We start from the raw sequence: 233,052 nt of genomic DNA on the forward strand, positions 1-233,052 counted from the left end.
TACTTCCTCCATTCTATTAATATTGCAACAATGGACTTTTTGCACTATTCATCACTCTTGTTTGACCATATAATATGAGTTATACGTTAAGCAAAATATAGTCAAGTGAGATCTTGTTGGATTCGTCTCATAAAATACTTTCACAATATCAAGTTTTTATAATTTTTACTCTTACACAATTATAGATATTTAGCAGATAAAATGTGTTTTGGGATGCGTAATTTTCTCCTTCTTGCAATATTAACAGAACGGAGGAAGTAAGGTTTTTTTTAAAAAAAATTGGTTCGAATTTCTTTAGAACTAGTATAATTGTATAAATGTAATAATATTATTTCTAACAAATCACTAATGCTTTGGATTTTCTTTAGCTAATCTGATTATTATTGTTGTTGTTGTTGTTGATTGAGTGACCAAATTAACTAGGTTAAGTCGCATTTTTATTTGATCATTGATCTAGGATTAAAAGGGATTGTAAGAAACAAGGATAGTTGATATGTAACTCAATATTCAATGGTCCACATTCTCCACAACATAAATAAACTTGGCCAATAACTATAGTATATTCTTTTCAAACTAATGAAATCATCCTTTTCTTTCCAATAGCATTTCCATATTCTTTTCCCCAAAAATCACATCATTTATGAAAACAACAAAAAAATAAAAAATAAAATAAAAAAGGGTCAAATACATACTCCATATTTTGTTGTTAAATTAACAATTACAAACTAGTCTATGGAAAAGGGTCAACTGATACACTCATTATATACATGCGCTACCTCATTAGATTAGATCGAGCCGTGAATATACACATGGTCAATTTAGAGTGCAGTATGTGCACATGTAATGAATTGTATACAGTACTACATTAATACATTATTAAAATTGAAGATTTTTTATAAAACGGTTGTAGACTTAGCTTACATAGGATATATGCGATTGGAGAAGAATGGAGAAACTAGACCTGGTATAATAATTTGAGAGATTACTCTTCTATAGCCAACAATTCTTAGTGCACAATTTTACTTAGACTAACTCTTACTTTCCTTTTATAGGTATGTCTAAACTAACACGTTTTCATATTCTCCCCCAAAATCATCCAACATCCATTACAATTAGTATCAGTTAACTTTCAACATTGGAGAGGAATTTTTGCTGAATGGACTTTATATATACAAACTGTAAAGTATCTATCATTGACTTGATGAGAAACTATATATTATGCTTAACCAATGAGAAATTGACTTCTTTTCCAATCATGCAAATTTAATTAAAAATATTTTGACATGGAAAGATAAAACACATTAAAAGTAGAAGCATTCTAGGCAAACCATATCTTTGTAATGGGATTTAATTTGGCTTTTAACCAACAAAATAAAGTGAAAAAGGAAACTTTGCCTAGCTTGTTTAATTCATTTTTTTTTTTTAAATTTAGTGTAATTTTTTTTTAATTATTTTAATTTTGGTTTTTTTGTAAGTGATGACATTGCTAAATCTTTGATGCCGTTGACCTCATTCTCAACGGCCATGATGAGGCGTGTGGTGTTATAGGGAGACAGAATTATAAGCTTTTTTGCAAGCTGAAAAAAAAATTAGAATCTTTTCTCCTTTTTTCATCTTTTTTTTCCAAGAATAATGGGCCAACTTTTTTTTTTTTTTTTTTTTTTTGAAGTGAAAAAATGGGCCAACTTTGGAACTACGGTATAAAAATGATGATTAAAAGTCATCTTTTTTTCACCCTATGATCATTTATATTATGGCTTTTTAATTTATTTTTTCTTCCACCTTAGGGGAAAAAAAAAATAAATAAAATTAAAATCCAAATTAACATGGGTTTTCTTAGGTTTTGGATAGGCAGACATTCATAATAATTGTTATACAGCAAAATTTATAACAAGCATAATCTAATAAAATTTAAAATGCCGGTTTTAAAGGTCCTTCAATCATTTATTTGTTTTAAAGTATGCTTCAATTTTCAACATCTTAATCATGGAAAATATAATAACATTCAATTAAATGGGCCTTTTTGTGCATAAAATTATTGGACAGTTTCAAATCTCAATTGGTCAAGTTGATAAGATTGATCATACTTGTATATTGTTTATATGCTGGAAGGCCAAATTCTTTTAAAAGGAGAGGGGGGTGAAAATGTGAAATAAAGGGTGTGTTTATAATGTTAAGATATGATTTGAGAGAGGGAGAGGTGCTTAAGTCAATATTCTCATACATGGAAAAGGAGATTATGTTTTTGGGGACCATTTTTTATACATAAATGATGAATGTAACTTATTTATGAATTTCAATGATCAAAAGCACATACAAGTAATAAAACTTCCTCATACATGACACCTAGATACAATCTATCAAACATTGATTGACCCCCAAGCTGATAAAAAATAAGCCGAGGAATATAATAAACTCAAATTTTCCAACTCCTAATGAGACATGATTCCATGAGGGCAGTGCAAACTCCTGAAACGCGACTATATAAAGTAGCTAGCTAGCTACTAATTGAAGATAATTCACATTTGATTTCAATTAAACTATACGCCAAGTGAAAGAACTTTCATTCGTACATCATACATTGTAAAATATTGCGAATGCAAAATTAGACTATATCGAGAAATGAAAGCATATACACAACATGAACACGAGCATGTTCCTTCAGCCAATGCGTTTTCAATCGTACGTATGAACTATGCATGCTCTATCTCCTTTTAGAGGAAGTGCCTCGGATGCCCTTGACTCTTCTATAGTCCTATGCACACATTATTGATTATTATAGCGAAATATGCTCCTAGTTTTTCTTTAGTGGACTTGTAATTGTTAGTGTTTGTATTTTATATATCATTAACAATTCCCTTTATTTTTACCTTTTACTATTATTGGACTAGCATGGACCAATAACCTGTTTGCTACATATTAAACTGGTAAGAACCCTGTACAAATTGGAATATTTCATACTGTACAAAACAAAATATATACAGCAGTATTGCTAATAAAGGGGAGTCAAATAAAAATATAATAATTAATAACATATACGAAAATAAAGTACAATAATTCAATTTTGTCTATATGAAAACACTTTGACTGATTTAGGTGCATTATAATAATTAAAGTTTAAGATGAAAATGAAGATTAAATTATAAAATTTCTGGAAGTTTTTTTTTTTTTAGGAGTGACGGTCTACATCTCCTAGCTAGCTTGAAAATTAAGAATTGACTTTGTTTTTGCCAATGTTTTTCGGTTGATTCAACTGTCTTCTTGTTCTAGCTAGCACATTTCTAAATTAATGTATGATTTATATTAGTTGCTTTCATTAAATTGAATTAGTAGCTTTCTTCTTATCTTCTAGAAGAAAGTAGATTCATCACAATCTAGCCTCCAATTAAAGTGATTACAAGACAATACCACTTTGCTTCTAATATTATTTATTTGTACTACATACATAATACGGAGTAGCTAGTTAAACTCGTTTTAGTAATACTACTCGCGCGTATTATATTAATTTGCTTAATATTTCCTCCATTTTATTATATATGCATCCCGTATAATGTATGCTTAATTTATTTAGTAATACAAAATAAAAATTAAAGATTGATTTATTCAAAATAAATAATTACCAAGTACCATGGAGTTTTTACCGTCACGAGTAACATTCTGTTCGTTAATGCTCCAAAATGACATGATTTAGAAAACCTAATTAAGAAATTATGGAAAAGCTAATCAAGCAAGGCTGTAAAATAAAGGGAGCAATATCTACATATTGTGAGTTGTTGAAGTTACAAATTTTAATATATCTAATAATGATGTTTACTCTCAAATTTGTCTTGAAGAAACAACTTTAGTGTACAAAATCAATGGACATCTAATCCATATGGGGCCAAACAAGCAAACAAAATTAATCAATTTAGTAAAAACAAAAAGAATCCTAGATCTCTTCTTATCCAAATTATATAAATCCTAAACCTTTATATTATCACATTTAATTAATCATATCTCAAATTACGTCCATAACAATTATATTTGCTTTTATATGGTGCAGATTACGATCCATAATTATTCCATGCCCATTCTTTCTTTATTATTTGATACGGAGCCGTATAATATACGGAGTATCTGATTATCTCAGTATACATTCAAGCAAATCAGATTTGTATTTTTAATGGTGAACTGGGTACTGGAGAATTGGAGATTAATGATCCCTGCCAATATCTTTCTACGCGTACTAGTTTTTGATACGCGAAGAAAAAAAATAAAAAAAAATCTTATTTACGAAAGAGTAGAAATTGACTGTGAGCTTGACCGGTGAACAACCATAACTATGACAGAATGAACATGTACTCTAATCTCTCCGTCCCACAAAGTTTCTATATATCATGTAATGTAAACCTTATTTTCTAATATTCTTTAATAAATTAGGTGCTATAACAAGTTGTACAAGTTTTTTTAAAAGTAGTGGAAAAAGTACAGGAAACAAAAAATGTGAGTAGGCAAATTCAAATATATATTACTACCTCCGATTCGTTAAATGTTATGTGTAAATTTGAAATATTTCATATCTCACAAATAATATCAAATTTAACAGAGGAAGTATTAGGTTTGATTAATATGTAGTTGTGACATGTCAAATACATTGATAATAGATTAAAATTAGGTAATACTAAGGAGTAAAAAAAACATTACTACGTATTTGAAATGAAGGTGGCAATAGTAAATTCGGACAAAATGCATAGTAGTCACCTAATTAGGACAATGAGCCCTCGATCTTGTTCACGGTACGTAGCAAACATGAGAAAAAGGACGAAGAAAAGAACAAAAGTGTGATATATAATAAAGGACCATATTAGCTAGACAAGTCCAAAACTGCGGTCAATAGTGGCCAATAAATGGCAGAGGCTTGGTCATATTAGGAATTATAGAATATTTATCCTATAATTGAAGTGTACCTACATTACATAATATTTAATACGTGTCCAAATATCAAAAACATCGTACAATATAATTTTGCAAAAATAAAATAAAATTAAGAGAGGCCAAAAAGAGGATCAACAAGAATATAAAGAAGTGGTTATGAACCGTTGTAAACAAACAAGAAGAAGTGATTAAAATTAGGTTTGGTCCCTCAATTGAAAGCATAGAATTAGCATAGGGTATACCTCTATCACTATATTCTCCCTTTGCTTGCCCTTTAAACTTAAGAGGTCCCTTATTTTCAAGGTCATTTTCACTATTAATTTGCTTGTCCTTAAATCTTAATAGGTCCCTTATATATTTAGGTCATTTTCACTATTATGAAAGGTATGTAGGAAAGGAACAAAACAAAATAGATACGACCTACCCATATAATTATATATGTATTTTTATGGATTTTATGTTTGATTTCTAGTACTAATCCATTATTGAGATAATGGAATGGATCATGTAACATTGAAGAGTATTTTTCAATAAAGATCAAAGATATAGCTAGGCATTGATGAGAAATTAAATACATACATATGCATTGTAATCAAAGGACCCATTGCCTCTATATTATTCATTTTCATACCTATATCATGTTACATTGAAGAGTTTGTTTTGTATTTTTCCTCCTACATAAGGCTAAAATAATCTTACAAAATCGGTTGCCATCAAATATATATATTAGAAATTCAATAATTATTGACTTCATTGTAACAGCCTCCATCAGACTCATATATGTACAGATTTTGAATGTGACGGGGATGACCTTTTGTTAAAATATATTAATTCATAAGAATGACTTTCGCGTTAATTACAAATCCATTTTAACTCAATCTTATGTTGAAGTTTAATTAAGACATTGATATCGATTATTCGGATATGAAGCATATAACAACACCATAAAATTACCAACTAGTTTTTAGGTCCGGGTGATGCCCCGAGTTATTACTGCATTGATTACATGATTGAAATCCTTATTTATATTATATTTTGGTAAAATGACATGTAATATGGTGATAAATTAGTGGCTAACACTTTAGTTTTAAACTTAAGGTTGTGAGTTCAAATCTTGTACAATTCATATTTGTAAGGACGTGACATTAAAAACTTGATTAATTGAGGAGGGAGCTACGTAGCATGTAGGCTTGTTAATATAATAACACCTTTTAATACATAGTATAGATTCAATGCCTTGACATGTTGTGTAATCGTGCATGCTCCTGATCCTTTTGACAATGTTAGGCGGCCCTGTTTTTTTGAGCTTTCGAGTCGAGCAAGTATAAACAGATTATTAATACTAAGCAGAACATAGTAGATGACAACAACTCAAATGAATAGGCCGGGCCTTAGTGTATGTGCTTGTAAAAAAGGGTTTTTAAGGAGGGCTAATGCATAAACTCACTTTGAACAAGCCTTGCTTGTTTGGCCACCATATTTTTGAGTTTGCTTCACAAGAAATCGAGAATAGGTGGTGTAGGTATTTTGTGGCCATATTTCGGGAGTACAAATATTCTTAAAGTTAAATATACTTGATTTAAACATATACACTTTTCTTAGTTTTCTATGAATATAAAATTGTTAACAATTTACGCAACAACCAAGAAGATTATTTAAATATCATGTGATCATTTTCATAACTACACAGATTAAACATAGTAACAACAACATTATTATAATTCCTAAGATTACAATAACCTATGAGATGGCCTTATTTAATCTGTTGATTCTTTTCTTGTAGATGCTCTCTTGTATCTTTGACCAAGACACTAATACATGACTTATCTTAATAGTGATCACAAATTCACAATCCTCTTGCTCTAACTAACAAATTTGATTTACTCACTTCTTGTAGAGATTAATTAGTGGTAGGATTCAATTCAATACTTTCAAATTTGGTTTACTCATTATAAAATTATTTTTAAGGGTTATAAATTATGAGTTGAAAATGAAGATATATTAAACCTGATCTTACATTATTCCTGAGATCAATCAATTTCAAATTTTATAAATTAATATCATATCAAGAATATATTGAATATTCATTAATAACAATCTTATAGATTGAATTATACAGATTATTATCTCTAAAAACAACCTATTAGCTTATTAGCGGGTTACCTAATTTAACTGTATATAGATGTAGCAAGCTAAGGTCAGATTCTAATAGGGTCAATAATACAGAGTAAACAAGGTGGTACTAGTTTGAGGAAATTCAAGACTTCCGACAAAAGAATGAGTAATAATTAGGAATAGGATGGGGGAATAATGGCAAGTATATCCTCTAATTAGTAATTACACTATACTTTGTATGTAGGTTAACTGTAAAATAAAATGATGTACTCTACTCTACTCTACTCTATTATTTAACCACCCAAAGTTACCACAAATCGAAAATTCCTTGGGTAAAATTCCCAAGACAATGGCGCCCCTCAGTGGTCACCTTGACTGAAGCAACTTTATTTGTATTCCTAAGAAACATCAAATTAATATGGTGGGTGTGATTTTCATGGTCCTTTATTTTCATGGATCCCAATTTCATTGAGAATCCTACACTGTCGTATTTGTTTTTTTCTTCTTAATTGGGATTATGACGTAAATGTGTGTCATTTATCATATTCACTTCAATACTAAACCATTATAAGGCACTCTATTCTTTTGAGCAATTGTGGTCTGCTTTGCTCTACTTTGCTAAGTCTTGCTCTGATCTGTTCTACCTAGTACTATTAATAAGGTGTTTTATTCCACTCTGCTCGACTTATTAGTAAAAATATGTTGTTCTGATCTATTCTACTAACATCTGCTCTATTCTGCTCAAAAGATTAGAACCTTACTCTTTCCAATTTAAAATACGCTATATATACTAGAATGCATGTGTTTTAGATATATTTGCCCTTTACAAATGACCAACAACTAAGTCGATACTCCCTCCGTTTTAAATACTTGCTCCATTTCTCCATGAGCGGAGTTTTAGAAGAAATTGGATAAAGTAATAAAATATGGAGGTAGTGTGGTAGTTGAGAGAATAAAAAAATTATATAAAAAAAAAAAAAACACAAGTAGTGGAAGAATAGGAGGAGAGGGAGTATTCTATTGGGGTTCACTAAGTGTGATAAATGAATTAAATATTGTAAAAACTTTCCAAAAAAGAAAATGAAGCAAGTATATTTAAAAAACGGAGGGAGTATTTTACAACCTATCTTATTGTGTAATTAGTATTAATACGATTTATAAAATATATTATCATGTGTACATGAGGATAGATATATCTAAGTTACTAACTGATATTTAAACTCGTAAATTTGTGAATGTTACGTTGTTCTTCATTTGTCCTTCTGGTTCCGTCGCAATAATATATACTTGTATAAATTTCTTTGGAATAATTTAGATGAGCAAAATGCAGAGTAGTAGGTCGGTCCAAATGATCGAGGTTGGAAGAATGAGTTAAGGTGGGTGGGGATTGGGGAGGAACCAAGACAAAGAATTCTTGAGACTCGTTGTTTTACTCTAAGAATTTGTCTGAATTTATATATATTTTTTATTTTATTTTGATGTTTAGAGAGCCACAAGGACGGATTATAAAAATCGATCCCATTATCACCTGGAATCGGTAAGAGGGCTCTAACTATTTGAGCTATCCCTCACTCTCTGAATTTATATTATACTCCGTATCATATGAACTTATACTTCATATTATGTTATCTAAACTAGCTTCAACCTCAAATATAACGCGCATGTATAGAAACATACAGTACGGAGTATTGTTTAAGATGTTCTAAACTTCTTAATACGGAGTAATAATTAGGCGGAATATAATCAAGCTCAAGATGTACTAATACTTCCCAATAAACGTTTAATTTAGCTTGAGTATTGGCTAATCACCATTTGAGGTAAAACTTAAAATTAGTTGGGATGTGAGTGGATCGAGAGAAGAGGCAAAAATGACAGAAGATGATATCAGAAAATGATCCCTACAAACCCCACAATTGTTACAGTATACTTTATGTTTATGTTATTGAGGGGGTCCACTTGTAATTCCCATTTTATTCCCTATTTTAATTTATAATTAAATAAATAAATTATACAGTGAGGCATAGCTCTGGACCAAACCGAAAACCCTCTTTCTCTAATCGCTACTCATACTACTCTCCGCCGCTTAATGATAGTCCCTTTTAATTAAATTTTAGTCCTAAAATATTTACCTAATTTAGGGTCTGTTCTGATTTACTAAACTGAACTGATTGGAGCTGAATTGAACTGAATATTTTATAAAAAAAAAAAATTAAGAAATGAACTGAACTTATTGGAACTGAACTTATTGGAACTGAATTGAAAATAATCTAAATAGTTTATATCCTTACTTTTTCCAACAACAACTAATACGAAGTATTAATTTTTCTTTTCTTTTTACTTAAATTCTATCTAATTTGCAATAGTATTTGTGTAAATTTAGTTTTTCAATATAAAATTTGTCTTTTTATATACTTTTACTCCGTATTACCTTATCTCCTTATTTTTCTGTATACCCTATATAAATTTACCTTTTCAATACTCTGTACATTTTTACTACTTTTTATCTATAAATTTATGTGAAAATTGCTCATAAAAAGCAAGCATTACTCCCTCCATCCCTTAATTAAATTTTTAATTCTAGTCTAAAAATCTAATTAAGGGATGAAGGGAGTATCTTAATACCCTACTCCTCCTTTTGTATGAGTATTGTCATCAAATGTTGATTTACGTGTACATTGTTTTTAATTTCACCTTGATTCAATCTAAATTACAGCTGGCTGCTGATTATTTACAAGATAATCGATAAAAACATAAACCTAGATTTTGATGCATGCATTATTATTTAACTTCTTGTTTGTTGTGTTGCTAATTACGATTACTCTATGTATAGCCTATTGATTACATTTTAATTTTGTAGGATTATATTCTTTTTGCGTACATGTATATGTATCGATAAATCATTGTAACCATTAAAATACTCATTTTGCTTCTTTGTAATTGTCAGATCTTAATTTATGCACTATTCATCCTAGAATGTACATGTGCTTATAAACACAATACATTTGCTTATGTTGAAAATTAATTTAGGTATTAGGGCTTTTTTTAAAAAAATTTATTGGTTATTTAGGGCCTGTTCTCATACGTTGAAATTCAGTTCAGTTCAGTTCAGCTCTCAATTTCCTTCTCTTATAAAATATTCATTTTAGTTCAGTTCAGTTCAGCTCAGTTCAATTCAGTTCAGATGAGTTCAGTCAATGAGAACAAACCCTTAGTATTAATGTGGCTTGAACCATACCATTTTGTGCCTCGTGTCGGTCAAATCAATGTGCTTTCGATTAGCTAGGTCTAGAATGTCGCATGAGTTTTTAAAGGACGGTCCAAGTAAAGCTTGAGGAATGTTGATCATAAATACTAGACCATGCATGTCATTGCCAGGCCATCTAAGCAAAATATATATACTTCATATAATTCTTTCTATAGAGGGCCTTTCACGGGGGCCAATCAAATCATGCACCTCTCGATAAATTATTTATTACTCTGTAATTAGTTATGAAACATTGAAACTTAAATAATCCTATTTTACTATAAAATTTTGTGGGATAGTGATTAGTTATGAGCAGATGGTTTAAGACTCGAGTTTTGTCCCCTTCATACCAATATATTTAGCCAAGATCCATCATTGGTTCTTCCGTTTTTTACACTGATAAAATTTAAACTCAGAGATATAAAATAAGGAGCGATATCACTATTTTACATTTTTACCACCTAAACTTCATACAGTAAATGAATAGAAAAAGTATTAAAAAAAAAATTAAATAATTAATCATGTTTTTAACTTTTTATGAGGCTTCATCCATTGGTTAGGCGGTGGTCCCTCACAGGGTGTGGCAGTACAATGAGCTCCATGGTCGAAGCAGTTGGATGCTGAGCAACACCAAGTTAGAGTTTACCTTTTGGCATTTAATGCAATTTTTATACATACGATATTACTGTTCTTTCAATTATACACCTCTGAAAAAAAAGAATTATTCTGGTATAATTATACTAGTATTTTATATACTGTCATTATTCCCTAATCCCTCGAATTTAGTTATTATTCACCCGTATCTTGTCAATTAATTTCTTATACTTTTGCTCATGCACTCAACTAATTTAACCAATATTAAAAAAAAAAAAAAAATAAATAAAAAAATTACATAATGTATTTGCACCAGAAAAGGCTAAGGGTCGGCTAACTTTGAATTGTGGATAGTGACTTAAGATCTCTGTGATCTTTGCTTTACTATTTGGACTATGACTATAATGCCTACAAATATTATACTATTGCAAAGTACTCCATACTTAATTGTTATTACCTTAAACATGCATGTAATACAACCCTTAATTTTTTTTATACAATTATTCACCTAATGCTTAATCCTTAATTAAATTAACTATTGTGTCAAAAAAAAAAAGCACTATCAAGTATCAACTAGATAATCAAGTGCAAAGAATTAAATACAAGAAGTCTTTAAATATTTCTATGACGATAAAAAAAATTAGGAAAAGTTTAATCAAATGACTTAAGAGAAGGATTGGTAGGTAAGCAAAGTGAAACTTTTAAGGGTTGTTGGTTAAACATTGTGTAATTAATTTTTGAAAATTAACGTACTATTTCATAGTTAATTTTTAGGGGTAGTTGGTTAACCATCGATCGCCTAATTATCTTCTACTACGTATCTTTCTTTTCTTTACCGTCCTATTATTTTCATCAACATTTGATTAACTTGAATTAGCTACCGTGATAATTAAAAAAAAAAAATCAAAATACCAAATACTATAAAGTTAAAATCCTTATGTGGTAATTAAACTTAATTAATACACATATTTCACAAAAAATTCAAAAAAAATTACCAACAAAATTACAACTGGTAGCAATGAAATAGACAATACCAAGAGCAAGATATGACACAAGCATTATTAATAAGGGAAGGATCTCCTCGATCCCTTTCATAGCATCTGATTTTTGTATTTAGGAGAGAGACAAAAACAATAGCTAAATTACAAAAAAAGAAAAATCATAATCCACTTTTGGTCCCTTTTTTTCCCTCTCCTCCTTTACTCATTTCTTTCCTTTCTTCTTTTTTATAAAACCCCTTCTTTCTTTCTTTTTTGCATTTCAATCTTCAATTCTTTGCTCTTCTGCTTCACTTAGCTCAAACAACACTCTTTTTTCTAATTAACACTGAGAAATCAGCAATACCCAGTTTCCATTTTCGTCTCTAAATTTGCAGGAAATTTATTTAATTTGTCTTTGAGGAAATTTAGAAATTTTGCTTTTTCTGAGTTCAGAAAAGCTCTGAAATCAGAAATTACTACTTGGGTGTTTCTTCTGTTCCTAAATTTGTTGGGTGAAAAAAAGTTTCCTTTTTTGGGTTTTTACTGGCAAGTTTTGATCTTTAAGTGGGTAAATTTATAGCAGTAAAATGATTGATTTATAGCAGGAGAAAGATTGAGATTTGAGAAAGAAGGTAAAATCTTTGAAAAACAAGATTTCTTTGATATTTTTTTGGAGAAGGTAAAAATAAAAAATGGGTTTGGAAATTGGTGAATCATATGTTAAGAAGACACTCAGGAACTTATGCTTGAACCATGGTTGGTCTTATGGTGTTTTTTGGCGTTTTGATCCGCAGAATCATATGTAAGTTCATTTTTTTTAATTATAATTGCTGCAAAAAATTTAAAAAATGAGGGTTAGTGTTAAATTTCATTTGATTTTCAAGGGTGACAATTAGTTAAACAAATTTGATTTTCTAGAATAAATAACTATAGTACAATTTTGGGTCATTGTTGTGTTACCTAAAAACACATCTAAAAAAAGAGAAGGAAAAAAGAAGTTAATTATACTGCATCAGTACTCCTAAACTGAGGAAATTTCAGTTATTATAAAATTCATTTATGCTAATGAAGTGGGGTTGGTTACTTTGGACCATTTCTTTAAAATGTAGATGTATACAACTTTTCCTTTAATTTCACTAAAATAGTAAGACAAATTTATTAAATAACTGACAACATGTTACTAAAATTTGTGATTTGAGTAATGTGCAAGTAGTCTAAATTAATTTGTAATAAAGATTAATGAGGGTGGTTGATTTGATCTGAATGACTGAAGCCTAATTTGGAAAATTTGTGTTTATCAGGTTGTTAACTGTGGAAGATGCTTACTATGAGAATCATGTTGCAAGTTTAATGGATAATATGCTTGTGCAAGTCCACATGTTTGGTGAAGGGTAAGCTGTTCATAACTTGTGGCTTAATTTTTCGAGTTTTCGGGTTTTACAGTGTATTTGATTTGCATAATGGCTGGTCTAATTGGTAAAATTGTTTCTTCAGTATAATTGGTGAAGCTGCATTCGACGGGAAACATAGATGGATGTTTGTAAATGGATCAACAGATGATTGCAAACTAAATCTCCAGTTTTCTGCTGGAATTAAGGTACTTTCTTTTGGGTTCAATCTGTCCTGCATAATGCAGCTCATATAAGCATTCTGTAATTGAATTAGCTATATTTATACATTGTTTTCATTGGTTTCGCAGACAGTTGCAGTTATTCCTGTGGAGATGCGAGGCGTGGTACAATTCGGGTCTATGAAAGAGGTTAGTACTGGTGCTGCAGAGGAACTTGCTTTGTGCCTTTTTTAAATGGTATATAATTTCTGTTAGTCTGTGGTAGTGTGGTTGCTTAATGTATGTACTGTTTTCTGTCGTAGATTTTCGAAACACCAGAGATCTTGGATCAAGCAAGGAAGTGTCTTAGGGATAGTGATTATTTTGCTGGGGTAGCAGGAAGTAATACTTTGTTGTCTAATTCTGAAGCCAATGGCCAAAATGGGCTATTAGCTTCGGTCATCTCATCCCAAAGTTCCTTTTGTGATGATATGTCTACGCCTTGGGCAAATAGCATTGAAGGTTGTTCGTTGTTCGATTCCTTACCATTTTCTGGAGAGGTGTTTGGAGAGCAATTTGAGCCTGCTCTTCTTCCAGCTTCTGCACTCGATACATGCCAAGCGGATGATCTTTCACAGTGGCTTGCTGATACATCAAAGCTGTGTGTAACTGGATTTGATCTAGAAGCTATGCTTGCTGATGATATGTCATCAGATCTGGGTGGAAGCAACCTATTTTCTAACATTCAAGGAAAACAACTAACTTCCCCTTCGCAAAGTTCTTTGACTAACGCGTTAGATTTTGGCTGTGGAGAGTTGGGTGATGTTGTCAATGCTGTTGAAGATAAGGCCAACTCTTTGCCTATTGATGACGGTATGAGTTTCTCTGAATGCATCTCAGGGGTCGGAGGCAATTCGACTGCTGCACCAAGAAAAGGGTTGTTCACTGAGCTAGGTTTGGAGCATCTTTTAAAAGATGGTTCTAGCAATAGTTCTACCCCTAGATCTTGCATAGAAGATCAATGGCCGTCATCCAAAAAGAGGAAAACCGAAGCCTATCAACAAGTCAATAACCAATTGCAGCAAACTTACCATTCTTGGGGAGTAAAAATGATGCAACCTACAAGTACTAGTGGCCATAAAATGCAGGATTTTGGATCCTTAAAAGACTGCATGGATAAAGCACAGGGAAGGTTGTGGATTGATGAAAGCTATAGCATGGATGCCAAGAGCTGCATCAGTGCTGTTAATGCACAAAGTAAGAGGACTGAAGAACCTCCAAAGGCCACCAAGAAAAGAGCGAGGCCAGGAGAAAGTACGCGTCCAAGGCCCAAAGACCGACAGTTAATTGCTGATCGAATCAAAGACTTGAGAGACCTTATCCCTAATGGTGCAAAGGTATACTAGTTTCTGTTTGTGTCATCTCTTGTTATTCCTAAGATACTCCCCTGAATATTGCTGTATGCTGATGATTATGTTGATATTGCAGCTGAGCATTGATTCTTTGCTGAACCGTACCATTAAACACATGCTTTTCTTGCAAAATTTGAACAAGCATGCAGGCAAACTCAAGCAAGTCGATGAATCAAAGGTTAGTGATATTTTTGCTGAATATATATACTTTTGAGAGACTGATTAAGACATGTTCTGACAAATTACTGCTGGTTTTGGATTTTCAGTTGATTGGCCAGGATAACGGCCTAGTAGGAAGTTCAACCTCAGTTTCTTCGGGTGGTAGTGGTAGGCGTAATGCTACTTGGGCATACGAAGTTGGAGGTTCAAACCTCCTTTGCCCAATTATTGTAGAGGATCTTAATGAACCTGGTCAAATGCTCATTGAGGTACGATCTTGTTGTCAATGCTGATTATTTCCCTTCCATTTCATTGTATTTAAACGAACTTTAGGCTAAACAATTTTAATTGCATCATGTAGATGCTATGTGAAGAACGTGGATACTTCCTAGAGATAGCTGATGCAGTTCGGGGTTTTGGCTTAACCATACTCAAGGGAGTCATGGAAATGAGAAACGACGAAGTATGGGCACACTTCATTGTTGAGGTACATACTTTCATCTAAGTCAATCAGTGTACAACTTCAAGTAATTAGTAACCAGTCAGTAATTTTCATTAATCTTATTAAGGGACTTATGTACATTTAATTGTGCAGGGAAACAAGCATGTAACGAGGATGGATGTGTTCGTGTCTCTTATGCAGCTTTTGCAAGGTACAAACACAAGTGAAGTTCTAAACACAACCTGTGAGGCCGCTAACATTGTCACCAATGCAGCTCCATTTTGGGGTGACTTCCAGCAGCATGTTGTGCCACTTCCAATTTAATCATAACTAGACTTTAACAGAATTTGCTTGGATTTGGTTTATGTATAGAGATCTAGGAATTTAACCAAAGTTCACGCTAGCTCAAAGAAGAGCATCACAAAGTGTATTGCTTCTCCTCCCCCACGAGTTTACTGGTCGCTCTCACTACAAGTATCATGGCGAATCAAGCAAAGTAGAACTGAAAAAATAGCTTCAGCAAAACCGGCATCACATCTGTGAACTCAGCTAGTTATTTTTCCTGTTCAATTTTGTTGGGGTCTTGTGGGTAATTTGTTATTAGTGATTAACCTGTTCATATCTTGGACTTATTGCAGATGTAGCTTACTATATAGTAGTGTGTTAGAAAACTGTTACTTGGTATACTTAGGGCTGACCTTTGAGGCTTTTGCTTGTTTTGCCTCATTATTTTTGTAGTTAATTTGGCACTTGAATGGAAGATCAATCTCTTTCCCTCATCTCTCGATTCCTCGCTTTTCGTTGTTTGTTTACATGCATGTTTTTGTATAAACTTTGTTATTTGTCTGAACATGAAGTTGTACTCAAATTTCATAGAAAACCACAAGTTCAGCATTACACAAGTCTTAGCTTAAACTTTCAGGATATTTGATTACTTTCAATGGTATGAACGACAGAAATAAAGGCTCAGCAGTGGAATCAATAGTTGAATTGTGTTAGCTTTTATGATTTCTACTTATCATTTGGTTGGGAGCGAGGTTGGTAAGGACTAGGGAGTGTTCTCACTTCATTGCATTATTACATGTAGAAACTCAAATGTTAAATTAAGAATTGACGGATTTGACTAAAACTAGTGTGTGACCTGAACAATATAGGTTGAGTCAATATCTCGAGTTGATTCCATTTACAGTACATAACTACATGGTTTCGTTATCTAGAAGGTTAGAATAATCTTAATTAGAGTATAATTTTTCAATTTTTTTTATAACTAGTTTAGGTTGAATTTTCCTTTCTTTCTTTCTTTTTTTTTTTTTTTTAAACGGGTCGGATCGGATCAATATTTGATAGGTAACATCATACATTAAAAATTACCATATTCGTCCAAGATAAAAAATTTGAAGAGGTGAGTATGGTTTAGACGATAGGAGTATATAATTGATGACCTAGAAGCAGTGCAGAAATTGGTTTCCATATCTGATGAAACCAAACTACTATATGGGCTGTAGCATTGTTGATGTGCTTGGACAAAGTATGGACACTATTATTTGTAGGGCATTACTATTTATTAGCCACTATGCACATTATCATTGGACGTTGGTGCTTCTCAATTGTTGTACGTTACCTTAGCCTCAAAATTTGAATCATCAACCACTTAAATTCTCAATTTTTTTTGAAGCAAAGTTAATCTCATTTTTATTTCTCTACAATCTCGAGTTTAATTGTATTAATTAATTTACAAATTTTCACACGATCTTGCATTGCTTAATTTTTTCTTTATTACTAGTAATCAAAAGATAATTGGATCGGGGAGATATGGAGTAAACGGAGTAAGTTTATGGGAATGATCTTGAAAGATATAAGCGTGCATAAACAATTATCAGAGCATTAAATATTTGTTATATTGTGTGTATCTCGTTAATAATTAAGCTACTAGTACCAAATTACAATTAAAATGTAAAAATTCTTAGATACTCGTATTGTTCTTGAAATTAAATTAAGATAAACAATTTAACTTTGGGTAATAGTAACAGTAATAATATTACAATAGTAGTCCTAGTAGTTATCTACATATCTTTATTTCTAGTTACTGCATGCAAGCATAATGAAAATGTTGGGTAATAATTAAAATGGTCGGACCAAAAATTAAAAAGAAAATAAAAAATGGTAATGGCCGACTTAAAAGCAGCTTTTTAATTTGTAGTAATGGCCTGTGTTCTAGCCGACTGTGGGTGACCTGTATAAATTGTGTGGGCATTGTTTTGTTTGTAGGTCAATGCGTTATCATTTTGCCTTCAAACTCAAGTTTCATTTTTATTGCATTTCATTTCTTCACCTTTTTTTCCCATTTTCTCAGTACACCTATCCAATTTAGAAACTAGACTTCATAATCCACCAAACGCTCTAGCTCAATTATTTGACATTTAAGGCATGTTCTCATTGACTGAACTCAGCTGAATTGAACTGAACTGAACTGAACTGAATATTTTATAAGAGAAGGAAATTAGGAGCTTAACTGAACTGAACTGAGCTGAACTGAACTGAACTGAGCTGAACTGAAATGAACTGAATTTCAACGTATGAGAATAAGCCCTTAGGGTACTTAAAGCGTAAACGAACTGAATACCTCTTTGTTTACTTTATTTTCACTTGTTTCATGTCTATTAAGTTTAGATAAGTTCAGTTTAGGAAAAATATAATCTAACAAGAGTTCTCAAGTTTAAATTACAACTAAAATAAGTTTTGATAAGGTCAGATAGCTCAATAAGCTCAGATAAGTTTTGATTAATTAGATAAAATACTTTAGATAAGTGAAAATAAGCCAATCAGGTGAATAGAGGTATAGAACACACCCTAAATCACATAACTCGTTTGGGTTTGATTATTTTTATCATATTTGAACGATCTTTAAAAACCCAATTAGAGTTTGAATTAAAAAGATCATTTTGAGTCTGAGCAAAACCGGAAGCAACTAAGCATGGCTTGATAACTATGATAAGTCATATATATTTTTTTTTTTTTTTTCATGAAGGTAAGAAAAATTATACATTAGGAAGCTCTCCTCACGATAAGAATTCTTAATGTATATTTTTCAAGTTTCTATACTCTATAGTATCACGTACAAAAACAACTGAGTTAGGGATTTAGACTTATAAGCAGAGTTTATGGAGTGGGAAGGTGTTTGCATAATTGGAGCATACTTTACGTGGGTGCTAAATTTTGACATCTCATTGTAAGGTCGGTTCTTTATGTCTAAATCAGCTTCTGAGTAAAGGTTTCGGACTTCGGTTATAATCTGTAAAAATTTGCCAAGTCTAGTAGTCTATTAGTACTAGATCAACTGACTTTTCACCAAGCTAAGTGTGGTTTTTTGATTTATTTACAAATTGTCACATCTCTTTTCATGATATACTAGATTCTTTGGTGTTGATATATGATGGACCCTCAAGTTTTGGTTTTTAAAAAGTGATTACTTTTTTCTTTTCTTCTCCCATGATTCTAGAGGTTTAGATCAAGTTGACTAGATCATCTTGAATTCTTGATTTTTGGGATCTTATGTTGTAAAAAGTAGGTCAAATTTGATTACAATTAAATTGTGTTAAGGTTATTTAGCTACCATCATCAATGTCAATTTCTTTCTTTTTCTTTTTTTTTCCCCCTCATTTGACACAAGGGAAGAAGGGGTGAGTGACAAATTATAATACTTAAAATGTAACTGAAGTCAGAATTAGTGATCTGATGCATAAAATTTCGAGTTTTATTATTTTTAGATATTAAGGGTGTGTTCTATTCATCTGATTTTCATTGATCTGAACTCATTAGACCTTATTAAAACTTATTTTAGTTGTAATTTGTACTTGGGTAACCCTTATTGGAATTTATTCAACCTGAACTGAGCTTATCTAAACTTAATTGAATTTATCTGAACTTATTACATTTGAAATAAGTAATAATAAGGTGAACATAACAGAATACAGAGTAATTTCTTATATTTAACCCTTGATTATAAAAATAATTTAAGCTATAAAAAGGTGTTCATCCTTGATTAACCCTTGATTATGAAGTAAATATGTTTGTGAACATCTATATTTTCTTAAAATACAAATTTGTGTAGTTATAACAAAAAAAAAAAAAAAAAAAAAGGACAAGTTACTCCCTACTTAGAACCAAAACCAATACCCAATGGTTCTGTTTCTCATTTAAAAGGTGTTAATTACTTAATTGCAACAAGTAGGATCATCCAACTTTAGGTTAACCCTTAGCGAATAGCTGCTATTTGTTAGCAAACACTTTTTTCTACTCCGTACTTTCTTGTTCGGTTTTTTGTTTTTAAATGAAAATAAAATACAATTACCAACAAGCCCTCAATGTGAAGAAGAAAGAAAGAAAATACTGAACAGTACTGTGCAAAGGTCCATTGGGCTATTCATTCCAGCCCTGTAAAGCCCAATAATTAACTCTTAGCCCAATATACAAACCCAAAAATAATCAAATGAAGAACAACAGAGACATACACATACTTCGCAGGCTCGCACTTTCCAGTTTTATCTGGGATTCCAAATAAACTTCTTCTCAAAGTGTTCTTCGTCTTCTTCCTCATTTTCAAATTTCCTGATTGAATTAAAAAATAAAATTAAAAAAAATGGAGGAAAGTATTGCTTTATCTGAAACTTTACAGGTTAACTCCGCCTCTTCTCGCGTTATCTGCCGTGTGTAAGCTTCTTCTTTCTCCAATTTAATCAATCAAGCTTTATGAAATTTGTTATATTTTCAGTAAATTATTTGATCATTTACAAATTCTAATTGAAAAATGATAAATTTGAGTTGTTTTATTTGATAATTTGTTGAGTATTTGTTTGATTTTGAATTTGGGAAATGTAGATGTCAAAAGCAATTTTCGCAGTATACTTGTCCTCGTTGTAATACCAGGTACTGCTCCCTCCATTGTTACAAGGTATGCCTTTTCTTTTCAGCTCTTACCAACTATTTTCGCTTTCGTTGTTCGATTTTCGAGGTTTATTGATATGTCAACTGTTGTGGACAAGTTAGGAGTAAGGGTGCTTATATGTTGTTGTTAATGCTAATTAATACTCCATCCGTCTTCAAATAATCGTGTTGTTCGAGTCAAATTGATTTTAAGATATGTACTCCATATTCTGTACTAAAGAGTTACTACTATTTGGTGAATGGTTGATAAACTTCCTACAATTGGGGAAAGTTGTTTATTACAAAATAGTGAGTAATTAGGTTTCTAGAACTTAATAGGGATTGTGGAATTGTAACGAGTAAGGAGCTGTATATACTATGTAAAATGACTAAAAGAAGTTTTGAGGTTGAGGCATCTCTTTTTTGGATGCAAAAGGATAGACTACATAATGTGGTTGAGGCGACTTTGGAGTTATGTAAAGAGAAGAGTGAGGTTTGCTATGAAGAAGAAAATCGTAATTGCACTCGTTGATGTATACTGATATTGTGTGGGATGACTTCTCTGCTCTTGTCTATAGGAATGTTTCAACAAGAGTAATAAGTATTGCTACTCTTCTTAAACTAAATAAATTAATAAAATCATGTTAGGATTTGATATATATTTTTCGTGAATGCTAAAGATGTTGCTGGTCTTTTTACGAATGCTCAAGGTAGAATAATATGTGTTTCCAGTTATAATCTGTAAGCAGTTTGGTATAAAATTAATCATTTGTTATTTAAATTATCATCTCCTGCTTCACTTGCCTGCTTGCACTACTACTAGCCATAGCCAATTTTTAGCTGTAATCATCTAAAGCATAATTTCCTTGGCCCTCCTATAAGTTAAGAGACTCGTGATCTAAGTGATGCTATGATTGTATTTGATTCATTATGTGGTTGTTTTGGCAGTCTCACAGCCTCCGATGCACTGAATCTTTTATGCGGGAGAATGTTGTGGATGAGATGAAACAGCTACGCCCTGATGATGAGAGCAAGAAAAAAATGCTGGAGATTCTCAAAAGATTTCATGCTGAAGATGAGGAGGACGGCATGGATGAAGATGGTATGTTTCCTCAGGGGACATCTATTTAATTTGAAGTATTTAGTAAGATAGCTACCAATACCCCAAGAGGGCCGAGACAGTGTTTGTGCATTATCAGTTTTATCACTAGCTAAGAGTAATAAATTAATCCAAAAACTCTGCATAAACTGATACAACTTATAGTCTGAAATAAGATGGCAGAAATCTAGTTAAAAAAGCACAATGGAATGTCTGAGCTCATGCAAATTAGTTCTTAGATCAGTTTTATCATGAGTTCTGAGCTTTCCTTATAGTTATCAAATATGTTAACTTATGCCATTTCCTTATATTGCAGACTCAACTCTCTCTGAGGAGACTATTCAAAAGGCTCTATCAGGTATGTCCCTTATAATTTCATCCTTCCAAGTGTCATTAGTTGCACGTAACTTGCTGTTTGTCGGTCCCCCCTATAGGCTATAGCTGTGTGATATCTTTTTTTAGTTATAGTGTTGTCTTTTCCTGTTTCCTTGCTGCATTGTCTCTTAGACAATTTTTTTCACTGCTGTTGTATTCTTAATTCCTTGTACAGTATCCAATTTGAAGGCTTACTGTGAAAGGCCTGATTAGGAGCTAGGCATGTATATTGTTTAGGGAGAGTATATACAAGTATGTAATATGCTCTGACGCATAATTTCTGTTTTCAGGAGGTGAAATAAATTATGACGACTTAAGTGCTGAAGAAAAGAAACTTTTCCAACGAGCTATAGCCACTGGAGAATTGAGCAAGATGATCGAGCCATGGGAGCCATGGTGGTTGAAGCCTTCTGCTCGAACAATATCTCTTAGTCATGGAGGAACTCGGCTTATCCAGCCTTTAGCAAGCGAGGAAGCATCAGGATCTCATTCTGTTGAAAACCTTGAGAGTGAAATTCCTCCTGGACCTGAGACACCTTTGCCATCGCTTAAGAATCTTACTTCTGCTGAGCCTTCTCCACTTCTCCCCTTTCATCTGGTTGACATCCTGTACAGCTATTGTTTCACACTTCGCCTTTATAATGGGGATTGGTCGTCAGATTCTATCGGAGCTTCCATGGTGGTCTTAAATGTGTCCGCTGTTTTAAGCCAGGGAGCACAGCCAGAATCCTTATTAGAAGCTGTTTCATATTGCTTAGAGCAGACTTGTTCGCCAGACTTTAGACACATGGGTGGTTTACAGTTCGGGTTTGGTGTTCTTGATGATGTAGTGTCTTTAATATCCTTGGGCCGGGCTGCTGTAGTATGTGCACTATGTGACCTGCAGAGGATGATTGCAGCAGGAGAGATGGAGCTGAAATCCGAGAAACCAAGAAAAACAAAGAGTTCAGAGGTCAAGAGCAAGCTCAAGTCTGCTGGAAGGAAGATCTACTTTATATTGTGCTGGGTGAACGAGCAGCCAGAAGAAGTTTGGTCTTCTCTGTCAGTTCTTGTTCAGGCTGAAAAGGCTTCACAATTGGAATACCAAGGCAATGGAAAGAGGAGATCCTTAAAGACAGAAAAGACTATTGATGATAGCAAACCTCTAATAAAAGAAATTTAGCTATTTGAATGTTCCATGTTCCATGGGACTTCCATCTTATGTTATGAATATGTTATGAAGAGTTACTTTTTTGATAGGTGTGGTAGCAAGAATTGTTTTTTGATAGGTATGTTATCAAGAGTTAACTAGGATAGTAAAAAGTAATGTATAACTCTAGCAAAGCAGAGCATGTACATAAGCTTTTCTTGTGCAAGGAGATTGGATAGCTTTTTTGCAGGATATATACAAGTAAGGTTGGTATGCATGCAGTTGATGCTGATATCTGTTTCGTTACAGTATTCGTATACTCATACTCCCTGAGACCCTGACTAAGTTCTAGACAGGCAGGAATCCCTCGTTGCTGCGTGCTACCTCGTAGATCACTGCTATTGTCAAATTTGTTATACAACTCGGTAGTTGGTACAATGTATGGCTTTGGCAGCCAATCTCGTGTTAGTGATATGATCATGCTGCTGTCATGACTCCTAGGTGCAGAAAACTGTCATCTGTCAGCCGATATATAGGCATTACAGACGACAATTCGATAAAAAAAAAGGCTCATTAAGGCTCATTAATCAATGACGGAGCAACGTACAATCACATTACATAGATTAGCCCTAAAATTCAATAGACGAATGGGACAAACTGCTAAAAACTTTATTGAATTATGATCACCCCATAACATAACATGTAAATCAGAACAAACACAGATATAGAAATGATGATTAATAATGCCATAAAAACATCACAAATTCCTAATAATTAATTACTTCTCCCATCATGCATGAAACTAACCCTAGTAGTGACATCTTAATTTCCGTAGAGACGAACATGGAACATCCACGTGACATGAAGGCGAAACTCGTTAGAAACCATACTAATCAACCTTTCGGCGAAAGGAGCAACCCTCGGTAAGCCTAGCCTTGCCACCAGTAGGCTGACAAATAACAGTCTGACAATTAGGGCACATGATCACAGTTTGAGAGTGGCTGAATACAGTCGTAATAGCGAAGCAACCTTGACACTTAACGTCCATGAAATACGAGTTTGGGGTCTGCACCAACCTCTTCAGCTTATGCTTCTTCTTCTCTAGCTCCGCCGGCGGGTTCAGCAAATCTATGTCGTTCTGCAACACCATGATTGTTGTTTAGGGTAAATTTATGATCAATATATAATGAATATGATTAAGAATTTTGAGTTTCTGATCTTAAAAAAGAAGTGGCAGCAAGGGTTTAGGTTTTATGAAATCATGCGTTTATATAAGTTTTAGGTGTGTGGGTTATGTAGGTTTAAGGATTTAAGAAAGTAGGGTTATGAACTTATGACTTTTGAGGATGAAAATTCGTTGATATTCTAGTGTGTTGTGTTGTTTTGCTTTCTTGGGGTTTTCTAGTAGTGTCTCAGTTTTTTTATGGGCCCGAAGGAAAATGCGTAACTTCTCTACCCAAAAGAAAATTAGGAAAATTTGCAAATTGCAGTCATTTAAAGTTCGTATTTTGCAAATTGCAACCATTTAAAAAAAAATTGCAAATTGCAGCCTAAAAGTTCATATAAATTGTAAATTGCAATCCGATTCAACTTTTTCATCGGTTTACAAGTTGAAAAATCTTCGATTAAGGTTTTAGGGGCGCGGCCATTTTAGGCCTTAGGGATCCGAATTGAGCTCGAATGAGCAAAAAAATAATGCAAGTATCTCGTTTTGCGTAACAAAAATGTATCGATTTGTGGGAAACTGTAAATATGAGACACTTACATTATTTTTTTGCTAATTCCGAGCTCAATTAGGGTCCTTAGGGCTAAAATGACCCCTGAAATCTTAACCGATAATTTTTCAACATTCCGATGAAAAAATTGAATCGGGCTGCAATTTACAATTTATACGAACTTTTGGGCTGCAATTTGCAAAAAAAAAAATTTAAATGACTGCAATTTGCAAATTTTCCAGAAAATTACAATAATTTCATTAATTAACTAGTGTTTAGGCTCGGATGATTGATACCCTATCGCTAATACTATATATTTAAAACTTAAAGTTGTGAGTGTAAATCTTGTACAATCACTCCACACCACAAAGACATTGTTTATTTTTTTACTAAAAAGACATTGTATTAAAAAGAAAAGTATTTCTTGAAAAAAAAAAAAAAAAGTCTTCAAACACTCTACCAACTAGAATTTGGTGTAGAGAGCAACATGGTCTATATCGTGTGCACTCTAGATCGCATATTATGTTGCTAGCTTAGGTCACTAAAAATTTTGAGCTCTAGAATCTCACATTTGACATAAAAATCTTTCACTATATGTTTTTAATAGAATGATACATTTAATTTTCAATAGAATGATACTCCTTTTGTTCCTAACTAGGACGATTCCCATCTGGTACGTGGTTAATACTACGGAGTATTAATTTGTATATTTTGGTAGTTATGTGTCGTGTTATAAAGTAATCTGATGTTTTGGAGATCAATTGTTGTTTCTGATTGTTAGTCGGATTGTTATGGGCAATTTGAGTACAGAGGTCGCAGGAGGAAGAAGATGCAGATCCACGATATATTTTTTATATTTTTTTGGAGGATGGGGAAGGACGTTAGTTTAGAATTAGACGACGTTACTAACGACCGCCGTCAACATAGCCATGTCACCATCAGTACAATTCAATATAAAAATATTACTTTTGCTAAGGAGGGCCCACAAATGCAGCTGATTAACAAGGTTTCGTTAATCAGGCTGATCAATTGGGTCGGCCTAGAATTTTAATGGGCTCGATTCGCGTGGTATGATTAGTCCTTTGGAAAATATTACTATGTATTACTGAGCATCCTGAACTTTGCGTAATAGCCAAAACGTACACTACCAACTATGATGGAAGGTGCAACGCGTGCCTAAAATGAAAAACTCTAGTCGCTTATTTCACTGGAGGAGGTGAATCCACGCGTGCCAAATGGATGCATAGGAACAATTCACCATTTTTTAAAAATTGTTTTAGAGAGTGACAATTCACTTCCTTCGATGAAATAAATGCCTGGAAATTTTCATTTAAGGCACGCATCGCACCTAACACTATAGTTGGTGGTGTTTTGACTATTACGCAAAGTTTAGGGTGCTCAGTATACCTAGGCCATATTTCAGGGTGTTTCGACCAATATAGGGTTTGAGCATTATCAATGCAAAATAGATATTAATTGTTGGTTATTAAATGTTTCGATGCATATTTCAACACGTTAAAATTTCAAATTAGTACTTCGTTTCTTTTTTTTTGAAGCAAATTAGTACTTCGTTTCTATATGTACTTTCTCTATTATTCTTGAATTTAATTACAAGAGTTCATATGACACAATTATTAATGCATAACTTTAACCATATGCTATATAATATTTGTAAATGTCAGATTGTCAGTAAATATTATAATTAACATTAGTACTGAATAATTATAATGAATAATGACTATAATTTGCAAAACAAACATGAACGAATCCATGGACATACCATATTACACAATAATATTTGACTTTTACATATTAGCAAAAAATATACGATCAAGTTTAATGTATGAACAGTGTAGAAGTAAAAACTCTTGCAAGTATTCATAAAATATGAGGGAGTAATGAAAGATATCAATAGTTAAATAATATGTATACATGTTTGCCACCAGTAGATGAGAATATGAGATTACTGACTTGAGAATTTAGAGGTAGGACTATTTCATATTTCATGGTTGACCACCCAACCATCATATCCCTTAAAAAACGCACCAAATTACCAATCCTTCATTTCCCCAGAATTTAAATACCAGGTGTGAACAAATCAACATTATACACATACGGTACCTTGACAAATACTTATTTATTTAAAGGTAAGATGAAAGATCTATTGAACCGATACCTTTTCCATCTCCGTAAATCAACGAGATTACGAGGTAAGAAAATTATTCTTTTCTCAAACAAATATAATTGATGAGGCTCAAACTTATGACTTTAAGGTGAGTATCCCATCAACTCTACCGAGCTTTACTTGACACCTCGACAAATATCTGGTGAGAATTAAATTAACAGAGAGTTAAAATGTTGTGTTTCAATTCACAGTAGTAGACTAGTAGCTCAGCTAAACTCAACTCCCAATGGCATTTTCGTTATTATATCCTTCTTTCTGCCAACATTTCGGTACCCTCAAATCTTCAACCGTCGCTTTCCTCTTCATCATCAAAATAATAATGTCTGATCATCTTTTCTCTCTACCATAAACCTCTCTCATATTCTTCAAAAATATCCCATTTTTTCACAGAGGAGAGAGAAAATCTACCTTCTCCGGCACCGGCGAAATTCGAGGAGAGAGAAAATTAGGGTTTCACAAAAATGGTAGATGCGAGCGATAAATTGGCGTATTTTCAAGCAATTACAGGTTTAGAAGACATTGATTTATGCACTGAGATTCTTGCTGCTCATAATTGGGATCTTGAGCTTGCAATCGCTGCTTTTACTGGTAATCCCAATGTTCCAGAACCTTCTGATGATGTCGGAAGTAGTGGGCAACAACAGCAATCACAATCTCAATCACAATCACAACCTCTGAATAATTCGTTTCCAAACGACGTCGTTTTAAGGTCTGATGTTGATATTAACCCTGGAAATGGAAATGGAAACCCTAGTTTGGCATGGAGGGTAATCACTTTACCGATTTCGGTTGTTTCCGGTAGTTTAGGGTTGATTTCTGGTGCGGTTGGGTTAGGGTTATGGGCTGCTGGTGGAGTGTTATCGTATTCATTTGGGATGCTGGGGTTAGGGGGTCGTCGAGGTGGTGATTCGTCGGCTAGTCCATTGGTTCAGGTACCGTCTTCGGCTTCCGAAGCGATGGAGTTTGTGGCAGCATTGGAGAGGGAGTATGGGTCTGGTGTGAGGGTCAATTTTGTTTCAGAAGGGTTTATGGATGCGCTTCAGAGGTCTAGACATGCTTATAAGCTGTTGTTTGTGTACTTGCATTCGCCGGATCACCCTGATACGCCTTTGTTTGTGGAGAGGACATTGGGGAGTGAGGTGTTTGCTGATTTTGTGAATGAGAATTTCGTGGCGTGGGGCGGTAGCATTCGTGCTTCCGAGGGATTTAAGATGAGTAATAGTTTGAAAGCCTCGCGGTTTCCGTTTTGTGCTGTTGTTATGGCTGCTACTAATCAACGTATTGCTTTGCTTCAGCAGGTGAGACTGCTGTATTTTTTTTTGGCTAATGTTTAGTTCATTTGCTTGGTTAAGTCGTCGATTATAGTTTTAAATGTAATTGCCTAGTAGTTTTGTGATCACTGCTAATTGATAATTTGGAATGTTCAATTTGTGATTGGTGTTAATCTAGGTTGGGATATCATGGGAGGTTTAATTTGGGTTTTTGGGGTGATTATTAGGTGTGTTTTATGATAATTGATTGTCTTATAATGTAGGTGCTTAGTTAGGCTAACTTATTGTCACTAGAATATGTAGTGATGATACCTATAAATCAGCTGGTTATCCATGTGAAAACTGTGTGTGTGTGTAACTAGAGATATCTGCAAGTGTATGTTGCACTTTTTTGAACTTTGATGGCTGTGGATTAGGGGCATTGCCTGTATTAGAAAGGTAGAATGTACTAAGTATTAGGGGCATTGCCTGTGCAATTTTAGCATAAGAATGAGAAATTTGATCGTAAGGGACGGAGGAGGAAGATTTTGTGGATGACTATACGGTTAATCACTTTTGGTTCATGTAGCCGACCCCATTTATGGGATTAAGGCTTTGATTGATTGATTGATATAGATTGTGGTTGGACATGTAGATCTTGCACTTGTCAATGAAAGGCATTTTGGATATTAGATGGAATAGGGATCAACTAGTACAATGCAAGCTCTTCAGTGGAACTAATTTCTGCATATTAACTTTCTGGTTTATCTTATGCTAAGTATATCTTTGAAAGACCTTACAGTTTTGTTATTAGTAGGAGGTTGAGTGCACTTTTTGGACTAAGGCCCGTTTTGGTTGAAGGGATTAGGCTGGAAAAGAAGAGAAAGGAATATGTTTGGTTAGATAAATGAAGAATTCATAGGAATGGAAGGGATGTGGGAGGAAAGCCTCTTTACAAAATTTCACTTCCCTTTCCTCCCAAAATTGGACGATTTTGATTAGAAAGTCGGAATTATAAGTTAAATCATAATTTTTTTTCCCTCTTTCCTTCAATTCCTTTCATTTAATCAATTATTGAAAAATAAAATCACTTTCTTTTCCCCGCCCATCCTTTATTTTTTTTTCCTGTACTAATATTAAACCAAATTAACCTAGGCTAAGGATTTTGAAAATAGGTTCACATAAATGAAAGCTTGTGTCATCGGAAACATGGTTTTAAATTACGGATGTGGTTGCGGTCTTGGTGAAGTTTTGCGGGCAATGTGGGTGGTTTGCAGCATAATATATTTATCACCTTAAGAATAAAATCTTTACACTGCGGTTGCGATGCATTTATACAGCCAAGAATTAATACCATGATTGGAAGTGACGAATGAGCAATTTCACCTAGACTGAATGAGTTAAACCATGTCTTTCTGGTAGAGATAATTCAAGGTAGGTCTTCTACTAAGAATTTGGTTTGTTCTGGATCCTATTTAATCCAAGTGAGAACCTATTTACCGACCAACCTATTTTGATTTAGAAATTACAGTCCTAAGAGCTACTGTTTTCGGATAACCTATGCATATTCCACAAGGTTTTCTGCTGATTGTTGGCTTTTTGTCATCCTTCAATGAAACAACAGATTAATCTATTATTAGTCATTTTGTGGGCATCATATGATAACTTGGTGGATGTTTTTTTTGTAATATATGGAATTTACTTATAAACGAATTTTGAGAAGTTAAGGAAAGGTTGTAAAGGAGGGAGTGAGAGACAACTGTTGCTTTCAGGATGCTATATTTTGACAATTATGTAAATCCATTATATAGAGGCATAAAGTTGTTTGTTTATTAGTATTAAGGTTTATAGTAGCATTGAGAAATAAATGAAGGATCTTTGTTGATGCTGATTTGGCTTGTTGCTAACTCCTAAATTGGGTTGGAGGTTAGGCAGACATCTTTTTGGTGTGAGAAGGATTTTTTGCAAAAAATCAAAATGAGACATGGTTATTTAATGGGAAGTGGATGTTGTTGCTGTTGTCAGTTGAGATACTATGGTATGTTTTATTTGGGTTTTGGGAAAAGTGAATTGATTTTCTTATTTCGACCTTAAGATGTTGGTGCTTATTTGCACTTTATTTTACAAGAACAGTTCATGATCTCACATGTGAATCAACTAATAGCCATTGTGTTGGATTATCTTTGCAGATACTTTGAAGTTCCTCTGCCATTAATTGTTCTTTTGTCTTCTCTAGGATAAACAATTGATGGATCAATCATTAGTTATTCCTTGCGGATCTATAATTCGGTGATAGGTAGCCCGATATTTGTTGAATAAGAATCAAGATACATGTCAGAAAAGAACACTAGAATAAAGTCTAGTCTCTATTCCGCAATTCCATAATTATCTTGTATTTTGAGATTGAAGAGTAATTTTGTTCTTGCAACCTTCCTTCGAAGTGGAACTAATAGTGAGTCAAGGAATATGAATAATCTTCTTATTTCCAGAGTGAGAGAGAGAGGGGGGGGGGGGGGGGGTTGAGGTTGTTTGGGCTAGAGTTGGATACAAATATACGGAGTTCAGATTTTGTATTGTATTTGATCAAATAAAATATGTGCTAGAAAGTGTGGAGTACAATTGTGGGGGGGGGGGGGGGGGGGGGGGATATTTTTATACGGTCAGGAAGTTTGTTGTTTGTTATCTATTGTCACTCCAGGTTTCAAATGGTTGCTTATAAGAACCTATTTGGCTAACTAAGTTTATGGTTTTCAAATGTCTTGACGTGGCTTTTTAATGACTTCTTAAGTTTTTTTGTTTATTTTGGTTTCTTGCTCCCTTTCTTTTCTCTACCTGTCTCCAATTTCCATCTTGCTTGGAGATAGATTTTTGATATGTAAAGCTACATAGCATATTTGTAGATATCATATTTTAGTCTGTTGGTGTGGCACAATAGAAGTGTCTTGATCTTTTTAGGCCATCTCTGTGTCTGTGGGTGCCTTTGGTGTTTATGCCTTTTTGTTGGGCTGAGCAATTTGCAATTGGTTGGTGTGAACTTTATGGTTCTCTGGTTTGGTCTGTTGTTGTGAAATGATGGATGGAAGGCAATAGAATGGGAACTGGAATGTTTTTGGTTTTGATTTTCATAACTTAAACCTTGAAACAAAATCCTTTTTGATCTATCTGGACCTCTTAATTTTTTCACATTGTTGACTGGGGATAGATGAACTTTAGATAATGATGGTGTTGTCTAATTAAGCTCTGAGGTCTGTATGAACTTTTCTTCTGAGCATGAGGCTTTTGATTGTTGTGGAGTTTCTGAGGCTGATCTGTCGCCAGGGTAGGTTTGCCAATGCTTAGGGCTGCTGTGAATGGTGGATATGAAATGGCAGGTAGGGAGTTCCATGGGTGGCAATTGAAATCAGATATTAGAAATCAATCAATCAATCACACACAGCCTTAACCCCATAAGTGGGGTCAGCTACATGAACCAAAAGTGTTTATTCTGTATAGTCATCCACAAAAATCTTCCTCCTCCATCCCTTGATAGGAAAAAAAAAAACAAATAAAAGAATTACCAATATTTTGATAGTGTAAAGATGTGATCTCTGATTTATGAGCAGAGTAAAATGAATTTGAAACTCGAGTAAAAGCTGCATATCTTTAAAGATTTTTAGGTGGGTCTCCAAAAGTATTATCTGTAGTCATCTACACTGGCTGGCATAAGGCTGCAGACATTTGATTCTCAATTATAAGATGCTTATATTGTTATTGCTGCATGGCCTGCATCTTCTTAGGATTTGCGAATTGCAATTGTTGATGTCATGCTGTTGTATATAAAGAGTAATGTTAGATTTTGCCAAACAAGTAATACTTCATACTAAAATTGATTCATATTATTGATAGTAAAGATTACTTTAAAGCGTCAGTTCTATTCGATAGATATAATTATTTTTCTTAAGAAAAAATTAGACTTATTGTGCCTTGGCACGGGGCCTAAGCTAGTTACATACATATACCTGTGTCTCATTATTGTCAGCATTCATTGTAGGTAATTCTAATCTGGCTGTAAGTATATTTTCTGTGTGCACTCTGGTGTTCATCAGTCAAAATTGTGCTGTTTTATTGGTATTCAGTGATCTGATTCAGGGATCTTTTTTCCTTTTCTAAACTGTCCTATTAACTTCTTGTTCTGTTGCAGATTGAGGGACCAAGATCCCCTGAAGATATGCTTTCCATACTACAGAGAGTTTTGGAAGAAAGTGGACCTGTACTTGTCTCAGCCAGGCTTGAAGCAGAGGAGAGGAGGAACAACATGCGCTTGAGGGAAGAACAAGATGCTGCTTACAGAGCTGCCTTAGAAGCTGACCAGGTATAAAAAAAATTCTGCCTCTGTTGTATTTATTTGCCTACTGTTGCTGGTGTTGTTGCCTTTGAGCCGTCAATTTTTTTACGGAGTACTTCGTATTTCTCGAGTTCCTAATCTTTTTATCTGTTACAACTGGGTCTATGTGAGTGCTTGGAGAGTGTTTTAGGGAGTTTTACATAAAATGGGTGCTCAAATCTTGCTTTGGAGGTGTCTTGTAAAGTTTCTGGAGACAGCTTAATAACGGTTTGTGGCAATTTTTCCGAACTTTTGGATGTAAATTAGAAAATAATTGATAGTCCGGTTAGTATGAAGCCGTTGCACTAAAGCAATTTCTTTAATAGTTTTGAGTGCAAGGTTTGTCTATGAGAGGCAATTAGAGCAAATCATGGAACTACATTATTTATGCTATGATGCTTTTGATCAACTGTTGTCATTTGAACACTGTATACAAAGAAGTATATTAATTTGGTTGCCAATATGTAGTTTTAAAAAGGCTTCAATACACATAGGAGGAACATTAACTATTCCAGCTGTCTGAGATGGTTGTAACTTGCTAGTAGAATTTAGTGCTTTAATATTCCATACATTGGCTATGGTGGAGCCAAGAAAAAAAATCTATCAAGTTTCCAAACATATAGAATTTAGTGCTGTTTTATTGATTAGAAAGAATATGCAACTCCGTTAATGTGTCCCTCCCCACCCTCGGGTTCAGAATTGCTGTGAGGTTATAGCAGCTCTTCTAGATATGACAATTCTACAAAAACTCTATAATTGTTGGGTCATTGGTTTCATTCTTCATTACTTAATGCAAGATCGTATTGGAAGACTTAAGCATGAACATGTGTAGTACTTCGTCTGGAAAGGTGACAATTTATTGAAACAATATAATTTAGTATTCGTGACTATAAATTTGGATGGAAGGAATAATAAGATAAGTACTAAAGAAATTAATATTCAACCCCTGCATGCTTCTATATGCATTTGGCATTGCTGTCTAATTCTTCAGCATATATGCTCCTCTCAGGCTAGAGAACAGCAGAGGAGAGAAGAACAAGAGAGGCTAGAGAGGGAAAGGGCTGAAGAGGAGCGAAAACGTCGTGAGGAAGAAGAGGCACGTGAAAGAGAAGCACGTGAAGCAGCTGAAAGAGAAGCTGCCTTGGCTCGTAGAAAGCAGGAAAAAGCTTTGTCTCTTGGTGCTGAACCTGAGAAAGGACCTGATGTTACTCAAGTAATATTCCATTTTTACCTTAAAACTATTTTTTGTCCTTCTAAAATACCAATACAGTTATGATTCATTCAGTTTCAGGATGACTTGCATATGATGGCCTCTGTCTTTTAGTTCTAGTCTCATGCTTTTTGTTCAATTTTAATACGTATTCTATTTCCTGCATTGATTATGTTTGACATTTAAGTATGGAATCTTTTACTTTTAGAGCTTCAATATAATTGCTTCATACTTAATCAGGTATTGGTACGATTTCCAACTGGAGAGCGTAAAGACAGGAGATTCCACAGCAGTGCAACCATCCAGTCTTTATATGACTATGTTGATTCTTTAGATTGCTCAAACTTCGAAAGCTACAATCTAGTCTCCAATTTTCCAAGAACAGTATACAGTCCAGAAAAGCATTCTTTGACCCTGAAAGAAGCAGGCTTGCATCCGCAGGCAAGTCTTTTCGTGGAACCAAACTTGTAGGGAAGATTTTCTCTGTGATCAACATTGTTTAGAACTATGATCGCGAGTAACACTTTAGTCTCTCTTGTTTAGTGCTGGTCTATCAAATATTCTGATGAGTATAATCCCCATGTATTTCTCTTTCCCCTTGTATTTTCTCTTCCAAATTCTCACCAATTTGGCTCAAGTAGGTGGATTCAGAATAAGGAATGTTAGCTGTTGTACTTATTCCATCTGTCTCATGCTTCTGGAGAAGTGTTTAGAGAATGCATAATGATTCTTCGCCTTTTCCAAACAGAAATAGCCATCTCCTCTTTGTGAAGGAAGGTGTCTCTGGTAGCACGTTACAGTCCTTACAGAGGATGTGCAACGCTGCGCTGTTGCCCACTGCAGCTAAATGTTATGTCATCCATATCCATACAGTTTTAATTTCATGTTAAATGATTAGACAAGTATACTCCACATATGACTTTAAAACGATGTTGTATGTGGCAATCAAAATGATGGCTGGATTTGAGTCATTTGACTTTTGAGTTGATACCAAATGATGCATTGGATAACGAACGCACATGTGAGCCACATGCACTGGATTTGTGGCTAAATTCAATTCAGATGTTTGGAATTCTATCCATGTAACCAACACTAAAGCTACTTAGCGTTGACAATTTGAGAGTAATGCTTTTAGTTGAACGTGGAGTGATACGGAAAGTTGCTGAAATGTCAAATAGCACATATACTCTATTTTTCATATATTGAAATTTGAAAATTAGCTGATTACTTCCCTGTTTTTTTTTTTTTTTTTTTTTGGGAACATTCTTTTTCATTCTTATCAATACATTATTTTAATGGTTAATATCTTTAATTACAAATACATGTAAAAATTGTAATAATTTGATATTAAAATAACACTCCGTACAAATCAAGACCAATCTAACAAGTTCTTATTTGATTTTATTTTTTACTTAATTAAAAATCATGAAAGCTAGTTTAAGAAGAGCATATATATATTCGAGTAGTTTAAAAGTCAATCCGTTGTAATTTTTTTAAAAAAAAAAAAAAAAAAAAAATCCTTGTGACAGAATAATGGTCAAATAATTACGGAGAGAATAATTTTGTTCTTTTCGTTATTGAATTATCTTTTTAAGTTTGCTCCATATCTCAAATAGTTGAATGTTTGTAAGTATTTTTTTTAAAAAAAAAACTTGATCACTATTGACATTTATAGAAGTTATGGCTACAAATAAGCATTTAAATTTAAATATTGCTCCATATTCATTGACATAAAACAAGTAGACAAATACTTTATTGACAGAAAAGTAGACAAATACTGAAATACGAAATCTTTTTAAAAGTGCGTGGGTCCAAAGAATGTTATGATTTTATGACTCAATTAAAATAAAAAGCCCTGAGTACAGACTACACACCTGACTCCTGACGCCTTCCTGCTGCTATAAAAAAATATAACGGAATTGCTTTTTTCCCGGAAAAAACATGCTACAATTTCTCATCCTTTTTTTACGCTCCTCATATTTTTCCCAATTTCTAGGGTTTGTTTAATTGGTTTTCCACATTTCCTTCAAAAAAATATTCAGATAATCTCCAATTCAATCGTTCTTCTCCAATTCTAGGGTTAGCAAATTCTTACAATTCATTTGAATTTTGATCGTGATATGGTGATTTTAGGTTTGGTATGACTGAGTTACGAATTACACCATTAATGGAGATCCGAGCTTTGAAATTACGAATCGATTCCTCGAATATGGATTTACTCGCTTGTCGACTCGGCTTCAAATCGTCATTTGACTCGTATTTGATCGCTTGCGAAGCGTTTTCTGAACCTGCTACATTGCTTTCGATTCCAGTTGAAGAAGTTATTTGATCCTTTGTGTTTTTCTGCTTTCTCTCTCCTCTCAATTTTCTTCTTCTCCTCTTTCTCTAATGGAATCACTTAAAATTTCTTTGACATCGTCAATTTCTGATCAAATTGACGACATTGTTGAGAGGGACCCCTCCGGCCGATACATTAAGGTATGATTCCTTCATTTCGATTATTTCCTTAATTGATTAGGATAGTAATTTCTGATGTATTCTTTTTGTAATTGTAATCCAAATTGCTTTCATTGATCCAAATTACGTTTTTTGATTTAGATTTATTTGTTTGATTTAAATTAAATTTGCTAAATCAGTTTAATTTAATGCATTTTATGCCATAATTACTCATATTGTTTAATTATTTCGATTGTAATTGCCTATTAGTAGTGAATTTGCGGTTGATATATGTATATATATTTTTTAAATTGTTTTGTTTTGTTTTGGATTATTACACGTTTAATCCTTTTCTATTTATTTGTGATGATGTTTTTTTTCTTGTTGTCTCTTGCTCTTCAGTATTCTGAAATCCTGGGGAGGGGAGCATTCAAGACTGTGTATGATTCCTTGCTCAGTCTTCTGATTTTATGTTTTATTCCCGTTCGCTTTCGAATTTTTAATTAGTTGAAGTTATACCTAATAGTGATCACTTTCTTTGCTTCGGGTGAAGGGTCGAAAATGTCTTTACTTTTTCCCTAATATTTGTATGTATGTTGGTTGTTATAATAGTTACAAGGCATTTGATGAGGTCAATGGAATGGAGGTTGCTTGGAATCAAGTGGACATTGATGATTTGCTGCAGTTGCCACAACACTTGGAGATGTTGTATTCAGAGGTTCATTTATTGAAGACTTTGAAACATGTAAATATCATAAAGTTCTACCATTCTTGGGTTGATGATGGTAGTAAGACTATCAACATAATTACTGAGCTATTCACCTCTGGAAACCTTAGACAGTGAGTATTTTTCTGTTGATTCTTTGTTGCGTAGAAATTGTCAACATGGGTGTCCTTTTTTATGCCGTTATTTTAACATCTTGTATTGTTTAGGTATCGTAAAAAACATAAGTCTGTCGATCTGAAAGCTATCAAAAACTGGGCAAGGCAGATCCTCCGGGGTTTACAGTATCTTCACAGTCAGAGTCCTTGCATCATACACCGAGATTTGAAATGTGACAATATCTTTATCAATGGGAACACTGGGGAAGTTAAGATTGGCGATTTGGGTTTGGCAACTGTTATGCAGCAACCTACTGCTCGAAGTTGTATTGGTACCGCCAAGTCTTGCTGTATTTTAAGCTTTTTGTTTCTTGAACAATTCATATAGTTAAAAGTATGTAACCTGTGGGGTCTTTTTGGTGCAGGTACACCTGAATTTATGGCCCCTGAGTTATATGAGGAGGAATACAATGAACTTGTCGACATATATTCTTTTGGTTTGTGTATGCTGGAAATGGTGACATGTGAATACCCTTATTCTGAATGCAAAATTACAGCACAAATATTCAAGAAGGTTATCTCGGTAGGTCATCAATTGCTTCATACAGCTTGTAAGTGATGATAATTGCAGATAAATTACCCACGCTGTAACCCCCTCTCTTTTTTTCTGCATGATTTTTTAGGGTGTTAAGCCAGCAAGCCTTAGCAGAGTAACTAATCTGGAGATTAAGCAGTTCATTGAGAAATGTCTGGTTCCAGCTTCCATGAGACCATCAGCCGAGGATTTGTTGAAGGACCCATTTCTTGTATCCAAAATTCCTGAAGGGCCAAGTCCTCATTCTGTGATGACGAACATGGTTGAACCGGCTTGTTTGACCAGACCTCAAACAGCTCATTCTATGGATATAGACGGTGATGGCAAGAAGAGTGATTTTAGCTGGGAAGCTCCTCGCCATTTGACTTTAATTTTAAATTTCAATGATGTGAAAACCCTCAAGTTAATTGGAGAGGTGGTGGATAACAATTCAATCTCAATGACCCTCGTGTTTACTGGTACAAATGGTACGCTAAAATTCTAGCTTGACCTTTTGTGAGAAGTCTAGTATCTCTTGATGGAAACTGAGTTTATGTTATTTGGATCAGGTCGTTTGAAGAATATTCATTTTATATTCAACCTTCAGAAAGATACCATCATCTCCATTGTGCATGAGATGGTTGAAGAGATTGAAGACTTATCTAGGGAAGATTTGGTTCCCGTAGTGCAATTGATGGAGCAGCTGATTGCAGAACTGGTGCCTCACTCTAGGCAGCCTTCTAATTTCTCACTTACTGATCTCACCAGTTCACTAGAGGAATTATCTGGCTCAATCAGTGCCCTGGACTCACTAAAGTATCTATCAAAATCTGGAATGCTCAAGGTCTCTACAGAGGTGACTGGAAATGGAGAAGGCCGTGGTGCTGGAGAATCTCTTGTTTCGGGGATATCGGTTGATGAACAATATTCCATGATATGCTCTCATGATCCTGGCTTAAATAGCTGTAAACACTCGAACAGGTATTGGTGGTTGTATTTGTTAGACTTGTTGAATGGCTATGGTGTTTGTGATTTGTTTCAACTTTATCCTTAAACTTATTCATTGTGATCTGATGCAGTATTGCTTTTGATGGTTTGAGCCTATCAAGTACGGCTTCTTTAACACTGCTAGAGAAAGAGCTATGCAACGAGGAACTGAAGCAGGAGCTTGATGCAATTGAATCCCAATACAGTGAATGCATACGTGAACTCTCGAGGAAAAGGGAGGAGGCAATAGAATATGCCAAGAAGAGGTGGGCTTCTAAGAAGGATGTAGTTGTCTAACTGAAATTATAGTTTAGGGTTCCTCCATATCTATCTATTGATAGAAAGAAAGATCTTTGTCAAATACTGGATTGCCTTTCTTTTTTTTTGGAATTCTTCATATCCAAGGCAGCTTACCACAAGCACTCTGCCCCCCATACGACTAGTTGGAGGTTGTTCAAGAGAGTGCATTATATTATATATATATATATTCATTCTAGTGTATTGGAAATTTTGATTGCAGATTTATATATGTCCATTTAAAAATTCTGCTAAGCAGTGATTACTTAAATTCATTTAAGTGGTAATGAATTATTATTATTATTATTATTTTTTTTCCTGGCAGGCTATATAACTTTCTTGTATGCACTTGAGCCAGTGAGGCATTCAGAACACTAAATTTTCACCTCACAAATATTGAATAATTGTATATAATGCTGTATTTATTTCTTAATAAAGCTGCTCAGCAAGTAAAAAAGATCTCTGTTTCCTGAAACCTGAACTGAGATCGTCTGGGCAGTTCTGCATGTTCAGATACATATTTTCCAACATGGTAAAAACGTTCAGGATGATATAAAGACCACAAATACAAAAAGAGTCATGTTCTGAAAATTATGCACATCATACACTATCAATGTTAATAGAATCACTGAAAGACACATTGAGGAATGAGGATTAACATTGAATTATTTTAAATTAATTGGTGAAGATGAACATGAAAATTGAGAAGAATCTACAAACTCTACAACAATTTACTTGTCCCTTCCCCGCACAAAATTACACTGAAATGCAGAGAAGAGAGCAATGTAACTTCACAACAAATTGCCAATAAATCTTGACAATTTTACACGTTATAATTATGCGGTTGTCTCCACTATTTTTCTGAACTGATAACTTCATAACCATCAGGATAGTAGACATTGATTCCACAGACTTACATCAACACGCTGGCAGGCAAAGGTAATTTCACAACTACCAATTATCCTTGATAATTTTAGACTTTTCAAGTATGTATTTGCCTTCCTTGTACTTCTGCGATTCTTCATAAGCTCGTTCATACTTCCAACCAAGAACTTCACGGCAATCAGAACAAGAGACATCCGCAACTGTGTGGAGACCTGTCATGAGATGTCTGTCTTCTTTTGGCCCCACATCAACGTTCATAGCATGGGAAAAGAGAAAAGCCCTACTGTTTCTTCCCTGAATTATGATTCAGATAGAGCAGTCAGCACAAAAAACATAGCTGCATCTTGTTATATACAGTATCTGATGTAAAGAACTACAGAGGCATTAAAATTCTTGAAATACATAGTGGAACATGAAACCATGCCCTATTTTATCCTATCCTATCCCCTTGCCAAATTGTCCCATAACAGAGGTGTATTCAGCAGAAGTTAGAACATACTGATGAGCTACATAATGAAAATAATATGATGCCAACAGCAACTCTCGAAGGAATTATAAATTTTCATCGCAAATGCACATCTTACTATAGATGGGGAAGTTTGTGAAATTGTAATCAGATGAGGTATTTCCATGCTCAACCATTTGCAATATAAATTCATTTTTTAAAATCAATTTCTGAGCAAGAACTTGAACTGTGTTTGCTAGCAGAGGAACCAGGAAGGGAAATTTTTTTTCCCAATTTCCCTGTTCGGATGAGTGAACAATTTTATTGGGTGAGAAAAGAATTTCAAAGGGGTGTTAAAGGATTTACCTTAACAAGAATGCCACAATTTCCTGTCATACTTACCTACTTCCTATTGCCCTCCCTTCTTTTCGTTTCTCATTATTAGCTACCAAACAAAGGAAAATCCTTCCATGGAAGAAATTATTCACGGCAGAAAACTTACCTCGAAACGAAACACGTCCTTAAAATGATTGAAGGCCATAAAAAAAAGCTCAACAGAGATTCTACTAAATCAAAAAAAATGATGGCAAATACTTATACAACCTTCTAAACAACTTTATGGCCGACAAGGCAGAATAAAATCTCAAACTACACAATGATGTTTAAGGAACATAACAAATACAAATATTATGACATTTTTGGTTCATATCCCTGATTATAGTTGTACTATATAACACACCAAAATTAATCAAACAAAGAAAGCAGCTAAGACCATATAATAATCTATCAATTTCTTCACCTGAAAAGCTTTGGAAATAATATCATCATGAAGTGCAACATTGTTTCGACAATTGCTGCAACTGTAAATCCTTGGACCGATCAATTCCGCCATCAAACCTACAAGATACCCTCAAATTTCCCATAATTTGGATTATGAACATAACCATGACAATGAGAATCATAAAAATATCCCAACTATAGATGATCATTCCTAAATCCTTAAGAAAATGCACATGAATTCACTTACTTTTCGAGTTTTCGAGGGCGGTAAAGGCCTAAAGATTGCTTTTGATTAAACTTTCTTTGATCAATGGATTCAATGGCAACTATTGTAGACAGAGCAAGAAATGATCATACATCAGTATTAGTATAAAAAGGCCTAATTAATTAAAATGGGACAAAATTATACATTTCAGACATCTCCAATCAACAGAAATAGTACTAATTAAACATCGAATTCCCAATTATGATGAACAAATTCCAAGATTAAAAACCCAATTTTCCAGCTGATCAATTTAATGTTGAGTTTTATGATCGAGAATTAAGTTAAGCTTGATAAAATTGGGATAGTGTGCAATGAAATTTGAAGGGAAAAAAAGACAAACCTTGACAAAAGGAATTGATCTAAGCGAGAAATGAGGGAGAAAATTAGGGTTTAAGATTATATCAATTGTGTTGGGGAAAAACACCCAGAAGAAATATAGGGAATGGGAAATTAGTGAATCATCAGAAGATCATAATTTGCCGACAGACGCCTCTTCTACCTCAATGATGCTATGACCCGACCCATATACAATTAAAATAATATTGGAAATTCAAATGATTTTTGACACTAAGATTGGATTTCAGGATTTCAAAAAATAAATAAATAAATAAATAATAGTCAATCTGACTTAACAAAAGCTTGACAAACCTATAAATTTTTTTTTTTTTTTTTTCGGAATTTGGACATGAGATTTGATGTTTAATCCGACCCGACCCAAATTGTTTATCACCTCTAATTTATATGTGGAATTATAAAATAAAATAAAATATTATCACTTGACATGTTAATTGATTTGTCTCAATATTAACTTTCTATTATTAATAATTAAATATTAGCTTTTATGAATGTGCAAGTCAAGGTAAAACAACTAAGAATATATTAGCATTTTGCATTTTTATTATTATATGAAGTAATCTGAAAGAAAAAACAACTAAACAAGGTCATATTTTTGTACACGCCCATATGCTCTATTTGTATTTCTATGGTACGGAGTACTTTACTTGATAAACATGAAGAAGAAAATTAGGTATCATATACTCATATAGTAGTACTTAGTCTAGTGTTACGGATTGAATCTCACAAGTCACAACCACTATGAGATCAATCCTCTGCATAAAGACAATTTCAGTTGGGAATTCCCTTGCCCTCAATCCACTCGACTCCTATATATTGGCTTGTTTTTCTGATTAGGTCAAATTTAAGTATACAAGCTAGGTATGGTCATCTCCTTTTTTATATGTTAATATGAAATATAAAAGAAAAAAAAATATTATCAAATCAAATATGAAGTTTATTTTAATGTGAATGTGTAATATTTATTATTTTTAATATTACACAAGTGAAAATGTGTAGTATTGTGTGATAGTACTAAATTATGTACAGTGTCTTATTTGCGTTAAAATTAATATTTAATTATGGCAGGACTAAATAATGTACTTGTGTTTTCACAAAAATAAAAAAAAAAAAAAAAAAAAAGTACTTGTGTTATTAATATTATTATTGTGGAAGAGAGGACTTACACGTTATTTAGCTTATTCTAGCCTTGAAACATGTTTGTTTGAGTAACATGCAATGTTTCTTACAAATATGAGTGACACATTTCGAGTAGCTAATATATGTTATTGGCTTGTTTATCAAAATCGTAATCCATACATTCTAAATTTTAAATGATTCTATCCTAAACAATTTACCATGAGTCCATGAGATATTATTTTACTAAAATCTAAGACATAAAATTTGTTTTACGATGTTAGCTTACTCCTAGGTCGGTGCATAATAACGGCAAGTTTTCCTTTGCTACTGTTTAAAAAAAATAATAATAATAATAATAAAAAAATCATCATAATGGCCATTCTTAATATTTCATCAAGTTCTCATCAACACTTTCTTGAATTTTTCTTCCATATGATATCCTTGATAATTCTTACACAGTCAACTTATTTCTTTTACTTTCCAAAAATATGTTAGAGTTAATTAGGATCATAATCCATACATTTTAAATGATTATTATACACTAAACAATCTACCATGAGATAATCAATCAATCAATCATCAATAATCAATAACTATATACTAAAAGACACACCAACAATGCCACGTGTCATCTCCTGGTATGCCCCCTTTTTTTTTTAAAAAAAAAAATTTAATTATAATATTTTATCTATTCTTTGTTAAACAATATTTATATATCTAGTGTAGAAAAGACTTTTATCGAATTTTGGGATTTAGTGGCGATTGTAAATGATACGATTTCTAATAATTTTATAAATGTGCAAAAATATTGTGGATATGTATTATTATGTTTTCCGTATTGATATTATATGGGAAAATCATGGTGATTGTAAAATGATACGATTTCCTTAATTATTTCACAAATATATACTTGCATATTGTAGGGAACTACGAAAAGTCAACTTTCTTGTAGTGGTCGTCATGGAAAAGGCAAAGAGATGAAAATTCTCCTAGACAATTTGGGTGTGAAAGGGGTTAATAGGGTTCATGTTAAAGAGTTACCAAAGTCATCACCACAACCTAAACCTAATTCCTTATGTGACACGTCATATTATGAAAATGGAAGAAAGAAAATATGTTTGATTGGTTTGAATGATCTTCCTACACAACCTACAACATTAAGAAGTCAAAGAAATCAAAAGGGGAAAGCTTAATAAAGATTTTAGAGGAGTGAAGAATCAAGTAGTTGGTTGCATAAATTGTTGAAACAGCCATTGGCGAGGACGACCGGTTGCTAATAACAAGTTGAAGTGAAAAGGGCGATGAAGGTGCGGCATGCATAAGAAGGTGTTTGATCATTGATGAGGTTAAATTGAAGGTGCAAATTAATGGATGCAATCGATTTCGTAGTCTTAATTTATGTATGTTGTACTATATTACTATAGTGAAAGATTGAATGATCGTCCCCGTCCGTGGAGTAGGTCACATTGACTGAACCACGTAAAAGCTCGTGTCTTGTATGTGTTATTTTTTCTTATTTTTATTCTCTAATTTCTTACTTATTATTTCACACAAATTACTCTAATTTTATACTCATATGACATGATAATTCAGACAACTAATTTTAAATTCATTTAGATAGCTAATAAATAATTCAGACAATAAATAATGAAAGTCATGAATCTTACTAAAGTACGTTAACAATTGATATATATATATATATATATATATATATATATATATATATATATATGGTAAGTATTATACATGTACTATTGCAATTTTTAACCACAAGTACACAAATTAAAAACTAAACGAGGTCACAATTGCAATGACACAATATAATCACTATTTTCATAAATATTTTTCATTAAGACAGACTATTTTAATTTTTGGTGAATAATTTTTCTTTCGGTTATAAGTACCAAATTAACTTGAGAATTGATAGAAGTGTCAACTCATGTAGTCATGACTCATGAGTCAAAGAGATGGATTGTTTTCGTTTGCAATCTTTATCATCACCAACCTGATAAAGACTTTCAATAATGGAGTACTATAAGGGTGCATTATATTTACGCGACTTTTTACTTGTCAAAACTTACTTATCTCTTACTAATCTAAATTTTTTACTAGATACTCCGTATTATTAGAACCGGTTTTAAATACATTGGTGTACTACCTCACTTACATTTTACCACGTTTTGATGATGATTGACAAACAAAATACATTTCGCTATCCATCCTGCTTTGATGCTTTCTCTTGGGGTGTTGCTTAAATTACCATTTCGAAAAATCGAAACGTTTCTGGTACACAGAAACGGAATGGAGAACGTTTCCATGCTAAAACTTCATAATAGTAGTAAAATAATCTAGGCTGACAATTCAAATTATAGATCCACATTGTCAATTGCTAGCCAAAAAAATTGATCTTTATTTTTTAATTTTTTTTTCTTTAATGTATAATAAGTAGTTAATCCATCTCAATTTTCTGAATTCAGAATTACATACTTCTGAGCTAAAGATGGATGATAAAATTGAAAATTTAAATACACCCTTAAGTATGAATCCTCTATTAATAATTCATTTTATAAATTATTAATTTCCTTTTTTCAGGTTTCTATAATCTCTTATTCTCATATTTACATGTTTCAGACGTTGACTTTATGCAGTTCAGAAAGATCAAGAAAATGCAGAAAGTCAAAGGCTTGATCACCAAGTCAGATCATCAGCACCGGACCTGCAGGAGGATTCGCCGGTGAAACAGGTTGCGATGACGGTCCCTACGACAGACGACCCTGACCTGCCAGTCCTGACATTCAGGACATGGGTGCTTGGGATAATCTCCTGTGTGGTGCTGTCATTTCTGAACCAGTTTTTCTGGTACAGGACAGAACCTCTCAGCATCACTGGCATTGCTGCTCAGATTGCGGTTGTCCCACTCGGGCATTGGATGGCTTCTAAGCTCCCCAACCGCGTCTTCCTGCAGGGGACGCGGTTGGAGTTTACCCTTAACCCGGGACCTTTTAATGTGAAGGAACATGTACTTATTACCATCTTAGCTAATGCAGGGGCAGGAAATGTTTATGCAATTCATGTTGTTACCGCGGTTAAGGTATTTTACAAGAAGCACATTACTTTCTTTGTGTCCTTGCTTGTTGTTCTTACTAGTCAGGTTTTGGGATTTGGATGGGCTGGTGTTTTTCGACGTTACCTTGTGGAGCCGGCTCAAATGTGGTGGCCGGCTAATCTTGTACAAGTTTCCCTCTTCAGGTAAATATTTTCTTGTTATAAACTTGTTCACTTATCTGAAAAAAATCAAACTTGGAAAAAGGCAAAATATGATACAGAGTATAATGTTGCATATAGTCTATAACATTGTACCTAGGCATTGTATGATTTGTATAGATTTCCTAAGTGCTAGGAACTTGATGTTGTCCCTAAACAAATCTTACATGTGTACACTTACACGAGCACGTGCACATACACGCACACACACACAAAAGAAAAACAAAGATTGAAGTTGTTTGATTAACTAATATTCATTAAAATGGACAGGGCGTTGCACGAGAAAGAAGAACGGTCCAAAGGCGGTCTTACTCGTACTCAATTCTTCCTTATCGCCTTCATTTGCAGCTTTGCATACTACATTTTCCCTGGCTACCTATTCCAAATGCTAACTTCCCTTTCTTGGGTATGTTGGCTCTGGCCAAAATCCATACTAGCCCAACAGCTTGGTTCGGGGTTACACGGGCTTGGAATAGGTGCATTGGGTTTGGACTGGTCCACCATATCATCTTATCTCGGAAGCCCCCTAGCAAGCCCATGGTTTGCCACAGCTAATGTGGCTGTTGGATATGTACTTCTAATGTATGTACTTGTTCCAATCACCTACTGGTTGAATGTTTACAAGGCTAAGACCTTTCCCATATTTTCGAACCATCTCTTCACATCATCAGGCTCCATTTACAATGTCTCAGCTATCGTCGACTCCAATTTCCATTTCAATCAGGAGGCTTATGGGAAACAAGGTCCTCTTTACCTTAGCACCTTCTTTGCCATGACTTATGGGGTTGGGTTCGCCGCTCTAAGTGCCACCATTGTGCATGTAGCACTCTTTCATGGCAGGTAATTTTAAATTTGAATTAATAATGTGACAACTATTGTCATATCTCATTATATGAATTTTATTGAACTGAATATTAATATTTTCCTAGACCATCTAATTTAAGTGAAAGAAAACATGATCAAAATAATTGATGTGATCATCCCATTCCCTATTTTCTCTCAAAAAAATACATAGGGAAATATGGGAGCAAAGCAGGGCAAGTTTTAAGGAAAAGAAAATGGACATACATTTAAAGCTTATGAGAAGGTACAAGGAAGTTCCAGATTGGTGGTTTTGGACCATCTTAGTGGTAAACATCGCGGTAGCTATCTTTGCCTGCGAGTATTACAAAGAACAACTTCAGCTACCATGGTGGGGTGTTTTGCTAGCTTGTGCTATTGCCTTCATTTTCACACTTCCAATTGGAGTTATAACCGCAATTGCAAATCAAGTAAGAATGCTTTTTACACAAATATTGTGGTATGCAATATCATGGTTGTATACTTTTATGTATCATTCTATTATATATACATTGATCCTTTGATTTATAATTATATTACTCTGTATTTGTAGTCACCACATTTGAATATCATCACTGAGTACATAATTGGATACATCTATCCTGGATATCCTGTTGCAAATATGTGTTTCAAGGTGTATGGAAACATTAGTATGAAGCAAGCTGTTACCTTCTTGCAAGATTTCAAACTTGGACATTACATGAAAATTCCACCTAGAACAATGTTTATAGCACAGGTATTTATATTTCATCCTATGACTTGTCCTGTCCTACACTTGTAAGACAAAAACGACTTTTTTTTTTCTTTTTACTACCTCCGTTTCATAAAGTTCTTCCAATTTACTACTTGTACATATGCAGGTAGTAGGAACAATGGTCTCGAGTTTAGTGTACCTTTGCACAGCATGGTGGCTAATGGAAACCATTCCAGATATATGTGATAGAAACACCTCATCAAACAGCGTGTGGACTTGTCCCGGGGACACAGTGTTCTATGATGCTTCAGTCATATGGGGCTTAGTCGGACCACGAAAAATATTCGGAGATGAAGGCATATATGGAGCTATAAATTGGTTTTTCCTAGGAGGAGCAATAGCTCCAATCATAGTATGGTTGGCTACAAAGGCATTTCCTAACCAAGAATGGATTAGGCTTATCAACATGCCTATCTTAATCGGCGCCACGGCTTCCATGCCACCAGCAACTGCAGTAAATTACAGTACATGGATACTTGTAGGATTCCTGTCAGGATATGTAGCATTCAGGTATGCTCCTGAATGGTGGAAGCGCCACAATTATTTGCTTTCGGGCGCGCTTGATGCCGGCTTAGCCTTCATGGGTGTAGCATTGTATCTTTGCTTAGGGTCTGAAGATCATAGTCTTAATTGGTGGGGAAATGACCTTGATGGATGTCCTTATGCTTCTTGTCCTACACAGAAAGGAGTTGTTGTTTTAGGTTGTCCTGTTGTAAGCTAAGATATTATATACACATTTTTTTTGCTAAACAATTGTACACCATAATTTCGTTAAGTAAAATGCATTTAATGTCATACGGAGTATATGTTACACACGAGTGGCCAATAACTAATTGGATTCTATGAAACAACAAATCATTAAGAAGCAAATTACAAGAAGGCACACTATATATAATGATAAGAAAGAAGGTGAAAGAGATGTATAGTGAAAATTAAGACTACAAGAGATACTACTGTACTATACTAGATTCTTGATACTGATGAGTCACGATGATATGCAACGTGTGATTTGGAATCCAGATTAATTTAGATTCTTTTGGGCCGTAATTGTGGGGTAAGGTTAATTAAGATTCAAAAGTTAATGTATCATTTAATTTGTGTCAAATCTTATCATAATATCTACTCGAATTATAATCGAATGGTCTTCAACAAATTCATTGATATAGTCGTTCTCATTGATGGGAAACCTTACCTCATGGCCACGTACTGCCAATTTTATTTTGTATTTTTTTAAAAAAATTGTGTTAGGTAGTGTAAATTTTACATGTTTGGACCATTTTCTACGGATCCAATAATAATGTCAACAAGTCAACTATTCCAGTTGGTACTTGAAAAATAGATACTAGATAGTAGGAGTTTTTTAAAATTTCCTTATTTATATTAATCTAATCTATAGTTTTAGAGATGGAGGGGCTGTTGTTGAGTGTACTTATTCTAAGCTTAGTTGGATACACGATTTATTTATTAATAATATTAATTTCTATTGAAATGAAATTATATCTTGTTACTTTAACTACCAAATTAGTTTAATTTAGTTAATATCAAGCATAATAGAAGTATTAGAAGCAAACCCTTAGTTCATTGAAATCTTTATTGACCTTAATATTAGATCTGGGCCAAAGTAGATTAAATCAATGTAAGGTGAAATTTACATTGTAGCCTCAAGATTATCACATGTGGCTGAATTAAAATGAAAAAAAAAAAACACATATATATGAGAATAATACAATTTGAATGATATCATCATATCAAGAGTAACAAAAAAGCCTTGAGACAATGACCCCAATTAACCAACACAAAAATATACCAGTATCATGCACAGGAAATAAAAACTCCCAATAAATTGTAAAACAAAAGGATGCGAAGTTTAAGGGCATGATCTCTTCAGATTATCTTCAGTTCAGTTCAGTTCAGCTCCAATAAGTTTGGTTTAGTTCGGTTTTTAATTTCATTCTCTTATAAAATATTCAGTCCAGTTAATTAAAATAGACCCTAAATATACAATCAGATTAAACTACTATATATTTTACCATAAAATCAAAAATAATTTTCACACTTTATACGAGTAATTTTTACCAAATGAAACAAACCCCTGAAAGATCTACAGTAGTTAAAAATGAAAGTTGTCAATCTTTTAATGTCACGTGGTACAACATGCACCCTGAAGAACAACCCTCATCTAACCTCTTTCCATCATTTATGTCAAATTACTAGCAATAATTATTCTCCTGCTCTTTCAAGTTTCAATAATAACAGTAATGGCATCAATTTTGGCATTTCTCTGATTACAAAAAATAATAAGATATCCAAAACTACTCCAATAATAATATCTCTACCACATCTCTACTCTATCAACATTCAACAACCAAGCAAACAAATAAAGAAAAAAACTGCAAGCTACCAATTAAGTTAGCTTGCCACACATATGGAAGATCCAAATATTCACACCCCCTTAAGTAATAATCACCATCTTTTTCTCGTCTTTATACTTGTTGGTTTATTTATCCGATCCTAATATTTGACTTTGTTTTTTCCATTTGTAGTTTCATCAGAAGAAGATAAGATACAAGAAGATGATAATGGAGAAGAAAGTCAAAGTCGAGTACATGATCCATTACTACCATCAAAGGAAGAGAATTCTCCGGTGGAACAGGTGGCGATGACGGTCCCAACAACAGACGATCCGGACCTTCCGGTGTTAACCTTTAGAATGTGGGCCTTAGGGACGTTGTCTTGTGTTGTACTCTCGTTTTTGAACCAGTTTTTCTGGTACCGTAAGGAGCCTCTAAGTATAACCGCCATCTCGGCTCAAATAGCCGTCGTCCCTCTCGGTCAGTGGATGGCGGCTAGGTTGCCTAGCCGCCCGATGCTGCGAGGGACGCGGTGGGAGTTCTCGTTAAATCCGGGCCCTTTTAATGTCAAGGAACATGTGCTTATAACAATCTTTGCTAATGCTGGTGCTGGAAGTGTTTATGCCATTCATGTTGTTACGGTTGTTAAGATATTTTACAAGAAACAAATTACGTTTTTTGTTTCCTTGATTGTTATTCTTACCACTCAGGTAAATACATTTAGCCTGGAATCTGTACTAGATACATTAAAGTGACACTTAACTATTTCTTATTAATTGCAACATGATTTTGATAATTAATTATTCAACTTGCTTGCTGTATATATAGCATTATACGGAGTAATACGTAACTTATTATTAAATAATGAAGAAATTAATTGATAGTATGAATGATTAATTAGTAAGGTTGTGGTTTTTTTGATATACTTATCATTTTGATGGATTGGTAGGTGTTGGGATTTGGATGGGCTGGAATTTTCCGGCGTTACTTGGTTGAGCCGGCTGAAATGTGGTGGCCTGCCAATCTTGTCCAAGTTTCCCTATTCAGGTAAATTATTTGCCCAACTACTTGCTTTGAATTTAAAATGTTACACGCTATAATTAGTCATGGATTTTGACATATACTGTATATGTATAAATGTTTCAAGTATTTTGCCATTATTGCCGGTGTCACCGTTTATATTCTATTGAAAATATGATACACAAAGTAATAAGGGTCTGTTCTCATACGTTGAAATTCAATTCTGTTTTGTTCAGTTTAGCTCAGTTCTGTTCAGTTTAGCTCAGCTCAGTTCAGTTCAGTTCAGCTCCTAATTTCCTTCTCTTGTAAAATATTCATTTCAGTTCAGCTCAGCTCGGCTTAGTTCAGTTCAGGTCGGCTGAGTTCAGTCAACGAGAACAGATCCTAAAAAAAAAAAGTGGTCAAAGTTAATAAATAATTAACGTTAAAAGTATAATATTACATATATTATTAATCAGGGTTAGTACAAAGTACTGGAGTTAAGGGTAGCTTAATACGGAGTATGTTAATCTTGTAAATTGTACAAGAACTATAAGACTAATACTATTTCACGTGATTACTATCTTTGTTAATTATTATTTGTAATATAGAAATATTTTATATCTCACAAATAATACCTCAAACTTACAAATAACAATTGACGGAGGTAGTATATTTAATAATACTGGTAATTTTTTTTTGAAGTACTCCGTACAAAGTAGTCTAACTTATGTAGTGTAGACGTGTATAGTCCATATTTGGCCCAAACAAGTTTGGCCAGTGCATGTCTTTGAGAATCACGTGTATGGGCCCTTGCGAGTTAAAAAATTCTGACAATCATGCAGGTTAAGCCACTTTAACTACTTCACAACAAAGTGATGTCTAATCTTGTTAGAGTGCTAGTTTTACATTACCACCATTTTTTTTTTTTTTTTTTTTTTTTTTTTTGAGGAAAGATTATATTGTTGCTTTAACATGATCAAAGTTAAATAAGTTAGATAATTTTTCATATGAATGTTAACTAAATTAACTGATTGACACTTTAACAATATGAGCATGTTGAAAACAATACGATCCAAATTCACAGGGGTATAAAATTTCCAAATTTTTATTAGTAAGTACATATATTGAGATTATACCTGAATTTGCAAACCTTTCACATTTTATGTATTTTATCAGCTAATATACACAAAGTTGTGCAACAGGGCATTACATGAGAAAGAAGTACGGTCCAAAGGCGGTCTTACTCGAACCCAATTCTTCCTAATAGCCTTCACTTGCAGCTTTGCATACTATGTCTTCCCAGGCTACCTCTTCCAAATGTTAACCTCCCTTTCTTGGATATGTTGGTTTTGGCCCAAATCCATTCTAGCCCAACAGCTAGGATCCGGTCTATATGGGCTCGGAATCACGGGATTTGGGCTAGACTGGTCTACTATCTCATCCTACCTTGGAAGCCCACTTGCAAGCCCATGGTTTGCTACTGCCAATGTGGCAGCTGGATTTGTGCTTGTAATGTATGTGCTCACTCCAATTAGCTACTGGTTTAACTTTTACAAAGCAAAAACTTTCCCTATATTTTCAGATAGTCTTTTCACAGCATCAGGTTCAATATACAATATTTCGGCTATTGTAGACTCCAATTTTCATATCAACCATGAGGCTTATGCCAAACAAGGTCCTCTTTACCTTAGCACCTTCTTTGCTATGACTTATGGAGTTGGTTTCGCCGCATTAAGTGCTACTATTGTACATGTCGCGCTCTTCCATGGCAGGTATGTACATATTTTGTAAATTTTTGCTACATTATTACAAACATTTAATTTTTCTAAAGTTAATAGTCATGTATGTATGATAGTCATGATGTATGATGATTTTTATTGGTATGCAACTACTACAAATGGTAGAGTTTCATAATTATATTAAGGTGTGTATTATAAGAGGTTGAGATATAGTGAGTTTGTGACATATTTCGACGAAGAGAGTACTAAAGTGAAACAATATATGCTCACTTATACACAAAATATAGGGAAATATGGGATCAAAGCAGAGCAAGTTTTAAAGACAAGAAACGGGACATACATACAAAGTTGATGGCACGATACAGGGAAGCTCCCGAATGGTGGTTTTGGGTTATCTTGGTGGTTAACATTGCAGCTACCATATTTGCTTGTGAGTATTACAAAGACCAGCTCCAACTTCCATGGTGGGGTGTCTTGCTTGCTTGCGGCATTGCCTTCATCTTCACACTTCCTATTGGAATTTTAACTGCCATCACAAATCAGGTATACATTGATATTATAAGATGTATAATAATGCATAACGACCTTATGCTATTCTCCAATATAATGTATCCGAAATAGTACACAAACACAACAATTACTTATTTAGAGTTTAGAAATGCTTGCTTTTAAGAGTCATAACAGCATGATATATTGTACATAGTAACTCCATTAGGAATTAGTTGTCTCATTGTCCTTTATAATAGTTGTATGTGTTACGGTTATCAATCTTCTACCCATTAAGGCATTACTTACATATTTCGGGGTCATTCTAAAGTTGTAAATGTGATGTGCATGTTCTGGATGTAAGAAGTAATAATGTTGTTCTAGTCTTGATTTTTAATGATTAACAATGTACAGAGTCCTGGTTTGAACATCATCACGGAGTATATTATCGGATACATCTACCCTGGATACCCTGTAGCAAATATGTGCTTCAAGGTTTATGGCTACATTAGTATGACACAAGCTATTGCCTTCCTGCAAGACTTCAAACTTGGCCATTATATGAAAATTCCTCCTAGAACAATGTTCATGGCACAGGTAAATTTTCTTCCTATGTCATAACAATATTTAATCTCTACTAGGTAGTGATTATATATTAAGCACTGTATTCTGTACTTGTATTCTTAATTCAGGTAGTCATAACTAGTGATTATTTAAGTACTCTAATCCGTGCTTGCTTTTTTATTACAGGTAGTCGGAACTCTCATCTCTGCCCTTGTCTATCTTGGCACGGCCTGGTGGCTAATGGAAACTATCCCGGATATTTGTGAAAAAACTGCAACAAATACCGTGTGGACATGCCCTAGTGACACAGTGTTCTATGATGCCTCAGTCATATGGGGTTTGGTTGGACCGCGCAGGATCTTTGGAGATGAAGGCATCTATGAGGCAATTAATTGGTTTTTCTTAGGAGGAGCCATTGCTCCAGTCTTTGTTTGGTTGGCTACTAAGGCCTTCCCTAACCAAAACTGGATTAGGCTTATCAACATGCCGGTCCTAATCGCTGCAACAGGAATGATGCCACCTGCAACTGCAGTGAATTACACTACATGGATTCTTGTAGGTTTCCTATCTGGATATGTCGCATTTAGGTATGCTCCTGACTGGTGGCAGCGCCATAACTATTTGCTATCGGGTGCTCTAGATGCCGGTCTAGCTTTCATGGGGGTGGCATTGTACCTTTGCTTGGGGTTGGAGGAGGTGAGTCTTAGCTGGTGGGGAAATGATCTTGATGGGTGCCCTTATGCATCTTGTCCAACTGAGAAAGGTGTTATGGTTCAAGGTTGTCCTGTTGTATACCGCTAGTCTCATGTACAATGTAAATTGTAACAAAATATTGATTCTTTGTAATTTAATTAGTGGAGCAACATTCATGATGTATATTGATAAGTTACTTGGTTTTTTACAACATCTAAAATAAAATGTGGATAAAAGAGTTTGTTTTTACTAAAGAGTTTTGACATCTCATATTCATATTTGGTGTAACTATAGTAGGATGTTATAGAAATAGTATTGTAATTTGTTCCCGAGTATGTAACCAATGCAAGGGTTAAGTGAGAAAATCATATGGTTGTGTGTTTCTATGCAAGTATATTCGATAATCTAGAGCCTATTAGACTCCGACTAATCTGAATTTGAGTTAAACCAGACTCCGGTTACAAGAAAAACTCTTCCAATAAGCATTGTGAGGTTCCATAATTTCAAACCTAAAACTTAGTCTACCTAGAACAATTTCTTACTAGCTGATCTAAACACTTATTAGTTAAACGATATCGTGTTCGGTGGTAGAAAACTAGAAACACAAAGTGTACCCTCCCGCATAAAATTCAAAACACAACTAAAAATAGTGGGTTTATGTTCGATTGTTCATCCTTTAAAGAAAGGAAGCAAAACCTCTCATCCAGTTTACAGTGAAACAACAATGGAAACGCAAGCAGAGAGCACTTCCAGCGACGACATATCCGCCATTAAAGAGATGCGTCAACAGCTCGAAGCTCGCATCGAAACTCGTCACAAAGAGCAACAAGATCTCATTGCTTCACTCCAAACCCTAGTTCCTGACCTCGTTTCTTCCCTCAATCTCTCTCTTCAAGTAATCTCCACCTTCAATCACCGCCCTTTCACCCCTATCTCTCCTCCACCAAACCCTAACCCTACAACTCCTCGCCCCCTTCACCTCAAAAAACACCCACTTGATAATCGGGCCAAACCGCCGCCTAAACGGGTCTTGAAATCGGACCCTCCAGCTCGCCGGGAAGATGATGCTTCTGGAAGTCCGTTGTCCGTGGTTCGGTCGATGGTTGCGCGGTGTTTGTTGGAGAGGAAGCCTTGGGATGCGATTGACTCGTCGACGGTGCTTCGGAAGTTGGAGAATTGTCCGAAAGTGACGGCGGTTGAGAAGGCGGCGTTGCGCGATGTTGGCGGTGAGTCGGGTGCGATTTGCGCGGTTGAAGTGGCGTTGAGGTCATTGGCGGAGGATAATAGAGGTGTTGAATTGGATGAATTTGGGGTGAGTGGGAAATCTGGGGTTATGGTTATGAATATTGATAGTGTTAGGCTTGCTAGAGAGTTGCCTGAGGGTGATGACATTGTTGAAGCCAATAAAGTTGTGGTTAGTGATGGTCCTGGTGATGGCGGCGAGGAGGGTGCGGCGATGTTTAGGGGAATGCCGAGGTCTGGGATGCCGGAAATGTGGCCGGGTGATCCTCATATGCAGGGTATGCCGCCGATGTTTCCGGGGCAGATGATGGGTCATAGAGGTGGTGGTGGTCCTAGGGGGATGGGGATGATGGGGATGCATAGAGGTATGGGTGTGCCGCCCCAGCATAGGCCGCCTTTCGGGCCGAATGCGGCGATGGGTGGTGGTAATTCTGGTGTGCCTGTCAAGCAGGTTTCGGAGGAGGAAGTAATGAAGGATCTTGAAGCATTATTGAATAAGAAGTCTTTTAAGGAAATGCAGAAGTCTAAGACTGGAGAGGAGCTCTTGGACCTCATTCACCGCCCTACTGCTAAAGAAACCGCAGTTGCTGCCAAGGTATATTTGATATTTACTTGTTCTGTGTGTTTATCTTACTTTTGCATTTATGGTTTAGATTGTTCTTATTGCTTACATGCTTGATTATGGATCATTTCATCACATCATTTTGAAGCCTATACTATAGGGATGATGAAAGTGAGTTTATTGTACACTCGAAGTTGCAAATGCACTTGAAAAGTATAGAATGTATCAAGATGTGAAATTCTAAACTATATGATCTGAATTGTTAGAATTGCTAATTGATTACATATGTGAGTGGTGAAATCTCATACCCCTATTGCCTATGCAGCCACCCTGGGCATTCATCCAACAATTTAGCGCTTAAATGTTGGACAATTTGGGTCCTTTGCCCGCAGTATGCACAATATTGCATATCACTTGATTAAGAGCCTGTTCTGATACAATTATTTTCAGTTTAGTTCACCTCTAATAAGATAAGTTCAGTTCAGTCCAGCTCTAATAAGTTCAGTTCAGTTCAGCTCCTAATTTCCTTCTCTTATAAAAAATTCAGTTCAATTCAGCTCTAATATGTTAAGTTCAGTTCAGCTCAGTTCAATCAATCAGAAACAGGCCCTAATAGTGTAGTAGCTTGTAAGCATGGATGGTATTGTCATGCACCACTGGCCTTTATGATGTATTATTCAGGTATTGCAATGTAGACACAGAAACATCTAGTGTAGTGCTATGATGCTCAATACACCATAACAATTGTAAATTTCTGTAACATATTGTTTCACTATGAGATTATAAGTTGGTGGCAATGGAATTCTATGAAGTAAAACACTTTTTTGGGATATGAAGACCATTGCCATGAACATTGGCTTGACAATTTTCTTGTAATTTATTACCTAACTGAACTTTCCTTTATTGTAAGGTTTGGCTAAACATTGCTATCTATTTTACTACTTTCTTTTTTTTTTTCCTATGTCTCTTAGGTGAAAACCCCCTTTTTTAAAAAGCATATTGTAATGCTTGTATGTCATGCCTTACTGTGCTGCACTAGGAATCTGATACCAGACCTATTAGTGTGACTTCTGTGCAATTTTTTTTTTCCGGATTGTTTTTCCTTTGTCAATACTCCTGACTTCTAACTACAAAGTTTTCTTGTTGGTTAACTCATAAATCTGTGGTTATTGATGTCTTGTTTCAGTTTAAGACTAAAGGTGGGCCTCAACTTAAGGAGTACTGTGCATCTTTGACAAAAGAGGACTGTCGACAAAAATCTGGATCATACATTGCATGTGAAAAGGTACATGTAGTTTCATGCTTTGTGTCCAATTTATTTGATTGCTGTGCAGCCTGTGCTGCACTGCTTCTGTATAGTTTGTGTCACAAGCCCCTTGAGATGTATAGCCGACCCAAGCTAGTGTTTATGTTTCTTATGAATCTATTGCTAGCTATCCCAAGGTTGAACAACCCCCTCCCTCCCTTCTCCTCCTATTGTGTAACTCAACACATGTTGCTGCTTGAGGCTTGGCCAACTAAATCAATGCCCAATGAAGTACTGAACCCCTTCTAGTTGCGTAACGCAACACATGTTGCAGTTGTTAATAACATCTCTCCTTGAGGCTAGGCCAACTCCCAAAGAACTATGACACACATGCATATTCACACATAGGCGTAGGTTGGAACATTATAGCTGTGGTCTAAATTAATGCACCTTATCGCTTTGTTTTTCATTTTAAAAATGTTGAGCTTCAGGTCTGGTGATTTCTTAATAGAATTTATTGTTTTGAGTAATTCAGTTCAGGTTAATGAGTTCCTTTTACAGCTGGATACAAGATAGATCAGTTTAAATAAGTTCGGTTGAGGCTAATGAATTCAGTTCTGATGTTCTTAGCTGAGATAATTGAGGAGGTTTAAAACAAAAAGAGTGCACCCTAACTGCTGTGTGGTTGTTTCTAAAAAAACCATACACAAATTTTATTATAAGAGGTGTAAAAGGATTAGTGAAAGTAGAACAATGCTAGTGACACATTATAGTTTTATTTAATGTTCCTCAAGAATATATTGATTTCCTATCTGCACATAAATAATAAAAAATACTATCCTCATGTATTGTGGTTGTATGTTATCTTTGACGGATTTGTGACTTTTGTTTGCCGTGTGATATGTTATTAACCTGTACATCAACAGTTTGTAACCCTCTATCTTATTTGAGTGTTTCTCAGGTTCATTTTAGGCGAATAATTGCTCCACACACAGATATCAATTTGGGAGATTGCTCTTTCCTTGATACATGCCGACACATGAAGGTAAATCTCTTCACTCCTCGAATCTCCCTGACCTTCCAAGTTTTTATAGTTTAGAGCTATGTTACTCGGACTCTTTTATTTACCTCACGTGTCCGTGTCGACACGACTCGTGTCGGACCCCGACACTTGGACACTTCATTTTTAACTAAAACCACAACTTTTTCAAGAAAATGGGCGAGTCCGATGCTTGGACACCCGTGTCTAATTTGACACTTCATCCGAGTCCAAGTAACATAGGTTTAGAGCTCATGTTAACTGTACCTGGTTTTTGTTCCAGACGTGCAAATATGTTCACTATGAGCTCGACCCAACTCCAGATGTGTCACCAATGATGATGGGAACTGCAGCTCTTCCTCCATCCAAGCCATTAAAGGCTCAGCGAGCACATTATTGTTCAGCAGTAGAACTTGGTGAACCACAGTGGATCAATTGTGATATCCGGAATTTTAGAATGGACATTTTGGGACAATTTGGAGTTATCATGGCTGATCCCCCATGGGATATTCATATGGAGTTGCCATACGGGACAATGGCTGATGATGAAATGCGTACTCTTAATGTTCCTGCACTGCAGACTGATGGTTTGATATTCTTATGGGTCACCGGACGTGCAATGGAACTTGGTCGTGAATGGTATGTACCTGTTTTTTTCCCCACTATATTGATGGATTGAGGTTGCTTCATGTGGTCAACTTGCTCGTATTATTTGATTTGGACTTCAGCTTTTCTATTCATATCAGAAGGTTTAGTTTATGCTAGAGGATATTTTGTTACTTATAATGCGATTGGATTAGTTCTGTGGATTTTGTCTTTTGTTGGCTAGGATGGAAACAATGATGGCCAACATCATCCATTTGACCGCTTTTCTTTTCTGAGTTGTAGCTGTGTCATGTATGCACTTGAATTAGTTTAAACAAATAAGATACTGTGAGTGGATAATATATATGTGTAGACTTCTTATTCATTGTGGAGTAATAGACAATTGCACCCCATGGGACTATAGGTCAATCAATAACAACCTCCCTGTTATCAGTGTAGCAGAGTTAAGGCTGGGAGAAAATTTATGCATTTGAAAAAAAAAAAAAAAATGAAAAGAGTAACACTCTTTTCAGCTAGTGCAACAGTTTTCATTTAGCAAAAGTTTGGATACATTTTCAGCTTCCAGCTTTCCATCTAGTTTTGTTAAATAGAGCCTTGGAAGAGCAAGTCTTTCCATATGGGTGGAGTTATAGTTGAAATCTTGATTGTAATGCAGTATAAAAGGATCTATGAGAGCACCAGGGATATTATTTTTTGTTTGTATTAATCCTTAAATCAGTCTAATTATTGGAATCTTTGTCCAAAGACTCTTGATATTTACATGTTATCTTGCACTGCTCACTGCAAACAGCTGATCCTTTAAATCTTCTTGCAGTTTGGACCTGTGGGGCTATAGACGTGTTGAAGAGATAATTTGGGTGAAGACTAATCAACTTCAGAGAATTATTAGAACGGGCCGGACAGGTCATTGGCTTAATCACAGCAAAGAACATTGCCTCGTTGGAATAAAAGGAAATCCCGAGGTCAATAGGAACATTGACACTGATGTACTTGTAGCGGAGGTTCGGGAGACTAGTCGTAAACCAGATGAGGTGATTTTGATGTGAATTGTGACCAACTTGTCAGATTCATATTATTTTTGTGCTTCCATGTTTTAATATGTGATATATATGCAGATGTATCCATTGCTTGAGAGGATAAGTCCAAGGACAAGAAAACTGGAACTCTTTGCTCGGATGCATAATACTCATGCTGGGTAAACTTCTTAGTCTACTGAGCTTTAGTTATATGTGATGAAAAGTGCATCTTGTTTATTGTGAATTTGTGGTGTTTATATGCAATGGTCTGTTGATCAGCAGTCAACAGAGTTTTCTTGAAGCACATCTATGGATCACATATCTATTGGAGTACTGGGGAATAGGCTTAGTTTGGTAGATAATTATGAGGTCTTTTCGATTTCAATAATAGAAGGAAAAACAATTCAATCTGTACATTTGTCATGTTAGTATTCTCAATATTCCAAAAAAAAAAGAAAAAAAAATTATTAGTGATGTTCTAGATCAGCATTTTCATATTTAGTGAATTTGTACAGTCTATGAAGACTAGATTCGGTGACATGATCCAATTCCATGTATCCCCTCTGATCATAGGACCTCAATCCCGAAAACAGTGTAGAACATGATTCCATATGAACATTCAGCTGCCTGATCTCAGTCAATGAATTGCTGGCTTGGTGGTTTTAACACTTTTCAGCTTACAGCATTATTGCCTGCTATCTTTGGTTGACAAATAGTTTCAATTTTGAATATAGGTGGTTGTCACTTGGAAATCAGCTCAGTGGAAATCGCTTGGTAGATGAAGGACTAAGAGCTAGGTTTAAAGCTGCATATCCAGATGTTGAGATCGAACCACTATCACCTCCAAGGATTTCCACTTTGGATGTAGACCCTAGTGGTACCCAACCAAGAACACCCTTTTCAGGGGCTGAAACTACACCCGCACCACAGTCGTTTACTCAGGCTGCAGCTACAGAAATAAATTATGTTTCAGAAGAAAAGCCTCTGGTCAATCAAGATGTTGAGATGGTAAAAGCTGATTAGTCTCTCTCAATTTTCAGTAGTTTGTATTCTGTGAAAGCATCCTATATCCTATTGAGTTTTTAGGTACGGAGTAGAATTTGGTAGAATTTAGACAGGAGATGGTTGTGTGAGTAATACCAGAAAGAGCTCCTTCGGCTCTAAACAGCTACTGACACTAAGATTAGGAGAAACATGATGATGCTTCGAAATACAGAAAATTGATAATTTTATATCTATTTAGGATCCTTGCCCAAGTGGTTACCTATCTCTTGTACTTTACTCGGTTTTGAGTTATTATGTTGAGCAGCTGAGGCGATACACACATTATCCTTGACCAAGGATGGTTTTTCAGTAGATCAGTTATAATGAATTAAGGATGTTCCAAAGTACTGATTATTGAGATATTGGAGTAAAAGCTGATAGTGTATAACCTGTATTTATAAGGTTAAATTTTTTTTGGTACAACCTATAACTAACACTTGCTGCCTTGCTGGCATATTTTCGAGTATAACCATGGTCATGTTAAGCTCATTTAATATAATCAAATGAGATCAAATTCAAATTAATTTGTAAACTCGCTTCAATTATGAATTACTTGTAGTTACTTGGCTAAAAACTCATAAATGAGATTTAGTCTGGTGATTCAAAGTTGAGGAGCATTGAAGAATTTGTATAAGATCCTTACCATCATTAAATATAACCTACAAAGTGGTCAAAATTTTTCTGTACATCATGTTTAGTTACTATTTTATTGTTATGTATGGAATGACTTTCTTTTTTTTTCATCTTTATAATCCATAATCAAGTTTAAAATTATGTCCTTTGTAAGCTTAATGAATCAAATGACTTTCACATACTCATCTAATACACCTGTATTTGGAAATCAGAATGTCTCATACTGTCATACATACACACATCATAAAATAAAATACAGTCTTTATGTTTTCTGCATTCTCAAATTTTTGCCCTAAGTGTCTGTTCTAATTGACTGGACTGAACTGAACTGAAAAAAATCTGAAGAGAACAGACACTAAGTTTTAATTTTTATCGAGTTTGAAAACTAGCCATTAGTATTTACACATACATCTAAACCAGACATTACACCGACAAACTCACATACAAAGCATGATTATGCACTATAACAATTTTATTAAAAGAATCAATACAAATCAAAAGTAGGACCCTAAGTCCAATAATATATAATTAAAAAAAAATCGACCGACAAAAAATTGAAGAATATGCCTCATTGTATTTGATTACATGAATTAAACAAGAACCCAGATTGCAAAAACAATCAAAGAACCAAAAACTGTAGAAAATCTGATAGAAGAAGCAGCTGCAGTTGGAATAGACCCAAAATTTTGTTGGTAAGAAGGTCCATCAGCTGCAGTTTCTGCCTCTGATGGTGCATAAGCGATAGCGCCTTTTCCATCAAGAAAGATGTGAAGTTTCTGGCCTTTTTGGCAATGTCCTGATTCTCCACTTGTGAAGTAGAAATCTCCAGGTTGTGTTATGTTGAACAATGAGTTTCCATCATTCATGAACAAGATTGGATCTTTTATATTGCATGTTTTGTATGATTGTGGTGTTACTTGTATTACTGAATCTTGGCTTGGTGGGTACAAAAACACTGCATTTCACAACATTATATTGTTATTATTAGTCACATTAGCATTGCGAGGATTCTCTTCGATTACTGGACCATCATAGATTGACATAAGTCACAAGATACAATGAGATCATTTTTGGAACAAGTTAATAGTACCACATAAAAATGTTCCATTTAGCATTAATAGTGATCGTCTCACAATAAATAAATCAAAAGTACGAAATAATATTTAGAGGCGGAGGGAGTAGTATAGGGACTTACTAAGAGAATCGCCGACTCTGAAACTGGTTTTATTGGACCATTTGATGTAGACATCTGGATTAGCAGCAGTAGGGATGTTCCAAGCGCTCAAGTCTCCAACTTTGTGCTGAAAACAGAACACTTTGGCTTGCAATAAAATTAGAAGCTGCAAAGTGTAGAAGAATAAGCACTTTGGACTCATAACACTCAACATTTGTTCTTTCTCCTATCAAGTTTCAAACTCTCTAGTTTGTACAAAAATAAAGGACAGTTGCTTAATATTCTTTCACTCGATCCTCTCGTGTTTATAACACTTGCATTTTTATATTAAGGGATTTAGGAGGCAGAAAGGCCAGCGATTGGCCAGATTGGTTTCTCAAAAGAAGACACTACTCGTGAGCTGTTTGACATAAATACCCTTCATCTTCTATTGGATTAATAATGATTACTATTGTTACTATACTTCAATAATGTTGGCATGGATCCATTGAATATGTAACAAGAAGTCTAGTATGATCGTGACCAACTCGAGCTCAACTTGGTTAGAGTTGAGTTTGACTCAATGTTGAGCTGACTCTAAACTTAAAAATATTATCTAATTCGGCAAAAGGTTAGTTTAAGACAGTGTGAAAGGAATCAAAGTCGAGCTAAGTTAAAAGCCATGCCTAAATATTTTAAATTCGTCAAGCTCAAACTCGGCTCCTTATTGACCTAGTATGCATTAGGGAAGTCTGCTAATGGAGTGATAGTAAATTAGTAATCCTTACTCAGCTTTGACTTTTTACAAAAAAACTTCACAAGACTAGATCTAGTGAAAGACATTAGGGAGTGCTAGGATAGAAAAAGACTTTCTTGAATTGAAAAGGCTAAGAATTGAAATTAATCAATAATAAGCTAGATAGTTGCACATGTGCCAGTTGGGTTAGCATCCTTTGAATACAACAAACTAACATGGGAAGTGATTCATCAAACAAGGGATGCTCAAGTAGTCAAGTAGGAAAGTTTTAACAATTGAGTCAAGTTTAACTAGAATATATGGTAGTATGGCACAACACTAGATTTTTATACTGCACCATTTCACCAAGGCAACCTCATTGCAACTGGCATTGGAGCTAAGTGGTCCATTACAGGAATGCCCGTGTATCCTTCTAGCCTAAATACACTAGAGTTTAAGCGCGAGCTGAATGTTAGATGTCATACATAACGTCTAAAAAGAATTTTACCAGGCTCATTATATTAGATGCAAAATCATTTTGACCGGTCTTGGATATACTCGAGTCTCTGGAAATTTTTCAATGTTGAAAGATACATTATGGCAGTTGCCGCTAGTCAGGTAGTTTTCTAAGTTACCAAGAGAAGTAACCCCTTAAGGTTGGCTAGTTCCAATCTTGCATTATGTTTCATTGTATTATCCAAAACAAATGCAAATTGCATATTTCATGTGCCAAATCACATGGCTTCTCACAATTGACTCAAAAAAAAAAAAAAACACTGCTGTTCAATAATACTCTAGCATCATCCAACTTGTCCCTTCGTTATTAAATATATCTTCCATTAACTTTTCAATTAGGAAGGGTATATGACTATTATTTCCAGACTTTAGGGGCAAAGTTTTCCAAAGACCTGCATTTGGAGACAGACAGAAGCAACAATGGCTAGATATGATGATTAGCCACGACAAATGAAAAGGTTCCACAATAGTCACATTGATGTACCAGTTCAGCGATCATGCATTATGTCAATAATCATAATCATAATCATAATCATAAAGTGACGGCGTGATGCAACCTAGAAGACAATAGATATGCTTGTATATATTAATTGTAAGATAGTATAAAATATCGAAAAGGGTTCCATCAACATTTTACTTGTATGAATACATATGGGCATATACTAGTAAACAAATAACTGCCATAAAGCACACTTTGGACTACTAGGTATACAATATGGGATATATAAGAGAAGAATTGGAGACCTATTACTACTCAACATGCTCAATCATTTTAAGCTACTCAAAAATAAGAGCAGATTCTTGCCCAGTTACCAGCTCTACCAACTATATCTCTGACGGGGTCTGCAGCAGCAACACGGGAAAGAATCCAGCCTTGTCCACAGTATACCAGTAAGTTACCATGATGACCATCAAGTTTTTGTCATTGACTCACCTCGTTAGTCATCTTTGAAGAATTACTCCGTATAATTTAATCTTATTTCTTAACAATAAGTAAGTACACTGAACATTGAATCACTTGAAGTGAAATGTGCCCAATCTTCAAACTTTACCCGTAAATCAAGCATTTAATGGCTCGTCTTCTGGATCCCTCTCCTTCATATCTGTCCATTCTTGTGGCTCTGCAGCAATATACATTCTTCATTAATAAAGCTCTAAGCACAAAATTCAATTTGAAAAATACCACTTCAAGATTGCACTAAATTCAGTATGTAAAGTAACCAGTGACTACCACCATCAAGCATAATGAGCAAAGACAGGAATATCTGGGGGAAAAAAATTCAATCTAAATTACAACTCACTTGGTCTTTGACTATCAGCAATGACACAAAGCCGCCTCTGCAATATGGATGCCACAAAGAGGAAAATGGAACACATGCCAAACATGACTGTTATGGGGAATGCCTCAACCTGACAAAACAAAACAAATTTGTTAGCACTCATCCTTCCATTAAAATAAGTGAAAACTAGGGAAACAAGACCCAACTTACATTGTACAGCACAATGCACACGAAGATATTCAGAGGTATGCGGAAGAAGTTCATGATTGTGCTTCGTGCCTCTTCTGGAATATACTGTGACCTCATCTTCATGATTGATGGCCAGAAGATCCCCACACAAGCCTCAAATACACAGAAACCAAGCATCTGGATATAGCCGGCAAATGACATACCTCCACCTTTCACATTGGATGGTGCTACCAGGAACTTTTTTCATGAACAGATTAATCACCAAGGTTAGATACATGCAAAAAAGGCTATCACAGAAATACAAGACGAGAAATCAGAAATCTAGATAGAGTACATAACATTTTAAAAACAACATACACTTGTCACAATTGGGAGCGTGAGTGAGGCAGAAGATATGGTAAAGACAATCTGCATATAGCTCTCAACTTTGGCAGAACGGGCCAGCAATCGTGATGCAAGGGAGCTTCCCAACATCGAGGCCAACATGAATGTTGCAAAAATGAAACCGTGAGGAATTTCTTCATCATTTGGGCTCAAAGCAGGAGTCCATAGAAACACAAATGTATACATGGAACCTTCAAACAAGGACTGTATTGCACCCAGCAACGCAATTTTCTCATCTGTTACCAAATTAGCAGAATTTAGAAGTCACTTCCAAGTTGTACATGGGGGAGTGGGGGCAAAATGAACAAATGATGATCCGGCAACTCAGGTAGCTGAGGGAAAAGCAAAGAGGAGCAGAACAGTAAAAACAAGTATTCCAAATTTTCATACTTCTTTTTATACATGTCAAACTCATATCAGAAACAACTCCTTTGATTTGTGAATGAAAATGCATGGGCGGAAAATATGATTTATTCATACTAATCCCTTCGCAAATCAGAATGAAAAAGATATGAATGCCATGATCATATAAACAACAATACATCATAACAAGGCACGATATGAAGAATGCCCTTTGCTAATCTTATCCAGGAACAGTATTTGGATTTTTGAAGGAATCAACCGATATTAAACTAATACAGAGAGATTCCTGTCAATAATGGAATCTCAGTGACTATGTACACAACAGTATTTTGAATAGCAGAAAGGTCCTTTAAAAATACTTGGTAACTGTGTTGTCCTCCACATAAAAAGTTGGGTAAAACTAGTAGAAGAACTAACAGCACGTTTGGTAATTGCTAATAAACGATGTTAATGGGAATGTATTTGTATTTTATATATATATTTTTTTTTTTTTTTTTAAACATGAAAGCCCTGCCAATGCCCATGGTAATCGTATATCACCCCAACTACCTCTCTTCTTTATCAATTTAATTAAAATTCACTACCACTTGATAGGAGGTGTTGAGTGGTATTGAAAATTTAATAAGGGCAGTAGAAGTTTGGAGAAGGGGTTGCCCGGTTGCATTACCATGCACATTGAGATGATACTTACCATGCAACATTATTACTATCTACCAAACAGGCTAGAGTGAAGATAAACCACAAGCAGAATACATCCCTGGTACAGAAGTCAAAATTCAAAATTAATTTTGACAATGTGATGAAAACAGCGAAAGAAAAAACATTTCTCTAATACTGTCAAGTGTCATGACATTAGTTTAGTTTATTCCATAATGGTGTTGCTGATGTCAGGAGATTCAGAACTAATATGCACAGTTTAAGGCTTCATTACTGGGATATAAATTGCATTCAAATAGATAAAAGAATACTTTCTTCCTCTCCTAACAAATAATAGAAGCCATACATGAATAAAGCATCTTCCATCATTGACTACTATGACACATGAAGACCCAAAATAAGAAACTGCTCACACACCAGTCACGGCAATAAATAGCAACTTGAGGTGCATAGCAATATCAATAATATGTCTCTTATACGCAAGAATCCTTCACATTGACTGATTGAATCGACCATAATTGATCATGATGCATCATAAAGTAGAGGACTAGATTGAGGAAAAGAAAATAGCACTTTACCAGAAGCAATAGCAACAGCAGCACCCTTGAATTGTGTGAGCAAGTCTTTACTTTCTGAAGAATCCCCAAAGTTTTCACCCCATGAAGTTATTATGATTACCATACCAATGATAAGGAAGCAGGATGCAGCATCAAACGGAGCAACAGCACCCAACCCAAAAGTATCAACAAGCAGATTGCCCAATAATCCAGCCAAAATGGCAACTAGGCCATTACCGAAGAAAATGGCCTTGGAGAACGTCAGAGAAAGCCACTGCTGTTCAAATCCTTTCTGCATAAACCCAGAAGAATTAAGATTAACAATCAAAGAAATCAAACACATTATAAGATATAAGCATGTAGCTCATTGGTTCACAACAGTTTGTTCATAGTTTATAGTTCTATACTAACCATGTCAAATACACAATTACAATCACACTCGTCTCTAGAAAACAGCTAAACACACATGATTACCACTTTTCCTCCAAAAACTAATACTTTTTAAGTTTGAAGAAACTGCAAGTTTTGAGTTGACTACAAAGAAAAATGATAGTAAAATTCGCACCTTATTGTGCTCAGCAACAAGCCACGACTCAAAGGCCGAAAACAGAAGTGAAGTGGCAATGCCTCCCAAAATACGCCCGACCATCAGAATTCTGTATTGTGGGGAGTGCTTGGTCATGCAACTCAAGATATAAGTAATACAGTAAGTAACACATGCCCTCTTACGACCCCTGAAAACAAAAACCCGACAATAATCAGTCAAACCATCAAACAAAGCTTTAGGTAACTTAAACACCATCAATGGGGGTAAGAAAATCATACTGTTTATCAGCAAGGGATCCGACAATCGTCCCGAACAACATGGATGATCCGAACCCGGCAATGAAAAGCTGCCCAATGTCACCCTTACTAAAACCATAGGTAGTGTATAGATAATACACATATGGGCCTTGTAGCCAATCCCCAGCTGTTGCCAATAATTTAAAATCAGCTCAATTATTTCACTCCAAATTAAATCAACCCTAAATAATAATATACATTCTACAATATATAATATACCCCTAAATGAAAATCACCAAATCTAATCAGAGAATGTCTTACTATAATTTATTTAAAAATTAGCATACAAACACACAATAATAGATCAATTGCAGATATCAAAAGACACAATCTATAAACCCCATTTCATATAATCATTCAGAATTAAAAAATTGAAAAATTCTCTACCCAAGATCTGAAATTCAGAATATAAAATGATCATTCAAAAATACTAAAGAAAAATTAAATGGGGGTGAAGGGAAAGAGAGGCAGATCTGAGGAGAAAGAAAGATACCCATCATAAGAGAGTAAACGAGCAAGTAATTGTTCTTGAAAGTGTTGAAAGCAGAGGAAGTATTGATGCGATCTTTGCTGTTTTTGCTGAGCTCTAATGCTGCAACAACAGCAGCCATGGCACCGAACACCAGAATGTAGAAAATCTCCATTGTTAATGCTAAGCTTTTCTTGATCTGATTTCTGCAATACACTCACTCTTGAAAGAGGAGAGAGAAAGTAGAAGAGAGAATGAGAATGAGAATGAGATTGGGAATTTATTGTGAGAGTGAGTGTGAGAGTGCCAAAATGAAAGGAGAGATGGAGTGTAAAAGGCAAAAAGATGAACAGAAATTGGTGTGTAATTAGTTTATAAGGGATTTTAATTTATGAAAATAAGAATTAAAGTGATATTGGCTTCATAAATACTTTATCTCATGCAATTTTATTTTTTTTCTTCTTTGGCTTGATTAGAAAACATTAATTAGCATTGTTAATTTTGTTGTTGATCAAGAGAGGGAAGGAGCCATGTAAGATGTAACATTGTAACTAGGTTAGAGCATAGTGTTCATAAAGTATAATAATTTAAAAACAAACTAGTCTATAGGTTATTATATTAGAGAAAATAAACAAAACCGGTGTGGTAAATAAATGATAAGTATTAAGGTAAATACATGGATGCAATTTTAATTATGGACTTATATTTGTATTTTTGACAAAAATAAAGTTAGCTACAAAATCAAACTATTAATTTATTGTAAATATCAATTACACATGCTATTACAAAAATATTACTTTTAGTTTAAAAGCTTATGTACATTTTCTACTCATATATTCAAACTTAAATAACTCCTGCTTAAATAATAAATTCTTGTTTATTTTTTAAAAAAATATTAAATTGTTATATACATTAAATTGATATAAATTTAACTTTGGAAGCAACAATACAATCATTGAGAACTTGTATAAATTTGTTCCAATATAATTAAAGAACTTAAATAATTATTGCTTTTGTTTGAACTAATTATTGTTTGCTTAAATTTTGTTTGCATTCTTTTTTTGGTCAATAACTTATTTATAAAGAAAACTGTAAAAATCCACTAAAAATTACTCGTAATAAATATATGATTAACAATATGGTTATGGTTTCCTCCAAAAAAAAAAAAAAAAAAAAAAAAAAAAAGGTTATGGTTTATAAAGGCCAAAGTGAAACATTCAATTACGGAACTAAGACATACTAAGTTTTGGTATGATACCACGATTTTTTTTTTTTGGTATTTCACCTAGGTTCTCCTTTGGGCAAATCCAAATTCGGAGATCAGTTCTAATTGATTAAATTCCAGTCCCCTCACAATTCAATTATTGGTGTAGGGGATCGAACACGCAGTCCTCCCTAGCAAGTGTAGTCCTAATTACCACTACACCACCAACTAATATTACTAATTAGTATAAACACCCATGATTATCCCTTAGTAATCAATATATCAAACTCACAAAATTGGTACTAAAAGGGGAAGAAATTAATTTAAAATTTCCTAATTTGTTATTAGTTGGTGGTGTCATCAACCGCGTGAATTGATTTTGTAATTAAAAGCGTGTATACCAAAGCACATTGCTTAAAGATCCTTTCTCTTAATTTTAGCAGTCTTCGCACGAGTTATGCTTATGGGAGATATTTGTTCAATAATTTTGTATACTGTACACCGACGCTGTGCTATTGATTGCTCCTGCTTGATGTGCCAGTATTCCTTTTAGGCATTCACATTTAGGACTTTTTTGCACCTATATGTTAATCATAAACAATTTTTTACAAAAGTAAAGTAATTTATGTTACAACCAGTGAACCAGCAGTCCAGCATTGGTCATACTGTACAAAGTATGGACTAGTAATGGGGAAAAAAATATATATAATAATAAAATAAAATAAAATTGTTTGTATCTTGTAAAGTATAACCCATTGTATGGTGAAAATCCTCTTAATAGTATATTGATTTTCGAAATTATTGTACATTTTAGCAAGGTACAAGGAAATTCCAAGGTTTCTTTTTCTCATGGCAAGCTATAAAGCGTAATGAATAATACTTCTTACATTCGAGTCAAATTATTACAAGAGCCTATTAAAAGTCTATTATGACCACTTCTTTGCATACATACGGTTTACTAAATACTTATTGAATTGTCATACCAATCTCAGGCATATAATCACATTACTCTTGAACTCTTGACACTAATCTAAGTGTTGATGAGGGTTTCACAAGAATATCACTTAGCCACTGAGGCAGCTCGCTTAGTCACTTTGTTGATTGTGCATGTTCATTTCAAACTCAACCTCAACTGGATCCATACTTTTTCAATTGTAAATATATTCACGAGAACAATCGGTAAGGGATCTTGATGAATTATCTCCTCTCGCATGTCAATTCAATTCAGATTTGCAGGTGGTGTGTAAAACATTTATATTACACCTTAGTACCTTACTACAATTAACTTTTACATACTTCAAATCCAATGAACAAAAGCAATAACTAAAATTGGTTCGCCAAAGCATACATACAGGTAAACCCACTCCAGTTGAGCAAAGGCTTCCTGGTAGTTCATTGGTTTTATTAGCTATTTACAGTACATACTCGGACTGGTATTCACCTAGACTGCAGTTTTGAACTTGAGTACATCCTTTACAGCAGCATCCCTATAGAGTAAGATATCAACCGCGCCACAAACCATATGATACCCACGCTTCTTGAGCTCAATAGGTTCATCATGTGGCATTGCAAACCCAGCTAGATAAACCCTTTTGTCACCCTTAGGCTTCATGCCTAACACTGCATTCTCCACTGTCTGAACCATTTTCACAGCATTTTCATTACCAGGGTCTCGAATGTAACCCATGTTAGCACTCAGATCAGTTGGCCCAAGCATGATGCAATCCATCCCATCAATGGCCGCGATCTCCTGGATTTTGTTCACGGCCTCCTCTGACTCAACCTGGCACATGATGAGCAGCTCCTCCTCGCACCAGTCCAGGTATGTTGGGTCAAGACCATACTTGGAAGCTCGAGTGATGGGATGTGCCACTCCTCGGATACCAGCCCGAGGATAGCGACAGTAAGAGACTGCCTCTTGGGCCAACTCTGGGGTGTGAATCATAGGGAACATGAGCCCTTGAGGACCTAAATCAAGAGCCTTCTTAGCCCACATGGCGGAGCACTCAGGCAATCTGAGGATAGCTGGAGTTTGAGAAGCAGCAAGGGCGTTGAGGCAAGAAAGCGCCTCCGATATCCCACCATAGCCGTGCTCCATGTCAATGACAACAAAATCATAACCGGCATGGCCAGAAATTTGAGCAATAGTCGGAGAGAAGCTATCAAAGAAGAGACCATACAGGCAATCCCCCTTTCTAAGACGCGATTTGATGGAGGGAATTTGTGGAGAAACTGAAGTAGCCATTCTTACTACTAGTTGTTTTGTGGATAGAATTCTGGAAGTAATCCTACTAATATCACTCTAGGAGCTTGAAAGCGATGTTAACTTCAAAGCATGCATTATGTTATTGTTAAAATTGAGGTTACAAGTAAGCACTGAAAAATGTACATTGTATGTCATATGCAACTACAAAAAAAATTATGGTACTGGCACTTGGCAAAACTTGGTTATATCAATTAGGAAAATGTTGTTTTCAATTGCTATCAAGATGACACATTTCGTGTTGGACAAATTGTAAGACATGACACTACTTGATAACAACCTCACTATAAAACAACTGAATAGGACTATTTTTCAGTTTTTAAACTCCATTAACATCAAATTACAAATGAGCATAAAAAATATCCTTAACAAAGATGAAATTCATGTTTATTATTTGGAATCATGGTAAACTGTCTCAAAGATGGGTTTATAATCTAATCTCAACGGTTTTTCTTCCAAATTACATTGTGTCATCCAAAAAAACCTTCAAATTTTCTAAGCATATTATAAACAATAGATACGATAACAAATAGAGACAGAAAGAGTAACCCAAAAAATCGAACTTTATTTCTCCATGTTCCAATTACTAACAACTTGTCCAATTAAGCTAAAGCTACTAATCCACTAATCCAATACAATGACATTTTAAACAATTGACAATCAAGAAAAATAACAGTGTTATTTATTAAATAAAACTAAAATCACTCACTCCAATACTTATCATCAGCATCAACACCCTCAGCCGTTGGATCATCATCATCAGACGAAGCATGACTAATCTCCAAACTAATCTTAAACTTCCTAACATCTTCCACCGCAGCTTTCCTAAACAACAGTATATCCACCGCACCCGACACCATGTGATACCCACGTGACTTCAACTCCACTGGACTATCATGCGGCATAGCAAACCCTGCCAAGTAGGCCCCACCACCACCATTTTTCTCATTTCCAATTTTACCCTCCAACACTTCCTTCTCAGCCTTCCTCAACTTCTCTCTCACCTTCTTATTCCCTGGGTCCCACAAATACCCCATACTCGCACTCAAATCCAACGGTCCCATCTGAATGCAATCCACCCCTTCAACGGCTGCGATCTTCGAGATTTTCTCAATCGCATCCTCGCATTCCACCTGGCACATGATCAACAACTCATCTTCACAACTACCTAAATACCCCGCGTCGATTCCGTACCCGGAAGCCCGGACTATTGAATGGGCCGCCCCACGGACTCCATTGGGCGGGTACCTGCAGTATGAGACGGCCTTTTGGGCCTCTTTTGGGGATTCAATCATTGGAAACATTATACCTTGTGGGCCCAAATCGAGGGCCTTTTTGGCCCAAGCTGCGGTGGATTCCGGTAACCGGAGAATCGCCGGAGTTCCGGTGGCGGCGAGAGAACGGAGGCAAGTTAGTGCCTCCGGGATGCCGCCGTATCCGTGTTCCATGTCGACGACGACGAAGTCGTACCCGGCGAGACCTGCGATTTCGGCGAGGGTGGGGGAGAAGGAGCAGAGGAAGAGACCGTAGAGGGTATCGCCATTTTTGAGGCGGGTTTTTAGGGTTTCGGTGGGTTTAGCGGCGTCGTTTGTGGTGGCATTGATGGCGGAGAGTCGGGGTTTTGGGGGTTGAGTAAGGGTTAGGGTTTTTGGAAATGGGGTGAATTGGGGATGATTTTGGGATGTGATTGAAGGGGAGAAATTGGAGGGATTGTTGAAAGAGAAGGATTGAAATTGGGGTTGGGATTTGGAAGAAGGGTTGAGAATTAGGAGAGAGGAATTGGGGGAAATGATAGTTGACATTGTTTCAGAGAGGAGCTCACTGACTCACTCACCGTGCAGTGTGAAATCAAGTGTGACCGTGTGAGAATGATTAAATTAGTGAGTCAGATAGGGAAAACTAACTTTTTCTTTTTTTTTCTTTTTTTTTTTTCTCTTAATATGGCCTTGAAAGGATAAAATATAAGGGTATATTCAACTAAGGGCCTGTTCCGATTGACTGAACTCAGCTGAACTGAACTGAACTGAACTGAACTGAACTGAACTGAACTGAACTGAAATGAATATTTTATAAGAGAAGGAAATTAGGAGCTGAGCTGAACTGAGCTGAACTGAACTGAACTGAACTGAACTGAACTGAGCTGAACTGAACTGAACTGAGCTGAACTGAACTGAACTGAACTGAACTGAACTGAACTGAACTAAACTGAACTGAACTGAACTGAATTTCAACGGAACAGAACAAGCCCTAAATTGGAGTTGAATTGAAATGAAGTGAAATTAAGTCGTATAGATTAGACTCTAAGTTTATCTTTAATAATAGAATTTGATTCAATTAATTTTACTAAATTTAGTATTACTTATGGATGATTAATTTAATTGCAATGCTTTTTTTTTCTCATTAATTGCAAATTTGAGACAAGGAGCCTAAATTGTGATTTATAGGCCTAAATTATTGTATTTAGGGTTAATTTTTCACATGAGTATAATAAATCATAATTTGTATTTATAAATTGATGAATAACTAGCATTTTGGTCTATTCAACAAACGAGTTGTAGCTCATTTTATTTTTCTTGAAATGTGTTGCTTATTTGTGTTGTATGTGTTGGTGATTTTTTGTAATAATTTGCTTAAAATTTATTACTCCCTCCGTCCCCGAAAGAACGACCCTTTTTGGGTTGATTTCGCGGGTATTAATAAAGTTAAATAAAAAGAAGTAAAAGTATATTGAAAAAGATAAATTTACATAGGGTTTACAAAAAAGTATAGAGAGATAGTAATAAAAGTATATGGAAAATCAAAATTTTATATGGGGAAGTTAATTTTGCACAAATATTGTTGCAAATTGGTGGGTATTTTAATGCTAATGGATCATTCTTTTTGGGACTAAATTAAAATTAGGTCAAATGGGTTGTTCTTTCGGGGACGGAAGGAGTACTTATAATTTGCAAATTAGGAATACATAAAGATTTTAACATTAAAAGATTTGTTATTTTAACTTTTATATTAAAAGAGGTATAAAGAGGAGTACAACTTTTTTTTTTCTCCATTTTCATACTCAAATTTGCAAGTTAGGAATGCATAAAGACTTTAGCATTCAATAACATTTTATTTTATCTTTTACTTTAAAAAGAGTGTATAAAGAGGAAATATTAATGGATGTGTTATGTGGCATATGGGTGAATTATGATGACATGTGTCATATATTTGATTGTGGTTTGTCTTTTTAAATACTAATAAAGTATAGAGTATAGATGATTGATCTCACTCATATGTTAGGTATTGATCTCACACGATGTGACCAACCATAATAAGAGTTATTTTGGTAGTTTTTAGGGGTTATGTGTAGAGCTGTCAAAAGTTGACTGACCCAAAATACCGACTCAAACCCGATTATTAATCGACCCATCTGAACCCGAAAAAATGGTGACCCAAACCCGATGTGACCCGATCTGAAACCAACCCTTGACCCGAGCTGACCCGAGTATGTGAGACCCGAACCCAAACATGAACCGACCTAGAGATAACCCGACCCGAATGTAACCCGTAAATTATTGACCTGAACCGAACCGAAATTGACCCAAACTTGTTTTAACCCGTCAAAACCCAAATTTAACCCGACTTGTTACTAACCTGACCTGAATTCAACCCGACTTGCTCCTAACCCGACCCGAATTTAACCTAATTTGTTACAAACCCGACCCGAAATCAACCCGACTTGTTATGGACCTGACCTAAATTCAACCCGACTTGTTATTGACCCGACCCGAATTTTACCAGACCTATTACTAACCTGACCCGAAAATTCATTCATCTGCTACTAACCCGACTCTAAATCAACCAACTTGTTATTTACCCGACCTAAATTCAACCCAAATTGTTCCTGACCCGATTTCAAATCACCTTAAATGCAATTTAGACCACCTTATTATTGTTGATCAAAGCATTTTGTTTAGGGAGACCAAGTCGGTCTAGGCCAGCAAAAGAAAGGAGCATCATCCTCAAATTTAAGAGTTAAATATAGTATATATTTGTTGTATGGTCAAAGGAGATAACTATCTTCCCAAATTATAAACTATAGTTCCCTAGTATATTGCCATATATATTATAGACTTATGCTATGTTTGGATAACAAATTAGAAGGGAAATGCAAGGGAGGGAAATAGGAGGAAGGGGAAGAAAGGGAAAGTGGAGGAAATGATGAGCTCCATTTTCCTTCTAAATCTCTCCAATTTTGAAGGGATGGTTTTTATTAAAAAGGAGGAGTAAAAATGGATCCCTCCCTCCCCCTCCCCTTCCCTCCCCCAACATATTATCCAAACAAGGAAGTTTGTCTCCCTCCCTTTCCCTTCCCTTCCTTTCCTTCCATTTTTTGTTATCCAAACATAGCCTTATAGTCAAAGGAAATAATTAGCTTGATAAAAATTATAATTATTAATTTATAGTTAGTTGAACTCGAATATTACCTGACTTGGAAATGACCCGACCTAATTGTAAATTACAAATTATTGACTTGAACATAACCCGACTTGACTCCGAGAATGACCCGACTTGGAAATGACCCAACCTGGTTATAACTCGCAAATTATTGACTTGAACCGAACCCGACTTGAACCCGAGAATGACCCGACTCGAAAATGACCCGACCTGATTATAACCCGTAAATTATTGACTTGAACCGAACCCGATTCAAACCCGAGAATGACCTGACCTGATTCTAACCCGCAAATTATTGATTTGAACCAAACCCGACTCGAACCCGAGAATTACCCTAACCCGTTTTAACCCAAATTAAACCCGACCTATTGTTCACCCGGCCCGAATGTAACTCGACATGTTATTAACCTGACCCAAACCCGATAAGAAGTATGACCCGACGTGACCCGACTCAGGCATGTCCCAACCCAAACCCGACCGGCATAGCCGCATAGGTTATGGAATTAATCCGAATAAAACCGACCCGTATTGACCCGACCAACTCTTACCGACCCAAACCTAACCCGTTTACCTGAATTGACAGCTCCACCCGAAACCTCCAAAATTTCTCAAAAAGCGTGGATATTAGCCTTCGATTTTGGAATTTTTAGACTTTTTTCACCCGAAAATAAAAATTGTCAAAATGTTTACCATGGTCTCTAATATCCTCTGGGAGTCCAATTGGATGGGTGGAACTTTCCAATTTGCCGTTAAACGACCAACTTACCGGTTTACAACTTACACTGATTTTATTAATTCAAGCCTACCACGAAAACTTATGACAACAAATAATGATCATAATGGTTACAAACGACATTATATGACCCCGAGAGGCATTCCCTAGAATTTCAAAACTTTTTGACACCGAGCCCCAAAAACTCCAAAAATTCTCAAAAAGCGTGGATAATAGCCTTCAATTTTTGAATTTTTTGATTTTTTTTCACCCGGAAAGAAGAAATTACCAAAAAGTTTACCATGGTCTCTAATACCAGCCGGGAGTCCAATTTGATGGGTGGAACCATCCAATTTGCCTTTAAACGGCCAATTTACTGGTTTACAACTTGCGCCGATTTCATTGACTCAAGCCTACCACAAACATTTATGACAACATATAATGATCATATATGTTTCCAAACGACATTATATGCCCCCGAGATGTATCCCCTTAAATCTCAAAACTTTTCGACACCGGGCCTCGAAACATCCCAAATTTCACAAAAAGCGTGGATTTCAATTTTGGAATTTTTTGACTTTTTTTCGCCCGAAAATAAAAATTGCCGAAATGTTTACCACGGTCTCTAATATCCTTCGGGAGGCCAATTGGATGGGTGGAACCAAACAATTTGCCTTTAAACGGCCAATTAACCGGTTTACAACTTGCACCGATTTCATTAAGTCAAGCCTACCACGAACATTTATGACAACATATTCCAAACGGTATTATATGACCCCGAGATGTATCCCCTAAAATCTCATTTCTTTTCGACACCAGCTCCGAAACCTTCGAAATTTCTCAAAAATCATGGATATCAGGCTTCAATTTTGGAATTTATTTAACTTTTTTTCGCCCGAAAATAAAAATTGTCAAAATGTTTACCATGATCCCTAATACCCTATGGGAGACCAATTGAGTGGGTGGAACTTAAACGACCAATATACCGGTTTATTACAACTTGCACCAATTTAATTAACTCAAGCCTACTACGAACATTTATGACAACATATAATGATCATATATAGTTCCAAACGGGATTGTATGACCTCGAGATGTAACCCCTAAAATCTCTAAACTTTTCGACACCGGGCTCAGAAACATCTCAACAAATTTCTCAAAAAACGTGGATTTCAATTATGGATTTTTTTTTTACTTTTTTCGCACGGAAATAAAAATTGTCGAAATGTTTACCGTGGTCCCTAATATCCGCCGGGAGTCCAATTGGTTGGGTGGAATCATCCAATTTGCATTTAAATGGCCAATTTACCGGTTTACAACTTACACCAATTTCATTAATTCAAGCCTACCACGAACATTTATGACAACATATAATGATCATATACGGTTCCAAACGACATTATATGACCCCGAGATGTATCCCCTTATTCTGAAGGCTTTTCGACACCGGACCCCAAAACCTCTAAAATTACTCAAAAAGCGTGGATATTAGCCTTTAATTTTGGAATTTTTTTTACTTATTTTTGCCCGGAAATAAAAAAATTTCTGAAATATTTACCATGATCCCTAATACCCTACATTCATCCAATTGGGTGGGTGGAACCATCCAATTTGCCTTTAAACGACCAATTTACCGGTTTACAACTTGCACCGAGTTAATTAACTCAAGCCTACCATTAACATCTATGACAACATATAATGATCACATATGGTTCCAAACGGCATTATATGACCCCCAGATGTATTCCCTAAATTCTCAAGACTTTGCGACATCGGGCCCCGAAACCTTCAAAATTTCTCAAAAAACGTGGACATTAGCCTTCAATTTTGGAAAATTTTGACTTTTTTTCGCCGGAAATAATAATTGTTGAAATGTTTACCATGGTCCCTAATACCCTTTGAGAGTCCAATTGGGTGGGTGGAACCATCCAATTTGCCTTTAAAAGACCTATTTACCGGTTTATAACTTGCACCGATTTCATTAACTCAAGCCTACCACGAACATTTATGACAACAAATAGTGATCATATATGCTTCCAAACGACATGACATGACTCCAAAAAGTATTCTCTAGAATCTCAAGACTTTTCGATACGGGCCCCGAATCCTCCAAAATTTATCAAAAAACGTGGATATTAGCCTTCCATTTTGAAATTTTTGACTTTTTATTCGTTCGGAAATAAAAATTGCCGAAATATTTACCATGGTCCCTAATACCGTTCAGGAGTCCCATTGGGTGGGTGGAACTATACAATTGGCCTTTAAACGATCAATTTACCGGTTTACAACTTGCACCGATTTCATAACTCAAGCTTATCACGAACATTTATGACAACAAATAATGATCATTTATGGTTCCAAACTGCATTACATGACCCCAAGATGTATCCCCTAAAATTTCAAGACTTTTCGACACCGGGCCCGAAACCTCCAAAAATTCTCAAAAAGTGTGGATATTAGTCTTCAATTTTGGAATTTTTTGACTTTTTTTTGCCGGAAAATAAAAATTGCCGAAATATTTACCATGGTCCTTAATACCCTCCGGAAGTCCAATTGGGTTGGTGGAACCATCCAATTTGCCTTTAAACGACTAATTTACCGGTTTACAACTTGCACGGATTTCATTAATTCAAACCTATTATGAACATTTATGACAACATATAATGATCATATATGGTTTCAAACGACATTATATGACCCCGAGATGTATCCCCTAAAATATTAATACTTTTCTACAATGGGCCGCCCTGAAACCTCCAAAAATTCTCAAAAGGCGTGGATATTAGCCTTCCATTTTGAAATTTTTTGAATTTTTTCGTCCGGAAATAAAAATTGCCGAAATTTTTACCATGGTCCCTAATATCTTCCGGAAGTTCAATTGGGTGGGTGGAACCATCCAATTCGCCTTTAAACGACTAATTTACCGGTTTACAACTTGCACCAATTTCATTAATTCAAGCCTACCACGAGCATTTATGACAACAAATAATGATCATATATGGTTCCAAACGGCATTATATGACCCCGAGACGTATCCCATAGAATTTCAAGACTTTTCGACACCGGGCCCCGAAACCTCCAAAAATTTTCAAAAAACATGGATATTAGCCTTCAATTTTGGATTTTTTTGACTTTTTTTCACCCATAAATAAAAATTGCCAAAATATTTACCATGGTCCCTAATACCCTTTGGAAGTCTAACTGGGTGTGTGAAACCATTCAATTTGCTTTTAAACGACCAATTTACCAATTTACAATTTGCACCAATTTACCGGTTTACAACGGCCAATTTAATTAACTTGCACCGAACCCGACTTGAACCGAAATTTACCCAAACCCGTTTAACCCGTTAAAACTCGAATTTAACCCGACTTGAATTCAGATCAACCCGACCCGTTCCTAACCTGACCCGAATTTAACCCAACCTATTACAAACCCGAGCCGAAATCAACCAGACTTGTTATTGACCTGACCCAAATTCAAACCGACTTGTTATTGACCCGACCCGAATTTTACCATACCTATTACTTACCCAACCCAAAAATTCAACCCCATCTGTTACTAACCCGACTCGAAATAAACACGACTTGTTATTGACCCTAACTAAATTCCACCAAAATTGGTCCTGACTCAATTTCAAATCACCTTAAATGTAATTTAGACCACCTTATTATTGTTGATCAAAGCATTTTTTCTTGGGAGACCAAGTCGGTCCACGCCAGCAAAAGAAAGGAGCATCATCCTCAAATTTAAGAGTTAAATATATTATATATTTGTTGTATGGTCAAAGAAGATAATTATCTTCCTAAATTATAGACTATAGTTCCCTAGTATATTGTCATAATATATATTATAGTCAAAGGAAATAATTAGCTTGATAAAAATGATAATTATCTATTTATAGTTAGTTGAACCCGAATATGACTTGACTTGGAAATGACCCGACCTGATTGTAACCTGCAAATCATTGACTTGAACATAACCCGACTTGAATCCGAGAATGACCCGACTTAGAAATGACCCAACCTGATTATAACTCGCAAATTATTGACTTGAACCGACCCGACTTGAACCCGAGAATAACCCGACTTGAAAATGATCCGACTTGATTATAACCAACAAATTATTGACTTGAACCGAACCTGACTCAAACCCGAGAATGACCCGACCTGATTCTAACCTGCAAATTATTGACTTGAACCGAACCCGACTCGAACGCGAGAAGTACCCTTACCCGTTTTACCCCATGAAAACCCGAAATAAACCCGACCTATTGTTCACCCGACCCGAATGTAACCCAACCTGTTATTAACCTGACCTAAACTCGATCCAAACCCGATAAGAAGTATAACCCGACGTGACCCTACTCAAGCATAACCCAACCCAAACCCGACCCGCATAGGTTATTGAATTAATCTGAATTGACTCGACCCGAGTTGACCCGACCCACTCTTACCCGACCCGTTTACCCGAATTGACAGCTCTAGTTACGTGATCAATATTCAAGAGTTATTTTGTTAGTGTTACAAGGGTTATTCCGTTAGGAGGTTATTCGGTCAGCGTTACAGGAATTACTCGATTAACATTTTAAGGGTTACTTTGTTATTTTACAAGAGGTCATACGGTGAGGTCAGTCACTTACTAGAAAAGTTAATAGGAAAATGATGAGAAGTGAAATATTAAAATAGAAATTAGAGAGTTGGAAGATCATTTTGAAAATCACAAAATGAAAAGTGAGAATATTAATTTGAAACTAAGGAAGTAAAATTAAGTAAATTAATGGAGTAAAAATATGAAATTCAAGGAATGAAATATTTAAATTTGACCTCTTTTTTATTTTAAAAACTAGTGTGTAGTCCGGGCGTTGTACCGGTTGCTACTTTAATTAGACCTTGAGATTATCAATTATATACGTTTATTTTCATATTTATAACCTAGTTTATGATTGACTTAGATGATTAAGGGTCTGTTCTCTTCCATTGAAATTCAGTTCAATGCAGCTCTTAATTTACGTCTAATGATATTGCTAATGATATAATAATAATAATAATAATAATAATAATAATAATAATAATAATAATAATAACAATAATAATTGAAATAATAATACTAATAATAATAATCAATAAATAATAATAATAATAATAATAATAATAATAATAATACTAAAAATAATCAATAAATAATAATAATAATAATAATAATAATAATAATAATAATAATAATAATAATAATAATAATAATATGTACATTTGTATATACACATATGTATAGTAATAAATAATTAATAAATAATCAAAGATCACTAATCCGTAGTTAGAAATCACTAATTAATAAGTGCAGTTCAGTTCAGTTCAGTTCAGCTCAGCTCAGTTCAGTTCAGTTCAGTTCAGGTGAGTTCAATCAATCGGAACAGGCCCTAAGTAACTATCTTTCTTATTAAAGGTTGAGTGTTGAATCCCCTTATTTATAACTTTTGTTTGGCATTGTTTTTTGTTTTCAGTTTTCAGTTTTTTTGAAAACAAAAAAACCAAAAACAGGAAACAAAAAAAAGGTGTTTTCACTTTTCAGTTGTCAGTTTTCAAAATTAGCATGATTTTAATAAGTTTGAATAATTTTTAATTCATTATTTGACATATATCATACACTTTTAAAATGCAAAAAACCAAAAAACTGAAAACCGCAACAATGCCAAACGAACCCTTAGTTTATGGTTTCCTTATGGTTATGTAATTTTGTAAAAAAAAAAAAAGTTATGTATTTGTAGCAATTATTTTAGATAAGAAAGTAGACCACAATCACCACATCTTCATTTCAAACCCAAACGCCGGAAACAAATTGGAGAAACAATTAATCAATCATTCAATCCACACAAGATAAGTTTCCGCTCATTTGGCGTCAAAAATCAAAGATCACCGGGATGGCTTTGCCAGGTGCTCTACACCCAAAGCTCAGTCTCTCTCTTTCTAAAGCTTCATTGCATAGTTTCCGGCAAAACAACCCGAGTTTTCTAAGCTTAAGCAGACAATTTACCGGTGGCAGTACGCCATTTAAGTCCAACATTACGGTGGTTAAATGCAGCTCCACCCCAGGAAACGAGGAGGATGGTGGTGGAAACGGTAGCAGCAGCGGCGGCAGCTTGAAGAATGCCTTATCTAATATAGTGGACAAAAGAGTTGAAGAATTGCTTGATAAAGAAGAGAACAAGGAAATGTTGGATAAACTTAATAAGGCTACTGAAAGGGTACAACTTGCTAGGAAAGAACTTGCTGATATTGAAAGACAAGAGCTTGAAGCTCAACAAATGAGGAAATACATTGATCAACTCGAAACTCGAGCAGCTGAGGTCTCACTCTTTTATATTTAGTGCTACACTGGTTTGATTATTTATTAATTGAAAATTTTATCAGGAAAGAATCTGTCAATATGAATGAATATAACTGTTATAAACCTGAGTTACCTGACATTTCTGAGACTGTAATGCTTGGGAAATTTTGCTGTACTCTTTTGTGACAGTGTAACTGATTTAAGATTGCAGAGTGTCAGAAGGAGGTATTAGAAGCAAAAGCAATGGTTGAAGAAGCGGAACGAGCTTTGGGGGAGAAGGGTGAGATCACCCGAAATGAGGAGAGGTTGGAATCAGTGAAAGCAGCTGCAGTATGTGCCTTTGTTGGAACCCTTGCTGCTGTCCCAATTTATCTCTCAAGGGTGACAGACAGTCCTCAGTTGTTGCTTCAATTAGGAGTCACCTTTGCTAGTTGTGCATTGTTTGGTGTCACTTTCCGATATGCAGTGAGAAGAGATATTGATGATTCTCATCTTAAAACCGGAGCAGCTGGAGCTTTTGCTGTAGTCAAAGGTACGTACTTGACATGTTTAGTATTTACTGGTGTGGATGATAAGATTTTCAAGGAATTCTCAGAAAGTTGTTCCTCTTATGCCAGGTCTTGCTACATTGAGTGGAGGATCCCCTTTAGAGTTCAACTCGGCAAGTTTCCTATCACATGCTGTGGATGGCGCGTTCTTTGTGTTCCAGGATCTGTTTATTTTCACTTTTGCTGCTGTTAGTTTGGATTTCTGCTTTAAATCCAGGTTTGTAAGTCCATTTCCTCTTAAGAAAGATTAGGTCTGAGGAACAAATCAAATGACTTGACAATGTTATACTTCATGTCACCCGCAACAGCACATTATTTTCAGAGGCTGTAAATCTTTAGCATTGAGAATATTTGATTATTAATGTCCAAACCATCAAAACTTGTACTATAGGAGCAGAAATCATGAATGGCAAAAGAAATTTTGAATTCACATTCATCTGCATTTCTGTTGTTGCACAGAAGCCAGATAGCAGATGGATGTTGTCAATATTTGACAGCAGCCAATTATTATTTTGCTTTGGAATCTAATCATTTTCCACAAGCACAGCAAGAAGCAATTCAAGGTGCTTGAACCTGCTTAATCCATCTTTAGGTCCTGCAATTAGGCCTATATTTTAGACTGACTTCTATCTGCTATAATAAAATTGCTATTTACAGTTAAAAGAGTTAATAATAAAAGATCATGTCAAAGCCCAGAAAGCAAGGACCAAATTTATCTTTCAGTAAATATGTTATTGATACACTGATATGACAGCAGAAAACTATCACAGGAAGAAACTATGAGCCATAATCATGAAAAATACGTATTTTCCTACAGAAATGTGACTTAAATATACAAGAAAATAGCATCCACATATTTCTCCGATAATGCCTGCACATAAAAAGCACATGCCTGTTACCACTACTCAATATCAGCAACCTACTCTCTTAGTCTCATGTCTTGATGTACATGAGATTCTTCAGGTCACCTGCTCATATTTATTTATGTAGAAGTTTGTGTGTTATCCCTAATCATCCATTTTTCTTATTGTTGCATTCTATCATCTTGATCACCAGCATCATCACCCACATGTTCGATATCTTGGGAAGGCTTTCTAGTGACTCTCCATTTTCTAATCTCATCCCTAGACTGCTGACCCAATGGCAACTTCATGTTTCCTTGTCCTCTTGCCTAAAATAAATGTCAGAACTCAGAAGTAAGAATAACCATTAAGAATTATAAGAAATCGGTTTGGAGACACCCAACATAATTAAAAATAAATAAATAACACCATTAATAGAGCTTCAGGGTTGGAGAGAGTGGGAATATCAGTAGCTACCTCCTCTTGCATTTCTTCGGGATGCTTAATATGATCATGTTTCTTGGCCAAACCACGACTCTTTGCTGCCTTATTAAAGAAGTTGAAACCATCAAGATCACCACCTCTGATACTTGCTTCTAACTGTCAATGGAGACATTGGTCGATTAAGTAAAGAAATTTAAAAATTAGAACCATGCTAGTACTGCAATAACCAAAGAATTCTTACTCAAGGTAAGTGACTACAATATGGGCACACACCTGTTCCCACTCAATATACCAGCAATGAATTCAGAAAATATAAATTACAAAACAGAACTTTGCAAAATGGAAAAAGTGGGAAGGGCTGTGGAAGGGTGATGTTATTGTGGATTCTAACTTTTTAAGCATAAAAACAGATATGCCAGAATTGTTGACATAGGTCAACAGGAGAAAGCAACTGTTACTAACTACACTTAGACAGTCACAAAATACCTGTATATGGATAACACAGAGAACAATGCTTGCAATTGGCAGCCAACTCTCCTCTGGAGATAGTGATAGGTTGGTCCTGTTAAGTTGCAAAGAGAAAATTTAAGTACATAAGAACACATGCCCTTATGATTGTAAGAATGTACGAAGTATCAAATACAACAAAGGCTACAAAGCTAACCTTTTTTCATATATTTACAATCAAGGTCTAGAATATAAGGAAATGCATAAACAATCATGGCCACAATATTTACTATATTGTGATATTTGGTCCTCAAAAGATTAGAATCAGTCACAACTCGACTGACAGAGATACTTATGAGGTCTATAAATATGTTCAGGAATCAGTCTGATACTCTGATTATATGAGAGAAATCACAAATAATCCCAGAATTACCAAAAAATGCTGAATGCAATCAGCACTATATTAGTCAATGATACTAGATAGTCTTATAGCATGAGAGCACATAGGTTCTATAGCACAAATTCTGGACACTTGTGAGACACTATTCCAATTTTATACGAAGTACATATTTACATCGGCTACCAACCCCAAAGTATTAATTAGAACATTCACAATTTTTCATCACTTGTCCTTGATGAAAATAGGCCAATGTAACCTCGACTCATTCATGGAGCAAGAGGCTGGTTTAAGAAAATTGCACCAGATAATTCTTTTCACCTATTGTTTTCGGAGCAAAATTTCAGAGAGGCTAGTGTAACCTTGGAGAACATAGTTATAACTTATAAGTGGGTGTATCACTCTTAATGAGATTCTAAGTTAACTGGCCAACTAACATAGTTTAACACCATTGCTACTACTACTCATTAGTAAACTAGAAAACTATGATGAAAAAACCATTTCTTACAAAGTTAATTTAGCAATAACACAATAAGCTTATAAAAATGTTGGGAAAATGATTTCGAAAAGCCAAGCAAAACATGAAATATCAAATATTTTTATTATTCCCTCCATCCATAATATTGATAAATAGTGTTATCCGAAATATGAACTAGTAATATGACAACTAAATTCGGAACAAGCAACTTAAAAGCGAACGAGCTGCACTAATTCAAAATCAATTGTGGAAACAAACCTGAAGTAAGGGGCTAAATATACAAGTGCATAAACAGCATAGCGCCGCTTTCCCGTATCCATCAACGCAAAAATCCAACTCTATCAACATTCAATTTCACATTATCAGCCATTAAAATGAACATTAAAGCTCCCAAAATTTGCAGAAAATTACACAAAAAATATAGAGAAAAAAAAAAGAGCTTACCAACCAATTAAAGTAAGGGATGAAACCAATGATAGTCATAACAGTAAACCTAGCATCGGTGGAGCTGACGGCGGCGTCTTCATCCTCCGGCGAAGAAACGGCGGTGTCAGAAAACAGCAATGAATTCAACACACACGCGCCGATAGCAACTGCAAAAGGCGCATCTTGCTGAAGTTCAGCCCTACATATTCCGCTTCTTCTCAGCTTCAACAACTGCTTCTTCTTCTTCTGGAAGAAAATTCAGAAAATCGATTTTCAAAAGTTGGTGATATTTCTGCAAAAAGTGTTAATGGAGAATGAAGAGATAAATAATACCTGAGTGAGCAAAAGTCCGCCATTGTTGAGTTTAGGAAGAGAGGAAGGAGGAAGAAAGGAAGAGGAGAGAGAAAGTGAAGGAGGAGGAGAGAGTGTGAGGATGAGAGGGACCATTTGTTTGGAGTTTGGAGCTGCCTAGGATGGTCAAGACTCAAGAGGGTTCTGAATCCATATTTCATTTTCGACGGTTGCCGGAGAAATTGATTACTTTGAGTTTTTTTAATGTTTTTTTGTTTATTTTTTATTTTTGGAAAACATTAGATGATATATTTTGACTTAACATTTCTCATTACCAATGAATTATAAGAAATATAGTCCGGTGAGATATTGATTAACCGACTTGAATATATTAAAATCAAATCAATAATTGTCATGCTATCAAATTGCTATTTTGAAAAAATTTATTATATTTTGTGACATCCAATAAAGGAAATTTGTCAATTAAAATGAGACGAAGAAAATAAAATAGAATTTAAGTGATTCAATAATAACGTAACACCGTATATGGCATGTGACTAGTATTTTGACATAAACTAGTTTTGAACTCGAGCTATGCCTCGAGTTATTGTAGAAATTATAATTATTAAAAATATGTTCTTATACATGCATAAAATTCATACTAAATTCATCTTTACCTTTAGCAAAAAAAAAATCATTACCGGGATTATATATATATATTAATAGGTATGTTACGGTTTCAAACAAACTTTCACCATCACAGTGGGCAATCCTATATTCACTTAAACTTTGAAAAAAAATTCAAAATTGGCTCGAATGTGTGGGTTATACCCTTTAGTTTTGGTAAATTTTCGATTTTTCCAAGCACTAACACTAAAAGAAAAGAGAATAAGGTGCTGTTCAATTCTCATAGACCCCACGAGAACCTATAAAAGTATAATATCATTTGGGTTGTTGAAAACATCACTTTACCTTATTAATTAATCAAGTTAGGAATATATTAGAGTATTTTTTTTTTTTTTGAAACATATTAGAGTATTTTTTTTCCTTTAATTTATTAGATTATTTTTATTTGAACACGCCTCCTTTCATTAAGTTAAAACTACTCCAAGCCGTATGTAACCAATTGTTGCCTACATATGATTTCAAATAACATTAAATGACCCTGGAATGTATGACCTACCATCAATTAAGTCTCTTACCCTTAGTTTGAAATCTTCAAAAATGATCCAATTATTTATCACAACCTTCAAACTTTACATTTAAAGACCATGTTTAGACTAATCAAAATTAGGCATCGAGCTACTTTCTAAGGTTCCTCAAGGACCCCAAGAACCATCTCATTCATGCTTTAACTTCACTCCTCATCATCATGTACTAAGATGTTATGCCTTGGCTTGACCTTTCTTGCAAACCAAGAGGCTACTTTTAATTGCCAAATTTATGTAGTTTTTGGCTTTTTGCAAACGAGGTGCTGAATGTGCAAGATTAATGTCTTACCGATGAGGAACATAGAAGTTGATAACCATGGAAGCGGTCAAAAAGTCACCTCAAAGTATAATAACATTGATCATGTAGAAAGTAAAGACCATTACACAACTCCCAAAAGACCAATCTCAAAAGGTTATACCTATATACCAGGAAGCCAACAAGCATCAACGGAAGAACTGAAGGAACCACCGGCACCCACCATTTACATACAGAACCTGCTTCTTAGGATTGAGTAGAGGGGAAATCTGTTACAATAGGGAGGCTATGCAGTGTTAATTTGGAAAATGGATTTGCAGGGAAAAATCGACTAGTGTTCGGGTAGAGTTGAACAATGGTGGAAGAAAAAGGGTTTTGCAGAGCTTTTTGAGGTGAGGGTAAATCTACAAGGGAGTAGAGAAAAGCGGTATGGTGGCTGCCAGCCTGCCACTGAGGGTGGTGGTGGCGGTTTGTCATTCCAACTTTGCACTTATTTAAAAAGTTACTGGAATGTTAAATCGGAAGGGGGTATCTGGCTCTCTCTCTCTCTCTGGTACCAAATAGAATTGTCAAAAAAGCTACAATGGTGTAGGTAGAATTTCCATATAAAATAAAGATACACATAAAACTTATTCTAATTTCCTAGGCATTCAATATGGTGCTCTACTCAAACCATTGAAGAAAAAATAAATAGAATTTTAATAAAAATACAAATAAATGCCAACCCCCGAGTATTTGAAACAGCCTATACACACTCCTCTCAGACTGAGACTCAACAGAATCAGCTTCTTGTAGATCCCTTGAACAAATAAATCAAGAATACAATTTTAGTTATCATCATTTGTCGTCGTCATCATTCTTTTTCCAAGAAGCCAAGGGATCTGTGAAAAAGCAGCTCGGATACAATACTTAAGCTAAGGATGGAAACCAGACCCAGATAGGAGGACCGGCAGCTATTTTCTCTTTATATTCACCAAAACAAGGCACCAGCTTGAGTTACTCTTGTAGCATGCCAAAGGATAGGTTTGTGAGCTCAAGACCTATTACCTGAATATACACTATACTCGCACTGTACAAGAAACTAACGTTGCTTCCTCAAGTATCCACTTCGATACTGTCTTCGTCTTCTTTACTGGAGACTGCAGATAGCTGTTGTTGCAACTGAAATGTAAACAAGCATACACCATTAATTAATAAGATTAGGATGTTCCATGGAGCAATGAATTACATTCAGTCAAAGAAGTACTCTGCATTATATATACCTTTCACTATAATTACAACTACAATAGAGCAAATGAGCTGAAAGATACAGATAGCGATTCAACAGCTGTTTCCCAAGGTACTTAAATAAATATTAGCAGAAATTGCATGACAATTCCGCCACTCAGTTTAATCATCACAATCTAGGGACTTCTCACTCAGTTACTGCCCAGGCCAGAGCAATGAGCCAAATATGAGATTCGGCTATTTCATCAGGTAACAAATTAAACAATAGGAGAAATTGAGTTGTAACCAATTCAGAATGATTAGACCAGCAAGAATAAAACTCCTTGATTCTGGAGAAGAAGCAATATGGAGAGTAAAGGACTAAAGGGGGCACATTTTCATTATTCAGTAGAGCCTAGGACTTCTCAGTTCTCACGCAGTCACAGCCCAGATACCATGGACCAGAGGAAATAGACAATGCCAAAAATAAGTAATGCAAACACTGAAAAATAGTTGTCACTTTCCAACTTTCTGGTTTCTCCAGCATAATAATTTTTACAACCATAAAAACTCATATTTTCAACGAACAGTGTACAACCCTTTCTGCACACTCTTAACCAAACATAATCTGTTCCAAAGTAACCAAAGAGGCAATCATCATTAATGAGGGCAAATAAGCCAATAATCATTTTAGGGGGTATAAATTATCCCAACACTATTCATAAGAGTTATATCAAACTTTTTAAAAGTATACGGGATACATATCATCATCTTAGATTCTTTGTTAGGGTATTTTTTTGGTAGTAAAGCTTGCTATTGATCATGCCAAAATAAATATAAAAAATAAATAAAAACTCACGCACACATTGCATTTGTAAAGGGCTATATTCAATAATTATAGGCTTTGATGCTCAAAGCCTTGATGAGCTTTTATTCTCTATGTTGGAAGTGGAAGAAACAACAGCGGTGGCAGAGGTAGAGAACACAAAGATGAGTCACTTAAGTCCCAAGTTTTGGAAAAGATTGGGTGCTTTCAGTCTTGATCTAAATTTTCGCCCTAACCACCAGAAAATGCTTCTTCAAAGAAGAGAGAGAATATCAGTGATGAGGGGAAGAGGGAAGTCAGGTGCAGAGAGAATAGACAGAAATTTAGTGGAAATGGAAGGACATAAAAAATGGGTAATTGTGTCTATGAGGGAAGAGAAAGGAAATAAGCCATGATAATGGCTGTAAGAAAAAGGAATTAAGGAGTGAGGGTGATATTGAAATTTTACCATACAAAACTTGCTGAAAATACCATATCAGCTAAAAAGAAACCTCCCAAAAAAGGAAAACATGTCAATTAATTTGGAGCAGAGGAAGTAAAAAACACAGAGTGCGAGCAAATTACATGGCCTCATGCATACTATACGTTCCCTTTTGGGTGTCACTCATGTTCCACAAAGATCTTCTTCCATTCCATGAAGCCTCTGACTGTAATCGCACCAGTATTTGGTAGCTTTACTCCCCTTAACTCTTGCTTGCCTCACTACTTGAAACCTAATTTGGACTATCAATTCTAATCCACTTTCACTATCCTATCCCAAAAACCAAAAGGTACAAGGAGTCCACCATACTCCCTCCGTAGTCCGTACCTTGGTATCTTATCTACAATATCTACTATCTAAGAAGATCTTGAAGGAATAGAGTGAGGGTAATTTTAAAATACTACTCCCTCTGTGTTTAAATAAATGAAACGTTTTGACTTTTACGAGTTTTAGGAGAGTTAGTTGAACTTATTAAAATAATAGGTAGTGGGGTAAAAATTTGAGGAGAGAGAGAGAAGTAAGGGGTTTTGTGGGGACCATTAGTTAGTAGAAAATTATTAGAAAGTAAAGAGAATATTATTTAAAAAAATAGAGAGAAGTTACTAAAAAAGGAAACGTTTCATTTATTTATATACGGCCGCAAAAAGAAAACGTTTAATTTATTTAAACGCGGAGGCAGTAGTTATATACTAATATCCACACCCAGCTAATCCCAAATTTGGCAAACAAAATTGAAGGGTAAAATACAAATAAAATATAACTTACCAGCACATATTTGTGTTTTTCGGCATTTAATTCTTCAGACAAACTAGCCATCCTGCACAACATGTCAAATAAGGCGGATACAAAAAAGCCTTCTGAAAATATATATATAAGAGGAGGACAATGACATTTATAAACAATAAAATTCGTAAGAGGTCACTCAACCTGGCTTGAAGGTCCGATATCTTATTAAGAAGTAATCGTTCCCTTTCTGAAGCGACTGTCTCAGCCTGTAAACAATCTGATATTAGAAACTAACAATGATAACACAAGCCAAAGAAATTTTTTGTTTAGATATCGAAGAGCCTTGTAATTTATGCTGCACATAGATAATTAAATAACATAACAGCTTCATAATTGCTAGATACATACTGTCCCGGGTAGAGGGAGAGAGGCAACATCTCACTCTAGTCAACAAATTTCATATCAGAGTGGCTACTTGATCTTCAGACATACAAATATACGTAAGGAAGCAGCATGAGATTGCTCTTAAGAGATTTGTGCTACATCTTATGGCAAAACATCACTACTTGACATCATGCCAAATACAACAAAATTACTCAAATGAAGGCTGAGTAAAACTATCTCAGTTGCCTTTTAATAGATACAGTTATTTTAGATACACATAAAAAGAAGATTATGACAGAGGATTAGGTGAGGGGGCATGTGTAGTATAAAGTGGGGAAGAGAGTGTTGTAAGTGGGCTTAATGCAAGAAAAGTAGGAAATAAATAGGAAAGAGAATGTTGCAGGAGAGGTAAGGGGGAAAACTTTGCAAAAATAGGGATGTACATGTGTACCAAACAAAAAGGAATGGATGCAAACAGAAAGCGTAACATTAAAAAAGGAACATATGTATTTGTAACAGCATGAAAAGGATATGAAAGCAAACTATAAAGCACAGGTTACATTATTTGTAATTAACATATGTTCAAACATAATTAAATTAAAGCTGCTCCACCAAAAGTCTCGAAGTTTGGGTAACAATAGAATAGCTCTCAAAACTTACACTTCCATTTTCTGGACTTCCTGATAGTGGCACTGTTGGAGGCCTTCCATTTTGAGAACCTACAAGAAAATAGATTAAGAGGGCTTCACATAATAGCCAATATGTAGATATACAAGAAGCATCTGGCATAATTTGCACTCACCTTCAACTTCAGTTGATTGCAAGCTATTTAACAAGCTTGATATCAGATCCTGATCATTATTCAAAAAACAAGTTTCAGTGCCTTTTCAGCTTTCAAGTACAAATAAATAGATCTACCATGGTTGAGCTCTTACTACAGAGTAGATTTTATGATGATTCTACCGCCAAAGCAAGAAAAAAGAAAGAGAGATTTACTTTCTTTTTTTTTTTATATATAAACAAAGAATATTCTATAAGAGTGCTTTGATTAAAAATATACAAGGTAATGAGCTTTACACAAAATTAACTATCCTCCATTCTTTTTTGTTTGTCCCAATTAATATATTCCACTTATACAGAAAGAAGGTTAGACCATGGGTTTTCTTCGAAGAATTACAGAAATGACAGATTCATGTGGGATATTGATAGATTCAGCTAGATTTGTAGTTTCAAAAAATCAACTTTGTATGACTTTATAAGATACGCAAATGCTTGAAATAAAAACTGTAGAACAAGTCACATGAAACAAACAAATAAAAAACGGAGGCAATACCAATGTACAATAAGTCTTGAAAAAAAAAAAAAAAAAAAAAACCATTACAAAGACTTGAGATGTAGTGGTAACTGTGGTAATCATCACATGCATCCAAAATTATAGAATGGAGGTAATACTAAGGAAAGATTAAAAATCAGGGCACTTTCATCCTCTACCTGCTGGATTGCAGTCTGTTGAAAGAGATTTTGAAGGTGAGGCAAGAGAAGCGATGCAGACACATTAGCACTGTTTATGTCTCCAGAAGGTTGACGGGTTATCTGACAATAGTTCAACAAAAACAAATGATTAATAATGGAAAACAGAACAGAAAACAACAGATCTAGGTCATCATGTTTAAAAATCTAGAATTAAGCTTCAGATACAGGTTATACTGAGATTGACTGTTATTTCTAAGGTCCATCAAATTAAGCTTAAGTGTTTACTAAGCCATATAATTGTAAAATAATTCAAAACAAATATCATCTAAAAAAGCAATATTAATAGAACTCTACCTCCGATTATTTTGTTCATATATTTGTGTTTTTTAAACAAAAATAGTCAGCAATGGACAAGAAAATGTATACTACAGTATTCATAAAAGCACGCATAGCTAATACATATTTTCTTGAAAAACTCGAAAGCAATAGAAAAAATATCATAAAAAATCAGGATACAAATATATGAGACTTACGGTCTGCTTTGATTCAGAAATCCAATCGCCAACACTTGCTGACTTTCTCAAAGGCGATCCCTGGAAAGAACGGGTAAAAATTAGGTAGGCATCCCATCAGTGTCAAAAAAATTGTCATACAATGGAGTTAACTTACCTGTGATGATCTCCGAGCAGAAGAAGATGATGTCATATCCTAACAAATAATAAGTGTCAGAAGCAAACACATTTAAAAAGAGACCATGCATCATTGTGGATCCTAACCTTAACAACATCTAAACTTTCTGATGTTACGGAGAAGCGGCCCTTTATTTGAACCAAATTCGCCTTCGATTTTTCTTCTAAAGATTCTCTGTATCCTGGAGCCACAAATATTTCAAACTTGCAGGAAAATAAATGCAGATATTGATTACAGCACAAAAATGCCAGCAAAACATTTCCTTAACAAAAAAATGCAAGCTTATAAGATATGTGTCACCTCCTGAAGGTTTAATCGGTGCTGACAAGCTATTTGCTGAAGCTCGTGTTGGTAACATAAGTGGGCCACTAAAGCTTGGTGCCCTGCGTGAACCACGGTTACTTTTCTCCGCTATATATTGACTTTCATTCTCAGGCCTGTTGATCAAAACCAATATTCCAGAGTTTCAAATCTGCAAAACTAAAAATAAAAAAAATGGAATATGAACTAACATGCAGCACAATTACATTGCTGAAACAATTTTTGAAACGTACAAAGGTTGTATGAACCTACAGCTCATAGGAGGGAAAAGATAGATACAATTTGTGCATTAGCAAAAGGATAAATTAAAGGGGAATTTCCCATTTGTACCCTATAGATTTTACAAAAAAAGTCAAAATGCCCCTGCAAAATTGAATACATTCAGGTACCCTGAAGGTGGTTGTTTAACAGACAAATTACCCACACTAATAGAAAAAACTCAATGCCATTGAGAAACAAACCCCTGAAACTCGTTTCTCTATCTCTTTGATCTCTCAATCATAATCATCTCCATCATCAAATAAAATTCTCTTTTCACTCCTTTACCTCTCTATCTTAAGAAGCCTATAAAGTAGTTAACGGCACTGATGGGATGCAGTACTGGTCTTCCAATGATAATGGGGAAGGTAGGGGAAGTGATAAGAGGTGCCTTAGGCAGGAAGAAGTGAGGGTAGGGAAATTTATTTTTATTTTTTTCCGTCTTTAAATAGATATTGACCCTTTAATACTCAAATGCTGTTTTACTGTTATATACAAGTAAATGAAATGTTAATAGTCAAGTATTTTTGGCAATGAAACATGTATGTTCACAGATGATGTGTTGATGGAGTTTGCCTGGTAAGATATAAGGCCCCAGGCTTTCAGAGAAAAAGATCAAACCCCTTCTAAATGAAAAGTTAAAAACTTCAAAAAAAAGTTGCTTCGGCATTAACGTAATAGTACGACTACACAAAACAAATACATGTAAATCGATGCACATATTTGCCTATCTACATCTCAAAGATTAGTAAAAAAACAAAAAATTATAATAATAAAAAAAATTAATTAAAAAAAGAAGATATTTTTAAAGCACACATTGAGAGAAATCAAACAAGACCCTACATGACTATTTTTTATTCTTATAATACATATCAAGAATAATTTAAAATATTCCCTCAAATTGTAAATAGCTGGAATCAAAGAATTAAAGCAAAACATCAAAACGAAATGGAGGGAATAAAATATTAGATCCACGATTAAACCTAGCATGCATAATATTTCCTCTATTTTTTTTTTTTTTTAAATTGCAACATTGGGAATATCACGCTCGCCAATGCACAGTTTAAACCTTTAATATTGTAAAAGTTATAAAAACTTGACATTTTGAAATCTTATAACGAGACAAATCTAGCAAGATCCTACATGACTATATTTTTCTCAACATATAAATCACAAAAGATGATCAAAATAGTAAGTGTGAATTGTGTAAAATTTTAAATGTTGCACTGAAAAAGAATGGAGGAAATACATCAAGATAAGTATTTACGCTTTATGCTTCATGTTAAAGCAAAGTAGCAAATAAACTATTTACATGTTTCTCCTTTCCCTTTCTTTATGAAAGGCATCATCATCAATATTTTAGAAGAAATTGAAACCAACCTTTCACAAAAACGACCCTTTTCTATGGATGTCTGTCCTACCACATTTCCAGGCACGAGGGGCCCACTCTGACTTTGACGACCTTTCACTACTTGAGAATTAGCCTTTACTTGTACTGAGTCTATCTCACACGCAGGTGCTCCCGACCCATGATCTGCTCCATCTTTCTCTAGAATATTTTTACCATGACTACCAACATCAAACTCGGTTCCAGTTCCGGTTTTACACATGGCATCTTCAGTTAGCATAACAGCGGCCTCATCAGCATAACCTTGATTTCTGCAATATGAGGTGTTAATCACAAAAAAAATATCCACCTCAAAACTAACTTTACCATTCCAAAGTACAAAATTCCATCACCCCATGTCCCCATGGCATATCAAGGTTTGTTTGGCTCCAGCCTCGTTATGATCTGACTTCAAAAAGAAATGCTTTTAAGCCCTCACAGATAATCTGCCCTCTATTTTGAACAATGTTATTGATGCGGGTATGTATGGTGTTAGACTCACCATGACCCATAAACATTGGGACTCGGTAGAGGACTAGGGGTTTGAATAAATTTGGATTTTTGGACACATTGGGACATGGTACTTGTAATATAATTTCTATGTTAGTAAGAGCAGAGTTAATATCTAAAATTTACGTTACAACTTCAACATATAGGCAGCATGCATATTCAAAATGCATCTAAAAATTAATGATTGTGACAGACTGACAGCTCAGGTAGATAGATAAAAAAAAAGTAGATAACATAAAAAACTATAAAGCCCAAACTAGTATCAAAGAGCAGCCTTAATTATTTTCAGGCTACTAGCAAATAAACGCAACTTCTATATTTTACTAGGATTTCAATCCTTTCTTATCCCTTCTACTTTCCCCTTCTTTCTTGCACAATCTACCTTTTCTAATCATCTTTCACTTCCCTCTTTCATGCCCAAGATTTCATATTTGATTACCTCAGCTGATCTCAATATTAGTCACGATAGCAATCATATTAGGGCACATGGTATATTTCTCCTAGTTCCAATTACCCCAGATTCAGAATATGATATTACAATTTAGGATTCCCTCATTAAAATCAACCAATTGCCTAAATCCCTCTATTGGGTTATACAATGTATTATCCTGATACCTCAAGATCAGTTGCCTGCATTCACTCATCACATTAAAATATGATCTTTTAGAAGTTAAAATTTTCTCACAGCAGTTAACAGAATCAATTTTGCAACACACCCTTGGATATCGGAGGGGCAATAACGACAACATTAACAGCACAACAGTTAACATAATCTACAATCATTATCACAGATCTGACAAATTCCCACCTGCAAAAATAAAGAGTACTACATTTCTGTAGTTTTCTACATACCTAAACCATTGAAATTCATATTCTGAATACCCAATCTAAATCCTTGAATAGTAAAAGTGCAATACAGGTTAACTTAACAGGTTAAAAATAGTATGGCAGAAATCTTCAGTTTTGAACAAATCAAAGAAATGGATGCAAATACTTTGTACTTCGTACTTCTAATTCTAGGTTCTTCATTCAAATCCCGAATTATTCACTCACAGACAATATTCAATCCTTCAAACTTAATACCTGCGAACAAAATTGTTTGATGGAATACATTTTCCTGAAACAGATCCCAAGTCTGATGCGTCCTGACAAAAAATACAATCACAAAGATAAGCATCACGATTTCTTTAAAAAATAGTTAAAAATCTCACATGACTAATACCTTACTGTTATGAGCATATTTTACACTTTCATCAGCTTCCTTAATTTCTGACAGATCCTCATCATCTTGCACCTAAAAGACAAGCATGAAGGCTTAGATCAAGGCGAAAGATGTCCAATTTTAGTGACAAACAGGTCCAGAATATCAGTTTCAAGCCAAAGTTTCAGTGCGGGGATATGCTAATACATATAATTTCTAACTAAGGATATGCTACCTGAAATCGAGAAGTTACTCACCTTGTCCTTTAATTAATATAGTTGTTATTACTTATTATGGTGAATCAACAAAACAAAGATATTGCTTCCTCTATCCTTTTAGATTGCCCCAAATGATTTTTTTAAAAAAACTTTTTAAAGATATCAGCATAATAGAAGCAGGTAGGGTATATCGTCTTTTTTCTACTTAAATTTAATGAGAGAGCATAGTGAGACTGGAGAGACAAGCAGTGATAAAAAATGAAAATTGGGGCAATTTTTATGGGGCGGGGGTCATAGGGAATACTCACCAGCGCAGCCTGTGCTTTCAAGTCCTCAATATCAAAGTTCCACGCACTTACACCTCTCTTGTATTCATTCTGGCGTAAAAGAGCACAAAACAGTTAACGCTATTGACAACATGACAAACTTTTGAAAATTAATTTAAGTGAAAGAGTAACATATTATTATAACTCATATAAAGCTAGATGCAACAAAAATTCACAGACTACAGATGATGTACCTGTGATATAGCCTCTTGCTCTGCTGAGGGCATTCTCTTCAAAGCAAGTTGAGCAGCATCTCTAAGCTGCAGAATTAACAAACCAAAATAAACTCCTGCACCATCAAAACAACTACCAAACACAACAAAACAAAAATCTAACAGATTAACCTGCAGGGCTTTCACACGATCCCATAATGGTGGCAAGTCTGCTAACAGTTTCTTCACAGAAAGCTCAGGTGGCTTGGCATGCTTAAAGAAAGAATGCTTGAGTAGCTTCTCAGCAGTTGGTCGCTTTGCTTGATCTTTCACCAGGCACATTGCAACCATTTCTTTAAAAGACTGATCAACAACTAGAAATACTCTAATTAGAAAAATGTCAGCATTGAACAAAAGATTAGTAATACAGGTTAATAAAGGAGCCCAGCAACACCTATGTTGATTGATTAAGAAAACTTAAAAATGACTGTAAACAGTACAAGCCACAACCTAATTTACATTACTGATTTGTTAAGATAAACCAGACGTGTGCAGTTAGTGCCAATAAAATAAAAATATTAAATAAAAAAGAGTGAGGGCACTATTCACATTTCAAATGAAGGAAATCCAATAAGAATTAAGAAGGCTGTTACAATTTACAAGGAAAGAACAAAGAGGGAAAACAGCAAATAGGTGCACAAAAAGACAGGAAATCATGTTGGACAGACATATTTTAACCACAAAGCAACATTACTGAAAGAAACACAATAGATAAAATTACTGACATGAAGAAACAATTAACCTTTGAGAATTTTTTATCACGATCGTAATCAAGTCCTGGTGGAGCGTTCTGTATAGTCATAAGCAAAACCTAAAATTGACACGCAAGGGAAAATTTCAGAATCAAGCATCACTCAAGTGCAGTTATTCCAAATGCCATAAATTGTTGAGAGTAATAGAAATAAAGTAATCACATAAGAAACCTTCATTGGAGGATATTTTGAGAAGGGTGCATGACCATGAGCTAACTCAAGTGCAGTTATTCCAAATGACCATATGTCAGCCCTGAACAAGCAGAATGCACTCAGCAACATGTTCAATCAATCATCAAAGCAGTAACTTTTGCACCCTAAAAAGAAAATTCCTCTTTTAAAAACTTGATTCTGTTTCTAAATTAATCCCTCATGCTGACTTCAAAGCTCAATGAAAATAAAGATAATTCCCTTCTGGTCCAGAGAATGGTACTTAGAGGCTTTACCATTGAGCAGATTGAAGTAACTTCTGTCATACATAAGGAGGGTAAAATATTTCACTTTTACCATCAGTCATATTGCACTCTTAGTTGAGACATCAAGCAATCATTCTTGTGAATTTATTGTAGTAATCTTAGTAGAAATTCAAAACAATTGCTTTATGGTCCAGAGAATGGTACTTAGAGGCTTTACAATTGAGCAGATTGAAGTAACTTCTGTCATACATAAGGAGGGTAAAAGATTTCACTTTTACCATCAGTCATATAGTACTCTTAGTTGAGACATCAAGCAATCATTCTTGTGAATTTAATGTAGTAATCTTAGTAGAAATTCAAATCAATTGCTTTATGGCATCTTTGGTATCTCTGGCAATTTTCAGCTATTGGTTGTGAAACTTTGACGGTTGCAAGTTATTGCATAATGAGCATAGATTGGTCATAAGAACATTTTTGCTTCAAATATAAGTAAACCAGTCCTATATTCTGAGGCTACTTCAACGGATGTCTTACTTACATGTCTGATCTAGTGATCTTCAATTTATATTACTTTGTTTCATAGATATTTGCACCATTCAAATGTCTTACTGCAGCCATATTTTCCTATTAATACTACCGTATAACTCAGTATATATGTAGATTAATAATATTTTAAAAAAGTAGAGTGGGTGAAAAAGATAGTAGGTAAAGTAAGAGAGGTGGAGTGAAAAGGCTGGCGGGTGTAAGAAAAAGGAAGAGAGAGAGGAATATTACATCCTCCATATTTTTATAAGAGCAACATCTCCCCTTCCTAAAAGTTACATAATGAGGTGCAACACCAGTACTTTTGGCAATGATTTCTCTCAACCTCTCACTGTCACATGAGACCACATTTTTATCTCTCTGTCTTTCCTCTCCAAAAATATCATACTTCCCCTACAAGTTGCACTTAAAAATGGAGTGATTGTTGGATTTGTCTCAATGAATGGATAATTAGATTTGATAAATTAATAGTCAAAGTTGTGCATCAACAAATGTGAAAGTCAATAGGGAAATATTAAAACAATTAGAAGGGGTATCCAGAATACTCTTCACATTGGCCAAACTTGGGGAGTGTCATGGGTGTTACAATTTAACTCAGTTAGGAGTTAGTTATAGGAGAAGGCAGAGACACAAAGAGGATCTTGTAAAAGATAGGGGTGGGGAATGGAGAAATAAAAATATAAATCAAAGGAAAAGGAGGCCATGAATTCAATTATAATGCTTTAGCTTGCTTTGGGAGAGTTCATACTTCTTGAAACTTGGGAAAGAGTTCTCTGATCAATCATAATATACTCTATAGACTAAAACCTGAGGTGACTTCGCATTGTTTTTTTTTTTTTTTTTTTTTTTGGTTGTGTGTTCGTGTGTTTGTGTGTGGGTGCGGGGTGGAGTTGCACAATTATTCATACATACTAATTCAAGCACCATAAGTATCTTCGATGGGGTGAGCTGGCGGCTTCAATTTTGAACCCTCCTATCATTTTCCTATATTTATGCATAGAAGTGTAGCTGGACAGCGGAAGAGTACCAAAAAAATCTTTCTCTTCTTATCAATACTTGAATGAAAATTGGGCTCCCAACTCACCAAGTGCATAAACTTGAAAAAATAATAAAGAAGGCCCATGTGATATGAGATGAAAAGAGAGCATTTATCATCTAAAAAGGAAAGTGATGCATCTAAATTGAAACTTCCATTTATATAAAGTGATGCATCTAAAAAACAGAGGAAGTACAAAAAAGACGTACTTGAAATTATATCCACTTCCTGGTTGCAACACCTCAGGGGCCATCCTGAAAACAGAATATACATCAAGTACTTATACTGGCATAGCACACTAGTGCCAATTGAATAATTAATAAAATGAGCAGATGGAAAACTTTCACAAACTAGAACAAATAGTAATTATAAAAAAAGTTGAGCAAACAGTTCCCACCAGCATGGAGTTCCAACAAATGTATTTCTTGACCGCTGCCTATCACCACTATCGAACATGCAAGCAGAAACGCCAAAATCAGCAAGCTTCACAAGTCCATTAGTATCAAGTAGAATGTTTCCAGCCTGGAAAAAGTAGAATTACAGAAATAAAGTCAATATCTTCTTATATTCTACATGCACTGCATACTCATCAACGCAGCATTAGTAAATAACCTTAACATCACGATGAATATGTCCATGTTGATGGAGATACTCCAAAGCCTTCAAAGTTTCTTTCAATATAGAGCAAATCACAGGTTCCTCAAAGCCATCTGGGTAAGCTGTCTTCATCAGGTGTAGGCAAGAACCTTCGGCCATGAATGGCATAACAACCCACAGATTTCGATCCACAACAAATGAACAAAAAGCTCTGACTACATTTGGATGATCAATCAGACTCATCATTTGTGCCTCCCTTCTAATGTCATCCTGCATAAGATCGACTGTATTTAAGATGAAATGGGTAATAACATATGCAAACTGTTTGCTTTAATTTGCCTGAATAAAGATGCTGTTGGCACTACCATTGTTCCTTATAGATGTTCAATCACCAACAGATGTAAAGGACTCTATTCTGTAAAAAAGATGGACTAGGGTTTTTTTTTTTTTTTTGGTAGTTTTCAATAAATAGGCCAGACTATTAATTATTACTAGGATTATATTCATTAAAATAATAAATCGTTCCAACTTTGAAATTTCGATTAAAATGGACTAAATCAAATGTCTTGCCAAATTAATCTTTCACTTCTTTTCCTATGAAGTTGTAGGACAGATGGTTTCCCTTTTGGATCAAGGCTCAAGGGAACCTACGATTTGCATGCAAAAAGTAAAGACAGAAGCTTCTGTGCACTCGAAGGGGTAAACAGGTTTTATGATCATTTCATGGTATGACACAAGGATGATGATACAGTATGCTATAAGTTCGCGTGTCAAATCATAAACATTATGAGTTAACATATCATTGTAGTTAGCCCTTAAACCCTACTGAATCAGTTTTAACTTTGTCTCTGACCCACACAAAACATCTTACAGATAATTGAATAACCTACAGAAAGAGGAGGGGGTTAAATTAATAGAATTTACAAATGGTTTATGAGAAAAGGAAAGTGTCCCTCCCTCACTCTGTCCTCGCCTAAAACGCCATCACACCACTCCCTTCTTCCGGAAATAAGGGTAACATACACTACTTTTCGATGTTTATGAAAACATTGTCACCTTTCCTTAACACTGCTAATGTTAGAAACTTCCAAAACATAGCTTGAATGATATAGAGTGCGTGAGAACGATTCAACTAGTATAAAAAGGTCATTTCATACTAACAATTAAACCTCCTTGATTGCAAGGAATTAACAAATAAGCACAAAAAAAGGTTAAAAAAAAAATGTTGATTTTAACTAACATAGCTTAAACCGTTAATTTACACTGCAAAACAAATTCAATTTCCATGCATGCAACCAAAATTCAAGCATTTACAACCACAATTTCCAAACTTACAATACATCAGACCAAAATTAAATCCAAAACAATGCAGAAAAGGAAAAACAGATCATTGCAAAACAATAAAAACGACAAATTAATCCAATATTGAAGTAATTACACTATAAACTAAGCTAAAAACCACAAAATTAATAAAAAAAAATCCCAAAATAATTATAAAAAAATAACGATCGATCAAAAATCAGTAGTCAACTGAAATTAAAGAGAAAACGAACCAAATTACTATTGCATCGATCAAGATCCAAACACTTGATAGCAACGACCTCATTATACGGAAGATAGATCGCTCGGAAAACCGTCGCACTTGCACCAAATCCAATTTCTTCTAGAAGCTTATAGTCATTAGAGTTAACAGAATAACTCCGTATACCATGGCCGGACCTCCCCATGCCCTAAAACCGCTCGGAAAACCACTCAATTTCCAGCTCCAAAACCACTTACTGGATTTCAATACCACCAAAAACTAAAACCTCTTTTCAGAATTTCACGGGTATTTATATACTCTCTCTCCTCCCCTTTCTCCTCCTTCAAATTGAATATCTCAAACCCAAAAATTAACAAAAATAAAATTAAAATATAAATCAAAGATTCTGGGATTTCTTTTACTAGCAGGAGCACCACCTACTTTTTTAATTTAATTTTGATTTTTTTTTTTTTTTTTTTTTTGGGAGTTCTTCAAACAAAATGCGATATTTGGGGATTTTGCAGCTATTATTATTTATGATTTATTTTTTTTTATTTATTTGGGTGTGTATGTAAATTAGCTAAGGAAAACGGACCCCGTTGACTGATATTTAAACAGATCCAAGGGCTAGGGAAGAAGTACTTTTGACGTGTCAAAAGAAAGGTCGTTGATTTCTTCTTTTACACGTGAATGCCGATTTTTGGCCGACTTGACGTGGCAAATTCTAGGCATTTTTTAAATAAAAAATAGTAATTTTAGGGTGTAATCTTGATAATTATGGAAATTATTTTTTGGGTGATTTTGGGCCATTAAAAGGCTTTTTTATGTTTTTTTTTTTCTTGTTTTATTTAATGTGAATTAGGACTTGTAAATTGAGTTGCTTAAAAGGGGAAAGGTAATGATGCTGTATTGTTGTGTTTTGTGTTAAGGGTGTGTGTCTGTTTCACGCCACTATAATGATTCCAATGTTTTGATAATTGTATGGTTTGATATCTTCTAATAGTGAGATGTATATATTAAATAACATTATAGAAGAAATATTATTGGACTTTTGAGAGGTTGTGATTTTGAATGTCTAGCATGATCTTTGCAAGAATTGTAAGCATTTTTAATGACATAATTTCTTAGTTTGTTATAATCTTAGTTTGTTATGATTATTGCTATTTTTAGAGTCGATAAGGTTCATAATAAATAGTCTTTGTACAATAGTTGGAATTTACCTTTACCAATAATCACGGGATCTGATTAAAAAAACCTCACGTGTGTCATTAATGTCTATTGGCAAGATTCACACATTAATAAAAGATCAAGCACAACTATGATAGTTTGACTATTTATAATTTGCCCGTAATCGCCGTCGTCATTTCGATTACAAGGAGAATACATATATTTTGAATTTCTCATTAAAGGATGTAATCAACTTAACATCATGCATTATTACTCTGCATTTATAACTAAAATTGTCATATATGCTTTTATTTATTTCAATTTAACCTTCCATTTTATATTTTTAATTGTTGTTTGCTTACTCATCAGAGTCATCACTAGTTTATTTTAGGGAAATTTTGCAAAAAAAAAACCACCTTTTATAAGCATTTTTTTGCAAGAAACCACCTTATAATTTTTTTTTTTTTTGCAAATACACACCTTAATCAAATTTTTTTTTGCAAAACCATACCTTTATGCCGGAAAATAGAGTCAAACCCTATTTTCCGGCGTTAACTACGCCATTTGCACCCACGAAACTGACAATGGTGGGGAGAAGGGTGGCTAGGGTTATAGAGGAGGGTTTAGGGTGGTTAACGTCATTAAAGGAGTGTAATTAGGGTGGTCAACACCGTAAGAGGGGGTGTGTTTATGGTTGTCAATGCCATGAAAGGGTGGTTTTGTGGGTGGGGCTTGGGAGGGAGGTGGTTTCGTGGGTGGGGCTGGGGAGAGAGGTGGTTTCGTGGGTAGATTGGGATAGTCAACGCCGGAAAATAAAATGAGGTCAAACCTCATTTTCCGGCATAAAAGTATAGTTTTGCAAAAAAAAAAATTGATTAAGGTGTGTATTTGCAAAAAAAATTATAAGGTGGTTTCTTGCAAAAAAATGCTTATAAAAGGTGGTTTTTTTGTAAAATTTCCTTATTTTAGGATAATGTGTTTAATTAACAAGGTATCACAGGTTCATTTCAAGCTAATGTGTTTACATTAACAAGGTAGCTACTTATTTGAAAGAGTAAGGGAAAAGGGGGTTGAAAACATACTCTCGGAAATCTACATAATTTTTTAAATGTTTGAAAGGGATATTAAAGAAAAGTGTATGATATTGTGGTGTGTATGTGTGTTTGTGACCGTATTAATTGTGTTGCAAAGCCTAACATAAATATACACAAAAATATACTAGTATATTCTAAACTTGACTTAGATTCTTTATTCAACCACCTCAACTGTTGTAAAAGGAAGTTGTACGATGAGACTGTATTTGATCTCCTAAAACAACTGCAAGAATTAGAAGAAATTGAACTTGGCTCGGTGCAAAAATTTCTCGGCGAAAAAGGGTATTATGTATCCATTGACACATGCTCCATAAGCTTCTGTTGACAATTTTGAAACTTAATATCCATCAGGGTTTAGTTGACCGAATAGGGGTTACTCGTTGATCAAGGGTTACTTGATGGGTCTCAGCTGGCCAAACGGTGTGATCAATCGGGCATAAAAATTGCCAAATTTAATTATAATTATAGTGAAAAAGGTTGATCATCTTTGAAGTAGGATGATAGTTATTCCAATTTCTATCTACTAATGGTCTGTACTGTATTTGCTTATAAGCTCAACTGTACTTATTTTTTTTGTGGGTGTGTATGTGTGTGTGTGTGTGTGTGTTTACACAAGGTATATGAGATAATCCATTCTTATATCATGGAAGACGCCTCCCAACTTCTTCAAGCTAAACTTCGACTGTTCAGTTCGTAACAACTCAGCAGCAGCAGATCAGAGATAGCAGCGGAGCACTCATCGAGGCATCTACATTCAACCTCGGCAACGCCAATGTTTTTATAACGGAAGCTACAGGTCTACATAAAGGAGTTTAACTAGCTCTTCAATGTGGCATTCAAGACATTGAAATTGAAGGTGATAATCTATTAGTCATCAACTCAATAAAAGGAATTTGAGCAGTACATTGACAGATTAAACATATTATCTAAAACACTCGTTCTATTCTTTCTCAGTTTCACAATAGGAGTATCCATCACATCTACCGAGAGGCAAATCGCGCAGCGGATTGGATAGCTAATGTTGGCCATTTATTGTGTAGTACTATGGATATTAATGTTTGTAATAACTCTAATTTGTTTTCTATTCTTTCTTCTGATACATTAGGAATTCGCCTCATGGAGAGGGTTCCTAATGTTTATTTCTTCTTACCTTTCGCCCTCGGAGTAGTCGTGAGTCTAGGTCTTCCGTAAAGCGCCGACATCAGGAGGAGAGTATTTCTCGGGCTATATGCTCTTGGAGTTCACCAGGTGGTTATGAGCAGCTTGTGAAGGAAACGTTGGCAGAGGATTCTCCTACTTTGTCAGTGGTTGATGATGAGGATCTTGATTTGGATGAGCGTAATATCAAGCAATGTCGTAGGAAGATTTGTGATGGCCATTACACAGCCGCAGTCCGGGTTCTTTCTTCTTCGGGGGTTGCTCCGTATAATGAGGCCACTCTTGCAGATTTACAATCAAAACACCCTTCTTTTCCAGCTCCATCCTTGCCTACTGATATACCGGTTGATCAACTTCATCTCGTTGCTACTTCTGCTGTTGTTTTAGATCGGATTAAGAGTTTTCCGCTTGGTACTTCTTGTGGTAGGGATGGTTTACGTGCTCAGCACCTTATAGATTGCTTGAGTGGTTCTGCTGTGGCCGTCTCAGATGAGTTGGTTGCCTCTATTTCCGGGGTGGTTAATCTCTTTCTTGCTGGCAGATGTCCTATGGAATTAGGAGAGTATATTGCTAGTGCACCTCTCACACCACTTATCAAGCCCGGTGGTGGTATACGTCCTATAGCTGTGGGTACTGTTTGGCGACGTTTGGTTTCGAAGGTTGGTGCTGTTATGGTTGGCCAGTCTTTGGGCAGTTACTTTGATGGTCTTCAATTTGGCGTTGGGGTTTCTTCAGGGGGTGAGGCTATTCTTCATGCTGTGAATCGGTTGATTGAGGATCGTGGTTCTAATGTTGGTCTTTCTATGTTGTTGGTGGATTTTTAAAATGCCTTCAATCTAGTTGATTGTGTGGTCATGTTACGTGAAGTCCGTCGTCGTTGTCCGGGTATTTCGTGGTGGGTGGATTTCTGCTACTCTAATCCAGCCAGATTGTATTATGGGGACCACACCTTATGGTCATCTCAGGGGGTGCAGCAGGGTGATCCCCTTGGTCCTCTCCTTTTTTCTTTGGTTTTACAGCCTCTTGTGTGTAAAATCAAAGATGCTTTTGATGTATGTCTTCAGGCATGGTATTTGGATGACGGCACTATTATTGGAGACACTTTGGTGGTAGGGAAGGTTCTGCAGTTGATTATGGAGGAAGGACCTCGTTTTGGGTTGCATCTCAATGTGGAAAAAACTGAAGTTTTCTGGCCTACAGAAGACCCTCGTAGCAGGCTTGTGGGTGTTTTCCCCCCTTCTATTGCTCGACCATTGCATGGTGTTAAACTGCTTGGTGGTCCTGTTAGTTCTGATTCCGGGTTTAGTGGCGAGCTTGTGATGCAGAGGGTGACCAAGACCATTGCGCTTATGGACAAGGTTGCTATGCTGGATGATCCTCAGTGTAAGCTGTTGTTACTTAGGGCATGTACTGGAGTTTCTAAACTCTACCTTTCCTTGTGTACTTGTCCTCCAGGTGCATTTGAGGCGGCTCAGCGCGTTTTCGACGAGGCTCTTCGATCTTCCTTGGAGCGTATTGTTACTGCTTCGGGGCCCGGGTTTGGTGATTGGCAGTGGCGGCTTGCCACCTTACCATTTGCGTTTGGAGGGCTTGGTGTTTACTCCGCAGGTGATGTTCGTCACTATGCTTTTCTTGCTTCCCGGTTGCAGTCTGCTGGGTTGCAGACGCAGCTTCTGCGTCGTACTGGTATTGTGGGTCTTGGTCAAGCTTTTGAGGATGTGTTGAGTTTGTTTACTGAAACGGTTGAGTCTGACATTTTAGGTAATCCTTATGAGGTCGCTGTCCCTAAACTCATGAAGAAATTGACAGATATATATTTCACAAAGGTTACCGCTTCGGCAGAATCCACCTTTTCTTTGTCTCCTCGGCAGTCGGCATTGTGGAAGTCGCAGCAGGGTGATCACACCTCTGCTTGGCTTCGGGCAGTCCCTATTTCTGGATTGGGTCAGACGATGAACGCTAAGACATACCGATGTGTGCTGTGTTATCGGATGGGTGTTCCATTGTTCTCTGTCTCGACACCGTGCTCTGCTTGCTCTCGGGTTTTTACTGGGGATGTATTCGGTGACCATGCGGTGTCGTGTGCGGGCATTGTTGGTATTAAACATCGGCACAATGTTGTTCGGGATACATTTGTTGATATTTGCTACAGATCTGGGATTTCAACAAGAAAGGAAGTTGACATAGGATTGTCTGGAGGGAATGACGGGACCCTCAGACCTGCCGATGTGTTACTTTATTCATGGGATCGTGGTCGAGATGTATGTGTCGACTTCACAGGGTCTTCTCCTTTGACACAGACAGGGCTATCTGACTTTGTTCCGGGACGGGTTGTGGCTGATGCGGCTCATCGGAAGCGGGTTAAGTATGAAGCTCATTGTCTGGCGATTGGATATGGTTTCATTCCCTTCTCCTTTTCTTCGTTTGGGGATTTAGAGAAGGAGGTTGTTGCGTTGCTGAAGCGGATTCAAAGGTTCTCAATGACGCAAGACATTGGGGCTCGTGCTGCAGCTCACATATTCACTAGGGTAGGCTTTGCTATAGCTAGAGGAGTGGGGGCCCAGATTGTATCTCGGCTTCCCACTAATTTATTGTAGGTTGCATGACTTTTGTTTTTGAGATAATAATAATAATAATAATAATAATAATAATAATAATAATAATAATAATAATAATCCGTATGACATTAATTGACCTTCACTAAAGAAGTGAAGGGTCACTACTTCACTTGTTTGTGCTCCGTAGATCATACAAGTATTTTTTTTTTAAAAGTCAACTGTTTGTATTGAGTATTAACAAAAGTATTTGATCGAATCCATTTGTTTGCGGTATTAATGTAATTTATGACCATATTAAAATAAAACGAGTAAACAAATAAATTTATAAAATTAAAATTTAAAAAAAAAACAAAAAACAAAAATAGCCATTGAGATAATGCTAGTACATAAATCAGTTAAATTTTACCCATTTTGACATCTGAAAAGCCGTTTTCCAACCATATATTTTTCATTCAAAAAAAAATAAAATCCCATGTTATTAAAAAATATGCCCATACAAATTATTTTTACTGAATTAAAATTAATTTTACTAAATTTTATTTTTTTTAAGGTGAACTGAACATAAAACACATACGAAGTACAAGAATACTACAGTATACAAACAGTCAAGTTTGCAACTTTACATTGTCGAGACACTCAAGCCCCAATACCACTACAGTACATGTCTTCAGCCTTTCTGGACAGAAGTTCATGTCTTCAGCGTTCCATTTATGTTCATCTTTGGGCCGCAAACAACCATTACAAGTTTACAAGACTTAAAAATACTATAACTGAATGATAAACTTTGAAAATACAGAGTAATAACTTAACCAGCCTGCAGGCCTTGCACTGTGAATCTTACAACTTTGAAAAAACTGGAAATTTATAATTAGAGGACCAGCCAAAGATGAATGCCTTATACTCACGTTTGAAATCCCAAATACAATTATACCCAATCAGGACCTAAAAATAGTTTTCAGAGTACAACTATGATCCACAATTTAGAGTAATATGTAGTTCGTACCACAGATAGAATGTCTGACACACAAGTTTTCTTCAGTTTAAGCACAACTAGGATCATTAAATAGAACACTACGGAGTAATATTAAGTCATCGAAGATAACATCTATTTACTCTACCACCTGTAGAGTATATAAATGGATGAATTTACTCTACGGTAACCCTAATCGGGTTACAACTCAGGCATCACCAAAATGCTTAAAAATGACCTATATTTAAGTACTAAACAAAGGAATTGAGTCTAAGAGACATGACTAAGAAATTTCATATTGACATTTAATTTGATACCCAAATTAATGAGCCCTCATAAAAACACATGGGGGCTTTCTGCAAGATCACTCCAACTGTAAGTTTATTCCCAATGACCAAAGTATCAGTTCAGCATCTAATACAGTACTTCATAACAATACTCTCCAGAATAATAATGACTTGATACTAGCACAAGCAATTTGAATCGAAGTTGGACATGATAAATAAACTAGGCTCTATGACACAACACAATTATCAACAGAGCATATAGAGAGCATTTTTCAATCATAATATCTAAAAAACCAAATCAAGGTACAATCCACATAAATTACACCCAGTTGAATCAAAAGGAACTGAGGAGGGTAACTTAAAGAAGTGGTTCTCCAATAATGCCAACTAGGTGATTAGGAAAATCCAGCATAGTGCATAGGAAACAGATCTTAAAAACCAGCATTACTAAACATACCATGACTTTCTAGAGGGTAATGTGAATCTCCAACAGCAGTCTTCTTCAAGGATGCAACCCACCATGAAGAAGAGTAAACAGAGATAAAGTTGAAAGAGGAACGTCATAAAGCTCCCTAAGCAGGATCAGTTTTGTTAGGGTAATGAAAGATTAAAATTCATTCCCTCTATGTTTATTACTTGAACTGAATATTGCAACACTTAAACATGGACATCTTGCTGGTTTTCAGCAAGACATTTGTAACAAGCAGTAATAGATCTATAATTCAAGTTTAAGCTTTTGGACACTATGACATGGATGTAAAGCTAGAAAATAGCCAAGGACTAGATGAGATCTTGAACAATTGGTGAGATTGGATGAGAAAGACAGATGAATTGAGAGCAGACAGCGTATCACCACATTACAATTAGAGTTGTCTAAGGCTTCACAACCTAAAGCTTTTAAACTGAGTACAAGTCATATGAAACGCAATCAACATATTGTTCAGGCATTAAAAATAACAATACATAGATCTTGCTACAAGATTTGAGTGTATATAGAAAGTTAAGGATGCTCAAACTATACATAAGGTTAATCCATGATGTCAAACAAAGAAACAAGATTACTTAACATACATACATTATTCACCCGAATCATAGACCTAAGAATTCATGTATATCACCATCACTCAATGTAATTATGTAATATGTAAGGACTATTACAATATACAAAGCATGTTGATACACAAATTTTGCATTGCTGCAATTGCTCCAATCATAAACTAAAATTTAACAAAGAAAAAACTTCTAATTGAGACAAATTATACAAAAAAAAAAAAAAAAAAAAAAAAAAAAAAAAAAAACCATACAACACAAATCAATATATGCTAACTATGATTCTATAAATACAATGTACAAAAGAGGGAATGCAACTTACTACAACTGTTTAATAAGCTGCAATCTCATCCTTAGCAACCGAACATTGAATTCGCCATCACTAACCTTCAGCATATCCCTAAGTGGCATTGAAAACCCATGCTCCACCAACAACCGATGCCGCGGCTTTATCTTCCCTTCCAAACTAAACGAAAAATACTGCGGAAACTGCTTAATTTCCTTCAAATCCCTCTTCATTTCCTTCACAAAGTACTCAACTTTCGGCTTAAAATTATTCTCAATACTATAAGTTAGCAACCCAGGTGACCTGAGCACCATATTAACCACCTCAAATTCCAAAAACCCTAAACTTTCCAGAAACTTCATTTTAGGAATTAGGGTATTTTCAACACTGGAAACCAACAAAACAGAAGTATGACAATCGATTTTATCCTCACCCACAAACCCTAATTTCCGCAAAAACATAAAAGTGGGACGCAATTGAAGATCAACGCTAGAAACGAGCAATCTAGGGCAACGGATAATGGCTTTGCTGACGTCAGGAAAGGGTAATTGAAGCTCATTAATGAGAAAATCGAAAATTGGGTAAAGATGGAGGTGGGGGTCGTAGGTGAGAAGTTGAGGATACATGTCAAGAATCCGGCCAAGAGAATAACGAGGAATTCCGAAAGAAAGGAGGCAATTTTCGACGGATTTAAGGGTTTCAAGAGAAGAAGAACGAAATTGGGGGTTTTGGCGGAGGGCTTTGAGGGAATTGACGTTTAGGGATTCGAGGTAGATGAGTTTCCGGCGGAATTGGAGGCCGGAGTCGGCGGTGGGGGCGGAGGAGAGATGATGTGCAGGGGTTTGCGAGGGTTTTGGGGGAGGAGAGAGGGGGATGAACAAGGGTTGAGGGTGGGAGAGGGAGGTGATGGTGAGACGTGGTATCATCTTTGGAGTAGCATTAGGAGTGACTCGAGTGAGTGTCCGAGACCCCAAGTGATAACACTACAAGTCTACAAGTGCTCTCTTCGGTCTTCACCAATAAGGGTTGACTCAGGCGATGAGTAGTTTGATTTTGTTTAAAGGAGATCTTGACTTTGAGCCTTATTGTGTCCGTGTGCAGAAATTCTTGTTCGAAAACTTGTCTATCATAAGCCATGTGTAACAAGGGTTAAACTCGAGTAGACATAAAAAAGTGAGTATATAGGTAAAGTGTAAATCAATCAGAATATAACATGAGATTCATTTGCAATTTCATCTTTTGATTCAACATGAAATGGTTTATACATGGAGGATACTCCAATAACCCTAATTCTCTCTCGGCCTCATGACCACACTAGCTTTTATCAGTTTAGGTGTGCTTTTGATCCGATTCGTACTTATTGTGTGAATTTATGGGATCCAAGTATGGTTAGAACGAGTTGTATTTTTGTGCTTGTATATTTAATATCGGTCATTTTTCAAATTTTTATTAGTTTCTTTTCAGCTAATAAACCGATCTACTTTCCTCAAAGAAAAAAAAAAAAAAGCAAGCCTATTTATAATTTTTCATAAGCCTCCTTTCCAAAACTCTACCGCATACTTGATACTTCGTACAAAGTATTATCCAAATCTATTATCTCTCTAATACGTAGTAATTTGAACTAATAAATTGAGAATAAACATAAGTACACCCAAACCTTCCCAATTCAAAGGAAATATATGTATATCACCGTTATAATGGAATCCATGCTAGTTGCATGGGTTGTTTACAAAGTTGGAAGTAATAGTATTCGAATTCCCTTTTTTACTTGTTGAATAACGTAACAATCTAATCATCAATAAAAAAAAAATACTTTTACAAAATAATGCAGAGAAGCCGTGAAATGCTATACCTTTCATTTTCCCCAGACTATAAATTCAAAGAATCCAGCAGTAGCATAAGTTCTATGCATACAAATCCCTACCAACTTAAACCTTTAGCTTGTGAGGTTGCAACTTGTAAGAATAATACTTCAGTCTACACTTTGTTTGAGAGACTATTTTTGTTACAAGTGTGTGAATGTTATGTGTCTTACATTGAAATTGAAAGATAAAAGTAAAAAACTTTCACTTTATAGTTTAGGTGGGATACTCTTCCAAGAGCTAATTGGATTTAAGATGAAACCTCGTTATATGCTTTGTTAGTGGGTTTATCTCCTTTTCATTGTCGATTTGTCGTCCCAAAATAAGGGTATATAGTAAATGGACTAATAGTCTCATACATAAACATTACGAATAGGGTAGAATTGAGTTGATTATTTTAAAATGGCTCAAATGAAAAACAAGTTAAATTAAGGGGAGTGAGTTTTTCTTCAATCAACAATCTAATCCTTGAAATCGGGGGTATGTGACCGCGTATAACGTGGGACTTGGACAAAATAAGAATTAAAAAAATTTTACTACGTATAAAATTTTGAAATTTACTTAGCATGAAAGATGAGTAATAAATTTATCCATTAATCCATTATTATTTCATAGTGATAATATAGACAATATAATTATCCAATTGGCTAAACAATAATACAACTTGTATGTCATTATCTCCTGTCATCTACCAAATTAATTGACAAAAAATAATTTTATGCAAGTACACTTATAATCCCGTGACAAATTTTCAGATCATAGCTCTATAATGGTACTTAGGTTTCAAATGTTTAGTAAAAAAATCACTTTTTAAAGCTTATAATCGGCCGCATCTTTCGCTCCTATATTGGCATAACCAAACCAACTTGAATAGTTGAATTGGTAGTACTTAATATATCCCCTTGACAAACCTCAATTATTTTAACTTGACATTGATAATAAAGAGATTATTAGCACATTAACACGTACATGTCAATTGAAATTATTAAGATTTTTAATGCAGGGATGTCATCTACTATATTACAAAGTTACAAGTTGTTCCATTGTCTTACAACTTTACAATTTATTCGTACTGTAAATAAAGAAAGGTGGGCCTCCATTGTTGTTGGATCCAATCGTAGCAATTGGCTTTTCCTATCCAATTGCTGCGATTAGATCGGTTCATGTTAACGCTCTTGAAAACCAATCAAATATTTTTATAAGACAAAAGGCTTATTCTCTTCGGCTTATTTTCAGTTCAGTTCCTAATTTTCTTATCTTATAAAATATTCAGTTCAATTCAACTCCAATCGATTTAGTTCAGTTCATTTTAGTTTAGGTCAGCTCAGTTCAGTAAATCAGATTAAGCCCAAAGTGAAGGTAACTATGGTCTCCCAAGTGTAGAAAAATCTTAATTAATGATGGAGCACTCCTAAAAATCAAACTAAAGAAAATTCAGAAAATATGGAAAGGATACAAAAATCATCTAGAATGAGTACTTGTCTTATCAACAATCAAGAATTATCTACAATCAAGACAACATTGAAATTTTTTCTTTGAGAATTGATGTGTTGATTGCAAAGTTGCCAAAAGAATATGGAATACAATGTAACTTTTAAATTTGGTCCATATATATGAGTATATGATTGATATCTAGCAATAAATACGAATAACGTCTAATGGCCTATACAAAAAGGCCAAGAAAATGTAGCATTGTAAAAAATAAAATAAAAAAACTAAAAAAAAAAAGGAAAAAACACCAAGAGTTTGTCCAAGCCATTGATAGTGGAAGGGTGTTCATTTGAAGTAACAAAAAGGTCTAGTACATGTGAAAATGTATAATTCAGAATCTTGATTAATTTAAAAATTATTGACAACCACAAAAGATACATGACATGTAACTTACTTAGTTATAGTGTGTATGCTTTTCTTTGAGACATCACTTTCATCTTTTGTTACATTACATGATTATTACTAGCATTGATCCTATGCTTTCAGTTCAAGATGAACCTAATTCTTGATTCTTCACGGTATTAGACGACGAAGATCTTTCACTACTACTCCATATTGAATAATAACCATTAAGGGTAATTTGGGAAAGTAAAAAGTTCGATATTCAAAATTAAAAAAAAAAAAAACCTTAACTTAAATTAGTTAAACCTTGATACGTAGGATATTTTATAGAGGCGTATACTCCATAAGTCATGACTCGTGGGATGGACAATTGCGACCCTATATGATTATTCCACAATATCTGTAGAGATGTGATGACCTCTAGTGTACAGTTTGATTTGAAGAATTTGACTAAAAATTGTGTAAGTTGATGAGTATGAGTGTGGTACATTTGTTCGATTATTCTCATCCAGCCTTATCTCGTGCTGGCCACACTCCTTTGTAACCACACGACAAAATATCCCTATTAAGCATATAATTCCAACGTCAAGTCTATACAACATGAGTTTCCTAGGCAACTCTCTTCTTAAACCAAGAATATTGCTATAATTACAATGAAATCTTATACCAACTAATCTTAAATTTATCTATAACTTGATATAATCGTCAAAGATCTATAGATTCACATAAAGATATCATTTTTTTTTAGGACAGACAAAAGGAACATTATTCATGTTTGCTTAGTCTTAGCTTGCTGATTCAAGAACTTAATAACTTTATAAAGTGGGAAGGTTAGTTGGTATTTCTTGTAGTGATCTTACCTTCTTTAGCTGCATTAGTGGGTAGATTTGATCGACGAAGAGGAAAAAGCCGAACCATTAATGATTGAGTACTTAGGACGTGCCTAATTTGTCATCCTGATTCTATTAAGGTATGTATGAACTGTTTACATACTTCATTTACCTTCAGGGGATTTCTGACATGCTCTGAAGTTTGATATATGTACTGCTGTATTGTATATTAGCAGTAGTTTTAAGTAGTGTTGTATTTGAAGTGTGTTTTTTGTTTCTTCAGTGAATTGTGTACTATTGAGAGGAAAATGATACATCAAATGGGAGAGGAGAAAGATGAGAGAGAGATCGCGAGGGAAGAGGAGATTGAAGGTGGATTATCAGATGATGCAGTAACACTAACAAGACTGCAACCATGGAATAAGCAGATTACAGTGAGAGGAGTAGTGACAAGTGCAATCATTGGCGCGATTTATAGCATCATTGCAATGAAGCTCAACCTTACTACTGGTCTTAGTCCCAATCTCAATGTCTCTGCTGCTCTTCTGGCCTTTGTTTTCGTTAGGAGTTGGAACAAAGTCCTTAAGAAATTCGGGTTTTCTCCTGTACCCTTCACTAAGCAGGAGAACACCATGATTCAGACTTGTGCAGTTGCTTGCTATAGCATAGCCATTGGAGGTTCAAAAACCCCCCACTTTCTGTCTATCTATTATCTATGTTTATTGCTGTAACTCGATTCAGATATATGATCATTCTGTTGTGTTTTCACCCTTGCTTTGCTGAACAGGTGGATTCGGGTCTTACCTTTTGGGATTGAACAAGAAGACCTATGAGCTAGCTGGTGTTAACATGGAAGGGAATTCTCCAGAAAGTTACAAGGAACTAAAAGTTGGCTGGATGACAGCTTATCTTTTCCTCGTCTGTTTCGTAGGTCTCTTTGTGTTGATCCCCCTAAGAAAGGTAAGAAAAAGGTTCATTTGTTTTGGTGCTTCCATAAAAATTGTTAGCTTTATATATTGTATTATTTGTACATGACAACGCGTGCTTATGAAAGCTAAACTTGTTATCTGCAGATACTTATAATCGATTACAATTTGGTATTTCCAAGTGGTATGGCAACTGCTGTGCTCATCAATGGATTTCATACAAGAGGAGATAAAATGGCAAAGTATGCACATAACTCATAACTCAAGCGGCAAGTTGCTTTATGCTTTAATAATCTTAGCAGTTATCCTTTCTGTAGTCTAGTGGAATTGCAGAAGTAGATTGAGTTGTGCTTGATTCCTAAGGGAAAAATACTCACAGGATAGGCTCTAATTTGGTTCAGGAAACAAGTACGCGGATTTTTGAAGTACTTTTCGCTGAGCTTCTTTTGGGGGTTTTTCCAATGGTTTTATACTGCTAAAGAGAACTGTGGGTTCATTCAATTTCCTACCTTTGGACTGAAAGCTTGGAAGCAAACGTAACCTTCCTGCATCATATCTTTCAGCTCAATAGTCATATACTAACTACTAGGAAAAAAATGTTGATTATGTTGCAATTTTGTGCAGATTTTACTTTGATTTTAGCATGACTTACGTGGGAACTGGGATGATTTGTTCTCATCTTGTTAGCTTGTCTTTGCTGTTTGGAGCCGTTCTTTCGTGGGGACTGATGTGGCCTCTCATTAACAAGCAAAAAGGAAATTGGTTCCCTGAAAGCGTATCAGAAGAAAGCATGCAGGGTTTGAATGGTTACAAGGTTATTAAGCTCTCATTTCTTACCTGAACATCTTTTCTTTACTTTCAACTGATCACTAATTAATCAAAGAAACGTGTTTTTGGCAGGTATTTATTTCCATTGCTCTCATATTTGGAGACGGGTTCTATAACTTCTTCAAAGTGATGGTTATCATCCTTGTAAATGTTCGTGGTAGAATGAGACAAAAGGCGGTCCTGAATGCAGGTGACTTTTCCGCTTTTCTGTTGTAAATTACAGACATGTCTTTATAGACTATACTCCCATCTGATAGAGATGAAAGTGCATTGTTTTTTATTTGTTGCAGAAACAATTGGTCAAAGCAAAGCTCCTAACATCGAAAGGCAGAACGAGGTGTTTATCAGGGAAAGCATACCAATGTGGGTAGCAGCCAGTGGCTACCTCTTCTTCTCCACTGTAACTGTCATTGCCCTCCCAATGTTGTTCCCTGAAATCAAATGGTATTATGTTATCGTAGCCTACATTCTTGCACCAGCATTGGCCTTCTGCAACGCCTATGGAGCTGGACTAACAGACATGAACATGGCATACAACTATGGCAAAGTAGCCCTATTTGTGCTAGCTAGTTTAGCAGGAAAAAAATATGGTGTAGTGGCAGGACTTGTAGGTGCAGGGGTCATCAAATCAATGGGCCTAGTTTCTTGTACATTGATGCAGGACATTAAGACAGGCCATCTGACATTATCATCACCGCGATCAATGCTGATCAGTCAGGCCATTGGGACAGTCATTGGATGTATTGTCACCCCTCCTAGTTTCTTCCTGTTTTACAAAGCATTTGATGTGGGAAACCCCAACGGCGAATATAAAGCTCCTTATGCTTTGATATATAGGAACATGGCAATCTTAGGGGTTGAAGGCTTCTCTGCTTTACCACAGCATTGTCTGCAGCTTTGCTGTGGTTTTTTCGCGTTTGCAATATTTGCTGACTTAATTAGAGATCTATGTCCTACAAAGATTGGAAGATGGATGCCACTTCCAATGGTTATGGCAGTGCCATTTCTAGTAGGTGGATACTTTGCCATCGACATGTGTGTAGGGAGCTTAGTGGTGTATGTGTGGCATCGGATTAATCCGAAGCAGGCTGATCTGATGGTTCCGGCTGTGGCTTCTGGTTTGATCTGTGGTGAAGGACTCTGGTCTCTTCCTGCTTCATTTCTTGCTTTAGCCAATATTAATCCTCCAATTTGCATGACATTTTTGTCTTCCAAGAAATAGGACATTCTGTAATAGGAACACACATGATTTTGTTTTTGTTTTTGTTTTTGTTTCTTTTTTAACACTCACAATAATGTATACATTTTCTATTCAGAATTTTAGATGCAGCACAAAATGCATTCATCATCCTTAATTCAGGAATTTTCTAGACTTTCTAGTGTCTTATGCATTGATGATTTCTTTATGCTAGCTAAAGGATATGTTTAAATTCAACGATTTATCCTTCATGATAATTTAGGAAAAAATATACTCCGTAGTAAACTGTTCATCCCTTTGTCCATAGATTAAATTTTGACAAGGAGCATAACAGCTGACCATAATGATTAGAGTGATATACATATCGCTATGTTACATTGTTACTTGGACTCGAAAGAAGTGTCAAATTAGACACGGGTGTCCAAGCATCGGACTCATCCATTTTCTTGAAAAAAGTTGTGTTTTTAGTTAAAAATGAAGTGTCTAAGTGTCGGTGTCAGTGTCCGACACGTGGCGTGTCGACACGGACACGTGAGGTAAATGAAAGAGTCCGAGTAATAACATATGGACCTTCATAATCCATATTTAAATCTGACATAAAATAAAACACAAACTTTTAAATAAAACGGATGTTCAGTAAATTACTGAGCATCCGTTATAAAGTGACAATAAAATGTGCAAAAGTTACACTTAAACGCACAAAAGTTACCGTGACATATATAAGAGTTATTTATGCTTTATTGATAAATTTGACAAAAGTGACACTAAATTTGACAAAAGTGACACTAAATCTGACAAAAGTGTACCCGATGTACAGTAAATTACCGAAAACCGGGTGTATACAAAAGATTTCCAAAATAAAATTCAATATGAAAAGTTGTGTAATCTTATCTATGTATGCATGAAGCCAATATATATAAAGAAAGAAAATACAAAATAAATTTGTCTATGTCCATGTATAAGATAGGTTGATGATAAATAGTCAATGTATATCTCCTACTATATCACTCTTTGTAGTACTATTGACTACTCTAATGATCTAATCTGTACCAATAGTGTACACATATAAAGAAAAATCTCACCAAAACTCTCAAGAATCATATACTTACTCCATTCCACAAATATTGAAAATCTGCACTTATACACTATTTATCATGTTTATTTGACCACGTATTATAATTGATGCTTGTTTGACCATGTATTATAATTGATACATTAAGTAAAATATATTCATGTGATCCTACTAGATTTGTCTCGTAAAATACTTATACAATATCAACTTTTTATAAATTTTACTCTTATATAATTATAAATATTTGACATATAAAATGTGCTTTGAGATGCGTAATTTCATCGTCCTTGTTGCGTAATTATTAGAACAGAGGAAGTATTTTATCCAATCATTAAAGATGCTGTACAAATGAAAAAAAGCAAAAAAATAAAAAAAAAAAATACTTGAGAAGACAAACTTACAAAAATTAACCACACAAAATATTAAAAATGATCTATTTTATAAAGAGTTTGAGTTTTTCCCCATATGCCTAATACTTCTCCAATTATTTTTTTTCCGACCATTTTTAAATACTTGCCTTCATTTCTTTATTTGGAAATTTTTTACAATATTTAATTCATTTCTCTCAACAACTTTTACTTTTTTATTCTTCCACCTACTTTACATCCTTCATATTTTATTACTTTTTCCTAAAACTCTTATTATGAATAAATAGAACAAGTATTTAAAAATAGAGGGAGTATTAAACGAACGGGAAACGACTCCATCAAAATAATTTAAACACAGGACATAGAGATGGATTAGGTATCATGCATAAATTATATTGATAAAAACGGAGTATCCATTCATTCCTCAAAGTGTGTACCATGAGATAAGAAGCCGGAATTATGTAGGAATTGCAGAGTCAAATAATTTTTCAGTGTCACCCGAAAATTGGTTTGAGAGAATTACGTACATAGGAATACTCCGTAGCAAGTTGCAGAATTATCAATCCCGCTAATACAGCACACAGTTGAGTCAACTATACAACAATACTTGACATGTGGATTTGAATTTTGATTCCATCATAATTTTCTGATATTTTCCTAATTTTACAATTTTATAGAGTTGAAAAGTCACCAAATCTCACATCACAGTCTTTTTGTAACAAAGTTGTTATACATATACTCCATATTAGTAGGGAAGAGTTATTATTGCACAAAACAAAGTCCAAAAACTCCCACTCTCTTATCACTCATATTTTCTGATCTGACCAACATCACTCAGAAAACATGGGGGATAAGAGGAGGGCAGAAACCGAGATACAGCAGTTGGAGGTGGAGGAGGATCAACACGAGGAGTCCGAATTCGACTCGAGGAAGAAAATCCCACCATGGAATAAACAGATTACGATACGAGGTTTGGTTGCAAGTACAATCATAGGTGTTCTCTACTGCATCATTATAATGAGGATTAGCCTCACTACTGGTCTGAGTCCTAACCTGAATGTCTCAGTTGCTCTTCTCGCGTTCATTTTTATACAATCATGGACTAAGATCCTTCAGAAGACCTCGTTTTCGTCTGTGCCTTTTACTAGACAGGAAAATACCATGATTCAGACTTGTGCTGTTGCCTGCTACAGCATATCTATTTCAGGTCTGAAAATGCAATGCTGTCATTTTTGTTCTCAACAACGAAGTCACTTAGCTCAACGATTATTCTTTGTTCACCATTTGATTGCTTTGCAGGTGGATATGGAGCTTATCTGTTGGCACTTAACAAGAAAACATACGAGCTTGCCGGAGTAAACACACCAGGGAACCACCCAGGAAGTTATATGGAGCTAAAACTCGGTTGGGTTATTGGTTATAACCTGATTGTCTGTTTTGTTGGACTGTTTGTGTTGATCCCACTTCGGAAGGTAAATTAAGTTTCTTCCTTCCACACTTAGTTAATTGACTATATGGCGTGGCGAAAATGATCCCTTCACTAATGTTCAATCTTGATGTCTTGAAGATATTGATAGTTGACTACAAATTGCCCTTCCCAAGTGGCTTGGCAACTGCTGTTCTAATTAATGGATTTCATTCAAAGGGAGATAAACTGTCAAGGTATATCATCCACCATCTCTTTATGTTTGGCAAAATTGAAGGTGTTATTTTGGTGAAATTGTTAGGTGTTCATAAAAATGTTTTGAAAGTTTGAAGTAGCTCAATCATTTTCATGATTGATACATCAAACCGCCAAAAATAAAAAAACAAGAAAGTTCTTGTCAGTTGTTGTCACTGCTTGTATTTATTAGTTGGCACAAGAAGTACCAATGTACTTATGCTTATCTATATAAACACGACGCATAGCGTAGGTAAGGCAAAATGGTCCAGTGGTGACCCTCAACAAGGTAGAAGGGGGAGGTAAATCTCGGTTATTAACTACTCCGTAAGATTATAGGCATAACCTCTATACGATGCAGAGGGGGGATCACAGGGGGACCGAACCTTAACAATTTGCCCCTACCCCATCCACATATAGTGGAACCCTTCTCTCCGGCAAAATCTCTTCATCTTGGCCAGATAATACTTATTTTGTAACCCCCTATGCATGATGTATCATCCCTCAATGTAGAAAGCATTGTCCCAGATTTCATCAGATTGTGAACCTCTTGAGCATAATGGAGAAAATGTTATTTTAAATGTTTTTAAAGTCCTCTTCACCCATTGACACGCCTAATTATGAATACAGAAGTTAAAGCTGTTCAAGGTTACAACTCTGTTATACCCAAGATTACGCTCATGAAGCAGGATCTATTAGTATAAATTTCGCTGAACAAAGAAATCAATCTAAAAGTTTCTGAACATTTTATTAGTTCAAATCAATGCTATAGCCTAGACTATATCAAAACTTTGCACGTTGTTCCCAGGAAGCAGGTGCGAGGATTCATGAAGTACTTTTCATTCAGTTTCCTCTGGGGTTTTTTCCAGTGGTTTTTCACTGGGAAAGCAGGGAACTGTGGATTCAGCCAGTTCCCGACTTTTGGCCTTCAAGCTTGGAAACAATCGTAATTTCTTTCTTCCCTTGTCAAACTAGAAATCCTACTCACAATACAACCACATTCCTGCTTGACTTGCCTGATTTACTTTCTGCGCATATTACTGCAGATTTTACTTCGACTTCAGCTTGACTTATATTGGCACAGGGATGATTTGTTCTCATCTTGTTAATCTGTCTTTGCTTCTGGGAGCCGTGATCTCATGGGGCATTATGTGGCCACTCATCGGTAAACTTGAAGGAAATTGGTTCCCTGCAGATTTACCAGGTTACAGCATGCAGGGACTCAGTGGCTACAAGGTAACTTTCTCTGCCACAGCTCCGCCCTAAAACCTAAGTGACCTCAAATATCATAAACCTTTAAAGCATATGAATCCTCAATTCAAATCCTGAATATTTAGTAGGGAAACATATTTCCATAACTGATCTCTAACAGGATAATTTCTGCAGGTATTCATTTCCATCGCCCTCATTTTTGGCGATGGGTTATATATCTTCCTCAAAGTAATTTATATTATCATCAGAAACATTCATGATAGAACAAAAATCCAGACCCCCAATAAAGGTAAATTTTATCTTAAGAAGTTCATACTTCAAATACAAGTCCCTTAATTTTGTGTTAGAAGTAGAAAATCATCTGTACCAAGCTGTAAAAAAACCCCATTTTAATGCACAGAAGATTTGTTTTTGTTGCAGATGATAATAATCAAAACACAAATCCTGATCTCCATAAACAAAATGAACTTTTTGTAAGGGAAAGGATTCCAATGTGGATTTCAGGCGCCGGATACATCCCCCTCTCCATCGTCTCCACCATCGTGATTCCTTTCATGTTTCCCCAGATTAAATGGTACTATGTCATTGTAGCATATATTCTCTCTCCAATTATATCTTTTGCCAATGCATATGGAGCTGGTTTAACTGATCAGAACATGGCATACAATTATGGGAAAGTTGCTATTTTCATCCTGGCTGCCCTTGCTGGGAAAGACAATGGATTGGTAGCAGGGCTTGTAGGCTGTGGTGTCATCAAGTCAGTTGCCTTTGTTTCTTGCACTCTAATGCAAGATTTCAAAACAGGCCACATGACCCTATCATCCCCTCGCTCAATGCTCATCAGCCAAGCAGTGGGCACCGCAATTGGATGCATTGCAGCTTCTCTAAGCTTCTTCTTGTTCTACCAAGCATTCGATGTGGGAAATCCTACCGGAGAATACAAAGCACCTTATGCCTTAATTTACAGGAACATGGCAATTTTGGGGGTTCAGGGATTCTCGGCACTTCCTCAACATTGTTTGCAGCTTTGCTATGGGTTTTTTGCAATAGCAGTAGGACTAAACCTGCTGCGAGACCTACTACCATCCAGGATTGGAAAATTGATGCCACTTCCAATGGTTATGGCAGTGCCATTTTTGGTGGGGGGATATTTTGCAATTGATATGTGTGTGGGAAGTTTGATAGTCTTTACATGGCAAAAACTTAACCCAAAGAAGGCTAACTTTATGATTCCGGTTGTTGCATCAGGTTTCATTTGTGGGGAAGGGATTTGGAGCCTCCCCGCTGCTCTTCTGGCTTTAGCCAAAGTTAAAGCTCCAATATGTATGAAATTTTTGGCTTCCTCGGCCTCCTAGATGAATTTTTTTAGGCTTTTTTTATAATTTTATTTATACATAGACATATAGTTTGTGACAATGGAGTGAATTAACTCCAAATATTAGATAATTCTGATTTTTACACTAATGTTATATTTGTTGAGTCTCAACTCAGAATTCTAAGACATTCCATTTCACCAAAGCACATTGAAATTAATTTGGGGATGATACCATGAAAAAAAAAAAAAAAACAAACAAACAAACTAGAAGAATGTCACAACTCAAAACTGAGCACCAAAAATTATTCCTTTATAAACTAGAAAATCAAATGAAAATTCTGCCCATCACAGGCTACACGAGAGACATATATTTGGCGAAATTCTAAGTGCCAATTGCTACACAAGTAAAATTGATTTCCCTTGGAAATTCTTCATAATATACATTAATTTGTGTGACCAAACAAAGCTATGCTACACAACCCAATTAAAGGGGAAAATAAAGCATCCTGATAATACAATTGATACATTTAACACAAATTAATCATCCAGTGATTACACCAGCCAAAACATCACTCTTACCTCGAGCAAAAATTGTGTATACTAAACGAATTGCATCCAGCCAACCATCCAAAGATTCCCATGAGTCAGCTACCTAAGATGTCCAATGACAAAATAGTAGTCAGTACCGTGTTATGATCATAGTTAAATGAGCAACTCAACTCGTGGAGAGGGAAAAAGAACTGAGAGATGCATGGAAATATCAAATATAAAAGATGAAGGAAGTTGCTAACCAAGTAAACAGGTCCATGTACAGTGTCAATAGAGAGTCCAGCTCCGGGTGGCAAAGTAAGATCAGCACATGCTGACACTGAAACAATATCAGGAATGTCAACTTTGACAGCTTTATTTTTAGAATTTGCTGCATCTACTGGCTTGCCAGAAAGACTTTGTCGTGATGTCTTCGGTTCAGGTACAAGCTGCATAAGAAAATGATGGTTCAGTGAGAACTATTACTCTCAGCAAACCATATAATGGCACAATGGTTAAAACTCTCAACATAATGAGGCATTCTGTTTCAGGAAATCCCAACGTAATCCCACAGCCTGGGGTGAAGTGCCGAAGAGTATGTCATACATCTCCTCAGATAATGAAAAAAAATTCTCAGGGAACAACAACAATCAACTTTAGATATGTATGTTTACAGCAAAAGAAAAAACTTAGGAAATATTTAGAGACTAATGGGCATTCTGTTTCAGGAAATCCCAACGTCAAATATAAACAAGTTTTACAAAGCAGACAGCATTTGGCTATATAATGCTCTAAACACAATGTGACTGAGACATCAGATATGTTCAAGCAGAAAGCATGGAACCTTATTTTTTTATGAGCTACTAATTCAACATTATTGCTAGTCCAAATTCCAGAAATGGCAAGGCAAACATTCACTTTACTTCCCTCAACCAAGAGACATTGAAATTACCTGATAAAGGCCCTCATGGTTAAGGACAAATTGAGTCCGCTTCCAATCACTGTGTGGGGCAATTGGATTGCCTGGTGGAGGTGCTGTCAGATATCCCACTTTAAGATAGGGCAAAGGAAGCTGTAAAAAAGGAAAATAGGCTTGGATCATATTATGACAGAAGATAAACACACAGAAAAAAGTGAAGCTAGTGTTAATATCAGGGAGTAAAACAAACAGGTGAGTAGCCCAGCAATTCGACTTATCCCTAACATATATCTCAAATTCTCAGGTCATTAGCTTCAGCTCTCACACTCCTTTTTATCACAGCCAATCTTATGTTACTGCATAGAAATGCATTTTTATTAAATCTGTCTAAAACGACTCCCCATCCTTGATATACTACATATCTCATAAAAGAAAGAAGTGAAAATAAATCTATCAACAAGCCATAACCCAATTGTCCTTAAAAGGTTGCGATTTTCAAGAAACAAAATTTTCAAGAAACGTCTCTGCTTTTCCCTATTTTGTTTCTCTTCACATCCAAGAGAGATACTCTGGGGATTTCCCTTAACATAGAGTATTTGGTAACTTGATTCAAATATAGGGAATATCTATTGAGGGGAGGACAGAGAGTCAGAGTAGCATGGAAAGTGAATGGAATTTCAACAAAATGGAGTATGAACTCTGATAACTCTCACAGTCAACTTAAATGGTGAATGTAACTAGAATCCTTAACACTTTCAATTATGTTTATGCAAAACAAAACCTCTTACCATAGAACGAACCAGCCTCAGTGCACTGCGGTAAACCTACAAACAGAAGTGAAAAAAACTGTCACAATTACATTTCAACAACGAATTATGCCAAAGAATAATAAAAAAATAAAAATAAAACTATGCCAAAGAATAAATAATTATAGTGTCACTGGTTGCAACAGGGATACATGCTACTATGCTAGCTTAGCATAGCAATTGTGCGAAATAATTCTTTCTAACATTTCTCCATAAACAAAGATTATAATTTAGCATCCTGATTATACGAAATACCAGGATGAAAAAGATGAAGTCAAGAGCCCAATAGGTACAACAGATAATAACGTACTCAGAAATCCTGCTAAAGCAAATCCAGGAAGGATAAGGTATATGCAGCCATAAGCCATCATAAAGAAAAGGAACCTCTCAAGGTGATAAATCATGAGAACCCTTTAAGAAAAAGGAAAAAAGAACAAATCAAAATTGCAGAGGGCTTACCGAGTAATTTGGCTTCAATGCATGAGCAGCTGCAATATAGACAGCACACTGACTATACAAATCATTAGGTGAAACATCATTATGGCTGACTGATCCACCTATTCTTAGCAAGTCCTCAGCTAAACCATACTGCAAAATCATAAAATACATAACTTGCCCATTCATACAGTAGGCTCACTGACCGTGTTCCTTTTTTATGCAAAGAAATATTGAGATAATAATAAGAGAGATGAAAGCAGCATTAGACATGCAAAAGTTGTTAAATCAAATAAGATTTTTCGAGGGACAAACCAAAACAGTGCCAAGGTTGTAAATAGCCCTATGAAAGTCAAACTGCAATTGAATTGCTGCCCGGAACTGCATTAGGTGTAAAACAGGGAATCAATATAGTGACAAAGATTCAGTAATATTCATAAATCACATAACTAAAATCACTAGGATATCTTGGGTTCATCCAAGCAGTATGTTTGCACCTTACTAATTGCTGTCTTTACAATATTATGTTTTTCCTTAGCAGGAACTATTGCACTGAGCTCCTGTATCACAAAAATAATGAATAGTAAATACCAAGGTCTGTGAGCATCATATTGCCAATACCATTACACGGTATAATAATATACAATGTTCCAAAAGGCCACTCCTTTAGTTACTTCTCACTGCTCATATAGAGAGATGAAATACATTACCTGCAATGCTAGTCCCCAGTTGTTAAGTGCCTGAAAAGGGAGAATGAAATTATCACACTAATGAGTGCCGATAAATAATAAATAGAAGATATCCTAGAAACAAATAATTCAATGTTACACACAGCTAAAAAAAAAATACTTTTCTTGGCTGAATATAAACCAAAACAAAAAGGCAATTTACCTGGGGACTATTCCAATTCAACTGGACGGCTTTTCCATAGTACTCTGTGGCCTGAAAAGCAGACAATGTGGTCAGCAGGTTACTAAATTAATCAGTGATGCAAAGAAGAAGCCCCCCACCGCTTCAGAAATTTATGGCTGAGACGGCCTCTGGAAACAGTATGACACATTGACGGGCTAAAGGACAATCACAAAAACACAAGAAGAGTTTTAACGTGAAAGCATGACCAGAAATAAGCACTACAGAGTCAAGACCTTTCTCCAAAAATTAAGTCTATGAACTTAATACTAAACTAGCTCAAGAGAGAAAAAGGATTTGGAAGTTGCAAAAAATAGACAGAAGAGAAATTTTGCAAGAGTGTGTAAAGCTTCAGGAAAACCACTTAAATATGAACAGAGAAAGAGTATAAGGATGTTGCTGTAGGGTGGAATGCAGATTATGATACTAATAAATTGTACAGAGCAAATCTGCATATTTCTTAGTCCACCAGTAACAGAGTTGAATTAAATATCCATAACAAGTCTATCAGTGTATAGAGCTAGGGTTCAACTTAATTGCATCTTCAAAAATTGGAGATTAATGAAAGCCAAATGCCATGACAGGCAGGGTGTTGTTTTCTTAACCATCAGACGATCAAGGTTACATCAACCATGGCCAAATAATAGTATTAGATAGAACAGACATTCACATATACAGATGACAAAGGTCACAAAGCAACAAAAGACATTCACATTTACAGATGACAAAGCAACTATTGTAAAGATAGAAAGCTATTGCACCTGCTTCCACAAGTCTTCAGCCTCCTTTGTACGACCACGCATTCTTGCTCGATCAGAGATAGCAATGGCCCAATTATAGTATGCCTGCATGACATATTGATAGATTAATCAGCATGGTAATACGTTGCTCTAAAATAGTTCTGAGAGATCATGTCTCTTACTTATATGATTGGTACAGAAGCTGCATAGCACAAGCTACTACTAGATCCAAAATTAGGGTGAAAGGATACATAATACCACATTATCACCAGTCCAACACCACCAACCCCAGTTCAGAGCACGTTAAGTTTGAAAAGGTGGAATCAAAACCTAGTGACCTAGTAATCACAGCTAAATATCACTTAATAGAATATGCAAACATACATCATGAAGGGTGGGACAAAGACGAGTAGCTTCCTCATACTTTTTGCAAGCCTCCTCGAGCAGTGCATCTTTAGAAGGTGAGGCAGAGTCAGGATCAACATTATCTGCACTTTCCTGAACACAAATTCACAGAGATCATCAGAAAAGTAACTCAGATCTAATGCATCCCACTCTTGACTTAAAAGACAATATGCTTGCAGATTCAACTCATGGTACCATAGCCTTTGACTCCTTGTCAATCAAATATTATAAACGGGAAACAAATACAACTCAAGATATATAGTAACTCACTATCATGAATTGAAATGCTCAAAAAGAAAACAATGAAGCAGAAACCAAGAGAAGAGAGAGTGATTTAAGGATCAAATTACAACCTGAAGTACCAAAGCCCAATTGTAAAGGGCATCGTAATCTCCTGAATTTTTCTCTATTGCACTAGCATACCTGCAGTGTAGTCAGAATAAAATTACTATACAACTCGGGAGCATGGAATTAAAAATCAGCTGTTCTGTTATATAACAGCTGTTATGTAATGGATTTTGGATTTGCTGTTCCACACTTCCACAAAACCCCATTATATAACACCGCGACAAAAATCACATCTTTCACCCCGCGTCATCCGTTCCGTAACGGTGACTCGCCGCATAAGAACGTTTTTAACCCGTTACATCCGTTAAAACGTTTTAGTAATTGATTATGTCCATAAAACATGCTATTTAGTAAATTTTTGTTCACAAAATATGTTACATGAAATATGTTACATGCTTTTATTTTAACATATATTGTTATGTTATGTTCAAAGTATACTTATTTAACTTAAATATGAATCCGCATTTGCCACGATCCGTTTTATTCATCCATTACAAGCCATTCCAGCGGCAACACAACCGTTACCGCGATCACATCCGCAAATTTTTTCCATGCTCAAAAGTACAAATTATAGAGATGAGAAAAGGTTCAAATTTGCCCTAAACCTGTCTACATCACCGCATAAAATGCCTTTGCATGGTACAAGAGATAAAGTATATTCATCACATAAATAGTAGCTCTAGGTAATCTACAAGGAGAGCATAGCTTACCTCCTGGCAGCATAAGTGAGAATCTTTTGGCGAGATCGACCTTCCTCATCAACACCCGTTACACTATTGATAAGTTCCATAGCAGCATGGTTCTGGTACGAACTATCTTCACTGATGAAAACAAATTTTTGAAAATTCTCAGCTCCATAGCTATCAATACTTTGTATGCTTAATCTTATAGAATGAGAACATAGCCACGATATGTCTATTAATCTAACTCATGCAAAGGCCTTTAGGGTTTAGGAATTATTTGTTTAACATAGTGTGCATGAAATAGGAAGAAGGGGAAAGAAGATACGGGACCAGATGAGTTTTGAAACGGTGTTTATTGTAAGAAATTACTTCATTAGGTGATAAAAAAGAAACAAAAAGCCAGTAAACCGGTAACTACAGGTCTTTCAACTGACAATATTAGGCCTAATATATGGTGCAAATCTTAAAAGTTGCATCCTTCATGGTATGCAAATGTGCTTCCTAGTTAGCAATCAATACAAGAAAATAATCCCTTCTATTTTATAACCTTTGCACGCAGAATTCTTTGCTACACGTAAAAGAAGCACCAAACATTAAATTAATCCCCCATATCCAATAAGCGGCAAACGATGGAAGTCACTCCATAAGGCCCTCCCATCACAAACGTCTATGGCACACCGACATTTTGTCTCCATTGACAGTTTTGGTAACTGTGGCACCAAACCAAAACAGCCAACCAAGCAAAGCAACCCCCCCCCCCCCCCCCCCAACCCCAACACACCCCACCATGAAAGGTTAGGCTCACTGTAGGACATGAGCACATTCCCTAATCGAAGATGTCATCTACTGCCCCGCAAAAATACCTTGATTAAAAAAATCCTCGAGCACTTCCTCCATCCTACATTCCTACAATAATATGCTACCCCTGCTTTTCATCAAGGTCTAAACTATGTTGTGAACTTCGACCTTAAAATGCTCAAAAGGACACACTCTTACTACTCCATATTCATCTAAACATATATAGTTTCTCAAACAAAATAATCATCCACTTCCCAAATGGGTAACACCAATGATAAAAGTTAACAAGGTTCAATCATGAAAGTTAACTGCAACCAATTATTTCAGAACCGAAGGACATATATACCCTAAATTCAACTTTTGATACAATGCAGATATCAGGATATGAACAATAAGCTGAATCCTAAAGATACCCTAGCAAAATTACAATTTCCAAGTTCAAGGATGAATTATCCAAAACTAAGACAAATTCCCAATAATCCCAGCAAATCAATTACAATTCCACTATTTGCGTCATAAAAATCATCATATAGTAATCGAAATTAAACAAGCATAACACTGAAAAATCATAGAAAGAGAAAGAAGAAAACCTAAGAGGAGAGGCAGAATCAGCAGCAACAGGAGTAGAATTGTTAGAAGTTCCTTGATCTCCCTTCAAACCACTCAACAATTCTCTCATCGTAAAGGTTCGACTACCTTCATCCTTCTTCAATTCGGGTTGACCCGATGATTCGTCGTTTGATCCGGAAGGAAGAGACTCGGGTTCAGGCACCTCGTGTTTCGGATCCTTGTCGGAAGCAACAGGCTCAAGTATGGCTTCAACGGCGTCGTTTGATTGCTGAATGGGGTCGTTTGATTGCTGAATGGCGCCATTTTCCTGCGGATCTGTAGCAGGTTCTAATGCCGTGGGATGGTGTTCGGGGGATTCTTCTGAAGGTACCGCCATTGTTGATAGCTTCGAGATTTGATGGAGTTTGGTGATTGATGGGGAAGAGAGAGAAAGATGGAAGGAGAAGAGAGGTAATGGTGAAGTTTAAATATGGTGATGTGTTTGATTTGTATCAAAATTTTACAAGGTGTAGGAAAAGGAACGAGATCTGGAGTAGACTGTTTTTTTGGCTTTTGCACTCACAAAATTAACATTGCAAGAATATGTGCTTCCAAAAAAAAAAAAAAAAAAAAAAAAAAAAAAGCTTAATGATGGATCTTAGTTAGAAGATGGGTTGTAGTAGGAGGTTTGGTTTGACACGACATGAAAATTGATCGATCCGTTGTTAGTCTTTCACAAGTACTCGCATTATATTTTGATAGGAGAGTCATATTGGTGGGTCATGAGTCGTGCATGAACATCATTTTAAAATTTTAATACGAACCTGACATGAGCACAATCGGTTGGCTCACTTATCTTTAGCCTATATTGAGGTTTATTGGCATGACATAGCAAGGTACATACACTACATTTATGAAAGATTGGCACAAGTGGCCCATTATTATGACTATTTCTTGGCCCTAATTATGCACGACTCGCTTGAGCACGAGATACGCTGACATGACATGTAGGCATACAGGACAGTGTCATGCTCATCTTTAGGGTTTAACTATTGAGCTTTCAAATTCTTCTCGCTTGTAGATATAGGTAAATACTAAATAGGTAATAAAGGAAAAATTCATATAGATTCAAGCCAGATAATTTAAACAAAATAAATAATACAAGTATGAAAAGTTTAAACAGCGTAACATAAGTACAAAATAATTAACAAAATAAATTTGAACAAAATAAAATAAATTGCTCATACAATTATACAAGTGAATATAATTATTATTTATTTATTTATTTTGAGGGAAAAGAAGATAAACATTTGTTAGCCATAGCTAATTTTCTCGGTTAAAAAAGATAAACGATTTCCACCAGGAAAATGACTATATAACCCTGACCTCCATCCCCACCAGGCCACCACCATTGTAACTCCATCAGGGCCCATCACCACCTTCACAACCAGTCAGGAAGGTCAACGCTTCATTAGTTGATCATTGATGGGAAAGTGACTCAAGGTCAAGAGAATTCTAACATTAATCCACTTGCAATGTGATTCACCATTTTTGGAATTGGGATAAGGGAATAGGTGGTGATGATAGAAGTGGTTGATGAGCATATCAAATCATGTAGGAAGCTCATAGTTTAACGAATATATCGTATTGTATGATCGAATAAGAAAGATGCTACTCTATAATCACATTGAAATTATTAGTTTAATACGAAATATAAGGAAAATTATTATTTTTTTCTCACGACAGAAAATTAGTGCATTAGTTGATTGTACAAAAATAAGCGGAGATCTTTAGCTATAAACACATGACAGATTTTGATTATGTGGTGAATGTGATGAGATTCTTCGACAACTACTCTTATTTTGCAATGAGACATAATTCAATTGTTTATTCACGTCCTTTTCTATTTTTTTGGACAAGATTTTTCTATAACTTTGACTCTTTGAGCATTAAAAAAAAAAGGTAGGCAGTCCGTCATTTTTATTCATAAAAACAAACTACTCTATCCTATCTGTTTATCAAGCCACAAAAATCATCTTCCAAAGTATTTTTTATTTAATTTATATTGTTTGACTTTACCTCAGCTTATTACTTTATTAGCATGAAGCATCATGGTATTACTAGTTCAAAATATAATACTACAGTTTTGGTCAGAGTTCAAAAATGATCATCCTAAAAATATTATGCAATAGAGATCATTGACTACTAAGTAGATAATTAGATATAAAAATGATAACGGATAACTCTTTAACTTGTAAAGTGAACGCATTTTAAATGTTGTAGTTCATCCACAGAAAACAGGTAAAACTATAACCAAAGGATCAAAGAATGTGGAAAGACAACAAAGCTTACCAGTTTCATGGATTTTGGAATTCCGCCTCCATCGCTCAGTTGAGCGCGGGCAGTATAACATTGACATATTCCATACTTAAGGGAGCATACAGAGGTGTATCAGTTATGAAGTGCTTTTCTTTCCAAAGCAGCATCTAATGGATACATAAGTCTACATTGGTTAAGGGGAGATCCCCTAACCAAAATAGTAAAATACAACAAATAAATCAGGAAAAGAAAAAATAAAAAGAAACAAAAACAGTGTCCCAAACCCAAATTAGGGTGTAGTTATATTTTGTCATGCAAAGTCACCACCAAGTCATGAGCATCATCCAACAGCTTCCAGACATCCAAATTCCCGGCCATGTTATTACATTCCCTTATTATTTCATCCATGCTGTCGTATTTCTCTAGTATTAGCTTCCTTCTCTGCAGCACACATGCTGCTACAGCGTAGAGAAGTAGATCGTCAGTGGGAGGGGCTCTCAGCCGCATTTTCCCCCATGCTGACTTGCTGATCCCGGCCCTGATTGCAGTCTGATCAGCCCACATGACCTCCCAGAGACAAAGTGTCTGCTCAAAAGTCAACTCTCTCCGAAAGAGGACCACTACCATTCTGTACAAAAAGAAACAGTCTTCTGCTTGAAGCTTCTCTAAATGTCTATAAAGATGTGAGTCTTTACACTTGATGATCTTGGATATAAGACCCAGCTGCCTTCTAATCCCTACCTCATCAAGCCGGAAGTTGTGCTTTGCTTTTTTCATGAAACCAACAAAGCACCAAAATGCCTCATGATCCTCCTCTATGACTGATATGATTGGAGAGAGAAGATCGCTCATCCCTTGGCAGTAGCCAGTCTCAGGATCATAAAGTGCGTAAGCTTCAAGAATAGAAACGAGACGAGTAGCATGGTATATCATGCATGGTTCTAAGTGATCATATTCCTTCAAGCCAACTTTCTCAGCTTGTTGCACAGCCTTGGCTTCTGAGACTGCAGCCTGAGAGGGGCTGTATACGATCCATTCAGGATTTGCTCGAAGAGCATCAACACGGATAATCCTCTGCCATGTGGCAAAATCTTCAGATGAGCAAAAATTCAACCCAGCCCCGGTTTTTGAAGGAGAAGAAATTGTATTTTCATTCAAATCATTTCCTTCAAATTCTTCAGCGCTAAGAAAAGGTACACTATCAACTTCAGACGACTCAGAATCAGATGTTTCCGAACTGGCGCCAGAACCCTCTTCACAGGTCAGCACAATCTTTTCAGCTTCTTCAAATGAAGTGGCGGAAGGTAAAATCTCAGGATCCCAGATAGGTCCATCAGAGTCTGATGGGTTATCCCCGCCATTTGAAGATCTTGCACTGCTTAGGTCATCCGAATCAGGAGTGTCCGAAACTTGGCTAAAAAAACCACCACTACCACCATTGCTATTTCCACCAGTATCATTCCCCTTAAAGCTTGCAGCACTACGTCTTAGAATTCGACGACATTGTTTTCGCAAGTTTTCATATTCTTTCCTGATCAGAGGCAATAAACATCAAGCAATGAATCCATGAGCAATGTGAGGATAAAGGAGAATATCACAAATACAAAGGATGCAAAGTACCTTTTCTGGTTTCTAGCAGAGTCTCTTTCCTCCTTTGTGCTGTTCAAGTCATAACTGCTCCAATAAAAAGGAACTCAGTGTTATTAAACTTCAAACAAAAACCAGCATAAAAAAATTAAAGCCACAAACTTGAAACACGTAGCATAGCACCAAATCTCTACAAACAACTTCAAAGGAAAAAACATTAGATAGCTATGCCAAGACAATGGAATCACAAGAACAGCCTCTTTGCAGTTGCTTTAATTTGATTAAGGGAGCCTCTTTACAATTGTGCACTTAAGGAGTCTTTGTAGAGGCATATAGGTCAAGGTATGGTGTAAAAAAGATACAGCTAAAAAAAGTAACTTATTAGTGAACCCACCCAACGCATAGAAACTATAGCTAAACTGTAGCCTTGAGCACCACTTGTACAACAAAAGATAGCACAATTATTACGAAATAATTTCTAAAAATACAGGGGGAAAAAAAAAGAGAGAGACATATTACTTCTGCAATATCAAAATTACTTGCCAAATTTAATTATTACACTCACTATAGTAGTAAGTAAAATCTTAACAAATTTATTTTTGACATTAACCTAGCACTGTTGTTTTCATACCATAACCACAAAAACATTTTTGATTTGACTAATTAACAGTCAAAATTAGCGAGCTTTAACCAGCAGACTCAGATATCAGGGAACAATAGGATTAAACATGACAATATGAACATGCGGGAATCTATAGAAATAATCATGAGAAGCACAAGGGTAAGAGTTGCTTGGAGACACAGTAAAGTGCTTGTTGGTGGAGACATAATTAACATAGACATTGATACAGCTTTTTTTGCTTTGTGGGGACATAAATCAGATACAGTAATTAGTTATGAAATCAAATCAGGTAAAAGGAAGCAATCCTGAGGTTAATACAAAAAAGTGAAGACTAAATAATTGACTTCTAGTCTTTCTATACTTACACTCCAAGAAGAAAGGGCCAAACTTCTGCTCTGATATTGGGATCTACACCCTGCAACAATGACATGAAACATGAGCATTCCGAACAGCATTTCAAAAATAGCTCTGAAATTAGCACCACAAGTTCAACCACTGACTAGGCAAATGACTTACTCCGCTTCTCACTCTCTTCAAAAACTTCACTCCACCATTGATCAATTTACCATCAGATCCAAATAGATGTTTCCATTGCTTGGATAGAAGAGCGCGTTTTCTCCTCCGCCTAGACCAAGGAGATTTAAGACTTAACCTGTACATAAAACAGACACAAAAAAATTGAACTTAGCTTCAGAACACAAACAATTACAGAAGAAAACAATCACTCAAGTATCATCATATCTTACCCTAGAATAAAATGATTTGCAACCACATTTTCTAGTATGGATACGACTACATTAATAATTTCATTGAAACCTAAGAGGAATTGTTGCTTCATCCAAATAAGGTACAATCAGTGTTCAATCCCAAACCTGTAGGATGCAACCGCGGTAATTTTGTTAGGTAAGGTGGTGCCCTGGTGGTGGCATTGAAGGCATTGGCACGGTGAGGGTATAGTCGGAATGATTAACGCTCCGTATACATTTCCATACTAAATCCAAAGCATAAGTCTTTCATAGAAAAATCTTAAAGCTTGAGATACACAATGATAAATTTGGTGAAGTTTGTTTGTCAAATATTATTTGACCTTCTAAGAGTGATAGTTCCAACATCTTTGAATTAGTCTTGTGTAGATGTTCTCATCCACAGAATGGGTCAACAACGAAAGATTAGATCTTAATCACACTAAACTGATTATACTAGGTTAAATATCAAAGCACATTAACAAAATTTGCAAATCATCCCACATTCCCACTCAAATACCACACAATAAAACCCGAGAAATCTTTAATTTCGTGAATATTTATGAAAAATAATAAAAATCTATAAATAGAAAATACACAAAGGTGGGAATTAAAATGGTCAAAATTTGGCAGCGTAATTGAAACTAATATCTAATAATACTAAGCTCATTTCCAGAAATTAAACGGGTCAACACGAAATGAATTAAAAACAAAAAAAAAAATTGAAGTAAGCAATTCAACTGTAAAGCAAACTAGCAAAGCAATTAAGTAACAAAATTCCAGATCTCGATCTCAAATCAGTAAAGTAAAAATAAACAAACTCACCGATCACTAGAAACTGGGGAAGAAGAAGATGAAGAAGAATTAGTAACTACGAAAAGCACCGATCTCAAGTGAATCCACGAAGAAGAAGAAGGCGACGGCGAAGACGACGACGAAGAAGACGACGGCGTAGAAGTATGACTTCGCCGGAGAGATCTCAACAAATGTTTTTGTTCCGAAATCATATCTTAATCTTAATTACTACTAAATTAAACTCCTAATTGAATAATTATACTCTCTGATTAACTTCCAAATCTGGTTTATCTCCCAATAATCGATGATCAATTCAAGAGTGAAAATGGAGGCGGCCACGGCGTTGCAAGCCGTGGCCGTCACAGGAGGAAGCTAAGCCAACATCATACCAAACTGTAACACTTGCGCCGCCGCCGTTGTCGCCGGAAAAGTTGTAAGGTTGAATAAAGGAAGGAGTAACAGCATGTGAGATGGAGAAGGGTAAAATTGTCAAATTGTTGATGGAATTAGCATAGTGGGATTGAATCACCACCATCACCAACTGAAAAAACCCAACCTTGTTGTTGTTGTTGTTCTTCTTCTTCCTTCCAAAGTACCCCAACTACCCTTTACTCACTTTCTCTCTTTCTTCGCTTTTTCTCTTTATTTCAATTATACTGCTATTTCTTTCTCTCTCTAACCACTATTTTTTGTTTTTTCTCTCTATTTCCTCCCCTGTTAGTTACTACCGTCACGGCGTTACTACATATTTATATGCGGTTTGCCCGCTTGGAGAAGCGTAGAATAAGACCGATATGTCTTGTATAAGACGAGTGTATTTGAATGTCTGTGTATAAACACACGATAAATGTATTTGTATGTAAATCTTACGCGATATATATTGTACGAGTATAATTTTTTTTTTTTTTTTTTTTTTTTTTTTTTTTTTTTTTTTTTTATCAATAGGGTGTTGGTGTAGTGGTGATTGGGACTACACTTGGTATGGAGGACCTGTGTTCGATCCCCCGCAACAACAATTGGGAGGGGACTGGAACCTAATCACCCATAACTGATCCCGAATCCGGGTTAGCCCAAAAGGATGAACCGGGTAGAACACCAAAAAAAATATATATTTTTTTTACACCATTTATTATATAGTAATATATATTTCAGGTAAAATATAATTATGTGCAATCTCATTAAATTTATTTGGCTTTTTTTAATTTGGTTGTGTAATATTCTGTATCAATTTTTTCAATTTGCAAATTGATGATTGACAATATTAGTTATTTTAAATATCATGTCTCTTGTTAAAACTTAAAACTATGTTCCCTTCACTTAATTTGTACTTAACATATAACCTTTTTTTTCTTAACTGAACTTATTGTCGTTGAATTTTAATAAGCCAATTTCATTATTCTTCTTTTTCACTCCAAAAATTCTTTTTCACAGTCTTCAAGACATATTTTTATATCATTAATAAATCCAACTTAATTATAATATTTCAAATCACCCATCCTAAATTAGCGGTTACATATTCTTTTTCCAACTATTTCAAACTAAAATCGTGCTGTTTTAAGTTATTATGGTCTGCTCTGCTAATTGTAAATAAGCTACTCTGCTGATACCTACTTTATTCGGTTGAAATTTGTTTTATTTTGCTCAAAAACTTTAAAAGGGGTAGAAAACCTAATTTTAACATTATATCTTTTGTAAATTTGTATCACCTTTTCAACTTTACTAGGGTATCCTATGCGCGCGAAAGAGTTAGTTGTTGCATAGAAGTTGTATTAGCGCGTAGTTACACCTTTGGTTTGGGTGGTGGATCTGGTAGTTTTAATACGTATTATTTGGTTTATGTGCCTATACAATGGTTTTGTAGAAATATAAAAAAGCCACCAAAATCTTTAATGATAATTATTTTTTAGAACCCTCAAAAGTTTTATTTCAAAATTATTATTAAATAATATGATAGAGAATATCCATATAATATTCTCATCCTATGTTTAGGATATATTTTGTATAAGATTATCTTTGATATCTGTACATATCTTATAGTTACCTAATATGATTAGGTTTCTCATTGTAACCCTATAAGATATGTACAGATATCAAAGATAATCTTATACAAAATATATCCTAAACCTAGGATGAGAATATTCTATGGATATTCTCTATCAGATATTAGGTAACTATAAGATATGTACAGATATCAAAGATAATCTTATACAAAATATATCCCAAACCTAGGATGAGAATATTCTATGGATATTCTCTATCATAATATTTAATTGATTTGCATCCCTTCATATCTTAAGCTAGTTTAGAACTCTTAATTGTTTTGCATGATTCAATAATACTTAACATATTTTTCTTCAAATGAATTTTTTGTGAGCTTAGTCATATGGAGTAATAATATGTGAAATGTTCGTTGTAGCTAAAAACTTAATAGTGTAAGTTCAATGTTCTACGACCATCTAATATCTGTATCTAATACTAAAGCAATAACCACTTAGTTATATTTTTCTTCTTAAATTCTCTCCATAATTAAATACATTTTTTTCTTCTATCATCCATTTCCTTCGATTTTAGGATTTTAAAGTTATTTATACCACTTGATAACATCTGCTCAAATATCATTATTTAATATGAATGTCATTTAAATTCCACGTTGTTTATGTGTGTGCCATCAAATAATGTACAATTAAAAGGCTAATAAACCTTAACAACATTTGTAATAATTAAAGGACAACAAAATTGTAAATAAGAAGAGCAACCGCGAAGGAGTAAAAATAAATCATCTCGTGGTAATAAACAAAGTCTTCTTACATACAATTTTTTTTTTCCTTTTTAAATAACAATAATACATATGAAGTACAAAACATTATAATTTTATTATTAAAAAAAAAAAAAAAGACATTACAAGTTTTTGTTAAAAAAAGAAATTGTATTAATTGATGGTATGTTTAATGAAAAAAAAACCCCAATTAAATATATTAATGAGAGTAAACATATTAATGAGGGTAAAAAAGTAAATATACATTTTTGTACACAATTTTGTACATATTTTTGAGGGTATAGTTGGTAGCACACTATTCCTAAGAGTTATTTTCTACTTTTTATAAGGTAGGGATTTATTTATTTATTATTTCAGAATATATGAGTACGTTAAATACTTGGAAGTAGGGAAAATTTAAAATTTAGGATTTAGAATTTAAATGTAATATCAAAGAAGCCTCTTAGGCTCTTACCAAGTGAACCAAACTTTATCTTGGGGGCTAAATTTAATTGTTTTCCGAAGAAATGATTAAGGGTTAGCACAAGTGGAGCAAGTAGAGGAGATAATGAATTAAATTAGAATGAGACTATGTCATAATCGTAAGTATTACACACATTGAAACACATAAAATACAAGTATTTAGAAAGAACTAAAGTACAATTACAAAATACGCAACAAGACAACACGATCCCTCGCATATGCAGTAAATATAAAGTCTGTATACGGAGTACAAGTTATCATTGAAAGAAAAAAAGGGCGGAATAGAAGCATGGTAGTGATTAGAAGGAAAATAAGTTCCGGCAATTAGCGCATATATTGGGGAATTCATCCCTTTCACACACTTCACTTTTATCATGCGCAGTTCCAAAACACCAAGTGGATCAAGTTTCCCCTTTCTTTCTTTTTCTTTCTTTTTTAAGCTTTATTTTTAATTTTTTAATTCAAAATGAGAATACGTAAAAATTTGTGCTTGATAAGGAAATCTAATGATGAAAGATGATGAGGATAAAGGGGCCCAACAACTCCATCCATATTATTTGACTTCAATGTCGACGTTTTTTTTTGGTTTTTGATCGCCGAAGCCCTATAATCTATGGTTGTAGTAGTACAAGGATGCCCTTTTATTACTTTCGCTTTGTGCGTCTTTTTGCTTAAATTCTCCTTCTATGTCTTTTCTTTAGCCCATTTTTTCAGGCCCATTTTCCCCCTTTGTGTTCAACATTTGAATAGTACATTGACTCGAGGCCTCCAGGGTGAGCTAGTTGAATTGAATGTTAAACAAAAATCTAACCGAATACTCGGTAGAAGAATAGAGTTGACATGATGCTTCGGACTTCTAACTTGACCTCTTTTTATCATAATCATTTTTCTTGTAGCCCTTTTATTATGTATTTTTGCTAAAAAGACTTCAAATTAACGAGAATTAAGAATGACAAATAAGTACGAAGTAAAAAGAAAGATTTATATTAAGATTTTTAGTTATTTATTGGTAAGGAGGACCATGACCAGACCTCAACTCTCACGGTTTTGTTAGTCTAGTACTTGCGGTATAGGCACTTGGGAGTAGAAAAGAGGGTAAAGGGGATCCCTACCCCCAAGTATCCTTACTTTATAGGATTTGAACTCTAAATCGCTATGATTTGAGATAAGAAGTGAGCCAAAACTTTGTTTATAATTTATATTTAGACAAAAGACTTTAATTTAAGATAAAATGGGATTTTTACTCAAGGATGGCAGGAAGAAGTATAATTTTCACAATGTGATCTATTTTTTTTTTTCAATTATAGTTACAATTTGTTTAAATTTGGTTCATTTGTTGACCAAACAAAAGTCATGATCCGAGCTCAAAATTTGACCGATTCCCCTAATGTTTCGATTCTATAACATCCTTGTGACTAGAGAGGCTATAGAGTTTAAAGGCTATTAACAAGTAACAAAGACAATGAAGATATGTTTTGATACAATTATTGTCTTAAAAAGTAGGTACAACCCTTTTGGGGGTGTTTATTCACATTAGCCAACTTAATTCCCATGAATAGCAGAACTATCACCACAAGTTAAGTTATGGATGGAACTTTGTAAAAACTTGTGCACAAAAACATAAAACTAAATTTAATAAAGAAGGAAGATGAACTTCATGATTTTTCAAGACAGCTAGATATCATATTAGTAATCACTTGTATATTATACCATAATCAATGAGATAAATGATGATCACTAAACCATAAGTCAAAATTTTGAGATTCATTTCATCTGTATCTTTTTAATGAGACGCGTCTTAATTAATACTTTTTCTTATATCTATAACCAATCGCGTGAAATACTTTATATCAAGCTCTATTGCTGTAAAGATCTTGATTAGTGCGTAAACCTTCAAGGTATCGATACAAGTCATTGAAGTACGCTTCAACATGTTGGAACTTCAAGATCCTGATCTACTGAACATCTAAAAGCCATCATGAAATTCATGATTAATGAATTTAGTTCTGGATCGCTAGCTGAATGTAGCCCAATTCACGTCCAGCCCAAATTCATGATATCTTCTTACAGTCCAGATTTACAGTAGAGGCCCAACAAAAGCCCAACAAATTATTAGTTTGTTGGGACATCTCAATCGCAAGTTGCTATTAATTTCCCTCCATACTTAAGTTTTCAATCGGGAGTTGGTATTAATATCCCTCCATACTTTAGTTTTCAATTCTTTCACAATCATATCCATATCGTAATGCGTAATCCTGATCATAAGCTATTAAACTAATCAAAAATTCTTTTTTCAGTTTCATAATTGTTGAAGAATTACACGCTTTGATTTTAACATGTGTACAACAATTCAAATTATATTTACCAACAATAACAAACCCCTATCTTTAAAGGAATATAAAAAATTATGTGTGATATTTACAATATAGTGATATACCAAGATTACCAACTTTAAATACCCGTCATTAACTAAAATTTAAAGATATTACGAATATTGATTAATTAAAGGAAAATGCTATATATACATATAAGCATTAAAAATACTCTTGAAAACTGTTTAAATTTAGAAATCATGACAAATTCACACTAATTACACTGATTTACGCGTGTTTTTGTCATGAATTCCTAACTTTATACAATTTTCAAGAGTGTTTTTAATGCTTATATAAAACCCTAAGGGCTATGTATAGCATCTATATCTATATCTATCTATACTTAGTTAGTATTTAAAAACTCAAACCACAATCATTCATATGCCACATGTCATCACAACTTATTCATATGCCACATGTTCTCACAACTTCACTAATATGCCACATGTTACTCCCCTTACCTTTTTAATATTAAAAAAATTAAATTAAAAATATTATACAAGTTAAAGTCTCTTTGCGTAACTTGCACATTTAAGTATGAAAATGAAGTGTTTCATTTCTACCATGATAGAATAAAGTTGAATTAACTATTACATAAACATATGAATTGAAGTATAATAAACATAGTCTTTTTATCATCTCTTAAATTTAAAATATAGCTTAAACTAATACAAAGTATGTCATTTCATATTCTACAATATTCATGTATATATATATATTAACTAAATTCTTTCATATTCTTCCACAATTCCACCTTCACTTTTTTTTTTTTTTTTTTTTTTTTTTTTTTTTTTTTTTTTTTTTTTTTTTAAGTTTTCACAGCATTCACCTCAAAAGTCATGTAACAATAACTTCGTAGTTTCAACTATTGAAAAGCATACATTTATATAAAATAACATAAGTTATAACCCATGCATTGAACGGGCCAAAATGCTAGTTACTCTTAATTAAAATACTCCGTAAGATACTTCCTCCCTTTTTTTTTTGTCTAATTTGAAATCTTGAGAAATGAAATCTAAGTACTCTGTAATTTAATGGATTTAATTGGGTTTTGGAGTTTGTGGTCCCAAAGAGAGTATAGAAAAATATATATTTTTTATTAGTGGTCTCATTCTAGTATTAACGTGCGTGTCAAATATTTTAAGACGGACAAATATAATAACCATGTCAAGTATTATGGGACGGAAAGAGTAACGGAGAAGATATACACACTTTGGGAAGCAAGTCAAGCTAATTAATCTAGACATGTAACTTGAATTTACGTCTAAAATTTTGAATATTAGGTGAGCTACCATTTAATTTAATGAGTCGACACATTTTAATTTGTTCAACCTCCCCCTACCCAACTAAATATCTCACCTTGATGCAATATTAGTAGAAATACCCCTCTTCCATCCCTCTTCTTTTTCACACATCATCCTTCTTCCATATTATCCCTCAAAAACAATCACATACATACATACCCAAAAATGGCAAGCACAACCCTACAAGTGAAAGACGAGCGAGCCGGGGCCGAGATCGTGTACGGGGCAGAAGAGTGCCAAAAGCAATCCCATGAACTCCTACAAGAAATGGGGTTCCCTAAGGGTGTAATGCCCTTAAAGGATCTTGTAGAGTGTGGAAGAGTACGCGAAACCGGGTTCGTGTGGATGAAGCAAAAGGCTCCCTCCGAACATTACTTCGAAGAAAGCAAGACACTAACTAGCTACGCTACGGAAGTAACGTCGTATGTAGAGAAAGGAAAGATGAAGAAGATGACAGGTGTTAAGAGTAAGCAATTGTTAATGTGGATTACCATTACTGAGATGAGTGTAGATGATCCTTGTTCTGGTAAGATTCACTTCAAGACTGCTGTTGGTATTGGCAAGTCTTTTCCTATTACTGCTTTTATGGATCCTGAAGAGAAGGTTAAGTATTTGGAGAATAAGAAATCTGATCAAAACAAGAAGTGATTGATGATTTCCTCTATTTGTTTTGATAAAATTCGACTATATGCTTGAATTCTATCTCCCTTCTTAGTTAATTTATGTTACGAGTATCATTTTCTATGTTTTTATGTATGTAATATGGTATTGGCTTCTTGAAAATTGAAGGTTGAATGAAGCCTTTATTTTTTCTAAAATAAAATGACTATTTGAACTTTAATGGAAGCCGAGGATCGAGTATAAATATATGTCATTAGTTCATTACTTATCTTATTTTTGTTGTTCCAATCTCTACATTATGCTAGAAATAATGTTTTGTTGCACCAATACAAAAATACAAGATTAGTCATTAAGCAAAGAATTTGAATTGAACAGCAGAGTAAGGAGTACCAATTACCAAACAAGCACATTTGGTAGGGGTGTTACAAAGAATAAAAATCATTAATTAAGTTGGCTATTCAAGTGGGGAAATGTATGGGCTTGGCCGGTGGGACTTATGGCTAGATAATGCCATAATGGGATAAGAGTATGTACCCAATGCTTCCCAAAATAGTAATACCAATCCAGCATTATTGAGACGATTTTTAAATTTTTTTTTTTTATTTTTTATTATTATAACAATCAAATATTAATAACTATTAATTGAGACGATTCTAATTTGTACTCACAAAACGATTACAAAGTATATTTTATTTTATAGCCAATCATCAACATAAGTCAAAGTTAATTAAGTAAATAATGCATAAAGCCAAAGCGTTTCACTTTCACTTTTTTTTTTTTAAAAAAAAAAAGAAAATATATTAACTTGATAAACAAAGGGTCTGTTATCTTCAGCTTAATTTCAATTCAGTTCAATTAAATTTTTAATTTCCTTCTCTCATTAACAATTCAATTCATTCCAGTTCAGTTCAGCAAATAAGAACATGCCCAAAATCAATTTTATAGTCTCCATCACCGCCTAGTTAGCATTGTCACCTTTCCTCAAAAAAAAAAAAAAGTTAGCATTGTCACCTTGCCACTCCTTTATTAAAGCTTTTTTATATCAATCAACACGTTTTAATTTTGATATATTACTCTCATTTAGTCATTTGTACTCCGTAGTATTTTTTTTGTCACTTACTCCCTCCGTTTTTTTTCTTCTTAATACTTGTTCCATTTTTTCATGCACAAAGTTTTTATAAAAATTGAAGAAATTAATAAATTATAGAAGTAGTGGGTAGGTGGAAAAATAAAATATTGAAAAAAGTAAAGGTAATTGAGAGAATTGAATAAGAGGGAATATAAATATAAAATTAATAAACATGATTTATGTTGGGTCTACTAGCTGATAGAAAGGAATTAAATATTGTTAAAGGAATTGAAATAAAAAAAAAGTAGAGCAAGTATTCAAAAGCGGAGTCAGTACAAAAACCATGATTATGTGAAGTTTTGTTAGATATAAAGTTCATTTTCATCTTCAAAATAATCAAAGAGATTGATATTTGATTAAAAATTTACAAACGTTTTGAAATGTGTCATGAAAATGAAATTTTGTAAAACAATAATTACTAAGGCCCTGTTCTATTCACCTTAAAAAAAAATATTAAGTAAAAATAATTTCAGTTCAGTAAAAATAAGTTCAGTAAAATTAATTTCAGTTCACTAAAAATAAGTTCAGTTCAGTTAAATTCAGTTTTCTTAAAGAAGAATTATAAAAGAAAATCAGTAAAAATAATTTCAAAACTCAATTTTGTGCTGGACAATTAAAGAGATGATACGACCTAACTCCCTTAAATATATATTATCAATTGACTATTCAAAAAAAAAAAAAAATAAGAAAACTCAATTAATAATATATATTAGGGAGCCAAGGGTCGTATCATCTCTTAAGTAGCATAAGTACATAAAACTATTCAAAAAAAAAAAAGAATTATAAAAGAAAATCAGTAAAAATAATTTCAATTCAGTAAAAATAATTTAAATTCAGTAAAAATAAACTCAGTTCAGTAAAAATAAGTTCAGTTTAATAAAAATAATTACAGTTCAACAAAATTAAGGTGAATCAAACAGACCTAACTCACTTAAATATTAGTTACAACTTTGAAATATTTTACAACCTTCGGTCCAAATTACTCGCAACTTTGGTATCTTATAAATAATACTCAAAGTTGCAACTAATATTTAACGGCGGTAATAGAAAAACGAACAAATGCATAACGTGGACAATCCAAGCCCCCTAATTCGTCAATTATTTTATTTTAAAATTAGTTTGATACTTTGACCGCATTATACTTTAACTACTCCCCCACAAAACCCACTACTCAAGTCCATGGCCCGTCTAGACGCTCATTCACTCTTCCGTTTCCGACACTTTCCTTCCACCACCACCACCACAACCCACCGTTACCTCCGCCTCCACGTCACCAAATCCGACGTGTCATCTTCAACCCAAATGTCAGAAAATGGGGACCCACAAACAGTTCAAGTCCACCCATCTCTCGAAGTCATCGGAGGAGGTCGAGACAAGTATTTACCCGCTTTGAAGAAGAATCTGGAGCACCCATATAACCCGTTTCCGTTAATCGGGTCAAACCGACACGTGGAGACTATTTTTGCCGCGTTTTACCGGTCTTTACCGGACGTTAAGTTCCGGCGTGAGTGTTTAAGGACTAAAGATGATGGTGCTGTTGCTCTTGATTGGGTTGCCGGTGATCATAAAAAGCTTCCTCCTCTTTCTCCGATTCTCATTTTGTTAGTAAGTTGATTTCTAATTTTTAGTTTATAATTCTATCTTTAATTTAATTCAGTCTAATTTGTTGATTCTATTAAATTATTTGATAATATAAGTTTAAGGGAAATAATGGGAGGTTATCGAGTTTTATTATACACCCGCGTGTACCAATCATCATATAAACAAAAAATTGAGTTTAGTAATTTATAGGACATTCCTGGTACACCCGATTGTATAATAAATTAATATGGTAGTTGGGACTTGAAACTAAGATGGAAGTTGGTCTTAGTTACTTTCAATTGTGATTTTCTAGAATAATGAATTGTGTTGAAAATGGAAGTTTATGTGCCCAAATTTCAAATGCCATCTTTGCTAAGTGGGTGAAAACATCTAAAAGAGAGTGTTTTCTTACTCCTTAATTAATGACCTCTTTGTTAGCTAGGAATTTCTATTTTCTCCTATATTTAGATTGCTCTTACATTGGTTGAGAGAATGAGAGCAAAGTCAGCAAACTGACCAAATGAGAAGGGTAAGTAAGAACTACTGTGTTTCTTGCTCATAAAGAAGGAAAACTAATGCACATATCTGTGTTAATTGTCGCATTGTTCCAACCCATTAGGATATGACATAGTGTTACTGAAAGTCACATATATATGAATTGGTTTATTTTCAAATTCTCAATACTCAACCTTAGTACGTACTATTCTAGCACATGACAACCTTTTCCGGTCACAAGTCATTGATAATTGTCATATGGAAACATTATAGGTTATTTAGAATGTAAGCTAAAGTGTGCAACCAAAACAGACTCTGCTGCATAATAACTTGAACTCTGGTTGCTGGTTTCTGACTTTGATGTGCTTCTGATGAGAACATGTTTCATAAGGGGATCATAAATTCATAATGTGTAACTACCAAGGTGTAGTAGAAATTTCTAGCTGACAAAAATTGAAGGAGAGCATTAATAAAAGATATTAATGAAAATGTGTAAATTGGCAAAGGAAGTGATCTTACTGATAAATTGAGTGAAAGTTTGTGACTGAAGTAGTTCCGATCCTAAACATTAGATCCAACTCTTGCTCCAATTGTTTGATTTCTTTTTTCAAACAAATTTCATACCCAAGAATGGAACGCCGTGTCAAGGACTATTGCTTAAGTAGGTTGGAGAAGAGTGTTGAGATTTGAGAATGATGAAGCATGGTAATAGAGATTAATGAATAATGAACATATTGTGCAGCCAGGTCTTACAGGAGGAAGTGGTGATACTTATGTGAGACACATGTTGATTAGGGCCAGGAAGCTGGGTTGGCGAGTGGTTGTCTTTAACAGCCGTGGTTGTGGTAATAGCCCCGTTACTACTCCTCAGGTAATTTCTTCCTTACTCATCGTGTTCACTTTCCCCTCCCCCTCTCCAAAAACAGAAGGAACTATATAGAGAGAAAGAAAAAGATTGATACTACAGATTTTGAAAGGATATAAGTGTTGATATGGGCAGTTTTATTCAGCATCATTCACTGGGGATCTTACTGAAGTGATTGCACACGTCAGTGGTAGATATCCGGAAGCCAAGTTATATGCTGTTGGCTGGTCTCTTGGAGCTAATATACTTGTGCGATACTTGGGTCAGGTATGTTCTATTTCATTTTATGCTTTTAGATTGCTGACATGATGTAGTTACTCTATTAGCTCCTTTAATAACTGTTATTGTGTTGTTTGTGAATTGTTTACTTTATTTTAACACTCATCAGACTTGTATTTCCTCAAGATGATGCGTACAATGCATTCAATTTATAATGTAGATTCCTTGGTGAGGTTAAGGAAATCGTAGCCATAACCTAGATAAATCAATTCATCAATACGTAGGACTGGCATATCATTCTTCAATTGTATACAGTAATAGTTTCAACACCGTCGTTTAAGGAAATTTCACAGTTATTGCAACATTATTGGATTTCGCTAGTAGGTCTCTCTATCCCCCCCCCCCCTCCTTCTGTAGTATATATTGAATAGAAGAAGACCATATTTTCTTCACCTTATTTTAGAAACTTATGAATTAATCTTGTTAGAATTAGATACACCAAACTAAAAAGATTCAAACCACATCAACATGACTTCATATTTCCATTTACTTATTATTAAATATCTCTAATTGGGTATAATAAAATTTATGAACATGAAATATACAGAAAATATACATTGAGATTGTTTATACTAGATTCTACTTGACAATGCTTTTCTTAGATAGTAGTGTAAACATACAATAAAAAGATTCAGACCAACCCTTGGCAAAACAGACCTTATTAATCATGCAGATCTGTTATCAAAAGTTGTCAATTTGCCATGCTGATGAGAATAATAGGTGTATCTCTTTTACATTCTTTAGTCTTTACTTTCCTCCATCAACTGTAAGATTTTAAATGAGTATTATGTGTGTTTGTTGTGAATCGGTTTTGACTGGAGCTCATGTTCATTTGCAAAGGCACCTAATGATTGCTGCTTACCATTCTGTGTTTTTCAGCAATACTGTTTATTTGTTTTAAATATTCTCAGTTTCTCTCTAATTACTGTGTTTATCCTTTTGTAGGAATCTCATAAAGGCACCCTTGCTGGAGCTGTGAGCCTGTGTAACCCTTTCAATCTACCAATTGCGGATGAGGACTTCCATAAAGGCTTTAATAATATTTACGACAAAGCATTAGCAAATAGCCTTAGAAGAATATTCAAGAAGTAATGACAACCTGCGACTTTTAGCTGTCTCTTTATTGTTATATATATATACTCTCTTCTCCCGGGAATAATAGTTACTTATACTATTTGAGGTGTTCGATGATGTTGAGCAACTTTTGTTAGTTTTTTTTCAGAATTATTTTTTATAAGACCAGTTTGCTTGCTTCTCAGGCATGCAGCTCTTTTTGAAGACATTGGTGGAGAGTATAACATACCAATGGTTGCAAATGCAAAGACTGTAAGGGAGTTTGATGAAGGGCTGACTCGAGGTCAGTACGATTCTCATCTGTAGAAGAAAAACTTTCTTAATGCAGTGTGTTATTCATCTCAAATTTGATTGCCTAATCTAATATCTTGCAGTATCTTTTGGGTTCAAGTCAGCTGATGACTACTACTTGCATTCAAGCAGTGCAGATTCAATTAAGGATGTCTGTACACCGTTGCTATGTATTCAGGTAGTGTTTTGTTGACATGTATGAATCTGTATATGTCAAACATTTGTGTGAGAATGACAGAAAAGTGTAGGGCATCAATTTTACAAGCACTTAAAGAAGCTGCCAATAATGGGTATAAAAAAACTGAATGTAAATAGCCTGCTTTGCTGCAATTGCAAGTACAGTATGTTACAATAAAGAAGAGTGGAAAATACTTGAATTAGCGATGAGGGAGATATAAGGCGTATACTGTATATATTCTCTGTCTGTATACTGTATATATTCTATGTCAAGAATATGAAGCCTGAGTGTGAAAATTGAGATGTGGACTGCGTAGATTAGTGGATTACTACTTACAGGAGTCGATAAACAATATGAATTTTCATAATTTGCATGTTTTGCAGGCTGCAAATGATCCCATTGCTCCAGCCAGGGGTATTCCTCGCAAAGACATCGAGGTTTGTGTTATTTTGCTAATTTTGTTCATTATTTTACTCCAATTTTTTATTTTTTATTTAAAAACTATAAAGGTTGGTGTGTTTTTGCACATTTTCTCATCTCTCACACTGAGAGTTGATGAATCGCTTGTCTTTGATTGCTTAGATTTTGGATGTTAATTTTGGATCCTTGTGTAATGGTTATTATATACTGCATCTTAAGAGGTGTGTATTTTGAAGTAGCTTGCCACAAAATTTCGTACTTTCTTAGATTTTGAATGTTCCATACAGTTAGTTGGGATAGCTGGGTGTGGTCTCTTTGTTTCTATGAAATACAAGTTTATTCATACTACCTAGTACTCTAGTAGGCTAGTAGCAGATCTACTATGTGCTGGGATGTGAACTGGCGCCTATAATTATGAATATTGCTATTTGCTACTCGTAATTATTTATTGCAGCCCCTTGATATAACCCAGTATTGAGCATACTATTGAGCTAATATTGTTGATTTCACTGATCTGGTGGTCTGATCTGCGCGGGAAATGAGTTTGCTGTTTGCTTTTTTCTAGAACATGTGATTATTTAGCTCTGAAAGGTGGGTGTTTGTCTGTACAATGGTGATCAAACTGTCCTTTATCTAACTTTGTTCTCTTCTATCAGGAAAATCAGAATTGTTTGTTGATTGTTACACCGAATGGTGGTCATTTGGGGTGGGTTGCTGGTAATGAAGCTCCATTTGGAGCACCATGGACGGATCCATGTGTGATAGACTTTTTGCAACATCTTGATAGGAGATTGTCCGAAACCTCATCATCACATAGCCAATTGAATGAGGCACCAATGTGTACCGAGGGTGGTTTGGTAGCAGCCGAGGTATAGCTGGTGATTAAATGATTGCTGTTTCTGTGTAGATTGTTAGCATTTAGCAATACATAGCTTCTGTAAAATCAAATTGCTCAATTCTTTCTGATGCACCCAAGATTCTGTAGATAGTTCGATTCCTTTACTAGACTTCCTTTTAGGAAGCTCGAGGCATGATTTATTGGCTGATACGATTCCAGCAACCATTGTGTTAATTGCTAATGACACAAATGTAATATTATTTTGGAAATGTATTGAAGTTTGCATTAAATTGGTTACCCTCTTATTGTGTTGTACTGTATAGAGGTGAACAAATACACACACAATTAAAAAAGCATGCTAAATTGCTAATACTTTCCTAGCCACTGCTGTCTGTAATTTTTAAAGTGAACACTATTTTAGTATTTTATTTATTTTTAAATGCCAATTTGGCAAATCATTCCTGCTTTCTGTAATTTTTTTTCTCACTTTATATTAATTTTTTTTTTTTTTTGTAAAGGATAAATTGGGCACATTGTATGAATAGTAAGCTGTAAAGAACAGAAGTTACAGAACAGTACATAAGAAAGTATAAATTCCCAAATTTTCCATCCATTAAAGAGTGTTTCCAAAAATGGAAAAAATGAGTCAAGCTAAGTTTTGCAATTGCTTTTACCAAAAATAATTAGATATTCTTCCTGATTGATTTATTTATACAGAGATTAAATGAATTCCATTATCTTCTTCACTATCACTCTTTCAGCTCTGATCCTCCACTTTTCTCCTTCTAATTTCAAAAAAAAAAAAAAAAAAAAAAAAAAAAAAAAAAAAAAAAAAAACAGTTTCAAAACAGAGTAACATAAACAATGGCATCAGTCACCCTTTTTTCTACTACTATCATCATTGTAATGATCTTGGCAAACTGTAAGTCCTCTTTAACAAATTCTATGCCCTTTTGTTTTCATTAACTTTCTGTAATTCTAGTAAGTTTTTTAAACCTTAATTGTTCTTGCATTAGGTGGACCGGCGAATTCGGCTGTAAATGACTGCAACGGTGGTGAGCAACCGCCGAGATTTTGTGGAAAAGTATGGTTGAATCCAAAGTATGTATGCCGTTCATGCCGTACTGGAAGAACTTGCTGGTGTTTTCTAGAATTCGATTGCGGGTATAACAGTAAAGAAGAATGCATGAAGATGTTCAACACTACATGCACACTTAATCCTCCTGCTAAAAAGACTAATAGGTTTAACCAATTTGGTTTTATCTTGGTTATTACTTAAGCTATTTTCGTGTTTTTTGGTGGTTTCTTATCTTTTTGTTATTTTCGGTTGTCAAAACCAACTATTTAAGCCTTAGCAACTTACTAATTGTAACCTCGGTTAACAGTTAATCTATCTACTTAGATGTTGCAAACTTTTTAATTTTTTTCTTTTGTAAAATTCAGTAATGTAACTATGTAAGGCTTTTAAAGCAAGAAGAGATGTAAATTGAAAATTAGTAATAAAATGCAAAGTTTTGATGTGACCATTTCATTTAAATAGGTCACCATGTAATTGTGCTGCATGTTAATAAATGGTTATGATGAGAATTGAGAAACATTGCTTGTAATTGGTTTTGATCATCCTTCCAAAACTAGACTCTGCAAGTAGAGATGACAGATTGTGTTAGATTTCGGGAAAACTCCTTAGCCTGATGTGTGTACCATTGAATAATATATAAAGTGTTACAATACTAGTCCTAATCTTGTTAGGAAACCTAGTACGATAAGAATATAATATTTATTAGATTGAAATATGGATACAATTTTGCAATTCCGCAATGCACTTGGCCGATGCCAATTAAAACAAGCAATTGCTTGTTCCTTCGTTTTGATGGATCGTTGACAAATATGGAAAATAGTTTGGAAAAGATTTTTTTGGATAACTTTTATCTTATTAGGCTTAGAGGTTTGACCATTACGAAAAAAGCTCATTCGAGAGTTCGGTAAACATTCAATTTCCAAAATTGATGAGAATGAGGCTTGGCTCATAGCCAAGTCTCTTGAATTCCAGATTTTCAGGTGAGAGACATGGGTTCGATTCTCATCAAACTTACATTGGGAGGATTTTCCTTATTCCCCCTCTCAAGATGAATGTTCACCTTACCAATTGAAAAAAAAAATTCCAAATACTTACTTAATTTATGATAGCAAAATTTCTTAATTTCTTTTTTTCATCTACCCATATCAAGTGCTTATAAAAGCTACTGCTTCATATTTAAAACTTTAATAAATGGATAACTAAAAAATTACAGTAAAAAGATATTATATGTAATTGAAACTATATGATGCCTTTGGAACACAGTAGTTTAAAATTTTTTCTAAAGTTAATTTATATACAAATTAATTCAAATTTATTGGTTTACTAAGTAATTTTATTCTGAAAAGACATATATTAATTTAATATGTAATTAAAATATTTAAAAAAATTATTTCAAATTACATGCAATGACTTGGGGATCGAGTTTGGACTAGTAACTACTCCGTAACTAGTTAAGAAACCATACATCTTAATTGCTAATTACCAGACAAGGTCAACCATTCCTTATACTATATATATGCTACAAAAAGCCTCCTTGGCTTTGCCTCAAAAAAAAAAAAAAAAAAAAAGCTACAAAAAGCCAAAATGTTATTTTATGTTTTAATTATGAAGGATACCTATGAAGTATGTATAATTTTATGTTAATCATAATGGTCATCTTCTACCTAGTATCACAAATTAATAAACAAAACCAAAAACAATAGTCTTTGTATCACATGATTGCATTTGTATAATGAAATATTTCTTAATTAATCTTGTCACATAGCTAATTCAAATTATACGGTCAACTGTAATTATCAAATACAAGGGGCAAAATAAAATTTTCATAGTTTGCAATACACACAATGAAGCTTTAATATCTTTGAAAAATACATATTACACGAGCTACATGTTAATTTTTTTTTTTTATATATACAATTATTAATTTATTATAATTAGAGTCTATTAAACATTCAACTTTTTTGATATTGCAAGTACGAATTTTATTTTTATAGTAAGAACAATAACAACTTCTCTTTGTCAAAAAAAAAAAAAAAAAAAAAACCAACGAATTAAGGATCAATTAATTAGATTCAAGTCAAAATGTTCATAAATTTGATTGTACTTCTTGGACTATGCTGTGGCGGCCACGTCAATGTTCCTATCAAATGTGGTGCTAACATGACGCATAGGAAGTTAGCAACCAATATTGCTACAATGACAACAACGTATGTTCATCGTGCATGTGCTGTGTGAATATTTTGAGCTTTAATTGAGTATAATCTTGTCTAAGCTTAGTAAACACTAAGGTCACAAAAACGTTTCGTTCTAGCTTGATGAGCTTGTTTAGATTGTGAAGTGTGTACATTCTTCTTATAAATTAAGTAGCTTGTTTAGTGTCGTGTGTACATGTAATTGATGTAAAGTCAAATGTCAAATAATCATTTCGTAATACGGAGTATTCACTAATATTTAGATGTCATGTATACACGCCCTAGATATAACCATCACACAAAGCAAGACTACTATGTTTATAATCAGAAAATGTTAGGATTCAACTCTTGCATTTTTCATGCTATCCCTTTAATAAAAGCCTAATGTTTAAATTTATATTAAACTTATAGACGACTAATAATACTAGTGAAAGAGATTCAAAGAGTAGAGGGTAGGGAAAAAAATTGGACAACTTGTATTAGGGGAAAAGGACATTAATAAATTCACATTTACAAAGAACCATATTAAAAATAAATTAAGGATACATCGACGATTAGTAGTACTGGTACTACTCGTACTAGTACATAACTACACATGATTACAAGAACAAGAAAAAAAAAAAAAGGAAAAGAGAATGAAAGAATTACAAAACTAATTACTGTATTAAGTCATTAAGTGTATTTGGTTGGAAATGTGAAATGTCCCATCTATATGGTTGTATCCTATATGAAATATTATTAACTTATATACATAGGATACTACTCCCTCTGTCCCTAAATTACATTCCTCTTTCTAGCATTTATTCCTCACATAATAGAGAGAAAGAGGAATGTAATTTAGGGACGGAAGGAGTACTAAATTATACAAAACTCATTTGGCCAATTACCCTGGTTTATAATATGGAGTACTACTAAACATAAAGCGTTATAAGCAATGAATATGATGTAAAGAAATTAAAAGTTCATGTTGGTATAGATTTCATATGAAGTAAACAATTACAATCTCATAAACATTAAACAACGAATTGTAAGTAGTATTATAAATGAGGGTAATTGGCCAAATGCTTCAGAAAATAATTTATTGTTTTTTTCAATTAAAATGGTACGGAGTTTTATAGTTGAAAAATTATTTTATTTGAGAAAGTCAACAATTATTTCATATTGCAATTCAATTATTTTATTGATAATTATCTACTAGTATATGTTTTAACTTTAAGATTGAATTGTTTCATCTTTTATGTATTTTTTTTTTTATGTATGTCAAGATGTGTGTCTTAAAATTTTGTTATATACACTCAGGTATATCGTACACTCAACTAATACTAATTCAAGGTTAGTTTTTGCTCTTTATTTGATGAATAATTGAAAAACAATCATCAAAATGAGAACAAAATATATACTCATGGATGTAGCGGATGTATATAACAATCTCTTGTATGTCTCTGTGTTTGAGACTTCTACGACAACATCATATATATATATATATTGCAATCACAATACCATTTATGTGAAACATAATACAAATTGCTACTAACTATTGTTTTTGGAGGTCCGTACCTACAAATTACAAAAGAGTACATGTATAGCTATTAATCTTAATACAGTAGAACTCTATATACGAAGTATATAACATATTTTGAAAGTTGATCATGGTGAAAAGGGGAGTTACGTTATTCTTTTAATATTACTTGTATTTTTTTTTTTTTTTTTTTTACAGATTGGTAGTACTTGTATATGACATTATGATGATGATATTGACACAAATATCGGCATGTGGGACTGTGGGAGTGCACAAATTTTCGCCTAAAAGACAAAGTTTCATGAATTGCATAAGGTTAATCATCAAACTATCAAGGTGCAATATATATATATATATTTTGAACTATTGGAATTATAAAGTATTTGGCCGATCTTTCATGACTTTATTTTATTATTATTATGATAAATTTTAAAGAAAAAACTTCTTAATTGAAAATTTATGCATACATTTTTTACACATAAATTTTAAGTGCTAGGTAACCTATTCTTCCATAATTATTCACTTAAAAATATATGCATTTCTTAATTGAAATTTAAAGAACCAAAGTCACCTTTAAAAGGAATTTTATTAGGAAAAAGATATATGCAGCCCTTTTTAAATGGAAAAAGTTAACAATAAATATACTCATTTTATTTATTTTTTTTATTATATGTTCTTTTGGGAAGAACTAAGTCACATGTGTACTGTGTAGTGTTCTTTGTGTGCATTGTGCAAAGAAGAAAAAAACAAAAATCTGGTTTGGATGCAGTTCATGGGAAGTAGGAGAAATGGAGAGAATGGGCCGAATTCCTCTTTAACATCGATGACAAGGACTTATGATAAACCCCCTAACCATCCTAACTGGCTAGCTTATCTTTAAACACCTTTATGCTATTCTTCCTCCTTTTAAAATTAAGTTATTAATTACATAGTAAATTAGTAACAAGTTTTGATTTGTGATCGACACTATCACAAAATACAATAATATAATTATAAATAAAGTGTCAACTCACTAGTTTTTCCTAAAAGCATAGACTCAACTAATGCTAGGTGAGGATCTTCAGAGGTATAAATTCTCTTACCTTACCCTCCTTACTTTCAAACATCTCACCAATAAAACATAACTGAACCAAAAGAATTGTGAAAATTAAAATCTAACCTTAAAAAATTAAATTGTCATTTTTATTCTTCTTATTTAAAATATGGACACTAAATTATCCTAGTTCTTCATATATTATAAATAATTTTTTAATTATATATATATTTGATGTCAGCACAACAAATATAATCTAGCTACACGCCATATCAAAACAAGCACTATCAATTAAGAGTTTTAAATCTTACTTATAGCCCCCTTGAAATTTGTGGAATGATGACGGCCATTGTTAATTTGTTATAACTTATAGTTCTTCCAATGGTAATTAAAATGTATTTATATCATTAGCCACCTACTTATCCGCTAATTCTTATAACAATCTTATCAGGTAATAAATACTAAGATAGGACCTAATAATCACTCCATTTGAGTTTGTCGTGTGCCTTAATTATACACTAGAGCCCACAACAAAACCTATCGCCTAAATGCATGTGTATTATATGTATTTTTTAGGAAAAATTGATTCTAATAATCCCACCTTTCGCCGGTTCGCTATGAATAATCCCACATTTGAATTATTATCTAATAATCTCACCTTTATAAGGTATTCTCTTCTATTGGTCCTTTGTGACCGGTAACCTATACATTAGGTTATTTTTTTTTGGAAAAAATTAAGTGACACGTGTCACATAGTGATTTGGTCAAAAAATTAAAAGAAAATTACAAAAAAATAAAAAAATGAAATAGAACCCAGGCAACCAACCCTCACAACACCGCCCCTTCTGTTAACTGACCTTCCGGCAGCCCCCACCTCCATAACCGGAAACCGCCTGTCGGCCCTCCCCACCACCCACTACAACAGCCTGCCACCGTGGTCAGGCCGAAGCAACCTAAGCAGCGCCGGCCGACGCACGCAGACCGAAAGCCCAGCTACATCATCCGTGAAACTATTATACGTTCCAACAACCGTCTCTAGCCGAAGCAACATCCAATCGCACAGCCAGGCGAAGTGTCCACGTCACACCAGTCTATCGGAAGTTGTTTTTGTCACCCAGCCGTGGTGAGGAGAGGAGGGGCAGCGTTAATTAGGGTGGGGGTTGGGTGGCGTCGGGGAATTTGGGAATGACTTGGTTTTTCTTTTTTCTTTTGTTTTTTGTTTTTTTTTTTTTATTTAATATTTTTTAGTTTTTTCTTGTTTTTAATTAATCTTTTTTCTAACCAATAACAAATTGACACATAGCATCATAACCTATTAAAACCGGTTACCAACAAGTTAGGGACCAATAAAAGAGAATGTTATATAAAGGTGAGATTATTAACAAATAATGCAAAGGAGGGATTATTAATAGCAAACCGGCTAAAGGTGGGATTATTAAAATCAATTTTTTCTATTTTTTATGCGATAAGATGTTCATCACTATTCACTATTACTAGATAAGTTATGAAAGTCGTCCCTACTTTCATGGATGATTGAATCTTTAGCATGCAAAAATCAATGAAACAAATGTGTATAATGTATTGAATTTGATAAGTGCAAGTACTATCTCACTTTGTCTAGTGATGTAGGAAAGGGACCATAACAAATTCCCTAGTTCCCACTCAATTGGAATAATGTTTGAGTTGTACTTCGTCATGAACTAACAAGAACATTTTACATACGTGTGGCTTAGCTCTAATTTGTTACAAATTGTCTATCTGGAAATGTATAATACAACTTCATTACGACACTCCAAATTAAACATCCCTTATGTTTGTTCATTCAACTCGTTCCAAAATAATTCTAACATTTTCTATATTTGCCTATTATTTTTTCAATATTTCTTTGTTGAATTGAAAATTCTACAATTTCATTATTTAAAAATGACACCACAATTTGCTGATGGCAAAACATAATTGGCCTATATTTTGTATTCTTGTTTTCATTTTGAATATTTTTAATGTCCACAATGTATTAAAATTGTTTTTTTTTTTTTTTTGTATTATTTAAAATACATGTATTTTTTTTTTTTTTTTAGAAATATATAATTATAAATTATGAAAATGTATTTTCATAGGGTAATGTTATATGTAGCCCTAAGGGCTATATATAGTATTAAATATACTCTTGGAAATTGTATAAAATTAGGAATTCATGACAAAAACACGTGCAAATCAGTGTTATTAGTGTTTATATTTTGACGATTTATGAACTTTTTACGATTTTCAAGTGTAAATTTAATGCTTAATTATATGTAGCCCTATGGGCTATGTATAACATTTTCCATTTATATAATATAAATTAATTTTTCAAATTTATGATTATAATTAGAAATCACCGTTATAAAAATGGTTCATTATCATCGTTAGTTTTTCGATCATCATCGTTCATCATATCGTTCACCATTGTTCTATCATCATCGCTCAATCATATGGTTCATCATTGTTTAACAATATATTTTTTATCATATATTTTCCATCAAAAAAAAAAAAACATACATAAATACCCACATAACTCATACAAGTATTACATTTATTTTTCTATCAATTATCAATAATACAACTCTATGTTATGCAAGACATTATATATTCAAACTTATACAGGATAGATCGAGATATTAAAATGAAGAATAAGTTGCTATATATTTTCTTTGCGGGTATGTTAAGTTGATACTTTTTGAAGAAAACAAAAAATTTAAATGGATAACTTTTTCGAGATGTAGATACTTCAGAGTTGAGAGAGCATATCTAATCGAATATTTTTTCCTCGGCAAAATTTGTTCTATAGATAATATATATACATTCATGGTTATTCCTCTTTGTAATGGTCTTTAATTTGAATGATGAGTGTAGTATTAGTGTATTATTACTCACTAGTCACTATTACAGAGTACTTCCTCTATCCCTATTTTTTGCCCTATTTAACTTTTTACGGTCTCCAAAATGCATCTTAGAATGCTCATGTCCTATCATATACGTAAAAACTATAAAAGCGTGATATATATTAATAAAATATGCAATGAGTCTAATCTAACTAGATTACTCATGACTACACTATATCTTATAGATTAACGGTAATTTATGATTGAAGTTTGCAAAGTTTAATCTAAAAAATAGGTAAAAATATAGAGAGAGGGGAGTAATAGACAAAAGTGAGCATTGAATATCAAAGTATGGAGCTCCCACAAATCATCAATTCTCCGCATTTCGTTATTTCACGTGCACATGCATAAACACAGACATATACCAGTTACTTAAACTAGTTGATAGGGCGATATATTAGAGAAAGCTTCATAATTTGGTAACCTCAACCAAGGTAATTTGAGCAGGCAACTTTCTATGTACAATGGACCATATAACTTGTATATGCATGGTAGAATTGTTGATTTAATGTTATTTTTTCCATCCATGTAATTAAACTTAGTGAACACATGGGCCAAAAATTAGCCTTGTAAGGTGAAAATTAGACGAGAAATGGCCCTCTTCATACCCAACGTGAAATATTCCACTTAAAAATAAAGGTAGATGATTTTAAACTCGTGATTTTGTATCATGTTAGCTCCAATGTCAGGTTAAAAAATCAATTTAATCGAAAAGTTAAACTTAAAACTTTCTGCAATAAAATTAGTAAATACATGCAACTATATACGCAAGTATAAGACTTTCTAAAAACACGATAATAGTACAAAAAAAACTACTAAACCAATAGTAGTTACAAAGCAGTTCATGTCCACACCAGTCTTTTTTAAAAGGATCGTCAAAATTTAGGTCATTTTCAGGAATAATTGAACATTACAAAGCCATATGTAAACCAAAGATCCAAAGCTACCTTGACTTGTATTATTAGTCCTTATATTGGGCTCCAACTAAATATGATATGTATGCTACAATTTATCGATTACGATTTACCTTTCCATATCATCTAGTCGGATCATCCATCTATCAATTATCAACAATTACTTCCAAATCTCCAACACTAGACCACGTGGCATATACCTTATCCTTATTAACTGCACAAGGTTGATCATTGGATAATTATGTCTATTATTAATATAACTTTTGCGTCATTGCATCCACTAAAATAGTAAAATCACTATGTTTTGACCACTCACTTATATGTAAAATTAAGTTTAAGCAGTTCTGTGATTCTGTCAAAAAAATAAATAAATTATATAATCTGTTAATGCTTTACATATGATTATGAACAAAATTGAATCTTGGATTGCTTTTAAAAATGTTTTACCAATACCGAAAGTTGATTATTAGTAGAATTGTGCGATCGATATTCCTTTTCAATGTATGAAATACTTTTATGAAATAGTCTAGATATTATATTGGTTGCGCCTATTATCTTTAGGACTTTGCACCCAAAAAAAAAAAAAAAAAAAAAAAAAAAAAAAAAAAAACAAAAACTTTAGGACTTTCCTAATATTACCCACATAAATAGATTTCCAATTCTTACTTCTTGTCTTGGTAAAAATCTCACAATAGTCTTTATTTATCTTAATTTTATTTCCTCATAGTAATCTCCCAAGTCTTAATATCAATCAGTGAGAATAATATCATATGTGATACTCTAGTATCATATTCTCATTATATTGCAATACTTGAGTAATACTTTTTTTGATCTCATCATTGTAGTTCAGTAAAAATAAATTATGGAATAAAATTTTAATGCACACTCTCTTCTCTTCTAGCAAACCCAAGATTTCACTTTCGTTCCCCTATCCTTCAGTTTTGTTATAAAGAGTAGAAATAATTTTGCGGAAAAAATTAAAAAAAGTAGTGTAAGTGATGGATTAGCTAGTCCTATAAAATGCACAAGTATATTTTTTCCTCTTTTCAAGGAAATAAAATTGTGTAAATTACAAAGAGATAAAATCGTGTAATGAGAAAAATAACAATTCACGTCCAAGTACCTAATGTATTTGGACATAATAACAATCATTATTACAATCCCTTTCACATATTAATATGGTAGTCTAAATTTTCGCATAGAAAAAACGATCATCAATATTATATTCATATTTATCTCAAACCAAATAACGTGTTTAAATTTAGTGATTAGCTTAGAATTAAAGTACAAGAGATAAAATTTCTTTCTAATGACTGACGTAAGTATGGTAACATAGCAATAACTTTCCTAACCCAACTTCAATATAATTTCCCTTTGATATTTTCTACTCCGATCCTCTATATAAACACTCGAACTTCATTACATTTGCAAATACAAACACAAAACAAACACCCCAAAAAAAAAAAAAAAACACGCTTGAATTTTTAACAACTCAATGGCAACCGGAGTTCCCCCAACCACTTCAATTAACAACACAATCTTAAACCATAATAATAAAAAACGTTCAAGCGACAATGAAGATTATGGTTACAACTCAATGATCATAACAAAGAAGGCCGCAATCGCGGCCAAAGAAGATCCCGTGGCAGCGCTAGCAAGCGCACGCCACGAGTTCGGAGAACACGGAGGGGTAAATATGTCAATAGAGGCATCCGCAACCTTTACGGTTATGGAGCCAGAAACCATGAGGCGGTTATTTTCAGGTGAATTAGGACCTGACCGTGACTATTTCATATATAGTCGTCATTTTAACCCTACGGTCCTAAACCTCGGACGCCTTATGGCCGCCTTGGAGGGGACGGAGGCCGCTTATTGCACGGCTAGCGGTATGTCCGCTATCTCCTCCGTCCTCCTCCAGCTCGTAGGCGCTGGCGGCCATATCGTAGCGTCTCAAACTCTATATGGCGGTACTCACGCTTTGTTGACGCATTTTCTCCCGCGTACTAGCGGGATTAATACTACGTTTGTTGATATATGTGATCATGCCGCCATTAAGGCGGCAATCGTAGAGGGAATGACTAAAGTTGTTTATTTCGAGTCGGTATCGAACCCGACTCTTACGGTGGCGGATATACCAGAGGTGTGTAAAATTGCACACGAAAAAGGGGTGATTGTGGTGGTGGATAATACTTTTGCGCCGGTTGTGATATCGCCCGCTAGGCTTGGTGCGGACGTGGTTGTGCATAGTATTTCCAAGTATATTAGTGGTGGGGCCGATATTATCGCAGGTAATGTCATCTTTAATTTGTCATTTGATCGTATAATTATTTTTTTATTTTACCTATTATACATGTGTCTTGTTGTTTCTGCCTATTTTTGTCGCAATTTTATTGCATGATTTTTTATTGGAATTTACTGCATGATTTTTTATTGGAATTTGTTATCTGTCTTTTGTTGATGTATAATTGTGGTTAATTGGTATGACATGCACTGGTTAAACAGGGGACATTATTGATTGGAAATTTGCTTAGAAAATACAAATAGTGAAACATGCATTCACAATTATTCGTGATAAAGAACTTAACCCTTGAATTGTGTTAATATGCTACTCAATGTTCCATTAAGGATAGCTCAAGTGGCTAGAGCATTCCATCTGATTTCAGGAGATTTTGAAATCGATTTTCACCCTTCCTTGCAACTCTCTACACACCCAATTAAAAAAAAAAATGTTCACAATACTCATGATAAAAGTTAATGTTTCCAATGTACTTATGTCTTGAGTTTTTATGAGAAGGGTGCATATAAATATTGTAGATAATGAACCACCCAACAAAAGTTAAAGTCACAAAAGCCTAAATTCCACTTGACATAGGCTGAATTAAACTATACATACGAACAAAAATAGTGTAAAAACTAATTCGAGAACAAGAGTATACAAGAGTGTAATTTGAAACATAGGGAAAACCTTGGTAACAAATTACCATGTTAAAGATGCCAAATGACATTTTCGACCTCAATCATAAGATGCCTCTAGTACCCTCAATTGTGGTGTGTGTCATAGAAATTGCCATCTGGCCCATCTTTGGATTGTACCTATCAGGCCCACAAAAAAGACTTCCAACACTTTGGGTATAGGATAAGCTTCAACTCACATAGTCACGTTTCCCTCATTTCATTCACTCTTTATTTATGACTTTTGTAAGTTACGACAAATATGTCAACATTGTACTACTCTTTAACTTTAAATTTCACCTTTCTTTAATTGTAAAAATTTACCACTAGTCCCCTAGTTGGGTTGTAAAAAGACGATGATATCTACTCCGTAATTTTTTAAAAGGGAGCCTCAGTTAATTTCCAAGATTAATATTTCAAGTTATCTTCTTTCATAATTTTATGCATTTGTTTTCGTGCCACTTTATTATTTCACTTTTATTATTTAAAAAATAAAAGTAAAACAATATATTGTGAGAGAAGATTAACTTTTCATGTCAATCTTAGGGATTAACTTGAATTCTCCCCTTTTAACGCCATCGCTAAATGGAGCACTCCGTATCAATTTAGAAAAATAAATAGACATACTTATATTTTGCTTGACTTGATGTAGGTGCTGTCTGTGGGCCAGCAAGCCTAGTGAATTCAATGATGGACTTACACCAAGGGGCCTTAATGCTACTAGGCCCAACAATGAACGCCAAAGTGGCATTTGAACTATCTGAAAGGCTTCCTCATTTGGGCCTCAGAATGAAAGAGCATTGTGCACGGGCCTTGGAGTTTGCCAAAAGGATGAAAAAATTGGGCCTAAAAGTCATATTTCCTGGGCTAGAAGATCATCCACAACACGAGCTTTTGAAGTCCATTTGCAGCCAAGAATATGGGTATGGAGGCATCCTTTGTGTGGACATGGAGACCGAAGAGCGCGCCAACCGGTTGATGTACCAGCTCCAAAACTGCACCCAGTTCGGGTTCATGGCGGTTAGCTTGGGCTACTATGAGACCCTTATGTCATGCTCCGGTAGCAGCACTAGTAGTGAGATGAGTGAGGAGGAAAAGGCTCGCGCAGGCATCTCACCGGGCCTTGTTAGGATGTCCATTGGCTATACTGGCACGCTCGAGCAGAAGTGGGCCCAATTTGAGAAGGCCTTGGGTAAATTGCAGGATGTCAAGTTTAGTGTTCGCCACAAATGAACCAAGAGAAAAGGTCTTGTTGCACTCTTGATTAGCTCTGCCTTACAATAAAATTTCATCAATTAGTATGATGCTGTAAGTAACTTTGGTTTCATACTATATTGTCTATATAAATGGCATATTCAACTGTGGCAATGCCATATTTTGTGACATGTTCCGTCTTTATTATCCTTTGTGATTGTCTATTCGTATTTTTATAGTCCTAGATAGTCTTGACAATCAAGTCTTACTTCGCCTCTAAGCATCTTGGACTAAGAGTAAAGTACATGTCATTATATGTACGATTATATTGTATCTAGTGGGACTTACATGGGTACAGGGGAATTGCATTACCAAATAGTGAACATTTAGGAAGAAAGAAAGTGAGTAGTCCGTACTCACACGAACATGACTGATTGCTTAGCACCATTGCATAATTATGCACTGTGGTCGAGCACGCTGATAAGACATCAGAAGTTTATGCTTAATAACATGAAGTCCATTCGATAATGATTAAAACTACGATTTACTGATGATTTGGCAGCAGTGGAATTTGACAGTGTATCCTAAGTAGATGTTGCCCATATACAACCATCACAAATCAAATGATGAGTAAACATCCCCTGCCATTAGTCCAAATATTATGGAAAACACATGAAATCGAACTATCTTAGGTATTGAAAGGCTTTCCCTTAGGACACCTTCGAGCAATTGCGAACCAAACAAACAAGCTTTATAAGATAAGATCGAATCATTTCTTAATATCCGATTCTTTGGCAAACATTGAGGATGTATACGGACAAATTGTAATGTGCATTCAAGGTATCCGAAATTAATGAACGTCCTACCACCATTATTGTCTAGTACCTCTTGTAAATGTAATAGCTCAAATTAATTTTCAGGTCATTCTCATTGCCGGTGCAAAAAGAGTTGAAGGCGAAAGTTACAAGATAACAACATTACACATTAAAACCAATATTTTTGTTGTTTTTCTGTTTTACTAACTCGAATATAATTTAAAGTCCCTCTTTGCAAGGCAAAGTATGGATTAAAGACCCTCTTCCTTAGGCAATTCATCTATAATTAACTTGTCATTTGTCATTCCTTTGGTTTTTCTAGTTCTTGCCGACATAGATTGAAAGAATGATCACTACTTACTTAGTATTATGCCCTTTTTTGGTCTATATCAGTACCCTACAAATATTTGGCCACAATTATTTGTCTATTGCAGTATTCATCATTTTCAATCATTCAGCAATTCACTTAGCAATGAGGCTAACCAACAGTCACTTTCTTACAAAGTTATGCTACTTAAAAGAGTTTAGACAAGCTAATTAGCCTCTTCTGTGTTCAGACGACTCGTTCCACCTATGTTCACATAGTCAGTCCTCCATGAGATGTTCGGAACTTCAGACCATATTATGAACTATGATGCCACATTGTACTTAATCGCGGTCCAATGCTATAGGACTAGACAAATGCATAGTCCGATTGATAGTCCTTTGTTATAGTCTCTAATTGTTTAACTAAGTTGTTACAAATCAGAGTAATCATGTGACAAATTAAGATGAACTAGGTTAGCACGTATTGAACAAGTTTATTATGTACGGTACAAAAATTTTAACACGTTTTGTATATTATCTATCAAGGAAAATACATTTCATACAAAGAAAATATACAAATTCACACTTTATATTTGATCACATCGATTGTGTGAATTCAAACATACGGAGAGTGTACAACAAACTTTTATTCACGATCTAACTTCTATGTCCCCTTATGAAACTTACATCTTACCTTACACGGCAAACTTTGTTCTTAGTTAGTTAAGGTCTCAAAGAGTATATTTACACATTACACCCGAACTAGTAGTTTTTTTTGTTTTTTTTTTTTTCTTTTTTTCGGGGAGCTAGTAGTATAATTTGGTTTTACTCACTTTTGTACAATATCAACCAAACAAACTAATTAAACTCTCACGTCTTAGTCGTACACTCAATTACGCCTAGAGTGGACCATAACTTTAAGGGGATTTGCCATTTCACATGACAACTTCATGACTTCATTAAGAGTAACAGGATTTTGGTCACATTGTGTCCACACAAACTCATGAAGCAAAGTCCCAACCCAATAAGTAACGGTTGTTAACCCGAGCGCCTTTCCGGGGCAAGACCGCCTCCCAGACCCAAACGGTGCAAGCCTAAGATCCGATCCCAACACCGAGAAATCATCCATTTTATCCATAAACCTCTCAGGGTAAAACCTAAGCGGGTCAGCCCATATATCGGGGTCCCGGGCTATGGCCCACATGTTAACCATAGCAGTTGTACCTGCTGGGATATGATACCCGTCAAGGGTTGTATCAGTTATTGATAAACGGGCCCATGATAGAAGTGGGCCGGGTGGGTGTAATCTCAGAACTTCTTTGATCATAGCCTGAAGGTAGCCCAATGAAGGAATATCAGATTCCATCAACGGTCTTGATTTGCCAATGACTTTGTCTAATTCAATCTGGACCTTTGATTGGATATCAGGGTGTAGGACCATTCTTGCTAGTATCCACTCTATTAAGACTGCTACTGTATCAGTTCCTCTGAATATCATCTCCTGCCATTCGTAAACAAATTCGTTCAAAATTACAATACATAAAAAATATTTCCAAGACAATTTATTGACGATTTGATATCACATATGAAGTATAATAGAGTACGGAGTAATATTTGTCACTTGTTTTTTTTTTTTTTTTTTTTAACATTGTGAATATTGTTGTGGATATTTGTCACTTGTTTTTTTTTAACCCTAGAAAAAAGGTGGTCTAAAGCTTTATGTGTTACTGTCACATATATCAATAATCATTACATCAATTATCAATAATGATGTTCAACTTATTAATTATTAGTGTTACTAAAAGAGTTTGATTAGCTTATCCTAATTTTCTTTAGTACTAGCATCAAAACTGTCCTACCAATACGCAACCTCTTATGAGTCAATCTAGCGCGGATTAGCTGGTTAGACATTATGAGAGTGGGGAAGGAAGCTTGTTCTAAATAGAGATAGATCGAAGTAGTGTTACTGTATGAAGAATGTTTATTCTCAATGTAAACGTCATTATACATGATAATAGCTACAAAAATGTTACTGTTAGATTTGTTTATTTGGTAGCACATCTTTATTCTTGCATTATTATAAGGAGATCGGATTTGTTGTCCCCACATCCCAAAAAAAGAAAAATACCACCAACAAGTTTATTTATTCATTTTCAGACAAAAATAGTGTATGATTTAAAATGAGATGATCCACCCTCCAATTGCATATACTATAATTATGAAATATCATTGGTTGCAACTGTCGTGATTACTTCATTCATGTATGCCTAGGGTATATTAGGTTGAGAATCTTGAGATAAAGCCCCTATTTTATATATGTTATTAACAAAATTCAAGTGGCACAACTTTACTACTAAATTAAATATTATTTTCGTGTACTCGACTACTCGTGTTAATAGTATAATTTAAATTAATAATTATAACAAAGTATAGAAGTATGAAATTAAAAATACTTACCCAAAGAACAGCCACCATATCAGAATCAGACAATTTATCAGGTCCATTTAAGGACAGTAAAACATCAACAAAATCATGGCTAGTCTCGTCACATGTCTCGTGCTTATGGTCCCAAACCCGGTGATCGGAAATAATCCGGTTAACAAACCGATTAACCCGAGGAACGAGCTGAGAACATCTCTCTCGGATCCTTTGAGGATCAAAGGAACCAAGCCAAGAAAGATGGTCAGACAAGTTGAGCTTTCCAAGCAAGTCATACCCTTCTTGTACGAGCTGACTAAGTTCTGCCGCCTCGCTATTATGCGAGGCAGTGGACAACTCGTACTGCCTTCCGAACACTGATTCCATCATGTTGGTCAGAGATGCTAGCTTCAGCATTTCCCTGACAGAAAATGCTGATGCTGCTGTATTTTTACCAACATTATTATTAATCATGTTCACCATTTGTGACGCGATTTCAGCTCTTTGTTTTACGCCGAGATTAATCTGTTTCGGACAGAACATATGGGTGGAAGCAATCCTCCGTAACGTCCTCCAGTAAACACCGAACGGGGCGAACCCCATCGCACGGTTAAACATCAAGCTGTAAGCAGACTCCTTGATCGGACGGTCAGCAAACACAGAATTACATAGGATATCTTTAGCTACGTCAGGATTGCATGTGATCACGACACGTGTGTCACCCATACTAAAGGCCATAAGCCTCCTAGCTCCTAAGAGGTTAGCCATGGAGGTTAACTTATGGTGGGCTAAGCCCACCATTAAGTCCATGCTTCCTATGATGGGATAACCCCGGGGTCCAGGGGGTAGTACCGGGGTGTTTCTTGGGGTGAATTTGTGGCGGTAGTTACCCCAAGCTGGACCCCCGGGTTCAACCCAGTGGAACAAAACCATGGTTAATGAAGCTAAGCATAAGAGGGTGAAAAGGAAAAGGATAGTTTGTGGTGAAAAGGCGGTGCATTTGGAAGCGAGGGCTATTAACCATAAACTCTCAGTTTGGGATTCCATGGAAAAGAGGAGTTGTGTTTAATGGAGGTATTAGAGAGCTGAGTAGTGTATGTGTTGAGTATTTTGTGCGGCTTTCTATTTATGGTTTATTTCAAAGGTAAGGACTAAGGAGGAGGCTTTAAATAGAGAAGAGTGGCAGGCAATTAACATTGATAAATGATAGCTGTAAAATGACACTTGTATTTTATTTTTAGTTTTATTACAAAAATTATGATGTTACAAGTTTCCTTGTGTTAATATAATACTTCGTATACAATAGATAGTACTTGTAAAACGTTAAAGGTATGTCTTTAAATTAAGATAACAACTCATATACTTCCTCTATTTCTTTTATCACGTTTGTCAATGCAAAACTTTAGCGATCAATAACTTTAATTCTTCATAAGTAAAAATTATAAAAGTTGTATATTGAAACGAATTAAAAAAGATATCATATGAATATATTTTTTCCTTACATATCATTCACAAAAGATGGACAAAGGAGAGGTAGTAAATAGTGTAAAAGTCAAAGCGGGTCAAGTAAAAAAGAACGGAGGAAGTATGTTGTATATAATGTGTGTGAGTTAAGACAAGTTGCTTGTTCTCAAGAATGAGAGGAATTTGGCCAAGTTATAAATTTAGTGTGCTACTCCATCCTATCACTCTGATTTTAGGATGAAACCTTATTATGTTTGGTGATGAAATTTTATTTAACGTAATTAACTTGTTCGTCTTAACATTTTTGGTACCATATATTGTTGTAAAAATATAATTACAGAAAATTAAAACCGTCAATAATGTTCTAAAATATAAAATGATTAGAGACTAAAAAAAAGAAGAAGAAGAAGAAGTTATTCCTTATGGATAATAGCTTGATTATCTTAGCTTCATCCGTCAAATTATTATGAGTGTGACTTTGATTTGTCAAAAATTAAATTGACCATTTTCTTCACATAGTTGATGATTTTAAATAGATGCTACCCTATAAATCATACTAGTAGTACATAACATAAAGTCAAGAAAAACCTAAGCAAAAAAAAAATAAAAAATAAAAATTGTAAATAACGTAAGCAACTAAGAAACGGATTAGTTGTTGATACTCATAAATAATACAAAGTACTTGTTAGGCCATAAAAAGTACGAGTCAAGTTGAAATAATTAGTTATGTAGTTGAAGTTGTGTATTGTGAATTTGTGGTAGATAATAAATTAGAGAAATCGTATAACGGTAAGTTAGTTTAATTTAGAGAAGGTGTTCTAAGCGCCGCCATTGACAATAGTAAGATCGACATACGGAAATTAAAGTGATTAGCTAAATTTACGTTGATATGAATGTCATCATGCAAAATGCATGCAAAGGTTATTAATCTTATTATAATTACTTTATGTTATCTTAATTAACCATTAAGGTCATGTAACACATATGAAGCTGTTAGTTTTGCTGATTCACCGCAACTTCCGTAGACTACCTTCATTTCCATTTATATCTAAAAGTCCAACCGGCTAACCAGCCTAAGAAAGTTAGAAGGTCATAATATCCCAATAAAACAATATGAAAATACTTAAATACTTTGAGACCTTTGAAAACGCGGGTTTTTGCTTCAAATGCACCTTGTAATTAGCTAACCATCTAGCTGCTCAATTAGCTTTTCTTTAACAATGTTCTATCGTAATTAACCTCCTTATTCTTTGCGAACATAAGAGATTTGCATCTTCATATCACGTGTATACAATGGAGAGCTAGGAGGAGTCTCGTCCACCAACATACTCAATACTACCTACTTACGTAGTATAAAGTTATAATCCTTCATTCTTTTGGGGATAGATATATAGGGTGGTTTTTTAAAAGACTTAATTATTGTATTACTTTTTGTCATTTTAATTAATTGTAGATCTCCAAATAAAAAGCTCATAATTTAACTTTTCTATATATTAGATTTTTATAGAACATGAAATCAATTTAGAATTTTGTTTGACTTGGTCCTTTGTCATGGTGAGCCATTGTGATAATAATCTTACAATTTAAATCTCATCCAGCTTAACCTCCTTTTCAAAGTGAATATATATCTAGTTTTAGGGCCTATTCTCATTGACTAAACTCAGCTGAACTGAACTGAACATAAATGAATATTTTATAAGAGAAGGAAATTAGGAGCTGAAGTGAACTGAAAATAATTATATGAGAACAGGCCCTTGTGTATGTATTGCCCAATTAAGCCTCTCACAATTGATTCTCATGTAACCTCCCTTCCAAAATAGCTTGTTTTGATATTCAATAAAAAAAAAAAGGTAGAGATCGAAATCTCAAACATGATGCTCACGAGGTTTAAATCGTGTTACTCTTTTTAGTTATAAAGAACATCAAGTGCAATTGAAAGTTATCAAAGATGATCACTGAAAATCATATGTAAAAGTATATTTGTACCATTTTATGAAAGAGGCCAAGTTCGAACAAGAATACATACGATACAATCGATTCTGCACCATAAAAACTACTAGATGAATCATTGCTATGTTGAAGCTATAACCTTGGTATAACAGAATGATTATGGCTTTCTAGACTTATTGGCAATATTATTGCTAAAGCCACCATTATTAACACAGAAGGTGACCTAACCTTATTGATTCGTCTCCGTCGCACTACCCCCATTCATCAATTACACTTTAGTCTAAATTTTAACCTAAAGTTGGACACATAATTTTAAATTTCATTATATTTCATTGACTACACTACCGCACTAACTACTTGATCGAGTAACTACAACTAGTACAGTAGAACTTCCCTTTACTTTTTTTTTCTACCTGCAAATTTAAAAGTGCATATAAACATAGCCTAATGTTGTGAGTCCAACACACATAATATAATAGGAAATATGATTATATGAAAATGACTATATATGTTCCTTGCTATCGCTTGTTCATCTTGTGGTGGTCAATTCAAATTTTCAGTGTGCTCTGATTCTGTTCTTAACTATTGATTATCACTTGTACATTTAGTGGTCAATGGAGAAATCAAGTCAATGGACACGTTTGTTGAATATTATTGATCTATTTTAACGTGGTCGTTGTAGGCTCGCTTGTAGCTTGGCATCCCATAATTCGATTTGATCTGGCCTGAAAATTAATTACATTTTGAGCAAAATTTGTGGTGGGTATTTCATTTGTCCCTTTAAATTTGCTTTGAATTCTATTTTAAGTGTCTCTTTTATGTTTGTCCTATTCTAAATATGATCACAATGATCTATCACTTCATATGTAAACACAACATTCTCAACAGTTGATACCATCACTATTTTTTTTCTCTTATCAACACAGCATAACACCACAAAATAGAAAATTTAAAAGTTAATGTTAGAATATGTTTTAAATTAGTTAACCTTCTTTTTGAACGGCTATGAATTGAAAAGGGTTTCGCTACACTAGCTAGTTTTTTTTTTTTTTTTTTTTTTTTTTTTTTTTTTTTGTTTGAACGGCGCTACACTAGCTAGTTTAGGAGACTATATATACCATTTTAGATTTTGGGCAGGGTTTAGCCTAGCTACTATTCTTTTGTCAAGATCAACAAAAACTCACATCTCCTTTGTTCACTAACGACCTAATTGTTAGTGAACCACATAAAATATGTGTTGCTGTTTGTTCGTTAATTTCTATAATCTTTCTTGCGTTTGTTATAACAATTATTATAAATATGCAAACATGAATAACTAGTTTAATATAAAATTTTGACGATTTAACATTACCCTATATTTGAATATTTTTATCTTTTGATTGTCCATGGTTTTTTTTTTTTTTTGTGGGTGGGGGGGGGGGGGGTACAATTATAATCAATATATATATATTATTTTAACAGTAATTACATACTAATTAGTAGCTAAACTGGATTAGAATTTAAAAGCTTGACTGCCCTTTATAATTAACGAAGGGACTTAATTAGGGGCACCCATACTTTTTATGAATGTTTCAAAATTAATTTATGGAGTTGAAGTAATATTTTATATTTCCCATTATACATGCCATTAGCCTACTAGCCTTAATAAAATTACAAAGATGTATGAAGAGTTGACCCCAAGTCTCCAACTTGCACTTGTTTCAAAATTTGATGCAACATATAATGACTTTGATTAAAACCTAGGTTTCCTCGTATTTGCCTATCGGTCGATCGATGGGTGACCGTTATTTTTTGGTTTTTATTACCTGGTTATTAGCAAGTTGTTGTTTGGTTTGACTCATTATGATTAGGACTAGCTTAGCGTTTTCTTTTCCCCTTAAGCTATGAAAAGGGACGATATTTTAGTATAATAGAATCCAATATGAACTATGAGCCTCACCAAAGGGCAAATGGCCAGCTTCAATCTACTGTTTTCTTTTTATTTAAGAGAATTAAGGCATTACCTTAGCCAGCAACAAGGTGTCTAGCTATATTCAGGATAATACAATGCACACACATAAGTAGTTGTGAGTGCGTGTGTGTACATGCGTGTGGATGTACCAATGAGGTCCTGAATTAGTTGTTGAGATTAAGGGTATGCCACAAGTTTTTATTCCCCATCTTTATCTATAAACTATAATATATATTGCTAATTGTAATTTGTTCTGATAAAACTAAAAGTGTACGTGTGAATGCATGTTTAAGCATACCCGTGTGCATAGTGTTACAAATATATTGTTATCTTCTTGTACTATCTACATGACAAACTCATGTGATCATGTTTATAAATTCTAATATTGAATATTGCATTGTGATCACGTTTGTATGTAGTCAAATCTCTCTTTTGACAAGGACTGGTGGCCTGTTGCTTGTTACTCGTGAAATTAATCTAAAACCCATATTAAAGGGTAACCATTCTAAACAATAATACAAGTAATGTCCCACATATGCCACATTGATAAAATATGAGAGAGCTAAACACTTTGTAGTAAGAGGCTATTTTTCCTGCTATTGTTATATGTTTTTGGAATGAAACTTCCTTAAATTTATGAAGTGGACTATCTCATTCAAAGTGTGATAGAGTCCTCAGCTAAAATACTAATTTGTAATTATTTTTCATTTTTCTCTTGGCAAACAAGTGGGATTTTTAACTAGTGGGAATATCTTAGTGCTCATCATTGCATTATGATTTCGTTATTGAAGGAGATACTAATCTATTTTTTGTATCAAAACAAGTGAATCTGATTTAGAAATTTAGAAATATAGCATATTGCTCTAGTTGTATGATAGAATAACATAAAAGAAGAAGAAACTGATTGGGAAATAAACCTCGTCTAGTTATACTCTAATAATCGACTAATTTTTCTTGCTTGGAGCTAAAAGTTTTCAACAACAAAGGATCAGTCAAAGTCGTCGTTTGAAGAAATAATTAAATCTGTTTTTGGAATTGGATTCAAACAATTATACGAGTTCTCTTTTTGTACGAAAAGATTGATGATGCTAAATTGCTAATAAAGACAATGACTGCCAATTATCTATATGCCAAGTTGAAAGCAATGCTACCAACTATAAAATCTTCCTAGTTTATTTTTATGTAGCAATGTTATAATATACTTAATCAAATGTATGTTTGATGCTAAATTGCTAATTAAAACTCAATTCTAGGAGAGTTGCACATTTTGGTTGACGGCATCAAATGTTGTCTAATGAAGTCTTGTAACATCATTGATTGCCACACGATATTTTAGAGAATTTGATATAGTTGCAACGAACCTTAGCTAATTAAGCTAGCTTCCTCACGTACGTACAACTTTGACTCGTCAAATTCTATAGCAATATGGAGATCAACTTATTATTAGATTAACATAAAATCTTAATTTGATGGATGATTATATTATATTTGATACAGTATATATAAAACATATATCTGAGTCTCAACTATCAGCTTAAGCCTTAAGCTTTTGGTTGGGTTGATCAGGAATATGTTTTATACCATGATAGAGTATAAAACATATTTCCGGGCCTCAATCATCAGCTTAAGTTTTTTATTGAGTTGGTCCTCTAACATGGTATCAGAGCCAGCGTGACACAAAGGTCACCGGTTCAAATCTCATCCGTCCCCCTTTAGTTCGCAGCAAGTATATGGGTGGGCGTGTATTGTATCCACATTTCAATGTGAGGAAGGGTGATACTCCCTCCGTTTTTAAATACTTGTTCCACTTTCCTTTTCCAGCCGTTTTTAAATCCTTGCTCCATTTCCTTTTTTGGAAAGCATTTACAATATTTAATTCATTACTCACACTTAGTGGACCCAACATAATATTCTCTCTCCTCCTATTCTTCCACTACTTTTGTTTTTGTACAATTTTTTTATTTTCTCAACTATCCCACTACCTTCATATTTTATTACTTTCTCCAATTTCTCCCAAAACTCCGCGCATGGAGAAATGGAGCAAGTATTGAAAAACAGAGGGAGTAGATTAGTGATAGAGTATAAAACATATTGTTAGGCCTCAACCATTTGGTTCTCTAGCAATATTTTTATTTTTATGTTTCAAAGTAAACTAGGATAACATAGGATCAATGTAGGCATAATGTTTCCTAGATCCTTAAATTCTGAAAATTAATAAGTCCATTCAAGGAAAGATTAAATCGTATTAAAGAAGTAAGCCATATAGCCATAAAGGCATATAGCCGATATAGGTCAAATTACTAAAAGAACAAATCAAAATTCTGTTACGAGACTAAAACAAATTAAATCTTCTTGCTCATCAATGAGATTCTTTGACTAATAATCAAGCTTTTTCTGAAATGCATTTGAGGTTTTTTTTTTTTTAATAATAAATTATGTTAGTTGATCTTTGGGTTTAAGAGAGCTTTTATATCTTCTATTGCAAATATCATCAGTATAATATCTATTTTTTTATTATTATTTTTTTTTTATATAGATCAACTTGATCTAATTTAATTACTGTATATTCGAGGATTAATGATTAACACATATAGGCTTTAATAGGATTATATATAGGATTTTTAACAATTGTGAACCTATAATTATCATATGAGAAGACGACCTTGTATCCTAAATTACTAGGTAATAGGTATGTTAATTCCACTTATTTAAAATTCAGCTTAGCATAGGATAGGATTTGCGTGAGGATAATTGGTCAATGAGGCACACAACTAGCTAGTAATCAATGTAATCGAAGGCCTTTGCTTGGTCCCTTGCATGCTAGCTAGCTACTCTGCTAGAAGCTAGCTAGAGTTTACAATCAAAATCATTATTAGATGCATATATACTTCCTCATGAAGAGGCTAGGTAGAGAGTGGGAGATAGAGGTGGTTAGAGATTCCCTCCTGATTTTAGGAGATAGAGGTGGTTAGAGATTCCCTCCTGATTTTAGGAGATTCTAGGAGGCTAGAATTGATTCTCATCACCTGCCCTTGTGGATCTCTAAACACTAAAAAAAAAAAAAAATAAATAAAGAGGTCATGTAGGCAGGCATCAAATTTTGCAGAAACTTTTATCGTAGTAATATACTCGGGTATTACTTTTTACTATCTACCATCATTAGTTTATACAAGAGTGAGGGATAGTTGAAGCGGTTAGAACTTCCTCTCGCTTTTCACAAGATCGTGGATCAATTCTCACCCCTGCCCTTGTAATAAAATAAAAAAAATAATTACAGCATCTTTGCTAATCAAATAAAAAATTTCTACTTTTGTGAGTTAAGTGTTGGTTTATCACAAGCCACAACATATGGTACTTGTAAATAAAAAGACACCAAGTTGTCTGAATAGAAAAGGAACAAATGGAACATTTGTAATGTGCTTGATACAAGCATTTATTTTAAAATTGTGATATAAAAACGAGCATCAGATTGACTATAAATCAAAGGCTTTTATTTTTATTGTATATTTTAAACCATAGTATCTTTAACAATCTGAACACACAAATTGAGCTATTCTCTTTGTGTTTAGGGCATGTATTCAGTTGAAGTGTTTAACAATACAACCAAAATGGTTAAATTTCTCATCAAATACCATTGGCATGAGTCAATCATCAAGCATTTATGAATTCTAAGCTTAATATATTATATATATATAACTAATAATAATAATAGTTCCTTTATTACATTCTATATACTTGTTTAATGTGCATAACCTAAAATAATAGCAATTCCTTTATTATTGACAATTTAATCAAAAATTTCTCATTTTATCAAAATGTTCCAACTAACAAAGAATTAATAGAAAAAAGGAGTGATGATTGAACATTATTATTAACCATTTAGAATAGAAAAAAAGACGGATAAACTTTATTTTCGTAAATATTATCCACAAGATTTAAATTTGAGTAAATTTAATCAATAAAAAAGTGTTTAATACTTATATGATAAAAAAATATTGGAGGTTATAAACGAAATATCAAAAAAAAAAAAAAAAGGTTGATAGTAGTTGTATGATTGATTTTATTTAATAGGAATAGATACAATGGTTTATTGGTTCTAATCTATTTATAACTAGATGAAACTCGTGCGATGCACGGTTTGTTTGATTTTTTTTAAATAATGTTTTTTTTTTTTGTATTTATGAGTCTAAAATTTGTTATATATTTAGATAAAATTCCTAATATTAAAAGATAATATATAATATTTAATTAATTTAAACTTAAAAATCTCATTCGCCAATTTTGCTTACATGGCATTTAAATTATTTAATTCTAAAAGAAATTAATAATCTCTTATTTAATTGGCTACTACTAAGATTTATAATCCTACATGGCGCGCTGAGAAAATTAGATCCTACGTGGCTCTCTAAAAACTCGGGAAAAAACTCCCTTTATATATATATATATATATACTAGTTTTGTGCCCCGTGCGATGCCCGAGTTGTTTATAGACTTTTAAGATAAAAAGTATATTATGATTCAATTTAATTGAAAATAGAATTCTAAATTAACTTCTTTTTTTTTTTTTGCTACAAAGTGAAAAATTAAAACACTAAATGATGTTGCCTTATGGCCTAATTATAAGTTTATTATTTGGTATTTTATCGAAAATAAAATTCTAAACTAACAATCTTATTCTAAATTAATTTTTTTATCTTATGAAGTCTATCCAAATATATCCAAGGTGGTGCGACATTTGGCGATTTTTATGTATGAAGTCTATTAAAATCTATCCAAGGTGGTGCGACATTTGGCGATTTTTATGTATGAAGTCTATTAAAATCTATCCAAGGTGGAATGACAGTTGGCGAAAAGTTTAGCTTTATATATATATATATATATATATTAGATTATTTAAATTATTTAAAATAAAAAATCTTTAAATCTTTTTAGATTTTTTTGAATGAAAGAGTATTGCTATATTAAATTAAGAAAAGGATAGAGTATCCGAGAATACATACGGTGAGATCTCGTATGGAACATGATTCACCCATACTTGTTCGACCCCAAACGTCACTAATCTAGCAAGGTGGTGGGCAACAAAGTTCCCATCCAAGTTACAAAGTAAAAATTGCTACAAATAGCTAAAACATCACCTAAAATATTAGCAAGGTCGGTGAAGAACGTAGCAGCTTTATCCAAACGATCCACCACAACTTGGGAGTCAGACTCCATCACCACGCACTTAAACCCAAAGTGTTTGCTAAGCAAAGAACCGAAACGAATTGCCATACATTCTGCAATATCTGGTGGAAAGCAGCCCCTCACTTTTCTTGTTCCTGCAACCAGAACTTCACCTTGCCCATTCATGACTATGACACCAGTGGCGAATCCAGGATTTCCGACTTGATGAGTCACTATCAATTATTGATTACTTGTGAAAGTACAAATAATTTTTCCAAATCTTGTTCATAATTAATTTCATTCCAAAAATTATATATATATATATATATAAAAAAAAACTATATTTCACCACATCGATTTCAATCTAAAATAGGACACAAAAATCCATAATACAACCAAATACTCCATACTACTTAAAAATTCAATCTTACAAGTTGAAAATATTACAAATAACATGTTACAAACAAATAGTAATATAAAACTATTACATTAAGTTTATGATTTTTTATTTAGATTTGTGGGAAAATATTAAAATTGGTTGCACAAATATAGGATATAAAATTATAAATAGAAGCAAAAATTATCAAGTAAAAAAATGAAATAACTTAAGAGACCTGTTATTAAGTATAACCGGTCTCTTTAATGAAGAAAGAAAGCAGCTCTAAAATGTGAAATGTAATAGCAGCATCAAAGAGACCACTTACCTTAATAGCTGGTCTCTTTGATATTATTTTTATAAAAGGAAACCTGCGTCAGCTCTGTTAGCAGCATCAAAGAGACCGCCTTTCTACAATAAGCGGTCTCTTTGATATTTTTATTAAAAAAAAAATAATTTTTTTTTGGTGCTGCTGAGTCACGTGACTCAGTGTGCACCAACACAGATCCGCCCCTGTATGACACCAAGGCTAACCCAGCCACCATCAATAATCGCAGCATCACAATTTATCTTGACCATCTCAGGCTTCCAGGTATTCGGGCTTTTGCTTCTCTGAACACATCTTTCACCATAAATTTTTGTGGTTTAGTAGTCATAATCAAGGACTAGCCTCGACACTCGATGAAGTAGTAATTTACAATATGCTTGTTGTTAAATTCGGTTTATAATTTATTTTCTAAAAATATCAATTTTTAATAATTTATATTTTTTTTAACAAAATTTTGTAGGCGTTCTTAAAATGTATATGTGACACATAGAACCTTTTAATACGACACATCACCTACTCGACCTCTCATTATATCATAATCATCATTCACAGCCATGTTGTAAAGATGAAAATAAATGGACTAATTAAAAAAAGAAAAAAAAAATACACTATAAACACTAAATACATATAAAATACTACGTATTTATTTTGATTAAAAAAAATTGATTTACAACTTTTTCATATTTTCAAAAGTACAAGAAATGTAAAAATATGTAATGGGACCATTTTTGTCGTTAAATATTAATTTACTTCCCCTATACTTCATTCCTTATTTCTCAAAAAAAAAAAAATCCACCTCTTTTTATTTCTCGCTTGTCAATAGAATACTTCAATCACTAATACTCCCTCCATTACAAATTACTCGAAACAAAGGAGGGAATTGCGGACTCCTAGGCAAAAGACCAGCTTGATTAATGAAAAATAAGGGTATACTTAAGTATTAACAAACCAAAAAAAAAAAAAAATCAAGTTTAACAAACCACCACAACCCAACAATTCACGAACCACCACCTATCACCACCACCTAGCACAGTAGCACCACGAAACCACTCGCAGTAGCGCGAACCCACGAAACACCGAACCCACCACAACCCATTAGCAGGAACACCCACAACCTCAAAACCCATCCCACAAATCCATAACCACAAATCGCAATCAACGAACCCAAAATCCAGAACCAGAAACCCAAAACCCGCGACCCAGAATTCGAACCCCGCACCCCTAAACCCACAACCACGAACCCACAATCTACTAATGCCTTCTCCATCTCGAATTAAAGCTATAAATGATCAAATTTAACGATCAAAACTCTAGATCTAGAGTTTTCATGGTTAAATTTGACCATAAAACCTTCAAATTTGAGCTACAGTGGCAACGACGAGACAATAAGAAAAGGAAGAGAGAGAAAACGAAGGCGGTAACAAGAAAGGGGATGGATGGCGTAACTGAATTCTGACGACGGTGGCAGTCTCCATAGAAAATTGCGGTCGAATTGAGGGGAGATGAACAAAGATAGGGAATTTTTTGGGTTGATGAATAGAGAATAAAGATTGGTGGTAGTGGTGGTGGTGGAGGAGGAGGAGGAGGAGGAGGAGGAGGAGGATACTAATGAAGGTGATGGTGAATTTAGATGGAAGGTGAATGATTTAGGTGGAAATGGTTAAGTTAATCAATGTTAGGGTTGAAGTTTAAGATAAAATCAATAGTTTAATAAGGGTGTTTAAAAAAAAGTAAAGGTGATTTTGTAAAATTCACACAAAAAACTTACTAAAAAAGGAAAGAAAAAAGTTTGTTGCAAGTAATGTGTACCAACCATTTTTAGTAATTGTTGCGAGTAATTCGTAACGGAGAGAGTATATTTAGTTATCACCATATGGATATGATGTTGGAGCACTTGATAGGGGGAACCGTGTGTGTTCAATTATCCACAACAAGCAATTGGAGGAGATTAGAACCTTGATAAGTGTTTTATTTGTCCACTTATCATGGCATTTTTAACACAATTTTTGTACTCTTTCCCCTACTTTAATCCCTTTTTCTAACTTCTTTTGCGCTAAATTGCATCTTTTGGCTTCCCCGTTTCTTTTTATTTGTGTGCTCGTGTTTGTAGGTGCAATGAGAATGTGGGTAAGTAGCATGAGCTTGAGGACTTTCTTGAGGAAGCATACACCAGGAAGGAGCGGGCGTGCACCTTGAAAGGAGCGGTTGCTCCTATTCCCAGCACCATATTCTGCCTCCCCTGCTCCAAGCAGGAACGGGCGTGCATACTCAGAGGAGCGAGCGCTCCTAACCGTGTTCCAACATTCTGCCTTCTATGCTGCAGCAAGGAGCGGGCACACAGAGAGACCAGGAGCGGCGCTCCAGCCTGAGAAGTGGGCGCTCCTATCAGAAGGAGCGGGAGCTCCTAATGTTTTGAACCCGATTTTTGACGGATTTTACGATGTAATTTTTGGGCGTATAAATACGACCCTTAGCTTTTTTTTTTTTTGGATCTTCTTCCCTTTAATCTTCTTAGGCCCTTTATCTCTTAGATCTTCTCATTAATTGTTGTTGCATGTTCAATTTACCTTGTTCTTATTACTTTTCTCAACTTGTTAGATTAATGCTAGAATTAGAATTTGTTGTTATGATGTTCTTCACCATGACTAGTGAGTAGTTAATTAGCTAGGGGTTGGGTGAAGACCCACCCAACTAAGCCATGGGTTGATTGATATTTGTGCTTACATGTTCATTTTGGGTTGATGATTGATTGTTGAAGAATTGGTTAATTACATGTGTAATTGGATGACCACTTATTGCTCATGTAGTCACTCTTATGCTTGCATTGAGAGATGGAGTCTAGTTGTGAGTCTTTTCTTATATGATTATGCTAAATTCCTCTTAATTATGGTGTAATCTTTAGTGTTGTGGCTTTCGAAAGAAGGTAATAATTACTCGTATGAAATAAGGGGAGTATAATATCACATAAGTAGGACGGGGATGAGAATCGATCTCAGAATTTTCTGAAATCGGGAGGGAAGCTTTAACCACTTGAACTAATTCCTCACTCTCATAAGTCATAATTGTAAAAGTTTTTTTTTTAAAAAAGTATAATTTCAAAGATTAATCAGATTAGATTAAATTGGAAAATTATAATCTAATTAAGCAAATTGTATTGATCTCTTGTCTACCAGATTACCGTAAAACCCTTTGACGGCCTTTGAATCCAAAGTCCAAAACAATAGTAAGCCCCAAAAAAACCCGAAATCAAAACCAGAATTCCAGAAGAAGAAGTTGTGCAAAAATTGTACTGTAACAACTTTCTGAAATCGAAACCATCCATGGATTCCGCCCAAAACGCAGCAGCAGCAGCAGCTGGAAACAACAACAACAACAACAACAACAATGAAGGAACAACCTCGGATGATGCGAAGCAAAACCTTAGTGACGTCACCAACTCCATTGACAAAACTTTGGGCCTTCTTCATCAGCTTTACCTCACTGTATCTTCCTTCAATGTCACCTCTCAGCCTCTTCTCCTTCAACGCATGTACTTTCTCTCTCCTTTAAACCCTAATTTTCTCAATTTTAACGGGTTTTCTAAAGAATTAGGGTTTTCTGTTTTGTTAGAAATTCTTTGGTGATGGAGCTTGATAATATGATGAAATTGTCTGGAAATTGCGATATTCAGATTCCCATGGAGGTTCTCAAGTCAGTATTTTTTCCTAATTTTGTAATTGTTTTCAATTATTTTAGATTTATTTGTTTGTATTTAATTATTACTATTTTCGTTCTGTATTAGTTACTTGAATCTATTTTGTGTTGTTAGTTTAATTGATGATGGGAAGAATCCTGATGATTTCACCAAGGATGTTCTTAATAGCTGTATTGCCAAAAACCAGAGCACTAAAGGCAAAACTGATGCTTTTAAGGTAATCAAATTGATCCCTTTTCTGTATGATTACATTTTTTAACTTTTTGCACATTTCAGTGATTTCACCATGGATGTTCTTAATAGCCAGTTCGAAATCGCTTCCTTGAAATTTGATTTATAATAAGGTTGGATGTTGGTGGGTAATCCTTCAGTCATTTACACTGAATGAAAGACTTGTGCAAATCTCTGGCAAGACCACTTGATGGTTTCTCATGAAAAGGGCATTGTTGTGCTGATTTATGGTGGCTGTTGCAACTTGACAATTTTACTATAAATGACATATGTAGCTTTCTTCTTGCAGAGAAGATGAATGAAGGTTTACGCTTAACTTATATTTGTCGAATTTTACTTAAATTTGCTGAAACTTATTTTAACAAGTTGGGGAGAACATAGTGTAAGTTAGCCTCAGGTTATTATTTCTTGGTTTGTTCTTGAAATCTTTTTCTTTAAATGGTTGGCTACATGGCCATAGAAAAATTATGGCATCAATGACTCAATGAGTGTAGTTTTGATGCGTTAACATCTAGACTTTATTTTCTTCCCTCTTTGTGTCCGTTTCTCTCTTACTTATTGAATCACGTTTGTTTAATGGTTAATGAGAATAAGTGATGAATAATAATGTTTTTATTTGCTTCACAGAGTTTGCGAAAGCATATGCTTGAGGAACTTGAACAAGCTTTTCCCGCTGAAGTGGAGGAATATAGAGATATACGTGCCTCGGCTGCTGCTGTAAGTTTGTACATTGTTATTTATATGCAAATCCCCCCTCCTCTTAATCCAGAGAAACAATGTAACTGAGTCTGATTGTACAAACTATATTGTTATGCCTGTCTTTAAATCTGATAAGCTCTTTTGGAGGGATTATGTGTGTCTTATTCTATTAGGATCTAACTTATAGGTTTTATACAGGATATGAAAAGGATGGCACAAACCCAGAATGCACTGCCTAATGGAGATGTGAAGGTCAAGGGTGAGCTATAGGTTCTGATATCCGAGAAAAATCAGGTTTTTTGACTGTTCTTACAATACGTGTAGCTTCAAGGTGTGTCTATGAGTATTATATTCGCTTAAATGTTAGTATAGGTGGCCATTTATACGGTGGAGGTTTTTGTAACCTAATAGTCTCAAGACTCTCAACTTATCTGTTATTTAACATGTGAATATGCGATTACCTGTATGTTGTATCTTTTGGTGTCAAATTGTCAATGATGTTATATAATCTTCAAATATGCTCTTTTGTGCATAATGGCTTATATACTTGTTTGGACTTGTCAATGTAATTATGAATGCCATCTGTAAGCCTGAAACAAGATGAAGAATTATCAGTGCACTTGGTTACTCATGATTTATACACAAGATGAGACGGTCTTGTGAGAGCTTTTGATTTTTGATGTCTTGTTGGTTTGCTGTTGTTGTTGCTGCTGTTGTCGTTCTAAGTTGTAACAAGCTTTAGGTCTGTTGATACTCATAAACTGCAGCTGCTCTGTAATAATAAGATAAGCATGTGATGTCTGGCAGGTTGGCTAGGTTAGCATCTTGTAGTTAGTCTTTAAACTTAGTAGTTGTGAACATAACACTTACATGGGGTTTGAAGCATAAATTTGGGCATCCCTAAATGCTGTCCATGGTTGAGCCAAAAGATATACGTAGTATGTGATGGCAAGTTTTCTTGAAGTAATTTGAGGTGTGTTTGAGATTGTAACGACAAATTTGTTTGCCGCATGTGTACAAATGCGTAATTTTGAACACTGTGTGAAGAGTTAAAAATTCAATTTGCTACATGCTTGTGAGGTTGAATATTGTACAGATCACTCAGTGAGATTAGCTTGAGGACAGGCTATGCAGTGATTTTCATTTTAACTTACTTAATTGATGCCCTTGTTATCTGTATGAGAATGTGGCAAATCGGGTCACTCAATACAAATTTTGTAACTTGATTTCTTTCAGTTGGGTTTAGAGTAAGCTGGTTTGGATACTTAAACGATTTATTCTTTGGGCATTAAGAGTTGAAGGCATAAGGTGCTGCTGTTGGCATTGAGATTATTTTGAAGTTTGCTGTGAACAATGCAGCTGAGATGGGGATTTTAATGCTGCTTTAGCTATTGGAATTAGAGATCTTTTATGAGGATGTTTGAGGACTGATAGCAACTAGTCAATAGAAAATTGTCAGGGCCCTCAGGGCTTTGCATGGTGGAGCAGATAGAGTCTCTTTGTATTTGGATTACATACTTGATTACCGACTGTCTCCGGAAATAATCTGTTTTCCTAGAGGTTAAGCAATAATAAGTGTGGAAAATCTAGGAACTGAGGAAGCTTGTAGATTATTGCTGAAGTTGATGGATATACAGTAAGAAGAAAAAGTGAAATTCTTTAAACAATAAAGTGCTGGACACCCTTACTGACTGATTCATACAAATTAATAACATGGCATCCAGTGACGTATGCAGCTTGTGGACATGGATTAAATTTGCTAGGTCATCAGTGAGTGTGATCAGACCTATTATGTCAACATCCTGCCCCTAGTTGAATTGGTGGAATTTTCAACAAGAAATAATTTGCATGTATTATTTCTTTAGTTTTGACATGAGAGCTGTTATGTACCAGAGTTTGCACAATTGGATAATATGAAAATCAACACAATTAAGGAAAAAGCTTGAGTACTTCTATTAATTAGCAAATCGAATTACAGATTAAGGAGGATAAGCATAACTTTAGGCTATGAGTCTCACAGTGACTTTAGGCCACAAATCTCACCAAGGTTTCACTCAATTTTCTGGATACCTTTTTCTAATGCTAGACTGCAATACTTATACTCAAGACTTAGATAATACATGTGACATAATTAGCTAAAATAGAAAAACCATCAATGGACATTGTTGAAGTGAATTGCTTTCTTTCCGTAATTTCTCTTTAATTAGCTTTGTCTTGTTGCTCATTGTTCCTTGCTACCTTTGACCCTTGCTGCCCCATCTTTGTGCGCCTCGTGTACACCAAAAGTGGTGGTTGACTTGAGGTGTTGACTCCATTGACCCAGTCCATAACAAGAGCTGACAAATCTTCTGAGCGAACTTAGCCCATGTATGAAGCCAATCATATGTACTAATGTGTTCATGTCTCTCTTGAATGGACGTTAATCTTTTTGTCTTGAGCTCTTTTGTTGTGAGATAACATATTGCAAATTAAAAAGTTAACCTTTATCTTTGATAAGTTGATTGATTGAAACAACTTAAAAAAAATTTGTCTAATTGTCCATATCTTGTGGTTGTTGCTGCTGTTCTTTTAGCTTGTGGTACGATAATATACAGTTTCATCATCTTCAAAGGAACTAATTTCCTTTTACTTGGCCTCAATGCACTGAAAATTCTGTTGTGTTTTTTTTATATGGTCTTAGTACTGGGATAGTAAAAGCATTGTTTCAAGAAGAAATATGATACGTAGAAAGGCACAATTAACCTCGTGGCTTGTCGTGTATACACTTTTTACTTTTTTAGTTAGTTTTTTTAGGTTGTGGTAAGATAATATGTAGGCAAATTCATTATATTCAAAGGCAATAACTGCCTTAACGCACAGAAAATTTTATTGTATATTTGATTTGGGCTTAGTAAAGGGATAGATAAATAAAACACTAGTTCAGGAAGGGATGTGATCTGTAGTTAGGTACATATAACCTTGTGGCTGTAAAAGGGGAATTGTCAGGATTGGCCATGTGACTGCCCTGGAGGGTGGGGGTGGGGGTGCTGTTAATGGACAAATGACAAATTCAAATCAGATGGTGTTTTCCTCTGTTGCTCTGGGAATCTTACAAGAATAGCCTCCTTGGTCCAAGAGATAGTATCTTTTGCTTCCAAGAGAATTAGGAATGTGATTAATGTTAGCGAGAAGAAAAGAGAAATCTGTATATTTAGAATTCAAGCAAGAAATGAGGCTGTAAGGATACTAAGAAATTATTGCTGCTAGTGATGTAGGTACAGTGAGCAGTATAGAAGAGTTATATTACATAGTTGTTGGAGATAAAACTGTGGCTGTTGAGAAATTTTCCAATCCTATAACTAGCTTCTTAGCTGTAGTCCTGCTTACATCATGAAGTAATTAAGACTAATTGGATTCAATAAGTTTGATGCCTTTATCAATCTTGTTACTTTGGGAAATTTATGAAGTATATTAGGTTTGCTGGGCTAGCTGCTGTTGATCAATCCTCACATTGTGATAGTATCTGGCTTTTTTGGAGGGTTATTTTTTTGCATAGCTTTGAGTGAATGTAGTGTTGGAGATTTGTGGTAGCTTAACATCTATGTAGAACGTAATTCAGGATTTTAATAACCTCCTCAACGCCCCCTTCCCCAAGAGAAATGGTAATTAGTATTAAGTAGCTGACATGCCAATGCAAATGGAATCAGCAGTTTTTATTGTGGAATGTAGGATTTAGTCTTCATCTTCAGTTTTTGTGCTTGACTGCTCGTTGCTTGAGATTTATGTGCTATGGTGTAGAATGAGTTCTAGGATTTATGCCCTAGACTAAAAAGTGTGTATCACCTCAATAAAAAGGTTAATAGTTGTGGTATGAGGTGGTGTAGCTCACCTGCTATTGTAGATCATTTGCTAGACCATTTTGTGAGTTTGGAAAGGGAATATCCATTTTCTGTCTTGTTGGTGATTTGGTGGGAAAGGAATGATAGGATCGTTTGGGAGTCAAGCTTCTTTGTAGGAGTAGGTTGTGATCTCAGCTTCACTTTAGACCTATGCTTTTGGTAGCTTCATGCCGTGTCTCTTTTATAGGGAACTTGTAATTGAACTCTATCTCCCGTTTTTGCTTGATTTTGGAGCTGGTGCATAGTCATTCATTGTAGACTTGTTGAGGAAGAGATTTTAAAATAGTTTTATAAATGGCAGGAAGATATGGATGACAGGTTGAATTTTATCACAAGCAGAAGAGGACCTGGTTTGGCTGGTTACTTGAATATTCTGTCCTGTCTGGACTATTTATACAGTTTTTGTTGTTTGTGTGTGTGTAGAGCGAGATCTATGTTTTGTGCATTAAATGCTTGTGTTGTATGTGTAGCATTGTAGCAAACCATAAAATTTGAATTTTCTTGTCGAATTTATAGGTGTTTGATGAGAAGAGTTATTTCTTGTGTATTTATGCAATATTGCAGTGTATATTGCAGTGTATTTATGCAATATATATATACATACATATATATACATACATATACACATATATATATATACATATATACATATATATATATATACATATATATATACATACATATATATATATATACATATATACATATATACATACATATATACATATATATATATATATATATACATGTGTATAGGGGAAGGCTCTTGTGAGAATTTTTCTTATGTGAGAATTTTTCATATGTGAGAACACTCTTTATGTTCTAAATTTTTACTCGTATGTTCTAAATTTTAAATCTGATGTTCTAAACTTTTCCTTGTGTGTTCTAAATTAAATCAAATGTTCTAATTTAGTACTCACATGTTCTAAAACCATAAATTAATTAAGTTTGATGTCATAAATTTTAAATAACTTGTTCCAAAATTTTAACTTATATGTTCTAAATTTTAAAACTTGTGTTCTAAGATTTTTAATTATATGTTCCAGATTTTAAAACGTATGTTCTATTTTTTTTACACATATGTTCTAAATTCTTTACTCACACTTTCTATATTCTATATCAGTTTGTTCTAAATTTTTATCCACATGTTCATAATCTTAAGTCAGATGTTCTAAATTTTACTCATATGTTTAAAATTTCATAAAGCAAATTTTTAAAATTTTTAATCACTTGTTCTAATTCTAAAATCAGATGTTCTAAACATATTACTCACACAAATGTTCTAATTTATTACTCATATGTTCAGAATTTTAATTTGAGTCACATGTTTTAAATTTTAACTCGCATTTTCTAAATTTTTACTCACATGTTCTAAAATTTTACTCACATGTTCCAAATTTTAAATCAGTTCTCATATAAGTATGAATTCTCACATATGGACCTATTCTCACCGGATCCTTCCCCTATGTGTGTATATATATATATATATATATATATATATATATATATATATATATATATACACACCCGACACTTAGATTATGTCACAAATACTTCAATTGTATTTGTAGTTTTGTACCCAGGTAATTGTTGAGGAGAAATGAAAGAGGAGAAGTTTATTTGATTGAACACAAATGGACTTGATATCATTTTAATAAGTAGTATAAGACAAGTAATGTGAAATACATGTACAAGTATTTGTAGCGTGAAAACTATGTAACTGGTCTTTTCTTATCAGGAATATATATATAAATGCCGTGTCAGTAACTGTGTCCAATGGTAGGGCTGCTTCCATGTCTGAAATATTGAGCACTTACGTATGTCTTGACACTTGGATATGTTCCTTGTACCCGGCACTCATTCCTGTGTCTAACATGGAGTTGATGGTCCTTTACTGAGGTTTCTGTTTTGGGGCTGGGGGTTTGCATGGTAGATGAATGGGATATATATATAGAGAGAGCATTTTCAAGTTTGTTACTGTGGTAGAGTTCCTACCGCTACTTATATTGGCTCAAAGCCGCTGGAAGTAAACCCAGCATTTGGAAGAATAACTTGGCTAAAAATATATGCTAATGGATTGTATCATGTCCAGAAGTCCCACCAGTCTGAGATACAATTATGCTCCATAAGATAGGCTGATTCTAGACCGTCGTGGTTTCTAAATGAAGCTAATGAATCATCTGCAGATTCTATCATGTTAAATTGACTGTCTGTCTCCTGCTCAAAACTCATAAACCCCTCGGATTTATCCTTGGATAATATGCTGTCCTGAATGTAATCTTCTGGTTGAGCTTTGTTCTTTTCCGGTGAGCTTAAAGATATAGATTCTCCATTACTGCTGCATGTAACAGGAGCTGAATCACTTGTGCAGTCTTTAGGACCTTCTTTTAAATTCCTTAATCGTTTAATCTGTTTTAACAGAGAGATGAAAAGGGTGCAAACTGGATGTTAGAGCGTGAATTCTTTTGTTTCTTGTCAAAAAAAAAAAAAAAAAAAAAAAAAGTTCAGCTGATTGGTTAGTATCATACCTCAATGGTTAAGCTCTGGTTTTCTTTCTTAAGAACCTCGAACTTAGAGGCGAGGTTGTCATAGCAAGCTTTTAGGATACTGTAATCACGCTCTGTCTGCTTTGACTTGCTTCGAGCCCTCCTATTCTGAAACCATATAGAAACCTGACGAGGATGAAGTCCAAGTTGGTCTGCTATCCGCTGCTTTGTTTTTGACCCCGGTCTTGATTCGGAGCTAAACATTGATTCCAAAGATTTAATTTGCGTGTCACTAAATCTTTTCTTGCTGCTGTTTGTTTGTGTTATTGCTACAGGATCAATGTCCATACCTGTGGCTCATGTGAGAATTTTTAAAATTTCTTTTTTTGCTTTGGCTTTTCTATTGCAGATAAAATTCTGTTGTTGATATCAATTTATAGGCTGTTGGGGATGGGTGTTACTTTTGGATAAAAAAGAGTGCAGGTTCGAGGAAATTCTGGCTCTGATGGATATAGCTGTATTTTACAGAAACAGTGAGTTTGTGATTGTGTGTGAATATATGAAAATCAAGGGATTTAAGTATATATATTATGCCAAATGGATTTATCACTAAGGTCTTGGGCCCTGAGTTAGATTACGATGTTAGTGCCGTGTCATAGGAGATTCTGGTGGAGTGGGAGATTCTTGTCTGGGACTCCATTTATACACTGTTGTTCGCAATCATTTGGGTTTGATCTTGCTACATTAAAACTACCTTCCCCAGCCCCATTCCTCCGTGTCCTTTGATGCTATTAATTTGAACAATGGGAAGGGAATTGCGGTTAGATCCAGAAACAAGTTATGCTTATTAATTAACTATCATTCATATGTGTTTCCCTGCCTTTTTTTGGAAAGGACTTTGTTAATTTATAAATGGTTTTAATGTCGGGATTAGTTATGTCGTTATGACTTGGTTCCAAGTTGTGAATCACTTATATATAGTATCAATTCAGTTATGGTTGGTTGCTGGCGGAATTGGAGTTATGGAGCTCTTCTGATTTTTTTTTTTTTTAATCATCTCCAATTTAAACCCGGAATTTAGATATAGGCTTGATTTTTATTAGATCATGCTTAGGAGAAACTAGTGTCATATAAACTAGTTCCTATTGTTTAAGGGTGCATGATTATGAACCCTAATTTCAGTTTTTAGGTAGAAGTGTGTCTCTATCTGTTAAATAGAAGCGGTCAAGAAAAAGTCATGTCAAGTCTTAATAACAATTACACATCGTGTTATCTCTAGAAAGCAGCGGCAGATGAAGCAAGAGGGGTCATTATAAACTATTTAGTGAATTGACAGATTTGATAAAGACCTTATCTGGTTGAGCTGTCAGGTTATCTGTCATCTGGGTGAGTGACACGTGTTCGTGGTGACCCAGCAAGAATTTTGGCTTATGCCTTAACCTTCATCTTCATGGTCCTGCCTCTGTGTTTTTAGCTTGTGATGAATTGGTAATATACCATTTGACAATTTGGCAAGTCATTTTTGTGCTTACGTTTTTATGTCTTTAGGTTAGAAGGACACATAGGCGTTTTGATTATGATGCTTTGTTTGTCTATTCATACAACGTTCATGGAATAATCATGTTTAATACGCGTTGTATGTAGTTGAGACTCTTAAGAGGGCTGATCCTGATAAACATAAGGGCAATAAGGTTGATTCTAATTAATATGTTGCGTGATATAACTACCCCTGATAACATATAGAATCAGGTGAACGTTATTCAGTGTCTATGGTGGTTGTAGTCTAACATTCATCGCCTGTCGTGGCTCGTTTACGGTGATGGATGAGAAGATGTATTTTACACCCGTACAGTAAGTTTATCAACAATGAGTTCAGATGATTTATAATTGACACCAGCATGAATTTACATTGAAGATGTGGATGTCTATGACGTTACTTGTTAGAGTAAGATAGGTTTAGACTTTCTTCACTCGTAACAATTATTTGGAAGAAATATTCACGGTTCACACTTCACAGTATAGTACTTAGATTATGAGTGGACAAGTTTAGAAAAGCTTTATGGAAAATAAACACTTGTTTAAAAGCAATTTGATGGACAATGTGCGTAGAAAAGATGATTCTTTCTTCTAATTTTCTCCGTCGTGAGCTACAAGATTACATACTAGTTTTTCTTTCCGTGGGGCTTAATAAATCCTACTTTCTTGACTTAACCTTGACTTGTGTCAATAAAGGTTTTGGACACATTGGTTTTACTTACTTTTTTTTTTTTTTTTAATTTTTTTTAATTTTTTTAAAATGCATTTTTTAAAATTTAAATAATGTATTACCCAATGATTCTTATCCAAATGATTTTTCTTAGAAACATGGATCTTTTTGGTTACATTTACTTGTTAAGAGGGGCAAATGGAAAGAAGAATGTGATAATTGGGACAAAGGGAGTAAGTAACATAAAAGTGGGAAACCAATCAAAACACAAAATCAAATCCTCAATTTACATGTACGTAATCTAAATAAAAGCCTAGCTAAGATAATACTCCATATGCTAGGTCTCGTGAGTAGCCATGACACGTTTTTGAATAATTATCAATGAAAGACGTCTTCATGACTTCAAACACCAAATCTTTTTCCTTCCGTCAATGATTAAAGATATGTACAATAAATTGTTATAATGCACTGATTCAAATAAAATTAAATTTTCAAAATACTGTTCACATAGGATTGGTCTTTTGTTAAACTTAAAACCATTAACAATATTAGAAGCTTTATCTTTTTGTTAATAAAAAAAAAAAAAAAAAAGGCAAAAAGATCAGTCATTATTGAAATATGATCTTTTTAAACTTATCAAAGGAGGCAAATGACGGAGTATTACTAAAATGTGGTCTTTTTTATTAGACCGCTAATTGTAGTAGTGGTTTTGAAACTAAAACTTCTACTGCCATTAGCGGATTTAAGCTTAAATGAAAAAAAATAAAAATAAAAAATTGACGTGCAACACCGATACTACTTGGACGATATTTTTGGAAAATTTATTTTTAAACCAATACACAAAGGGAATTTTATTTAGTTTTGTTTTAACAATATTGTGAAAATTCGCTATAGTATTTGGACCAATTCCTCAATCCCTAATGCTATGCATAAAATCTTTAAGTGTTAGATGTCTACTCCCTTTACATGTCTCATTATCCTACTCACCCCATTCCAAAAAGCTTGCATTGTTTCATATATACTAAATTAATATATATGGATGTCCCTTAATTGGTAATATTTTCAACTTACTACACCATTATCTATTTATCTCCTCAACAACAATTGTGCTACCAAGGTGCACAAATTTAATTATTTGGACTTTAAAAAGTGAAATTGAGATTACATACAGTATAGGGATGGAGGGGGTGTTTAGGTTGTGCTCTATGTATTCACAAGAATATTACTTATCTAAGCATGTTAAAATTTATTCTTATTGTTATTTTAGTGATTTAATATGTAAATTTGTGCAATTGGGTGACCACGTGGTTCACTTTTACCCTGAAAAAAAATATAGTAATAAAAATACTTCTTACTTTTTATTTAACACATTACATGAACACACAATATAAGGAAGAGATTCGAGAGGGGTAAATAAACATATTAATATTAAATAAACTAATTCAAACAAAGATGCTGAACTAGTAAATTTGAAAAGTTGCTTCTAACTTTGAAGTTATCTAAAATAAAATTTGCCCCATAATCTACGTACACTTATATGTGCATCACAGCATCAGTGCATGCATGATTCTGGCATTCTGCTCATATAAACATATTGAATTGGGTGTCAGGGTGCACATTGCACCATACTTGTAGTAAATTTACTGAATAGTATATTTTGTATCTTGTTGGTTTAGTTTTGTCTAATAGGGCTAGACCGATTAAACTTGAAAATTATTCTCAATGGTTTATATTTGTATAGTTGTATACAATTTGCACGCTGCACCGTACGTCTCTCGGAGGAATTTGTTTCCTTTAGGTTTGTCAAGTACTGATTTGTTCATTATTATGAGTCCTCAATTATGGTAGTGGCAGCTTGCTCTTATCGTTATGCATGATTCATCTTAGTTTAATTTCCTGTTGTAACTTATCGAGTAATTAATTAATAGCCTTGGAATGTCACCATATTAAAGAATATTATGTAAGTAGTTTTGGTCTAGTGGTAAGAATAGATTAATCAATCATATCTCAGAATTCCGTAGTTGTGGGATCAATTCCTATTAAAGGAACTTATTAAAGGCGCTTTAGGGATGCTCTCACTCCTAAGGTGTATACATATGTCCGTAAAAATGGCACTAGTAGTATGTTATGGTATAATTTTTGAAAATTTAACAATATTACGAGTAAATCAATATAATTAGTTGCTTATAACTTTTTATGTATGTATGCAAATAAACTAAAGAGTAATTAATTAATGATAAACAATTTACAATAATTGTAATAAGATGACAAAACACTAATTGATGCACAAACATTAGGTATAGGTTTTTGGGTTGTTTGTGTTTGTGCAGAGAATCTTCTTTTATATCATCAAAGAAAAAGCTGAATTTTGGGTGGAGCAAAAGCTCGTGTAAAAAAGGTGGCTTTACGTTTCCACTTTACAACTGCTCTTCCTTCTCTTACTACGTTTATTAAGATCATTAATACCAAGTACTCCGTATTACTCTATACTCTTCCTTTCTGAATAAACGATCGACACCTTAATGTTACTACTAGTATATAATTAATTTTGTATATTAACTTTGACTAATATACATTATGTTGTAGGATTTGACGTCAAAATTGTGCATTATATTGCACGTATTTTAAGTCAAACATATACTCGTAGTATTATGCAGTAGCGTATATTACTAACATGTATGTTGTTTTTTGAAAATTAGACATTGAAAGAAATCTAATGAGATCTAACATGACTTTAGTTTTTTTTTTTATTTTTTTTTTTTATTTTTTTTTTTTATAATTTTTTTAGTAACCAATAATAATCAAAATAAAATGTGTAAATAATATCGAAACTCAAATATAATTCAGCTAAAAAAAAAAAGAATGAAGTAGTATATTTCATACTTAAGCTAGCCTTTACAATTAATTAATAAAGATAATTGTTTAATGTTTAATTACAGCCTTACAATGGAATTAAAACAACTTATAACGAATCTAAACTGCTGCAATTGGAAATTTAATATGTATAAACGGTTGTTTGGGGAAAAAAAAACATTCACGTTTAAAGCCTGAGAAAATTCAATTTGGGAGCAAATTTAGTTGGTAAACTTAATTAAGAACAACCTAATAATTATTATTCATTATTGTGCCTAGTAGTCGTTGTTATGTTTACTTTTTTCCACGTAATTAAGAATTTAAGGAGCAAAGAAGTACTGGACGTACTGTACGTACTGTATGCCGTAATTCAATTCGAAATGTATGTTTTCAAGTCCCAATTGTTTATCGATCTGTCAATGGTCTGATATCTTTACTTTCATTCCCCAATTTTAAAGCATAATATCTAAGCAAAGTTTTCTCAACTACAAGGATGTTCAAATCACTTAAAGAGTGGTCAGAAAACTTAAATTAAATTTAATTCATGCTATGTTATTGTGGTATATAACTTATTGTTGTCTGTCAAGTTGGTTTAAAATTTAAAGGCTTTGTTACTCACACTAGGTATTAATTACATAATAAGTAATTAAAGGAATACCATTTGTTTTGTGTATATTTTGAGTAAAACTTTGAAGTAGCACATTATTTGTGGATCAATACAAGTTATACAACACAACATATATTCATTATCTTGTTGATATTTCAAACTTTAACATTATTTGTGGATCAATACAAGTTATACAAGTATTTTTTATTTTATTATTTTTATTTTTTTACTTCTCAAAACATATGCTTAGGGCCTATTCTTTTCAACTTATTTTCAGTTCAGCTCAGCTCAACTCCAATCAGTTAAGTTCCTAGTTTCTTTTTCTCATAAAATATTCAGTTCAGATCAGCTTAATTCAATCAGTAAATCAAAACAGACTCTTATACGTATGAAATATATGAAGCGTTTGCAATAATTAGTCACTCATCCAAAAAAATAACCAATCGAGCTATAAAAACAGCCTGTCTTATTATATTGCATAATAATGTCTATACAATATTACATATGCAACAGATAATTTATTTGATTATGAAGGCTTCAGCTTGTGTGTATATATGCATTACAACATTAAATTCCAAATTAACATGAAAGGGAGAGATTAAATTTGTATTTTACATGGTATGATTAGGTATCAATTTAATAATCGACTAGATTAGCTAGATCATATGATAATGGATCGATAAAGTTTACCCTAGACAGGATAATTTAGCCTTTACATACCTACTCTTTAGTCTTACTAACTAAACTCACTATATAGTATATACGCATCCCATGTATGTCTTTCCTTAAATTTTGTCTTCTTTTTTTTTTTTTCCTGCAACCTCTTCCATTATTGAACCCTCACTAGTCACTAGTGTGACTCACTTCCTTTATTTATTTGCTCACTTTTCTTCTTGTCTTCTTATTATTCATTTCAAATATTCTCATATTCATATACAGGAGAATAAATGTAGCATATCTTATCTATATTCTGAACGAAGGATCGGAAGATGATCCATCTAAGGTGGTTGTTATGTTGAGGGGAATGTTGTCTGGCTCGTCGACACCAATCCATTACTCATTCCAGCCATATATATATGTATAACACTTACATTAACATGAATACTATCTATCATCTATCATTATTACATAATAATCTAAATGGAACGTATGAGATAGATGATGATTTCGTGTCGTCGGACCAGGCTTCATTCCCCCCAACTACTAGTTCGTTGTTTTCTTTCTTTGAATCACCAACTCATCTTACTGTATTACTTAATTGGGTAAGTGCCTCAATTTATTCATACTTGATACTTTATATAGCAATGTTTAATGTAATTGTAATTGTATTTTTGCTCTCTTTTTCAGTTGCTACGTTATGTTTATGTGGAATCGTGGATCAAATCTTGTTTATTTTTACACCAACCAACATTTATTTTTAAAAAAAATGAAAAATAAATAAATTATACCAAGTATTATACATTTCATGATTGCTCCATCATTTTGCTTTGAAAATTTAAAAAAGCACAAAGTTGAGAGTAAAGGAACCAAATCTGAGCGTTGTCAGTTTCATTCAATCATATACATACATTTTCAGCTCTTTTTTTGGCCAATAATGTTTTGGGTTGATCAGATCCAGATCAGAATTTCTACTGTCTATCTTCAACTGCTGCTTATAATGAACACTTTTTATTTGTCCTTTATATATGGACTCATTCTAATTCATTTTCACCACACTTGATTACAATTTTCTACTCCGTAAAATTGTTGTGCGGCGTGATTCACAAAAGATAAATGATGTAAATTAAACGATATTAGACTTTGTATCACCTTTTAAGACTTTAATGATCAACTGAGTCACATTAGATGAAATCCACCACTCTGTATTATAATTTTGTTTATTTTTACTTAATTGATCAATCCCTTCTTCTAATCTTGACTTAGCTTTATTAGGGTTTCACAATAAGATCAATAAATTTCTAATTTCTTTACATAACGCCAAATTACAATCACATCTTGCTCATCTAATAGGTCACCATATTTTATTTTTTCCTATATGTTTGTCAATGATTTTTAATGTTTATTATGGCTTGATTGAGTTGAGAACATGATTTGTAGATCTAGGTTGATTCGTCTTTTGTTGTCCATTGATCCATTGCATAAATGTTTGGAATGCATGGAACATCATCAAGGCTTGTATTTCTTTTTTTTTTTCACAAACTGTTTGATTCTAGCTAATTCCTACTAGCATATACATGATGAATAAATCATAAACTATCTAAACATTTAATAAATGGCGAGTGCAATAATCCAATTCAACATTAATGCATAGTTGTGTTACACACTGAACGACTCTAGCATAATTCATCGTTTTTCTGCAATGTTAAATACTACCTCCGTTAAGTTTTATTTGCAACTTTGGAATATTTTATATCTCACAAATAATACCCCAAAGTCGCAAATAAAACTTAACGGAGGTAGTAAATAAATGACTACGATGTGAATTAAAGTGTTGATACTTGATAGGAAAAAGCAACGGACAAAAATAATAGGGGGGGTAAGAAAAATAAATAGATTAGGACCTAAATTTTGTGGGCGCATAACTAATAATGGGAGTATCATTAATCATATATTCATAGGTAACATTTGTTTTGTTGGTAAGGCAAAGAAGTGCAATATTTCAATTGTACATTTTTAGGTTTAATTGGTTTCCTTCAAATTGAGCAAATTTAGAAAAAAGACAAGAAATGTTAATAAATTACCATGTAGGGTTGGTGTGGAGCAAATTTAAGGCTGATCTAATTTAATGCCATTTTTCCAGCATTTATCATTTACTTAAAAAATTGGTGAGAGATTTGAATGATTATATGAACATATGAAACATTGGCACTGTTTTTCCACGGAGGTTCGAATATACAGGGTAATTTGTTACTTCGTACCATGGTAATTGGCTAACTGCAAATGACTGTATAAGGTAAAAAGGAGGAAGGTAAAAGTGACTACTTGATTTCATGTAAAAATTAAAATGACAATTGTTTGGTTATATTGAAAGAATGAGACCAAGGGCCTGTTCACATTTATTTAATTTCAGTTCAGTCCAGTTCAGTTCAGCTCAGCTCTAATCAGTTCAGTTCAGCTCCTAATTTCCCTCTCTAATAAAATATTCATTTCAGCTCAGCTCAGTTCAGTTCAGTTCAGTTCAGCTCCAATCAGTTCAGTTCAGCTCCAATCAGTTCAGTTCAGTTCAACTTCAATCATCAGTTCAATTCGATTCAGTAAATGTGAACAAACCCTAAATGATGGGAGATCTGGAGATGGTTAATTATGGCACATCTATTGTGAGAACAAATTCTTTATGCTATTTTTAAAAGTGATATGTCTATTGACTACCTAAATCAAGTTTCCTGAAAGGTTTATAGTTACGTTCAATGTTTTGACATCGAATCGTGAAACACTCTTGTCTATTTGATGACAAAGAGGGAAGTCAAGTGCAAAAAAATGGCTTTTGAATATGTGGCAACACATATTTATTTCAAATTAGAGAATTGGCAAAAAAAAGCATAGACAAGAGGCAATCAATGCTTGCCACAAGTTAACACTTGTTTTGGTGAGAGTGAGGGATTAGCTCAAGTGGTTAGAGCTTCCCTTCTAAAGTATCCAAGATCGTTAATTTTAACCTTATTCGATTAATAAGTATTAAAGCAACTGATTTTAAATAGAAAGTAAATAATTAAAATTAATTAATTGTGATGGGACATGAATTTGACTTATAACTTTGATCAATCAAGGACTAGTGTTTTGGGTAATTTTACCATGCCACGTGGGCCAATCAGATCGTGACACGTGTTATGCCCCGATTAGTCCGGATTAGACCAATCCCCGTTTGACACGTGTCATCTCCAGAATCTGGGAGAAAAGGCGGCCTTCAAGGGCCCAAAATCCCGAGAAAGTCGTAATTTGACGCAGCCCAACAGGGACACATTTCCCAATGAACCTATAAATAGGGAGATTACCCCTATTTTGGGGACACCTACAATTTATTACAAGATACCTTACATTATCTTAAATCAGAGAAAACACCTGATCTCAGAATCCGAAAAGATCCTCTTTACTTTCCTCACCTTTTTCACATTCTCCTACACGTTCTAACTTGATCGTCGAAGTCTCCGCTGTTTTGCAGGTATATGCGCAGTCGGATCAGTCTTGGAGCTGTAACTCTCTCGAGGGACAAAAACACCCAAAACAACTAGCAAGGTTGATCTCAGACAAGTTTGAATGATGTAGAGCTTAATTAAAGACCATACGAATTTAGTTACTTTTGGTGCCTTCGATCAAATGTTTGATTCCTTTGATAGTTTGATAGCGCAATTTAGGCAACAATTTGATATCGAACCACTTGCTCAGTTGCTCTGAACGAATGACATTACTACTTTTTTTATGGGCCAAATATATTAATTCATCCTCTTTTTGGGCTTATTAGTGAATTTTTATGGGCCAAATATATTAATTGTATATCCTCCTTTTGGGCTTATTAGTAAATTTCTATGGGCCAAATATATTAAATGTATATCCTCTTTTTGGGCTTATTAGTGAATTTCTTTGGGTCAAATATATTAATTGTACTCGAAGTTCATGGACCACATCCAAATGGAATATATGGCGCTACAATTATTTTTCGCCAAACATTCGATTCGACCTAACTTTAACAATCCAAATTTGATGTTTGAACCTCTTGTTTATTTTGATAGGCTGTTGTGTCATTTATTTGAGCACTTCAACTGTCGCACAATAAATAACACAGTCAGCTGTACACATATGTCAATCTACTAATTTGTTTTTGTTTTATATAATTAAATATTAATAAAAATTAATTTATAAATAGTACGTAAAAAAAAAAAATTAAACATTAAATTAAGGGTAATGGTATAATTAAAAATACTCTTGGAAATTGTATAAAATTAGAAATTCATGACAAAAACACTCGTAGATCAGTGTATTAGTGTAAATTTGTCACGATTTTCTAAATTTAAACAGTTATCAAGAGTATTTTTAATGCTTATACGTAGCCCTAAGTGTTATGTATAGAATTTTCCTTAAAGTAATACCTATGTGACAATATATGTATGTTTTTATTATATTAGTAAAAATTTATGGTCAAATCTAATACATAAATAGTGAAAAAGTCCAACGTCCTACTTATTCTGGGATGGATAAAGTATAATTATACAATCGGTTCTTATTTATTTGAAAAATGTTTTGTTCATATTTACTCGATATAGGTAATTTACTCACCATAAATTGTGTGAAATCTACAAGTCCAATGACAAGCTAATTTGACAATTAGCTTAGCATGTCATATAAATTTTTTAGCTAATTGTCATTGTAGTTAATTTGAACTCTAATGGCTAGCTATTAGCATACAATTTAAATGAATCACGCCTCCTTAATTAACGTTTTATATTTCATTTTATTGATTATTTTTTTTTTTTTGGGTCATTTTTTCTCCAAGCAATTTTTTTGGTAAGTTTTCTCCAAGCAAATTTGCTTAAGCAACCTAATTGTATTTTCTAGCTCCAATGGTCAAACTAGTGGAACCCAAATTGATAGTTCTTAGTTACTTACGTTGATGATGATTGAGTTGTCCATATTTTATATGTGGGCTCCAGACTTGTGCTTGAATAACCTTCCTAGTTCCTACTCGCTTGCAAAAGAAAGAAGAGGCAAATTGGAATTTAATAAAGCTTTAATATATTTGTCTTTTCTTAAAACTATCATAAATAATTGCAATATTTAATTAATTCAGTTTGTCTAACACGTGGTTATGGTCCATAATCTGTACATGAGGTTTATATTTAAGTAATCCTATTAACTAGACATAACTTTTTCCTAGCCTATTCTAGCTAAGCACGACTCACTTGCGCATAAACCACATTGACAAGTGCATACAACTATACAACGGTGCATGTCCAAGTTAATTCGTAAGCATCTTTTGATTATTTTGACTTAATTGAAAGAAAACAGGAAATTGGAAATTGAAAATTAGCACAAAGCTTCTGATTTTCCCTGTCGTTCATGATAATACCATGCTGCCATCAAATAGAAACACGGACTTGTCACAAAATTTGGCCCCTAATTTCAAGTTTTCTAAGTGTCATTGTTTCAAGTCTTTCAACAATCAACAATAACAGCCTATCAAATACGGAGTAGTAGGTTACCATGCATTTCACGTTTTAAACATTCAATGATAATTACTTCCTATGTATTTCCTACATTATATGTGTGCTGATGTGTACTTGCTTCGTCACAACATAGGTCACATAGCTTGGCCGGAAGCCAGGGACATTGGCCAATCTTCTATGGAGTACTATTAAACGCATTAACGCACCACTTTCTCGATCTGATCCCTAAAAGATTACCCATACATGTAGTATATTGATCACTTACAAATATAGTTATTACGGAGTATCAATTAAGCATAAATGTAGACATATTTATAATAGCCACGTAATTTTTGTAGCCGTTACCTGTCATGTTTAAATCACAGCCTTACATTTTTTTTTACTACCTTCGTTTCATATTTTTGCAATTTTGGAATATTTTTATATTTTACAAATAATACTCATCTACGGTGTTTATTGAAGTATAAGTATTTGATTTTATACTGCTATTAGAAAATAGTTCAGTTTCTATTCTACCCTTCACTTCCTTTGATCTCTGTAGTTTTTATGAAGCTGCTGCTTTGTAAATGGTTGAAAACTTAACCAAATATCAAAGCTTTTTTTTTTGGGTGGAATTATAAATTAGGATAGTTTTCAAATGGCTACAATAAAATTGTTATAGTCATTATATTAGATCAAATCTCAACCATTCATTAATTTTTGACTAATCCAAACCTTAAATTGGATGACTTTGTGGTTTAAACCAAAAAAATAGTTTGACTAAAAAAAAACGGGAAATTTCCTGTTCACGTTCTTTTAGTTTCCAATTTTCCATCAGTCTATCTTACTCTGTACATTGCTTTGCTCCCTTCTTCTTAATTAGCAATTGCATTTTTTTTTTCAAGATTTTCCCAGAAAAAACAAATAGAGCTAAGATCTAGTTTGTTGGCTTTATCATTCATTCATTTGCGATTACTATCTTATGACAATAGATTACCGTTCCCCACATAGTCACATGTACTACATGGGATGATGGGAGTGGGGTGATTTATTTTTTAAGGCAGGATGATCCTTGATGACGATGAATGTTCAATTTGGGTGGGGAAAAATCCAATTATACTTTATTAATTCTAATTACATAATCATCTGTGTTTATGCATATTTGATCGATGGAGATGTCCAGGAGGTAGAGAAACTATAAATGGCAGAAAACCATATTTTTGAGTAACAAATACAAATAGTTTTTTTCGGTTATATTTTTATGTTAAAGAATTAAATGGACGAACTAGATTTATCTGTAAAATTCTAAGGGTCAAGATTTAAAATAGTTACAATGACTACATTTTCATTGTAGCCATTGAAAAGTCTTCCTATAAATTTAATGATGAAATTACGTTTTCATAATTCAACGGTTATATAATCTATATGATTATAACAACTACAATGGGGACAATTTTTGTGAAAATTTTTTGGATCTCACATTTGATAATAGTACATAATTCTAATTCTTTATTTCTCTAATAATAGTATGTGAAAATATAAACTAACAAGATATCACAAGATTATGTTTCAAATTTTGTCAATTTATCCTAATCTTATTGTATTTTAGACAAAATTGTGAAAAAAGATCTTTTAAATGATCAACTTTTTTGAAAAATGACCTTTTAAGTAAAAACTTGTAAAAAAGGACCTTTTAAGTTATATTTTGTTTGTATGGGGTACTTGTGTACGTGAGCTTGTGAGGTGGTCAATCTTGGAGCATCGGCAGTGTTCACTTGTAAAAATGACCTTTTAAGTGAAAACTTGTAATTAAGGTTAATGTTTCATTTGCAACATTAACCTGAATTAAATGAATATTACAAATTATTTGCAACAAATAATGTTTTCTTTCTTTCCTTTTTTACCTTTTCATTTCTTTCTATTTCTCTGCTTATCACATATGAGTTTTACTTATCATTTACCACTCACAAACAAATTTGATTTAGGATATTGATAAAATTGATGTCAATTGACAAGGATGGCTGTACTGAAACAGTGACACGACTATAGTGTCAATGGAGACATGATCATGCATGATTGCATGGAATAATGACTATACAAGTAACAATTATCGTCTAGTCAATAGTTAATTTACTTGAATTATCAGTCAACAATATGAATACTACTCGTAATTAAGTAAAATCAGTGTGAAGACGAGAAAATTATTCACATATTTTTTGGTGCATGCATGATGCATCCATATAAATAGATATACGAAGTATGAACTATCTATTTCATCCCTTCCTCATCATATCATTTAAGAGTTCTATTTGATTTACAATTCTATATCTATCTATCTAGCTATATGTAAGTAATCAAATTTCCTTAATACCATCATTAATTCCTTATATATTAGATCTATTTTTATTTGATCATAATATTATTAAGATTCTTATTATGGCACCACGCACTACATCTCCTTCCAATTCATCCTCACCTGATTGCCTAAATTTTAATCCACAAATAAACTTCTCATCAAAGTCCTTTCAACAACGCCTCCAAACTATAGTAGAGAGCAGGCAAGGGTTGTTATATGCTATGTTATGGCAAACAACACCCGGTGTCGAGAACATGATGACAACACCGGCGGCTAGCAACATCAGTAGCCGTCGTGTGTTAGCATGTTCCGACGGTTACTTGAGAAGCTGCTCCATAAGGAGCAGCCTAGACGAGGAGATTGTTATGACGTCAGATGCAGAATGGTTTTATGCAAATTCAATAGGAAAACACCTAATTATTGAGGACAATTACAATCTTGTAATTGGGGAAGCCATGACTTCAGGGTCTTATCTGTGGCTGATCAATAACTCGGGTTGTGAGAGGGCGAGGGTGGCTTTGCAGCACTATGTTCGGACCCTGGTGTTTGTACCTGTTGCTTCAGGTGGAGTCATTGAAATCGGATCCATGGATGAGATCAAAGAAGATAGGAGCTTAATTGAGCTCGCCTTCTCAATTTTTACCAGATCTGATGGCAAAGTTGTGACGTCACCTGTAATGCATGCGCAGCGTACCAATCATGTAGAGGCAGAGAGGCAAAGGAGGAACAAGCTCAACCAATGTTTCTACACGCTACGCTCAGTGGTTCCCTACGTCTCAAAGATGGATAAAGCATCTCTGCTATCAGATGCAGTCACTTACATCAACGAGCTGAAATCTGCTGTAAGAAATCTGGAAGAGAAACTTCAAGAACGGCCATCTGTAAGTACTATTAATAGTAGTTTTTCCCCACATTTACAAGATCTGCTTCCTCATCATCCTACTACTAAGGGATGGCCAATAGAGGTTGAAGTTGAAGTGAAATCGATAGGAAAGGAAGTGGTAATTCGAGCTCGAACGATGGGTTTGGATCATCCGGAAGCAAGAGTTATGAATGTGTTGAAAGACCTACGTTTGGAAATTTGTTATGCAACAATATCACATGTGAATGAGGTTGTATTTCAGAATATTATTGCTAAGATGCCATTGTATCCTGATGAATTAACTAGTACTCAAGATAGCTTAACTAATGCTATTCGTCAGAGGCTGCAGTATTCATAAGTTTTGTAACCATTTTTATCATGTATGCATGGTTTCTTGAATCGATCCTTCAATCAATCTATATACAGAGTACTGTATTATAATTTTATGTAATGATATTATGTTTATGCATGTTTTTATTCTATTTTAATTTTTTATATGTAGCTAGTCACACCGCATTACAGGGGTTACTAGTTTGGTCAGATTACTTGTAGAGGGTCATTATTCATGGGTTACTCGTTTGGTCAAGGATTACCTATGAGTAAGTAACCCCTAAATTAGTAACGCCTGAATAAGTAGTTCATACAAATAAAATAAAATTGCCTTTTTAGTAAAATTCAGTGATATTTATCATCCCTAAATATATATACAAATAGGGCTTACCAAGATTTATTGTGAAATCATTGTATTTACGTTTTTTATTTTTTGTTTTTCTTTCCAATCCTAGCTAGCTTATGCTCATGTTTAATTATGAAACTATTAAAAGGATTATTTTTTGTTGATCGTTCAATTTCTAGCTAGATGGATTTAGTATGAAGAGTATTCAACATTTCATCCTATAAAAAATTATTGAGATAATAATATTTCCATGATTAAAGAAAAACTAACCATCTTCATATATGAAAGAAAACCGACATAATTCGTTATTTTGGATGATAAGAGAAAGAGTGTTATCTCTGGTGATTTAAACTAAGAACAAGATGGTTCTCATCAAAAAAAAAAAAAAAAAAGGATGGACAAAGATGAGAGTAGTTGATCATTGATATTACCCATCTTAATTGTTCTCTATTAGGTAACTTCCTGGAAATGTTATAGAAATTACAATTATATTGTTTGTGAATTAGCAAGGTTACAATTTTTTGTTTCCTTTTGTTCTTTCATTGAAATTACACCTTTTTTCATGCACGGAATTTTAGGAGAAATGGAGCAACTATTTAAAAACAAAGGGAGTATTTATCAAGCTTAGTAGTCCCAATCCAAATACAGAGTATATTCTAAGTTATACTGGACATTATTATTGAGTATCTTCGTCAAGGTTTATTGGCTTTCACCTAAATTTTAACTTTTCTACTCTAAAAATTATTGATAAGGTGAAATGAAGAAGGTTTTCCATTTATGATCCACCTAACCTAACGCGTGCACGATTTTTTAAAACTCACTTCCTCCGAGAAAGACATAAAATTAAGATCCAAATGATGAAAATTTCAAAAATTATAATGATGAACGAACCATTGACACCCCACGTCACTAAGATTCTTAATCAATTATTGTGGTAGAGACTAGAGAGGTCCAACTGCTCTTCATATTCATCTAATTAGACAAACAAAAAAGCAATCTTTAAATTACTGTAAATCTGTAATACATATCATTAATCATATACTCCAATAATTCATCTAATGATCTGCTCTCGCGCGTATTTCCCGTTGCCATTTCCTTTCAACAATTCTTTCGATTTATGCCATACGCTGTTTTAAATTTTTAATAACTGGCATAATTTTTGTTTTTGACGTCAAATAAACGTATAATCTAGGTGGTTTATGGTAGCGATTAGAGCTGTCAATTCGGGTAAACGGGTGGGTAAGAATGGGTCGGGTCAACTCGGTTCGGGTCGAATTGGATTAATTTCATAAACTATGCGGGTCGGGTTTGTGTTGGGTCATGCTTGAGTCGGGTCACGTTGGGTCATACTTCTTATCGGGTTTGGGTCGGGGTACATTCGGGTCGGGTGAACAATAGGTCGGGTTTAATTCGGGTTTTCACGCGTTAAAACGGGTAGGGTAATTCTGGGGATCGAGTCGGATTCGGTTCAAGTCAATAATTTGCGGGTTAGAATCAGGTCGGGTCATTCTCAAGTTTGAGTCGGGTTCGATTCAAGTCAATAATTTACGGATTATGATCAAGTCGGGTCATTCTCGGGTTCAAGTCGGGTTATGTTCAAGTCAATAATTTGCAGGTTACAATCAGGTCGGGTCATTTCCAAGTCAAGTCATATTCGGGTTCAACTAACTATAAATAGATAATTATTATTTTTATCAATCCTTTGACTCTAATATATATGGTAATATAATAGGGAACTATAGTCTTTAATTTAGGAAGATAATTATCTCCTTTGACCATACAACAAATATATACTATATATATTTAACTCTTAAATTTTAAATTTGAGGATGATACTCCTTTCTTTTGTTGGCTTGGACCAATTGGTCTCCCTAAACAAAATGATTTGATCAACAATAATAATTAAGGTGGTCTAAATTGCATTTAAGGTGATTTGAAATCGGGTCGGGAATAATTTGGATTGAATTTAGGTCGGGTCAATAACAAGTTAATTTCGAGTCGAGTTAGTAACAGACCGGGTTGAATTTTTGGGTCGGGTAAAATTGGGTCGGGTCAATAAAAAGTCGGGTTTAATTTGGGTCAGGTGACAGGGTAAAGTCGTATCCCCTAATCAAAAGTAATTCCTAAATCCTCTAACTAACGTAGATAGGGAAGTAGGGTCGAATCCACAGAGAAACGAGTCTTTCTATTCCTAATTAATTAAAATAATCCAGATTATAAAGTAACCAATATATTGTAATTAAAGGAAACTAAACTACGAAGATTAAGAGTAGGGAGAAAACAATGAATAAAAGGATCTAGGGCATAGGTTCACCAATAAATAATACTCCAGGGTAAAACATAGTAATCAATCATTGACATTGCATAAATAACACGATTAACAGGCTCTCGCAATTTATTAATCAACATAGATCTAACAGGCTCTCGCAATTTACTAGATCTAAGTTCTTATTGAAAATAGCCTTTAATATCAAATTAACATCTGCTCGATTCATCAATTTAATGTTGCTATACTTTTACAAGCCTCAATTGTAAAACGTTAAAACAATTCAATAAGAAATTATCATGCAATACCAATAATCAATAATAGTCAATCATCAATGCATCAATTAACCAGATTGTAAAGGGCTTTCTCTACGTATTACAATCACAGAATTAATTTACCGGTATTAAATCTCATCTGTCGAATCTCGACTTAACCATTTATAAATTAATCTACCTATTGAAACTAGACCTAAACATTAATTCTCATCTGTCGAATCTCGAATCAATGTTGTCAAACTCATGCATAAAAGATCTGCGCAAATCTAGTCACAGAGCATTAAATCAATCAATAGGAAATTAATCTAGCATTGATAATTAACAACAACAAATTACCCCTTCATATTATTTATGGATCCCCACAAACCCTAGAAATAAAACTACTCACACATATTAAAAACTAAACAAATCAAAGCAATAAAATAAGACATGATTAAAGGAATAGAATAAATAACTAAGATTAAGAGAAGAGGAATCGTTACCAAAATAAATCTGGAATTAAGAGTAGAATTAAGAACAAAGGTTTTTAGATAGAGAAATCTAAGAGAACAATTAAGAGAGTAAAGAAAAAGTAAAAAGGGAAGAAGAAGAGATCCTAAAATCGTATTACGGAGGAGTATTTATACTCCGTACAAAAATCCTAAACTAAAACAAATTAAAGCGACGCTAATCGTCTCCTAACAATAACACGCGCCCGATCGGGCGAGGATTTATACTCCGTACAAAAATCCTAAACTAAAACAAATTAAAGCGACGCTAATCGTCTCCTAACAATAACACGCGCCCGATCGGGCGAGGCACCGCCCGATCGGGCGCGCCTTTTTTGCTCATTACTACTAATCTCGCGCCCGGCCGGGCGCGTCACCGGGCGCCAACCTTAGCTTCTCCCGCCCAGCCGGGCGCGCCTCCGAGCGCCAGCCTCTTTGGGTCTTGAATACTCGGTCCAAATGCCCTGGTATCACCTATACCGAGCCCTTAATCATCGGCTCTCACCGATCCTGGGCTTCAAAAGTGGTCGTGTCCTTCTAGCTTCCGTAGTTGATCCATAAAGCCCGGGAAAATGCTCCAAGAATGCAATTTCCTGTAAAATACAACTAAAACTACGAAAACACTAGAAAACACGAATTAGTAATAAAAGTGGTTCGAAAGAGCCAAAAACACTACTAATTATGACCAAGGGACGGGGGTAAAATACTATATAAAATAGACACATCAAACTCCCCCAAGCCAAACCTTTGCTTGTCCCTAAGCAAAGAGCTCATCAATGAACATATAAAACATACTTCACCCCAATAATAAAAATCAAGCACAACGATCTAGGGTAAATCAAATAAACATGTTTCAGAATCAACTACTCAAATCCATCTAATTACCAATCTTCCCTAACAATTGTCAAATAGAGCAACCACAAGAGCATATAGAATTCAAGACTAGTGCTCACGCACTCAACTCTCATTTTTGTGGCGAGTAAAAGATATACTCGATCGCTCTCCATCCAACCCAGTTATGTGAACAATGCCCTCCCAACTCACACTCTCGTGTGTATAAAACAATGAACGCTCAATCCTACTAGTCGACTCGAAATATGTCAAATCATAACTTGCATTGATAAATAACACTTTCACATTCATACAATTCTATGCACAAAGGTCAGAAGGTCTTTAAAACTTGTAATGTAAGGTTAGGGTAAAGGGTAGGATAAATTTGGGAATAAGTGAGAGAAAAGCTATGCTTAAAGGAGCCATATCCTAATAAAACCCATGATAAAAAATAACTAATGATCAACATCTCCTACATAACCAACTCTAACATCAACCAAAATATACTCCAATCATAATAAATAAACCCAACTCTTACAATTTCACTCATAAGATATAATAATGAAGTAATAGAGTGAATAAACAAACTTTATTTTTCAAACTTGAATTTTTTTCAATGAAGCTCTTTTTTTTTTTCCTTTGATCAACCTCCAAATAGAACATTTGAACATTTTTTTTTCTTTCGAAGTTCACTTATTGTTTTTCTTTTTTTGAACTTCTCTTTTTTTCTTCATAACATCATACTTTATTTTTTCAAGAAAATATAACTTTCAAACTCATCAAAAATAAACACGATAAAAAACAAAATAACTTCTCAAAAGCCCACCCAAGTTGTGCAAATAATAAGCACACTACAAACTCCCTCACCTCACTCACTAATAGCTCCCCCAAGCCAAGCTTGGGACTAGTAACCAATGGGGCAAAATAGGCTTGTAATGTGGCTAATAAACAACAAAATATCAAGGCAACAACATGGGTAGCAAGAAGGGAACAAATGTATCTACAATATCTGAAGGCTACCTAAAAGAACAAATGCCTTCATCCTCCACAATGTGCATAATAATGAATCATATCAACATTACTTATAGTTGCAAACCAATACTCAAATTCATTGACATACCAGGAACTATGGAAATATCACACATTCCTTACCAAATCAACTAGTCAAGCACTATATTCACAAGAAGTTGGACAAAATTGACGCATGTAAAGGTTTCAGGGCAATCAAGCATCAAATCATGATCAACTAATCCACAATGTCTATCATCAAATACCAAGAATCAAAACAATTTTCTCAAGTAAGGGGCACAGGGAAGCATAATTTATAATTCATTGGAACATATTTTTGGATTTTTTATTTTTCAATTTTTTTGTATTTTTCAAATATAAGAAAGCAATAAAAACTAACCTAGAAAGCAAGAAATCTAACCTAAGAAAACACACCAAAAATAAAAGAAAAGAGAAAAAGAAATATACCAAACCAAAACCTCCCCCTGTCAGATACCTTTTGCGACGGAAAATTCCGTCGAAATATACTGTCCTACGAAAATTCTGTCGGAACTGTTTGAAAAGCGTCGAAAATTTTCAACAGATTTATATTCCGTCGGAAATTTCGAAATTTGCGACGGATTTTCGAGGAACACTTCCGTCGGAAATCGGCCTATTTCTTGTAGTGGATTTTGTTTAATTTCAATTTGGTTTTTTTTTTTTGGGTTTGATTTTATATGTGTTTTGGGTTGATTTTTGCTGGTTTTTGTTATTATTGTTATTTTTGTGTTTCATTTTCGTTAATTTCAATTTGGTTAATTTTGTTTGATTTTAATATATGTGGTGGCTGGGGTTTTCGTGGTGGTTGGTTGGGGTTTTCGTGGTGGCTGGGTGATGTTTTCGAGGTGTGCAGTGTGGTGGGTAAAGGTGGTTGGCTAGGAAGGGGCAGTGGGTGGAGTTGGCTTGGGTGGTGGGGGGCGTGGTTGTGAAGAGTAGGGATGGGGGCGAATTTACTTTTTTTTTTTATTTATTTTAGCGACGGCCAAAAGCGATCGCTAATTTCCGAAATTGCGATCGCTTCTTTTAACGGTCGCAATTGTTTATATTTACGACTGTTTCCCTTGCGGTCTTTGAAATTAATAAAAACGGTCGCAATAAATTTGCGACCGTCAAACAGTCGTAATAATATTTTTTGCGACCAAGTAAATAACGACCACCCCTTACAGACCGTTGACGGTCGCGTTTTTGCTATTTTCTGCGACCGTTAGAGGCGGTCGCAAAAACCTTAATTTTTTGTAGTGTTTTAATACAATATTTTGATCCATTTTCATATTTCGCGTTTAATAATTATATTTATATATACATAAAGCTATTTTATTTATGTTTAGTATTAATATAATTTTTTTAACTTTAATAACTAAATACATTCTAACATGTGTTTGTTTTTTAAATACATTTAGTTTAATAATTATTGGGTAACTGGGTACCCAACCGGTTCAGGCTCCAAAAAATTTAGAATTGAGATTGGAACCGGTTGTAACCGGTTTCTTAATTTATTACCCGGAATTGGAACCACCGGGTCCAATTCCGATTCTGGATCCGCAGGTTCCTTACTGGTTCCAATTCCAATACCAGGTACCCGGAATTTTTGCTCACCCCTACTTATAATGTCATTTGGAACCATAAATGATCATTATTTGTTGTCATAAATATTCGTGGTAGGCTTGAGTTAATGAAATCGGTGCAAGTTGTAAACCGGTAAATCGGCTGTTTAAAGGCAAATTGGATGGTAGCACACCAAGTGGACTCTCGGAGGGTATTATGGACCATTAGATACATTACGACAATTTTAATTTTCGGGCGAAAAAAAGTAAATAAAATTGCAAGATTGAAATCTAATATCCATGCATTTTGCGGAATTTTGGATTCAGGGCCAGATGTCGAAAAATGTTGAAATTATAGGGGATACATCTCGCGGTCATATAATGCGATTAAGAACCATATATGATCATTATATGTAGTCATAAATGTTCGTTGTAGGCTTGATTTAATGAAATCAATGCAAGTTGTAGAGCCGGTAAATTGGCCTTTTAAAGACAAATTAGATAGTTCCACCCACCAAATTGGACTCCCGTAGGGTATTATTTACCATGGTAAACATTTCGTCAATTTTTATTTCCGGGCGAAAAAAAGTTGAAAAATTCAAAAATTGAAGGTTAATATCCACGCTTTTTGAGAAATTTTGGAGTCTTCGGGCCCGGTGTAAAATCTTTGAAAATTTAGGAGATAAATCTGGGGGTTATATAATGCCGTTTGGAACCATATTTGATCATTAAATGTTGTCATAAATGTTCGTGGTAGGCTTGATTTAATGAAATCGGTACAAGTTGTAAACCGGTAAATTGGCCGTTTAAAGACGAATTGGATGGTTCCACCCACCCAATTAGACTCCCAGAGGGTATTAGTAAACATGGTAAGCATTTTGCCAATTTTTATTTTCGGGCGAAAAACAGTAAAAAATTTCCAAAATTGAAGGCTAATATCCACGCTTTTTAAAAAATTTCGAATGTTGGTGTCGAAAATCAATGAGATTTTAGAGGATATATCTCGGGGTCATATAATGTCGTTTGAAATCATATATGATCATTATATGATGTCATAAGTGTAGGTGGTAGGTTTGAATAAATGAAATCGGTGCAAGTTGTAAACCGGTAAATTGGCCGTTTAAAGGCAAATTAGATGGTTCCACCCAACCAATTGGACTCCCGAAGGTTATTAGATAACATTATAAACATTTCAAAAAAAATTATTTTTGGGCGAAAAAAAGTCAAAATATTCTAAAATTGAAGGCTAGATATATGCTTTTAGAGAAATTTTGGAGATTTCGAGGCTATGAGTCGAAAATCCTTGGAAATAGGGTCATATAATGCCTTTTGGAATTATATATAATCATTATATGTTGTCATAAATGTTCATCGTAGTGTTGATTTAATAAAATCGGTGCAAGCTGTAAACCGGTAAATTGGTCGTTTAAAGGCAAATTGGATGGTTCCACCCATCCAATTAGACTCCCGGAGGGTATTAGGGACTAGGGGTGGATATATCATCCAAACTTGATGGATAACCATCCACCCGATCCACATATATGGATGAAAACCCGAACATAAGCGGATGACGGATGGATGATGGACGGATTGGGTGGCGGATCGGGTCGGATACGGACGATGATACATCCAACCCATCACCCGACCCATCCATCCACCCGTTAAATTTATATACAAAAAAATAAAAATAAATATCTTTTTTAATAATTTGATGTTGATTGTAGTGTTAGGAATTGACATTTGTTTTAATTTAGTAAAAAGGAACAAGTATTAGAAAGATGTATCAAAGTTTTAATAAAATTGATCACTTTTTTTTTCAAATCTTGATTTTAATTATGAAAATGAAAAGTTATATTTATATATTTATTTCACCCGAATTATAACCCGATCCACCCGATTCATCCATGGATCGATGATGGATGGATTGAATGTGGATAAAAAAAAATTAGGTGATGGATGGGTCGGGATATGGATGGATCGTTGGTGGATGGAGGTGGATAAAGCATCACCCGACCCACCTCCGATCCATTGCCATCTCTATTAGGGACCATGGTAAACATTTCGGCAATTTTAATTTCAGGCAAAAAAAGTCAAAAAAATTCAAAAATTGAAGGTTAGTATTCACCTTTTTGAGAAATTTTAGAGTCTTCGGGGTCATATAATGCCGTTTGGAATCATATATAATCATCATATGTTGTCATAAATATTCATGGTACGCTTGAATTTATGAAATCGTTGCAAGTTGTAAACCGGTAATTTGGACGTTTAATGGCAAATTGGATAGTTCCACCCACCCAATTAGACTCCCGGAGGGTATTAGGGAACATGGTAAACATTTCGGAAATTTTATATCCGGGCATAAAAAAGTCAAAAAATACAAAAATTGAAGGCTTATATCCACGCATTTTGAGAAATTTTGTAGGTTTCGGGGTCCGGTGTCGAAAAGCCTTTAGATTTTAGAAAATGCATCTTTGGGTCAAATAATGCCGTTTGGAACCATATATGATCATTATATGTTGTTAGAAATGTTCGTGGTAGGCTTGATTTAATGAAATCGGTGCAAGTTGTAAATCGGTAAATTGGTCGTTTAAAGGAAAATTGGACTCATGGTGGGTATAAGGGACCATGGTAAATTTTAGGAAATTTTAATTTCCGGGCGAAAAAAAAGTTAAATAATTCCAAATTAAAATTGAAGTCTAATATCCACGTGTAGACACCCATTTGTGTCTCCCCAAAACCAAACCCAGTGATGAGTAACTTTCGCGTCGAATCATAATCGAATGAAACGAAAGTGTGGAAAGGTCTAGTGTTGCGGAAAGTTTTAATTTCTTTTCTCTTCTCTCTGTTTTTGAAAACTTTATTTTAAGAAAACGGTCAATCCAGTTTGGTTGGTCCATGATATGGGTCCAATAGTAGTGTAGTTGGATGGGCTTTGCAAAGACCTTTCCAACGATATATTATAAGCCCAATTCCGATGAATATTGAGGAAGTTATGGCCAATTTACCAAACAGGGCCCGGTTTGAGCTTTATGTACGGCCCAATGATCTTGGGGAGGGCCTAATATGATTTATCATTCCTAATGCAATCAGGAATGGTTTTAGTCTTCTAGAAGGTTCTTTTCATTCCTAATTCAATTAGCATTGATAAATTGACTTTTGTTGACTTTTCAAAGTTTTAATCAAAATCAAATAGCATTTTCGAGGAAATTATATTATTTAATCCTCCAGTACGGTAAACTTATCGGATTTTCGAAAACGCGTTGGAATCAAGCTTGGCGCCTAACCCCAGGCCTTGGCGCCTGAACCAGGCCTGGCGCCTGGCGCTCCTGGCGCTAGTGTTGGTGCCTGGCGCCAGCTAGCCAGGGTTGGCGCCAGCCCTGTTTTCTGAGCGTCAGACTCTGTTTTGTTTAATTTATCTTTTTGGCTGATTTTCTCTATAAATATCGTATTAAAAACTCCGTTTTCAAAAACCAATTCTCACCAATTCTCCTCATTCGCAAGTTTTCATCAACAATCATTAATTCTTTAGCATTCTCTAAATCATTCATCTCTCTTAAACATTCAATTCTTTCTTACTTTGCTTTTTTATACAAAATTTCGCATTCACAAGATCTAGAAACACCTATCCATATTCGAAGTTGCCTTCGCCCTAAACGTGAAAGGTTTAATTTCTGAGGGTTTGGTCCCAAATCTCTCTTTCAATTATTTAATTTAATTGTTTGATTTATTATTTTCCTTGAAGTTACTAACGTGTGTATTATGTAATTAGAAAGAGGTACGAGGCATCCAAGTAAGTACTTTCACTAGTAGAAAAAAAGCATTAGGCACCCCCCATATGGCACCGGTTCAGGCTAAACCGGTGCCCAAAACCGGTCCAGAAATGGGCGGGATTTTAGAAGAAGAGAAAAGGCACCGGTTTGGCCTGAACCGGTGCCTAAAATTAAAAAGGCACCGGTTTGAACCGGTGCCAATTGAACCGGACCCAATTCAAAAAAAAAAAAAACGCAGACTACCTTCTTCTCCTTCCTCTCTTTCTCTTTCTCTTTCATTCCTTCTTCATTCCTTACTGTTTCATTAGAGCTGGGTTTCGAAAAACGGCGGCCTTCAATCCTTCCTCTCTCTCCCTCCACCACAGCCGTCACCTTCACCGGCGGCCACCAGGGGTTTCGAAAACCGGCCGCCTTCAATCCTTCCTCCAGCCACCAACATTCTCCCCCTGCCCTTGTACGAATTGGCGAATTGAAACACCGCCGTTGTACGAATTGTCGAGTTGAAACACCACCAGCATTGTACGAATTGTCGAAAACCACCGCCCTTAATTCTCCCCTGCTCTTCTCTGTCTTTCACCGCCCTCCAGCCACCAGCATTGTTCGAATTGAGCAGCAGCGCACCGCCTCCACCTCCGCGTTGTTCCCTCCACCAGCGCACACCGCCTCCACCTCCGCGCTACCTCCACTAGTCGCACCACCGCTGCTACCTCCACCACCGCCTAAGGTACATATATAATTTTACCCTAATTTTTTTAATTTTTGCATTGGTTGTTTATTTAGAAATTTTGAATACATATTATACATTAGAGTAATTTTGCCTCCATTTGCGTGTGTTAACTTGTTATCTGCCAGTGAGTTGCATTTGATTTCTTTGAATAAGAGCTCAAGTTAAGCTATACCTTACTATCTAAACCAGGCGTGTAAATTGTGATATGTAAATTGAATTTCTTCAGGCGTATTCCAGCTTTCTGCAGAATAAGTAGCCATTGAATTCACCATTTCATCAAGAATTTGGTTCTTCAGGTCACTAAGAATATGCTGAACTGAATTCATGATTTGGTCACATAACGTAGTTTTAAGCCCAGAATCAAATCATTTTCACCTGCTCGTCTTTTGTGATTTGGTCACTATAGGAAAAACTGATTGTCATTCTTTCTCCAATCTTTAGACGATATACTTGCCCTTCTTAAGCAATTTCTTCTTCTAATTCAGGTTTGCAATCAAAGAAATGGTGGTTCGTGGAGCACCAGCAATTGCAATCACAGCTGCCCTCTCTCTGGCCGTGGAAGCTGTTAACTTAGAAAAATTCCAAGGGACTGCTGATGATGCTGCTTCATTTCTTGCACAGAAATTGGAATATCTAGTCTCTAGGTTTGTTGCAAGTAGTCAAGTACCATTAACTAGTTGATCGTATAAAACCAAATCTTTGTTTGAATTAAAATTTTCTGCGTTTGACTCCACAAATTGGTGTGTATGCTGATTTTGCATTCATCATTTATGTATGTATAGCCGTCCAACTGCTGTGAACCTTTCGGACGCTGCCACAAAACTTAAAGAAATCATTGTCAAAGCCGCTTCCACGTGCTCAGAAGCAAATGCTGTGTTTCAGGTAGGATAGCTTTTTCGTCTTGTACTTTAGATTTGCTTATTATATCTTAAATTCATTAGGTTCTTCATAATGGTGTCCTAGGCTTACATAGAAGCTGCTGAAATAATGCTTGAGGATGATGTTGCCTCAAACAAAGCAATTGGTTCTTATGGAGCTAGTTGCTTTGAAAGTCAGTTGAAAGATGCTAAAAAAATATCCATATTGACTCATTGCAACACTGGGAGGTATGTTGTTTCTCAGACATCATGATCCCTGATTATATTTGTATCAAGCTATCGAAGCATGTTCCATCAGTTAGTTATCCAAAAATGTTGCAGTATTGCAACATAAACTTTCCTATAATTTCTATTGGATGTCATTTTTATTTGATTTTGTTGAGATTGCTATGGCTTTTACTTAACAGTCTTGCAACCGCTGGATATGGTACTGCATTGGGGGTAATTCGTGCCGTCCATGCCCAAGGAATCCTTGAGAAGGCCTATTGCACAGAGACTCGGCCATTCAACCAAGTAAGTTCATGTGATGTACCACCCTCAAAATGTTGGTGGCTATCAACTATCATACACATTACAAAAGCACAGGCCAAAAGAAAAAATGTTGACCCTGGAACACTTGATGCTTTCTAATAATTTTGGACAGGAGGTATCTTATGCTTCCGAACTCCTTTTAGCTTTTGGAAATCATAAGTGTGTGATAATATCTTAACAGCCTGCTCGTGATTTGAGCTTGTTTGCATCATTATCTAATTTCCATATAGAATTTATTTTGTATTATAAATATGTGAGCATCCAGCAAATTATGTCAAGCCTAATAACACAGTACGAAGTAGTGAGGAAAACTCAGTTTCTCCATGAAGGTTGCTCCTATGCTGTAGAAGGAGTGTCGATGGGTGAATAGGTCGAAGTGAATAAGTAAAATAACTGAATAGGCCATTAAACAGCCAGTTTAAATTTCTGATTAATTGTTTTTTAAAATATGGGCAAAAGTTTAGTCATATTATGCGAAATAACAATTGTAACATTGTAAGTCTAACAGAATTGTATATCAAAGTCAGAGAAGAGTCAAAACAAGGAGTTCGATTTTCATTATATCATTCACAATTGTTAGATTCCTATGATTAGGTGATTTGTGGAAATTGTGGGGTTTCAGTTCTTGGGGAAATTGTAGTGGGATTTGCTTTCTGGCTTGGTGATACTATATAGTTCTCCGTGATATTATCCTGTTAGTAGATCGCATGTTGTATGTTGTTGCTTCTGTATCCTACTTGAGAATCACAGCCTTCAAAATTTATTCTTGGATGCTGTTTAATATTCTTTTCATTACTCAGCAGGTTCTAGAGGAAGCAATGTATCTATTTAAAAATAACAGCTGCCAGGAGTCCTTGGACACTGATGCCCACCATGTAGTACAAGGCTGTAATAGCCCTTTGTCAGTCTTGGTGATGGAGATGATACAATCGATGCCAACAATCCCTTATAAGATTCCCCTGTGTATTGCTAACTACATTAAGAGCCACGTAGTATATATATACGTACTTACTATTATTTGTATATGTAAGCAACTTTTTTTTTTTTGTATTGCGTTTGGGAATATTTATATCTATATGTATATATAATTGAATTCTTGTATCTAATATTATTTTTGTATATAATATTATTATTAGTTATTATAATAATAAAATTATTAATTATTATATTTAATATAATTGCTGGAATTACAGGGTATTATTATTGCAGGTTTTTTTTTTAAATATTATTGCACGATTGAAAAAAAAAAAACGAAAAAAAAAAAAATTATACAAAAGGCACCGGTTAGGCAGGAACCGGTGCCTAAACTATCCACCACCCAAAAAAAAAAATGGCGGGAGAGCAGTATTAGGCACCGGTTAACCGGTGCCTATTCTACACTATGGCACCGGTTTTGAACCGGTGCCAAATAGGGGGGTTTTTGGCACCCCTCAAATAGGCAGCGGTTCAAACCGGTGCCTTAGACCGGGTTTGAACCGCTGCCTAATGCGTTTTTTCTACTAGTGTTTAATGGTTTTTATTGATGTTATTATATAGAAATCATGCTTAGATTGTTATTATTATTCTTAGTATCATGTTAGGATGTTTTCCTTAATTTCATGTTTAGGGTGACAACAATAAATTCCTAGTATCATGTCTAGGGTAATTTTAATATTAAATATGATTGTTACGATGCTTCCTATGTTCTTCCTAATATTTATGATTGTTAGTATCATGTTAGGGTTAAATATTTGATTTTTATTGCTTAGTGACATGCTAGGGTTTGTTGTTAATCTTGTTAGTATCATGCCTAGGATGTTGCTATCTTGCTTTAATATTAACATGAACATGATTATGATTATAATTGTTATAATTCATGATTATTATTATTATTATTATTATTATTATTATTATTATTATTATTATTATTATTATTATTATTATTATTATTATTATTATTATTATTATTATTATTATTATTATTATTATTCTTTTGGTGATGATTATTTTATTTATGATGATATTATTATTATTATAATTATTATATTTTTATTATCATGATGATTTATTATTTATTATTGTTGCTTGATATATTATTTATTGTTATTGCTTGATCACACCTTTATTGCATGTTTAAAGGGAATTGGTACTTGTAATCATGCTTAATAAGATATTTAATAATCTTGTTAGGGTTAATATTGATTATAATTCAAGTGATCGCCAATAATAGTTTATTTGTGCATTAAATTCAAACAACATAAATAAACAGGTTTAGGGTTAATCCTATTGATTGCATGTTAATTAGAAAGTGCACATGAATACGATCGAAATAAAGTAGAGGCCTATTATTAGGGCAGGTTCAATCTCTTTTAGGTTGGATTTGTACCTTCATTCCCGAACCCTTATTTGGTTCTAGACCTTGTGGAGTTGACGATCTCTTGGATCGTTAAGGGGTGTAACCTTCACCTCGTGAATGGTTTACAAGTTCCTTAAAAAACTTGTTGACGACTCTTTTTCTCTATCTACTTCCCTTTTGGACGCCACCGTACTTTAGTGTATAATCACAGTGGGGTTCAAGCCAGTGGGATTAAAAGCTTGAAATTATTCCCTACACCACGCTTTTTGAGAAATTTTGGAGGTTTCGGGACCTGGTGTCGAAATTTTTTGAAATTTTAGAGAATACATTTCGGGGTCATATAATGTCGTTTGAAACCATATATGATCATTATTTTTTGTCTTACACGTTCGTTGTAGGCTTCAGTTAATGAAATCGGTGCAAGTTGTAAACTGGTAACTCGACTATTTAAAGGCAAATTGGATGGTTGCACCTAGCAAGGTGGACTCTCGGAGGGTATTAGGGACCATTATTGTAAAAAGTTGGCAATTTTTATTTTCGGGCCAAAAAAAGTAAAAAAAAATTCCAAAATTGAAGTCTAATATCCACGCTTTTTGAGAACTTTGGGAGGTTTCGGGGCCCAGTGTTGAAAAGTTTTGAAATTTTAGGAAATACATCTTTGGGTCAAATAATGTCATTTGGAACATGTATAATCATTATTTGTTGTCATAAGTGTTCGTGATAGGCTTGAGTTAATGAAATTGGTGCAAGTTGTAAACTAGTAAATTGGCCGTTTTAAGGCGAATTGGATGGTTCCACCCATCCAATTGTACTCACGGAGGGTATTAGGGACAATTGTAAGCATTTCATAATTTTTTTTTCTAGACAAAAAAAAGGTCAAAAAATTCCAAAATTAAATCCACGCATTTTGCAAAATTTTGGAAGTTTCAGGACCCGATGTCGAAAAGTTTTAAAATTCTAGGGGATACATCTCGTAGTCATATAATGCCATTTGGAACCATTTATAATCAATATATGCTGTCATAAATATTCATGGTAGGATTGAGTTAATGAAATCAGTGCAAGTTGTAAACCGGTAAATTGGCCGTTTAAAGGCAATTTGGATAATTCAACCCACCCAATTGGACTCCCGTAGGGTATTACGGACCATGGTAAAAATTTCGGCAATTTTTATTGTCGGACGAAAATAAGTCTAAAAATTCCAAAATTAAAGGCTAATATCCACGCTTTTTGAGAAATTTTGGAGGTTTCGGAGCCCGGTGTCGAAAACCCTTGAGATTTTAGGAAATACATGTCGGGGTTATATAATATCGTTTGGAACCATATATGATCATTATGTTGTCATAAATGTTCATGGTAGGCTTGATTTAATGAAATCGATGCAGGTTGTAAACCGGTAAATTGGCCGTTTAAAGACGAATTGGATGGTTCCACCCACCCAATTTGACTCTCAGCGGATATTAGGGATCATGGTAAAAATTTCGGCGATTTTTTTCTGGGCAAAAAGAAGTCAAAAATTTCCAAAATTGAAGGTTAATATCCACGTTTTTGTAGACATTTCGAAGATTTCAGGAGCCTAGTGTCGAAAAAAAAGAAGAGATTTTAGGGAATATATATCTCGGGGTCATTTAATGCCGTTTAGAACCATATATGATCATTATATGTTGTCATAAATGTTCGTGGTAGGCTTGAATTAATGATATCGGTGCAAGTTGTAAACCGGTACATTGGTCGTTTAAAGGCAAATTTGATGGTTCCACCCATCCAATTAAACTCCCAGTGGGTATTAGGGACCATGGTAAATATTTCAGCAATTTTTATTTAAGGGCGAAAAAAAGTCAAAAAAATCCCAAAATTAAAGTCTTAGGTCCAAGGTTTTGCAGAAATTTTGGAGATTTGTAGGTCCGGTGTCGAAAAGCCTTGAAAATTTAAGGGATACATCTTGGGGTCATATAATGCCGTTTGAAATCATATATAACCATAATATGATGTCATAAATGTTCGTGGTAGGCTTGAATTAATGTAATTGGTGCAAGTTGTAAACCGGCAAATTATTGGCTATTTAAAGGCAAATTGGATAGTTCCACCCACCCAATTGGACACGGCAATTTATATTTACGAGCAAAAAAAGTCAAAAAATTAAAAAATTGAAGGACAATATCCACCGCTTTGAGAAATTTTAAAGTCTTCCGGGCCCGGTGTCTAAAAGTCTTGAAATTCTAGCGAATACATCTCGAGGTCATATAATGTCGTTTAGAACCATATGTGATCATTATTTTTTTCATAAATGTTCGTGATAGGCTTCAGTTAATGAAATCTGTGCATGTTGTAAAGCGATAAATTGGTCATTTAAAGGGAAATTGGATGGTTCCACCCACCCAATTGGACTCCCAGAGTCCCATGTGGTATTAAGAAACATGGTAAATATTTCGTCATTTTTTTATTTCCGAGAGAAAAAAAAGTCAAAAAAGTTTCAAAATTGAAATATCTACGTTTTTTGAGAAAATTTCGAAGGTTTCAGGGCCCGGTGTCGAAAAGAAATGAGATTTAGGGGAATATCTCGGGGTCATATAATGCTGTTTAAAACCATAAATGACCATTATATGTTGTCATCGTAAATGTTCGTGGTAGACTTAAGTTAATAAATCAATGCAAGTTGTAAACCGGTAAATTGGCCGTCTAAAGGAAAATTGATGGTCTCACCCAACCAATTGGACTACCGGAGGGTATTAAGGACCATGGTAAACATTTCGGCAATTTTTATTTTCGGGGGAAAAAAAGTCAAAAAAAATCCAAAATTGAAGGCTAATATCCACGTTTTTTTGAGAAATTTTGAAGATTTTGGGATCCGGTGTCGAAAAGAATTAAGATTTTGGGGAATACATCTCAGGGTCATATAATGCCATTTGAAACAATATATGATAGTTATTTGTTGTCATAAATGTTCGGGGTAGGCTTGAGTTAATGAAATCGGTGAAAGTTGTACACTAGTAAATTGGCCGTTTAAAGACAAATTGAATGGTTCCACCCACTCAATTGGACTATCGGAGGGTACTAAGGACCATGGTAAACATTTCGGAAATTTTTACATTCGAGCGAAAAAGAGTAAAAAAAAATTCCAAAATTAAAGAATAATTATCCACGATTTTTGAGAATTTTTGGAGGTTTCGGACTGGTGTCAAAAAGTCTTGAGATTTTAGGGGATACATCTGAGGGTCATATAATGCCGTTTGGAACTATACATGATCATTATATGTTGTTATCAATGTTTGTGGTAGGCTTGAGCTAATGAAATAGTTGAAGTTGTAAATCGGTAAATCGGTTGTTTAAAGGCAAATTGGATGGTTCCACCCACCCAATTGGACCACCTAGTAGTACTAGGGAACGTGGTAAACATTCGGCAATAATTTTTATTTTCGTGCGAAAAAGATTAAAAAAAATTCCAAAAATAAAGGCTAATATCCATGCTTTTTGAGAAATTTCGAAGGTTTCGGGGCCTGGTGTCCAAAAATAAAGGCATCTGGGGGTCATATAATGCCGTTTGGAACCATAAATGATCATTATATGTTGTCATAAATGTTCGTGGTAGGCTTGAGTTAATTAAATTGGTGCAAGTTGTAAAATGGTAAATTTGTCATTTAAAGGCAAATTGGTTTGTTCCACCACCCAATTGGACTATCAGAGGGTATTAGGAAACATGGTAAAAATTTCGGCAATTTTTATTTCTAGGTGATAAAAAAGTCAAAAAATTCCAAAATTGAAGGCTAATATCCACGGTTTTTGAGAAATTTTAATTTGGAGGTTTCGAAATCCGGTGTCGAAAACAATTAAGATTTTGGGGAATGCATCTCAGGGTCATATAATGCCATTTGAAAAAATATATGATAGTATTTGTTGTCATAAATGTTCGGGGTAGGCTTGAGTTAATGAAATCGGTGAACGTGTAAACTGATAAATTGGTCGTTTAAAGGCAAATTGAATGGTTCCACCCACCCAATTGGACTCCAAGAGGGTATTAGGGACCATGGTAAATATTTCGACAATCTTTATTTTTGGGCGAAATAAAATTAAAAAAATTCCAAAATCGAAGGCTAATATCCACACTTTTTGAGTAATTTTGGAAGTTTCGGGACCCGGTGTCGAAAAGTATTGAAATTCTAGGGGATATCTCGGGGTCTTATAATGCCGTTTGGAACCATATTTGGACATTTTTTGTTGTCATAAATGTTCATGGTAGGCTTGAGTTAATGAAATTGGTGCAAGTTGTAAACCGGTAAATTGGTCGTTAAAAGGCAAATTGGATGGTTGATAATTCCACTCAACCAATTGGAATTCCGGAGGGTATTAGAAACCATGGTAAATATTTTGGCAAATTTTATTTCCGAGTAAAAAAAGGTCAAAAATTACAAAATTGAAGGTTAATATCTATGTTTTTTATGAAATTTTGGAGTCTCGGGGACCGTTGTCGAAAAGCCTTGAGATTTTAGAGGATACATCTTGGGGTCATATAATGTCGTTTGGAATCATATATGATCATTATATGTTGTCGTAAATGTTCGTAGTAGGCTTGAGTTAATCGGTGCAAGTTGTAGACCGGTAAATTGGTCGTTTAAAGGCAAATTGGATGGTTCCACCCACCCAATTGGACTACCTATGGGTATTAGGGAACATGGTAAACCTTTCGGCAATTTATATTTCTGTGCAAAAAAGAGTCAAAAAAATTCCAAAAATAAAGGCTAATATCCATGCTTTTTGAGAAATTTCGAAGGTTTCGGGCCCCGGTGTCGACAAGAAATTATATTTTAGGGTATACATATCGGGGTCATATAATGCCGTTTGGAACCATAAATGATTATTATATGTTGTCATAAATGTTCGTGGTAGGCTTGAGTTAATTAAATCGGTGAAAGTTGTAAAATGGTAAATTGGCCATTAAAAGTCAAATTGGATGGTTCCACCCACCCAATTGGACTCTCGGGGGGTATTAGGGAACATGGTAGCATTTCGGCAATTTTTATTTCCAGGCGAGAAAAAAGTCCAAAAATTCCAAAATTGAAGGCTAATATCCACGCTTTTTGAGAAATTTTGAAGGTTTCGGGGCCTGGTGTCGTATAAGTTTGAGATTTTAGGGGATACATCTCGGGGTCATATAATGTCGTTTGGAACCATATATGATCATTATATATTGTCATAAATGTTCGTGATATAGGCTTGAATTAATGAAATCGATGCAAGTTGTAAATCGGTAAATTGGTTGTTTAAAGGCAAATTGGATGGTTCCACCCACCCAATTGGACTCCAAGAGGGTATTATAGATCATGGTAAACATTTCGACAATTTTTATTTCCGGGCGAGAAAAAGTCAAAAAATTCCAAAATTGAAGGCTAATATCCACACTTTTTGAGTAATAATTTTGGTGGTTTCGGGACCCGATGTCGAAAAGTATTGAAATTATAGGAGATATATCTCAGGGTCATATAATGCCGTTTGGAACAATATATGGTCATTATTTTGTTGTCATAAATGTTCGTGGTAGGCTTGAGTTAATGAAATCGGTGAAAGTTGTAAAATAGTAAATTGGTCGTTAAAAGGCAAATTGGATGGTTGATGGTTCCACCCACCCAATTGGATTTCCGGAGGGTAATAGTAACCATGGTAAACATTTTGGCAAATTTTATTTCCGGGTAAAAAAAAGTCAAAAAATTCCAAAATTGAAGGCTAATATCCATGTTTTTTATGAAATTTTGGAGGTTTTGGGGCTCGTTGTCAAAAAGTGTTGAGATTTTAGGGGATACATCTCGGGGTCATATATATAATGTCGTATAGAATCATATATGAACATTATATGTTGTCGTAAATGTTTTTAGTAGGCTTGAGTTAATTAAATCGGTGCAAGTTGTAAACCGGTAAATTGGTCGTTTAAAGGCAAATAGGATGGTTCCACCCACTCATATGGACTCTCGGAGGGTATTAGGGACAATGGTAAACATTTCGACAGTTTTTATTTCCGGGAGAAAACAGTAAAAAAATTTCTAAATTGAAGGCTAATATCCACGCTTTTTGAGAAATTTTGGACGTTTCAGAGCCCGGGGTCGAAAAGCCTTTAGATTTTATGATCATTCTATGTTGTCATAAAGGTTTGTGGTAGGTTTGAGTTAATGAAATCGGCGCTTGTTATAAACCGGTAAATTTGCCGTTTAAAGGCAAATTGTATGGTTCCACCCACCCAATTAGACTCTCGGAGGTTATTAGAGACCATGGTAAACATTTCAGCAATTTTTATTTCCAGGCGAAAAAAAGTCAAAAAAATCAAAAATTAAAGGTTATATCCAAGCTTTTTGAAAATTTTTGGAGTATTCGGGGCTCGGTGTCGAAAAGTCTTTAAATTTTAGGGAATACATCTCGGGGTCCTATAATTTCGTTTTGAATAATATATGATCATTATTTGTTGTCATAAATGTTCGTGGTAGGTTTGAATTAATGAAATCGATGCAAGTTGTAAACCGGTAAATTGGTCGTTTAAAGGCAAATTGGACTGTTTCACCCAATTGGACTCCCAGAGGGTATTAGGGACCATGGTAAACATTTCGGCAATGTTTATATCCGGGTGAAAAAAAGTCAAAAAATTCCAAAATTGAAGGCTAATATCCACGTTTTTTTAGAAATTTCGAATGTTTCAGGGCCCGGTGTCGAAAAACATTGAGATTTTAGGAGATACATCTCGGGGTCATATAATGTCGTTTGGAACCATATATGATCATTATTTGTTGTCATAAATGTTCGGGTAGACTTAAGTTAATGAAATCGGTGCAAGTTGTAAACTGGTAAATTGGTAGTTTAAAAGCAAATTGGATGTTTCCACCCAGGAAATTGGACTCCCAGAGGGTATAAGGGACATTGGTCAACTTTTCAGCAATTTTTATTTTTGGGTGAAAAAAATTCAAAAAAATCCAAAATTGAAGGCGAATATTCACGCTTTTTTAGAAATTTTGGAGGTTTCGGGTAGAGTTGTCAATTTGGGTAAACGGGTCGGGTTTGGGTTAGTAACAGTGGGTCGGGTCAATTCGGATTAATTCCATAACCTACGCGGGTCGGGTTTGGGTTGGGTCATGCTTGAGTCGGTCACGTCAGGTCATACATCTTATCGGGTTTGGGTTGGGTTTAGGTCGGGTTAATAACAGGTTGGGTTACATTCGGGTTCGTTGTGTGAACAATAGGTCGGGTTTAATTCGGGTTTTCACGGGTTAAGGTAATTCTCGGGTTCGAGTCGGGTTCCGTTCAAGTCAATAATTTACGGGTTAGAATCAAGTCGGGTCATTCTCGGGTTTGAGTCGGATTCAGTTCAAGTCAATAATTTCCGGGTTATAATCAGGCAAGGTCATTTTCAAGTCAGGTCATTCTCGAATTCAAGTCGGGTTCGGTTCAAGTCAATAATTTGCGAGTTATAATCAGGTTGGGACATTTCCAAGTCGGGTCATTCTCGGATTCAAGTCGGGTTATGTTCAAGTCAATAATTTGTAGGTTGCAATCAGGTCGGGTCATTTCCAAGTCAGGTCATATTCGGGTTCAACTAATTATAAATAGATAATTATCATTTTATCAAGCTAATTATTTCCTTTGACTATAAATTTGGGTCGGGTTGGGAACGAGTCAGGTTGAATTCAGGCTAGGTTAGTAATAAGTCTGGTTAAATTCGGGTTTTGACGGGTTAAAAGGGGTTTGAGTCAATTTCGGTTCCAGTCGGGTTCGGTTTAGGTTAATAATTTTACAGGTTACATTCGGGTCGGGTCATCTCCAGGCCAGTTCATGTTCGGGTCCGGGTCTCACATACTCGGGTCAATTCGGGTCTAGGGTTGGTTTCAGGTCGTGTTTGGGTCACCATTTTTTTGGGTTCAGATGGTTCGGTTAGTAATCGGGTTTGAGTCGGTATTTCGGGTCGGGTCAACTTTTGACAGTTCTAGTAGCGACTAGCGAGTTTAGCGACCAAAGAAGAGAAAACGTCCTTAGTTATGTAAGGAACAAAAACTATCCCTAGGGATAATGTTAGTGGAACAATCTCAACCAAAAGCTTAAATTAATGGTTGAGGTTCATGAATATATTTTAGGGTATTGTTATATGTAGCTTAAAGGCTATATATAAGCATTAAATACACTCTTAGAAATTGTATAAAATTAGGAATTCATGACAAAAACACGCGTAAATCAGTGTAATTAGTGTTTATATTTTTATGATATCTTCACTTTTTACGATTTTCAAGTGTAAATTTAATGCTTATAAATAGCCCTAAGGGCTATATATAACATTTTCCTATATTTTATACTGTATTAGATAATCTGGGGAAGTAGGATTCTCTTACATTCCGGGTTGACCCGTGAGGGGTTATGGCTCAGTAGGGCCCTTCATGTTATAAAAAAAAATATATTGAACAAAAATGTTTAATATCTTTCATAAATTAGTTAATTTCAGTAATTTCAATCTGATGTTTGAAAAACATAAAAATGGAAGGAGGCAAATCTACTAATTAACAACAAACCAAATTATCTGAGAGATACTCCCTCCGTCCCTATTTGACATTCACTTATTACATTTTTGGTGCCTCAAAATGTTAGTCACATTTGTTTTTTTAAGTACCATTAATATAATTTTTTTTTATTTTTATTTTATTTTTTTTTTTTTTTAGAGAGTGATGGATAGCTCAAGTGGTTAGAGCTTCCCTTCCGATTCTTGGAGATCCTGGGATCGATTCTCACCCCCGCCCTTGTGGCTCTCTAAACACCCAAAAAAAAATATATAATTTTTTTACCAAAATTCTCTCCAATTTGCAAAAAATATGTGTGCAAATTTAACTTTCCCATGTAAATTTTGCTTTCCCATGTACTTTAATTAGTTTCTCTCTCTACTTTTTTGCATACCCAATGTAAATTTACTTTTTCAATGTACTTTTTCTACTTCTTATTCATGTTTATTAATTCTCGTGAAAATTGCATGTCCAAAAGTGACTATTAAATAGGGACGGAGGGAGTAATATATAAGCATAATCAACTATAACAACAGTCCACAAGAAGATTAACATATATACATGTAGTTAGTACTATCTAGTTTCAATTCCGAATTAACAATATTTCGTTGACAAATTCTTATATGTGGCAGGTCGCACCGTATGACCAGCTATTATAAAGGGTAATTTCGTTAGTATTATAGGGATTACCTAATCAGTGATTAGGGGTCATATATTTCGTCAGTGTTATAGGGTTATTTTTAAAAGTCATAAAATTTTTAAGACTTTTGAAAATTGCTAGCAAGTCCCTACCAAGTCTCTAGCTACTAGCTTGACCAT

At 34.5% G+C, this 233,052-nt stretch overlaps 27 protein-coding genes, 1 long non-coding RNA gene and 1 pseudogene across 36 annotated transcripts; 17 read left to right on the forward strand and 12 right to left on the reverse strand.

The window, feature by feature from the left end:
- Positions 1 to 12,006: 12,006 nt before the first annotated feature.
- LOC145579317 (transcription factor bHLH157-like) lies at positions 12,007 to 16,202 on the forward strand. Its single transcript, XM_081636563.1, has 9 exons — positions 12,007 to 12,649; positions 13,149 to 13,238; positions 13,342 to 13,444; positions 13,547 to 13,606; positions 13,720 to 14,793; positions 14,885 to 14,986; positions 15,075 to 15,236; positions 15,329 to 15,454; positions 15,563 to 16,202. The coding sequence occupies exons 1-9, from the start codon at positions 12,540 to 12,542 to the stop codon at positions 15,731 to 15,733; spliced, it is 1,998 nt and encodes a 665-aa protein (XP_081492689.1). The 5' UTR covers positions 12,007 to 12,539; the 3' UTR covers positions 15,734 to 16,202.
- A 3,715-nt stretch (positions 16,203 to 19,917) lies between these two features.
- On the forward strand, positions 19,918 to 23,183 carry LOC145579326 (uncharacterized). Of its 2 annotated transcripts, none has more exons than XM_081636570.1 (5): positions 19,918 to 20,119; positions 20,288 to 20,360; positions 21,281 to 21,434; positions 21,748 to 21,789; positions 22,097 to 23,183. In XM_081636570.1, exons 1-5 carry the CDS (start codon positions 20,049 to 20,051, stop codon positions 22,966 to 22,968), a joined length of 1,212 nt encoding a protein of 403 aa, XP_081492696.1. In that variant the 5' UTR covers positions 19,918 to 20,048; the 3' UTR covers positions 22,969 to 23,183. The 2 variants fall into 2 exon arrangements, with proteins under 2 accessions (XP_081492696.1, XP_081492702.1); XM_081636576.1 differs by having other exon boundaries at positions 19,947 to 20,084.
- Positions 23,184 to 27,151: 3,968 nt separating this feature from the next.
- On the forward strand, positions 27,152 to 34,336 carry LOC145592733 (plant UBX domain-containing protein 10-like). Its single transcript, XM_081649244.1, has 4 exons — positions 27,152 to 28,133; positions 32,266 to 32,436; positions 33,458 to 33,661; positions 33,899 to 34,336. Exons 1-4 carry the CDS (start codon positions 27,297 to 27,299, stop codon positions 34,127 to 34,129), a joined length of 1,443 nt encoding a protein of 480 aa, XP_081505370.1. The 5' UTR covers positions 27,152 to 27,296; the 3' UTR covers positions 34,130 to 34,336.
- A 1,178-nt stretch (positions 34,337 to 35,514) lies between these two features.
- LOC145592754 (putative serine/threonine-protein kinase WNK10) lies at positions 35,515 to 39,083 on the forward strand. 2 transcript variants are annotated; one of them, XM_081649262.1, is made up of 8 exons: positions 35,515 to 36,136; positions 36,497 to 36,534; positions 36,707 to 36,934; positions 37,028 to 37,248; positions 37,342 to 37,499; positions 37,600 to 37,978; positions 38,060 to 38,471; positions 38,570 to 39,083. In XM_081649262.1, the coding sequence occupies exons 1-8, from the start codon at positions 36,047 to 36,049 to the stop codon at positions 38,772 to 38,774; spliced, it is 1,731 nt and encodes a 576-aa protein (XP_081505388.1). In that variant the 5' UTR covers positions 35,515 to 36,046; the 3' UTR covers positions 38,775 to 39,083. The 2 variants fall into 2 exon arrangements, with proteins under 2 accessions (XP_081505388.1, XP_081505396.1); XM_081649270.1 differs by lacking the exon at positions 36,497 to 36,534.
- A 337-nt stretch (positions 39,084 to 39,420) lies between these two features.
- LOC145592768 (protein yippee-like At4g27745) lies at positions 39,421 to 41,664 on the reverse strand. The gene is made up of 4 exons (XM_081649281.1): positions 41,490 to 41,664; positions 41,132 to 41,210; positions 40,904 to 41,001; positions 39,421 to 39,953 (listed from the first exon to the last, which is right to left on the reverse strand). The coding sequence occupies exons 3-4, from the start codon at positions 40,994 to 40,996 to the stop codon at positions 39,726 to 39,728; spliced, it is 321 nt and encodes a 106-aa protein (XP_081505407.1). The 5' UTR covers positions 40,997 to 41,001; positions 41,132 to 41,210; positions 41,490 to 41,664; the 3' UTR covers positions 39,421 to 39,725.
- Positions 41,665 to 45,122: 3,458 nt separating this feature from the next.
- Positions 45,123 to 48,275, forward strand: LOC145592743 (oligopeptide transporter 7-like). Its single transcript, XM_081649252.1, has 6 exons — positions 45,123 to 45,159; positions 45,271 to 45,871; positions 46,157 to 46,726; positions 46,902 to 47,157; positions 47,280 to 47,462; positions 47,587 to 48,275. The coding sequence occupies exons 1-6, from the start codon at positions 45,123 to 45,125 to the stop codon at positions 48,199 to 48,201; spliced, it is 2,262 nt and encodes a 753-aa protein (XP_081505378.1). The 3' UTR covers positions 48,202 to 48,275.
- Positions 48,276 to 49,637: 1,362 nt separating this feature from the next.
- On the forward strand, positions 49,638 to 54,569 carry LOC145579341 (oligopeptide transporter 7-like). Of its 2 annotated transcripts, XM_081636581.1 has the most exons (7): positions 49,640 to 49,936; positions 50,024 to 50,541; positions 50,781 to 50,878; positions 52,036 to 52,605; positions 52,860 to 53,115; positions 53,473 to 53,655; positions 53,809 to 54,569. In XM_081636581.1, exons 1-7 carry the CDS (start codon positions 49,906 to 49,908, stop codon positions 54,421 to 54,423), a joined length of 2,271 nt encoding a protein of 756 aa, XP_081492707.1. In that variant the 5' UTR covers positions 49,640 to 49,905; the 3' UTR covers positions 54,424 to 54,569. The 2 variants fall into 2 exon arrangements, with proteins under 2 accessions (XP_081492711.1, XP_081492707.1); XM_081636585.1 differs by lacking the exon at positions 53,473 to 53,655 and having other exon boundaries at positions 49,638 to 49,936.
- Positions 54,570 to 54,969: 400 nt separating this feature from the next.
- Positions 54,970 to 61,291, forward strand: LOC145592778 (putative N(6)-adenosine-methyltransferase MT-A70-like). Its single transcript, XM_081649292.1, has 7 exons — positions 54,970 to 56,152; positions 57,306 to 57,404; positions 58,327 to 58,410; positions 58,688 to 59,043; positions 59,825 to 60,041; positions 60,126 to 60,205; positions 60,761 to 61,291. Exons 1-7 carry the CDS (start codon positions 55,040 to 55,042, stop codon positions 61,047 to 61,049), a joined length of 2,238 nt encoding a protein of 745 aa, XP_081505418.1. The 5' UTR covers positions 54,970 to 55,039; the 3' UTR covers positions 61,050 to 61,291.
- A 774-nt stretch (positions 61,292 to 62,065) lies between these two features.
- LOC145579356 (early nodulin-like protein 8) lies at positions 62,066 to 63,229 on the reverse strand. The gene is made up of 2 exons (XM_081636597.1): positions 62,899 to 63,229; positions 62,066 to 62,658 (listed from the first exon to the last, which is right to left on the reverse strand). The coding sequence occupies exons 1-2, from the start codon at positions 63,089 to 63,091 to the stop codon at positions 62,294 to 62,296; spliced, it is 558 nt and encodes a 185-aa protein (XP_081492723.1). The 5' UTR covers positions 63,092 to 63,229; the 3' UTR covers positions 62,066 to 62,293.
- Positions 63,230 to 64,676: 1,447 nt separating this feature from the next.
- On the reverse strand, positions 64,677 to 69,076 carry LOC145579366 (uncharacterized). Its single transcript, XM_081636608.1, has 8 exons — positions 68,875 to 69,076; positions 68,364 to 68,508; positions 68,104 to 68,272; positions 67,560 to 67,830; positions 65,935 to 66,197; positions 65,599 to 65,814; positions 65,410 to 65,518; positions 64,677 to 65,229 (listed from the first exon to the last, which is right to left on the reverse strand). Exons 1-8 carry the CDS (start codon positions 69,023 to 69,025, stop codon positions 65,168 to 65,170), a joined length of 1,386 nt encoding a protein of 461 aa, XP_081492734.1. The 5' UTR covers positions 69,026 to 69,076; the 3' UTR covers positions 64,677 to 65,167.
- Positions 69,077 to 70,924: 1,848 nt separating this feature from the next.
- LOC145592799 (uncharacterized) lies at positions 70,925 to 72,744 on the reverse strand. The gene has a single exon (XM_081649308.1). It carries the CDS (start codon positions 72,297 to 72,299, stop codon positions 71,496 to 71,498), a length of 804 nt encoding a protein of 267 aa, XP_081505434.1. The 5' UTR covers positions 72,300 to 72,744; the 3' UTR covers positions 70,925 to 71,495.
- Positions 72,745 to 72,862: 118 nt separating this feature from the next.
- Positions 72,863 to 74,148, reverse strand: LOC145592788 (uncharacterized). The gene has a single exon (XM_081649301.1). The coding sequence runs from the start codon at positions 74,117 to 74,119 to the stop codon at positions 73,019 to 73,021; it is 1,101 nt and encodes a 366-aa protein (XP_081505427.1). The 5' UTR covers positions 74,120 to 74,148; the 3' UTR covers positions 72,863 to 73,018.
- A 9,131-nt stretch (positions 74,149 to 83,279) lies between these two features.
- Positions 83,280 to 84,771, forward strand: LOC145579376 (uncharacterized). 2 transcript variants are annotated; one of them, XM_081636620.1, is made up of 3 exons: positions 83,280 to 83,812; positions 83,998 to 84,325; positions 84,411 to 84,771. In XM_081636620.1, the coding sequence occupies exons 1-3, from the start codon at positions 83,387 to 83,389 to the stop codon at positions 84,590 to 84,592; spliced, it is 936 nt and encodes a 311-aa protein (XP_081492746.1). In that variant the 5' UTR covers positions 83,280 to 83,386; the 3' UTR covers positions 84,593 to 84,771. The 2 variants fall into 2 exon arrangements, with proteins under 2 accessions (XP_081492746.1, XP_081492754.1); XM_081636628.1 differs by having other exon boundaries at positions 83,998 to 84,315; positions 84,411 to 84,611.
- A 328-nt stretch (positions 84,772 to 85,099) lies between these two features.
- LOC145579390 (uncharacterized) lies at positions 85,100 to 87,877 on the reverse strand. 2 transcript variants are annotated; one of them, XM_081636645.1, is made up of 6 exons: positions 87,709 to 87,877; positions 87,394 to 87,612; positions 87,208 to 87,287; positions 86,114 to 86,189; positions 85,661 to 85,783; positions 85,100 to 85,512 (listed from the first exon to the last, which is right to left on the reverse strand). In XM_081636645.1, the coding sequence occupies exons 1-6, from the start codon at positions 87,820 to 87,822 to the stop codon at positions 85,366 to 85,368; spliced, it is 759 nt and encodes a 252-aa protein (XP_081492771.1). In that variant the 5' UTR covers positions 87,823 to 87,877; the 3' UTR covers positions 85,100 to 85,365. The 2 variants fall into 2 exon arrangements, with proteins under 2 accessions (XP_081492771.1, XP_081492763.1); XM_081636637.1 differs by having other exon boundaries at positions 85,101 to 85,512; positions 87,394 to 87,615; positions 87,709 to 87,876.
- A 1,822-nt stretch (positions 87,878 to 89,699) lies between these two features.
- Positions 89,700 to 104,714, reverse strand: LOC145592809 (uncharacterized). Its single transcript, XM_081649317.1, has 22 exons — positions 104,250 to 104,714; positions 102,712 to 102,966; positions 102,497 to 102,621; positions 102,309 to 102,353; positions 100,276 to 100,357; positions 100,095 to 100,163; positions 99,485 to 99,655; positions 99,335 to 99,400; positions 99,123 to 99,191; positions 98,618 to 98,689; positions 98,479 to 98,540; positions 96,879 to 97,157; positions 95,220 to 95,356; positions 95,006 to 95,100; positions 94,899 to 94,937; positions 94,763 to 94,822; positions 94,248 to 94,349; positions 93,559 to 93,607; positions 93,417 to 93,475; positions 92,574 to 92,638; positions 92,412 to 92,463; positions 89,700 to 90,294 (listed from the first exon to the last, which is right to left on the reverse strand). Exons 1-22 carry the CDS (start codon positions 104,421 to 104,423, stop codon positions 90,229 to 90,231), a joined length of 2,193 nt encoding a protein of 730 aa, XP_081505443.1. The 5' UTR covers positions 104,424 to 104,714; the 3' UTR covers positions 89,700 to 90,228.
- Positions 104,715 to 111,279: 6,565 nt separating this feature from the next.
- LOC145579406 (transcription termination factor MTEF1, chloroplastic pseudogene) lies at positions 111,280 to 113,729 on the reverse strand (annotated as a pseudogene).
- Positions 113,730 to 116,976: 3,247 nt separating this feature from the next.
- On the forward strand, positions 116,977 to 120,439 carry LOC145592820 (metal-nicotianamine transporter YSL1-like). Its single transcript, XM_081649328.1, has 8 exons — positions 116,977 to 117,453; positions 117,597 to 117,991; positions 118,101 to 118,273; positions 118,387 to 118,481; positions 118,641 to 118,775; positions 118,864 to 119,053; positions 119,140 to 119,257; positions 119,358 to 120,439. The coding sequence occupies exons 2-8, from the start codon at positions 117,622 to 117,624 to the stop codon at positions 120,287 to 120,289; spliced, it is 2,013 nt and encodes a 670-aa protein (XP_081505454.1). The 5' UTR covers positions 116,977 to 117,453; positions 117,597 to 117,621; the 3' UTR covers positions 120,290 to 120,439.
- A 1,915-nt stretch (positions 120,440 to 122,354) lies between these two features.
- On the forward strand, positions 122,355 to 126,041 carry LOC145592831 (metal-nicotianamine transporter YSL1-like). The gene is made up of 7 exons (XM_081649338.1): positions 122,355 to 122,912; positions 123,005 to 123,177; positions 123,273 to 123,367; positions 124,174 to 124,311; positions 124,412 to 124,601; positions 124,752 to 124,866; positions 124,998 to 126,041. Exons 1-7 carry the CDS (start codon positions 122,549 to 122,551, stop codon positions 125,930 to 125,932), a joined length of 2,010 nt encoding a protein of 669 aa, XP_081505464.1. The 5' UTR covers positions 122,355 to 122,548; the 3' UTR covers positions 125,933 to 126,041.
- Positions 126,042 to 126,181: 140 nt separating this feature from the next.
- LOC145592842 (protein HLB1-like) lies at positions 126,182 to 133,604 on the reverse strand. Its single transcript, XM_081649349.1, has 14 exons — positions 133,054 to 133,604; positions 131,693 to 131,803; positions 130,988 to 131,057; positions 130,614 to 130,727; positions 130,251 to 130,334; positions 129,472 to 129,522; positions 129,291 to 129,320; positions 129,078 to 129,140; positions 128,896 to 128,961; positions 128,605 to 128,733; positions 128,128 to 128,163; positions 127,373 to 127,492; positions 126,684 to 126,869; positions 126,182 to 126,544 (listed from the first exon to the last, which is right to left on the reverse strand). Exons 1-14 carry the CDS (start codon positions 133,407 to 133,409, stop codon positions 126,434 to 126,436), a joined length of 1,527 nt encoding a protein of 508 aa, XP_081505475.1. The 5' UTR covers positions 133,410 to 133,604; the 3' UTR covers positions 126,182 to 126,433.
- A 1,745-nt stretch (positions 133,605 to 135,349) lies between these two features.
- On the reverse strand, positions 135,350 to 139,824 carry LOC145592852 (rab GTPase-activating protein 22-like). Its single transcript, XM_081649358.1, has 5 exons — positions 139,109 to 139,824; positions 138,057 to 138,192; positions 137,906 to 137,955; positions 136,952 to 137,005; positions 135,350 to 136,862 (listed from the first exon to the last, which is right to left on the reverse strand). Exons 1-5 carry the CDS (start codon positions 139,288 to 139,290, stop codon positions 135,632 to 135,634), a joined length of 1,653 nt encoding a protein of 550 aa, XP_081505484.1. The 5' UTR covers positions 139,291 to 139,824; the 3' UTR covers positions 135,350 to 135,631.
- Positions 139,825 to 146,075: 6,251 nt separating this feature from the next.
- Positions 146,076 to 146,833, forward strand: LOC145579416 (uncharacterized). The gene has a single exon (XM_081636666.1). It carries the CDS (start codon positions 146,158 to 146,160, stop codon positions 146,638 to 146,640), a length of 483 nt encoding a protein of 160 aa, XP_081492792.1. The 5' UTR covers positions 146,076 to 146,157; the 3' UTR covers positions 146,641 to 146,833.
- A 2,050-nt stretch (positions 146,834 to 148,883) lies between these two features.
- Positions 148,884 to 154,161, forward strand: LOC145579426 (embryogenesis-associated protein EMB8-like). The gene is made up of 8 exons (XM_081636678.1): positions 148,884 to 149,347; positions 150,561 to 150,689; positions 150,819 to 150,950; positions 151,908 to 152,050; positions 152,222 to 152,319; positions 152,411 to 152,505; positions 152,889 to 152,942; positions 153,582 to 154,161. Exons 1-8 carry the CDS (start codon positions 148,922 to 148,924, stop codon positions 153,798 to 153,800), a joined length of 1,296 nt encoding a protein of 431 aa, XP_081492804.1. The 5' UTR covers positions 148,884 to 148,921; the 3' UTR covers positions 153,801 to 154,161.
- Positions 154,162 to 164,843: 10,682 nt separating this feature from the next.
- LOC145592863 (methionine gamma-lyase-like) lies at positions 164,844 to 167,753 on the forward strand. Its single transcript, XM_081649370.1, has 2 exons — positions 164,844 to 165,708; positions 167,025 to 167,753. The coding sequence occupies exons 1-2, from the start codon at positions 164,916 to 164,918 to the stop codon at positions 167,603 to 167,605; spliced, it is 1,374 nt and encodes a 457-aa protein (XP_081505496.1). The 5' UTR covers positions 164,844 to 164,915; the 3' UTR covers positions 167,606 to 167,753.
- A 1,809-nt stretch (positions 167,754 to 169,562) lies between these two features.
- On the reverse strand, positions 169,563 to 172,224 carry LOC145579437 (cytochrome P450 78A9-like). The gene is made up of 2 exons (XM_081636688.1): positions 171,145 to 172,224; positions 169,563 to 170,188 (listed from the first exon to the last, which is right to left on the reverse strand). The coding sequence occupies exons 1-2, from the start codon at positions 172,150 to 172,152 to the stop codon at positions 169,577 to 169,579; spliced, it is 1,620 nt and encodes a 539-aa protein (XP_081492814.1). The 5' UTR covers positions 172,153 to 172,224; the 3' UTR covers positions 169,563 to 169,576.
- Positions 172,225 to 185,522: 13,298 nt separating this feature from the next.
- LOC145579448 (mediator of RNA polymerase II transcription subunit 10b-like) lies at positions 185,523 to 191,412 on the forward strand. 4 transcript variants are annotated; one of them, XM_081636697.1, is made up of 6 exons: positions 185,523 to 185,866; positions 185,929 to 186,027; positions 186,146 to 186,248; positions 186,890 to 186,979; positions 187,160 to 187,220; positions 191,141 to 191,412. In XM_081636697.1, the coding sequence occupies exons 1-6, from the start codon at positions 185,658 to 185,660 to the stop codon at positions 191,152 to 191,154; spliced, it is 576 nt and encodes a 191-aa protein (XP_081492823.1). In that variant the 5' UTR covers positions 185,523 to 185,657; the 3' UTR covers positions 191,155 to 191,412. The 4 variants fall into 4 exon arrangements, with proteins under 4 accessions (XP_081492823.1, XP_081492830.1, XP_081492835.1 ...); XM_081636704.1 differs by having other exon boundaries at positions 185,525 to 185,866; positions 187,160 to 187,255; XM_081636709.1 differs by having other exon boundaries at positions 185,529 to 185,866; positions 185,947 to 186,027.
- A 1,069-nt stretch (positions 191,413 to 192,481) lies between these two features.
- On the reverse strand, positions 192,482 to 194,153 carry LOC145579476 (homeobox-leucine zipper protein ATHB-12-like). The gene is made up of 2 exons (XM_081636725.1): positions 193,368 to 194,153; positions 192,482 to 193,248 (listed from the first exon to the last, which is right to left on the reverse strand). The coding sequence occupies exons 1-2, from the start codon at positions 193,671 to 193,673 to the stop codon at positions 192,922 to 192,924; spliced, it is 633 nt and encodes a 210-aa protein (XP_081492851.1). The 5' UTR covers positions 193,674 to 194,153; the 3' UTR covers positions 192,482 to 192,921.
- Positions 194,154 to 199,583: 5,430 nt separating this feature from the next.
- LOC145579485 (uncharacterized) lies at positions 199,584 to 200,452 on the forward strand. The gene is made up of 2 exons (XR_014099153.1): positions 199,584 to 200,253; positions 200,339 to 200,452. It is a non-coding gene; the product is annotated as an uncharacterized LOC145579485 (long non-coding RNA).
- Positions 200,453 to 207,425: 6,973 nt separating this feature from the next.
- Positions 207,426 to 208,791, forward strand: LOC145579492 (transcription factor bHLH14-like). Its single transcript, XM_081636741.1, has one exon. It carries the CDS (start codon positions 207,565 to 207,567, stop codon positions 208,702 to 208,704), a length of 1,140 nt encoding a protein of 379 aa, XP_081492867.1. The 5' UTR covers positions 207,426 to 207,564; the 3' UTR covers positions 208,705 to 208,791.
- An 11,680-nt stretch (positions 208,792 to 220,471) lies between these two features.
- LOC145606063 (methylthioribose-1-phosphate isomerase-like) lies at positions 220,472 to 222,054 on the forward strand. Its single transcript, XM_081662127.1, has 6 exons — positions 220,472 to 220,614; positions 220,753 to 220,852; positions 220,934 to 221,076; positions 221,256 to 221,361; positions 221,492 to 221,494; positions 221,974 to 222,054. Exons 1-6 carry the CDS (start codon positions 220,472 to 220,474, stop codon positions 222,052 to 222,054), a joined length of 576 nt encoding a protein of 191 aa, XP_081518253.1.
- The last annotated feature ends 10,998 nt before the right edge of the window (positions 222,055 to 233,052 follow it).

The sequence above is a fragment of the Chenopodium album genome, chromosome 2, assembly GCF_948465745.1.
Source record: "Chenopodium album chromosome 2, dcCheAlbu1.1, whole genome shotgun sequence".
NCBI lineage: Eukaryota > Viridiplantae > Streptophyta > Magnoliopsida > Caryophyllales > Amaranthaceae > Chenopodium > Chenopodium album.

Excerpts from the sequence above, each read along its gene's own strand:
- LOC145579317 (XM_081636563.1), top strand. The coding sequence starts at position 12,540 with ATGGGTTTGGAAATTGGTGAATCATATGTTAAGAAGACACTCAGGAAC. Across the intron at positions 13,445-13,546 it reads AGTTTTCTGCTGGAATTAAG|ACAGTTGCAGTTATTCCTGT; the intron begins GTACTTTCTTTT and ends TTGGTTTCGCAG. Across the intron at positions 15,455-15,562 it reads GGGCACACTTCATTGTTGAG|GGAAACAAGCATGTAACGAG; the intron begins GTACATACTTTC and ends TTAATTGTGCAG.
- LOC145579326 (XM_081636570.1), top strand. The coding sequence starts at position 20,049 with ATGGAGGAAAGTATTGCTTTATCTGAAACTTTACAGGTTAACTCCGCC. Across the intron at positions 20,361-21,280 it reads GCTCCCTCCATTGTTACAAG|TCTCACAGCCTCCGATGCAC; the intron begins GTATGCCTTTTC and ends TTGTTTTGGCAG. Across the intron at positions 21,435-21,747 it reads GGACGGCATGGATGAAGATG|ACTCAACTCTCTCTGAGGAG; the intron begins GTATGTTTCCTC and ends CTTATATTGCAG.
- LOC145592733 (XM_081649244.1), top strand. The coding sequence starts at position 27,297 with ATGGTAGATGCGAGCGATAAATTGGCGTATTTTCAAGCAATTACAGGT. Across the intron at positions 28,134-32,265 it reads GTATTGCTTTGCTTCAGCAG|ATTGAGGGACCAAGATCCCC; the intron begins GTGAGACTGCTG and ends GTTCTGTTGCAG. Across the intron at positions 33,662-33,898 it reads AAGGACCTGATGTTACTCAA|GTATTGGTACGATTTCCAAC; the intron begins GTAATATTCCAT and ends ATACTTAATCAG.
- LOC145592754 (XM_081649262.1), top strand. The coding sequence starts at position 36,047 with ATGGAATCACTTAAAATTTCTTTGACATCGTCAATTTCTGATCAAATT. Across the intron at positions 36,935-37,027 it reads ACCTCTGGAAACCTTAGACA|GTATCGTAAAAAACATAAGT; the intron begins GTGAGTATTTTT and ends TGTATTGTTTAG. Across the intron at positions 38,472-38,569 it reads AGCTGTAAACACTCGAACAG|TATTGCTTTTGATGGTTTGA; the intron begins GTATTGGTGGTT and ends GATCTGATGCAG.
- LOC145592768 (XM_081649281.1), bottom strand. The coding sequence starts at position 40,996 with ATGGCGGAATTGATCGGTCCAAGGATTTACAGTTGCAGCAATTGTCGA. Across the intron at positions 39,954-40,903 it reads TTATTTCCAAAGCTTTTCAG|GGAAGAAACAGTAGGGCTTT; the intron begins GTGAAGAAATTG and ends ATCATAATTCAG.
- LOC145592743 (XM_081649252.1), top strand. The coding sequence starts at position 45,123 with ATGGATGATAAAATTGAAAATTTAAATACACCCTTAA. Across the intron at positions 45,872-46,156 it reads GTACAAGTTTCCCTCTTCAG|GGCGTTGCACGAGAAAGAAG; the intron begins GTAAATATTTTC and ends TAAAATGGACAG. Across the intron at positions 47,158-47,279 it reads TAACCGCAATTGCAAATCAA|TCACCACATTTGAATATCAT; the intron begins GTAAGAATGCTT and ends CTGTATTTGTAG.
- LOC145579341 (XM_081636581.1), top strand. The coding sequence starts at position 49,906 with ATGGAAGATCCAAATATTCACACCCCCTTAA. Across the intron at positions 50,542-50,780 it reads TTGTTATTCTTACCACTCAG|GTGTTGGGATTTGGATGGGC; the intron begins GTAAATACATTT and ends ATGGATTGGTAG. Across the intron at positions 52,606-52,859 it reads GTCGCGCTCTTCCATGGCAG|GGAAATATGGGATCAAAGCA; the intron begins GTATGTACATAT and ends CACAAAATATAG.
- LOC145592778 (XM_081649292.1), top strand. The coding sequence starts at position 55,040 with ATGGAAACGCAAGCAGAGAGCACTTCCAGCGACGACATATCCGCCATT. Across the intron at positions 59,044-59,824 it reads ATGGAACTTGGTCGTGAATG|TTTGGACCTGTGGGGCTATA; the intron begins GTATGTACCTGT and ends ATCTTCTTGCAG. Across the intron at positions 60,042-60,125 it reads CTAGTCGTAAACCAGATGAG|ATGTATCCATTGCTTGAGAG; the intron begins GTGATTTTGATG and ends ATATATATGCAG.
- LOC145579356 (XM_081636597.1), bottom strand. The coding sequence starts at position 63,091 with ATGTTGAGTGTTATGAGTCCAAAGTGCTTATTCTTCTACACTTTGCAG. Across the intron at positions 62,659-62,898 it reads CAGAGTCGGCGATTCTCTTA|TGTTTTTGTACCCACCAAGC; the intron begins GTAAGTCCCTAT and ends TGTGAAATGCAG.
- LOC145579366 (XM_081636608.1), bottom strand. The coding sequence starts at position 69,025 with ATGGAGATTTTCTACATTCTGGTGTTCGGTGCCATGGCTGCTGTTGTT. Across the intron at positions 66,198-67,559 it reads TGCTGTTGCTATTGCTTCTG|ATGAGAAAATTGCGTTGCTG; the intron begins GTAAAGTGCTAT and ends ATTTGGTAACAG. Across the intron at positions 65,815-65,934 it reads CGCTCCCAATTGTGACAAGT|TTCCTGGTAGCACCATCCAA; the intron begins GTATGTTGTTTT and ends TCATGAAAAAAG.
- LOC145592799 (XM_081649308.1), bottom strand. The coding sequence starts at position 72,299 with ATGGCTACTTCAGTTTCTCCACAAATTCCCTCCATCAAATCGCGTCTT.
- LOC145592788 (XM_081649301.1), bottom strand. The coding sequence starts at position 74,119 with ATGTCAACTATCATTTCCCCCAATTCCTCTCTCCTAATTCTCAACCCT.
- LOC145579376 (XM_081636620.1), top strand. The coding sequence starts at position 83,387 with ATGGCTTTGCCAGGTGCTCTACACCCAAAGCTCAGTCTCTCTCTTTCT. Across the intron at positions 83,813-83,997 it reads TCGAAACTCGAGCAGCTGAG|ATTGCAGAGTGTCAGAAGGA; the intron begins GTCTCACTCTTT and ends AACTGATTTAAG. Across the intron at positions 84,326-84,410 it reads AGCTTTTGCTGTAGTCAAAG|GTCTTGCTACATTGAGTGGA; the intron begins GTACGTACTTGA and ends CTCTTATGCCAG.
- LOC145579390 (XM_081636637.1), bottom strand. The coding sequence starts at position 87,822 with ATGGTCCCTCTCATCCTCACACTCTCTCCTCCTCCTTCACTTTCTCTC. Across the intron at positions 87,288-87,393 it reads TCCCTTACTTTAATTGGTTG|AGTTGGATTTTTGCGTTGAT; the intron begins GTAAGCTCTTTT and ends GAATGTTGATAG. Across the intron at positions 85,513-85,660 it reads CCGAAGAAATGCAAGAGGAG|GCAAGAGGACAAGGAAACAT; the intron begins GTAGCTACTGAT and ends CATTTATTTTAG.
- LOC145592809 (XM_081649317.1), bottom strand. The coding sequence starts at position 104,423 with ATGGGGAGGTCCGGCCATGGTATACGGAGTTATTCTGTTAACTCTAAT. Across the intron at positions 102,967-104,249 it reads ATCGATGCAATAGTAATTTG|GATGACATTAGAAGGGAGGC; the intron begins GTTCGTTTTCTC and ends GATCTTATGCAG. Across the intron at positions 93,608-94,247 it reads AACAGACTGCAATCCAGCAG|GATCTGATATCAAGCTTGTT; the intron begins GTAGAGGATGAA and ends AATAATGATCAG.
- LOC145592820 (XM_081649328.1), top strand. The coding sequence starts at position 117,622 with ATGATACATCAAATGGGAGAGGAGAAAGATGAGAGAGAGATCGCGAGG. Across the intron at positions 117,992-118,100 it reads CTATAGCATAGCCATTGGAG|GTGGATTCGGGTCTTACCTT; the intron begins GTTCAAAAACCC and ends TTTGCTGAACAG. Across the intron at positions 118,482-118,640 it reads AGAGGAGATAAAATGGCAAA|GAAACAAGTACGCGGATTTT; the intron begins GTATGCACATAA and ends AATTTGGTTCAG.
- LOC145592831 (XM_081649338.1), top strand. The coding sequence starts at position 122,549 with ATGGGGGATAAGAGGAGGGCAGAAACCGAGATACAGCAGTTGGAGGTG. Across the intron at positions 122,913-123,004 it reads CTACAGCATATCTATTTCAG|GTGGATATGGAGCTTATCTG; the intron begins GTCTGAAAATGC and ends ATTGCTTTGCAG. Across the intron at positions 123,368-124,173 it reads AAGGGAGATAAACTGTCAAG|GAAGCAGGTGCGAGGATTCA; the intron begins GTATATCATCCA and ends CGTTGTTCCCAG.
- LOC145592842 (XM_081649349.1), bottom strand. The coding sequence starts at position 133,409 with ATGGCGGTACCTTCAGAAGAATCCCCCGAACACCATCCCACGGCATTA. Across the intron at positions 130,728-130,987 it reads ATTGGGCTTTGGTACTTCAG|GAAAGTGCAGATAATGTTGA; the intron begins GTTGTAATTTGA and ends ATTTGTGTTCAG. Across the intron at positions 129,523-130,250 it reads CTGAAGACTTGTGGAAGCAG|GCCACAGAGTACTATGGAAA; the intron begins GTGCAATAGCTT and ends TCTGCTTTTCAG.
- LOC145592852 (XM_081649358.1), bottom strand. The coding sequence starts at position 139,290 with ATGATTTCGGAACAAAAACATTTGTTGAGATCTCTCCGGCGAAGTCAT. Across the intron at positions 137,956-138,056 it reads TGAAGAGAGTGAGAAGCGGA|GGTGTAGATCCCAATATCAG; the intron begins GTAAGTCATTTG and ends TCATTGTTGCAG. Across the intron at positions 137,006-137,905 it reads TGGCCCTTTCTTCTTGGAGT|TTATGACTTGAACAGCACAA; the intron begins GTAAGTATAGAA and ends TTATTGGAGCAG.
- LOC145579416 (XM_081636666.1), top strand. The coding sequence starts at position 146,158 with ATGGCAAGCACAACCCTACAAGTGAAAGACGAGCGAGCCGGGGCCGAG.
- LOC145579426 (XM_081636678.1), top strand. The coding sequence starts at position 148,922 with ATGGCCCGTCTAGACGCTCATTCACTCTTCCGTTTCCGACACTTTCCT. Across the intron at positions 149,348-150,560 it reads CTCCGATTCTCATTTTGTTA|CCAGGTCTTACAGGAGGAAG; the intron begins GTAAGTTGATTT and ends CATATTGTGCAG. Across the intron at positions 152,506-152,888 it reads CACCGTTGCTATGTATTCAG|GCTGCAAATGATCCCATTGC; the intron begins GTAGTGTTTTGT and ends CATGTTTTGCAG.
- LOC145592863 (XM_081649370.1), top strand. The coding sequence starts at position 164,916 with ATGGCAACCGGAGTTCCCCCAACCACTTCAATTAACAACACAATCTTA. Across the intron at positions 165,709-167,024 it reads TGGGGCCGATATTATCGCAG|GTGCTGTCTGTGGGCCAGCA; the intron begins GTAATGTCATCT and ends GACTTGATGTAG.
- LOC145579437 (XM_081636688.1), bottom strand. The coding sequence starts at position 172,152 with ATGGAATCCCAAACTGAGAGTTTATGGTTAATAGCCCTCGCTTCCAAA. Across the intron at positions 170,189-171,144 it reads ATATGGTGGCTGTTCTTTGG|GAGATGATATTCAGAGGAAC; the intron begins GTAAGTATTTTT and ends TACGAATGGCAG.
- LOC145579448 (XM_081636697.1), top strand. The coding sequence starts at position 185,658 with ATGGATTCCGCCCAAAACGCAGCAGCAGCAGCAGCTGGAAACAACAAC. Across the intron at positions 185,867-185,928 it reads CCTCTTCTCCTTCAACGCAT|GGTTTTCTGTTTTGTTAGAA; the intron begins GTACTTTCTCTC and ends CTAAAGAATTAG. Across the intron at positions 186,980-187,159 it reads TACGTGCCTCGGCTGCTGCT|GATATGAAAAGGATGGCACA; the intron begins GTAAGTTTGTAC and ends GGTTTTATACAG.
- LOC145579476 (XM_081636725.1), bottom strand. The coding sequence starts at position 193,673 with ATGGACATTGATCCTGTAGCAATAACACAAACAAACAGCAGCAAGAAA. Across the intron at positions 193,249-193,367 it reads ACCAGAGCTTAACCATTGAG|ATTAAACGATTAAGGAATTT; the intron begins GTATGATACTAA and ends CTGTTAAAACAG.
- LOC145579492 (XM_081636741.1), top strand. The coding sequence starts at position 207,565 with ATGGCACCACGCACTACATCTCCTTCCAATTCATCCTCACCTGATTGC.
- LOC145606063 (XM_081662127.1), top strand. The coding sequence starts at position 220,472 with ATGGTGGTTCGTGGAGCACCAGCAATTGCAATCACAGCTGCCCTCTCT. Across the intron at positions 220,615-220,752 it reads TTGGAATATCTAGTCTCTAG|CCGTCCAACTGCTGTGAACC; the intron begins GTTTGTTGCAAG and ends ATGTATGTATAG. Across the intron at positions 220,853-220,933 it reads AAGCAAATGCTGTGTTTCAG|GCTTACATAGAAGCTGCTGA; the intron begins GTAGGATAGCTT and ends ATGGTGTCCTAG.